Raw genomic sequence first — 241,190 nt, 5'->3', positions numbered from 1 at the left:
TTCTTTTTCACCCCCCAGGAGACCACACGGACACAGCCCCTGCCACCTCAAGTTACACAGTCTGGTCTCTCATGGCCTGGTAAATCAGCAAGGTCAGCATGCCCAAGGTGCAAGAAGTGGATGTGAGAACCCAGCCACCCATTTCCCTTTGCCAGGTGAGTGTTGTTAACCACCTGCTGCAACATAAACCCATCTTGTGTCCACACACAGGCACCACCTTCCTGCTCCCTGTCCAGGGGTGTCTTTAGTGGAGCCCCTAAATGATGTGTGAGGCTGAAACCACTCTGTAATGAGGCAGCAAAATCAAACTTGTTTAATGGTACATCCAGACAGTAAAACTCAGGCCCGTGTGGCTGTGCTGGCAACCCCAGGAAGGACAGCAGGACACGTCCTGGATGGCACTGGCAGCCCCAGGCCTTGTGCCATCACACATTCCTTGCTTCTCTCCATCCATTTCCTTCTCCCCCCAGTGGTCCTGCCCACTCTGTGAGTCCCAGAGCTGGAATTCTGCATGGGGCAGGTGCTGCAGGTGGGATACGTACCTCGGTGTCACAGCCCCTGTGCAGTCACTTCACTGTCCCCAGCGAGCAGCAGGTGCCTTCAGGCGGTGATTTGGTGGCTTTGTGTGGAGCCTGCACACTCAGAGTCCTCAGGGAACGGGCACAAACCATCCTGGGAGCAGAACCAGAGACCACGACACCCGTTTGGGCTCCCACCACAGCTACGGGTATTTATTGTATTTGCTGCTACTTTCTTTTCCTGGTCCAAAGATTCGGGATTTCCTTTGTATAGCATGAAACCACCGCAGCAGCAGGGCTGGCCAGGGACTCCTCTCGTGCTGCCCTGGATCTGTGGGGGAGTGAAACTTTGAGGAAATCAGTGTGTTGGTCACAGATTCCCTGAAAAACCAGCCTGTGGGATAAGGGGTTTGTTAAGGCAGGTGACACCACGGTTACCCTCCCTGTTCCTGACCCACCTGGGGTACCCACACAGCCCCCCCTGTGCCTCTGTTAGAGTAGGGAGGGCTCTTGGTGACCCTCCCAGGCTTTTGTGTCACCTGGGCGTCCGTTGGGAATGTGAGGGCCCTCCACAGCTGGAGGACATGGACAGCGTGGACATAACACAGCAGAGCTTTGGCCCCAGCCAAACCAACCAAATACATCACAAAGTACAAATGATGTGGTTTGGGTCGGATAAGGCAGCAAGGGACAGTTCTTTACAATGGCACTGTCAGTGCAATTTGCCCATTTCATCCTTTGCTGGTCTCGGGCCCGTGAGACGGTAAAAACCACACACTTTCCTGTCCCCCGAGCTTTGGAGGGGGAGCTGTGGCAGTGTGCTGTAAGGCTGCTCTTTTTTGGCACAGGCAAAGCACCGACTTGGCTGCTGAGGAATTAAAATACGGCAAATGGCACTTCTTTGCATTTATCCAGCTTCCAAACAGGACACAAAGAACCAGTGAGATGGCTCAAACAGGTGGAAAGCGATTCCACTTTCAAATGTGCTAACATACCTTTGACTCAAAACTCCCTGTGGTCTGGGCTGCACAGGAGTGACTGATGAGAGAAAAGCCATCAAATGTCCAGGTCAGCAAGAATAAAACTGATATTAAAATGACCTGGGCAATGCAGCTCAACAGAGCTCTGCTCAGACCATTCATCTGGAGAGGGCAGCTCTCGCTGGGATGAAGAAACAGCCACTGACAAAAGACTTTCTGAGATAACAGCAGTGACTTCACTTCTGTAAATGACTTATTTGTTCAGACCTGCTGCTCTCTTCACACCTCTGCAGTGTTCTGAATGTGACAGAGTATCAGCCCAGCCTGTATGAAACCTGCCTTGAAAATCACTGTCTTTAGGAGGAAGAGATGCTTCCTCTTCAGTCTCTGAGCTAAACCATTTCCACCCCCGGCAGACTGTGCTGCGTGCAAGGGGCATCTGCTCGCTGATTTCCTATGAACCTGCAGAGCTTTAATGCACTCAGACACACCCTCCTTCATGAATAAAAGCTTCCCAGCCTTTGGAAAGGTGAGCTAAGAGGAGAAGCAAATTTACCAATAGATTCTCTTATTGCTTCTCCAGATGAAAAAAAGAGTGAAACTTCTGGAAGCCAACTTCACTCGCTCCCAGGGCCAGCCAGGAAGACAGCACCGAGTCTCTTGGAACCTGAATTCTCAGATGTTATTTATAAGCCAATTTAGTGCCATGATTTATTGTGAAAAACCCAGATCCTGGCAAAAATGTGTCTCTGCTCCCCTGCAGCTGTACAAGGGGTGTAAGAGCCAGGCAGGCTCTGGTTGTGTATGGTATGGCTCTCTGCTCTCACAGGCAGTGTGTCTGTCCAGGACCTGTGTGTGCACAGCCCCATCTCCACCCAAAAGGGGATGGCCAGCTCCCCTCCCCAGCTCTGACTGCAGAGGCAGCCAGAGGTAAAACACACTCTATAAGACGCCCCAGACCTGAACACTGCTTTGAGCACTGATGTTTTCTTCATGAGCCAAGTGTTTCTGCAAGGGTTGAACTTTTTAACACACTCTCCTAAATGAAAAATAAGCCCTCACACTGTTCCCATCTTGCAGAGGTTTTGCTGCTGCTGTGACCAAACTGAAAGAAGAGGGAAGTGCTCCATGTCCCCCAGACAATGCACTGGCCACCACTGTCTTTGGCTGGGGAGTGGACAGGGAGGTGCTGGAGGGAGGTTTGGAGATGGGCCCTCCTGGAAGAGGGGAACACTTTGGAGCCATCGCTGCTGCACGGCCCAGCCTGCGGACGAGGCTGAGCACAGAGACCCTGCCTGACCTGACAGAGCTGACAAACTACTGTGGCTCTGACATGACTAAGTGCAAGTCTTCACCAGGAGACAGAGCTGGAAGAAAAAAGGATGTGAACATTAAAAGAATTTCAGAAATACCTTGTATCTCTTTTACCATAGCAAAGGTAAGAGGTGCAGACAAAAAAAGACAGTTTTACAATTTGTCCCTGCAGTTTCGGGGATTACATTTGCAGTTTAACAGCTCCTGTCCTTCCTTAGCTGAGAAACCCTCAGTGGACAGGGCTTACCAACACTCTCAAAGTGCCAGTTATTCCTGCTGCATCCCCAGCAGCATGCAATTCCAGTTGTTCTTTATGAACCGGCCCAGATGGAGCATTACGTGCCTCGGAGGACGCAGACCTGCCACTGGACTTACTGCAGAACCCAGTGCTGCTTCTGAGCTACAGAACAACAAGACAGTGTATTGTTTGGGGTGGACTGGGATCTGCAATCCCTGCACCATCATTCAGGTTGGAAGTCTGATTCCTTACAAAGCAAAAGCTCTTCTGTAATTCCACACACGGATAAACCAGACATGCAAAGTCGTTCATACAACATTCCTGTCATGTCACAAACATATCAGCCTAAGAGCTTTACCCATTCCATTCCATTCCCAAGCAGGGCCCTTGGAGGCTGCCAGCTCTACACAATGTCCCTGTGCCTTCAGCTGGGGCAGCTGAAAGGGGTGTCACAGGAACACGAGGAACACAGGCCCAACACCCCAACCCCCCGCAAAAGAAAGGGCTTTCAAACGGGTTTCTTTGGTTTTTGTTTTTGTTTCATGCAAGCAGAGTTCACAGTAGCTGGCTGGATGCTGGGTGGCTGGAGAAAGCTAAAAACAAACAAATCCCATCATCAAATGAAATTCAGAAGTCGACTACCAGCTACAGGCTGCAGCGGCATTCCCAGCCATGGAGTGCTCTTCCCAGCGCCGGGAAAGCAAGCCGGGGTGGGAGCAGGCTGCAGGGCATGGAGGTTGGTTCTTTAGAGCTCTGAGGAAGCTCTGGTGGTGCCCTTGCTCCCAGTGCACACACTGGGTGACTGGGTTTCCTCCTCACTCCCTTTGTCGGGGTTTTTTGGGTGCATTACAGACCTTGAGCAATGCACGTGGCTCGTGCCCTCCCTGAGCACCCCCCCTTCCCCAAAGCTCCCACCTGCAAACTGGGAGGGCAGCACAAAATCCTGGCAAACAACTCTGCTGGCCGGCAAAGGCAGTGGGGAGGGCGGGAGAGGAGTTCTCCAAGGGCAGGTCTGATGTGTAACTGCACTTTGGGTCTGCTCTCCCCTGCAGAACTCCTGGGAACAGCGCTGTGCCTCTGCTCCCGAGGGGCTCCAGCCACGGGACAAACGGGATCATCTGGAGAGCTGAACCCCAGCATGGCACCAACGGCCTCTCCATTGCAAGCAATAATGGAAGCAAGAGAAAGAAAGCTTGGCTGGGGGTATTGCTGAAGCAGGAGGCAGATGTGAAGCTGTGATGTTTGAGGTCTGGGTGAGTCTGCTCCTGAACCTGCTCAAACGCTGGCCCCACAGCTCTGCCTCCCTTCTCCTCTCAGAGCAGAGCTCCTTGGGGTTTGCATTTTGGGAACCTTGTCTGACTGGTTTCCTCAGCTGTCCGGGCTGAGATGTGGTCAGTCTGTGTGCCAGCACCTTGGCCATCCCTCACCCCGACAGGGCAGAGAGGACAGAGCAGAAAATCAGTGCAAACTGTCTGCAAACGCAGCAACTGGGCTGCAACTCTTTACAGCACCGAGGTCCTTGTGCCTGTTTCTCCACATGACAACAGACACCACTCCCAACCACGGCTGGGCCACGCTGTGATAACCTTGGTTTGCTTGGTTAGAATTGTATTTTTAGGCTATCTAGACATACATGATTCAACTGTCTTACCTGCAAAATGCATTGGGTGTCTGGAGAGAGCCCTTGGCCTTTCAGGGATAAAGTTCCTTCTCCCAGGCAGGAACCTGCTCATTCCCCAAGTCCAGCCCTCTGCAGCAGGGCAGTGCATGGCCAGGCTCCTTCCCCTGCAAAACCCACCCCCTGCTCTACTTCCACACGCTCCAAAATGCTTCTTGGGCCGCTCTCAGCATATTTTGCTGATGTCTGTCCGGAGAGCTCGGCTGTCATCATGTCTGGGCTGGAGCTGAGCAAAGTGCAGGAATAAAAAGCATTTTAAACCCCTGTCTCGATCCCAGCTCCACTCGGAGCAAGCCCTGCCAGCGCTGGCAGGGCGGGATTCTGTCAGTGCTGAACCTCCAGCTACTCGTTAATCACTTGGCTCAGTTCATAGGGAGGACACAGAGCAAGGAGGGGGGATATTTCCCAAACAATCCTACTTTTTGGTGGCACACGACTGTCTCAGTGCCCACCCTGCTGCCAGGCTGGGGCTCCACCCCAGCGACTCGTGCTCAGCCTTGGGGGAAGGTGAGACCGCTCTGAGGAAAATGAGTTAAAATGCCTTCAGATGCCTTTTCACTTCTTTTTATTTAATTCCATAAATATTTTCATAAGGCTCAGTGTCTTTACAACACTTTTTTAAACACTTTTTTTGTTTTATACACACAACTTTGACACTTGTTTGACAGGGTCAAACAGTCCAATATAAACAAAATAATAAAACTGGCAAGTGCGGATCAGCTGGGTTACCAAAATCCTTTTTTTTTCTTTTTTTTTTTTTTTTGCTCTTACTTTTAAAACCCCAAAAGCACTAAAATATCAGTATTTGGCTTCAAACTAGAATTTTAAAAACCTTTTTTTTTTTTTTTTTTTTTTTTAAATTCTCTGCTACAAGTCCCTGTCGTCATCATAGTGCCTTTAAACTCCTACAGACTCTTCTTTTCTTCTTAAGGAAAAATAAGCTTGGTGATGCCATGCAGAACTTACAATAGCTACTAAATATACATGTTCCCTGAAATGTAGCTGCAATGAAAAGATGACAGAGCATAAAGAGAACAAAACCAGAAACCCAAAGCACCACAGTGTACTATCAATAACATTGCAATGGACGGCTGGTGCCCATCCAGAAACTGAAACAAATTTCAAATATATTTCTCTATGTATTATTTTCTATTTACAACTGTTAGATGCACCTAGGTTGGTTCTTGTTTGACTTTTTGGAGAGGGTGGGGAGGCGAAAGTCTTGAATTTAGATCCTCTGTTCTAGTGTCTAGGTCAAGGGGTAATGCATGTCATTTACCTAGGGAAGAGGGTATCTTTATTTTATATATATATATATATATAGATTCAGCCAGAGAAAACCGTAAACATTTAAGTTTGTTACAACTCTCTTGTTTCTGCTCATGGAATGGTAAGTGGGTTCCTCCTGTCTGGCATTGAAATGAAAGTCTGTTACCAGATGCTCAGTCAAATCACCCCCATCTGCATCCGCGCCGCTCCCGCCACGGCAGCCCAGCCCTGCTCCCTACTGGGAAAGCCACAGGAGGTGGGAAAGTGGGACCCAGTGCTGGTTCTTCTTTGTGCCAATGCTCCATCTCCTGCAGCACCTTTGGCAATTTATGGAGGGGAAGAGCTTTCCTGGATGCCATTGCCTGAGAGCCAAGCCCCTCTTCCCTCTGGAACACGCGCCTGCAGCTGCTCTGCTCGGGCAGTGCTGGCTCGGGTGGGCTTCCCACTTAAGAAAGAAGCTGCGAGTCCAACAAGTGGCCTTGTCAGATCAAGCGAGTCTTGACTTATGATGCAAATAATGGTGTGGCGGTGGTGTTTCTTTTTTCCTAGTGCTGAATATTTAGGAAGCATCTTCTCATAAAAATTATGGATGTTTCATTCTCACTCTCTGAGGCACAAAACAGTAAATGAACAGGCTTAACTAATGTGCTTGTTACTTTTTTTTTTTCCCCTAAGTAATTAAAAAGGCAAAGGAATAAGTGAAATTTTCATCATGTTGACAACATTTTGGAATCTCTCTCTCTCTTTCTCTCTCTCTCTCTCTCAGACTGCATCTCTCCAGCCATTCAGGAAGAGTAAAACATTCCAGTTAACTGCCAAGAACCCATCTCATCCACTTCGTTAAATACCCATTCTGGTAAAGAAACAAAATATAATATTTGCTACGTATTCAAATCTGACCATAAAAATGCAAAGATACAAAAGAGCATAAAAATAATTTCTGATATAAAATTGGGTTGCTTCCTATTTGCAATTCCTGGTGTTTGGCTGCTGCCTGTCACAGAGGGGCCACTTTTCCACTCCAGAACACTAATCTGGCTTTGCTGGTTCTTGAGAGTTTCTAGATTAGTCAAAAGTATAAGAGCGATTATTTCTTGACTTAGATAAAAATAATGCCACCCTTGCAATATGCCCTGAAGTAAAACAGGCTCCATGGAAATAATGAAATCACACCCTCTGCTCTTCCCATTGTATTTCTTAGGGGCAAAAAAAAAATAAATGTATGTCCACACTCGCTGGCTCAGGGTGCTTTTGTGGTGTATCAGATTCATAGGAAAATGACAAATACTGTGATCAATCACTTTATCCCACATTTTCAAAGGAGTTTGCAGAATAGCTCTGCAAAGGTTTTAAATTCATCTTCTAAATCTGGTTAAACAGTCTCATTTGCCCTAGGAAAAAAAAAATCATCCTCGTGCACAATGGTTTGTTTTACAAGCTTAAACATAAGCTTTTGCACTTGCAAACAAATGTACTTAAGGCTGAAACTGTAGGAGGTGTCTTTAAAAACAGAGCTGTAAATCTCCAGAGGGAGAAAAAGAGAGAGAAAGAGACCTGGAGTTTGGCTGAGTGACTCCAGAGCCGCTGACACTGATACACCTCTGCCAGCCACTGACGGCCTGGGGGTGACCTGAGCACTACTCTGGTCGGGACACAACCACGCCTACACCTCTCAGGTCACATCTGTATCTCCCCTGAAGGGCAGCTCTCAGCTCCTCTGCAGCTCGGGGGCTTTGCCAGCAGCTGAACCCTTCCCGGGATCCTCCCACTAAGGGGTCACTACCGGCAGCTCAGCCTGCTGGGGGTCTGGGATGCCCGGAGTGGAACAGGCAGTGAGGGAAGTGAGTCCCCGTTTTTGGGACCGCTGCTCCTGCAAATGGCAATTAGTGGTTCATTAACCAGGACTGTGCAGGCTGAGTGTGGCCAAGGATGGGACCTTAGTTCCTGAAGACAGAAAACTGGCCATTTGTCGGAGCCTCGTAGCCAATTTTCCTCCAGCTGCGATGGAGGCATGAAGCCATCATTTTTTAAGCTTTTATCTTTGCATGGAAAACAAAGATAGGAGTGGGCTTTTCAGAGTCATGTCTCGGCTTGAAAAGAAAATAAATCAAAGATAACCCCACAGAAACAAAGCTCAACGCAAAAGAAAGAAAAGCCCCTGATATTCTTTTCTCAGTCTTACTCCGAGTGTGAACAAATCACACTGAATTGAGAAAAAGACAGTGCTTAAAAAAAATGCAAAAAAATTAACTGAGGAAAATCCATCTCTCACTTCCTAAGTAGCTGGTTCCCCTTCTGCTGGGTTTCACCTGCCCACAACAAAACAGTTAAAGCCAGAGAAATACTGCGCAGCGGAGCGGGAGCACAGGGAGCACATCCAGACAGGCACGAGTCAGACCAGGGAATGCAGGACAGGGAAAGGGGCCACGTCTTCACTGGAATGGGGACTCTGGGGACAGCCAAGGGAGGGACGGAGAGGGAGGGAGAGGGAGCAGAGACCTCCCAGCACTCCAAAAAACAAACAACCCCCCCATAAATAAAATCAAAGAAAATATACACCAATGTAGTCCATGAGGAACGTCCATGACGGAGTCACACAAGCGAGAAAGCATTCTGGGATGCCAATGACGACCAGGATGAAAATGAAGAAAAACAGGGAAAAAAAAAAAAAAGACCAACAAATGTCCGACCAATGGAATAAAATAAAACAGGTCACATGGTTAGAAATCATTGGTGCTTCCTAGTATCTAGTAGCAGATCACTTCCCAAAAACAACAAAAAAAGTTTTTGGTCCTTCTATATATATACATATATGTATATATTATTATTTTTTAAATGTGTGTATACATATATATATGTATATATATTTAGTTGCAACAGTGCTTCTCCGAAAAAAGGTCCATCTATAAATATAATTTTATTTATTTTTATTTTTAAATTTTAGTTCTTTTAAGTTAAAATTCTCCATCTCTCTAGGTATTATTTTTTGAATGGTGTTAACCTGCTGAAGTTTTGCCAGAATGGTGCCTGGCTGCGTCTGGGTTCGGTGAACTCGAAGACCTGGGACTGGGATATGCCATCTGTCACCATGTATTGTCCCTGATTTAATGGATCCTGGGGTGGTGGGTAGGCTGGAGGAACCGACTTGGAGTAGCTCACACCTGCATCGATGATTGGGGGGAAAAAGAAACAGATCAGTCAAAGAGCAATTGGGTCAGTAGTCTTTCTTCGTCATGCTATCGCCTCTTATCACTCATAACCGGGGTCCCAAACACCGGGGAGACGTGCGAGAGACGGCAAATCTACGGAGCCACCACACTGCCTGACCTCTCAGCTCTGAGGCTGCCTGTGCTACACCAAGGCCTGAAGATTTGGGAAAGATCCATTACTTTTGTGTGGGCAGAGTTCCACCCGCCCTCATGGAAAAGTCCTGTGTGACCGAAGGAGTGCGGCCGCGGGTGCTGTCCCGCTCAGGCAGAGCCCAGAGACCGCAGCGTTTGACCCACTCCACCTCACCACCTGCTGCTTCCAAGCTCGCTCCTCCCCTCCCTCCCAGCTGGACCTGGAGCACAGCGTGCCCAACACGCCCCGCTGACCAGCCCCGAGAGCGCGACCCCGGGGACCACGCCGGGGCAGAGCGGGACTGCCCTGCAGGGTGGCTGTGCTCATCTACCTGCACAAAGGGAGCTCCTCACCTTCTCTAGGGACGTTTTAGGACTTTTCCATAGGGTTCTTTTTGAATTCACCAGTCTGGTTTCAGCCCAAAACGGCTGCACCCAACACAGAAAAGGCTGACTGCTCAAGCCAAACTGGTAGCAATGGATGGACAAGCAAGACTACGCTCTGGGGTCTGGATGTCTGATTCCCACACGGGTGAGCCACAGCTCCTGTGCAGGAGTGGGGAGAGGGGATGCTGGCCTTACAGCTTTCCCACGGAAAGGGGGGGGGCTTCAGCAAGCCGGGGCCTGTGCAACCTGTTGTAAAGGATGGTGTGGCAAGGGCGGCTCTGGGTGAGTGGAAGTGAAACAGAAGGGATGTGTGTAGCACAGACTACGGGCACAGTGACTCAGTCTGCATGTCCTTCCCCACAACACCGCTGAGGAGGGATAACCTCTCCTTCAGCCTCAGGGCAGCGTGACCGGCTGGAAACCACAACTCCAGAGAAGGGCAGGAAGGAGAGAGGAGCAGGGCTCTGGAGCAGGCTGCTGTAAGCTCTGGCCTTCTCTGGATCCCCTCTGCTGCATGCAGAACTGCTCTTCCTTCTGCGGGGTGCAGGCGTCGCGAGGGCCATCCCGAGGCCGCCGCCTGCCCCGGCTTTAACCGCAGGAGCGAAGGCGACTCTGCCCAAGCAGCTCAGGGTCCTCATCTGGAAAAGCGGGATGGCAGCACCCACCTACCTCACAGGAGGGTTGTGAAGCTAAATTAATTAATGTTTGTAAAACACTTTGAGATCCTCGGCTGGGAAGGTGCTAGAGAAGGCAAAATACGGTGATTAGCACCCAGGTACCACAGCAAGGTGTGCACAAGAAATGAGGTTCGCAGTCCTACCCACACACAGACACACCGGGGCCGGGCTGGCCGGGCACAGGACGGCTGCACACGGATGGCACTTACACACAGGGGAAAAGCCTCACAGAGGGGCACTCACAGAGCTCACCACACAACTTGGACATGGTGCTGCACTGGCCTTTGGGACCTCTTTTGGTACAAGCTAAGGCTTTGGTGTGTCTTTAGGAAAGAGGATCAATTCGCTTCCCCTCGCTGTAGAATTTAGGAATCAAGGGTTAAAATCCTCAAAAGGCTCAGACCAAAGGGAGATATCATCTCGACTATGTTTAACTCATTTCTCCTTCTTTACTACCTCTGTCCACTGCAAGGAGTAACCAAGATCTATCCTTGCAGTGAACAAAAACTGCTCCATGATTCATCCTTATGAACCTTTAACAAATTCATCACAGTTAGTATTTCAAACTTATTTGAAAAGATCAGCCTGGAGATGTTCTGCATTTGTATCTGCATGATGGAATAGTTACTCATCAGGGAGTCTTCCCAAGCTCCTGTCTCCCACAGAAGGCCTGCAGAGCAGAGGGCAGCCCCAGAGCCCTTGCTGTCCTTCTGTACCGTGCTGGTGGGTAGGTCCCAAACAGCAGTGTGAATTTATCACACTGTGTCACTGAAGCAGATGATGCCCCACAGGGGCAGAGCATGAGCCTGAGCTCATCTCTGCCCATCCCTTCTTCTGCCACTGTCCTGCTCCAGGCAGGTAATGTGGGGACAGTGAGACCAACTGCAGAGTCTGGTCTGGAGGACAAACTCTAACCCTGAACCCACACAGGAGTGTTGACATTCTCCTGGAGGCCACCAGCCCTTCGTGCCTTGGCCAATTTTCCCCGCAGAGAATGGTGAGGGATTTTAGGATCTGTGGGAAGGTTAGGATCTGCTACAGGTCCCTTACATGGCTAGAGATCGGAAATAAATCTTTTGGTTTGGTCAACCCAGTGGACTAGGATTTACTTCAAAGGCAAATAGTCCTTGCGCCACCAAAATGAATGTTCTGCAACAGAAAAGAGCTACTAAGGAGGACACAGCAATTGGTTTTAGCTTTGGAAGACCTTAACCCCACATTAAGACGTGCCCAGTGGCTTTGGCATCCTGTGGCTGCAGAGCAGCAGTTGGCCCTGAGCTGCAGTTGAGCTGGGCTGGGCTCTTTACTGTCTCTAAACCAATTTGTGGAGGGTGAACTAATGTATTTTAATGACCATAGAGAAATGCTACAAGATTTCCTGGATCAGCAGAATGTTATGCACTTGGAAGGCTGAAGAAGAAGAGAAAGGACAGTCTGGCTGACGTCCACTGACACTGATGGAGTTCCACTGCAAAGAGTGGCATCCACAGTCCGTCTTCTCGAAGAGGAAAAAAGCAGACTCCCCTGGCCAGATCACTAGCAAACTCCATACAGTTCTTTCCCAAAACAGCCTTTTTGGTCAAAACTCCTGAAAAATGTCTATCCGTGCTTGAAACACACCCATGCACACACTGCCACTTCCCTCAGTAAAGCAGTTCAGACCCCCCTCCTCAGAGTTCCCATGTGTGGCCCTGCGTGAGGATCTGGACTACTGGCATTAACATCTGGGCTACTGGCATTAACATCTGGGCTGGATGAATGCCAAAAGCTCCTGGCTGGTTCTACTTGCATAAGCAGCTGAAGGTTTGCATATTTACCATATTTCTCAAGTGGCCTAAGCGATCAGACCCGTGGATCTCAGTGACATGCATCATCACTCTGTGTGGGGCATGCAGGTAAAACCACTGTGCTCGGGCAAGTCAGGCTGATAATTCCAGAACGCACTTCCTTGTGAAACTGTGAGACAGCACTTTTTGCAATAGCTTGAGGTGCTCCAAGAATGGCTTTTAAATATTTTTTTGAACAAACCCATGTTCTTGACAATGTGGAACACAGAAATTGGGGGCTGGGAGGGGGGAGGATTCACCTAATCTGCACATCTTCATCTCCTGGGAAAGAGCAATTCTAGGAAAAAGGCAGGCAGGTATTTTTCTCTTCTGCTCTGAAGTGGTTTGTTCCCTCATCAGAACTTGGGACCATTGTGCAAAATTGTCTCTTGAGGGATATCTTTTTAATATTCAAAGCTATAACTCCACTGCAATTGAACAGAAAGAAATGAGCAAAGCTGTTTTCCAAGGCAATTTTGGGCTGTGTGGCAGACAGAATTCAAAGCACAAAGGGAAAGAATCGATAGATAAGTAATGATTTCTAGGCACAGCTGTGTCAGAACACAGCTCTACCCCCATGACCAGACCTGGAGCTCCTTCTGCTGGCTCATGCATAATTCTGCACTGTGGCTGCAGCTGCACAGCGGGGTTGTGGGGAGCTGCTCAGAATGAGAAGAAGAAAACTCCCAGATTTATAATTTGGCTAGACAAAACTGGTAAGAGAGATGCTGCTCTGTCAGTTGAAATCATGTCTTTTTTTAGCACTAGGCAGCGTCACTCTGAATCTTTCGGATTTCTCAGCTCAGAAGAAAACAATTAAAAAGACTTAAAACTGTCTCTTTTTTTCCCTTCTAGTTTTTGTGGGGTTTTATTCTTTTTTTTTTTCTTTTTTTTCCCCCAAAATGTCTCTTCTACTTGAGGTTACAACATGATTTCAGTAGCACTTGAAGACTGAGGAGCATGCTGTTAACTCACAGGCAATCCACGGACACGTGCAGACGGATCATACAGCAGGACACAACACTGCACCCTCCCAGAGCTCACACAGCACACAGAGTGCACACAGATCTCCTCCACACAACCATGGATAGCCTTACAAGCTGCTTATTCCATCCTCCTGTAAGATTTTAGCTTACCCTTTGCTAAGGAGCTATTTCACTTTACCCAGCTGTCCAGGTGTCACTCTGTCCCTTGGCCAGAGTGGGGGACAATGCCATTATCCACACTTGGGTTCTGCACTGGCTGAGGGGGGCTGCTGGCAGGAAAGGGAGCAGTGCTGCAATGAGGAACCTTCCAGCTCCCTCTGAGCTCAAGGGCAGCTCAGCCACCTTGCACCTTTCAGAAGCCATGCTCAAAAATCCCATAAATTCTGTTTTCTCCTGAATACTGTAACATGGGGAAGCCAGGGACATGCCTCAAGAGCACTAATTGTTGTGTTAATTACTCCTGCAATAGCGACAAGCTTAAGGTAAAGAAACAAGCAGTACTGGCCGAGTGGGTACAGCCCTTTGCCCTTCTGCAGCACATTTCAACAGAGGATCTCAAAGCACGGTTCACCAGGTCCCTCTTAGGTTTAGGCTGGCAAACTGTGATGTGTCTGGTATTAGTTCTCCCTGACTGCAGCCCTATAGGAGGGGTGGGTGTGAACAGGATCTATCCTGAGCAGCTGTGGACTGGTTTATGCCTCCTGCTGAACCACCCAACTCCCTTTCTGACATATTTGCTCATCTCAAGAGGAATTTGGGTGGTGCCTTAGCCACGGCTCTTCACACAGCTGGGGATTTTACTCAACAGTCTGACCCAGGCAGGTATTAATGAGATGGCACCAGTGAGGAGAATGTGCCTCAGCTCCCTTTTCTAACCACTGACCTCACTTCTCTGTTAGGAGGAAGAGGGAGGGAAAAGGGCTGACTGCAGCTTGAGAAATCCAACAGAGCAAACAGTCATCTCGTGTCCTGGATGTTCCCCAGCCAACCACAGTATCTACCTACACACACACTGAGGTAACTCGACCTTCCTGAGTCTATTTATCCAGTCTGTTACTGCAGCCTGATGTCATTAGAGCAGACAGTAAGATAATGATTCCTCATGTGATAAGAAAAGCTAATCGAGGCAAGACAAGAATGATATGGGGGCTTTATCAATCAAAGCCAGGTGAAAACTAATTTATCCCATCCTGTGTTTATACAGCCTCCCTCTCCTCCAGCACTCTGCAGGCTGACCACAAAGATCCCTCCATGGGTTTCACTGACAGGAGGAAATCAGTTCAGCCATGAAAACCCTGAAAAGCTGCCTCTTCTGGGGAGCAGCACTGCCCCTCCCCTGAAACCCTCATCAAACTGAAGGGCAGGAGTACCTGGGCTGACAAACTTATTTCAGTTGGAACCTCAGCCTGACACTGACGTTGACACCTGGGCTCTCCAAACGAGCACCATTAACACCTCACCAAAAATCTGCCCTGCAGCAGAGTCACTGTACCACCCTCGGAGGTCTCCCAGCCAAGAATTTATTCCTGATTTGCCTTAGCTTGTAGGTCTGAGGTTCTCAGAGGATATTGCTGCCTCCAGCTGGGTTCCTGCTGCCTGGAGCAAGCAGCACACTCTGTACTGCCATGGGATGGTGCTTGTGGACCCACAGCACAAGCAGTGGGCAGGGCCTGGGCTTTACAAGAAATGGGGTAAGCTCTGAGATTTCCCCAAATCTGCGGGGAAATCCCCCTGAGAACATGATCAGCTCCGTTCTTTCACCTACTGTGCTGTAAAAACGGGAAGTGACCCTGATTATCCAAAAATGCAAATGCCCCTCTTTGTTTTCCAGGGTTGGTCCCTGCTTGCTCAGGCTCTTGCAATCCCCCGAGGTTGTGCCTACACGCGTGAACAGGATGGGAAACATGGCAGGGCCACGTCAATCTTGTCAGCAAGAGGCAGTAAGACAGGTTTCAACACTGGCAGGCACCACCAGTCCCTGCTACCTGATCAGCCCTGCCCTTCCAGCTGGCACAGCAGCACTGAGGGACAGTCACCTGCTCTGCTCTGCACACGTGCTGGGAGAGCTTCAGGTGCTGAAGTGGGAGAAGTCAGAGAGAAGCTGTTCCATGTCTGGGTCGGGGGTTTCATGACACAGTTTGCTGTGAGCTCAAGTGATCAGGCAGGAATAAATTAGCAGGAAAATCCAGTGATTCAGAGGGTGTTTTATGACAGGCCAGAGCAGCTCATGCTGGCTGATGATTTAACTCCTGCTGGGTGTGCACAGCTAAGTGTGTGGCACGTTTAGTGACAGCATCCTTCTCAGCTCGGGGACGGGGTGATCCTGACTGAATCTGTGCTTCCCTCCTCCTAAAGGCTTGTCTGGGCTGAAGGCATCTGCTTTGGGGAAGCTGTGCACAGTGCAGAGGGGAATGCATAGGGCAGGGAGAAGGGCATGAAGGAGCTGGCTCACAGTGTGGGGCTGAAGAGCTCTCCTGGGGCGGGAAATCCTCCCAGCTCACACTAAGGTCACTTGTCTAAATCTGAGCAGATATTTCATTTTCTAAAGTGAAAACATTAGTGGGAAATGGTGCTTTAAGAATGGAGTCCCCGTCCTGGGAGAACCTCTAATTCCCTGAACCTCTAATCCCCTGGCTGGCAGCTTCTAGGAGTATAAGCAAATATCCCTGCCCTGCATGGGACCAGACATGGACAGAGCTGGGGATCAGGAAGGTATCAAGAAGGGAACTGAATGTTCCTGCAGGCTGCAAACACCAACCGTTTGGGGGAGATGACAAGTGGCTGAGGAACAGAGGTCACTGATGGAGAGAGGCACTCCAGAAGCCTTCTGCTTCTAGATGCTTAGAAATGGAAAAAGCACCTTGGATTAACCTGTAGGTAAGGATGGACTGGAGATCCACAAGGGATCTGTTTCCAAGGGAACTCTGGACCTGTTTCCACTGCTCCAGTCAATAACAAGCACAGTGCTGGAAGCACAACCCAATGCCATCATCCCTCTGCCATGCCAGCACAGGCAGTGGAAGTTCTCAGTGGGACCTGGACTATCTGCAAAGATCCTGCACACGTGGCTGTCTGTGGCCTGGAAAGGGCTGTGGGGGTTTTTGTTGTTTTTGTTAAGTCAAGACAAATAAAATTTTCTTGTTACTTTACTATTTCTAGGAGACACCACACTGAATTCTATTCCCAGTTCCCACACTGACACTGAAGGAAGCTAAAGGGCAACAACCAAGAGGAAAAATCTTCAACAATCAATGCAAAAGGAAAACAACAGCAACCAGCCCTTTTCTGTCTGTGAGGTGCAGAGCCAATGGTACCCATTTACTGTATATCTAATGGACTTAAAGAAGGCCAAAAATTGGTTTAATGCTGTCTTAAGGCACCTGGTCTAATGCCATTATGTTTTGCCCAATCCAATAAGCAGTGCAAATCCTGGGATGCTGCTGAAATCTGCCCTCGTGCACCATTAGCTGGATCTGGCAGGGAGTCTGGTCCTGCACACATCCTGTGCAGACAGAGTGTCAGGAGGGGGCTGCTTCTAGGGGGCCCCACAGAGGACCCTCAGGTGGGGATTAAAAACTTCTCAAAGAGCTGTGTTCCCACTTAGTCACCTGGATAAAGATTCTGTTAGTTCAAAAAGCAGAGTTTTGAGGCTCCTTCTGCTGCTCTCAGCTGCTCCCAGTGCCTCCCCCTTGCCTGCTGCAGCCAGCAGTGGTTTAAATGCCTCCTCCTCAAACACATGCCAGCCAGCTCGAGAGCAATACTTCTGGGAGGTGTGGTACAACAGTGCATGAAATAAGCAGCAGTTTATACTATTTGAAAAATGTTTTTCTGCTTCACCTCTAACAAAGTTGATTGCATTTTCCATTTCACCTCCTTCACGGCTTTTTTCTCTTCCTTAAGTGTTCTGTGACAGGGGAATTACCATGGTTTCCCATTTAAGAGGTGGAGGGAACAGCTGAGATAATCCAGGAACAAGTCTGTAACAGGCACCACTGACAGGGGAGCAGAGCTCGCGACACGTCGGGCTGGGCTGTGGAGCTGTCAGGCCCTGCTGGAGCCACTGAGCCCATCCTGCAAAGCCTGCATTTAAGTGAATTAACAGTTCCATTGAAGTATTCCCACTCCTGAAGGGCTTCACTGCTTTCCAGGTTTAACTGAGGCTCCAAAACCAACCTAAAGCCCTTTCTGATGCTCCTGTCGTGCTGTGGGAGGGCAGAAGCAGCAACCCCTGGCAGTGTGTCTGCCAAAATCTTGGCAAAAAAAATGTCAATAACTGTAAAATGCATACGGCAAGATTCAAAAACTCAGTCACTAAAAGCCAGCTCTCAGGAGTTTCCTCCTATCTCCCTGTGCTGAGCAGTGCCAGCAGCTCCAGCAGCCTCTAGGCTTGGGCACAAGACAAACCACAGAGTAACAAAACCAAAGAGTCTTCAGCAAAACCTTCAAGTGTCAATACTCAATCAATCTGAGACTCGGCTATGATCACCACAGTGCAGGACAAAGTAAACAGAGCTGCTGTTTTAACGACCCTATTTGTTGTTTTTCAGATTCCGTGTCTTAAAAACAACCAAGCTGTGCTTAACTTGGTGCTGGGACGTGACTGAACTTCTGTCTGACTCGAGGACTTAATCTCATAAAAAGAACTGCCAGTGCTACAGCCTGAGCTCGTTCTTCACTAAAGAAATGCTGACTGCTGTTTTAGGAGCTAATGAGTTTTATAGTCCAAGAAGCCTAAGATAACAACCCCTCTTTTTTCATCTCAGAGAGAAAGAGAGAGAAAGACAAAGAGAGAAGACAGAGAGCAATTGCTGTGTAAGACATAAGTCCTGTCGGGCATATTGTGTTTGTCAGGATGCAAGTCCAGTGATTTACGTGGGAGTACTGGTAGGCATGCTCAGGCACCTCTGAACTGTGTCCCCTAATGGCTGAACAGTACAATTATTAATTAATACCTTCATTAATTAATAATATAATTAACTGAACAGCAAGTAATAATTCAAACTGGCTTTGTCATGGCAATCATGCAAGTCTGACTCTGATTCTCCAGTTGCCGTAGCCCCTGTGATTGGTTCCGTGCTGGGGGACAAACATGCGGGTGGTGAGGGGGAGTCTGAGACCCCGGGCTGTGGGTCTCAGTGGCCACTCCTGCCTGAAGCACAGGTACCCTGTGTGAGGTACCTGGGCCTGGGTTTGGGGTGTGCACACGCTGAGCTCAGAAAATCTGACCAGGAGAGTTTTTAGAGAACATCTTAGAAGACGACATAGGAAGTTAGTAGGGAGGAGAAGACTAATGACAATGGAGAGACACAGCAAACCAAGGAGCTTACAGTTGGCCTGGCAAACCACTACTGGACCAGCAAAGCCAGTAGACAACAACAGGTGAGGCAGAAAGCAAAGAGCTCTTTCAACTTCTGAAAAAAACCCCACTGCCTGCAGAGTGGGGACAAACCTGCCTGGGACTGACCCGAGCCCAAGCAGTGACGATGACGAGTCCTCTCAAAACCCATTTATAGGCCTAGTTGTGCCATGGAACTTTGGTACTGAATCAATATGTCTATGACATAGTGAAGCTTTGGAGAACTTGAAAGATGACCTCTCTGACTTTCCCTCTGTGTTGAGTATTTCCAAACCTGTAGCTGCAAGAGTTATTGCCAGAGATAACAAACGCTGGCCTGTGCCAGTTGAGACTGCCTGATACCTGGCATGGCATTGATTAGTTGGCTGTACCCTGCCTGGGTGGGGAGATGAATCTGACATTCAAGAAATATAATGTCTTTGCTAAAACACTTTATTTCCTAGAGCTGGTGCTACTGTGCTGTCCTTAAAAAGTTACAGGTAACCCCAGGAAACAAGAGTGTCCCCTTTCCAGAAGCAGGAAAGGGGTAGCTCCCTCCCCAATTCCAGCATTTTAGTCATCCTTCTTTTGTTGCTAATGGGAGACTTTGGGAATTAGCAGAACCCCTATGCACCTCCGCACTCACTCCCGTTTCAGCCTGAGATAAACAACTGAGATAGATTTCTGCCCCCAGGGACAGCTTCTGGACATCAGACTGGAGACACGAGATCAAATTCATCTCTGGTGCCATTCCACTGGCTTCAAGCACATTCGACCAGAGATTAATTTGGCCCACAGATACATTAAGAAAGGATACAAAGCACAAACGGTATTTTATAAAAAAGAGCAGGGGAGGGGGAAGTTCAAGGGGACGCTGGATCCTAACCCAGCAGGATTCAGCCCAGCCCGCTCCACCCTCACATCACCAGGCACAGAGCGTGTTGCCGGTTACCTTTTTGCTTACTGACTTTCTTTACTGTCATTGCCGCTTGCCGCTTTTGATTTTCAGAAATTTCAAAGCCTGGAAAAGGGAACACGGCAAACACAATTCAGAAGGTTGCTTACAAAGCCTCAGGGTTGTTTTTTTTTTGGGGTGGGGGGGATGCCCTGCACTGCTGGGCAAGCACAGAAGGCCCCAAGTGGGCAAGGATGGCCCGGTGAGCTGAGCGTACAGATGTGCTCTACTGAAAAGCAGCTCTTCCTTGGAAGGACAGGCCACTTTATAGTCTCACTTGTGCAGGGGCTGTATGAAAAGTCAGATTAGACCCATTATTATTTATACAGTAGCATAAATATGCCCAGTGCTTTATAGCTGAGCGACAAACTGAGCCTGAGCTGACACTGGTTACAGTCAATTTAGGGGCTGATGCGAGGGGAGGGCATGGCTGGGAAGTCGCTGACTTTGCTGCCCTCCCACACTGCATGAGACATAACCAGAGCAGAGTGGTGCAGCCAGGAGACACTGAAGTCAGATGGCCAAAGACTTCCTTCTCCCATATACCCGTGGAGGCTTGAAGCTATGGGCAGAATTTGTTTATTAAGGGCCAAAAATAACAGCAACTAAATTGGAAAGAGACCTGTTTATGACTGTAAGAGCAAACAAGGACATCTCAGTAAGACTGAACTGTAATTCTACTACAAAAAAATGTTGGCTTCTCCACCCATTGGGACTAAATTAAACATTACCAACAATCTCCTTTAAGATTCATTTCCATATTCCTCACCTATCTTTTCATCTTCTTTTACCATCTTCCTTTCTTCTCTGAAAGCTCTAAGCCATCGTAACTTCTCCTCCAGTTTCTTGGCAAAGAATAAGTGCATTTCCTCAGTCTCCTTGTTATGAAGTTTGAAGGCATTCTTCATGCTGACATTGAAGTCATCATCTCTCCCATCGTCTATATCCACCACTTCATACTTATCCATGTCTATGCGCCCTTTGTAATACAGAATATCTCTTCTTATCAGATCCTACAGAGACAAAAGGAGAAAGGGTTGATTGTGGGATGCTTACAGAGCCTGAGCTCAGCGGGAAATTCCTGGGAGAGCTGAAGAAAACAAAGAAATAATGGTGTGACCTGGCCAGGTTCTTCAGGCCTCACCTGTTGTGAACACATTTCCTGCAAACAGGATGGATCTCGGGCAGAGGAGAACAAATACACATCCTCCTGCTGCAAAATTCAGCTTGTGGGCATGAAGAAATGCCTGAGTAGGAAACAGGCTCCCATCGTTTCCCATGATGGGAGTTCTGTTCCATGGGATAAGAACCATAAGCTTCAGGCCACGGGCCTGAGGGGTTCCTGTGGTGCCAGCCAGGTATGCACACACAGTGCAGAAGTGTTTGGCACTGTAGGCTGGGGAGTGCAGATCTGCTTCCCAAACACATTCCCAGAGCCAGGGCAGACAGGTCTCTGCCCCTTCTCCTTGGAACCCATTTCCCATTCACACACAGCTCAGTGCTGAGAAATCCCCCCGATTCTAAGGCCAAAGCACTCCTAACCTTTCTCTGCCTCATTAAACCCTGGATTTAACCTCTTGATCCAGCTCAGTATTTTCTTTTCCCCTCCTTGATGTTTATAACCTTTTCAACCAAACCTGTTCGTGTTCCTCTCCCTCCTCAGCTGGTTACTCCTTGTTGTTGAGCAGCAGCTTATTTCTCTATGTTGGGGAGAGAAAAGTAACTTTTGTACTGCTTTTACTAGAACTACTCTTGAGTTACACTGATTTAAGAGGAGCACTGGCCCCACATCTCCATGTCTTTAGAGGAGCAGATAGCAAAAGATGATCCTCAGAAAAAAGCGTTAATTCTGTAGTCATGACTACACAAAGTGATTCAAGTTTCAAGGCACACATATTTAGAACACCAAACTCAGCAACACACAGTCAAGATTTCCTCCCTCTAACCACTCTCAAAAGCCAATATTTAGGTATATTAAATCAATTTAACCTAAGTACCTTTGGATTTTTGAGATAAAGATAAATCTAAAGATAAATCTATGTCAAAGGATTCATTTAAGAAGAAAAATGAAATCAATGTACAACATTTATTTACTCAAATAATATTTAGCAGTGAAGTTTTTTAAAGATAAGCAGTAGGTATAATTAAAAAAAAATTAATCTTGGAAAATAAACTCTACACCATAATTTATTTAGCAAACTTGCTCATGGATCTGCCAGACAGTATTAATTCTCATGAGACAGGGCACTGGCCAGAAGCTTTAAATCCTGACTCCTTCCCCTGGAATGCTAGGGAGAAATTCCATTAACAAATCTCTGGTACAAACACCTTCCTCTAATGCAGGCTGTGAGCAGTGATGCTGTCCAATACATAAAAAAAGGCTGAATAGGCAACAGAATATCATTTCTGTTTTGTCCTGACTTGGGAAATTGCTTCTTTCCCTCTGTGCCTGGGAGAGGCTGTAAGTGTCACACAGGACCTGGCCAATGCAATCGATACCACACTCCGTGTTTAATGTGAGTCTGGGGCTTGTTTGGACAAATAACATTTATCTCAACCACACTCTCAGAAAAAGCTGATCCCAAATCTCACAGGAACCAAGACGTGCTCCTTAAATTAGCTGGACAACAGCCATTCTCCTTCCCACTGACGCAGAGGACCTGCGGAACACCACGCGAGCAGACCGTGCTCGTGATGACACGGGTGAAGATGAATCCGCAGCACTTTTCCAGGCAACTCTCATGATTGTGTAGATTTGTTCACGAAGGTATTACAGGAATAATCACAACCCTCCTCAGCAGGCTCTGTGTGTTGGCCTTTTCCCTACACACACAATACATTTTTCCCCTCTTATCTCTCTGATTTTGACTCAGAAAACATTATGAGCTGTTTTTAACAGCTAATGCCAAGTGAATGCGTTGGCAGCTTTGTGCAGAGGACAGTCCCTGGGTTTGGAGGTGTCTGCCTGAGCTGCTCCATCCCTGTCCTCTCCCAGGTTGAGGCTCTTGCAGAGCATCTCAGAGGCTCCTGAGCCCCGCAGGTGCTACCAAGCATTGGATGTGAAGATAACGGTGCTGCCTGGGAGTTGCTGGAGGAGAAACGAGGAGAGAGCAGAATCCTGCAGGGATTTCTGGAAAGAAAATGGCCCCACAGAATATTATTGTTGGAGAAATGCAATGGTTCAGCTCCTGAGCCTGCAGAGAACCCGAGGAAGAGATGCTGTGGTTTGTCCTTGAGTGCTGAGCAAGCACAGGGGAAAAGAGGGAATGACAACAGGCACAGAGCTCCTGTCTGCCACTTCACTGTCACGAGGAGGAGAAGGTTCAATAATGACTCGAGGAGAAAGGGATCATCTCTTCTCCCATCACCCTCCCAATACCCCACAGAGCATTTCCTTCCTACTTCCACAAAAGAAGGACATTCCTCACTCACTGACCACGATCCGCAGCAGTGGTACCCCGAATTTATGAGACCCTTTACTTCTCCCAGAGCAATAGAAACTTAAACACCTCAGTGAGTAGCACATGCCTGCCCATTGAAGACACTTTGTACATACCTGGTTCCAGAAAGTTCAGTCTGTAGAGCAGATTAACAACTGTAACTGGATAATGTCATTTTTAATATCTGGGCATTTCCTATTATCACTTCTCCCTTCTTCTTGCCAACACTCAATAAATGGATATTATTTCCTAACTGACTAAATTTTAATACCCATATTATTGGATGCATAATAATTATTTGATCCATGGATACAGCTCTTAAAGAATAACAGATATTATTTAGCTCCTTAGTGAACCATGAGCCTCTTCAAATGGCTTACACTCTAATTGAGTTCAATAAAATTTAGGTATTCTTCTGGGCTACATGAGAGACAGCAAACAAGGCTTGTTTTAAGGAGCTTTTTATGCATGTAGACAAGAGAATAGAAAGTGAGGGAACACACAGGCCATGAAGCGATGCTGCTTGTGTGCTCTCTGCCGTGTGCAGCCAGGAACCTGAGCGGTGCTGATCCTGGTGCTGCCCACACAGCTCTGTGCAGCCCAGGACTGTCCTTTTCCCAGCACATGCATGGAGACAAGCAAGCAAACAGCAGATAAAGGAAAGCACTGTGGGGTTGAGGAGCAGAAAGGACGGTTGAACCAGCCCGGTGCAGGAGGACAGAGCAGACAGTGCACACAAATGGAGACTCATCTGCTAGGGAAGCAGCCACACTGTGGAAAGGAGCTCTGGCTCTGTGGGGCACAGAGATGGCAGCTGGGCAGGCTGCTGCTCCTGCTCCTGATTATGCCAGGGATAACGTAGTGAGAAGAAATGGTGTATAAATAATAATAATGGCCAGTCTTCGCGAGCGAAGATCCGGGGAAGGTCTTTCCACCTTCCAGCCTGCGCATTGGATTTTTTAGGTGAGACACAGTGTGCGCGGAACTGAGCCCACCCTTTAATCCTAAGGTTCATCTGCCGGGGCCAAGCGAGCTTGGACGGTGGCAGTGAGGTCCTTAGGACGTAGGTGGGTTGCCTTTAAGGGCTAACGAGCCCCACCTGCCCGGGAGTGGCCCTGACCGGGAATCAAACCCGGGTCTCCGCGGTGCCAGCGCGGCGCCTTTACCACTGGACCACCAGGGGCTCCAGAGAAGAAATGATTAACATCTAAAATGTACCTTCGTGTCCATGCTGGCTGTATTAGTATGGTATTGCCTGTTATCCTGCCCACAGTTCAGCCAGGGTGATACTGGCTGGTTTACACTGCCCAGTTCTGAATGTCACACAAAATTATTTCTTATAGTTAAATCAGACAAGAGCAAGAAAACATAAAAAGACAAAAAAAGACCAAAAAAAGGACTCTCAAAACCTCATCAGTGGGGAAAGGCCAAAGAAATGGAGTTGTTTAATCTAGAAAGATAATAACTAATAACTAAAAAGGAATGTGCAGCTGGTATTCCAGTAGGTGAAAGCTGCTGCTCTTCTGTGGAGTCTGCTGATCAATTATTCTCCATTTAGATTGTGGTTTGGCTCAATTTACCACCAGAGAGAACAGGATTAGAATCTTGAGAAAAAAAATCTTTCTAGCTATAAGAGTAGTTAAACTCTAGAACACACAAAATAGGGAAGTCTTGGGATGGTATTCCTGGGGGATTTTCAAAAGAAGGTTAGACAAACATCCATCAGAGATGATCTGAGTATACTTAATCCTGCAAAGGGAATAGCTGATCTCCCGGGGTCCTTCCCAGCTCTGCATTTTGATGGTGTCTGAGAGGAAGGTGGCAGATGGAGGAGGGATGGGTGAGAGCAGGTGGGATTAGCACGGACTGGAGGGGCGGTGTGGGAGAGCCCCAAGGCAGCAGGAGCCGCAGCGACACAGACCTGCAGTCTCTGCAGAGCATCCAGATTGCCTTGCCTGGCTCTGAAGGAAATTGATGCATCTGGGTCATTTGCACTTATTTGTCTAAATATGATCTTTTTTTACCCTACAGCTTCTATGATTTCCTTTTCTTTCCCTCGCTGAGGTTAATTAAGCTCTTCTGAATAATGCTCTGCAGTCTGTTCACGTAATCTGTACTAAGGATTCACAAGGAAAAGATGAAGCCAAAAAAAGTGGTGTTTGATGGGAGCACAAAACAAAGTTCTGACACATTATGTAAGCCCCCCCTCCCCAGTTCTGCTCTCTGAGGGCTGTGTCAGTGTTTGCAGCTCGAGCAGCTTGTGCTGAGCTCGGGGCTGGACCTGCCTGTGGGACCTGCCTGGGCCATTCCCTCCTGCTCCCACACCCTGCCCCTCTCTGAAGGGGGGAAGGTCACTTCAGAAGGAAAAAAATCTCCTTTGTGACCATCATAAGGAAACCAAGGCTGAGCTCTACTGGAAAACCTGGAGATCTGAATCTGGGATGCGGCTTCCACAATGAATTACACACCTATTGAAGTGGATATTGATACCTGCAGAAAGGACTGCGCCCGTAAATCAGAGTGTTCAGTAGCTCTTACTATGGCACTGACCTCTACCTGTCTGCAGTACTGCTTCCCCTTGCTCTCTAGCTTTAGTCCATCACTCTTTTGTGCCACAGGTCCCCAGCCCAGAGCTGCCCCTGCCAGGCACTGCCTTTGCACACTGTGGGTGTGCAAGACCCCATACGAGTCAAACCTCTGCAGGAGAAAGAACATCAGTCACAAGGAGAGCAACCTGCAGTCACTGGTGCGATGTGACATCGGAACTGAAAGCTAACCAAGGGCTTAAGCAGCACGGGGCACATAAGGAGGAAATGTCCCCCTGTCAGAGGGCACAGGTGAGGCCCTGACCTGGTCCCAGTCACTCGTTCCCAGGAGCTCTGTGTGCAGCATGTCCAGGCATTTCACAGTCCTCCTATTAACTGCTTGGTGTGTGCCCTGCATGGGTGGATGGGGAGGCCTTAAGCAAGGGCTATGATTTTAGGATGGTGCACTTTTTCAAGGGCTGTGGTTTACTCCGTGCTGGGTCACACTCGACTTCTCTTGCGTAAAACAAATCACCCGTGAAACACAAATGGAGGGAGAGCCATTTCCAGCCATGAGTCATTAGATCCCTCTTATGAGCTGACAGCAGAGGAGATGCCAACTACAGAACATGCCATGACAAGGTTCTCATTGCATATGTAGGTTATTGGTCCTCCTGGTTACCAATACCCTGCATATTCCAATGGAAAGGAGGTTCAAAACGACCAGGGGAGAGGAGATGAGCTGTGAGTGCAGGATCAGCCAGGCTGTGTGAGTGCAGCCCCTGGGGCTGGCAGGGCTGGCTGGGGGCCTCGGGGGAAGCGACATTTCTCCCTCAGCCCTTCCCCAGCTCTACCAGGGGATAATGACATTTGCTTATTGTAAAGAGCAACAGGGAGCTGTAAGTAATTGGTGAGAGACACAGTGGCAGTCTCTGATGGTGGATCTCTTACACAGCTCAGAGCTGTGTAAGAACAGCTCAGCCTTATCCACGCCTCAGGATCAGAGCTGGCAGAGCCCAGCGAGGCAAAGAGGCCACGGGAGAAGGGGCATCCGAGGATGAGGCTGGAGAGACACCCACCTACGGCAAGAGCTACCCCCTGGTGAACAGCTGACACTGAAAGAGCTGATCAACAGTGAATGGCTGATGCTGAAACTGGGCAAAGACTAAGCCAGGGTCCATAATAACCACACCCAAACACGACCCCATGATTTGGGAAAGGCAGAAATTTGGAAAAGGCTGAGTTGCCTTTTGCACTGGGGTGTGGGGCTCAGACCCCTCTCTGATGATTTCTCGCTGGCCTGGGCAGTGCCTGCAGAGCAGAGGGAGTGAGCAGGGTTTTTTCAATGTACTCCTGAAACTTGTCCTGATTTTCCTGCCTGCTTGCTCTCCATCTCCACTCTGCCCAGCCTGCCGTGAGCAATGAGAGCATGGCACGCTGCCACTTTGCCATGTCTTTGGGTATCTTTAGTCATAAGGGCTTTCAACGTCCTTTGGCTTTTTAAAAAAAGATTTGGAGCCTACATTTTTAAAGTCTAATTTACCTTAAAGAGGCCCTTTGACGAAAGCAGCCCAGCCTACTTTTCATGAAGAGCAAGGGGGCAGCTTTCTGTAGCATTTGTTCATGTAACTTAACCCTCCTGTAGGCTGAGACAGGACAGCGACACACGGACCTCATCGACCGGCCCAGAGCTCCGAGTGCATCACCCAACCAGACCCCCTGGGGCCAAATGAGACCCTAAGACTCAATGAATGCTCGTGAATGGTTTTGTCCTAAATATTCTTGACATCAGAAAACAAACCTAAGCCCTACTAAGTGTTTGGAGGCCAGAGACTGTGAGCCCTGGTATCAGCCTGTTGGACACAGCAGCTGGGGCTGAGCCAGCCTTTAGGAGCAGGGAGATGGGGCCTGCACAGCACAGCCTGAAACGTGGGGAGGGATGGACTGCATTAGGAACAGGGGGATGTGACACCATCTCCCCGACACCACCCCCAACAGACCTCCTGGGATGGGCCAAGGAGCCTCCCAGGGGAGTCAAAACCTCTCTCAGTTTACATAACTCCTCCTGCACAAGGACAGCTGTGCTGGGGAGGTCGGCAGATTCCTGCCAAATTATTCAGCACTGTCTGTCTCCTGAGTTTGGGAAGAGACGTTTGATTCATCCTCGCCAGCTCCACAGAGCTGCAGTGTGGGATCCGAGAGGGGGAGGACTGGAGCTGAAAGCATTTATGTGGAAATGCTATTTTGGTTCCATGTATTTAGTGGAACATCAGTGGCATTTTGATGCCTTGTTCCACCCCGAGCCCAATCACTCTGGCTGTGAAGCAGCGAGGCGAGGGCGAGTGCCTTTCCAAAGAACTAATAGCAGGAAGGGATGGGAAACCCTCCTGCACCCACGTCACTCGGCTCTTCTGGTCCTTCCAACTTGCTCCCAGGGGCTCCAAATTGTGCTGATGAAAAGCCACAGTAGGAGGAGGGGTAGATTTTCAGCTCTAGAGATTTTGTCTGTGGACCAAATTTACACCCCCTGCAATTATGGGAGCGATAAATTAGGCACAGAGAATATTGCAGAGCATCCTGCAAATCTGTATGACCACGGGAGGAGGGACACCTGATCCCTGTCCAGCCATCCAACACAGACTGTGGAGGACTCTAAATTCAGCCCTTTTTGGATTTTAACACTGAATTACCAACTAACAACTTAGAGGTTTTCCCTGTGCTCCTCCCTGTGTCCTCTGGGTCCCTCTGGCTCCCACTCCTCCCTCTCTGCTACCTCTGAGCTACTGGAGCACCAGCAGGTGTGGCAGGTGCTGGTTCAGGTCAGTGCAGCCACGAGCCCTGCTGTGAAGCCGTGCTGAGGGCACGTGGCTGGCACCTGCACAGCCCTGCCCAGGGGGCACCGGGCACTCCGGGCTCCTGGGCTGTCACAGCAATGTTTTCTTCCCCTGAGCACTCCTGTCTGAAAGCTGAAGGACTGTCTCATAACTGGTTCTAACCTATATCCCATCAATTGCTGGACTTGCCTTCATGTCCAGCTCTCTGCTGGCCAAGGGACAGGAGGATCCAACTTCCCTGCTGTGCTCTAAGGACCCACAAAAACCTCCTGCCTGCAGACAGCACTGACTGGTCATCTGGGCACGAGCACAGGGGTCTGGCAGTGGGGCTGGGGAAACACTGCTCTCTAAAAACTTCATTTCACACTTTGCTCTGGGGCTGTGACCAAGGCAGTGTGCTCTCTGTGGCCATCTCATAGAGTCATAAAATAGCCTGAGTTGGAAGGGATCCACGGGATCATCAAGGTCCAACTCCTGGCCCTCCCCAGGACAGCTCCAAGAATCACCAGCAATCTCACCAGGTCCAGCAGCAGCAGGCCCTGCCTGCCAGGGTAGCACTGAGTCTCTGCTGAGCTGCAGAAACCAGCAGCTCTCCTGAGTCTGACCCATTTGCTCACCCTGCTGCAAGCTGGGCCCAGGCCTGACCCAAAACACGGCATTTCGTGGAGATCTGTGTTACTGGGAGAAAAAGAGAAGGAGTGGGAGGTGCTGCAGAAGTCAAAGAGTGCTCCTTGTGGGTCAAAAAAACGCTTAAGAGTAAAAAGAATTGTCCCAGGGCTGCTCTGTGTTTGCAAACAAGATTTTGGGCTGGTCCTGTGAGACCTGGTTAGCCTGTAATAAAAGCAGGGCTGTTGTTTTGGTGCAGAGATTATTTCAGTGTTTCCAGCAGAAGTGATATGGGAACTAGACCTTCTTACACTAAAAGGGCTCAGAAATGTCTCTTTTATCTTACCACTTGGAAACCTGAACTGCAATGGAGACTGACAGGATTATTTTATTTACTCCATCTGCTGTAGCACAGCTATTTCTGGGTGGCTGTCTGGCTACTGCCATTAAAACTGGTCTCATTTTGCTTCTCATCCAACCTGCTTTGCTCAGGGAGCTCAAGGGAAGACAGCAATAGCAATAAACCACAAGCTGGAGCCTGCATTGCCTCCTGATTACAAGAGACACATAAAAAGCACAAATGAAAACTAAATGTGTTTCACGCAGTCACTGATCTTTCTGCACTGTCAGAAAACACCAAACATGGAGCTCTATTAAGGACTACTGGGGAAGGAAAAGCAGAATTTGGTGCAGAAACTCTGTTAACCCTTCACACTCCATGCTGTCATTCCCAGCCCGATGCCACAGCGCTCTGGAGCCCGTTGGGAGAATCCAAACTATTATCCAGAACAGAAAAAAGAAGATCCTTCTCTGCTGAGCATCTCGAGCACCCCCAGCACAACAGGCTGTGACCACAATTAATGCTGTGCGTCATAGGCCTGGATGCGAAGTCCCATGATTTGCAAATATAAACCATCTCTGTGTCAAACTCGCTCAACTTCAGGGTGATGAGGAAAGTGGACCCTGTGCCTTTAAGGCAACATCTTTTAATGCTGCCATCATCAAGGATTGCCTTCATTTCTTGGTAATTATGGTCAGCATGCTGGAATATGCATTCCCCTCCTATGATACACATATGGCAAGGCACACTGAGGCCAGGGCTTGCTTCCTGCCCAGCCTATTCCCTTCTGCCTTCCCAAAAGGCAGCTCTGCATTAGAGCATCCAATCAACAGTCTCTCTGGAGAAGCCACTGCTTTGGCCTCGGGCACATGGCAATGTCCCACCCTGTGGCTCAGGACACACAGACAGAAAATTCACTGGGAGATTGACATTAATCCAACAGCTGGGAGTTACCTGGCTCTGCAAAGTAAACCTGAATCCTGAGCTCTCCCAAGGGCTCTGGATCAGCAACTGTGGCATCCAAACTGGTATTTCAGCATTCAGTTTATCGAAGCATGGCCATTTCATCTAATTTAACTCCTCACTTCCTGGCACCAGGAAATAATCCAGTGGTGATGTCAGGAAGTGACCAGTGCTGTGTCTGACGTCCAAATCTAAACCAAAGAGATTTATCTGTAAAGCTCATAAACAGTTTTGTGAAAATCATCCCACACAAGTCTCTTTGCAAGATGTTTGCCAGCAGTGAGAGCTGCCTGCACGGTGCAGGCTGCATGCAGCACTTGGAAATCTTAGTGCAGGTTTCCAGTTTGGAAGAAAGACTTAAAGATACCCCCACTAGTGGAAACAACACCTGCCAAGCACAGTTGAATGCGGCCCTCGGTAATCACACGTCTTCACAACCCAGGTCTCTGAAGACCCAGTGCTCATGGAAATGCATTTGGGAATTCTGCCTGAGGCAGTGGATCTTACACAGGCAGCCAGGGAAGGGCTGAGCTTGGCCACTGGATCCCACCAGTGCCACCACTCCTCTCCTGACAACTGAACCAGTTTCTGACAGTCACACTGACACAGTCAGAGAGTTCAACACGGTCACGTCAATGACCACACTAACACCTGGATCTTCACGTGCAAACAAACCGTCACCAGCTGCTCGGAAAGGACAAACCCTTGGATCAGCTCACACTGCAAAAGCCCTTGGGAAAATCCTGGGACACACAGCCAGCGGGAAGACAACAAGGACGTTCAGGTTCAAGGAGCTGCTCCCGCCGGCAGCTCTCAGCCCAGCCCACCCGCCTGTATGAGAGCACAGAGCAGGGGGATACAAGGGGTGGTCCCAACCTGCAGGGATCTGTGCACACCCATGAGTCCCAAAGGCCAGGCAGGTGCTGAAGCCTTGCTTGAAACATTTGGGAACAACCAATAAACAGAGTGAACGCTGATCAGCGAGCTCCTGGCTGTCAGAGGGCTGAGCTGGCACTGCTGATGGACTTGCAGGTGTATCAGGCAGGGAACAACCAGGTGATAATGTCAGGAGGAATCACATGAGAGTTATCCTCCCTCACAGAAATGTCTTGGCCAGGTGTCCAACAAAAAAAAGGCCCCATAACCTTGAAACATTCTCAGACAACAGCAGAAAGGGATGGCAAAGGCTCTGGAAAGCGGGCCATGAGCAAAGCAGATGGGGTTATTTGGAAATATGTTACCTGCTGAAAGCAGGTATCTGGACGCTAGAAATACCTCCTCAGCCAACAGACCATGTCCCTCAGACACAGGCAACACTGGATGGATCAGTGGGAAAAAGAAACATGGTAAATCCTGGGAGTACACGACAGGAGATGAAACCTTCCCGGGCAAGCTGCTGCTAGAGCTGATGGACCAAACCCGAGGCAGCAGGAGAATAGCAGAAACAAGATGGTTTTTGAGAATGTGTACTGTGCCTTGTCCATGGAGCCACACAGAGGACACCACGAGGTTGAACCAGAGCAATCTTTCACTGACAGCAAAACTGCCGCGAAGAAACCCAAACTTCCGTGGTGGTGGGGACACGTCACTTTGCGAGAGCACCCACCTGAACTAAGGGGGCACAGAAGGAGTTGTTACCTTGGCTGCAGAGAGAATTTTTTATCCCTCTGCCTGGGTGCAGCAGCAATCCAGCAGCACAGCAACACAAAGCCAGGGGACCAGCAGCAGGACAAACACAACGAGGGTCACAGTGGGATCTCCTGGGACTGACAGCCAGCACTCTGGAGGGCTGGGACCAGAATGCTGCTCAAATTTCTGCAGCCAAAGAAAAACTGACTTTCGCTGGCTCTTTTCCAGGTAGTGCAGGAATTCATATTCCATCTTCCCAGACTGCTGGTACATCAGCAAACACCAACATCTCACCCTGGCCTACAGGACGGATGCTGATTCCAGCCAGGTTTGCCACATAAAATTTCCTCATATTCCACTGCACAAACCGTGAGCAGGAACCTGCCAGGCTGGGCACTGTGAGCCCACTGTGGAACAAGGTTTGGAGACAATGGAGTTCAAAGGCAATGACAGAGAATACCAACATCCAAAACTGTCACAGAGCTTAGGATACAGAACTGTGTTCCATCAGGAACTCATGAATCACCCTCTTTGCAACCACAGGATCCACGTGCATTCCCAGGGGATGCAAGAGCACAGAGCTGTTGCAGCTGCAAACGTCTGCCAAGGAGACCACAGGTAATGAAGGTGAGGATGATGTGCAGGTAACTGCAATGAAGATCTGGAGGAGTGGGGGATCTTGTTTGAAATATGTGCTCATCTTCTAGAGCCTCTCAGGATATCTAGCAAGCCCTCATCAAACTGAAGCATCTGTGGCATATTTAAATAAGGAATCAGTTTTAGTTCCTTGTTTCTATTAAAAATCTCTTTTGACTGATAAAGAGATAAAATTCAACCACTATAATTTAAAAAAAAAGTATTCTCATATCGACTGTGTCATGGTGAAGGATGTATCATACCTACTGATTTATTATATCTGAAGAAAACGCACAAATGCAGAAAATCTTCTGAAGAGGAAGATTCACTGAGATGTGCCATCATAAGCGGTACCAAAGCTGCTCTGGGGGATGTGGGTCATATTTCATATCCCTCAGAGGATAATTTCAAATCAGGGGGTTTGAAACAAGCTGGCTCCAACTTCCCACACCATGCCTCACTAAGAAAGCCCCAAGACACGGTGCTCTGGCTCTAAAGCAGAGGTGATCCTGCCTGCTGGGATCTGTGCAGCACAGCCTGACACGAGGGTCAAGGCAGCACAGGCTACAAATCAATCAGATTGATTTTATACAGGATTCATGATCCCAAAATGTGAGCTAATGCTCCTCTGAATTCCATACTGGGACAATCATTCTCAGTAAAGTTAAAGGAAAGCATTATCATGGGAAAGTCCAGCTGTAACCACATCTCCCCTCCTGCCCCAACACTGAAAAGCAACAACTGCAGTTTGATGCTGGATGCAGAAGGACCTACAGCGAGGTCTGAGCCCCATGCCCATGACATCGGGGTCACCACAGGAGTTCCCACCCTCTGCCCTGTCACCCCAAAGCTCAGGGTGCACACACTGTCCCAGAGAGCTCGGCTGGGGCAGCGGGGCTGCCAGATCCTGGCACGGTCTCTCTGCCAGGAAGGCCCAGGCCCCACGTTCCAATCTGCCGGGTGTTTCCCTGTGCAGCACCTCATGCAGCACCACCCCCCCAAAGGGCCTTCTGCATGATGAAAGAGGGAGGGCAGTGTCCCACTAGTGCTGTTTTCATACTGATGGAGCCTGCCAGGCCCCCACAGCCCACTGTGAATTGCTGAACACTCTCCACTCATGCTGATGACCACGGAAATCCCAGCCACGGTTTTCCTAGAGTTCTGGGAGCGCTCCACACCTCTCTGGACCAGACCCAGTGCAAGCCAAGCTGGATGCTGCCTTGTGAATTGGAAATTCAGGTCACAATCAAAGTGTGGGAGGTCAAGATTAAAACTGAAACCAGCTGTGCACCTCCAGACTCACCGTGCCAGCTCTGACCGGCGGACCCGATTACTGCTGCTCTGTGGTTATTTTTGTGCAGAGCCAGGCCAGGAGTAAAAGGCACAGCAACGAGGAGGGGAAAAACAAGCACATGCATTCCAGAAGGCAAAATTTCAGTCAACCATGACTCAGGAGAAGAAAGTGCCACCCACTGCACTGCACAGGCCGCCGAGCGGGCAGTGATGCCGCGGTGAGTCAGGAGCCTCCCACGCCTCCTCCCTCGCCGCTTCCTGCGGTGCCAGGGCCCTCCTTGGAGGGCTGGCACACCGAGTGGGGCTGGCTCAGCCTGTCCTGAGCCCTGAGGCTGTGACAGGAGCACAGCTCCCTGTCTGCACTTCCCACTGAAGCCAGACCTGGGGACAACCCCTGCACAGTTCTCTGTGTGGCTGCACTGAATGTCACTGAATCCCAGGTTGTCACACACAGGACTGATGTGCTCTGTCCCTTCGTGTGGCACAGCTGGGATGGCAATGAGCTGGGATCACCTTAGTGGATACAGCAACACAGCTGTGATGCTGCTGAACAGAGCTGCTCTGAAACACAGTTCACCTGCTGCTATTAACACTGCAGCACATCAGCACCAGCATCCTGCACTGCCTTCCGACCTTCTCGATGGGTTTTGTGGCAGAGGTGCCCTGTAAAACCCAGCACAGCAGAGACACGAGGATGAGGCTTAAAATGCCTCTGCCCAAGTGCCAGCACAGACACCCTACACAGACTGAGCTGCTGATCATCGTCTCAATGCAGCAACTGAGCTGTCGGCCCGAGTGCCAGGCTCTGTAGTTCTGCAGGAATTCCAGGGCTATCTAATCCCAGATCATGTGCTGCAGCCAAAACCTAAAAGGAGAAGTGAGGCAACGAGCCAAACCAGGGGCACATGAGAAAAAGGCATGAAGTGAACAAGTGAAGGCTGAATTTGCTATGAGCATAAAAATCCCTCTATCCCAGTATGCTCACCATCCCATAAATCAGTATTCCAAGCACATGGATTGCCCCTCCTCAGTGCTATCCATATCCTCTTCTGCATGTGCAGCAAAGAGCCACCTTGCCCTAAAAAGCACTTTGGACTGGCAAGCCTGTCTGCAGCATGCCCTTAGCCATGTCCTTACCTTCTTGCAGAGAACCATCTGGTGATCAAAGAGAAAGAAAACTCGCTGCTGGTTCCGTCCATAAGGCTGGTAAATCCAGGACATCTCCCCCGTGTAGATCAGCTCCGAGCTGCGGTCCAAGATATCGTCTCCCTGGAGGGCACAGAGAACGAGGCCGAGTGAGCCACTGCTCCCAGCCAGGGCAGTGGACACGTCTCTCTTGGCAGGATGGGGAGAAGCAATAATTAAGTAAGATTTTGGCCCTCCTGCAGCTCCCAAAGCCACCCCATCTGACTTTGGACCAGAAACGGGGGTTAGGGGATAACTCTGAAGGAAGGAGAATAAATTAAGTAAGTGTGGACACTCAAAGCACAGTCACTGCAGTTCACATTCCAATGGAGAATGAGCTGCTCCAGACACTGCCCCACTGCCCCCTCCAGGTACCCCCAGACCCTGATCTCGCTGCACGTGCTGGTGGCATCTGGCAAGCAAAGCCCCTTCCTGCTGCCCAGCACAGCACTTTGTATTCAGGGTAACCAATCCCCTGCACCTTCTCCCTTTAAAACAAGCATCCCAAAGCCTTTTTTGTCCTGAAATCTCAGGCCAGCCATCTCAAATCTCAAAGCCATCAAACTGGGCTACCAGTTCCCCACCCATGAGGCTGCCAGAACTCACCCCTCTGGAGTGTTGCTTCTCTTCCCACTCATCCAGGCAATGACAGTCCTTTCTCCCATAGCTCATTAGAGCTCCCCATCTCCAAAAACCTGTCAGGACCACCCCAGCTCCTCTGGCAGCCTCGGGCCCTCCCAGCTGGCCAGGCCTCCCTGGCTGGCTGCTGGAGTGCCCTCACCCTTCCCTGCCTCCGGTTAACGCTTGTTTTCCTCTCCGGTTTTTTTTTAAGGATTCATGAGCAGATGGTCTTGAAAACACAGAGCTCTCTCTCCCACTCTCTGAGAGAACAAATGCAGTCACCCTCCACTAATTGGAATGAGCTGGACTTTTTAAAAAGTTAATTAAAATCTATTTATTAAAAATGGGTGAATTCACCACCACCTGCCCTGTGGGCATCTCAGTGGAACACCGCAGAAGGAAGAGGGATGACTCCAGCTGAAAGGTAAGGAGCAGGATTCAGGAGACAGTAAAAGAAGAGCTTTCTTTTACATTTTTTTGGCTCCTAAACTACTGCAGTTCTGGCTTTGACACCAAACTGGAACCAATTTCTGGGACAAGACCACCCCAAAACCTCAGCAAACAGCTTGTAAAGGTTCAGCCAGCTATGGGGGGGATCTAGATAGACACACGCTTCTGGTGCTGCTCACAGCTGCAGGTGCCAAAGCAGCCAGGAGTCACCCCCACTCCTCCTCCTCGGTGAGGATTTCAGACTGCTGTTCAGGTAAATGTGTAATTAACCTCTGAGCATTGATTGGAAGCGACTGCCTGTGTCCCTGGGCCCTGTGACAACAGCAACTCCATTAAGTCACTGCATCACCATCCTGCAGCTCAGACCCAGCCAGGGGTTTATCCTGCTCTCAGCCTCGCTTCTCTGGCTGTGCTATCCCAAGGGCTAATGAGGGGTAACTTCCCAGGGACACAGAGGGTCACTCCCTGAGGGATGGGCCGTGCTGCACACGGTGTCTCAGCAGGGTGGTGACAGGGTCCGGCTGTGGCACCTCCTGCCCACAACCCGGGGACCAGAGTGCTGTTGCCACAGCTCAGGGGGGCACAAGCCCTCAAACAAGAAGCCTCTGAAGAAAACACACTGGCTCCAGAAATTATGGGCTTTCCTGGCTGAACATGAGCTTCTATGAAGAAGATTCCCACAAGCCTAGGAATGGGAGCTTTAGGAGAGGGGGCGAGCTTAGGAGAGGCTGGCCGCTAAAAATAGAAAGCCAGTTTTGTCTTTTACTCCTGTGGTAGCATCTGAAGCCTGAGGACACACAGAGGACTCTGTAAGCACTTCTACTTGATTAGCTGAATCCAAACTGCGTAGTCCCTGCAAGCAACATAACCCAAAAACATTCAGATCCGAAATGATGGGATTTGTATTGCATTTCTTATGTTGGGAAAACAATTTATATATACAGTCTATAGGCTAGAAATAGCTGATTTCCCATGCTGGGTTAGCAAATTGGAAAACACATACTGCAAATATTGTGGGACTAGCACATGGCTGGCCATGAGCAGCATGTCCAGAGCCCTGCCTGCTCCTCCAGCCTTGGCTGCTGTGCCAATTCACCAGCCAGAGCCTCCAGCAGAACCAGTGAACCTTGAAAGGCTGTTCTTTTCCTGACAGTCAAACACCTCTGAACAGCACCAACTGTCTCCTGCAGGTGGGGTGTCCCTTCTGGGGGCTTAGGGGTCAGCTGTAGGATGGCAGCAAGAAGGGGTATGATGGTTTTTCAGCTCCACTGCCACTGTGGCTCCCCCAGCACACGTCGATCCATGGACCTGAATCCAGGCAGGCTTTCCCAAATGCCTCTCCCAGTCACAGGCCTGGATCCCCCCAGTCCTGTACAGAACCAGGAAAAAATTTCCTTTTTCTTTTCAATTTTTTCCCAACTCCTAGAGAGGCTGGACAATCTATATCCTCATGTAAATTAAGAGAAACCCTGCTAAAAAAGGAAGAGGTTGAACTTTTAGTTCCACGGAACAGGCAGATTTCTCTTGACTTCAGCAGAGCACAGCAGCAGAATGGCCAAGAGGAGACTGGCCGACCTCCTGAGGCCTTGTCCAACCTGAGTTATGTCCCATAAGCCTCTAACAAAACCCTCAGCCCTCCCCATCTGCACCAAGGGTTTTCAGTGCACATCCTGACACATCCTCCCTGCACATCCCGCTGCATCCAAAGGGCAGCCGACAGAAAGCTGACTCCTCTCTTCTCCGTACAGTCACAGCAGAGCTCCTTCGTGAGCAGTAATGGGAGCAGAAGGTCACCCAGATCTGGGTTGGATGAGTGTTTCATGCTCCCTCGAGCCTGCAGTGACACACACAGTCCCAGGGCTACTCCTGACTGACAGCACAGGGTCAGCTCTGCTGCTGCTGCCTCAGAGAGACGTGGATCCCCAGCCCCCCAGTTGTGCTGGAGCGACCACCACGCTCTGCAAGGAGCAACCAGCAAGGACCAGAGGGGTTTGAACAGTGTGGTGGAAAAAAGGGTGCTGGGAGCACCCACACATCGAGGAAGGGAGCTGTTCCACGTCTCATGAGCCAGCCCTGAGCAGACACTTCCCTGGGCTTGGGAACACTCAGGAACGCTCATGAGCCCACCAGACCCACCCCTAGCGCCCAAGCCCACCCTGCCACAGCCCCTGTGCTGTCACTGCTGGGCACTGTGAGGAGATTCTGTGCCCTTGCCCAGCTCCCAGTTGATGAGCAGGGCTCTCTCCTGCCTGACACTGCTGTTCTGCAATTAGAGACTGACAGGCTGATTAGCACCCGGGGCTACTCAGAGATCAGAAAAAGGAACATGAGCGAGATGTTGTACTTTTCAACAGGCTCAGTTTTGATACCTTCTGTTGCTGAGGGGGAAAAAAAAAGAAGAATTAAAAAGAAGGCTGTATTTCAGTCCCTGACATGATTTTTCTCCCAGGAGGATTTCTCATCAGGCTGTCCCTGCTTTCCAAGCAGCATGCTGGTTACATGCAGCTTTCTTTCATGTGACTCTTGGATTCACTAACATAATATTAGGCTGAGGCCAACGATTATGGATTACATAATTAAGGGCAGCAATTCTTGATTTAAAGGACCCGTAAATAACAAGAATGGGAAGACATTTAAAAGGACAGCACTCATTACATGTCTCAATTACATATATTTTTCCCTTCATGTAAATTTGATACTCTTGAAGCCTGCCATAGTGGCAACCCATGGGAATCTTTGGTAGAAATATCCAGCTAGCTACATAAAGTAATCTGTTTAAATAGCAAGTTAAAACCAATCCAGGCTGATCAGCAAGGCTCTGTCCTGTGCCAAACATCCTGCCAGTGGCTGAGGGACCTCCACAGATCCCCTCCCAGGGAATGGGAGCCACAACATACCCCTACTCTGAGAAAAATCTGGGCTGAAAGGGAGGAAAGGGTTTCTGGAAGCTGCCATGAGAGCAGGGACTGCTGCAGTATTGCTGCTTCATTTTATTTTGGTGTGGTTGAAGAGCTGTGTGAAAAGGAAGGACATGAGCAGTCCTGAGGTGTGCTGAAACAAAGACCTACTTTCCACCTCCACACCATCCACACAAGGCACTCGGTGAGGGTGCAGCTGCCCCTGAGGCCGTGGTAGGGAGGGGGGTCATGCCAAAGGAAATGGCAAATCCTGCCCGGCAGCAGAGCCAGAGGGAGCTGGGCACGGTGGCACACGGGTCCCCACAGCTCCACAGGCTCCCAGGATCCACAGGGAGGGCAGCAGAGAGGTGAACACGCTCCTGCCACCGCACAGAAGAGAGGAAGCAAGGCAGGGCTGTACCACTGCCTCAGCTGTGTGGTGTAAACACAGCCCTGCCCACACTCGGACTGGCAAGGACTTGGACATGATGCTGGGCTTTGTGGAAGTGTCTTTCTAACACTGCTGTGTGTGCATCTCTCCAGCTACTGCCCACGAACCCTGGAGACGAGCGGCTCTCACAGGGTGGGAGCAGCAGACGGGACCGAGCAGCAAAGGCTGCCCAGGATGGGCCCTGTCTGAAGTCTGCTTTGAACCTGCCCCAGCACCTCTGAGTGCTGGTTTGCCTCACTGCCTTTCAGTGTCCCTCTTTTGATCTGAGGGTGTTTAACCACGAGTGAGGGGATGACGCTGAGCATCAGGAAACACTTCATAACACCGAGAGCTCTCGGGCAGCAAAAGGGCTCGGCAGGAGGTGGTGGAAGCCCCACATTCTGCACCACTAACAGCTCAGAGCACAAAAGGCATGGCAGGGTTGGTGTAGGCAGGGGCAGCACCTCTCTGGGTCTGTTTATATACTGGAAATTCAGGTTACAAAATAAAGAAGTGAGTCATCCATGGCAACAGACCAAGCCGGGCTTTTTGGTCAAGCCCACGTTCCCACAAATTTTACAGGAACACATTTCAAAGTGATTGGGATTATTTCTAATTTGCAGCAGTCAGTGAGATCAGAATCTTCCCTTAAGATTTTGCTCAGTCATTACTTGTCTAAAGCTGCCAAAGCTGCCAATAATTCCTTAAGACTTCAGGCCTTGGCTGCCAAAGCTTATCAGCTGCCCCTCACATCGGGCCACCCTTTCCTGATCCCAATGGCAATTTAAACCATCAGATCCTGCTTGCATGATTTCTTGGGGAAAACCTCTGCCTTTGGTTAACTCAGGGATATCTGCAGTTTCCAAATGCTCATCCTGAAATTCCCTTTCCCAGGAACATGCAAAAAGTCTCAAGGGATAAAAGTGATTCCTGAAACACACAGACACAACTCCATGGCACTCAGTAAAATCCTTCTGCTTAAATCAGCTTGGACATGTCCCTACTCTTCCCATTTGTTTTAGGATTTTTTCTTCTTTAAAAAAAAACAACACAACTTCTTTCCATCTCATCAGAAAACATGGGTAAATTTAGACAAGAAAAAGTGATTTCAAATCAAATAATGAACCTCATAAGTCTCAAGATATTGAGGAAAAACAGATATTTCTCCAAATGAAAGATTTCAATGTGCTGAGATATTTAAACGACTGAAATAAATCACCAAGTGCCACATGCAATGGGAATTTTGGAATAGCTCTGTCTTGTGCCCTGGCTGGATTTTTGGGGAAAAAAAGTCTGAGCTGATAATTTTTTCTCCTGATTGCTTTCTTGTTTTCCTGCTTTTCTTTGAGTGCTGTTTTCAGGAAGGCTGAGCTGTGCACCCCGGGTGATGCTCCACTGCCTGCTCTGTGTGACACCACGAGAGGCAGAAAGAGCACAGGAAGCTTTGGTTTGGGGTGCAGACACTGATCAGAGCAGGAACAGGGCCACAGCAAGCTGGGTATGTTCTGTGGGTTCCCCTCCCTGCTTCAGGGAGCACTTCACACAGGGGGTAAGTGGGCACCCTCGCTCAGGGTCCTCCAGCAAGGACCAACTGGGAGTTGTGTCTCCTCAGGCTGGAGATGCCCATTGCCCACAGCCTGGCAGAGGCTGGGGACACACACCAGGAGGTCCCTGAAGTGGCCAAGCACAGTCCATGAGTGAGCCCTCATGGACTGGGTAGGGAACCAGCCCCAATGTCCTGAGTCCTGGGGGATGTGCCCCACAGCTGAGTGGGGTGTGGGTTTGCAGTGGGGTCTGCAGCACCCAAGGAGAGCATCTGCACAGATCTAGGCTGGATCCAAGCATCTGGTACCACTTCAGATTTCTCCCACACTCTTCCTGCATTGCACAATGGTTCACTCCTGGGTACTTGGGGTTTCTGTGCATCCTCCTGGCCATCCCATGGACAGCTGGGAGTGGGGGCTGCATCCGATGATTCACAATGACTTGAGAGGGAAGAATCAAGCCGTGAAATCCTCTGCTGGGTCCAGCTCTCATCCTCTCGTGTTCTCATCAAAACTCTGGGCCTCCTCTTAATCCGAAAGACAGAATGAAAGAGGCAGGAAGGGTGTTTTCCTCTGACCTGGGGCAGCGCTGTATTCCCACAGGATCTCTCAGCAGTACCAACCACAGGCTTTGCTATATTTTGAGAAGTGGAAGGATGTTGCTGCAATAATGTGCTCAAAATTTGGACTAGTTGAAAAAAGCCTGGAAGAATGAGTTGGCAAGTTCCTGGGGATAGGATGGGGATAAAGAATGGGTACTGCTAAGCAGGAATGAATTATCAAGGATATGGCTGAATAAAAATGAATTATCAACTGAGCTAATGGAAGAGAAAAAGAAACTGCTATTCCATAGATCCTATGTGGGGGTCACCTTGGCTCTCCACTCACACATGAATATTCACTGACTTGGAATTCATCTGCCCTTAATCGAGATTTATTTGCAGTGAGGGGCTACACATTTCTTACAAATGACCCCCATCAGCTCATCCCATGGCACACTCTGAAGGCTGAAGATGGAGCTGATGGTCCTGTGCCTCCTTGAGAGCAGTTTTCCTCATTCTCAAAATGAGCATGTGTGTCAGTGAGAGCTGTGAGAGATGTTCCTCCGCAGCAAACAACAGTAAAACAATCAAACACATCATCTGCACTCTCTGCTCTCCCAGACACTATAATTCCATACCCAGCTCTGACTGCTGCATTTATGTGTTCTATCACGAGATCCAGGGTTGAACCCAACCTTCATTACAGCAATGAAACTAATTCAGTAGGGGAGGACATGCAGTCAGAAGGCAAAGCACTTGCATTTCTCTCCCTCTCTCCCCAGCCTTCAGAGATCTTTTCCAGAAAAAGAAATAAAACTAAAGGATTAATGCCTCTTCCCATACACTGATTTACACAGCACAATCCCAGTGACTGGAGTTATTTCAGATCTTCCAACTGTGAGGAGGAAGAAAGGCTGCTCCATCACTCTGACTATCAGCTCGCTGAACACATGGACCGCTGACAACACCGGGAGGATTTACAGCAACATTTGCCCTCCGTCTGCCTCCAAACCCTATTTACAGATTACTTGCATACAATGACTTAAAAAAAAAAAAACAGGGACAAAAGGAAAAGGAGAACATAATTTCAGTATTTAAAAAAAACAAACAAAACCACATGGCACAAATGTAGAGACTGAAGGCCTGCTGGTGAGGAATCCTTCTGCTGACTCTGCCTTCCCTGTGCCTCTCAGTTCCCCAATTACACCATCACTACACACGGGGCTGCTTCAGAAATATCTTTAAGTGCAAAGTAATTTGTAAAATGCAAATACCATCTCTGACTCCAGCTTAACAGTTTGGCTTCCAATCACAAGGCAATCACCAGAAGGATTTTCTCCATTTTCTTAACCTGTCACAATTTCCAGGGCTCTTTGCCACCTCTTTCCCGACTTCCTCCCCTGTGACACAGCACAGAGCCAGAATGCACACAGAGTTTGATCCAAATTTCACCTGCTACCACCACTGCAATCACAACAGCTACTCCAGGTTTCTACTGATGAAACTGGAACTGGACCCTAGATTTTCTTTAGGGTGTCATTAATGTTTAAGTCCCACTCGGAAGTTTGTGGATGTGTCTTCCCTGTCCCGGGAATCTCAAGACCAGGCTGTGTGATATGAACTACAGGGTGTTAGATAATGCAACAACTGCCTGGAATTGGCTTTTCCCAGGTTCCCAGCACCAGGTCACTGTACCTCCCAGTCCAGGACAGAGGCCTGCCACTGAGCTATCTTGTCGATGTTCTCCAGCCTCCGCTTCCGCTCGTTGATCTGCAGAGTCACGTTCCTCATGACGGCGAGGGCAGCGGCCACGTACCTGTAGTCACTGTGGAGAACACACACCAGAGGCCATGACACGTGCACGGGAGTCCATCAAGCCCAGCAGCAGCCCAATCCCACCATCCCCCACAGGGAAACACGGGAAGGGTTTGCCTCTCAGCACTACGACGCCGGGTTTTCCATTGGCCATGACTGGAGTATCACAAGGGAGCAGCTGAACTGGAACTGGAACTGGACCTGGGAGCCAGCCCAGCTCCTCAGCTGCTTCCATGGGTGCAGTGAGCACAGCCTGACCTCTACCAACCCAACAGCACAGCTAAAGGGCATCCTAAAAGACAGCCTGAACATTTCTACAGCCTGGGCCTTCGGGCCTGGATTTTTCCATTTTTAAAATGAACACCAGAAAACAGTTTTCATTTGGACAATGAATGAAGCACCTCCCAGACCATAAGGTGGCTCCAAGAGTGCCCCAGAGCACTTATCCCATGGAATTCACTCTTACTGCAGATTTCAGGTGAGCAAATCAAGGCAAAATCTTTCTTTCTCCCCAGATGGGCCTGTGAATGCAGCAGCACGGAGTGAGAAAGGCTCCTGCCAGGGCCAGCGAGGACGATGATCAGTCTTCTCAAAAAGTGAGGCTGAAATCAATGCTATTGATTTCTGCCCTGTGCCTCCTTTTCCATTCCAAGGAGCTGTAATGTTCATTTCAATTGGGAAGACAGGCAAGGCCAGCTGCCACAATGCCACCATAATGTATTATTAACTTAAGGGCTGCTATTGATTGCTGACTAATGAGAAAAACTGCCATCTTGGGCAGCTGCAGGGGGAATGGCTTTATTGATTATTGCTAAGGATTGCACTGGTGACAGCTAAAATGGGGGTGAATGCTGGGAATTAGATGCCTTCTCCATGTGATCCCAACAGGATAAATATTAAGAAACAATCTCACTGTGACATACAATAGAAGATTATTTGCTATTTTGCTTGGATGAAAACTTGGAGTGAGTTTTTAATTTTTCTTCAGTTCTTGTGTCAAAATTCTAGCTGAGTTTAAAAAAAAAAATCCCACAAATTCCAGAACAGCAGGACTGGTCCTTCAGCAAAGGAGGACAGAGGATGGGCTGCCTGACATATCCATCACAGAATCCCAGGATGGTTTGGGTTGGAGGGGACCTTAAAGCCCATCCCATTCCACGCCCTGCCCTGGGCAGGGACACTTCCAGTAGACCAGGTTGCTCCAAGCCCTGTCCAACCTGGCCTTGGACAATTCCAGGGCTGGAAGTGGTGATGATACACAATGAACTCCTTGTGTATCCCTCTGTGGGGCCATCTGTGTGCACGGGAGGAACGAAGCTGGGCCAGGGTGATCAGCAGAACATCCACGAGCTCTTGCAGGGAAACAGGGAAGCCACTTTGGCCACAAAGGATGTGCAGAGGCAGGAGAAGTGCAGGATTTACAGACACTCACTCATAATCTCCTAGCAATTATGCCCGTGCAAGGAAGGGAGGGTAATGGCAGTGCACTCCTTAGCAGAGTCTCCTCACAGAACATGTTCCTACACTCTTTAACTCCAGTTCAGTTTTCAGTGGCAATGCTCAGGACACCAGCAAGCTGCACTTAGGACCTTCATATATTTAATTCATATGAAGCTAGAGTAAATCTTTAAGAGGTGAACAGATGGGGCTTTGTGAAAAATTCAAATGAACCAGTCTCAAAACAAGAAGCCATTGAAGGAGCCAGGCTCTGAGCACCCCCGTCCTGCCTCCACAGGGAGTGGGCCGGTGCCAGCCAAGATAGGTTTATCTTGGGAATGCTAATCCCCTAATTCCGATGAGAAAACCCCATGCATGTTTTTCTTTCACGCTGTAATGAAGAAAGAGTCAGCACTGAACTTTTTGGGCTCCCAGCCCATGTTTGTGGTAGAGCTGGCAAAAACTTAAAAGAAAAAATAACAGAAGCAAAGCATTTGGCCAGTGAAGTAATAATAGGATACGGTTAACTATGAAATGAAGGTAAATAAGTGGTTTGTCAATTCTATTGGGGCTGCAGTGACCACTTTCCAGTGCTCAATCTGAATGCAAGTCTAGATTCTTGCCAGACACTATGTGCAAACTCAGGGGAAAGTGGTCAGGTTTAGGTGCTACTGTCCTGAGCTGGTGCAGGGAAGATCCACAGCTCTGCAGGCACAGTGTCAGTGAGAGGGAAGAAAAAAAAGAAAGAGACTTCATGTCCCTCTGTTAGGTGAAGCTCCCTGGGAATCTTGGGCCTCTCTGAGTTTTGCCTTCCTCCAGGGCAGGGATACAGACAGGGCTCTGTGCAGCCTGGGATTCATACCCGTGCTGTGTTACAGCTTTGGGGGGGTTACTCCTTCTAACCAGGGTGAGTGAATATCACCCTGCTTTCCCTTGTCAGAACATGCAGAAACAAGAAATGAAATGTCCATGGCTGTGTCCTGTCATGGACACAATCCAGGGAAACAGAGCTCTCAGTCTGAATCAACTGACTGCTGCTGAACCACGGGGGAGCCTCAAGTCTCCTCAGAATGTGACTGTATGCGATTACTTAACAACATGGTGAATTTAAAACATCCCCAAGGGAACAGGAATGCACTCCCAAAATAATCCAACCCTTGTGTAATCCCACTGTCCACATCCCCTTTGGTATGGGATAACTTAAACACAGAGCTCCCCTCTCTGAGGCTGCTCCTGCCCTCCTGTTGTGAGGCCACTTCTGAGCTCCCACCAGTGCTGTGGGTCATCACATGGCTGCTGAAGAAAAAACCCCAGCCTCTGGGATCCCAGAGCTGCTTCCTGATAACCCTAAGGTTCCCATGACTCCACTCCAAGTTTGTTTTGGTCTTGTTACGGAGGGAAAACCAGGAATTGTATCTGGAGCCAAAGGTGTGACCAAACTGGTGACTTTGGGCATTCAGCGAGCCTGAATCACTCAAACTCACGGGTGCAAATCAATACATCTCTGCTCCTATCACATCTCTGCTCTTCTAGAGATGGGTTTGGGGAAAAGCAAAGAAGTGTTTCTGAAACCCCTATGATCTTTTTTGTTCTCAGAAGCACCTACTGTTAAATGGGTTTTGGAAAAAGAAAGAAAATTGGCAAGGTGGGAGCAAATCTACTCTTAGAGGGCCTGATTCTTCTTTCACCTTATTTTTACAGTAGTAAGTCACAAATGATATCACAGCTCCTATTCCTGACTTAGGCTGTCAGGGAGTCAGGTTGATTGCCCTCAGCAGCAGCAAAAGAGATCCTGGAAATTTTAGGAAGTAATCAAACTGCGGGTGCTCCTCTGAGCCCAAGCCCCAGGACAAAAGGAGATGGGATCAGGCTGAAAAGCAGAGCAAGTTTTGAGTTCTGCCCAAATGGGAGCATGTTCAGGCTGGAGTTGCAGATCCTGGCCCTCCCTTGATGTGTTCCAAGGTCCTCCTCGGGAGAAGGGAATGAGCCTTTCGGACCACTGAATGCTAATTAGGTAATTTTTCTAGTGTAACTGGTAGCATCAGAAAAGTACATCCAAGGGTAATTAGTTCACATGTCTGATTATAACAGCGATGAGTCTCGCTCCATCGAGAATTGGTGCTTTGAGAAGCTTTAACTGTCTGCTGAACCTTTGCCCTGCTTCCATTTATAAAGGATGTCACCCAGAGAGGAGCTGGGCAGCAAACTCCGAACCCTGTGTGTGGAAAGGAGCCCTGGCAGCCCCCCCGTGCCCTGGGCTGGTGTTACCTGTGCTCCTGGGCCGTGTACTTGAGCAGCTCTGCCAGTTGCAGGGGGTACTTGCAGATCTTCTGCACCGGCGTGAGCAGGAAGCCGTCGATGGCGATGTCGATCATCTGCTGCAGCAGGCGGCACGCCTCGAAGAAGTGCTGGTACCTGCTGTCCTTCATCAGCTTGGAGAGCTCCATGCACGCATCCAGGTGGTTGTTACAGTACTCGGAATAGATCCAGAATCCATCTTGCTGTGGAGGAACAGGGACATGTCAGGCAGGTGACCCAGCTGGCCAACAACACATCCCAGCTAGAGAAGGGCAAGGGGAGAGGGAGACTGGGGAGAAATCCTTCCCTGTCAGGGTGGGGAGGCCCTGGCACAGGCTGCCCAGAGAAGCTGTGGCTGCCCCAGCCCTGGAAGTGTCCAAGGCCAGGTTGGAGCAACCTGGGATAGTGGAAGGTGTCCCTGCCCGTGGCAGGGATGGGACTGGATGGGCTTTAAGGTCCCTTCCAACCCAAACCCGTCTGGGGTTCTAAGAAAGCACACCCCACACAGGAGGAAGGACAGATCCCACAGTACTCTTCCTGCTTGGAGGGGGTGCTGATTGCTCTGGGGGAGAAGGGGGCAGAGAGGGCCCTGCACACTGACACATGGCTGAGATCCTGCAGGTGTAGGTGTGTTACTGGGAACCCTGTGGCTGTTCTCAGTTTCAATTTGTGCCATGGCATTTTCACTAGAAAAGGTAAAGATCTCTAGATTTTGCTATGACAAGATGACAACCTTTCTAGAGCTCTTTTCCTGAAAGATCACAAAGCATCTGGCAAGCGTTTAGGAGCTGGGTATGAATGAAATTCTCTTTACCAACAGGGACCCCGAGGCACCAACCACTATGGGGATTTCCCCAGGGCCAGAGAGCCAGAAAGCACCAAAGAACAGAAAAACAAATTAAAACCCCACTCACACGTGCCCCCCTCCACCTTTTGCACTGGTCTAACAAGTCTTTTGGTGCCAATTTTGTTGGAATTTCCTTTTTCTGCCATCACTGACCACAGACCTGCCCTCACCCTTAACTCAGGCTTGATTCATCTGGGCCACACAGACATGGCAATGAAAGTTCACAGAAAGATTTCACTGGAAGAGAGATGGACACAACCTGACTGAATTAAAGTGCAGTTGAGACAGCCCAGCTAAAGCCCAGGTACTGTAGACCAGCCTGAGATGCTCCATTGGGTTGTGGCCAATGCCTTACAAGCTACAGAAGGACAGACTTAATTTTATAAAAACACAGTTGCCCAGCAATTCTTATTTCCCAGTCCCTGAGGGCCCAAATAACTTGCCCTTCTGGGAGCAAGGGAGGCCTGGTGTCCTTCCCAGCCCCACCGACTGAGCCATGCACTGACAGCTCTCCCTTCCTGAAGCAAATGAGGAATAAAATGCTTTGCAGATCCATGGACAGGATCTTACCATCCTCATCCCTCAGTTTCCCCAAATGGCTAAAATAGGAATAATTTATCAGGAGTTTATCAGCCAGCTTTCAGCCCCTGTCTGGTGACAGGCAAGTCTCAGATCTTCCTCCGAATAACAGCAGCAATTCTTACTGTTGTCACTATCAATGACTTGACAGCACAGCCTCAAGTCATGACATTTTAGCTACTGATTCTCACCAAGATTTCGTACATCTTCTGTGGAATGTGATGCTGCTTTGGAAGAAGCAGCAGAGATTGCAGGCTCTGATTAAAGCCTGTTAACACCTCATGCACCTGGCTCAGGAGGAAACCTGCCTTCAAGGAGAGGACCAGTGATGCCTAAGAGACGCTGTGAACCTCTAGGGATGCCCTGCTGAAGTTTCAGGAACGTCCGTCAGGAATTTCTCTAGCAGGAAATGAACTGCTGCCAGCTCAGCCCTGAACTGCTGCAGTACAGGACCTGCAGCCCAGGAGCACCTGTGAGCTCTGATACCACCCTTCATTCTCCCTCAAGGAAAGCCTTCAACTGCAGGGCTGTCATTTTCTTGACATTTCCTGACATGTTCCCAACACTGGCCAATTTATCAGCTTCTGTATTACACGGCTGTGGAACAGGATGATGGGCTGGGCAACTGAAGATGTGTGGGTGTTTCATCGCTTGCAAGTGCATCTCAGGGCCCCAGCAAACAGCCCAGGCATCTGCTCTCCTCTGCTTTTCTTGTGTAATGCACAATTAAGGCCTCTTTTCACCTCTCTGAACCTTCTTACCTCCTCCAACCTTCTGCTCACCCATGACATGACCAGGACACCTGTGAGGGGGTTTGACACATTCTGAAGGTGGGGAGTAGGTGAGACATCACACCTACATAACAGGATTAAGGGTGGATGTGAAAAGGTGCCGGGATTCAGATGCACTGGGGGCTATCCAACTGTATGTTCCAAGTTCTCCCTCCTCTGTATCTCACAAGGCAGATGGAGAACCATGGAGTAGTCCCCGATATGTAACCAGAACACTGTGACAGACAAAAGTTACCCTGAGTGGTTCCTGCCTCCTGACTTTTTCTCCTCCCGCCCCCACCCACAGCCCCCCATTCCCAAACCAACCCCCAAAGTCCCAAACAAGATGCCAGAAGCACTCACGTGCTCCAGGAAACACGGTCCAATCTCACTGAGATGGGGGTCCTCGTTGTTGTACTGCTTCTCCAAGTCCCGCACAAAGCCCATCTGAAATCTGTAGATGTCTTCGATGTTTCCAAAGATGATTTTTAGCTGCTCATCACTGAACATGTCCCTCCTCTTCCGGCACTGCTTTAAGTAACCCTGCAAGGAGCAAGAAAGAGCAATTTGCAGAGAACAGCAAAATCTGGCTGACAGCTCCAGAGAGGTGTGTTCCAGTGTTGTAGACCTGCTCCTTCCAAACCCACTGCCTTCCAACACCTGACATCCAGGGTAGCTCCTACAAACACTGCTGCTTCCATGTCCTCTTCAGTGGCACATGATGTTACAGAGAAAGCTGCAAGGGGCTGTTGGAGCACCTACCCAACTCTGATTTCTCCTTTTAGCCACAGTAATCAGGGCAAGGAAGCTGTTTGATATCTTTATCAAGTTCTGTTTAATATCTTTCCAATGTTCTGGATGAGGGTATTGAATGCACTCTCAGTAAGTCTGCAGGGAACACCAAGTTGGGCAGGAGAACTGATGTGCTGGAGGGTGGGAAGGTTCTACAGACACTGACCAAATCACTTCATCCTCCTGTGCTTCACCTGTGTGGATGACCGACATGGAATCACAGAATTGTTAAGGCTGGAAATGGCTTCTAAGACCACGGAGTCCCACCATAATGATTCGGAGCAGAAACTCTGCAAGGCCAAGCCTCCTGTGCTATAACTGGCCTGGTCTGTTCTGCAGCCTCTTAACTGAAAAGAAGTAACATGGGGAGCATCAGGAGATGACTTTGCTTACTTTGCTTGCCTTTATTATATAGGAAGAGAAAAAAAAAAAGAAGGGAAGAAAATGCCAGCCACTCCAGTGGAATGGCTATATTTGGGAAGTCAGGATGCTTAGTCACACAGCCACACTGCCAGCTGGTGACACGCAGCTGCTGTGCCACAATGAACCATTGGAACACTGTAATAAACCTTCCCTCAGCCTCACCATGTGGTTCCTGGGGGAGAGAACTTCAAACACACAAATAAGAAATGCAACTTTGGCCGACCTGGCCAGGACCCAACCTCTGTGATGTCCAGCTTAGCTCGGAGGATGCCGTTACCCTGAGCTTCCTGGCTTTTCAGCTTGGGTTACAGAATACCTTCTGCCTTTCCTAATCCAGGTCTCTCTTCCTGCAGGAGATCCTTGATGACTCATTTCCCTGGGTTTCCCTCTCTCATTTTTCCAGGCCAGGAGGAACGGGAGCAGGCTGGTTCCCATGCTGCCGGACGGTCATGGGGCAAACCAGAGCTCAAATTCGGGAGAAACGATGCAGAGCATCAATCCGTGCTGCTGCTCATGTTTACCTATCTCAGAAGGGCTTTGCAAACACCCACAGAAAAAGCTCTGCCCTGCCACGAGGCCAGGCTGTCCCTGGCAGGGCTCCGGTGCCGGCGGTGCCGGTGATGCCCACGAGCCGCCTGTGCCGGGACTTGTGCCCGCCCCGGGCTGCCCGCAGGCAGCAGCCTGCCCTCCCCCTCTGCTCGGTGACATCCCTCCCTGCCTGATTCCTGCGAACATCTCTCAGCCCTGGGGTTGCCACTGGCTGTGACTCCCGCCCTGACTGTTCCCATCCTTCCCTGACTGTTCCCATCCTCCCCTATTCCTGTCCTCCCTGTGCTGGTTCATCACTTCGCCACAGTCACGTGTTTGCAGGAGCTGAGGCAGCACATTTCTGCACAGGCATCTGTAAAAGCACAGGGAAAATACAGGAATGTGTGGAGTTCCCGAGCCTTATTCTCTCTATCCAGCCAGTGCCTTTGGATGGGTGGTTTCCAGCACAAGCAGGAAAAGGGAGACTGAAGATTTATATATAACACGCAGCAAGAGGCAGCTAGAAGGCTGCTGCAGAGTTTTTCCACTAAATTTACTTCTGTTACATAAAACAATGTCATCTTCCTTCTGCTCATCCCGTCAGGTTTGCTCAGAGAAGGGATAGCTGACTGATGAGCAGATGTTGGAGAGTGTTTTGCTCAATGAATATCTAAAAATAGCGGCCAAACTGTCTCTCTTTAAAGTACTTTTCCATGTAGTCCCTGAAGTATAGGCCAAAGTTGGAAAGTATTTGCAGGAGGTTAAGTGCTAAGTTTTCTTCACCCCGGAGTGGATTTAGGAGAGCTGGACTGACCATCCATCCATCCATCCATCCATCCATCCTTGATGCCTGTCTGACAGCAGGGTGAAGGAGAGAACGAGGAGGTAACAGCCACTGCAGGCTGTAACTTCAAAGGCAGCTGTGAGGATATTCCAATTTTTTTCCTCTCTGAGCCATTTTGGGGCTGTCTACACTGCCCTGTAACCATCCCTCAGCATTTATAGCACCATTTGGGCTATAAAACACTGTGCAGGGTTCAGAGCATGCAGGTGAGTGTGGTACTGATATGCACGTACCCAGAATAAGCACATGAGCAAAGCTGACACTGTTTGAACTGAAGAGGCAAACCAGAGTCGTGTCTGGTGCCAGGATTCTACAGCACTTACTCAAATACCTGTTACAGCCACCACTGAATGTCAGGCACTGTGACTGCACTAAAATATAGAACAAAGTCCTGGAGGAACACAAGCTTGTTCCTCAACAGGGCAACAATCAGCCAGATCCAAAGCAGAAAAACAAGGTGTGGACAAGCAAGATGTGCAAGACAGATATGCAGCACAGATCCAAAGAGCTCTCTGCAGTCACCCTCCAGTCTGGTATCCACGGAGGACACACTGGGCACACCAAGGAAGCAGCAGCTCCTCAGCCCTGGGCCTCTGAGGGAGGGCACCACTGCTGCCGAGCAGGTTTTATGCTGCTTCGCTCTGAGGCAGCACAAGAAAGTGCTTTTCATCCATCTCTGAGGATGAGTCAGGCTGAAGGATCCAGACCACGTGGGGGCTTGTCTCGTCAGCCCCGCACAGCGGCCCCGGCCTGACACGCTGAGCTGCAACCAGGATGCGTTCCATGCAGCACTCAGAGCTGTCCTGGCACCCAGGCAAGGCTGAGGTGGAATCCAGTCGACATTATTAAAAAATAAATTCAAAGCGAAATTACTTGGAAAAGAGCAGAATGCAGCACTGGAAGTTGGCTGCCCTTTCCCACCTCCCACCTCCCAGTGGCTTGTAACACGGAGGATTCCTTTGATCTCTCCATTGCCTCGCTGTTCCCATCCAAGCCCTGTCACTTCTGCCTCTAACACCTCCTTAAATTGAGCTGTGTCTTCCTAATCCCTCTACTGGTCCAAATCCTGCTCATTTTTCAAAGCCTGGTACCCTCCTCTTCCTTCTGCCTCTGGTTCTTCCACCTGCACTCCCCAAACCAAACCCCCTCCCTGCTCCTCTGCTCTCCCCGAGGCTCCTACCCTGGGCAGACCCTGTGCCCTCCCAGGATCAAACCCCAGGGGCAGTAGGTTTCCTTTCAAGCCCAGAGGTGGCCACACATTCAGGAAATCACGGAATCACAGAATCACTAAGGTTGGAAAAGCCCTCCAGGATCATCAAGTCCAGCACCACCACCTTGCTCACCACTAAAACACGTCCTCAAGTGCCACATCCACACATTTGTTTAACGTTTCCAGGGATGGTGACTCCACCACTGCCCCGGCCAGCCTGTTCCAATGCTTTTTCCTAATATCCAACCTAACCCTCCCCTGGCACAACTTGAGGCCATTTCCTCTTGTCCTGTCCCATTACCTGGGAGCAGGATGTGGTGCTTTACAGTACAGGGCTGAGCAGCACTGCCTGCCAGTAAGGTTGGTTACTGCTACCCCTCCTAAAAAACTCGGTTTTAGTAGTTTATTTCTTTTCTAAGCATTAAGTGCTAAACCTGACATTCCTACTGCTGGGTATTTCCTTAAGGCTCAGTTCTTTATTCTTTCTTTTCATAGAATCATCTTAGAATCACAAAATGGTTTGGGTTGGAAGGGACCTTAAAGATCATCCAGTCCCACCCCCTGCCATGGGCAGGGACACCTTCCACTAGCCCAGGTTGTTCCAACCTGGCCTTGGACACTTCCAGGGCTGGGGCAGCCACAGCTTCTCTGGGTAGCCTGTGCCAGGGCCTGCCCACCCTCACAAGGAAGGATTCCTTCCCAGTATCCCATCTAACCCTGCCTCCTGTCAGTTTGAAGCCATTCCCCCTTGTCCTGTCACTCCAGGCCCTTGTCAATAGTCTCCCTCCATCTTTCTTGCAGGCTCCCTTCAGGTCCTGGAAGGCCCCAGTTAGGTCACCCCAAAGCTTCTCTTCTCCTGAACAATCCCAATTATTCCCTTTGGTGATATTTCAGATGATCCACCCACTCCTGATAATGCAATCCAAGCAAAACTCCACATTTTACCCCCAGCACAAATCTCCACAGAAGTGTTTCACCCAGCAGCAGTTCAGTCCTTCATGCCCTAAGTGAGGGCACAGCACCATCCCTGGGGGCAGTGGGGCAGTGGGATGGGGAACTCCCTCCAAGCAGCTGGTGTTTGCCAGCTCCTGAGCTCCTGGTTTGGCCAGACTCGTGCCAGGGGTGTTATGAGTAATAACATGGTGTATAATAATAGAGTAGCAGATATTGGAAATACGTTCTGAAGTAGAAGAGAGAAATGGGAGGGCTCTTAATCACTGTCCTTGGTAACAACCACATATCCTAAAGTGCCTCTCTGGTATTAGGATTTGTTATTCATTACAGCTCAGCAACAAGAGCATGACCACACACTGCTAAACTCAGCACTAAATCAGGCTCAGGCTTTGCCACCCAGCCAGGGCCCCTCTGCCACCCCCTCCAATGCCTCACATCGCTGCTGTTCCGCCTGACACCCTAAAACAAAGAGCCAAGGGAAGCAGGGAATTTGCCACTGTCAGAGCACTCCTGCAGCTCATCAGGCGTTGTGTGGTGCCTGCTCGTCCTGAGGCACAAATCACACCTCTGTTATCCATCAGAGGCACTGCACTGGGAGCTCCATCCAGCCACTCTCTGCATCTCCAGTCACGCTGTGTCCAAATGCCCGGGATGACAGAGTTGTCTCCGGGCCTTCTCCAGGCAAAGGGATAGCTCTGATTGAACTGAGCACAATGAGGCTCTCTGCAGCAAGGCACAGCCCATCATTTCACAGATGAGAATGCCCATCTCAGTCCTCCTCCTTCCTTAGCAGAGGTAGCTGAATCATTTCCTGGTGCTCTACCTGGAGGTCAGATTTATCCCCTCGATACCGTTTCGTACCACACAGAGCAAAGTAAGAGCTTTCCAGATCTCTCTCCTAACTGGGACACACCATTAGGTGCAGTAAATCAGTGTCACCCCATGGATGTCACTGCAGCCGTACCTGGTTGGAAGCACAGTGACATGGCTGGAGATGTAAGTTAAGGTTTATTTAGTTTTTCGGCAGAAAAGTGCAAATGCAGAAAAAGAAACGGTATGTGGAAAAGTGCCTGCAGTTCTTCCCTTCTCCAATGCAAAGCTCTCTGACTGAAATAGCACAGTGAAATTAAGCTCATTTGTTTCCAAACTGAAATCCCAAGACTCTTCCATATTTGAGAAGAGTCAGAGATGCTTTTTGGATGGCTGCTCTGCCTCGTCAGGAGACAAGTAGCAAGTAGGAAGGGAGGAAGACATTCTTCTAAGCAGAATCCACAAGGGGCTTCACCACATTGACTGGGTACAGGCTCACTAAATCCTAAACATTCCAAGGGATGAGCTGAAAGGCATCCATGGGCTTTGATTTTGGTGCTGGTAAACTTGTGCCTCTCAGAGATAAGTACATGCTCTCCACAGAATGCCCAAGTTGTCCTGCTGCCCTCCCAGGGCAACTGTGCACTCCCCTTCCTACAAACCCAGCACCACACTCTCTGCATGCTGAGCTCAGCTCAGGGCACTAATCCCATGGGTAAGGGGTTGTAGAGGTTAATTGTAACATCATGAAGAAGAATGAAATTGGGGATGAGTGGGGTCAGTCACTAAAGTCCATTTGTTTGCTGGTTCCCTTCCACTGGATAAATCTAATGTACTTCATTTCTCATGGTGCAAGCATTTTTCCATCAGTCTCACCATAAGCAAAGGCAACTGGGGGCCATCCTGAGCCAGGGGAAATTGTGAACCTGATATGAGAGGCACAGATGACATGGGTAACTGATTGGTTTAATTACAACCTCATTTCCTCAATCACAAGTTCAAAAGTAGATGGCATTGGGTTTTAATTAAGAGGACTGCTTGAAGGTTCTCAACCTCATCATGTTTCAGTCAAAGAGGTATGGAATAAAGGGCAGGAAATTGTACCTTTAGTTAATACAAACTGAAGGAATTATAAGATCCAGCAGAAAATTCTCAGAACTATCAATACTTATCGACAGAAGCTGGTCCTCTATAGACACACCACTCAAATACACTGTGGCTTTTTCCCAAATAATCCATGGACAAACCTCTCCTGACAGCCCACTGTGTCCTGCTGAGCCCGGGGTCACAGCCCATGGACAAACCCTCAGCCCAAGGACAAACCCTCACTCTGGACAGCCCCCCTGTGTCCTGCTGAGTTCCCAGGGTCACAGCCCACGGACAAACCCTCAGCCCCCAGACAAAGCCTCACTGTGGGCAGTCCCCCAGGGTCCCGGCCGTACCTCGCAGATGTCCTTGAGGTGTTTGATGTAGTGGCGCTCGGTGCTCATGATCTCGTTGATGACGTTGGCTCTCATCTGGTCGCGGTTCTGCACGGTCCTGCCCAGGCACAGGCAGTCGGCGCTGGGATCCAAGTGGCCGTTCTGCACGTCGCTGGTCCCCTCCTCCACCCCATCTTCCTGGTTTACCCATAGCTGTGAGGAGCAGAGGGGAGAGCAAAAGGCTTATTCACAGCAGCATCAGCAGCCAACAAGTCAGGGTCACCTGGTTTTTGGGAGGCCCACTCCCTCCTCAGCCCCACAGCGGTCAGCGGGGTGACCACACGGCTCACAGCCCACACAGCCCATTTCTGGAGTTCCCCAAAGGCTGCCCACACACTGCCCAGCTCTGCCCATAAGCAAGGGGTTGCAGCTGTTGGCTGTTCTGATCCCAAATACAAAATCATCATGTGAAAGGGTGGTTGAGCCCTGGATGCTGCCAAGTGCTCCAAGGCAAGGCAGGCAAGTGTAAAACAGACCAGTTTAAGGAGAACTGCAGGTACTGGGGTAAAGCACTGCTGTGCCAGTTCCTGCCCACCTCCACCTGGGGTCTGTCTGAACAGGAGGATCCTCTGGAAGGAGGGATAAGCCCTTTCCAGGTGACTGATTCAAGGCCAAGATGTATCGGTTCAGAGATGCGAATGAACGTGCATATCGGCACCAGGCTGTGTTCCTGAGGTTTCTGTAACAGCCCAGGCCAGGGGTTGTGAGTGAGCATTGATTTCATTTCACAGCAGATTTCCTCATCAGTTCACATGAACAGCTTTTCTGACTCAGGCAAATCCCCCCTCTCAGAATCTCGAGATTGGGATTCCCAACCCACAGGAACAGCACTGAGTAAGTCTCCGAAAACCTGGGGGCTGAGGGCAGCTTGGGAAGGGGTGCCAAGCACTGAATACTCTACATTGGAATAATTACAAGAAACAATGAAAAAGTACCACTCTGTTTTCAGCACACTGAAATTTCTTTCCATCATCAAACAAAAAACCTGCACTGAAATTGCAAACTAAAAGTTAACACACTCTCTAGTCTGTGTCTCTGAACAAGCCTGTGCTCTGCACACAACAGACGGAGCAAGGGCCTCCTTCTGTTACCTTTTCCCCCAAATAAAACCTGCCTAAAATAACTCTGATTGACTCAAATTGGGCTCAGGGTAGTTTGTAAACAAATATTAAATAAAGCTTAAAGCTGACAGAAACGTCCCTGTCTTACACAGATCACCTCAGCTATGACAGAAATCAAGCAACTTCTCTCCTCAGCATTTAAAGCCCAATACTGTGGACTTTCAAACATAAAAATTCATGTACCTACGAGCAGTGGAACTGTCCACACACACAGCACATGAGGAACTAACAGCACCATTAACCTGATCTTCAGGCTTCCCTTCAGTGTTAATAGTTTTTCATACATTCCTATTATTCAGCTTATATTAGGCTTTAAACAGATTGTAAAGGGCAGTGTTCCTGCAAATTAGTGAAGTAAAAACCCCAAAAACCTGCTCATGCTCCTTCCCTGCTTTCCCAACCAACATCATGTTCTGCTAAACCACCTCCTGCAGCTCCCACGTTTTGTCATCCTACTGGGAGTTCTAAAGGCCATAAACCCCCAAACCCATCTCTTCTCTAGCAGAATGTTAATGCTGCTGCAAACCTGGGGGATAAAACAACCCCAAAGCAATCAAAAGCCAAACTCTGTGCCCAGAGCTGTCGGGGGCTGGACAGGAGGGTGTAGGGCAGCAGTGCCCATTTAAATACCAAGATGCCTCTTCCCTGGGCCACCAGCCCTGCCTTGAGCTGCTGCCCCTGGGCTGTGCTCAAGCAGTGCCAGGTACATCCCAGGGCAGCCCATGTGCCCAGGTGAGCCAGTGGCAGAGCCAGGATGGATCCAGCACCCAGCCTGCTCTGCCCAGTGTGCCCTGCCTGTCCCCCTGCACTGACACGTGGAACCTCCTGCTGCACATCAGGAGAGCAGAGGGATGTGCCAAAGCCTTCACAGAGGCCAAGCCAGGGCTGGAGCTGAGGGAGAGGGCAGGTCAGTGGCCCCAGCCAGGCCCTGCTATGCCAGTTTGGAGACATGGGAACCCTGGGAGCTGCAGCACCCCTGGGAGCAGCTCTGCAGGCCTTTCCCAAGGTCCTGCCCTCAGGATGGGCTTCTCCATTGTGCCATCTGCTGCAAAGACAGACCAGCTCCTGCTGTCTCCCAGTTATGGGGCTGCACATGGATCTCTGAAGGGGGTTTTGTAGGATGTCCATCAGCACTGGGAGGCCTGGCTGAGCCACTGCAAGGGAAGGCAGGGATCTAATCCCACTCAATATAGGGGGGATCCAACATGGAAAAGCTCTCCTGGTACACTGAAACAAATGTCAGAGGCATGTCTCTTTTCAGAGGAACAACCCAAAAGCTGGTTAGGAAACATGGTTCTTCCCAGCAATCCCTCTCTGCTCTGGAAGAGGTTCTGGGTACACTGCGGCAGAGCAACACTCCATGTGTGGGTTATGCTGAAAAATAAATGCCCAAGTGCTGCTGCTGAGCTCTGGCCATGCTGATGTAAGTGACCTCAGGGGACAATCCCCTGGTATCAGTGACACCCACTGCTCTGCTGGGAAAACCTGGGGGCAGCCTCAGAAGGGAAAATGGGACCTGGGAAGGACAGAAAGCCACAGGATGCCATGAAGGGTATGTCCTCATGGCACTCCACTGGCATTCCAAACCAACGTTGAAAATCAAGCAGGTCTAATGTGGGTATTAATTCCTGTTGGCTGAAGTTTAAAATAATTTCCCACCCTACCCTCCTGCTCCTATGAAAAGAGATTCTTCAGCTTTCCCAAACCCAACTGGAACAGCTTGTTACCAAGTTTTACAACACTCCTGCCAGTCTGGCAACAGAGCACACTTTTAAAGCTCTACCTCCTCGAGTCAGATGATCATGAGGAAAAATTCAATTTTTATTTAAAACATAAAGGAGGAAAGATCTAATCATAGCAACTGTGTGTGTAAGCTTGAATCACGAATCCTAAAGGCTTTGAAACTCCAAGGCAAACAGCAAGCTTGCGAACTTCCATGAGTTCTCAAATTCCATCTGCCTTTTGTGAACGGCAGGAACGCTCCCTCCTTCCTCATCTGGGAATCTCAGGAGTCCGGACTTTTTCCTTAATGAAATTTTTGCTCCTTCCTGCCAGGATTCATGTTCCCAAAAGGACAGAAAACACAGCTCTAGTCTAGATGACTTCTGCCTTAGATTAAAAACAAATGCAACAGTTTTATCGGGCCCAGAGGAAGCTGGAGGTGCCTCCCACCCCACACTCTCCAGCCTCAGCTGCTGGAAGGATAAATCCCACTGTGCTGTTCAAACACTCCTGCTTTCTGTCTTAGCCTCTAAAGCTCTCTGAAATTCCAGCCTGGGTCATTCTTCCAGGGCATCTTTTGAAGTTTGGACAATGACTCACAAAAGCTGAGGCACACTGGCAGCTCTGCCACTGACCTTGGGCCAGTCACTGAAACTGGAGGAGGCTTTCCCCACCTAAACCCAGGGATAATCACAGACAAACTCGGGCAGACGTTGCAATATGGACGTCAGTGCGTCACTGTGGGCTCCCCAAGCTCTTGTACTCATCCAGGAGCAGCAACCTGGAGAGACAGACCTGTGGTCTGACCCTGGTTTCACACCTCCAGCCCTCAAATCCTCTCGTGCCTGTGCTGGGACGTGGGGAGGTGGCACTTAAAGGGTTAGCTGTGTCCAGTGCTACCACCCCAAGCTGGATCCTCTCTGCTTCAGTGACCCACTGGCTCCGACCACAGTGGCGGCACTGCAGGAGACAGCCGGGTGGAACAGCAAAGGGGGTGACACTCCTCCCCATCTTTCCAGTGTGCACTGGACACAAACACACAGGTGTACCCTCTTCCCAGTGCAAATACCTCTATTTTTTATAAAACTCCAGTTTTGTCCCAGTTTCACCCCGTCTCAGCTCAGGATGGGTGGCTGCCACTTGTGGGAAGCTCCTGTGGGGCTCTCCAGGGAGCAGAGATGGGATGTCAGCTCTGCTGCTCACCTGGATTCCAAGTAGCCTCTCGAGGTTCCTGTCCTGTCCTGCTCAGCACTCCAGGGCTGTGGTGGGCACAGGCAGGGGGTTGGGACAGCAGACTAAATTACTGCATCCACTGCCACTGATTTTTTAAGGATAAATAACAACAGCTGTTCACCAACTATCAAAAACCCTACAACAATAAATCAGCCTTCAGTGTCCCTTTAAACACCTCTGCAATGCAAGTGAAATAACTCAGCACTGTGTGGGTTCCCCCATTCCATGAAAAAGGCCCAGCATCAAAACAACCAAGGCTGCCCCCAGAGCCATTTCAAGCCCTTTGTGTCAAGAATTAATTAAAAGAAACCAACAAAAACTACAGAGGGAAAAAACCTCAAGTTGCATAATGCTCATCCTACGTGATGTTTCCCATTGAAAGGCCATGGTACACGTGGAGAGGAACAGGCTTATCGTGAGGCTCCCAGTCCTATTTCAAAATTCAACCCTAATTGGGAAGTCATGACCAGCTCCTGCGTAATGGAATAACTTGCAGAGGCAGATAAAAGGAAAAGAGTCAAAGAAAAAAAGCCCCTTTTCCCTAAGGACCAGTTCTGGGAGCCAGGGAGAGCTGATCATTGCATTGTGCTAGTTTATGCTCTGTGTGATTGATATCCTTCTAAAAAGGGACAAAAGGAAGACCCAGGGAGCTACAGGCCAGTCAGGCTCACCTCAGTGCCCAGCACGATCATGGAGCAGATCCTCCTGGAAAACAAGGTACATGCAAAACAAGAAGGTGACTCATGAGAGTCAGCGTGGCTGCACTGAGGGAAAACTGTGCCTGGCAAATTTAGTGACCTTTGACAGGGTGGTTACAGATCTGAGAGCCCCTTCCACTCTAAAGGGGCTCCAGGAGAGCTGGAGAGGGATTTGGGACAAGGGCCTGGAGGGACAGGACAGGGGGGAATGGCTTCCCACTGCCAGAGGGCAGGGAGAGATGGGATAGTGGGAAGGATTTTTTCCCTGTGAGGGTGGGCAGGCCCTGGCACAGGTTGCCCAGAGAAGCTGTGGCTGCCCCTGGATCCCTGGAAGTGTCCAAGGCCAGGCTGGAGCAACCTGGGATAGTGGGAGTGGGACTGGATGGCCTTTGAGGTCCCTTCCAAGCCAAACCAGGTTGTGAATCTATGATATAAAATTCTATAAATTTGATTCATCAATTTGCAGCTATATCCAAATGGTGCATCAAATCACCCAATGGCACTGGTCCAGCATGAGCTGACCTGCAATTATTGCATATTGACCCTGCTGAGTGCATGCACTGCATGTAGAGGACATTTTACTTGAATAGGCACTGAGGACTGATCATCTCATGCTAATCAGAAACCACGATAAAACAAACATTTTACCAGCCATCTGGATTATTAATCTCCTTCCAGTGGATATTCACAAGGAGAAAACTAGCAGATAAAGTGCCATTCCAGATCCTAGCTCACAATTAAATAATGTGGCAGATTAATGACACGTGGAGAGCTGTCGCCATTCCAGGGAATCTGCTCACCAGTGATTTTGTAACCAGCACCAGTGTGAGCAGCTCAGGCGTCACCAGCACCTGGGAAAGACAGTGGATTCAGTGTCACTGGCCCTACAAATGCTCAGGAGTGCCAGAGGCTCCAACACCCTCCAGAAATCCACTGCACCACAGGACTGTTTCCCACCTGGCCACGCTGCCCTGCTCAGCAGGATTTGCCCCTTTCCCTCCCTCCCTGAGCTGGTTTGCGTTGGTGCTGTGCCCCTGTTTGCAGCCACGTGCCCCGTGTGCCATTCCTGCTCCGTTGAACTGATGCTGGATTAAGGAGATCACTTGCTTATTTGCAATCAAGGAGGGCTCTGGTGCAGAGCTTTGCATAAGTAAAGCATCATCAGTCTCCTGGTGTCACTCCAGCGATCCAGGCACAGCCTCTCCCTGCCCCCAGGAGGGAGCCCAGCCTGGCCTGGGCTCTGTAGAGGTGTTTCCCCTTCCCTGCCCTCAGAGAGGGGGGAGGACCTGCGTGTGCCCCCCGGGGGCCCAGCCCCTGCCCTGCTGCAGGCACAGCCAGCTGTGGGGCTGTGGGTGGGATGCTGGTTGCTGGGAAACCAGCCCACCTCCCTGTATCCTCTTCCAGGACTAGGAACTGGACGCCTGTCAGTAGAAGGAAAAGTAGTTGAAGCAAGTTGCTCTTTTTCCTCCTGTGGTCCCATCACTATTTTCTTCTGCAGCCTGAATTTTTTTCTCTGTAATCTGCCTCCAGCCTCACCATCCTTCACTTTCCTCCAGCTCACAGGCTCCTGCATTCTCTCTCTTTCCCTCCTGCAAACCCACTTCCAGTTCTTGCTCTCCCCTCTAAAACTCTCCATTCTCAGACTCGGAAATTCCCTTTACCTGAGGTGCAAAATACCCTTATTTCTGGAAAAGGAAAGAGCAGGGGATTCTATAGGGCCAGCTTCAGGCTCTGTATCCATGAGAGGTGAACAAAAACAGCTCCAAGGAACTGGCCCTGTGCTTAGTCCCTGTTTCCTGCAGTCCAAATGCACAGATTCCTGGGGGCTGGAGCTCCACCACTCAGCAAAAATGTCTTGGACACTGAAATGAAGTGGAAGTGCTTTGCTTTATCCATCAAAATACTAGGAATTAGGGCTCAGCTCTCCCCATTTTCTAAAAGCCAAAAGCCCCTGCTGTGTGATGGCACGTGGGATGCACAAGGTGGGGGAGTGAAAGCTCAGAGCTCACTGCAGACTCCTGGGGAGGAGAAGGCTCTTCCCTCACGACCCCCTTGGCAGGGGACAGGGGAGGGGCTGTGGAGATTCGTGCCTGGCTTGCCTGACTCAAAGAACGGCCTTAAAATTCTGGTTGTGCACCTGCAAGGCAGCTTGCACAGGGCACAGTGGCAGTGCCTGCCCCGTGGGGACCCGAGCGATGTGGCCTGTCTGGGGGGCACGAGCTGGGGCGGCTGCAGAGCACGGGCAGCACTCGGGGCTCAAATGCTGCCTGACTTTAAAAACCCCAAACTTCTGCAGCCCATCCTGCCTCTGTGCTGCGCCCAGACCTCCACCAGAGCTATTTTTATGCTGGATTTGCCACGGGAGAATAAAATCTCCTTTAGAAGGCAGTGACTGCAGCAGGCACTGCAGCACATCCCGCTCTGCAGGTCCAACAGGTGATGCCACCTCAGTACCACCCTCCTTCCTCTGGAAATCTCACCTTGGTGCCACTGCCACCCCTGCTAAGGGAATGCTAATGCAGGGACTGCAGCAGAGGGAAGAGCAGGTAAGTGATGAGCTGCTGTATCAAGATATAATCAGATTTTAAAGGCAAGAAGTAGTAGATGTGGCTGGCTCTTGGAATTACATCTGCAGTACAGAGCAGTCACAACCCCTACTGTAAAAGCTAAACCCACCTACCCAATAAAGGTACGAGCTGCCAGGCCCTGGGACAAGGCTCTGAGTTTAGAGTCTCCTCCTCCACTGCACCTTAAAAGCTCATTCCAATTTATCCAGCACTTCTCCTTTAGAAGCAGAAAATAAAGTGGGTCAAAGGCAGCTTTTCAGCAGGAAAATCAATCTAAAATTACAACACTTGGGGGAACCAAGGCAATGGTGAGAGAGAACATGCTGCTGCTCTCCTCCACCCCTGCATCTTCTCCTGGAAGAGGTACAGCACACAAAGAATTCAGACATCCTCCTTGCTCGGGCCTTGGGAGGACCTTTCACTTCTGCACAACAACTCAGGCTCTGGAAGCAGCTGCAGTAAAACCTCCTCAGCCCCAGCTTTGCTCTTTACCTTGGCTTTGTAATGTAAGGAAGGAGAGTCACTGCTGATGAGCTGAGAAGAAATACATTCTGGAAACTCAGTCTGCCTCTTGGATCCAAAGAGACTGTGGAGAGCTTCCCCCAGGAATAACTCCCCCCTCTGCCCAGGACAGGGGCACTCTGCCATGGTTCTGTGGGAAGGTTCCACTGCACTAAACAGCCATGAGCTTCACCTTTTTTATTTCTTTTTCAGTGGAAATACAGCAGAGCCCAAACACAAAGCCATTTGACTTCCTGTGGTTGGAGTGTCTCATCTGGGCTGTTTGGGATGATGATGGGGGGCTCTGCAAGCAAAATTTTGGTTTGAGACTTACTTGTTTTCTAAAAGAGACCTCAAGATACAACAGTCGATCCATGTGCAGCACTGACAGTTACTCTGTGCTGGAAATCCCTCCCTACCAACACTCAGCCTCATTTTTTGAGCACATGTTGATGCTGGATGTGCAAAATGGATGGATGCTATGCAAAAACTCACATATAAAATACTTGCACTAACAATTGTAAGAATCCTGTGCTTCCCAGAAAGGGGAGTTTTAGTTGGTGCACTGTATTGTAAATGATATCAACCCAGTTAGTTATCTTAATGAATTAGTGATGAATCAAGTTTAACTTCATTTCTAATCTTTTCAGAGGGTGCAGACCAGTAAATTCAGCTCTAAAACTTAGGATATGGGTTTTTTGTCCACTACAATTTTAAACTCAAAGTTTAAAATTCCTGTTTAAAATTCCTGCTGGCTTTTCCAGTTGCACCTCCCAACCTGCCAGACCACTGGAAGTTCACAGGACGTTCAAAGACACCATGCACTGATCAGGAGGTTGATGGCTGCACCCTGTGGGTGCCCAGGATCACTGGATAACATGCACTAAAATACAACACAGACACCTTCACCTGTCCTAAACTCAGCTCAGTACTGAGCCTTAAATTTGGTTCTTATCCTCCTTTCTGACTCACGGGTTTTCATAACCTCCTCCCTGAGTGCAGCAGCTCCCTGCAGAAACCAATGACCATTCCTTAATAACTCCAAATTTTAGTTCTCCTGTGTTGGGCTTTTTCTCTCCCCCAAAAAGCACTGCTTCACCATCCAGTTTCTCCTTGAGAGTTGTTGTGCTCCCAGAACTCTATGGCTTTCCCTTCTCCCCCTTTCTTCCAGCCAAGTCCCAGGCTACTGAGAGGATTACTGCAGGTGTGAGCATGGAGACAACAACTCCTGCATGCACAGGCAATTTTTGTTTGCCACCCCCTGACTCTGTGTGTAAAGGAGGCCAAGGGAATCAGCAGGTTCCTGTTTTCCTCTCCACTTGCAAATGTGAAGTTTCCTGCTATGAGATTTCGTGAGTGCCAAGTGCTTTGCCAAAGGTTTTCAGATGATCTGGCTGGAGAGCAAGAAGCATCAGACGTGTCATTGCAAACTAGGTTTGCAGCCCAGTTTTGTCCTCAGAAGTGATCCAAAGGACTTTCAGAGGAACCCAGCTGTGCAGTGATCTGCTGCAGCCACTGGTAGTACTTACAAGAGCCCTGAAGTCTAAAATATCCCGAAATTAATCCTATTTGTTTTTATACCTGTCTGGACTGTCTGCCATCCCTCACTTGAGTGCTATTCCTATTCTGCTATTCAACATGCTGTTGTTCTCTTTTCCTCCTGGTACTTGCATAAGAGAAATAAAGAAAGGCAATTATTTTGCAAGTAAAACTAGAACCACCAAGGCTAAATCAGGCAGTTTTCTGGCATCATGGCTCAAAATAAAACAGAGCAAAACCCAGCCTCCCCATGATGAAAGAGCCATCAGCTGCTCTTCTCTCAGTTCTTTTAGTTCTTATTCAGCTGCTTTGGAAACCCAGGGGGCAAATCTTCCCCTCCAGCCTCCCTTGAAGACCTGTGGACAAAATGGGCCAGAGTTCTTATTTTTAAATATTAATTCTCCCTCAGGGCAGCAGAGCCAGGCAGTGCTCCCCTTCAGGAGTGCATCAGTCTGGGCCAGGGCAGGTGCTGGTCCCACACCACCCTCAGCAAGTGTCTCCCAGATGGAACAGCCAAGCCAGCCTCTGGCAGAGCTGATGGAAGGACTGATCTCACTGGAGAAAAGTGAAGCCACAGGGCTGTGACTTTGGGCAGAAGGGGCAGGAAAACTGCCTGGCAAGGCCACCGTGACACTCAGCACCGAGGTTCGTTCCAGGACGTCGATCACACACTCGTAGAGACAAGAGTCGAGAGTCACTCACTCCTCTCCTCTGTTTTTCCCAGTTTCTAAACCCACCCTCCCAGCCTTTGAAAAGTGAAGGGAAGGAGGGAGAGTTCAGCCAAGCTGAATGATCCATGGGTTTGGGACTTGCTCATTCAGCTGCTGGGTGATCCAGAAAACAGGGCAGTGCAAAAGCAGACTGTTCTCAAACCTCCCATGAACAGGATGTTTATGACATCACACAAAAAAGGGGGGGTAAATCTTCTCCCCAGAATCCCAAAGAAAACAGCACTGGTCAATACACTGAGGAGTTAAACTGGCCCAGAATATTTAGTCTCTAAATCAAGCAAAAATACTGAGACAGACTGTTCTTGTTCAGCCCTTCCAGCTGCAGCAGAGGAGATGTGTTAGTGACACAGGTGGGAGTGTTCCTGCAGGAAGGTTTTCACCTCCATCACACCTGATACAAATCCATTTTCCAGACTTGTTGCCTCCACTGGCTGCAGGGTCAGACTCACAAAGGTGTTATTATTCTGGGAAAGAATAACAGCACAATCTTTTTCAGCTGGCCCAGGCTCCAGTTCCAGCCACTGATCTCTTGCTCTTGGCACTGGCCAGTCCTGGGGGACACCCAAGAGCTGCACCCTGAGTATCAGAGGGGACAAAATTGTGTGCTGGGGAGGCAGCACCAAGCAAAGGGTTGAGTTCCTCACTGGTGGTCACTGTAACACCAGAGGAAACACCAGACCATACAATTTTACCCGATTTTCCTAATCCACATGGCTATTTCCCAGGTGAAGGGATCAATCACACAGAGATGCTGATGATTCAGGGATGCCCAGAAGAGGGAGGGTTCGGAGAAGAAGGTGAGACAGAGAGAGAACCAAAGCAAACGTGGGATCTCCTTGGGATGCAGAATGAATTCAGTGCATGTTTCAGGGAGAACAGTCCTCCCCTGGCCACTGCCCAGCTTGTCAGATGGTCTGGAAGGGTGGGGCAAGAGTCAAATCTCACACAATCTTACAAGGCAAAATAAATCTGCGTTTTTTGAACCGTATCTCCTAAGCTTCTAAAGGAATTCAATCTCTGATCCTGCCTCCTGAACCCCAGGCAGGAGAGACAGGACAGGGAAGGGCAGAAGGTCAAAGGTGACATCTTGACTCCCTGAGGAAGGCTCAGGAGCAACCAAAGAATGTGGCAGGAGCTGACTATAGCAGAAAGGGTATCTTCTTATCCCTTTGCACTTTTGTCACATAGTGGTAAAAAAAAACCCATTAAATGCTCAAATCCTCCTTATTTGTAAAAGGCTGGATTGTCACTGGAGATGGCTGGGACAGCAAACCTGCTACAGCAGAAAAACAGAGACAAAATGGTTCTTTGCCTCCTTAAAAAAATAACCAGAGCTGGTCACAGACTAACTGATGAAGTAATTTTACATCCAAAACTGCTGAAGAGTCAAAAGGCAGCAGTGGTTTGGAAAAGGGGAGGGCTGACACCTCCCTGTGCCACACAAAGCTCATCCAGATCCCAGAACCATGGAATGGTTTGGATTTAAAGGGACTTTAAAGCTCACCTTGTTCCACCCCATGGCAGGGACAGCTTCCACTAGCCCAGGTTTCTCCATGTCCCATCCAGCCTGGCCCTGAACATGTCCAAGGGCATCCCCTGTACCTGGTGAACTTCTAAGTCCCACCAAACCATCTACTTGCAGGTCCTACAAAACTGAACTGGTTTTACAAAGAACTGCTTAAGGAGGGAGGACACAACAGACACACAGCAAAGGCCAACTCCACATCCCAAGAGCACATAAAACCAGAGCCTCCCTCTACCCCACTAATTTCTTTTGAAACCCTCCTTGCTCCCCATTTTTTGTCAGAAAAGAGACACAGTGGAATTAAGCAGAACAAACACAGCAACAGCTCAGTTCCTTGATGCTCTGATCAGCAGTGATTCATTACAGCAGGAAAAAGAGGAAAGTCACTCACCCTCACGAAGCTGGCTGGAAACCATCCTTCTTCATCATCGATCTGACCCCACCACCAGTCCTTGTTGGAAGCATCCAGGACCTTGATAACGTCTCCTGCTTTAAACGCCAACTCCCGGTTGGCCATGGTGACGTGATCCCATACTGCCTCAGCACTTACAATGGAACCACCACTGATCAGCTTGGGAGACAGAAAACCACAGTCAATGCGTGTCCTGATCCCCAACACCCCCGCACGTGCACAGCAGCAGACACAGCAAAGCGCTCAGCCAGCGGCCAACAACTGCCCTGCTTCCAGTCCACGGAAACTCCCCCCTCACGGCCCACCATCCTGCTCCCCACCATGCAACGCCCCAGCTCCTGGGACAGCGGCACCACCTCCTTCCCGCCACCACGCTGTGTTAGGAGCATGCACATCTGGCAGGGGCACGGCTCCCGGGGACAATTCCACCAGCAGAATGCACACTTCCCAAAAACGGAACAAAACCAAGCGATGGTGTCCTGCAAAGGAATTCTCACTTCAGAGCAAGTTTGCTCAGTTGGAATGCCAGAGGTTCAGGAGGCTTTCCATGCAAATCCAAGCAAAGGCAGCACATGTAACTAGAAGAACACTTTTTTTTTTTTAAGTGGAAGTTCCCCATTTTAGTGCTGGTGATGCACTGACATCCCTTGCTTTTGACATCCTCCAGCTACCCAGCTCAGAAGGGCATGGTGCCATCCTGGTGACCTACTCCAGACCTGACCTGGGGCACAGCCCAGCTCAGGGAAACCTGCTGGCACTGGCTGTGCTGACAGAGCAGAGCCTGCTGGAAACTGGACTGAGCCCACAGCGGTGTCTGACAGAACCTACAGCACACCACTTGTGTGGAGCCTCAGAGCGGGGCCAGCACCGTGGCACGGACCTGATCTTATCACTGAGAGCCACCGAGCTCCACAGAACCACACACCACCACACAGCGTGCTCAGCTGGAAGGGCCCCACGAGGACCATCCAGTCCAACCCTCAGCCCTGCACAGGCCCAGCCCCAAGAGTCACCCCCTGTGCCCCAGAGGATCATCCAAACCCTCCTGGAGCTCTGGCAGCCTTGGGGCTGAGATAGGTATGAAACTCCTGCTTAATGCTGGCAGGAAGGACTGATCCCAACACTGCTGCTTGTGCTTGCCCAGACAAACCATCCATCCGTCCCCGGGACACCCACTGCTCCTCTGAACGACAGTCGTGTGTTTTTCAACAGAAGAGTAAATTGTGTTTGTGTTTTGCCCACTGCAGGAACTCTGCACTGAGCAGTGAGGCTGCCCCAGCAAACACACCCTTCACCCATATGCTTATTAGCCTGTCAGGGCCATCCTGAACCTTGCTCATTAATTCTGCCCCTGAGACGCCCTGGACATGGAACTTGGGCTCGCCTCCAAGTCACAGTTTCAGCTCACAAGGACAGAGCTCAGCACTGTGACAACTACAGACCCAGACCATTACAGACCTTCCACATGGCAAAGCTCTTCCAGCCACAGTGTCCTCTTGGCTCAGGCAGGGAACACAAAGCACACAGACGCATCACAGTGGTTATCCAAGCAATGGTTACAGAGCTCTTAATGGCTCTTTCCTAAGACTGGCTTTCCAAAACACCTGCTAATCACCAACTGCACACTGAGAACTTGCAGGGAACCTTCTAGCACTGCTTGAGGGTTCTTGGCATAAAAAGAGAAGGACATTCATGTCCTACAGGCAATCCAGTCAACAGATTAAAGGACTTGATCTACCATTTGCCTTGAACTGGCTTTCCTTTAAGAAATCAAGCTCCTTGGGTTTGGGACAATCAGACCTGTAGTTCCAGCTCTTCAGTTATTAGTCAGTTGTACATAAAGCAACGAGATCTACAAGGCTTAACTTTCATCCTCAAAGCCCAGACAGGTCTAGGCAGTGGGCCCCTCTTGTTCCTGCAGCAAAGTAAAACAATATTCCTTCTGCTTCCATTTCAACAAATCATCCTTTCTAATCCAAAATCAGCTGCAAAAGAAACACGGCTGTACCGCACAGGGGACTTGTACACACGAGCCTCACAAGACCCCCTGACATGAGACAGCAAACACACAGCTTAGTGCCAAGCTCTCACTGAAGAGTCAAGCAACAACCTGAACCCATGGCAGAGGCATCTCCTGCTTTAGTGTGGGGTTATCCCGTGCCTGGGCTTTGGATACAGAGCTGGAAGCAGCCGGGCACCAGAGGGTCCCATCCAAATGAGCAGCACTTGAAGTCAGATGGTGATGGACCCCCAGTTCACCCCAACACTCAGCAAAGCAAGGTAACTACATCTGGAGAAATAACAGTTACAGAGACTGATTTCTGATTCCAGGGCAACATCTGGGTTCTCGGCCAAGGTAGTGACATGTTTCAGTGCTTCCTCACCACCCCTTGCTCTGCTCTAAATGGAGGGTCCTGGATCTTTTCAGAAACAGGGACCAGTTTAAATGACAAAGACAGATCTGGAGGGGATGAAACTCCACAGCTGAAGAAATCCCCACTCAAGACCAATTAAGAGCCATCTGCTCTTCTGCTAGGACTGAGCTCTTCTCCTTCACCGCTGCTTCCCCTCTGCAGTATTTATGGCCCCTGTCCAAGTGTGGTTTCCCAATTTAAGCAAGTTCTGCCCTTCCAGCCCTGTCCTGGCCCACGGCTCCTCCTTCCCCCAGGCATTTCGTCAGTCCTCTTAGGCATCCAGGTACTTTCCCTGCATCTTCCCTGAACGCAGATGACCAGATCTGCAAATACTATTCCTAAAGAGACCTTACCAGAGATCTGTGAAACAGCATGAAAAATTTATTCCAGTGTCACAGAAATCTTGCAGTAATACCTCACATGTCCCCCTTTGCCCTCGGCCACCTCCCACCCGTGGCTCACTGGGATCTTGCATTCAGCTTATCTAAGTAAATGCAGTTGGGTACGTTCTCTTTGGCTGGAAAATCGGTTTTCTTGTCAAAAAATGACTCGGGTTGGCCTGACACTTGTTCCTTTTGTTAATGCCATTGGGTATTTTAGTCTGTTTTCCAATGATGAGGAACCAGGAACGGAGCTGTTACGCAGGAGCCCTGTTCCTGCTGCTTCTGCTTCAGCTGACATAGACTTTGCTGTCACTTCACACACAGGCAGTTCTGGGCACAAACTGCCACAGAAACGTCGCTGAAACCAAACTTCAGAGGGACTGTGTTTTAAACAATCCTTGCCTACTTTGCAAAAATGCATTTCCGAGCCGGAGCAACAAAATCCCAGCTCTGAGGGCTGGCAGGGACTGCAGAGGGACAGAGAGGGACAGGGGGTGACACCTCAGCCTTTTTCTGCTGTTAACACAGAGCTCTGGAGGGTGCTTTCAGGGGATGTCAGGAGCCAGGGAGGCTTTGCAAGGTGCTTCTTGATGTCAAGGAGAAAGGCTCCAAGGCCTTGGTTCTCGTGCCAGCTCACAGAAGAAAGGCCCCTCTGGCTGGTCCCTCCCAGCCCCTGGTCCTTATTGCTGGCCCAAGGAAGGCATCCACGTGCCAGGAACCCTGCAAGCAAGCCTTGGCCTTTCAGAATGCAAACACAGCTCAGCCTGATAAAAAAGGATGGCAGTGGGATGGCAGAACTGGAGTTCCAGCCATCACATGCACTGAGTCCATTGAGAGAATGTCAGAGCCTAAAATTAAAAGATCCGGTTTAATTTATCTTGCCAGACATCTTGCTGCATCTGTGGAGCCATCCAGCTCTCTCAGGGCAGGGATATGGAGACAGGACCTGACATCTGCAGCAGCAGGAGATGATGAACTGGAGAAAGGTCAGCATGAAATATTATTTTCTGAGAGAATTCAACACAGGAGCTCTTCACTCCAGAAAGTTCACCTCTCTCGCTTTCAAAGCTGGGTCTTAGTGCTGTGGTCAGAGCCGAAAGACCTTGAAAGGAACTTTTTCTCCCACAGTGTTACCACCCAGTAGCTCAGACACTCATCTGGAGTCCTTTTTAACCAGTGAAGAGACTCATCTGGAGCGGGTGGGATTCACCTGGGCTATTTCAGCCACCCACCTTCCAGGCAGGTGAATCCTGCCCTAGAGATTTTGATTCTCTGGGTTTAACTGGCTGATGCAGAAGTTTGCACTTCCAGCATCTTACATTCCTCCCAGCTACAATTTGGCCATCGCTAAAATGGGGTAACAAAGACCTGCCTTTAACCTTAATAATCACAGTAGGAATAGTCAGATATTAAACAGGACTCCTCTGGACACAGCAGTTTTCTGTGTGGTGAAGGTTGCTGGAAATAGAGTCATGTTCTCCGTGGCCACCAGGAGAATTCACAGAATCTCAGCCTTGTAAATTTACAACAGTGAGGACACAGACACTTGGGCAAAGTGTCCTACCCATGAGAAGAGGCAGGCACCGAGAAGAAATGCAGGAGGTGACAAGTACATTCGTTCTGACATACCCTGAACATGTTTTGTCTTCCAGGTGAAAGTCCTAGTTCCTATTAAAATCAATTATTCTTGTCAGTTGGTTGTTCAAACTAAAGAGCCCAAGGAGAAAATTCCTTGGCACTTTCACCACGAAACATCAGTGCAGAAATGGCCAGGAGCATTTTGGAACAACACACCTGAGAATAATGTTGCCAGTTTTACAGGAGACACCAGAGCACTCTCTGGGGTGGAGAAAAAACTTTCTCAGTGGGCAGAAGACCAGATTAGCTACTGGGAGAGTCACTGCCTACCTTGGGCCCTTCCTCACCTCCCAGCAAACACCTGGGAATGGGCAAAGGTAAATTCCAGGACACACAGGTGAGGGGCCACTTCCATGTCCCAGCACCACAAACGAATTGACTTAAGGAGGAAAAGAAAAAAGGGAAAAGAGACAATGCTCCCTTTAATTATATGCACAGCTGGCCTATTTCTGGAACACACTAAGAACAGGGGGTGTTATCCCTGTATCACCAGGATCACACACACTTCAGCCTTCCCAGGGAATTTCCCCACAGGTTCCCAAAGCCCCCTGCAAACCCCCAACAATTCAGTCACGAACTCTCCCTCTGCAGATGCTCATTTAAGGCACTCCCAACACTCAGCTACCACAGGTGAGTGCTTTACAACAGCGAGCAAACTCAGGGGAAGGAATTAAATCATTCCTATTTAAGGTCCATGAGGAGTTTGCTTTCTCTTCCAGGATGGAACGTGGCCACTGGAAATCCTGAATTACATTAAGAAGTGCTGCCAAAATAAAATGACAATAACAACAAACAGTAAATAAAGGGTCTCAGAGGACTGTGCAAGTCCCAACCAGTGCCAGCCCAGCAGGGCAGGGATGCTGAAGAAGTGTCCCCATCAGCACTGGGAAAGCTCAGAAAGGCCCATCTGGCTGATGATCCCGACTGTTTCCTTCTTCCCTCGTGCTTTCCAAAGCCAAAGGAGAAGGACTGGCATTAATGCCACAGTGGCAGCTTCCAAGGAATACAAGGAAGGAGGTCAAAAGTGGTAGTTTGACTCAGGATTTTGCAATTTTCTCTCTGACCATGTCTTGGTGGAGATAAAATAACTACCAAGATAAATTAACTCTCCCTGTCGAAGTAAGCAGCAAAATAAAAACTGGAAGGAATAACCAGAACAACTCCCTGTTACAGGACCTGGTGGAATCACTCTGCCTAACCCTGTTACTAGAGCAGGTCTGGAGCCAAAGGAGAAGAGGGGAAGGGGGATGCCAGGAAACACCCTCCTGCAGTAGCAGACCCCCCACACCACGTCCCCTCCTACCTGACAGTCCGTATCCATAGCACATCCTGATTAAAAAAGCCCAGGATCCCCACCCAGGATGGTTTCCTAAAGCACACTGACCTCTGCACTAAGGGTTACAACTCCCAGGCAGGGTTTAAATCTGTGAGCCGTGAACCAGCTGCGACCCTGCAAAGGGTCTGCAAGACTATTTTGGGGGGATGGTTGAGCCTCTGCTTCCGATGCTTCTCGTGCATTTTCCCTGGCTTTGCCCACTTCCCAAGCCAGGACACACAGTTGGAGGAGAACATCTGCTCCCCCTCAGCCCCTGCCTGCAGTGAGGCAGCCGAGGATTAAACATGTTTGAGTGAAATCAGCCACTACTGCAACATTTTGCTAAATGTTTTCAACTAATCAGCACTTACTGGCTTCTTATGAGCCAACTTGAAAAAGGAATGGGGGACTGAGTGGTCCCTGGAGACTGAAAGGGGCACAGACTGGCCACTCAAACCACTCTGACCTGTCCACACCTCTTCCAGAGATAAATGATCATCGTTAGCCCACTGAGTTTCCAGCACTGAGTTTCCCACTAGCCCAAATTGCATTTAATGAAGTGCCACTTTCCCAAAAAAAAAACCCCAAAGATACCTACCATTGGTCATCATCTCCTTAGGAAATTTCAGGTACCTCAAAGTTTTCAGGACTATAGCAATATGAATAATCTTAAGGCTGGGAAATATCTCTCTATTACATCATTTATTTCTGCATCAATAGAGTTCTAACAGTAAAAAATAAAAGCTCAGGGTAGTTCCCTTTCAAATCAATGTTATATAAACTGTGTACTCCTCCACAGGAGAGGGATGCAGGAACAGGAGCAGGCTGCGAGGGGAGATGGAGAAACATGGTGAGCCGATGCCATTTGTTCCAACTGTTCTTGTACAGACATGCCCTTTATTCAGCCAACATCAAAGCACCCTCAAATAACAATGGAATTTCCCACTGTATTCACCAGGCCCTTCCAGACCCAAAACATCTTCAAAGGAGGGCATACAGAGAGCTGGTGTGCAAAGAAATCAGAGCTCAGAGGATCCCCCGCAGGACAGGGAGCAGGGAGGGGAGTGGGGTGCTGGGTCCTGCCTCTTGTGCTTCAGTCCAGCCTCTCACTGTGGTTCTCCCCACAGGGTCACCGAGCTGAAGGAGCAGACACAAGGAAGGGTACAAGAAAATTTCACCCCACCCCATCACGCTGTTCTTCACTCTTGCATAATCTCCCAACAGTCCCTCTGATTGTGGATTTATTTTTAAACCTCTCGTCAGAAATTACACAAAGTGAATAATACCAAATCTTAGTGGGTCTCTGCATGGCTCATCCACCAAACAAATGGGAGGGCAGTTCCACTTGATTTGCTTATTCTCTGAAGAGGTGCAATCACCCAAAGGTTAAGCACAAGTCAAAGAATTTCCCTTTCTGCTTTCAAGCCCTTTGATGATTTTAACCATGGCTGGATTTCAGCTGAAAGAGGCTGATTGGAGCAAGAGCCTGTGATAGCCCCATATTCTGGGGAGGTTGTCACACTTGATTGGAAGCTTTATATAGATCTCTAAAGGTGGAGAGTCAGTACAGATGTAAAGGTTCATTAGGACTGGGTTGTTCTGTTTTTCATTGGTTCACATTTTCTTGAAGAGATATCACCTGGCAGGCAGGAGATCACCTAGGCTCAGACAGGGCACAGCAGCACACCCCAGGGGATGGGATTAGTCTGATTTTCCACCTTATTATGGTTATTGCCCATGTCATTCCTATTTATAACAACAGCTGGAATGCAGATCCACTGGAGAGCTGAGAGTGCCTATAAAGCCATGGCAGCACTGAGGAGAAGGCAGAGTCACCGCAGTTAAAGCACTGGCCAGGCAGGTTGAGTTGTCTCTGGAGCACCAGCAAGCCCTGGCTCTGATGGCACATATGTCCCTGGAATTGCTTCCCAATCCCTTCTGTGTGCAGGGCACACGGAGCCTCCTCTTGCCTCATGGCATATCTGTCACATAGAGTAATTACAAATAACCACTGGCCATAATCTTTTAGCTCAGATAAATAATGAGACTGGGTCTGGAACTCTAAGTTTAAACTGCTCAGGGGAAAACAACACCTTTGTCCAGCAGAGCCAGAGCAGCTCCTGGTACCTTGGACTGGGGGCCAAGAGCACAGATCCCTCATCACAGCACAGCACACAAATGCCTGAACATTCCTCAAGATCCAAACCTCAAATGCCCATGCAAATCCCAGTCTCCTGCCCCCAGAAGGGACTCCTCACATTGTGTACCTGCCTCAAAGACCTGGAGCTGTGCTGAAATCCTTCCTGAGCAGAGGCCAGAGCTGGGCTTTGATTTACACCCAGTTCAGTCCTGCTGGCTGAGCCTGCACTGTGCTGTGGGGTGGGGAAGCAGTCAGGCTTCCTCAGCTGTGTTCCCAGGGCCCATAAAGCCCCAGTCCAGTGTGCTGCTCAGCACACACCGGGCCCTGGAACATCGGGGCATCGAGTACAGCCCACGGGGCAGGAGGGACAGCTGTGTCTCAGTTACCCAAGGAGCAGAGAAATGCAGAGAAGCAAACTGGATATTACAAAATGTGTACCAATTAGGCTCTGGGGCCCCCAGTCAGGGGCATGAGGCTGCTGGGGAGCCCTGAGCCCTGGACTAAGGGACCCAGTGCAGAGGCACAGCACAGAGATCATCCAGAGCATCCCCGTGCCTGTGGTGTAGCCAATTCACAACATCACGGATTTTCACCATGGATAAGCAAGACTTGACTGGAAATGTCAGCAATGCCACATCTAGACTCATTTTACCCAAAAAGCCTGTCCTTACTGAAAGTGGAAAGCAAAAGACTTGTCTCTCACAGAGCACACTGAAGGCAAAGTGAGTTCATCTGAGCAACTGAATGGTTTTTGCAGGGAGAGGAGACAAAATTGTCCTTGCTCTGAGGAAGGCAAGAGTGCTCGATGCTTTAGAGGGTATTTATTTTAAAATGTACATCACCTGTTACTCTGGGGCATGGGAGTTTCCAAAGCAAAAAGGAATTAAGGAGAAAATCACACAAATGACTCCCAGTGGATTGCGTTATTTAACACAACACAGATCCTCACGAAGGGAACAGCACATGGATCTGCTCATCCCAGACGTGGGGTGTGCATCCCTGAAGCTGCAGAACTGCACCAGCCACCCCAAAGCTGGTGACACACAGATGAAGGGACATGGACATACTGCTGCACCCAGGCACACCCACCACGACCAGCCAGTGCAGCGACTTCCCTCACCCAAAGCCAGGAATTCACAGGGAAATTAATAAATTGGCAGGCCCAGAACCCATGATAGGCTGTGTAGATACTCTGTCCTACAAAGGCTGACACAGTTAGCCAAGGTCTAAAAACTATGAAAAGAAATTAGGCTTTTAATACAAACCAGAAACATGGTTGGCCAAATACAAGGAACCCTTTGTGACTGAGACACTGCAATGTGTTCTGAAACACCTTCTAAATGTGAGGCAGAACCCTGAGCTGTGTAACAGACCACAACCTGTTAAACACATCTTCAGGAACAGACTCAATAATGCATACCTCCCATTTATTGGTATTGTAGTAAGAGGCCAAAATTGTATTTAAAAAGAAGATATTTTCAGCGCTGAGAACTTGGAACTTCAAAACTGGTGGCTGTTATTATTGCAAATCAATGCCCAGGCCGGATTAATGTCCAGATTAATGTATTACACTGATAAATTCACCACTCAGGCTCCTTATTTGCTGTTCTGATCTCCTGATTTCTCAAGGTAAGCCAGCAACCACGTCTCACACTCACATCTCACCCTCCATCCACGTCAACTCCTGACAGGACAAACAGGCAGCACTTAGAGGAGATAAAACCAAGAGTAAGAGTAAAGCAGCTTCTCCCCTTGAGATGCTCGTTGAGCCAAAGCCTGTGCTGTCCCCTGGCTCTCTGAGCTCGCTGTCCATGGTGCTCAGAGCCCTGGCTTGGCCCAGGATCACCCTGCCTTCTGCACTGCATCACTCACAGACGTGGCAGGCACTGCCCGCTGCCGGGGGAGCAGGGCACGGGGCAGGGGAGGGCACAGAGGGGACTGCACCACAGCACCCACCTCTGCCCCCTGGGTTCCACCACTGAACCAGGTGGTATCTGCATTGCTGCTCTTATTGCCACCCAATCGATTGGTGTTGCCATGGCTCTTCCCTGCTGAAGCCCAGCGGACAGGCGGGATGTACAGGCTGCCTCGTCGGGATGGTAATGAATGGGTGCTCGTTAAAGGCACGGAACTCTCCCCAGATTGCCATCAGACCCTGTAAGCCTATTACAGGGATTGGCCAGATCAGGAAGGGGATATGCAGCCTTCCACCCCTAAGCTGCTTTTCTCAATTCAGGCCAGGAATGACTGAGAGTCACTGTCTGATGGCTTCTCAGATTCCATGGAAAATTGCCACAGCTGAAATGTCTCCTTTAACAGCAGTAATTCAAGGCAGACACTTGCTAAGCCTTCTCCCTCAGATGGACCTCAGCTTGGACCAATACCCCTCAGCTCCAGTTAAACAGGGTGGAAAGGCTGCAATATCAGGTCTTTTTTCAAGCCATCACCAGCAGCTGTGAACCAGTTCTCCCAGCAGCACAGGGAGAGACCCATGAGCATCCACGTGGTCCTGCTCCCACCTCCATCCCCTCAGCTGCTGCACTGCCCCCACACCCTGAGAGCTCAGAGGCCTGGCAGGAGTCCCAAAAGCCCAGAGCAGGTACACTAGCTTCACCCAAGCACCTGCTAAGAGCGAGCCAAGCCATGCTGTGTTGTTTCTCACCTCAGCTTGAGCAAACTGCTGCTGCCCGAGGGCAGGGGAGGGCACAGTGGGATGAGCAGGGGCTCCACCACGGTCACCTCATCCACTGTGTAACTGTCCCCTTCCCCTCTCTCCAGGTCAAGCTGCACAGGACACATGCAAGCACCGTCCCTCTGTCCCACTTCACCTGCTCATGGGGCCACACTGTCTGTCTGGTGTAAGGACACTGTCACCTGGGCAGTGCTGGAGAAAACAGTTACATACCAAGATAATTCTGTGCGAAGTCCAGAGGGCAAAGCTGCCACAGTTGAAGTATCTTTGTCTATTATCTGTTGGCAAACACGGGACATAATGGCAGCCAACCAACTTAATGCCTGGCATTGCAGCTCCTTCAAATGAGCCCATGCCGCTGTATGTCATCACAGGATATATTTAAAAGCATAATTTCCATCCAAAAAGACCAGAGCTGGGGCAATGTGACTCATACAGCTCCCTGTGCATCAGAAAACATGTCAGGAAGACTGGGAATTTGTGAGCCCGCTGCCATCTGGGTACAAGTCTGGCCATGGACACGATTCCTCGGGCTGGTCCATGGCAAGTTCCTCTCACACCAGTGGCACTTTGGAGGCTGTTGAGTCCCAAAAGTCAGGCCCTTTGCCTCTGCACCCAAGGGATCAAGAACACTTCCTGAAGCTGCACAGGAAGGAAAGGGATACAAATATTACAGAGAAAGGCAACGGAATTAAAAGGCATCTCTCCCCATACACCTATTCCAGCACTCCAGAGCTCAACAGTTAGAGCTGCAAACTCAGCTCCATTCCTGACATAACCAAATCATCTCCACAGCATAATTAGTGTGCTCGGCTAAAATGGGTCCAAATGCATGGAAAGAGGCATCCAAATATGAATTGTTTTTCAAGACAACATGATGTTTTCCCTGGCTAATAGATTCGATTCATTAAGGAACACCAAGAGCCAAGTAAACCACTTGCAGCAATCCTTGCTGATTTTAGCAGCCTTTCCTCCTCGGTGAATTCTCCATCAGCAGACTGGTTATTATTTTTTACCTGCTGTGAACTTCACAAGCTTTTTTAGTCTGACTTGCCTACACATGGCTCACAAACTATCTGCTCTGTAACTACTGCTCAAAATAGTGCTTATTCCTAATTTCCCTAATGGGTCGATTAAGTCCCCTGGCACTGTTCTGCTCCAGGACTGGGTGACTGTCACATCCACAGACAATTCTCAAGATAGCTGGGTTGAACGTTTGTGTGAGCAGATATTTGCACGAGGATTTGCAACACTATCTCAGGGCAAACATCTGAGTTGTCTGAAGGGGTTTTGAATGAATAATTTTCTGCGCTGTTCACCTACCTCTAGAAATAACGCTCCATCTGTTCATGGAACACTTCCCTTCTCTTCCTTAGGTGGAGTGAAGGTCACGCAAGGGAAAGAGGAATTTGCACACCCCCAACGTCCTACAACAACACAGAGCTCCACCACGCACGTACCTGGCCAAGGTCATCAGCCAGTCAAGGGAAGAAATACAGCTGTCAGGTTAAGGGTGGTGAGTAATCACCCAGTGCATCATTGCTGCGACAAGCACCCCAGGACACAGGCTGGAGTCACAACATGTCCTTTGCAATTAATCACTAATCAGGACGTGCTACGACAAGGAAGTCAAACGGCAACTCTAAAGGTGAACCAAAATGTTACTTTCAAAACACCTTCGCTTAAAAAAACCAAACTAAACCAACCAGGAAAAACTCAGCTCTCCAATCTGAGGGGAAAGGCAAGTGGAGTGTGCAACCAGCCTCTGGGTGAAGAACAGCCAGCTCCTACTGGGACTGATTCACCCCAGGAGAACTGGCAGCAGCAGAGCTCACTGGTTTGGGAAACTTTTCCTTTCCCTGGACTGTCCCATGTCCCTGGAGGGACCACTACCTGATTTCCATGAAAATAACAGCACTTGTCCTGCCTGGCTCCCCACACTGAGCTCCTGGGCTCTCTCTTCCCTGTGTGTTTGGGACAAGCATTGGTAACCCAGTCCTCAATAGCAGTGGGATAACCCTCAACCCTTGTGCTGAGCAGATCATGAAGGCTGGCAGAGACCTCCAAGATCATCAAGTCCAACCTTTGAACACCACCATTCCCAGTAACCCTTATCACAAAGTGCCAGGAAGGAGCAGGTTTCAGTTCAGAAATGATCCTCCAGAGGCTCATGGACAACCAGGCTCGTACTCTGAAAAACAGCAAACAACTCCCCTCCCAGTCAGATCTCCAAAGCATCTGAACTCTTCCTTTAGTGGGAAGATGCCCCCAGGAACAGTGCTGATGGGCAGCTGTAGCTCTTGGATGGAGATGACGCATTTTAGAGCGGGAGCAGCGTGGATCTGATCCATTCCCAGGACTGCCAGAACTGCAAGAGGTTCTTGCTGCTCCCTGTCTGGCCGGGACTGGGAGGGGTTGGGATTTCCCTGCAATCCTCTTCCCCTGTGTGGGGTCCTGTCCTTAGTGAGCAGTGACACCAAAGTCCATGGGAACACCTGCAGGACTTTGTTCACCACGTACCTTGGGTTCTTCCTTCAAGGAATACAGAACCCTAGTGGCTGATGTCTCACCAGATTTCAGTGCTGCTTTCCATCTGTAGAGCAAAAGCAGTGTAAGATCTTCATGGCAGTCTGGGGAGGTTGGCACATCCAGACTGAGAGCCCACAGTGGGAGCCCACCTTGGGTCTGGACTGAATCTTGCCCAGATAGAGCTGTCGTGGCCGAGCCCATCAGCCCAGAGGAATTCTCATCCAAGGACCCACCCGGGCTCAGCTTCAGCCATACCATATATTGTTTGCCTGGCAGGCAGTTCACACTCAGCTATACCCAGTAAATAATTATTGCTCATTTTGGAAATAAGGTTTCCCTACTCAGAAAATTTAAAGGATGCCTTAAAGGACTGGTACTTCAAGAATAGGAATTTTCAGAAAGAGACCATGTAATGAAGGTGGAAGATTCTGACCTAAAGGGAAATCTCCAGCTCTTCTCAGAGTGGTTTGTTTTCGGCTGAAAGGCAGAAGTTGAGTGTGTGGCCTTCCCTCGGATGTACCACATGTCCAAGCCATTGTGGATTAGACAAGCACGGCAAGATCCACCCAGGGAATTCACAGGGATTTTGCAATGAATGGTGCCACAAGAGATTAACTGATAGTGAAATATGCCCAAATCTCTGAAATGAAACTTCAGCTAGAGCTGTTTTGACTAATTCCTGAAAACCAGAGCACATACCCTAGCTGCTCTGCACCTCTTCCATTTCTCTTTCCATCACAGGAGCAACTTCCAAATATTCCCAAGGCTTTACGAATGCTGTGCCAAGCCCTGCTCCACTATCTAATCTACCATCATTTAGAACTGATAGTGTTTTTTTGAAAGCATCCAGGATGTTCTCTTCAGGAAGGTATTTGGTAAGTACCCTCCTGAAGACATCTGTAAGGAATTTTTACTACTGGCCTAGATATTTACTCCACCTGGAAGAATTAAGTGGCTCTAAGGAGCTTTTAGTTGAAGTAAATCCTCATTTAAACAAGCCCTAAGAAAATGGATAGGAGCTCCAATTGTCTCATTCACTTTTGGTTTATGACCCACTCAGAAGAAAAAGAACCAGGAAGGATGTAACTTGATCTGTCTCTCCCAGGTTTCCCTTGTTACTCCAAACCTCACTCCTCAGTGCTTTTCCCTCCTACAGCACTGCCATGGAAACAATAAATTATCCTCCTCTCACAAATTTTCACAATAATTGTTATAGCCAGAGTTGCTCAAGGAGGAGTTGCCTTCCTTCAAAACTGCCCAGCTGGAGCAGCCAGGAAGCGTATCCAAAGGGAAGGAGCATGGAAAAGAGCTGGCACAGTGGAGAAATCGGATCACAGTGGCAGAAGACATGGCCAAGGGGTGAGATGAGCAGCACTGCAAGTGGCACCGTGGTCAGGCACAATGGGAAAACAACCCTTCTCCTTGTTACTTCATCTGTGATAGGAATCAGGGAGAACCTGGACATCTCAACACCATGGAGAGATTTTTCCCTGGGTTTATGTTTGGACAAAGTGTGCTGGGATGGTTTCACAGCTCAAGTCCTGTTTTTTCCAGAGCAAACATTGATAGAAGAGGCTGTCCCGAGTCTGCTCTGCCTCACAGGAGATGGTGTCATTTCCACACTAACATGAAGGAAAAACAATCATTTCCCCTCCAGTTCAGCTGCAGTCTTTGATCAGTTATCACCTGGATCACAGGCTGAGTCTGCTTCACACAGCTTTTGGGATTCCACAAAGCAAGAAAAAACAAGGGCAGCAAACCAGCCCTGGCGTTTCTTGTGCTCTTGGACACTTTGCATCTCCCCGGCAATGTGGAAGGGGTGATGTCATTCACTAACACTCTCTGATGATATCAAACAGGAAAACCTTGGGAATATATCAGGGAACTGAGAAACAGAGCTGATGAACTGGAAGGAAACTCATTCCAAACCCATGTTCAACGGGAGAGGTGTCACAGGGCAAGGAATGGCAGGAGCGGCAGTGGCAGGGAATCAGAAATGCACTGAAACGACAGCAAGATCCAGCAGAGGCTGTAACAGTCCCTCCTCCATGGCTTGTTCTGCACCAAGCAACTCATTCCAGACAGATATCGACAGCGTGGGAGGGATTCAGAGAAAAGCAACAAATTTTATCAGAGGTTCTGGAAGGATTAATGCCCAGAAAGAGATTAAACCTGTTAAAAGCTCAGCTAAACTACCATTTCAGAGCCTGCTAACACAGTTTAAAGAGTTCCAGAGAGGTATTAGTTATGTATAATGGGGAGAGCTGGGAGTCTGAAATGGAGAAAGGCTCCATTTTACCTATCTAAAAGGAAAACACTGTCAAAGGATTTAAAACAGAGGATCTACAAGGTGAGGAACAAAAAGCAAACTGAGCAATTTTCCCAAGGCAGCCCAGGAAGGCAGCAGGGAGCAGACACCAGGCACCAGCACAGCCCTCACACATGAAGCTGTGGCCAAGAGCCTGGTGGGAGGGCACAGAGCCTCCCCCTGCAGCAGGAACCAGCCCTGAACATCTCAAACCATGACCAGCTTGGGGTGGATGTCTAACATCTGGAAAACGTTTCTCCACGGCCAGATGGGCAGGAGCAGACTGTGGATGGAGCCTGATGCAGCTACACCCAGGTGAGATGGGCTGAGCACAGTAACAGGCTCTTTGATGGCTCTGCAGTCCAAGGACACACCAGTGAAAGTCTCCTGGGTGATGCAAGGCAAGGACCAACCCACCCGTGGTGTTTACAGTGGGTGCCCCCATGGTCTAAAGAACATCCTGACACCAAAGAACACTTGGGATTGTGTCCATTGCACAGGCACTGCCACGAGCTGGGCTGGGGCTCTGAGAGCACCATGGCACTGCAGCACAACAGCAGTGCTGCCAGCACTGAGTCTGCTCACACATTTCAAACAAGAAAACACCCTCACAGTGCCTCCTTCTCCAGACCTGCTCTTAAACTCATCTCTTTTTGGAGAACTCAAATATTCCTCCCTTCCAAACTGCAGCACAGGGAGTGGGGCAGGGGGGTCTCTGTTCCCAGGGCAAGGTGGCAGAGGAGATGGCACGGTCCTGGAGCCCCACACCTGCCCCCAGCAGCCCCAGCCTCCTTGCTGCAACTAACACAGGCCTGCCAAAATCTCCAGGTAATGTGCCACAAGAATTCCCTTCAATTCTTCCACCTGGCTGTGCCACAGGGCCTGTGGCTGTTTGGGTGTGCAGCCTCACCTCTTCCACCATTCTGAGGACTTACTTGTCCCAGAAGGTCAGTAAATACTTGGACACATCCTCTTTCTCTCCTTAAAAAGGCAAAAATAATAATGCCATCTCTGTTATTATTTACACTCCTTGGAAATGCAGCTCCTCAAACAACTTTTAATAACTCGGGTCAGCAGCCAGCGAAGTCGAGAGGAGATCTGTGGGTATTCCAAAACAGGTAATTTCAGTGCCCCAAACAGCCTTAATTAAGTAAGAATATATACAAATACTACACAACATCTCCATAAAGGTGTCTCAACTATCACTAGCAGCAACTTACAGCGTTGTTTGCACTGTACAAAGCCCCCCAGGCCCTTCCTCTGGGGTCACTCAGTGCTAGAGGGGAAACTGGGGATATTTTTTCTGCACTTCAATTGAGCTGGGGGAATTACACTGGGTTTCATTTTCTGCACTTCAATTGTGCTGTAACCGGGTTTTGCACAGGTGTTTTCAGGTAGCAGCAGCTATCCAGGGGAAGGGCAGGTGTTCCTGGATGCAGCATGCCTGCTTCACAGGGCAGTGATGGAAAGGGAAAACAAACAGTAACTATTCTGCGAGCTCTGGACACTGGAGACATATTTTGGAGGCGTTCACGTGTCCATCCAAAGCTGCTGTCTCAGCACGGGACCAAAGGCAGACCTGTGCTGTCACCTGGCCAAGGTACCTAAGGACAGTCTTCCCAGGGGAGCACAGATTTGTCACAAGGAAAGGCACAACCTTGTAGTGCCCAGGTGCTGCCAGAGACCAGGAGAAGCTGAAATCTCACAGGACAATCTCCTCCAGTCTCTCACCCCATCTGCCCTATCGCAAGCGAGGGGAAAGGTGGATGCCTTGGGATGGCAGAATCCCAGCGCTCCCCAGCCACTATTCCCACTCAGTCCCTGCTCTCCAGCCAGGGGCAGGCACCACAGCAGCCAAAACCACAAACACTCCAAAAAACCTGATCCTTCTGATGGCACCCCAAGTGCTCCTGTGACATCACCAGTTCCAGGGCCACAACCACTTCGTCCTGGAGCCACGTGCTCTGCACAGTCCTGGGGGAGACCTCTCCTTCCCCACTATAAGTGGTTAGGACCCCCAAGTGGCAGCAGACTGAGACCCCCAGGACCTCCTGGTGCTGAAGGCAGAAGGAAGTTTGGGTGTGGCTGGGCAGCCCAGCCCAGCAGTGCCCCAGAGCAGCCAAACCCTGTGGACCCCACAGCCCTCCCTCCACGGCTGCTCCCAAGAGGGCAGAGGGACCAAGAGCAGCAGACTGTGCAACCTCCCACCTCTCTACTCCCTTCTGCACCAGCACAGCCATGACAGCAGCGTTCCAGTGCTCCTCCAGCCCTGCAGGACCCTGGGAGGGGGGAATCCAGACTCTGCCAGTTGGCAGGCTCTGTCTGGCTACAGCAGGTTCACAGATGCTCCCTGGCAGTTCTGCAGCCCCAGCTCCCAGCATGGCACCCTCACTTCCCAAGGGAAATCACAGAATCAACCAGGCTGCAAAAGACCTCTGAGATCACTCGAGTCCAGCCTCTGACCCAACCCCACCCTGTCACCCGGCCCATGGCACTGATGTCACATCCAGTCACACCTTCAACACCTCCAGGGATGGAGAATCCACCCCCTCCCTGGGCAGCCCATTCCAACGGCTGAGCACTCTCCATGGAAATAATTTCTTCCCAATATCCAACCTAAACCTCCCCTGGCACAGCTGAACACCGAGACCTCTTGTCCTACTGCTGGTTCCTGGGAGAAGAAACCAACCCCCACCTGGCTCCCCCCTCCTGCCAGGGAGTTGCAGAGAGTGCTGAGGTCTCCTCTGAGCCTCCTTTTCTCCAGGCTGAGCCCCCCAGCTCCCTCAGCCTCTCCTCACAGCACTTGTGCTCCAGTCCCTTCCCCAGCCTCCCTGCTCTTCTCTGCCCCTGCTCCAGCCCCTCCATGTCCTTCCTGAGCTGAGGGGCCCAGAGCTGGACACAGCACTCCAGGGGTGGCCTCCCCAGCACTGATACAGGGGCAGAGTCACTTCCCTGGTCCTACTGGCCCCACTATTCCTGATTCAGAAATAAACAGCCCTAAACTATGGTCCTTATGTCCCTAACATTCCTCTCCGTGTAGGTATTTGCTGCAGTCCCAACGGGACGGGGGCAGTCCCAGCATCACTCCCAGGATGACCAGTCCCTCCCAAACTCCCTGGTAGGTTGTGGTCATCCCCATGCAGAAGCTGGTGAGCCACAGCTCCAGCTCATTAAAACTGCAGGGGTGGAGGACTCAGGAAGGCTGAGGACAATTATCCAAGGAAGAATTCAGCCAGGACACTGTGACCTGACCCTCTGCCTCGTGTACAAAGTGCTGAAGGAGTTTAATTGATGGCAATCCACAGTCTGAGTCACGCCCAGCACAGAGGGGCTGCTTTTCCCACTCCTGATTTGCTCTGGGATAATGCCACTGCTCAGCATCAGAACCACGCTGGGAAGGGGCAGTTGGTTCTCTTCTGAATTTCAAAACACCAATCTGGATCCATGGTTTCCATTTGGGCCCATCTCTAACAGCTTCTGCTGGTTCCCAAGGTGAAGTGCCAGGGGAACTGGAGCAAGAGGCTGGAATGTGGGAGGAATCATCAGGAATTGTTTTGTTTCTGACATAAAACAGTGCAGTTTTTAAATGTGAATTTTCTCTTTCATACATTTAACTTCTCAAATTGACCTGGGTTTTATTCAATCTTTTAAACACCAAAAGAAGTGAATTAAAATGTTGTACAAGGAAAAAAAAAAAAAAAAGAACAAAAGAGCATAACCATTTGAGTTATGCTCTTAGACATTTGTCAGGATAATTTTCTTCCTTCTGAAACACAACCCCTTTCCAAATTGTGAGCAAGGTTTCAGTTTGAATGCTGCAAGGTCAGAACAACACAGCTCTTCCCTTTCTGGAGCACCATGTGCTCCCATCCCCACGTCCAACCTTGGGAGTGGCTATTCAGGACTCTTCTTCCTGTAACAATCTTGTCAAATTAATTCATCATTAAGGACAGATTTTTTGCCGTGCTTCTGTGCGTTAATTAGTGAGAGGGTTGCCATGGAAACCCAGCAACACTCGTTAACACCACAGAATTCACCATGTTGGCAAAAACGTGGGCTCAGAGCCCTGCAACAGCCACCAGTGCTGGGGACGTGTTGGGGCCAGACTGGCTCCCTTCATGGAGGCTTTGACATCTCTCTACTCAATAAAAGTTGGAAAAACTTCTAAAAACCTGGATATTGCAAGGATCTGTAGGGATAGAACAAGGGGGAATAGCATTAAGATAAGAAGGGTCGAGTCAGGTTGGATATTGGGAAGAAATTCCTCCCTGTGAGGGTGGGCAGGCCCTGGCACAGCTGCCCAGAGAAGCTGTGGTTGCCCCTGAATCCCTGGAAGTGTCCAAGGCCAGGTTGGACAGGGCTTGGAGCAACCTGGGATAGTGGAAGGTGTCCCTGCCTATGGTAGGGGTGGCACTGGACAGGCTTTAAGGTCCCTGCCAACCCAACCCAGTCTGGGATTCGATGACATCAGGACTAGTTGTTCTGTGGATCAGTCTGAGGGCAGGCTCCCATTTTCCTGATGTTTTAGCAAATACAATTGAGAACACTGAGAGGAACCAAAGTGAAGCAAAAGAGGCTGAGCTGAGTGTGTATGAACAAAGCTCAGGCATGTGCTCAGCCCCAGGCATCACTGCCAGTAATTATCAATAACCCATGGCCAGCTTAGAGCCCGTGGCCACCAACTGCTGACACCACAGTGGTGGTGGAGGTGCACCAGAGGGGTCCCCAGCACCCCCTCCAGCTGCCATGACTCTGCCTGGAGGGATCTCTGCTCTCAAGCCTCCAGGCTTTGCAGCCCTGTAACACCCTAAGGGAGGTTTCCCCACCACCACACTCCTGCCTGATGATCAGAAACTGCCTCCTGAGAGCCTGTACTTGCTGTGATCATCCAATAGTTATCCTTCTATCACCTGAGGCAGTTCTGCTCAGCAGCTCTTCGTCCTCAGAGCATTTGGAGAGCAGCTCCTCCTCTGCCAGGCCAGCCAAGGCACTCTGCAGCTCACCTTCATGGACAGATCCTCCATCCCTCAAGCCCTTGTCCCTGTTCCAGCTCAAATACATTCCTGTTGAGTACTGGCAATCCAACAGTCTGCTCTAGTCCAAGTGAGCTCCACTGTCTGGTACAGCAGCATTAATCTCTACTGGAAATTCATCTCCTAATCTATCCTTGGATCATACCTTGCTTTTTTATGGCCATGTCACACTGTGAGCTCCCCATCAGCCTCTGATCACCCTGATGGAGCCCAGCTTCTGTCCTGCATGCACAGTGGAAGCTGCAGCAGGCACTGCTCTCCCAGGGAGCCACACGCTGTTCTCTGCTGGTTGTGCTGCCAGTGACCTCAGCCCTGCTGGCTGGTTATCTGGTTACCCTGGTAACATCCCATCTCCTCCTTTGCAGAAGTCAAGGCTTGAACCACCTCTTTAAACAGTCAGTTCTCACTGTCTGGGTAAACTGAGACTCAAGTCTCAGCACCAGGCTAATTGCAGGTATTTCAGAAGCAGAACAAAATCCCAGGCTCCCCCAGCAAACAAAACCTGAGATAGGCAGGGGTTTGTCCATACCTTGCTGAGCCAGCTGCAGAGGAACGTGTTCACAGGGCCCAGTGCTCACCAGCAGTCACCTCAGTGTCTCAGGGCAAGGCAAGCCCCCCTCTACCACACTTACTGCAAGAGAAATCATTCTGGCTCTGCCATCCTGTGAAACCCCAGCCAGCCCAGGCAGAGCCCACCCACCCTGAGCACCCTGCTGGGGACACCCACCTGCCCCCTGCACCTGCAAATGCCTCACTAAGCAGGAGGAGCCAGACAGAGCTTCTTTAACCCTTTCCCCCTTCCTTCTCTTCGGAGGGATGCACATGGCTCATGTGAAAAGCCTACCCAGGGAGCAGGGAGCCAGCCCTGACCCTGCCTGTCACAACAATCCCTCTTCCAAACACCTCCTCCTGCTTCCCTCCCCCTCCAGCAGATCCTCCTCTACTCACACCACAGCTCAGCACAGCTGTGCAACGAGAACCAACCTACACACCTCTTGGATTTTAAGGAAAAGACAGTCAGGTTCACAAGACCAGGATATATGGGGAAGTTCAGCTTCTCCACAAGTATTCACATTAAGACAATTTAATTTGACAAAACCATTTAAGAAATCAAGCTAAAAAAGATCCCTGCTGCCAAGTCTTTCCAGCCCTTCACATCATTCCAGCAATCCACCCGCAGGAATTTTTTCTCATCTCAAATAAATAGTTATTTTTGCACTTAAGGAAAGATGAAAACATTTTCTGTACTTTCAAACTTTCTCTGGCATCCCCATCAAGCTCAAATCCCTCCTCAAAATACCCTGCAAACTCTGGGGAAAAACATTTGTGGCTTGTGCTAAAAGCTCCAGAAAGTTTCTTTCACAGGCTGATGTTTCTGCAGTGACTCGCTTCCCTGTTACATAATTCAAGGACCCAAAAAAGACATAAAGGAACTAAACCAAGGCTGGTCTCCAAATGGGAAATCTGAAACAAGAGAGACTCAGCTTCTGGGAAAACAACCTTTTGACAGTCCAGAGCATCTCCCACGCCCCAGTTGCTCTACCTCAGGTCAGAGGAACACGAGGCTTTGGTGCCGTGCAGTTCAAGGGGAGAGAGCCTTCCTCAAACCAGGGGCACTGATTATATTAATCAAGGCTTTAGGTCAGTACATCCCATCGAGCCCAAATTGCTGTTTCCTGAATTAATAGTTCTCAGTCCAGTTTCAAGCAGACAGGAATCCAGCAGAGTTGGGAAATCAATGTCAATACCCTGAATCCAATAGATTTTATTTTTAGTTTCTGTGAGTGTGAATGAGATCAGGGTCTTCTTGTCCCAGAGTAGGATTAGGTTACCTACTCCTGCAACATTTCTGGTAAAGGGAAGAATATTAGGGCAGATCAAGAATTAAGGGAAATGAAGGCAGTAGACAGGTCATCCAAAACTGAGGAAAGGTACGATCATACTTGGATAATTCCCAGGCATTTCTGTGAGTATCCAAGTCAAATTTGATAATAAAAGAAGAAAAGCCATGTGCAGTATTCCACACTGAGAAAACCCCAGCAATAAATAACAATCATGCACACACAGCCCAAGGGCCACAGACATGCACTGCCAACCATGTAGAGCCCCATGCAGAGGTACAGGAACAGTCCCCACAGACACCCAAACCCTGCCCGTGTCCAGGGGCTTCAGACCGTGCCACTCCTCACACAAAGCAGGGCTTATGGACTTTCTAGGGTGACTTCTACACTGAGAGTACCCACAAACTTTTACAGAACTGCTCAGGGGCCCCTGGGGGTGTGTGGTTGAGCCAACCCTGGCTTAACCCAGGGGCCAATAAACTCTGCTCTGGACACACTGCGCTGCCATCCTTGGAGCCAGTCCTTTGTCTCATCCACAGAGCGGTTACCCCAGATGGAACTGCTGTGATTGAGGGCAGGACCTGGCCCTAAGGAAGGGACAGGGAAAGGCAGGCAAAGGTTAAAGCAGAGAAACAGCATGTGAGGAGGATGGCAGGAGCTAGAGGGGCCTTCAGTTGTGATTCACCAGCCGCTCGGATCAAGTGACCTGACACTGCACAGCTGCTCTGGGTCCTCAGCAGAGATCTGAGGAGCTGCATCCAAACACAAACCCTCCTCCCTTCTGCAACCCACTGAATAGCTGGTGAGTGCCCCTGTTTCCAGGCCAGCTTGGGCTCCTGCAGCTCTGGAACACACGGGAATGGGGAGAAGCCCTACGACCTGCATTCACTTCCACGGGAATGATTTTTGCTCCTGTGTCTAACCTGAAAACACGAAATTATCACCAAAACTAAGCAGCCCTAGGAGAGACAAGGCACATGCTTGGGGACACCAAAAAGCAGCACAGCAAACACAGCCACATGTCCTGAATCCCTTCCCTGCAGCCCTCCCCAGCACTGCCTCCACCATTACTGCTGCTCCAGTGTCTCTGGAGTTACTGAGTGTGTCTATCAACTTCCAAGTGCCTCCACTGCAAACCTCCTGGATAAGAGAAGAAAAACCTTTCTGATCCTTCCCTCCAGGATTTAACCTCCTTTATTGGGCCAGATTAGATTCTCTGCCAGTTATTCCCCCCCACCCCCAAGCCCCTCATCTCGGGCAGGCACAGCCATGAGACCCCCGAGCTGGGACCGCAGTTCAGCCACTCTCCTTATCTCCCCTCTCTGCTCACTGCTCCTCCTACGTTTTTTCTCCAGCAGCTTTAATTCCAGCACTGCCTCGCACTAGGAGCTGCAGTGCTCCTGTTGTCAGAGCTTTACAGGGAACCGCAGATTTATCCTGATGCATGTAAATGACCCAGGCAGGCAGGAACTCGCTTCGGACAGAGCCGGGAGTGTGCTGTGGGAGGCTGCTCTGGAAATGTCACTGTGCACGATCTAAACTGGCTGGAATACTATTTAACAGAAATTAAACACAATATAACCCCTCTAAACTTGCCTTTTTCACACTACAAACCTGGTGCAAGAAGGGCTTATGAGCACAAGACAAGCCTAAGAATGCTAATGAAAAACCCAGAAACTGAATTCAAACTAAAGCAAAATGAAACTGAAAACTGGGTTCCCCCAGCTGGACACCAAGGAAAGCACCTGCTGTCCACGGGGAAAGCTGCCATGCCCATGAAATTCCCTCCCCACAGCGCCCGAGGCAGGACCAGGAGTTTTTAAATCACTGTTATCTCAACCATCCTCTTTTTATTTGTGCCTTGTAGAAGGGAGGTTTCTTCCTGTCCTTTTTAAACTCTGCTGCCCGTCACCTCACAGATGACAACCTTGGCAGAGCAGTTGGCAGCCCCTCAGCTCCCCACCCAGGGGGTGGTGCCCGTGGGAGGGCGCCGGAGCCGTGCCCGGAGCCGTGGGGATGCTGGGCCTCCTGCGGCAGAGCTCGGCAGCTCCAGAGCAAAAGGTGCTTTCTTTGCTGCGGCTCTGCTTCCCATCCTCAGTGCTGGAAATAATTCCAGACTGAGAGGGACCCAAGGGATATTTTGCAGAGAAAACCGTGGGCAGCTGAGACATTGGGGTAATTCTGGAACTGAAACCTGAAGGGACTTCCCTTCATTTTTGCTTTTTTGAGTGGTTTTTTTAGTGTCCTGCATGAAATTCTCTCTCTTTCAGTGGTGATTCTGGACAATTAGCAACAGAGCTTTGCTCTGAGCTTTTAAGCTTCTGTCTGCATTAATTTGCAAACACTGATATAAGATGGTTTTTTGCCTGTGTGTGTGTGCCTTGGTTCTGAACGACCGCGAGCGGGATGAAGGTACCGTGACAGTGATTCCTCAGCCCTCATCCATCCACTGTTTAGGAGTTTTACACAAAAGGGCCCAAAGAAACGGTGCACACACCTCCAAAATCTCTCTCCCACCCAGATCTACCACCTCAGAGCTTTCTTGCGCTGCACTGACGACACAGAAAGGAATCACCTTCTTTCTGCAGCAGCCCCAGACAACAGCCATGAGCCTGCTGAGGGGACTGGAGCAGCCTCACTCATCTGCCACGAGCCTGCTGAGGGGACTGGAGCAGCCTCCCCGAGGACTAACCTATTAATGAACTCAGAGCACACCAAGCTCAAACCTGGGAGGAGGAAGGACAAGCAGTCAGGGTGGATGGTTGGTCTCCTTGCCTGTCAGAACTGTTGATGTTGTGGTGGTTGTGGTGAGGGCCAGGCCAGCCTGAGAGACACACCCTCCATCAGAGGAACAGCACAGGGCCTGGTCAGGGCTCACTGCACTCTCACATTGATCCTTCCCAGCCTCCATCATCCAGCGTTGTGGTTACAACACTGATGAGAAGAGCAACTCACCTCAGTCGGTCCCCTCTGCCCCCAAACCTGGCCAGTAGGTTTTGCTTGGTTGGTTGGGTTTATAAAAAATGTCATTCAATCCCTGTTTCCAAATGAAAGCACAGCTCCCTGGGATTGTGCTGCTGACTCTGGAGCACGTGGATAAATCCCATGGCCTGCACAGATGAGTCCAAGGAAGACACTGGGGTTAGCAAGAGCACCAGCATCCACCCCCTCCAAGCCTGGCAGATCCCTTCCTCTCAGGAAAGCATTCCTGCCCTAAGAAGCTTCAAATCAAGCCACTTCCTTTGCCACTCCCTGCCAAACCCTGACACCCAGGATCACGGATGTCAGCACCATCTTTGATGGGTAAGGTGAGCAGTGCCACTGCATCTCCTACCCTGTCCTCCTGTGGGCAGCCCCACAGCATTCCTGGGAATACCAATACCTGGCCAAGCAGCTTTCAGATAATCACACACCTGACCTGAAGTGGAAATCACTCTCTCTTCTTACATGTATCAAGACACCTCTTGAATTCCTTTGGTTTAAATGCTCACCAGTCCTGAGCAGTCACTATTAGAGGCTGAAGCCACTCTGTGGCTTTCCAAGGGACCAGCCTCAGGGGCAGAGAGTTTGGAGGAGGAAGGTATTATAGTGATGAATTCTCAGCTCAGACTCTGCTCATCAGTCAGGAAACACTGAAAAGAGGGAGGTGCCATGGGATCCTGAAAGGAACTCACTGTCTGCATCAAACAGCAAAGAATTATTCATCAATTAGAGAAAGGTTAAAGACCAAAAGCCCCCATGGCATGAGGAAAGCTCCTGTGGCACATTGTCCTCCAGCCTCTGAGAGCTCACTTGAGCCTCCTGCAGAAGGGCAGCCACATCCTATTCTACCTAGGGAACACTATGTATCAAGGAAATACAGCAGTATTTATTCTGCCTGCTGGTCCAAAGTGCCACTGCCAGGTACGAACAAGGGCTGGTGCTCACCCTGCAAACACACAGAGTTTTGCCACCAAAACTCAGAGGAAAGAGTGCAGGGAATGGAGCCACAGTACCTGAATCCTCTGCCTGGTGCAGCAACCTGGGCAAAGTTAATTTAGACATAAAGAGAAAACAAGATAAAAGACAGACCTGGCATCCCAGAGGAGGAAAAATCACAGTGCCACAGAATTCTGATGTGCACCATCTCTTAGCTTAAACAGGTGCTTTGGATTATCAGGCATATAGGATTCAAAACTCCAGCTACAGAAGAACATCTGTGCTGCTGGGTTTCAGGCCTGGAGCTGGCATGGGCTTGGCTCTTCACTTTGGGCCTGGTGCAAACACACTGCCACCCCTGAGACGTCAGGGAACATCAGCTGCCAACAACTGATACGTCTCCTCTTTATCCACTGGGGTTTGTACTCCCTGAAACTCCCAAATAACAGTATATCTTGCTATAATGGCCAAAAATAACCTTGAAAATATGCAAAGACGGACAATTTCTGACCTTCAAAATAATGTAGTTATGACATTTCACTTTGTTATTCCAGCCACGGACAAATGGTTCTGCTAAAATATCTGTCACAAACTAGTCCCTTATGCCCAGACTACAACAATCCTTTTTAGCAACTAAAAGGTTCTGCTAAACCATTATGAACTTAACTCCAGCCAGGAAAGAAATGGAAGAGCTGGAGCACCAAGGCAGCAGCTATTCTTGTTAAATTGGTCTCAATTTTTCAAGGATCCTGTTGAACATTATAGAGGTCATACCCTGCGCCGCTGTGGAAACCTAAGAAGTCTCTCAAACCCATGGAGTTTAATAAGGAATGCTCTATTCCCAAATTGCCTCAAATGTTTTACAGGGTATTATGCCTTTCAGCTTTATAGGTCCAAACCACTAACCAAATAAAAAGTCTATTTCTTCCAGATTTTCAAGGTTCAATTTTTAAAAGGCCAGAGGCACAGACTGTTCCTGTGAGCCAGGGAAGCCTCAGCCATCAGCTCCTATCAGAGATCCAGCCATCCTTCCCAGCTCCCAGGGTTTGTGCTCCCTGTGCACAGGGTTCATCTCTTCCCATATTAACCTGGTGCCATCTACTTTTTTCAGCTTTCCTAATCACAGAATCCCAGAATGGTTTGGGATGGGAGCGACCTCAGAGCCCATCCAGTGCCACCCCTGCCATGGGCAGGGACACCTTCCACTGGCCCAGGTTGCTCCAAGCCTTGAACACTTCCAGGGCTGGGGCAGCCACAGCTCCTCAGGGTAACACTGTTCCAAGCTCCACTGTTCTAAACTCTTTTTTGTATTCTTGAGATAAAACTTCTCCTGAAAAGCTGAAATAACCTGTCATGGGACACTTCACGCTGAGCAGCATCAGAGGATAAACCTCAGCATCCTGTGGGATCACGCTGCGAACTTCCCTGGCTGTACATTTTTCATAAATGTCCCACATGTAGGTCCCTATTTCCCATGAACCGTGGTCTGAATGGGCCAAAGTTGTTTATCTTGCCTTTTTCTCCCTCCTCCTGCCCTCACAGACACACTGTTGTTCTGCTGACAGGACTGAAGCCCTGCCCAAGGCTGTGCCACTCCAGTTTACTGATGGATACCACAGCATTCCCAGGGCTCAAGGCAGCTCAGTCTGTGGCCTTGGCAACTGTGTCTTCAAGCAGGGACATGAATTATGGCAGTGGTGGTGCTGGTGGGGTCTGTCCAGCTGCACTGAAGCTGCCACTTTCCTTGGGGTCACAGTGGCTTTCCAGGCACTGCCAGCTGGGGCTGGATTTACACTTTTCATTTACTGTATGTTGGGGTTGTAAAATTTCATCTTTCTTTCCGTGCTGCCCTTCCCTTCCAGATTAATTTTACTAACAGCTCTTTTTACAGGCACTATAAACCACCATTCCACATTTGGGCCCCGTTTAAGAAGACAGATTTCTACACAGACCATCTGCTATCTGAGGGCAACTCTTGAAGTATGCTCCTTGTTTTTCTCACTGGACTCACATCCTCTTTATCCCCTTCAGAGGAGGTCAAACCAATAACACAACTAGTCAAGTACTGAAATATGGCAGCTGGTTTCTCTGGGGGGCAGATATCGCACGTTATCCCTCCTGAAACACAAACGAGGATGCTGAGGACTCTTCAGGTCCCTGGGGCCAGCTCAAATCAGCTGCTGGGAAACATAAGCAAATGCTGCTTTTTCGGGATTTATCCTTTACTTTCCCCACTCATGTTTCACAAATAAAAACCAACATCTTATTTCCCACTGAATGACAGCACTGCAGTTCAGCAAATTAATAAACCCATTCACGGCTCTGTGCGTTGATTACTCCCTCTCTTTTATTATGAAGTAAAATGTCAAATCCTTTAATTTGAGTCTTTCAGGAGCATTTGAGCAGCTGATCAGCAGTTCCTCACCTCTGAAAGAACTGGCTCACAGGGGCTGCTCCACACACAGCTCCAGATCTGATTTCTGATCTATCCCTGCAATCCAAATCCTGCCAGGCTGACTCCCGGTTTCCAGCAGCGAGGCCGAATCTCCACTGCCCGGGACTGAAATTGCTATCAGATACGGAGACTTTAGGCTGGATTTTCATCTTGATGCTGAGCTGCCACCACCATCCTGGCTAAGCTGAGCATGGGGCCGTTATCCAGAGCCATCCATCCAGCTCAGGCGGTCAGGGGGTATCAGTCACTGCCGGCCCTGCTGCCACATCCTGCAGCTCAGATTACCAGGGCAGCCCTAAGCACCTGCCTCTCCACTGATATTACAGTCTCCCTACATGTTTTGCTGTCTCTGATCCAGCCTGGCCCACCCTGCTCCTCTCCCCAGTGCTCCCAGAAGGCTGCACGTTGCCCTGTGTCTCCAGCTGAGCATATTTATGAACTTTTGATGGAGTGCTCCACTCCTGCCAAGCCCCAGAGGATGTTTCACAGTGAGCAAGTGAGCCCATGCTGGGGGCTGGGGGCTGCAGCCCAGCCCTGGTGCCTGGCCCTGCACTCACAGCCATGCCAAGAGCCCAGAGCCAGCAGCACTGTCCTGGCAGCGCCGCTGCCTCTGTGCAGTGATCTCAGATCCTCCAGAGATCATTTCACGTGGATCCTGGATCCTCTCCGTGCTCCCCAAGCACTGTTTCGCTGGGGCACAGCGTGTGTGCTCCCCAGCACATCCATGCACGCCGCTAAACGCTGAGCGTCTCGCTCCCTCCTCCTCCTCTCCCTCGGAATTCTTCATCCCTTGTTTCAGCCAAACATGCAGGGGAATATTCTAGCCTGAGCTTCATTAGTATAGGATGCAAAAATAGAAATACATTATCTTTTGTAGTTCCCTCAGTTGATTCAACAGCGGCACGAAGGTAAAATAATTAAATGTTTGTCTAGTGAAAAAACAAGCCCACAAGAGAGACTGGGCTGGGCTTTCCTGGAACCTGAGCGTGGAGATTTGGGGGTTCTTGTGCTGCATAGACTTCGCCCTTCCCACCCTCCACAGCTACCAAAATGATGACGATTCCTCCCTCCCTCCTTCCCTCCTCCTCAGCTCAAAAATAAACCCACGATGGAGACTTTGGGAGAAGCTGGCAAACATCTCTGCTGCAAAGCACAGACCTCCCGCAAGAACCTGCACTGCCAATTCCCCGGCCCTCCCTGGCAATCCCCTCGGCACCTCCAGGAGCTCTCCCTGAGACAAGGGAGCTGGAGGAGCGGACGGGTGTCTGTGTGGACCAAGGTCAACACAGGAGATGTTCAAAAAACATTAGTGAGTTGACTTGATCCTTCATCAAAATACTTTTTGCTTTTCCTTCCTAACACTTCACTGCCCACGACGTGCCAGGCTGAGCCGATGTGACAAACTGTCGAAACACATTTTTTTTAACAGAAAAAAAATTAAACCTAGACTTTAAAGGTAAAACTGGCCCCTCTGAGTCCCTCTATCGTATGTGACATTCCTGCTGGAAAAAAAAACCACAAGGGCTCTGAGAGCAACTTGCTGGGAAAAGGCTCCAACGAGTGGTTAGAGCTCCAGTCTGCAGCGATCTCCTGGGCTTCACCTTGTCTTTTAAGCTCACCTTAGTTAATAAACACAACCACAGAGGTGCAAAAGCACCTGAGCATTTATCAATCCCCAGACAGAAAACCTATAAGAAGATGCTGTTCATTGATTCCATAAAGTAACCAGCAAACATCGCCTAAATAATTCTGCTGGCTAATAATATCAGCTACCAAAGGGAAAGGAGCACAAACAGCACTGTTTCTCACTCCCTGAACTGCCATTTCGTGGTTTGTGTTACGGCTCTTGCATTGGTAATGACCTATTTACCACAAGGCTGTGGAGGGTGTCAAATCCCAACCGCCTCCGTGTTCCCTGCTGGAGCCTGAGATTGCTATTGATGAGCTCCGTGGCTTGATGTAAAGGAAATGAGTTGAGTTTAAGGGCTGCTGGCACTCTCTCTGGAGAAATGCCAGGGAATTTTTAGACAGTCTTCAGCACAACAATAAAATGCCACAGCTGTGAGTCACAGTGGGCAGCACCTCCGTGTGAGTCCGGGAGCAGCAGAGCTCTCTCTGCACATGCAAAAAAAAGAGATAAATAAAAAAAAATAACCCAGAAAAGCCCCACATGTCCAAATTCACATGCAGGAATGGGCACTTATTTGGGTCTCTGAAACTCCACACAACTCAACATTCCTTGCAAGCACAGAGGGTCACCTTTCCACTGCTCTGGGATTCCACAGGGTCACACCACCTCTGCAGGTAATTCCTGACATGAGCTGCAAATCAATGTCTTGCTGCACACTGGGTGTGTTTGAGGGTGCAACAGCCTATAGACTTCTTATATTCTCTGCTTATAAATACAACAGGTATTAAAAAACAGTCTTTCCTTGGGGTTGGATGGGCAGTGAGTTTGTAGAAAGCACCATACAAATGCCTGGCCATATTAATTAATACAGACTCCAAAGAGACTTTATGCTTCTCTCAAGAAAACGGTTGCATATTTACTATTATTTCAAAATTATTCTCCTAGAAGTAGAGTGGAAAGGTTTGAATTAATTTACATATTATGTCAACGCATGACAGTCTAGGACAAAAAAATATTAAAGCCTGATAGCTACAAAAATCTTGTGACTTCCTATCAAATTGGAAAGTCCGAAGCCTTAGCTGACCAGGAATGTGGTTCATGTTCTGGAGTGCATGCCCAAACTCTCAGAATCCCACCCCAGTGTTCTCCCCATTAGGTCCAACAGGATGAGCAAGATTCCTGGAGTTCCAGCCCACAGTTTTAAAATGGCTGGAGCTACTGCAGGAAAAGAAAATGGGGTAAATGTCTGTCCTATATTTATGCATCAACGTAAAGTGGGGAGAGTTTCTGAGTAAGTAGAACAGAATGGAACAGAATTATTTAAGAATTAAGGCTTTTTTGTGTGTTAGAAGAACCCAATGCTCTTGGTAATGAATACAGGAGCCTTTTTAAAAATAAGACATCGAAGCTGCTGGACACAGATAAGACTCCACGTCTTTGTCTCTGCAGCACCCCAGCTCACCAAACACTGCCTGTGCTTTCTAAGGTCATCCATAAATCCAGAGGACTTCTGGCTACAGAGATCAGGGAGGTTTGGAATAGGCTATTGAACTGCCAAGATAAATCCTGTTCTTGCAGCCAACTCCACCTCTATCAATCTTCCAAAAGCAGTAATCAAAACACTGATTCCAGTATTTGCAATATCTCACTTATTGCTGCTGCTGCTGCTTCTTCTTTAGGACCAGTGCCAAAACCAAGACTTCTTGCAGCTCCTGGCACCTGTAAGCACAGTCTACACCAAATCACTAGCTAATCAAACCTGGACCTTTCCATCCACCAGTCCTTACAGGTTCCCAAAGCACTGGTGAACGGGCTCACACATCTCCACCTCCCAGCTTTCCAGCACAGGCAAACTGGCAAATCCTCCCCCCTGTTAAAGGCTTGAATTCACTCCAGGTAATAACAGTAAAACACTCCCTTCCTCTGCTCCAGCTTTACCAACTGCCCATTTCCAGAGCCCTCCTGAGTCCATCTGTCCTGGGGAGCTCTGCTGCTCCTCTCTGCACTTACCATCACAATAAACTCTATTTTTGACACATCCTGCTGGTGCTGTCCCTCCATTTAGCTGTGCCCAGCGGTGCCTGCATGTGAGGAAACACCATGCTCCTTGTAATTTGGGGGACTCAGGGTTGCAAAACCCAGATTTTATTCACCTGTTCTGCCCAAAGCCAAAGAAAGACTGTTCCCCTGAGAACCCATTCTGGTATTTTCTCTAATCCCAGGAGAACTGCCCCACGTGAAGGTACATCAGCTGTTTTCCAGAAATACAAATCCATGGCCTAGTGGAACACATTTTCTGCATGTTCTACTTTGTCCTGATCTCCAGTCCCAGATTTCCCTTTATAACACACTCCTCTATTCTTAGTTTTACCTCCTGCATCGTATCCTTCTCCCTCTTTCACCTGCACTCTCCGGATTTGGAAAAGCCTGCATCCCCCTTTCCTTGCAGACCACCATCGATTCCTCTGCGATGCCACCTCTCCAGATTCATCCCAACTCCAAGGATGAATCTCATCCTAACCTACTGTAATCTCTCTTCCCATTTCTCTCTGTTGCTTTAAGCCAATTATCTAAATGTGAATGCATTTAACACCCTGCAGTGACAGTCTGAGACATGGGGAGGGGACAGGCTTGGAAGAGAGGAGGGAGGTCAGAGGAGATACTGCAAACTTGGAGCTGACTGCTCATGTTCTGGGCCATTCTGCTGGGAATCTCAGTGTCTGGCTGTCAGCAAAGGCAGCCATTTCCTTGGCTTCCTGCCTCAAACCCTCACCTGCCTGCAAATGTGATGTCTGATCTTTGAGGATCCTGCCTGGCCTCCTGGGTTACCTCCTTCTTGCCTCACTGCTTCAGTCCAGCTCCCAGGACTGCAACCAGGCAGGACAAGGGGCAGGAGGAGATGGAGGGACACTCTGGAAGCAGTGAGGGGGCAGCTCCTCGAGCCCCTGTGCCCACAGCAGAGACACTCAGTCAGCAGCCACACAACCCAGAGCCAAACTGTGTGCTGGGAAAGCAACAGCTCCTGCAAGGCTCTCAGCTCTGCCCATGCCCATCCTCTGCCCGGCACTTGCCAAGAACTGGATTCAACACAAGGCACCCTCAGCAGCCCCTGAGCATGAGGATGGACAAGGAACAGGAAACCTCCTTCACAAATGCCATCAGATACAAGAGAAATGTCATGCTGGCCTTTCGGGAGACTGCTGGGAATGACACCTGATGACATCTGTTAGACTCAGGACTTAATTGTGCCAAGTCAAAATACCAGAAGCCTTGAACGCTGATGGACTTCTCCCAGTCTCTTAAGCAGGCTGAGAACCTGGATGGGGAGAGGGAACTTCCAGGTGATCAGGCAGCTCTAACGCCTGTGCTGCACGACCTGATCCCCCGGATTAAAAAGATCAGAGTAAATAACACAGTGTGGTCCCAGCTCTGCCACTCACACGGGATTAAGGCCGAAGGAAAGTTCCCTGTGTGGGGACAAGAGCTCACCCCAACCACCTCAGCCCAGCCTGGGAGATGGAGCGTGTCCTCTCCGAAGAGGGGTGATCCTACAGAAACACTTCCAGTGTCCTGTGCTCACCACCACAGACACCTCGTGCTGTTCCTCCAGACACAACAGGAGGGAAATCCAGAGCAGAATACCCCAGGACACTCCACTTACTGCCCACCTGCCTCACATCCAGGGGGGAACCTTTCCATGGCCACTGCAAGGAAGGAGGGATTCAAACGAACTGTGGGAGGAAGCTCAAAATAACAATCCAGAAAGCTCAAACATCTGCAAGACCAGTGCTTTGCTCTACAATTCTGCATTGATTTCTTGCCTCAAATAGATTTCTAGATGGATTGCAATTAAAGTGAGTTACACAATGCTGTAAAAATGTTACTCATTTCCGTTTCAGATTTTATTTTTGCATCTTTGGCTTTCTAGATCCTTTTGCATTTCAACAGCCACCCCTTGGATCTTAACTATCTTTTTCTTTCCTCTCTTCTTCTGGCTGAACTGCTCTGCCTCCATTTTTACCTTTCCTTACTCCAAGGATGATGCTGGTGGTGGCTGACACAGCCTTGTAACAGTGTCCTGGGAAGGGCTGGTCAGTGGTGAAAATCCCCACTGTGAGCTCTGACTGCAGCTGCTGAGAGCGCCTCGGAAACCTCTGAGCATTTATCAGAGCTAATTCTTTTGTGAGTCGCCCTGAATCCCCAGGGTACCCTTGTCACATGCCTGCAGGACATCCATTTCCAGCTATTGTCCTGATTCTTCCTCAGAAGCTACAGGGAGGGAGGAAAACAGTGAGGAAGGCTGGACTATAGGAAAAGAGATTTACTTTTCTGAAAACCTTGTTTATAAAGCAGGTCCAGCTACCACTGAAAAGGGCACTGCTGCCATTAGTCCTGTTCCAGCCCTTTGCTGCACCAGGATGGACATGAAAACAGGATAAAACATGGAATTTCCAGCAGTAGGAATGTCAGATACCAAGCCCAGCCCTCAGAGCATCAGGATTGAGTTTTACAGATGAACCGGGCTCTTACAAGAGCCGAATGAGAGACAGGAGGTTTGGATGGGGTATTGGGCAGAAATTCTTCCCTGTCAGGGTGGGCAGGCCCTGGCACAGGTTGGCCAGAGAAGCTGTGGCTGCCCAAGCCCTGGAAGTGTCCAAGGCCAGGTTGGAGCAAGCTGGGAGAGTGGAAGGTGTCCCTACCCATGGCAGGAGTGGGACTGGATGGGCTTTAAGGTCCCTTCCAACCCAAACCATTCCATGATTCTAGGATTCCATGATTATGAGCACAGCAGTCCCTCTGCACTCACCCAATACAACCTCAGTCTTGAGCTGCTGTGGATAATACAGAAAACTGCTGGTATTCCCAAGCCTTTGATCTTCATTTGACTTTTGAGGATTTTCAGGCACCGCTTTCATTTTAAAATAGAAAAAGTACTCAAGTATTTATATAGCACAAAGGCTTTAAAGGCTTTCAAACTTCAGAAAAGATTTTTAAGATGCCAGAATGAAAAATGTCAAGCATTATTGTTGCTTGAATTTCAACCTGAGTTGGAAAAACCCTGAAAAGTTAAAACTGTAGAAACAGAAAGGCAGAAAGGGCAGTAAAACCTAAACCCACTGGAGTGATGGAGAGATGTTTTCAGCTGTGGGAGACCTGTTCAAAGAAAAGAGGGAAGTCTTCCGTGGCCAGCTGAGAATAACCACTACAGACACCTCCCACCAGGTTTGACAAAACAGGAGGGAACATGCCCCAGGCAACAACACCCCGTTCTGGGAGAGGATGGAGGAACACAGGAGTTCTGAAAGGAACGGACTGGGAAGTAAGATGTGAGCTGGTGTCACTCAGCCAGAGACAGCACGTCTCTAGGAGACAGCACTTCCAGGCAATCCCAGCATCCAGAGCAGGGCTGGGTTGCCTTGTATGGCTTTTGTGCCCTTCCTTCGTGCACCCTGAGCCTCTCCTGGCTCAGAGACCAGGATAATGGTTACCTGGAATGGTTCTGCCCTGCAGTCTGTGCTGTGAAAGGCTGAACAGCTACTACTCCAAAGCTACTATTTTTACTTAGGTATTTCTACTTAATGCAGATTAATTTCTTAACAGCACAGAAATACCACAAAAGACTTAGAGAAACAAAAAAGTCTCATTTGGATCAATTAATAACGCAGAGCAAGCGCATTATTAATGAGTAACAATTGAAGGCTCTAAGGAGGTGCAGAGCCCTTCTCTAGCTGAGTGCTGGAAAAACAGGGGCAAAAATAAGGCTGTGATCTGGTGCTGCACATGCAAAATATTTGAGGCCAAATTAATCTTTGGTGGAGCCCTGCTGACATCACTGTTGGGATCTCGGGTGGAATTCATGTTGCTTTATACTGAAGGACGGAGCAGCCTGGGTGAGAGCTCAGCTCTGCCAGGGACCCCTGCAGAGCCCCTGTCCCCCCTCCCCTTTGCCACAGAGAGGGAAAGGCATTTTCTAGCAATCCAGAGTCTGTTACAATCCCACCTGCCTTCAGTACAGCTCTTTCCATCCTCACCCATCAAATCCTTGAATACAAAAGGGCAATTTCCTTCCACGTGTTTTACAGAAAGAGAAACAAAGGTGCAGGAAGATGAAACAGCCTCTGCAGCATCACCCATGGGGCTCTTGAGAGGTGGGAATGGGGGGCAGTTCCCCCAAATCCCAGCCCTGGGAGCATCCCATCATTCCCCAACTGCTCCAAACTCTGGGCAGATGCACAGCTCAGACCAGGCTTTTGAATAAAACATGGAGAGCCCTGACGGACGGTGGATGGAAGAGTACACCCCCTGTGCTGAGCTCATGACAATTTCTGGTTACAACAGAGATTTCTGTGGTTTTAAAAATATAGAGGATTTAAATTCTCTTGTCTCCAAACATCAGAAACTGGAGAGCTAATGGGGGTGAAGACAGAGTGCTCTGGATAAACAGGTTATTCCGTCACCATCAATTACTGCGTCTCTCTCCATTTGCTCTCCAGCGTGTGCCTCAGACACCGTCCCAGACAGGGCACGGAGCTGCCTGCACTCCTGCTTTCAGCCAGCCTGGCAATTTACTGCCTCCTTGGGAAGGCTTTGATACTGGAAAACCACAACAGAGCTTTCTCTTTGCTTGAAAGGCACCCACGGGCTCAGGCACAGTGGAAGTGTTTGCAGTGCCCTGGGAGACGAAAGTGGTTCAGAACCTTTGGCTTTCATTGGGCAAATTAAAAACAAGCAAGTCCTTTCCTTCCTTTCCTTTCACTCTGCTAATGCTCATTCCTCTCCTAGGCTTTAGAGGCATCCTGCTGAAATACAGGGATTCAGAGCAGCCTGGAATTCAGCCTGGCATTGGAGATGGAGACAGAGAGCACTGTGCTGAGGATGGGAACACCCAGCACTGCACAGTGCTCCGTGCCCACTGCTCCCTGGCCCCACATGGATGTGGGATGCAGCCCAGGGGAGAGGATTCAACCCCCTGATGTTACTGCTGTCTGACTTCCAGATCCATCTTCCTTGGCTTCTTGTTTGTGCTCCTCTGTGTCTCCACAATTCGTGCTGCTCCCCCCTCCCTGCTCCGTGCACACAGAGCGTGTCCACCCTCACTCCTGCTGTGAAGGCACAGGATACCCCGGGTACCCATGGGACCAGGCAAGGGCTCATCCAGCTGCAGGAGCCTTAAAACGGTGTTGAACCCCCTCCAAATGTCCCCCTGCGTGGGTACAGCTGGCACAGCGAGGGAGGGGGCGAGCAGAGGAGCAGGAGCCCAGGGCTAAAAGTGGCTGTTGACTTCACTCTCCCAGTTGGGTGTAGGTGGGGGAGGTGGGTGGCCGTGAGCAGCGGGGAGGCGGAGGGGGCAGCAGCTATTTCCAGCTGCACTCATGTGCCATTTCTCTCCGTGCTGAGATTTTATAGAAAACAGCAGGAGGTGGGGAGTGGGGGGAACCAAAAAGGAAAATCACAGAGTCTTTGCAGGAAAAACATGTTAAGGAACAGGAGAAAAGTCATTACCATCATCACAGCCCTGAGATTCCGCTACAGAAACAGAAGGGTTTAAAAATATAACAGAACCCAAGGCTACTGGGACTACTTTCCTGCACTGGACACAACAGTGTAGGATGGGAAATGAGGCCACTCGACCAAGGGGCACCAAAATGATGGTAAAAGCTGCTGCTAGCAGATTTCCTCCTTCCTAATAAACTGCAAGGTTTTCTTCGCTCCCAGAGATTATGTAATATGTTCTTGCCTGCTGCTGACTCATATTTTCCAAAATGTATCTGGGAAGGAAAACATATGTGTTCTAATGCCTAGGTTTCCCTGCCATGTAAAAAGCAGCAGAGAGGCAGGTGCAGCCCTGCACACGCATGTGCACGTTGCAGTGTGCGGGGAAGAGAGAGGGACAGCCGGGAATCTGCTCGAGAAACACCGAGATTAAACCAGCACCGTTTTCTGGGGCGAAACACAGCAACTCTGTAACACAGTGTAGGAGGGGAACAAGGAACTGGGAAGCTACGGGGGAGATGGCAAAGTAAGAAGCACCAGGAACGCGCTGCCGACAACCTCCAGCCAAACCTGGGCTCTGGGGATGAAACACAAGCTCGGCCTAAACTTCAAATCCAGCTGGGAAAATGGGGATTGTGGCACTTGGGGCCACTGTGACAATCTGCAAATGGCAGTGGGCTGAGAGTGCCACGGGCGCTGACCCAGCACCCGGCTCAGCAGCACCCACCCTGCAGAGGGGTGCTGGGGCAGCACGGCCAGCGCTTCCCGAACTCCATCAATCCACAGTCTCGCTCCTGTGAATGCCTGTGAACACACTCCGGGCATGCACTGAAGAAGCCAGGCTTCTCCAGATTGAAGATTCATAATTCTAAAGCAGCCAGTAAGTCTTAAGCATATTTGTTCCCAGCCTGCAGGTTTGGGAGGTTTAGTTTCTTTGCTCTGTGTGTGTGTGCACTTTTAATTCTTTAGGAAAGACTTTTTGACACTTCTGCAAAACCCTCAGTACCCAGGAGATGGGATCGATCTGCTGCTGGGCATCAGATGAGAGATCCATCTCCCCTGGACCAGAGGAGACTGAAAATCTATCCAGATGTCAACTCCTGATCATGAAATCAAGGCAGAAGCTCTCCACCGATGACAGCTGAGTTTCCCTGCACTGTCTCCTCCTTGTGCCTGTGTGTTTGGGCAGAAAGCAGGACACGATTCCCCGGTGCATCTCCGTGTGCCCCACAGCAGGGACAGCCCCTTACACATACCTATGGAGAGGGACAGGCCTCTCCTTCAGCCCTGCATCAGTACACACATATACACATCCCAAGACATGGGTACTATTAGCATTCCTTGGTTTATTCATCCGGCTTTCCATATGTACAGTACCAGCGTAAGACAATTCAATTTTAACACCTAAAACCTCATCCGAGCCAACTGCCAGTTAAAGGATGCTCTTTCTTGTTTTACAACAACTTTAAAATGTTTCATCTGGATTCAAAACCTGTCCTCTGTAATTGCTACTTTTTAACTAAATTCTCCTAACTTCACAAAATACCAAAGAACATCCAGGCTGCCTAAAATGCTTCGGAATAAACCTTAAAAACAAACATTAAAGATCAATCGCGCTTTTCCAAGATTGTACTAAAACTGACTGAAGCTCAACTAGATAAGGAAAGGAGAGTTGCATTAAATTAATCAGCACCTTATCAAGCCAGGAAGAAAGAACTGCAGATAACAAGCCTTCCCTAAATTTGGTATCAGAACAGAAACTTCAGCGCACAACGTACTGAGCAAACCTTGTCAGATATGCTGAATACAATGCAGGGGAGTGGAGCAGTAGAAATAGCAGGGGAATAGAAACGGTCCATAGAAATCCTTTGAAAAAACCTGTTTTCTGATAATGTCAGCAAGAGCCTGATGCTTTTGTCAAACAGAACAATTTTACTTGACTAACTCTTCTACAGATATGCCCAGCAAATTAACCCACCGCTTATGGGGGTAAAAGACTGATCCTTAGGGGTTTGCTCTCAATTTCTACTTGTATAGGTGAGGCCATATTGCATTTTGTCGGTAACAAGAAAACAATTGTGAATGCAGTTCGGATCTTTGCTGCTTTGAAAGCCCCCAGAGTTTGGCCAGTTCCTCTCCTGGAATCCTTCAGGGTGAGCTGCAGCCGCTCTCACCGCTCTGAGCTCCCTTGCAGGGCCTTAAAAATCTGAAAACTGGCACCAAGAGCAGCTCCGCCCTTGGAAAGCAGACACTTTGGAGACTGTGGAGAGGGAACTGATGTGAACAAACCCAGCCGGCAACATGTAGGGATTTTCAGGGGCTGCCCGTGAGCTGTGGGTTCTGCGGCACAGGGCACGGCCCGCACGCTCACCTACAAACAGGTGACAGCTCCAGCACTACAGGCGGGTCACCAGGGGAGGCAGGTGGGGGAGCAGGGATGGGGACAGGCACCATGGCCTTGGGAGGCAGTGGGACAGCCAGGCACGCTGCCTTCCCACCAGGAGCAGCGGGAAGGACACTCCAGCTTCAGTTCCCCCCCGGCAAAAAGCAGAGAGCCCCGGGCACGCTGGGGCAGGGTGGTGACAGCACAGCAGCTTTGCTGGAGGACAGGACGCCAGAGCACTGGGCTGTGCTGGGGCAGGGAAGTAATCTAACAACAATGAGCAGTCCAGAAATCAACTCTGGGCTTTAGCCAAAAAAAAATACAAGGGAAAACAAAGGGCCAGGCTGCCTCAGCCCGTGCCGCGGCCATGGGGTGATGCTGCCTACTGAGACTGCTCTGCCTCCTTGCCGCGGCAGCCACGCGGGGCTGTCCCCTGTCCCGAGCACCGGCAGGGTCCAGCTGTGTGTCCTGCCGGCCCTGGGCGGTGCTGGAGGGGGACAGCCCCTCCTGGATTCGGACCCGGCTGGCCGAGCAGAGCGCTCTGCAGGCGGCCCCAGCCCCGCTCAGCCGCGGCTGCTGCCGAAAATAGCCGCACGCTCCGTGCCAGCAGCCCATCCGTTTGTTATATATGTCTCAGCTGATGCAAAGGAAGGGGCAGGCGCTGAACCACATGGGCCCTTCACACAGGCACGGGCGCGCTGTGCTGCTCCCGGTGCCGGCTATGCCGAGGGCTCCCAAATCCTCCAGGGGAGATGCCCCACAGCGCTGGAGCAGCTCACCCCACGGCCGCCAGCCCCAGCCTGTCCCTCCGACACTGCCACACGGCAAGGTTTGGGTAAAACTCTGCAAGCCAGAATGCAGACACCATGGCTGCCTCACCCACAGCCCCGTGCCCTGCTCCTGCTCCCAGCCCCACAACCCCATCCCACACACACCACCCTCCAACCCCCACCTGCCTCAGCTTGTGCCCCACATCACAGGCACTGTGATGGCAGCAGGGGTAGCTCCCAAAGTAGCACATTCCTATGAAATTTTCTGTAAGGATAAACCAGACTCGGGTGAAACGCAGACCTATTTCTTTAAATACCTTCCTGCATATGCTCCTTTCACCCCCTAAAATTCTTTAGTGCGGGCTGATGAAGCTTTTAGGCCTGCCCAATGTGTTCACCAACAGCAGAGCTCTGGGGGCTTCCTGCCCTGAGCTCAGATGCCCTTGTGAACACACCATCTGAAAATAAGGGAGTAATACTCTACAAAAGCTGGGAATAAGGAGTGAAGGCTGCATGGCCCTTTGATGGTAAGGAGGCCAGGAAGGTTAGAGCCAACCTGGCCCTCTGTGGGTACTTGCACATTAAGACTCATTTCCACTCAGGAAAGAAATCCAACCACAACTAATAAAACAAAGAAAATAAATCACAGTTCCTCCAGCAGCTCTTCCTCCAGGAGCATCTATTTTTAGTGAGAACCATCAATCACTACAGTTTGCTGTCTACAACAGCCCCAACAGGCAAAATCCAGCTACGCTGGGCCAGTGTGGGCACACACACATTGCCCACCTGTGCTGCCATTCCCCCACCAACCAGCCAGAACACCACCAAAGAAAGGGGAGAAACAGGAGTCCATCGGGCTTGGCTGCTCCACGGTACTGGATGATGTTCCTCCTCCCCAGCCAGGAAAGAGGAGGCAACACAGCAACGTGCCCAGGGCCACACAGTAAGTCAGTGGCAAAGCCAGGATCAGGCAGAATTATCCTCTATAACCCCTGAACAAGCACCCTCTTCAAACAGGCCAGTTCTTACACAACTATTAACATGTGGGAGTTTTCCTCAAGCTTCCCAACTTCTGGTCGTTGGAGACTCCGCAGCTAGGAGACAAATCGCTGCGTTCTACCGAAATAGCTCTCCCAGCATTTCACTGGGAGATACGGATTGAACAGGATTATCACACCCAGCTGAGAAAACACACACTGCAAATGCAAAACCCAGGAATCCAGGACCCCCCTCCCCGACAGACAGAAATGCATCATCACAGCACAGAGCACACGGACACAACACGGCAGCGCACACACACACATGCACCAGGCACAATGGAGCATTCCCTGAGCACACAAACCAAGGACCACAGTAAAATGAAATGACAATACAGAGAGGGGTTCTAGTCACAAATTAAAACAAAACCAAAACAAAACAAAAAAACACAAACAAAAACCCAAACAGACCAACAAACTTACATGGATTTTTGGCAATTTTCCTTCAGACATTATACACAGCAGCTGGGCTGTGTACTGAATACCTGATCCGAAAAGAAATATAACCACATTATGCAAACAGATGGGGGCAGGAATCAGGTGAACATGCAGCTCTTAACAACACTCATCTACGGGCTGAGAAAGCACCTCTGCATTCCCACAGAAGGGCTCGGATCGGGGCAGATCTTCATTCACTACAAAGCAAAAGCAAGCGCTGTGCTGCTGCCATCCCGGGGGAAGATCCAAATGGCAGGACAGCACAAAGCCATCGCGTCAGAGACCTCTGAGCGGTCCCATCCCCTTTAACTTGTCATGTGAGCTTTTAAACAGAGGTGGGAAATATCCAGGGTGGGGGAGGAAGCCTTTAGAAACAGGAAAGGAAGCCCTTTATCGGCCTTAAAGAAAGAGCATTAAAATCACTGTGCAGGCAGGACGAGCCGAGATCATCTCAACACCTCAGCTCTCTGGGAAGCACCCAGAGAGGGGGACATCACCCCCATCACCCTTTCCCCATGGTGAGGGGGGTGCCTGAACCTTTAAGACGGTGGATGCTATTCAGGAGGAATGGACTTTTTATGGACTGTGGGAAACAGGGTTGCTATGATACAGGCAGAGGCATTTTCATGAATCCTGTGGCAAATAACATTGAATCCTGCTTAAGCAGACAAACAGCAAGGCAGGTCTCCCCTCACCCAGCCTCAGCAAACACACAGCAGCAAGCACTGAAAGAGATTTTATGCATTATAAATATGCTATTTGCAGACGAATGATTATTTTTTTCTTTGGGGTCTCATTTTCCAGAGGGTCAGCGCTTTGGTTCCTTAAAAGGAAATGATCCCTCTTCCTCATCCCAGGGCTTGAGCATCCTCACAAATGTGAAGAACTCAAGTGTTCACAAACCCAGGGGGAGTCACGGGGGTAAACTATCCCCAGGAACCCGACTGTGACCAGCCCCAGACGTGACCCGGATCATCCCACAGAGCTCAGGGAGAAGGGAAGCTCCACCACACGTAGATGTTTCACAGCGTGCAAATGACACCCCGAATTTTGCAAGCACAGTCACTTACGAGCACGGGGGATCTACCACAAGCCACTGGGACCGCTGTCACCCCAAAAAGCTCCTAATGCGGGATGTCAGGGACGGAGCCGCTCCTGAAAAGCACGGCAAGACGGAGTTGTTTCAGTGGCTCCTCTCCCACAAAGCCGGCGCTCCCAGGCCCCGCTGCAGCCCCAGGGAACGCCAGGCTGCAGGGGCAACACCACACACTGGGGTTGGGGCACGTGGCTCAGGGCCCACTTGAGGAGGTGGTCACTGAGGCCTGGGGTGGGAAACGGAGATCAAACCAAACAAGCAGCCCTTGCTCACTCTTTAATTTCCTCTCTTTGCCCCATGATTCCAACAGGAAGCCTGAAATGACAGGAACGGTGCTGCTACAACAGCAAAGTTTTGCTGCGCCCAACTTTGACATTGCTCTGCATTAACTTTCCTCCTTTAACTCCACCAGCCTTTGGGAGAATAAAAGGCAAAAACTGTAATAAAAGTAATAAGTTGTAGTAAATTAATTCTCTCAAGCACATTCCATGACGGGTAGAACTCGGCTCGCAGCGATCCTTCCCCAGCAGCTGAGCGTGCACGGCCCCTCGTCCTCCCCATGCACCCCACGGGCCCGGACCCACACAACTCCACGGAGGAACCAGAGGGTCTGGCAGCCACTGGACAGGGCAGCCCCAGCACGCTCCCCAAAGATCTCCCCACAAGTGCAAGCTCTGGATCAAGGAATGCACTGTGCACCAGGAAACCCTGCCAGGTACCGAGCATTCCTTGTAGAAATCGTATTGAAAGGTAAACCTTCGTGCCAGAGAGATGGTCCTGAGCAAATAAACATTCAGGCACAGCCACAGCCCATTGGAACTCGCTGGTTAGTTTTGGGGTTGGTTTGCTTCTCGCATTTTTCCAAACTTACTCCTCCAAATCCCTATGTCACCCGAAGCTGTTCCCCTGAAAGGATGTTTTTGGCTGCTGTTCAATCGATCCCCTCTCCATGGTGATCTCAGCTCATTTATTACATTTCTAGGAGATTCTGCAACCTGTAAAACTAAAGACAGAGGATGGCTAACAGGCAAATAAAGCAAATTTGAGCTGTTTAATGACCCAAACCATTCTCAGCATCAATTTTATGTGTTTGGGTTTTTTTTAAAGAAGATTGGCTCAGTCTCCTATGAAGTGCTTGAAGCCAGTACCTCTTGCAGACAACTACAAGTGAAGAGGGGGAAACAGAGCCAGCAGGCACCAGAGCATCTTCCTGGGCTTGTATCCATGGATCCTGGCTTTTCTCCCCATTAAAACAGGCTAATGCCCCTGACACTTCTGGTCAGTTTTGTGGGCTGACTGTTACCACCCCAGGACTCAGGGGAAGGTTTTTTTCTCTTTTATTTACAACTAAAACCACTTTGAAATTGCCAATTTTGGAGGATTTAACTCAATTTTCCAGCCAGCCAAAAAGCGATCGGCTCCCGAGCCCAGCTCGGCATTTAACTCACAGCAGACAGACCCTCTCAGGGAAATAACTCCACATCTCCATCTACAAGCTCCAGCTTTGTCTTTATGGATCAGCAACATGACTTATTTTTTCCTCCCAATTAGAAGAGGACATCAGATAAATAACAGAGAGCTAGAATTAGCACAAACTAGTTAAATTATCAAGGCAGAAAAATTTCAGTGATCATCAGCAAGAAATTTTCATTTTCAAACTGATTTTGTTTGTTTGTTTTGAGAAATTATGATTTTTCTGGAGGGGAAAATAATATATAGAAAAAAATCCTTAACACTTCTAACAGAAGCACAGTACAGAGACATATTTTCAAGAGGAAAAGACAAATGAATTGCTCTTTTCAGACGTTCCTTTCATATTCTCTCCAAACTTCACATGCTGACACTGGAGCCCCCAGCCAGCCCTGCTTCCAAGCTGTAAACATTGCAATTTTGGTCTGGAAGTACCTCTAACTAGTGGACACCTTTCCAGCAAGCCTATAATATACAACTTCACACTTCATTTTCAACAAAAATCAATGTAAATAAAGTCACGCACAACAACCCATCTCAAAGGCTCGTTATCCTGGAGGTGGCTGAAGATTTTTCTTACATACAATCCCAAAAATTATATATATATATATGTATATATATATATACACAGACACACATGAAAGAAAAGAAAGCCAAAATCAGATTTACAGAAAATCAAAGCAAAACCCAACCCCTCCGTATCTGTTGCTTTAGCAAAGAATAACACAGCTTGCATTCCCCTTTTTCCCTTTGATCCCTCCTTCCCAATTCGCAGAGACAGAAACCACATACAACCAGAATAAAACCCCAGCAGGTTATGTTTTGGTCCCTCTCACATCTTTAAAGAAAGGAGCTGTGTTACATCAGTGTGGACGTAGAATTTGGAGGTTTTGGGGCTGAATACTGAGAAATCGAGTCAGATCATCAAGGCAACACAGATAAATACAGTAAGTGGAATTTCTCTATTTTTTCTCTCTCTCTTTTTTTTTTTCCTGTGGCTGAATGTTATTTTAGCAAAGATTTAATCCTTTAATAGGATTTCTCATCCCCCCCCCCCTTAAAAATGTCCAGAGCTCGATTCCATTGCACGCACCACCATCTCTCACCTGGCACCTACATGGTTACTCTCACAGACATTGCACATTAACTGCTTGCTAGAAATCGCACACAAAATGATTTATCATTAACTTCAGCCTCTATTTCAAAGGAAGCAAAACAACACAGCCAGTGCTCACCACACACAGATATTTCCACTCTGCTTCTACCTAAATAAGTAGAGCTCTATCTCGCCAGCACAGCACCAGAGCGGAATGGATCACTGTTATTATTTATCACATTTAAAACCCAGGCAAAAGCAGCTACACTTACAGGCATACTTAAAAGACAAGACATGACAAAAGATTTAGGGAGAGATAATATACCAACGTCATACATATCACAGCGAGGCCATGTTGAAGCTCAACGCGTTTCCCCCCTCAGTAAGAAATCTCTCTCTCTCTTTCTCTCTCTCTCGCCTTTCTCTCTCTCTCTCTCCCGCTCGTGCTCTCTTGTTGAATTGCTAGTGGTAGTAGTAGCCCCCAACAGCTCAGAAGAAAAAATCCATTTAACGAGTGCCCAGGAAGAACATGAGTATGACATTCACAAGCAATAGCACCACAATCACTGCAAAAACGACCACCGTTTGAACATCCAAGGTCATGGTGCAATGCAGAACACTGTAGTGTTCGAGGTGTGGGGCTGGCAGATTTGGAGAAGTCAACCTCTGCTCTGTAAGACTGTCCATACATCCACCATGCTAGAATAGAGGAGAAAACTGTTCCTGGTTTTGGGTTGGCTCGTAATGCTTTGTGCTCTGCCTTTAGTTTCTCCCCTATCTGCTGTCTCTAGCTCATTCTGAGCCCGCTAAGTGAAGCATCATCACAATCAGTGAGCACTTGGGATGCAAAAATCCTTCCTTTAGGAAAAGAGCGAGCGCTGTCTGCAAGCTTCTCTGTCTGTCTCGTCCCCCCTGTCTCTCCCGGTCTCTCTCTCGCTGGCTGGCTCGCTTTTTAATTCAAGCCAGTGCAGGTACGGCGCCCGTGTGAGTGTGACAGCTCTGCGAGCGGCTGCGGCTGCATCCCTCGGAGCGAGGCGGACCCTGGCGCATACTAATCAGCTCCAGTGACCAGGCAGCGAAGGGATCCTGGCTGTCACTCAAACGCAGAAGGAAGCGCTGGCTCCATAAATACGCGAGGCTTCCGCCCGCCGTGCCAGCGAGTGCCACGCAGACATGTCTCTGCCCTCCGCTGCGGGCGGGGAGCGCCGAGCGGGGCCGATGCGGAGCTCCGGGAAGGCGTCTCCCAGCTCTCCGTGCCGCTCCTCGCCGCCCCTGCACCTTCCGATGGGAACGCTGACCACCCGGGCTGCGGGGAGCCTGCTCAGGGCGGGGAGGGCAGCGGGGAGACGAGCAGCCCGTGCAACGAAAAGGCAACCCTTGGTAACCTGGAAATTCACTGTCAGCCCAAAATGTGGGGATTTGGTAGGGGGAATCACTTTTTAGCTCTGTACAGAATCACAGAATCTCAGAATCAACCAGGCTGCAAAAGACCTCTGAGATCATCGAGTCCAGCCTCTGACTCAACCCCACCCTGTCACCCAGCCCATGGCACTGATGCCACATCCAGTCTCTGCTTAAACACCTCCAGGGATGGTGCCTCCACCCCCTCCCTGGGCAGCCCATTCCAACGGCTGAGCACTCTCTCTGGAAAGGATTTCTTCCCAATGTCCAACCCAAACTTCCCCTGGCATAGCTCGAGACCGAGCCCTCTTGTCCTACTCCTGGTTCCTGGGAGAAGAGACCAACACCCCCCCCCCGGCTCCCTGCTCCTGTCAGGGAGTTGCAGAGAGTGCTGAGGTCTCCCCCGAGCCTCCTCCTCTCCAGGCTGAGCCCCCCCAGCTCCCTCAGCCTCTCCTCACAGGGCTTGTGCTCCAGGATGGTACTGTGCACATCACCCCATCACAAATCCATACAGTCTCTCCCCTCAGCACTGCACTGGGTGTCTCCATGCTAAGAGTTAAACTGAATTCTGAGTCCACAGACAGAGATCTATAAAAGAGGAGGAGGACAGATGGAGGATCTTTATTCCTTCTGCAGCAGCCAGAAAAGCTCATTCCTACATTAAAATCACATACACACTCAGGGTTTATGGTCCAGGTGCCAGTTGCTATCCCAAACCTCAATCTTAGATCCCAGCACCAGCAGTTACCTTGGAGAGGCATCACAATACACACAAAACAGATACACTCAGCTGGAAAAAGCAAATGATTTCCCAGACAAAGACAAATATAGAAATGCTGCCAATGCATATGCATAAGGCACTAAAATGCGCAGCCGGGGGCTGAGCACAGCACCTTCCAGGAAACCTGCGCCTCCCAACTCCCCGGCACGTCACACACACACACGGGGCCAATGCGCACAGACAGCCTCTGAACTGGTTCTCCAGCAGCTGCCTGAAGTCTGGCAGGACTTCAGTGTTTAAACGTGGACAGGGAATGGGGTGGGCTCCAATGAGAGGCAGCCTGTCCTTCCAGGGCACCAGCATTTGGGGAAGGAACAGGGGGGTTATGCTCCTACCCCACCTCACCCCTCAAACCAACACTAAACCCACTAAAACCTTGCAGCTAGTCGCTGCAAGGCTTCCTTTTATTTTATTTCCTTTGCTAGCTGGGTTGCCAAAGGGCTCGCTCCAAAGGAGGAGGCTCCTCTATCCACCCCAAACACCATCATGTCAGGTGGGCAAGGACTGGGCCTCCATGGAGCCTCCCTCCTCGGCCTCCACTCAGACCCACTGCTCTGTACAACACCTACACTCCTCAGCACCATCCTCCTCTTGTCTGACCAGCTCTGCAGCACATGTGGGCCGTGGTGTGTTCACAGACGCTGAAGGTGGGTTGTGTTGAGCAGCACTGGAAATAAGAACGCTTTGGGTCCATCAGATGGTTTCTTCTCCTCTCTTTTTTTATTTTGTGAGAGAAGTACCAGTCAGAGGTTGTCTCGAGCACCTGAGCCCCCTGCTCTGTTTAAGCAAGGAGTTTCTTATTCAGGAGGACAGCGAAAGGTCATTTTTCACCTGCATATTTACAAAGAAGCTTCTTTAAAGTTGCCCCCTTAGCACATGTGCCAGGCTGTATCCAGGTCACCAGCTCCCAGACCTGCATTCCCTATCAAGTATCCAGTTTTAGGACAGTCACTCTGTCTGATGCAATTTTAGACTGATCAGAATAGCAAACAGAGAACCATAGAATGGGTTGGGATGGAAGGGACTCTGGAGATCATTTACTTACAACATGTAATAGATGTGGAATATTTACTATTGCTACCATCCTTTTCCAAAACAATACATGCAATTTTCCGAAACCCAAACCTGAACTCACCCCAAAATCCAGAAAATTCCAGTTTCAGTCTCAGAAATAACAGTGACCTCTCCAAAACACACAACCAGCCCAAATTTAGAGGCATCTTTATGGCCAGTTAATGTTTTCCTCTAAACTGCGATGAGAGCAGAGGGAGCCTGGGTCTGGAACCCAGCTCAGGCTCAGCCTTACTGTTAGAGGAAGCCCAGAGGAGATGTTCTACTGATCCACACAGCCCTGAGGGCTTGCAGACCCTCTGCAGACACAGCCCATCCTTTGCTCTGTGTGTCCTCTCATTGCCCGGCACGGGAAGCGATGGGTGAGGTTCCGAGGCAGACTCCTCTGAGCCTCTGCACACAGCCAGGGGAGCAGAATCGGGGCAGGGACGAGCAGGGAGGCCTAAGAAATATCCAGAACAAAGGTGCGGTGATCACACATGCTCACAAGCTACTTCCGTAGCTGAAAGGGAGGGTTTCATTGCGAACACTGCCGGGCAGGGCTGGGCAGTCCCTCCGCACGAGCTGAGCCATTCACAGCGCAGGGGAGGGCAGAGATGCTCCAGACAGGCTCTACAAAGCCAGCCCCTCCTGGGGCCGTCTGCCAGCTGCGGGCAGGGGGTCCCCAAAACCCCCTCCCCGGTACAGCCTGAGCATCGCGAGCAGCTGCAGGCGAGGGGCGAGGCTGTGGGGACCGCAGTGCTCCTGCCTGGAGGGGCTGGGGGGCTGCTCCGACCACAGCATCCCTGCTCCCCAGCTCACACTCCACAGCATCCCTGCTCCCCAGCTAACATTCCACAGCAAACGCCCCCGCAGACCAGGCGGGAAAGCACCAGGTGCCTCACCTCGCACAGGTACAGATACTGGGCTCCAGTGGAAGCTGCGTGTGTTACAACCACTGCGAGTGAGCAGCACAAATAGATTTACTGCGGAGAAGCTTCTATTTAAATGATATTCACAATATTCCCAGTAGTACTTGCTGCTTTATATAATTTCCCATGCCTCCTGCGTGCACTAAATGTTAATTTTACTACAAAAATGGATGATACCTTCTCTTAGAAGCCTCTCTGAAAAGAGAACACCTACACAGCAGGGGTTTATATAAAACCACCGCAGAGTTTAACTTCATGTAATGCTTTTTGGGAAGTTTAGTCTAACCTCCCGCACAGAGCAAAACCGAGGAACAAGATAAGATTTGTACTAGTTATATAAAACACCACGTCCCTCACAGTACAGCACACACTCTGACATTACAGGAGGGTTGGGGAGTAAAATTCGTAATGCAAGATGAGCGAGGGTTCTGCTGTGGGAGAAAGGAGATTGGAACTTCAGCACCTCTCCGGAGGGATAGCGATCGGGGAGGAGGCACGGCTCCCACTCACACATTGCACCCGCACACCTCTACGCAAGCATAAATCATAAATCCGACAGGGATAGCGCATTCTGGACACCCAAATAACAGACAGATCAGAGGGGCCCTCCACTAACGTTAATTACAATACGGTAATTTTGGGGCAAGCCTCTGAAGCAGACGATGCGAAATCCTTCCGTGCGTAACACACCGGGCTCAGCCTTGTGACCACGTCTCCCTCCAATGGATGTCTCCGGCAATTAGCACATCCCACTCCTTCCAGCTCAACACATACAGCTCTAACTCAGCAGCCAGGATTTGCAACTGGAATGCTCACAGGTCCTGTATCCCACTCCCAGTGACAGCTACACGATCCCCACACGATCTGGCAGGGCAGTTCGGGGGCGTGTGGCAGTACCGGGCTTCAGCTCCCTGTGCTGCCCTAGACCCCTGGGCAGATTAACAACCTCCAGTTTTGGACATGCAGAAGTATCTATGTTTTCCCAATACATCAGCTTCACCTTCCATTAACTGCAAAAATGAGCCACTCAATGCAGATCCAGAGTATTTCAGGAGTGCCACTGTAGGAAAAGGTGTGGCCGAGCTCTGGGATTCGCCATGAGGACCCCAGCTCTACCCATCGCTTGGCCACGTCTCTTGGTGAATTTGGGAGAATTTCAAACAAATCACAGGGTGGCTCATGATTCTAAATGGGAATGAAATTGATCTGGATGGATGAAACCCATGGCCATGGGGAAAACAGCTGCCAGCGACCATCAGTCCAGAACTGGATTGGCTTGTTTGTATTCTCTCTTGGAGCAAAAGCCCCATCACAGACCTATATAGTATCATGAGGGAAGTTCAAACTTTTAATTTGAATTAATAATGCCTCCAGAAAGGAACAGACAGCAACAGTCCCAGGGATGTGTGGGCAGGAGACAGGCTCCTCCATTCCCAGTCTCCTGTGCTGGGCGCTCATGGACCGCGGCCGTGACACTGATGGGGGGGTGAGTGCTGGGCTCCATTAGAGATTATGAGAAGACCATTAAATTAAGTTGTTTTTTTCTAAATCTAGACAGGAATTAAGCTGGGGGGGTTCAGAGATTAAAGGTCAGTGAGATTATGATTTGCTGCTTCCAAAAAGGAGGATTTTCTTAAGCTGGGAGTTGCCTCTTTTTCCATTCTCTTCACAGTGAGTCTGACAGAGCCCCCCTTCTCCATCCTTTGCCAGAATCTCCATAATCTTGTACGTTTATGGAATGGCTTCTTGGGAAGCTTTAAAAATTTCCAAATGCCTAAAATTCCTTACCCAAACTGCAAAATGGGAGGAATATCTGTACAGACTTGGACTCAGGGGCTGACTTTGGTGGTTAAAAATTACCTTTCCAGTCACCCACAGTTCTTTGCCTGTCCACTCCATCCCTCAAATGGAAAGCTTCCTCATGTCCATGAACTTGGAACTTTTTCCAATAACTTCCTCCTTCTAAACTGCCTAAGAAAAGGCTGAGTTGAGAGCCAGCAAAGCAGTGAAATAAGTGGGAGAGAAGGTGGATGGTGGAGAGAGCAGAGCAAGATCCCTTAAGCAAGTTGGGAGAGGCAAGACTGGGAGTGCTGGCAAAGAGAATAAGTTAATTTTTCAAGCCCACTTCTGTTTGGGGAACACAGGACACTGCCAGAGGTTGAGTTTGCCATGTGGCTCAACCTGCACAACCCCCTGGCCAAGAGCTCAGAGGCCACGGGGACAGACCTGAGGACAGACCAGGTCACTGCTCTGAGTATTCCATGAAAAACAAGGATTTCACCAAAAGATGGGAAGCATCACACTGGCCTCCACAGCTTGACCCTTGGCAGACACACCATTTAGAGACACACAGAGCTCAGGCAAGGTGTCATAGGTGAACCCTTTCCCATTCTTCACCAGTTCTAATTTTATCTCTGAAAACAAGCAGTGGTACACAATAGAATTATGTCCCAAGTGTGGAGACTGATTTATTTATAACAGTTTCATTTCACGTAACAGCCAGACACCAACCAAGCCAGGGGGGTTGTGCTGTACTGGTGCACCAGCCCTGGTTAACAACCCTCTTGAGAAGTAACCATGTGCCAGATGAACAGGTCTTAACCCTTTGAGTGTAGGGCAGTAGTGACACAGAATCATCACAGAATCCCAGAATGGTTTGAGTTAGAAAGAACCTTAAAGCTCATCTTGGTCCATAGGCAAGGACACCTTCCACTAGATCAGGTTCCTCCAAGGCCATCCAAGCTGGCCTTGGACACTTCCAGGGATGGGGCAATGTCAGATACTAACCAAGGCTGGTTACAGCCACATCTGAAGATCTCAATTCATCCTGGTTCCTCCTCCAAACAGAGCCAGCACCTGAGCAGATGCTGCTTTTCCTTCCAGTGAAGAACTAAAGCTCTTGTGTGCTGCAGGGAGGGGGGAGATACAACCAAAGCCTTGTCACTGTTGTCACTGAGATACCCAGATGCTTCTTCCAGAGCACCCTGGCCAGTTGTCCCCTGCATCCTAGGACAGCCCACTGTGTCCCTGCCAACGTCCTGCCCTCACCTGCAGGGCTGCAGCAGCCTGGGCTGTGCCACAGGGAGTGATGTCCCGATGGAATCAGTGCTCAGAGCCCTTGCAACACTATTTAAACCTTGCTGAAACAGCACTGAGAGCCTCTCAGGGCTGGGGAGGGAGGGGGAGGAGTCCATTGTGCTTCTCTGGATTGCAGTGAGAACACCACATCTCCTATTTTTAAGTTTATTTGAACTTAAAGCATTAAGACAGACTAAAATCTCCTGCCCCTGGCAATCCTGTTGCAAGTGCTTTCTCTCCTCCTTGCATCTGCTCCACACCCCAGCCTGTACTCTAGAAGCATCCTCAGATTCCTAATGTTGAAAAAGGAAAGAAAAACTCCTCAAATCCAGCAGAAATCTGATGTGGTAACACCAATTACCCTGGTCACAGAGAAAGACTTGAGGGGCTGAGAAAGTTCAGTTTAAAAAGGCCCACGCAATTCAGATGCTCATTTCAGCCTTACGTAAGATCTTGTCTGGAAAAAAAAAATCCCACTGGCATAAAAGAACACACAGAACTTTACTCCTTAATTTTACTTCTCAGGTTTCTGGGCTCGCAGCTGAGCCTGGAAACAAGGCAAAGAAGGCAAAGGCCAAACTGCAATAAAATCCAAGTCAAATCCCTTCCTTGGGGGAATGTAAGTGCTCCCTCCAGGCACTGACAGGAGCTCCAGTGCTCCTGCGCTCACTTCTGACATTAAATAGCAGAATCTTCACATCAACACATGTCTGGACAAAGTGGTAAATGGGAAAAAAAAATTGTCACCCTCTAGAAACTACAACAAAACCCTACTAAATCCAGGGTCAGTGTTCCCAGCGGAGTCCCTGCAAAATTCAGCTGCACAGGCACAGAGAAACTCTTTGGCATGAAAATCAAAGGGTGCATTTCAGCTTTGCCACAACACAGGAAGGTCCTTTGAAATCTGAAGCATCACAATTCCTATGCAGCAAAAAAGCCAATCTAACAGAGTATTTCCCTCTGCCCCAGCTGGTGGAGGTCTGGCAATAGCAGGGCGAGGTGCTGGGCAGAACGGGAACAGTGTGATCCACGATGTACACACCAAACAGCAACGTCAGGAACCACAGGGAAACCAGAGGAGAAGGAGAAGTTTTGGTTCTGCTTTGGGCCTTTACTGCCTGCCCTGCAGAAGGTGTAGGTCAAGGAGCAGCTCTCCTGCAACAGGATGGTCCCCCTGAATAGGCCCCCATCACCTCTGCTTGTGGGCAAGGCTGAGTCAGGCCCTGCCCCAGGGCAAGACAAAGGCTCTTGGATTTCAGAGTCCCGATGCTGTGCACTTGTGCACTCCTTGGGACTCCTATTCAACTGTTCAGTGCTGCCCCGAGCTCACTCAGGGGGAAGCTGGAATGCCCCACTATGTACATACCAGGCAGCTGAGCCAGGCACAGCCCCTGACTCGGTGAGCCATGGCACAGGAGCCACAGCCCTGCCTGGAATATGGGAATGAGGATGAAAAGAGCCTTCCCCACACCCCTCCTGTGACACTTGGCTCCAGTTTCCCTGGGTTTCTCCTTGTCAAGACACTGAGTAAAGAAAAAAACCATCTCATTAAGAAGCTGACCCAGGGGTCTCATGTTCTTCACACAAATTAACCCAGAGAATTAAATCTGCTTCATATAAATCATTTTCTCCCCCTCTCTCTGCCTCCTAAAAAAAGAAGAGGGAAGAGCCTATTGAATCTGGCACTCTTTTAATGAAGGAAATGATGCAAGCCAAGCTAATGAAGTAGGAATTCCAGATGGATAGTAGTAGGTGTATGAATAGAACATAGAACACTCGTTTTTATCAGCAATATCAGCATTAAAAAGGAAAAAGAATTTTTTAGGTTTTTTTCTTTCTTTTTTTTTTCCTTTCTCCAAATGAGGCAAGCAGGGTTTCATTCCCTGGCCCACCCTGGCCCAGTAGGATTGCTCACAGTGAGAGGGAGCAGAGGCTGCTGCCTTCCAGGAACAGGCAGCTGTGCCCTCCCCACTGCTCCTGACAATGTGTGAGTGCAGAGAGCCAAGGGGACCCTGGCTGTGTGGGATCACACAGATAAAACCCCCTGCTGCGGGACACAGCCACACAGAGCTCCACAGGAGGGAGCCTGGGGTGGAACTGGCTTCTCCCAGAAGCACAAGCTGCACCTGTGCATCCTTCATCAGCAAGGCCAACGTATAAATCCGGGGGGATAGAGCTGAGGTTTGCTCTGTGCCCCAAACACGGCACTGCAGGCGTTCCGAGGGCTTCGGCTGCTGCCTGGAAACAACTGCGGCTCAGAAGGTGTGGTGAGACTCACTGCAAGCCCAGCCTTACCCTGGGTTACCTCCAGGGGATTCTGCAGCACGGGACACAGGCTGGATCCCCACAGAACAGGCACTTCTGTACAATGACACAACTCCCTGCGCTCAGCGGGAGTCACCACAACTCTGGACAAGGACAACTTCTCACCCATCCCCTCCTACCAGACTAAGTTGGAGACTTCATAGCCTGAAACTGGCTCCCAGATACGGCACTCTGAGATACGACACTCCAGCCATTCCCTAATAGTCCTCGTCTCTCCCCTCCCTGCCCACATTACATAATAAGCATCTTTATTTATTCTTTTTTTCCTAAGTCGTCTTTTCATAACAATAGAAACTATCGGAGGCCGAGATAACTTGATGAATTTTTCCTATTATCTAAGAGCTTAGTCACTCAGGGAATTAGTCATGTTCAAAATAACAGCCAGGCTCAAAGAGATTCAGAGCAACCATTCTGGAGCAGAAGCAGCTAATGTCATAAATACATTAAGATGTCAGCTTGAAGCATTTCAGAGATTTTTCAAGAAGTGTTTAAAAAAAGAAAAACCCTTTGACTAGATACAAGGAAATCAGGTTCTCAACAGTTAGAACTGTGGTTTACAAAGCCTGTGGTGCTCAGACGCTGACAGCCCGAGCAGGAGGGACAGATGGACGTGGTGGCCACGTGGCGTGTGTGGTTTCCCAGCGAGCACAGCTTGCTCGATGCTGCACATGGCACCCTCCCAGCACTGCTCTCGCAGGGTTTTCCAGACACCCCTGATGCATCACCAAGACATGTGTCAGGAGACAGGGAAGTTCTTGGCATGTCCAATATCCAGCAGGTAGGAACAGGAGCACATAGCTATGGGACTAGAGCCAGGCCTGCCCCTAGCTACACGTGGGACTCACACCAGGGCAATCCTCAGCATATTTCAGGGGTTTATCCAAGTATTTTTATTTACCACAACATCAACTCTTTCCTAACCAGGACATTTCTCATATACTCCCATAGTAGCACAAGTCAGAGGCTGTAAATGAAAGATTAAAGGAGCCCCAAACTGGGAGTGAAACAAAAAACAAACAGGTGCTTTGTGAGTAAGAAAAATCCCACAAAGACATGCATTTGGTAGGATGGGCTTCAGGCCTGGGGAGCTCCGTGGCACTGCAGCACACATGGAATTCTCCAGCACCTGCAGAGCTCCGTCAACCCCAGTATCGACCTCCAGTGACAGCAGATTCCAGGGTGAACGGGAACAAACTTCCAATAGGCTACCGCTACCCTCCTGTGGAAAAAGCCCTCCGTGCTGAGGTCCCAGGGTGTGGAGCTGATGGACCTGACAGCATCCTCTGCTGGACACCCAAACTGCTCAGCACGTCACTGGGCTTCCCAGGAGCTTCCCTGGAGCAGAGTTCTCCCTGTTCCCTTTGATCTCTGCAGGACTCAGAGAGCTCTGGGCCTCTTCAGTCCCATCTTCCCTAATGCCTGGATACTGCAAGATCCTTTTTCCATCCCATCCCGGCCTGGCTTCCCTCCACCAACTGCATTTGCTTATCCAAACTTTCAAAAGTGAAAGTCAATCCAAAACTGCTTTTTTCCTCTTTTCCTGACTTGACATTGAGCTTTTCAGGATTACAGAGCGCAGAGAGCCTTTGTACTTCCAATATCCTGTGATCTGCAGACTGACAAGTGGAGAAGCATCAGTAAGGAAAAATGTAAGCAAGTTCCTGGTTGCTGACCTGCCCTGTTCATGGACATCTCCACCACTTGCAGTGTTTGGCCCTTTGATTCACTGAATTCCTTATCACCACACTTCTAAACTGTAATGATTTACAAGAGCCTACTTTTTGTTTAGGAGAGAAATGGAAAATATCAACCGCAGCTTGATTTTAAGTATTTGAACAAGAGGCACAGCAGCCTAGGGAAAAACATGACTGTACATGCCTGAAAAAGAGAAAACACTGGGACTGTACCTACTGAAGGTAATGGCTGCACTCACTTGGGCTGTCACAGGCACAACATTAAGCCCAAGAAGGAGACTCCATGTGAGGAAATGCCAAAGAAGATTCACACTTGTAATACAGTGAAAGGCCTGGGAAAAAACTGTGCCCTTGGCAGACAGAAAAAAAGATCCCACAAAATCCCAGAAAAGGCCTGATTTAATCCAACATTTGATTACCACGCTGGATCAATACTCTCTGAAGAATCCCAAACCAAATAATCATCATCCTCACATGCCAGTCAGAGGAGCAGATTGATCCTCATCACTACCAATGACAATTAGTTTCATCTTTCTGGGTTAGAAACAGATACCAGAGAGTTTAGCAACTCGGTACCAATGAAGCATGTAAAGCATCCCCGTGGGATGCCAGCATAATTGGCAAAAGATTAATTGTTTAAAAAATGGGAAGCAGCACACGCAAAGGTAGAAAAAAACAAGCCCCGACAGCTCAATATTATGGAATAATAGCAAGGTTTAAGGGGCTGATTTAGAAATAAAGAGCCACCTGCCAGGAGAACAAAAGGTACTATCACTTGGAAAGCATTAGTGACAGGCTTCCTAAAGATGAGTAACTCTGAAGGGGAGTGGGTCTGAGTCCTTAACCCAAGCTGAGAACAGAAAACAGCGCTTTGAATAAAGCTGTGCAGAACTTGGGAGAAATCACTCTAAAATCCAGGTTTTGACCAACGTGCCTGAGCAGAACCAAGTCCAGAGATGACAGTCAAAATAAATGTATATTGCTGTTCTTTAGAAGGTGCACAGAAAAAAAGAGAGCTGAGAAACCATATCAGGGGCTCCATGTTCATGAAAAGTGGTCAAGTGATACTCTGGGTGAAAGGCTGAGGTTCTCCACGGCATGGAAGGCAGTGTGAACAGGGCAGCCAGCCTTCACTCAGGAGTCAGCACAGCCATTTGATAGTTCTGTGGCACAGTTTAATCAGCAGATTGAGATAATATTCCCACTGACTTGCTGAAACGCAGCTACTTGTGGTGTGGAACACCTCATTTGTTTAGCAGTGCACACCAATATGATCCACAGCTGAAGTGCTAAAAATTAAAGTAACTTGCCAATGGGGCAGCAGGGAAAATGTGCATTACAGGGAATATCGCTATCTGCACTGGCACTTGGCCAGGACATCTGGACTAACATGCCTTGTCTTGCCAGAAGAGCAGAATTTGTAGGGCCCAAGCGTCGGCAGGACCCTGGCTCCGCAGCACAGCCAAGAGAGCACTCCCAGCATCCCTGGGGTTCCAAGGGCAGGAGCCCACTGAACCCTTGGACCACAGCCACCCATCCCCAGGGAAACAGGCTCCTCACTCACAGGGGAATGTAAAGATTCCTGCTGGATTTATCCTATTTGGTTCAGTTCTACTTTGTTGGTTTGTAATAATTCTTTATTTCTAGATACCCGGAGATACGTGGAATATCTCCAAATACTGCTGAGCCTGTTGAACTGCTGTATAAAATAAAGCAACCACAGCTATCTCTTTCATTTTTTCTTCTGAGACAGAGCAATATTGGGAAATTCCTGGGTAGAACGCGCTTCAAAATCAATCACTGGAGTTTTACTTTCCCCCAAAAAATATCATATGTTACAGGCTATCCAGCAACCCCTACAATTCCTCTCGAAGAGAAGGAAAAGATTAGACTAATGAGAACAAAATAACAAAGTCTCCCTGACTGCCAGCAGCAAGGAAGGAAGCTGGGAAGGTGAGAGGGTGAGAAAAGTGTCAAGTCTTGCGCTGTGTCAATTAGAAAAGCAGTCTGTCCTGCACCACATCCAACCCCTCCCCACCCGAGCTCAGCAGCCACCTGGGAGGAGAGGAAAAAGGATGCAAGAGCCACATCCAGCTTCCCAGCACCACTTTTCTGCACCGTAGTTATCTCTGACGATGCAAACCGGCAAAGGGCGATCTGTGTTGCCTGGACACCGGCGGAGCGGCAGAGCGCTCCTGGAGCTGCGAGCGAGTCCGGGGGGCACAGGGAAGGAATCCCAGCCCCTCCCGATGCTCAGAGGGCGGGAAGTGGTAGCAAATGCCCCGAACCGCTGCGGAGATGGTAGACAGGACCTAAACAAACGTGGTACCTAATGCAGGCTGCTGCCTACACCCCGCATCCCACCGAGCCTCGCAGGAGCACAAACCACTCAGCCCCGATTTGTGCGAGTATCCGAGAGGGGCTGGAGAGCAGGAGGAGCCGCACAGGGCGGCACAGAGCTGGTGGCTGGGCACCAGGAGAGAGCGGGCAGTGATCCCTGCGCTGGCTCCAAAGCCTCCCCGCTGCCAGCGGCATCTGCCGGTGCCCCCACGGAGCCGGAACGCGGGGGCTGAGCCAGGTGACGCCAGAGCCCGCTCGGCCTGAGCCTGCCAGACACCGGGAGCGGCCCGCAGGGATGCCCCGAGGCTCCCCGCGGGAGGGAGAACGCCCAGGGAAGGGCAAAACCCAAAAACACCTGCAAAGCCAAGCCCAGCCCAGCACAGAGGGAACTGCCGTTGCACAGCCAAGCTGTGCGAGGAGGAGGATCTCAATAACAACCGCATCGCTTCACGGGGAAGTTTCTGAACGAGGCGGAGGACCCTGCTGAGCTGGGGGGACTTCTCCGCTTTCCTCCCCCCGCACACACAGCCCCTCCGAGCCGCACTCCGGGCTCAGCGAGGGTATCTGCAAATCGGCAGCATTTGGTCTCATTAAGCAGAGCTGTCAGTGTTTAACCGGCTTTCCTGAAGCCTCTCCGCTCCCGAGGAGTGCCTGACAGCCCGGTGCAAGCGCAGGCAGGGACTCTCCAGCTCAGCAGCGCATTCGGCTCCCCCCGCACCGCAACTCATCATCCAGCGGAGGGGCAGATCTGACAGGTCCCGGCGGCTGCCGCCAGCCAGCATCCCTGTGCCGGCACTGCTCTCCTCCCAGTCCTCTCCCCCGGCTCGCACACCGCACACCCCACATTCGGGAACCGGGAAACCCCTCTGCTTCCCCCCACAAAGCCCCCGGTTCACCATACCGAAACCCCCTCCCCAGCCCCGCCGAGCGCCGCTCCCCCTCCCACGCCCCAACGCGTGCCCACCCTCCTTCCTCTCTTTTTAATTTCTTCTTCTGCTCAGCAGTTTGGGAATGCCGAGTCCATAAAATGGCTACGGAGTGATCAATGGTTTCAAGGACAGCGAGTAAAGGAGGAGTCAGGAGATAGGACGGAGGTTCATTTCCCTGTCAAAGTACTGCAATAAGAGGAAAAGAGAAAGACATAGCTACCTGAACTCACCATTCCTGTTCCATCCCTTAGCCACTGCATCTTGCTTCTGATGATGTCCTTATTATCAGGGAGGGGAAGGAAAAAAAGTCCCTACTGCCTGGCGAGAGCTGGCAGGAAAAAAAAGAAGCCCCCCACCCCCACCCTAGCCCGGAGCTTTCAGTCAGCCATCCCTCAGCCCGGCAATCCCGTGCCTGTCAGGAGCACGTTATTAGCAGCCTCCTCACTACCTGGGATTGTGTTTATTTATTTCAGTCACGGACCGAGGGATTTGAGGGGAGGGGGATGTCCTTTTTTTTCCCTTGCCGTGCTTTGAAACTCTGCAGGAGAGGAGGGGAGGAGAGCAGAGGGGAGGGAGGGGGGACGTATGCAAACTTGGGGAGGGTCCCCGCAGGCGCCCGGCACCCCTGGCACCCCCTGCCCTCTGCCCTGGCTGGTCACCCTCGCCCCCAGCGCTGCAGGACTCCGGATCTGCAGAGCCAGCACATGGCTCCACGCTCACCGAGGGGCTGGGGATTTTGCTGACGTTCAAAGGGCAGTAGTTTCTCACTCTGCTCTCCACATGCAGGATGAGTCCCCTTCCCACTGCAAACAAACCTTCCAGCCCAGCCAAGCGCTGCCCCCGCTGCCCGGGGTTATCCTCCCCCCAGCGCCCCTGCCCCGCTCCCCACTGAGGGGTTTAATCCCCTGCTCACTCCCCTCGTGAGGGAGCTTTATCCCGACTTTCTGGTCACGGCAAGGAAAGTACAGCCCGCTGCAGAGATGCGAAAAAAATCCACTCGTTAAGCGTTCCCCATCGCCACGGCCACCCACCACACCGAGGGAGAGGAGCTCGCTCTGTCTGGCGCTGGAGAGGAGAGGCGGCGGCAGCATATGGGATGTGTAGAGCCAACTGGAGACAGGGCTGAATCCTCCCGAGTCCTCCAGCTGGGACACGCATGTTGACATGGTTCTCCCCATTTTTCGGAGACATGGAGATGGCAGCAGTTGGCCAAGGCCATTCACGGAGGCGGCTGCGCCATCCCAGGGCTCGCTGCCCACAGGAAGGGGCAGCCCGGAGCAGGGACTGACACACCCCTGAGTACAGGCAAAGTGCCCCCCCAGCGCTCCCCAAATCTCCTCTCCGGCAGCTGAAGTCTGCAGCTGGTTTCAGAGCCAGGAGGGCGGGAAGGAATTGTGGAGACAAGGTGGGAAGTGGCTGACGTCCTGCTCAGAGGGGCACAGACACCACAGCCAGGACATACATGCACAGGGTACACGGGACACGCTGGATCCTCACACAGGATATACTGCAAAACCTCTGGAGAAGCTGCAATCTCCTCGGTTCCACTTGCAGATGATTTAGGGTTGTGCTGGAGTGGGGTTTTAGCCATGCACTCAAGGGCAGGAGAGCACTTGGATCTTCTGCTCCCGGCCTCCAGAGGAGTCAACCTTTTTCCTGCAGCTGGAGATTTTGAGTCAGGAAACAATATGCAGCTCCTCGTGACTGCCACTTTGTGCTGGTCCTGTGCCACTCAGCAGGATCAGAGCCTAGGTGTCTTCACTTATTTATTGAACTGGGACAGACCAGGAGTGCAGGCAGGAGTGAAGGGATGCTGCCCAGCATCTCTGCACTGTTGGGGCCCCATGTTAACCTGCTCCAGTTACATCAAGCCATATTCCATCACTTTCTCTACAGGCACTGACAGCCATCATTATTGCCAGAGATGGCTGACAAAAGAGTGAGTCAGGAGACAAATGCTTATAGCTGTCCAAACTCTGGAATTCTACTCAATTTTCCTAAGTTAAGTGACAGAAACTCCAGGTAAGTTATTTACATCCACAGGAGGACTCTGGTTGGAAAATCCCACCTCTGGCAACCATTCTGGTGTTGTCAATCAGGGTCAGCCCCTCACCAGGTACAAAACCTCCTTGGGATGTCAGACAGCACAACCACCAAGTGATTTAAAAGCTGCAGGGGCTGGGGAGAGCCAGGACAGCAGAACTGACAGACAGATGGACATCCTGAATGCATGGGCACTGCTCCTTCAGAAACCTGGACTACAAAGAGAGCAATGATCAGGGTATCTGTGATGGAAGGTAAATGTTTTTCTACCAGGAAATATTGAATGAGATCTGCATCGTTGTCAGCACACACACAGATAATACAAGAATGGCCCTCTTAAGCACGAGATCATCTTTAAGCCACACACTGCATCATCCCAGTAACTCCACTCACTCCAGTCCAAGTTACACCTGTCCTAACCTGACAGTGCAAATGGAGGGGGTATTTGTCTGGCACATCCCACCCCGTTGTTCTAATGGGTAACGTGGATCTGGAGAAGGAGGAGGACAATTGCTGTGGAAGGCTGTTACACACTTGCAGAAATTATCCCTGTTTTGCTCCTCCTGTCAGTTGCTGAGCAGGCCTGTCAATAAGGCTCATATTCCACTCTTTCACATTTCTAGCCCTTGTTTACACTAAGCTGATCTGAGAAGCAAAGCAAGAGTTGCCAGGTTAATTCTTGCTCCCTGTGAAGGTGAGGAAAGGCAGGAAAGCCCAGAGATCAGCCAAACCCCTGAATGGGCATCAGGCTGCACACAAATCCCAAACTGCCCAGAGCAGTGGGGCAGCCATTCTCTCTGGCACATGCAAACACAGAGAGAACCCAGCTGCCTTTTCCCTGCCAAGAAAATGCACCTCTGCTGCCTCATTGTCTATGCAAAGCATTCTGCAGGCAGCCAGCGGGCAGGGGACCAAACCCAGCATCCTGCCAGAGCAGGGGGAGCAGGGAAGAGCCACCTGTGAGCTTCTGCTTGGTCCTGTGCAGGGCCAGGAGCTGGACTAGGACGATCCTTGTGGGTCCCTTGCAGCTCTATGACCCTCCACTTCCCCACACTGGAGCAAAGCACCTGCCTGCAGGAAAGAGCACCTCGTCTGGGCCCCTCTGCCAGGCATTCCGAGGGAATGTTACAGCCCACACATCTGAAGGCACGGAGGGTTGCCCAGCCTGCACACCCCAGACATGCAGCATTTCAAACCACACAGCTGAGCTGTGAGTCACAGAGCACTGTGGAGCAGTGCCAGGGCACCGCACTGCTAGGAAAACCCACAGTGCCCACAGGGAAACAGCCAACTTTCAGTGTGGGGTGTTTGGGCACAGAGTTTGCACTGCAGGCTCCTGCCCTGGGGCTCAGCGTGCAAAAAATGGCATTTCTGCTACCTGAGCACATCCCACTGGGGAGGCAGGGACGAGGTTTTGCTCAGGTGAACAGAGAGAGTCCCTGGTTTGCCTGGGGGATTGCTCCAGAGAAAGCCCCCTGGAAGAACTTGTGTATTGTTCATCCATAACACAACATCCCAGTAATTCTCAACAGAGCTGTGCTCTGGTCACATTTTACCAGAAGTCTCCTTCCCTCCAGAACAGGGACCAAAATGAGCTGATGTGTTTCACCCTCAGATGGCTGCTTCCCTTCAAAGTCCAGTCCAGTTTGGGGTCTACCTCTGACTGCCAAGTGATATTTCTAATGGGCAATAACCTCACTGGTGAGCAGAGATGTGAAGGAAGGGAAGGAAGGGGCAGGGTTTACCTGGACACTGCTCTGTAGTAGCAGCTGTGACTAATAAAGGGACTATAATGATTAGATTTATGCCACTTTTCCACATGTAATTTATTTCCTCCTAATTCCTTGTACCTGGAGAGTGACTCAGAAGCCAAGCAATTTGGTACCAGCAGGACAGTCACTACCACATCACACTCTGGAACAGCAATAAGTAACCTCTATCCTTGTACCTCATCCAATACACCTGGAGCCGTGGAAGTGACACACACAAGACTTTAACAATATCCCCACTGCAATCTGCTGTCCAATCCAATACACACAGACACCCACCCTGCTCTCCCAGCCACTATTCGTGGCAATGCAGGGCAGCTTTTGGGTGCAGATCCCTCGTTTCAGACCTCCAAAACACAGCAGTGGGATCCCAAACATGCTGGTTCATTTTCCTGCAGCCTGTGAGAGCAGCAGAGAAGCACAGCAGCACTGCAGGACTTCACCTGCCCCTCATCTCTTTTCACATCACCACAGAAATCTCCTTTAGATCTCCAAGGCCTCCTTTCTTTAATCCCACAGTAAGAACACTGCTCTAAACCTCTCTCTGGATGTGGGAACTTTTTCCAAAGGGCTCCTCTCCCTGCCCTGCTGCTGCTGCCTTCACACAGGGATTTCCCTTCCCCTGCTTTTCCCCCACTCTCTTCCCTCCCCTACGATGCAGCGTTGGAGAACATCCCCCAGCCAACAGCTCCCTGTTGAAATTCCAGCCTGGAATTGCCTCATCCAGGCAGGAGCTCCACGGTGCCCTTTGGAGAGCCCTGGCACATGACAGTATTTCACTGCTGCAGAAGGCAGATGTTCTCCATTCCATATCAGAGAGCACAAATGTGTTCCTGCAGTCATCGTCTCTACTGAACTGCAAAGAACAGGCACCAAATCCTACAGGTTAATTAATGAGAAAGGAGGGGAATTTGTCTAACCTCTACTAGGAATTATGCAGCCTGGCTTTATAAACCAATCAGCCACGCTACACAGCTAGGAAACACGTACCTTCCTGCAGGAAAAAACCCCAAACCCCATGGAATACTTTCATAATGGCCCAGTGCCTCTCTGATTAGCACAGCAATAACACAGCGCTCCGGGCTCTTGCAAAGTATTATTATTATTTATGGTACATTACAAGAGTTTGTTTGTTCTTTAATAGGAGATGACATATTCAGAAGCCCCAGATACAAATGTCCTCCTGAACTAACTCTGACACAAAGATAGTTTCAGTCATAAATTATAGAATCACGGAATCACAGGACTGGAACAAGCGCATAAAAATCGCTTGCTCTGATGGATGTCGTTGGGATCTGGCTGTTTACCACAGGAAGGGAGAAAAATCATTACCTGGAAACAGGGCATGGGTGCTTCCCCTGACTTCCCAAGGTTACACATCCAACACTGGCAGGGACAGGCAGGGGAGCCCTCTGCTCCAAACCCCTTCTCCAATCCTCATCAGCTGCTTGTACATACACTCTGCATGCTGGTACAAACCAGAGTAACTCAACTCTAATTCAATTACCGACATGGGGCATTGTTAATTATTTGGTATATTTATACTGAGCAGTCACAGTGCAAACAGAGGTGTCACACACAGCCTGCTGAAGGAGGGAAGGGATGGAAAGGGCCACGGCCACATTCTCACAGACTCTCCCCAAAGGGCTTTTTGGGTTTTACTAACAAAATTACGGCTTCAGATTTTGAGAGGACCAAAACAAACTGCAACTTTTACACAGCCCAAGTGGGAAATCACAGTTAGGAAACCCGTTTTAAAAAGTGAGGTTTTTTATTAAGTAAAAACTATTTTGTTCCCAGCACACGATCCCCCAGACACAGAGGTTGCTGCTGCTCCTCTCCAGGCCATCCTGTGGGATAACTGGGGCCTTGGGAAGGCAGGAAAACAGGCAAATCCCAGACCTGCCTCCTTCCAGAACTGCTCCTTCAAGTTCCCTCCATGTTTTGCACCTTGTTTACTATTCCTTCTCCTTGCCACCCCCACCTGACTGACAAGACTCCTCATGCCTCAGCCCATTTGATTTGCTAATATCTTTCAACTTTTTCCAACAGTGGCATTTTGAAGCCTCCCACCTCTGCTTTAATGAACCCAAGGAGTCTGTTGCCAAGGAACGCTCTCTGTTGCCAAGACCTCTGCTTTAGAGGTGAAAATTAAAAACCTGCAGGCAAATTAAACTCTCAGGGTGATGAGGAAAGCACCCCAGTTCAGATCCCCAAGCCCAGTAAAGGTTCTCCAGCATCCAAGTCTTCTTTGTGTCCATCTGTCACTAGCACTGCCCTAGTTCTGCTTATTTAGGGAAAATCCTATGGAGATTAAAAAGAGGAATAAAACTAAATTTGAAACTGAAAAGGCTTTACAAGTAGCACAATGCTCATATATAAATTCATTTCATTTGTGTACTAAGAGATCTGCAGCCAAAAAAGAGTTTTGTTTTTTTTTTTTTGAAAGAAAACTAGAGCTTAGTATTGCTATTCATGAGAAGATCTGCAGGGAAACAATAAATGCTGCCCCAGGCCGTGTGTTTTGAGGTCAGAAGGGACTGACAAAGCCGTACATCCTGCAGGCATGATACTCCCTCGTGCCTGGAGGGATGTTCCCATGCCAGAGCTGGGGAAGGAGCCTCCAGGGCCCACAGCACGGCCTGTCTCATGGCCTGGGGGCTCTTGCAGCCCCTCTGTGTCACATCAACAGCCACACTCACACCCAGGCTCCTGCCTGGCCCCTCTCCACACCCAAACCCAGCGGGGATCCCATCAGAGCTGGGTGCCTTTGGAGGAGGCATCCCAACCTGGTCCTACACCCACAAATACACACAAAACCCTGGGACACAAGTGCTTTCCCTGCCGTGGGAATCCCTGCACCTGCAGGGAGCACAGCCCTGCGATGGCACAGTGGGATCCACCCGTGGCACACAAATCCCACCAAATCCCGGGGATTCCTGCCTGAGTAACAATGTCACGGCTTGGCTCTCCTAAGCAGAGCAGAAGGCAAGGGGGTTGGTCTCCCAAGACCTCACATCTCCATCAGGAGCTGACGGCTTAACGAGCAGGGTATGTTTATGAGGTGATGGCCACAGTTCATCAGGATGCATAGAGCGGTGTGGAGGAGCCTTTGAAAGTCGCTCCTCACTCTCCTCACTCTATTATTCAATTCAAGCTGTGACCTGTGGCCCTGGAAGCTGAGCTGAAGCAGCTGAGCTCACAGCCCTGTTCTCATGGCCCCAGTTAGTCTGAGTTAACCAGGACAGCCGTGGCCAAACCAGGGGTGCAGGAGGAGCAACACACCGGAGCAGGGAGGGCTCCCAGAGCAGCCCAGCCTCAGCCCTACAGTCATGGGGTGTCCAGTGATGGACACCCAGGACAACAAAGGATGTTGTGACCACCTTCCCCAGGATGATGTATGGTTAGTCCTTACAAGCATATTTTCCCAGTGTGCCTGGTTGAGGTTTATCCCAAGGTTTCCAGTGCCTTCCTACACATTTCCCTCCCTGCTCATCTCGTGCCTGTCCTCAGCTGTGCCAGCCAGGGCACATCTGGGAAAGAGAAACAGTCAGGGAAAGGAACAGCTGGGACCAGCCCCAGCCTCACCAGGAGAACTTACCAAGCTGGAGCATCATCTGCAGCTCCCATCAGCCTAAGGAAACCTCTTTGCTGAGTCTCCCTATTAAGTGGGACTACTGATTCTCAGAGTCAGGAACATTTCCCAGAGAGATGCTCTCCTTCAATACTTTGTGAGGTTTCCCTTCTGAGAGCCCTGCCTTGAGTCACACTCTGGAGCCCAAAGAAAGGCAAAAAGACTCTCTTCCCCACCCACCAGCTGCAGAGGGATGTAAATTCTCCTGATCAACAGCAGTGCAGACTGAAGGCTGAAGCTCTCCAAACCCACTGAACATGTCCCACAGTCCCCTCATCAGGTTTCCACGGGTCTTCCCCACCGAGCTCAATCTGCAAAGGCAAGTTTCAATCTTGTTTCACTTTCAAAAGTCTATCAAATTCCCTTTCTCACATTGTCTTCTCAAAGCTCCCACCCCAGTTCCCTGCCTTGAACCCATAACTCCTTGCTGGTGTTCCCTGAAATCGTTAAAACTCATCTGCCCACAATAATTACTAACTCAATGGCTTAATTCCAAATGAAAGGAGATCCCTCTTGGGCTTGTTTTGTTACTGCAAACAGGCCACGGGCTGCAGGAGTCCCTGGCTGGCCAGGGAGGAGGTGTTGGGCAGGGGGTCGCTGCAGCCGTGCGCTGGGTGTGCAGGAACACGAGCAGACAGGCACACCAGCAGTTCACAAGGGCTTCCCATGGAAGCCATTTCACAGCAGGGATGCTCGACAGCAAATACAGGGTGTAAAACACGGGCAAGGATCACCTAACGTGCTCCAGAGCTGTTAGAATTTGAGGTCGTAAACCAACTGAGGTCTACGGGGGTCAGATCTCAGGAGCAGTTATGAAACTGTGGCCAGATAAATAAACCCAGCTATCGGAGTGCCTGGCAAGCCTTGCTGCAGCAAGGCAATTCCTTTATTGAACACATCCCCACGCACAAACGGAGCCATAAATATGTGGCGTTCTCTCCCTCTAGTGGCTGTAGGCTTGGAAATGGAGAGGATGGAACATGACCCTGCAGTTTCTGGAAACAAATGGAGCTGTCCCAGCGTGCCTGTCCCCCAGAGCCCCAGGGAGACAGTGAGGACCCAGCAGGTCCTGAGCCCAGAGAAGGGATCACACCCATCACTCCTCATCTAGAGGTGTAGAACAGGACACCACGAGCGGGTCTGCTCACACCTTACAACGTGAGTGTGCTTGTAGTAAAGCACAAGACATAAAAAAATCACCCTGAGGTGCTCTGACCTCACCAAGAGAGCACTAGTGAGAGAAACCAAGTGTGTAACTTGAGATGACCCAATAGGAAAAGCTCCTCAATAAACTGTTTCTGAATAAACTGATCTTAGTAGGTATTGCTCAAGGATTTTAAAGATCATAAGACACTGAGCTCTGCATGCCACACTTCAGGTTCCCAGATTTGGTGACTTGGTCTCTCCAGTTACAGGAGTCCCGGGCTTGTTTCCACATGAGCCTCACTCATCCTCTAAGGACAACCAGCAGGGTCTGTGATGTTCCTTTTAAATGATGAGCACTGTTCAGAAGGGCAGCATTCTTGGAAGAAGACAACACGGTAAAACCAGTTCAGTACAGCTCCCTTCCACTAACAGCAATACAGCTCTACCACTGCATTTATTTTAGCTAAAAACCCCAAGACTCACTGTCAATAACAGACACCATTACATCACCACAAAACCTGTGTGTGGGTGTGAATGCTGGATAAGCATCCTCAACAACAGCAGAAATATCCTTACAAAAGGCTAAGAAAAGGGGAACAAAGAGGTGAGGGGTGCTATCCAAGGTGGGTTGGTGGGTTTGTTTCAAAGACCACACCTGCAAATGTTCTTTGCAGTTTTTCCAGGCTTGCATGGCACACCTGAGTCTTTTCCATAGCCTTGGGGAAAACAGGTGAGTTTGAAGTGGGAAGGTCTCAAGCTTGACCCAACCAGGAAACCAAAATCCATAAGGAAAAAAAACATCCAGAAGGAAAACCTCGTTTGAACTCACTTGGGAAAGGTTAAAAGAGCTTCCCACAACCCCTCTGGCTCTCTGGCCCTGGTGTCAGGCACTTCTCTCCCACTGCCCCACAGGGCTGAGCTGTGACAAGCCTGCAGGGGCTTCTGAACATCAACCTGCTCGTGTGACCCCAACCAGTCAAGTGGGATCTGTGAAGAAGTGGCTGCAAACCACAATCCATCCACACGAGCAGCGCCTGCACGAACCAGTGAGGCAGGCAGGCATTAAACCCACAATTATGCCCAAATCCCATTAAACCATTTTTAATCCAAATCCCATTAAACTGCGTCGGCCTTTTCCTGCACCTCCTTCCCTGCCACTCGTGATTCATTAGTCAGGTCCGTCCTCTGCCTTCCCAAACCGTCCTTCTCCATTTGGTACTTGGATTGGCAGTGGAGCTTGTAATTAGGTCCCAGATGTGCCACCACATCACTGCTGAGTACAAGGGATTATACAGAGGTAAAGACTTTAAGAGCCCGTGTGATGTGAAGTCTGAACACCATCCATCGCCTTCTGGAGTGCTAAATATACCCATATTTTACTATTTACTTGTCTGCTAAGCTATCTCAGGAGCAGTCTCTATCAGTCCCTAAAGAAGGCAGTTTGCTATTTATATGTAATGTGCTTAGCAATTTTTGTCACTGAAGTTGCACAGTTATATCCCACACAGAGCTTTTCATCCTTCTGAACTTCAGCATGGGAAAAATCTACGCTCTGAACTAATCTTCCCAAGTTCTTAGAAAGGGATGCTGGCAGGCAGGATGAGTGTCCTAACACCTCCAAGACTGTAATGCCTGTAAACTGCCAATTTTAGCAATGTTAAGAATATGGCATGAGAAGTAAGGCAGCCATTGAAAAATCTTTCTGTATTCCATCTACAAGAATAGAAGGTTTTGCGCTTTACCCCAGATTTTCACTAAATCCAGGTGGACATCCTTCCTCGAGGAAGGAATCACCACGATTACTTGCGTAAGCCAGGTGAGGCTGCAAGGTCACGTTTTCAAAGTCTGCCCCAAATCTAAAGCTTTTGGAAACACAACAAGCTCGTCTGGCTGATGACAATCCCTGAGACTCCTTAAAACCTCAGCTGTGAAAAAAACCAAGACAGAACAAAGACAGGGGGGCTTAGATAAAAGCTGGGGGTGCAGCCCTTGCCTGCTCAGCTTTGCCAGATGGGCCCTAAAATGGCATTTGAAATACATGAAATGCACAACAAGGTTCAGCCAAGCTGCACCCGAGGCTGTAAATGCGGCCAGAAAATTCCTCTGGTGGGTGCTATCCAAGCACTCTGCTGCCATTTACCACCTGGATCTTGCTGGGGTGGGTTTATTTTGGAAGGGAGTGGGTTTGAAATGCACAGGGTTGTTTATAAAACATAACTTTTCTTAATTAAGCCACGTTGTGAGGTATAAAAATAGCCTGTTGGGGATAGCAGACTAACTGTAGAAGCCTCACAGAAATATCCTGTGGGAAGTGAAAGGTGTGAATACATGTTCTTAAAAAGGAGCGCGTGGCTTATGCTTTACTCTGCTTCCACTACGCAGCCATATGTTGCTGCTGGGTTCTATTAATAAACCCCTGCTCTGTGCTATCCCACATGTGTCTGGATAAGCACAATTCTGGGCACACAAATCCTGAATGCCAGAACTTCCAGTGGGCAGGAATGCTTGGGTGTCAGCTCTGCCAGAAAGGGAATTTGATAAAGCCTCCTGCAAACCGCTCTAAGAACACGATTATCCCACTCAATTCACGGATAGGAAGGAGGGATGGGCTTCCTCCCTGCCTCTAAATGACTCTCATCCCTCACTGATATAGGACCTTTTTGTCATAAACACACATCAAGCCCATACAGAATTTCCTCCAGCTCTGAACTGCAGCCTGGGCAGAACGTCCCAGCTCCCAGCTGGCACAAAGCAAAGGAACACGGGAATTACCAGGATACCTGAGGGATGCATCCATGGGCAAAACAGCAGCTGGCTCCCATGCCAGGCACTGCATAATTACTCCAGCAAGCTCTTCTTCCAAAGGCAAACATCCCTGTTAGATGGCAGCTCACTGCTCTCATCTCCAGCTGCCCCAAAACCACCAGCCAAGGGATCAACATCACACACGAACCCAGGAGACAAACAGGGTTGGCAAGATCTTCCTGTCTTCTTTGGGACTAACAGGATCTAGAGATGCCTTCACAGCACTCGGTGGCACACCCAGGCCAGTCATAAACCCTCCACAGGGGACAGGGAGATGGATCAGCGGGTCCCTCGCTGCCTGTCCACGGATGCCAAGTGGATTTTCATGTGGGAACTGCTCAACAACACCAACCACAGGAGTTTCAGGTCTGAGCACACGCTGCAGTCCAGGGAATGTGTTCTCCCAGGATGGAAACGTGTGTCTCTTTGGGTGTTTTCTCTTCACCCAAAGGCTGGGGATGGTTTTACCTAAATTTATATATACTCTTTCCATGGAGATAAAATGCATGTGGGCTTGAAGGCATTACAGGGTGATATAAATTACTAGTTATTGGTTGATGATTTTTCCTTGGTGGTAAAACAACCCTCTCTCATGTTGGAGAGAACATTGCAAAAGGTGGGGGATTTAAGAGAGATATTGATAAGCCACAAGAGCCCAGTGTGCACACTTAGTGTCAGAGAGGCAAAGAGATGTTGGATCCTGTCTTGGATGAAATATACTGAATAACTTTGATTTTCCTCCTGGAAATGACACACATTTGTCCCAAGCAGGACCAGTAAGGGACCCAGTGCTGAAGGACTATTTATTAGGAATCTCATCTTTTCTCCAAAGCACCCAACAGTGATCCAAACTTACCCCCCTGACTTTGAGGTTTGAAAAGAAAAACGGTGGGAAACCTCTTTCAAAAATCAATTAACCTCAAAAAAACTCAACCAACCAACCAATCAAAAACCAAAAAATGGCCAACAAAAATAAGGAATAGGCACTTCCTGCCCTGTATGCCTCACAGAACAGCAAGCCTGGATCTGACATATCAAAGCACCAAAGTCTATCTGCCCAACCCTCCTGCTCTGCCAGTTGTTCATTCACAGCCCACACTCCTTCATTGCTTACTTGATGCTCAGGCTTTATTTTCTGGTCATACATAACCCTCCCAGAATATTCTGGACTTGGTGGCTGCAGTAACTGCATGCAGAGAGAAAATGGCTTGTTAGGATCTTTGCCCCCACCTGAATTTTTTCTTCTTTTATTTTTTATTTCTTTTTCTTCGCTCCTTCATTTTTCTCATATTTCAGTGTTATTTTTACCATCGTGAACAGCTCTGGTCCCCCTCCCTGATGGGGCCACCCCCTGTGATGCCCCAGGAGTTCTCTGCTCCCACTGACTTCACACCCACACAAACCAGCCCAAGCAATGGGGCTGAGCTTCGAGCTCTTGAGCATTCACTGCTTTGTAGTATTCTTAATGCTCAGTCCTGTAAGACCTCAGATCATTCCACACTCATTTACAGGAATTACAGACAATATTCCCTTTCTCTTTCACTGAAACAGAGATGGTTGTTGGGCTGCCATTCTCTGGCAGCCCACAGGAACCTCTCCAATAGATGAAGCCCCCAAGTAAAGAACACTCAAACACACATTGCAGCCCAGCCAGCACAGAGCTGAGCACAAAACTGTGGCTTCTGCACAAAAACCCACAGATTTTAAAGCTGGCTTTGGCTGTGGAGGGTTTATTTTGTTTTGTTTTTTAATGAGCTTTCTGAAGAAAGTTTTCAGTTTAAGCTAAAACCTGAAAGTGAAGTTGATTTGATTACAGTTCGGAGCCATAAAACGTCCTGATCTTTCTGTTTGAGTCTTTGCCCTCAAAAAGAAGGTAAAAAAACTTTCAGGCAGCAGAATGAACACAAAAAATGATTGCAAATCTAGACTCTTTTTTTACCAAAACCCACAGTCTCAATGGAAATTATTCAAGCAGCCCTTCATGAAACCATTCAGCACAAGCCTGGGTGCCCACTGGTCTGTCACTGCTGTGTTAGTATTGATGAATAAAGAGGAGAAAATGGGGAGACGTTTTCCCTGGAGACCACAGGAGGATGGTCGGTCTGACCTGCCTGGGTACCTGCAGAAGCTCCCTCAGACCCAGCTGGTGCTCTGTGACTGGAGCTCCTGTGAGCACATTGCCAGGAACAACAGGGCAATTTATCCCTGATGAAATCACTGATTTCTTTTTGTCCACTTGCTTTATTTGTTCCCTCAAGGAGATTAGTGCTTTCTTGAGTTTAGGAAGACTATTAAACCCTGAAAACTCAGAGTACGTGAAGCCTGCTGGAAAAGTACCTCTAGTATGTCCATATAGTGCACTACATTGATGCACAGGCTGGCAGCACATTAAATTGCTTCTCCCTGAAAGCTCTTCTCCCACTGAGTCTGCTAATTGTCTCTGCTTTTAAAAGTTATTAGTGAATTGAGAGTTGTCCATAGATGCTGATTTAATAATCCCAAGACTCCAAAACAGGTATTGGATAAGCACCAGCAACACAAGCCTTGCTGCACTGTTCACTGAACGTGACTTTGAGAGACCACCCTGCAAAAGAGAAAAGCCCTGCCCTGTCCATCCCTCCCCGCTGAGACACTGCCATAACAAGATCAACCTCTGCCCCAAGGCAGGACCCCATGCAGCTCCTCCTGAGAGCAAACCACCTCCTTACTGAGGACACCATGCACAGAGTCCCTGGATGTGCAGATGGCCAAGGCTGTGCCCTCAAAGCACTCCCAGTCCCCATCTGTGTGCAGACACTGGTACTGGGGCACCTGGACAGGAGGCACCACCACCCTCCACCCCAGAGGAGCTGCCAGAAGGGCACAGCCCCCCATGGCCACGAGCCCCCCAAGCCATCTGTCCCACCTGTGCCACCCCACTTACGTTTCCAGGAATAAATCACCGTTTCTTTACCCTTTCACACACTTTGCTGTGTGACCAACACTCCCCACTCCCACCTGCCCAGTGCTGTGACACCAGCCTGGGAGCTGCTGCTTCCACTGTACAGTGGGAAAACCTGGCTGGGATTCCTTGACTAGACCCCCTGCTCTCTCTCTCTCTCCAAAGCCATCCACCAAAATATCAACATTTAACATCAACTTTCAAGCTGGAAATACGTCCCACAGTGTCCCAGATCACCCCTAGGCTCTCACTGCTTCTCCCACTCTAGTGTGTCTTGCTGAGCTGCTCTCTCAGAGACAGGAGATGCTGTTCCCTTTAACAGGGCACATTCTAACAAACCAACCAATACTTTTCCTTCCACAAGGCTCCTGCTTTTACTCCCAGAGGTGCATTCACGTACATCTCCCGCCTTGCTTTGGAAATCCCACTTGAACTGCACCCCAGAACATTTTTTAAGAGTCCTGAACTGATAAGGAGGGAGGGGAAAAAAGCTTTTTTTTTTCAAAAAAGAACATCTTTGAGACAATGAAACAGCAGGACAAATACCCCCAAATGCAAAAATGTCTCCAGTTTTGAGAAGTTTGAGTGTTAAAGAAATGTGTGGATTTGGCACTTTGGTGAACATGGTGGTGCTTCTGGGTTGATGGTTTCCAACCTTAATGATTCTGTGAGTCTACGATTCCATCCACACACTGTGCCCTCTCCACGTAGCACCCCATGAAGTGCTGAGCACCCAAACCAGGCACGTGCCAGAGAAAGGAGCTCCAACTGGCAAACACGAGCCAATCTCCCAGTATTTGCAGTGAGGTGAAAAACAATTCTCAGATGTTTGCAGCCTGTCCCCTCCCACCCCAAGAGGATTGCAAACATGTAAAATACCTCATTATTCGAGGGAAAACGCAAGAGAAGAAGGGTTTACATCCCTGGGAGTGTTCAGGGCCAGGCTGGATAGGGCTCTGAGCAATCTGGGATAGTGGCAGGGGAGTTGGACTAATTGATTATTTTTAGGTCTCTTCCAGCCCAAATCACTCTGAGATTCCATGAATCAGTCTCATGGAGGGGAAGCATACTGACACTTCCTTCATGCATAATACCAGCAGCCACCTCCCAAATAAATGAGGCACTGGTGCATCCTTACACAGAGAGGAAAGCAGGTAAACAAAGGAATGTGCAGCATCTTCCTCTGCCAGTCTTGTCTTTCATCTGCCCACCCTGAGCTAAGTTCAACTCCTGCTTTTAAAGATCAAATAATTAATTCAACGGCACTGACTAGAAGTTTAAAACGACACACAAAACATGAAAGCCATAAAATGCTCTCCCAATATCCTTCTGCCCTCTCATTTTGCATTTCATTCAGCCTCTGGTGTGTTGACTGAACCCACCTCACCGAGTTCACTGCTGAAATTAGACTGGTAGCTCCTCAGAGCAAGAGCAGGGGCTGTTTTTAACCAGCCAAGATGTTGTGGCATTCAGGTGGATGCTTTTGGTGTTCACAGCAGTGTGACCAGTGCAGTAAAGCAGACTTCAAAGTGCTCCCCACCACAAATCAAATACAGCCCTTAGAGCTGCTGGGTTTGGGGCTGGGGTGGGAGATGTAACACAAATGCTGACAGTACACTTCAGTTACTGCTACGTGATGGTAAATTGCCAACATCAAGAGGGCCGATGCCAGCACAAGTGCAAGGAAATAATTAGCATTTAATATTTCATCAAAACGTTTAATTTTTAAACACTGAGGTTGTCAGGGTTTTTTTTTCATTATTATTATTATTATTAGTTTAAATTATTTAGCTGGTTTTGCAGCATCCTTGAGAGTGTCTCCCAGTGCCTCAGGTGGCTCCAACTGCTCACCAAGGGATGCCACACGTGTTGTTTTTCAAGATGGCAGCTATTGATGAGCATTTTAATTAAAACCCGGTCCTGACTGCCACTCATGGTTTATTCACGAGGAGAAGCATCTTCCCCTCAGCTCACACACTCCTGGGAGAAACCAAGCCCTTCTTCAGGTTTCTCTTCCAAGCCTGGCTTGGGTCTGACGCTCTCTGCCAACAGGTGGGGGTAACCTGGGCATTCCAGCACTGCTGCCAGCACAGAAGGATCCTCATGGATCCCACACCAGCCCAGAGGTGAGACACACCCAGCCTGTCTTCCTCCCAGTGCTGGTGCTCCCGTCCCACCAGTCCCTCTGCAGCCAAGGGCAGCCCCAGGGCTCTGGGGAAGTCTGACATTGTGACAGAACCCCAGGGAATGGCTGGAGCTGTGTCAGGGCAGGCTCAGGGTGGATCTCAGCAAAAGGTTCTTCACCCAGAGGGTGGTTGGCACTGAACAGGCTCCCCAGGGCAGTGGGCACAGCCCCAAGGCTGCCAGAGCTCCAGGAGGGTTTGGATGATCCTCTGGAGCACAGGGGATGACTCTTGGAGCTGGGCCTGTGCAGGGCTGAGGGTTGGACTGGATGATCCCTGTGGGTCCCTTCCAGCTCAGCATATCCTGGGATTCTGTGTCTATGATCATGCCTCACTCTCCTTCCCTTAACCCAAAGACAACCTGTCTCCCCCACACTGAGTCTGACGTGTCTGTCCCCCCTCAGCACGGCCAGAGCAAGGCAGAGGCAGAGCACTGCTGGCTCCTCTCTGTCCCCAGTGACATCACAGCTCTGGGAGAACACAGCAAAGGTCACTCTGCCCCGTGTCTCGCTGACAAAAGCACCAGCTGGAGCTGTTCTTACCTGGTGACGTTAATGTGCAGAAGGAGCACTGTGTGCCAGGTCCCGCATGGAGCTCAGAGTGGCACTGAGAAGGATCATCCCTCCCCTGTAATCTGAGCAGCTCTGCCGTGGGTGTCGCTCAGGGAACAAACACCAACCTCTCCAATCCCTCTCTACGTTCGCTTCCTCGCCTCTAATCTGGCCTTTACCATCCGCAACACAATGGGATGGCAGCGTCAGGACAAGACACACTGTCAAATCCTGGGCAAATATCCTGCCAAAATTCTGACTTTGAGCATCAACCCTCTACTTTAACATCTTGGGACTTGCTTTCTTTTCAGCAGAACGAAGCAAACACGTTCCATGACTATCTGTATCCTGACCGGGATGGCACTGGAAGTGCCTCCCAAACACGATTAAATACACTGTTCAATACTTTTAATCCCTCTCATGCTGCCACTTCCACAACCACGGATTTCAGTGCCTCCCCACCCTGAGGGCTGGTGATGCAAGAGTTTATCAGACTTTTCAGAGCCAACTGTACCGACCAGTCATCAGTGCACCTGGAAACCAGGACATTCAATCAGATCCTTGTTTTCCCAGCTTCTAAGAAATAGATGGGCGAGCTAATATTAGCTCTTCCAGGAATAGTCAGGTGGCTAAAAAGAGAACAAAGGTGATAAAACAGACTGTCTGCAGCAGCTGCAGGTTTTATTCCTCCAGTCTGTCTGTCGTTACCCCCGACAGCCTCTGCCTTCTGCTGTCACTTGATGGAAGACCTGGATAAAGCCCTTGGGTCAGCTGCAACAGCCAGTGCCAGAGGGGCACAGGATTAATGCACATCAGCCAAAACCCATCACACTGGTGGGTTTGGGCCTCCTGCAGATATCTGTTGTTGATAAGGAAGGAAGAACCTCTGGCCAGCTCAAGTGGCTCTTCCTGATGTCCTCCATTACAGAGCAGCTGTCACTGCAGGCCTGGGGGGGAGCAGCAGGGTGAAATACTCTGCATTCCCCTGGAGGCCCTCGCTGCAAAATCCCAAGGCCCTTCAGGGAACTGAATGTGGATTTGCAGCTTGTCTGCTGGGGAGCTGCTCCCCAGGGACAGAGGTGGGTTTGGCTCAAATCCCAGCAGCCCACACTCAGCTGCAGTGGGACCCTGAGCTCCTGTGCCACCTCTGTGCAACCAGGGTGTGCCTGTCCCACAGCCAGGCTCCTGCCGTCCCCTCCTCCTCATTTCTGATCCCAACACACGGTACTGAACACAGGATACCTGGGAGCAGATCGCTGCTGCCCGTCCTGTGCATCAATATTCCCCACCTCTTGAGTTTTTAAATGATAAATCACCCAATGGCTCAGTGTTCACTCTTTGTCCAGCCTGACCCAACTCCAGAGAAATACCCAACTCCACAACAAATGGAAATGAAGTGGGTTAACTCCTGCCTTGCAAAACCCCTGTTACAACTAGGTTAGAGCATCAAAAGCCACGAGCTAAAATTCCTCCTGGATATTTCACTTTCAAGGAGCTGGGGAACAGTGGGGAACTGCATAATTTGTTTCCATTTTTGTGACTGCATTCTGCCTTTTTGGGCCACCAGCAGGCCTGGCTTTAATGGTTTGCAAATTACACACAGAAACAGTCATAAACTGTATGCTGAAGTATTGCAGGACTTTTTTTCCTCCTTCTCAGAAACAAGGGTTGGACTCGATGACCTTGGACGACTTTTTCAACCTTAATGATTCTATGAAAGGCTTGACACACTGGGGCTTTATTAAGCCAGTCATGGGTGTACCTGCTTGGATGACTATAATTACTGGAATTGGGTAGAGTCTTTTGTTCTATTTTATAAGCTAAAGAAACAGGGAGCCAGAGGAAACAGAAAATAAAAGAGCACTGGACACTAAAAGTTTTCCAGGAACCACATGAGAGTATGAGGAATCGATATTTGTGGAAAGGCATGTTCTGGGTGACGTTAACAGTCATTAACCGACAAACAACGGGGCCACGAGAAAGATTCATGTGAATCACGTTATATCCTGTGGCCTCTCCAATGGTGTCACTTGCTCTCAGCTCAAGGGAAGGTACCAACACTTCCCAGAAAAAGCTCTGGACCACTCAGGGCTCCATCACTCCTACAGCGTGACCTTCAACACCCCTCAGAGTCATCTTCGATTCCCACCAAGGAACGCCCTCCCAGTGCTCTGGGAGCCAAATCCATGCTGGGTACAGGCAGAGGCTGGATGGAATTTAGCCTTTGGAAGCATTCCATAGACTGCTGTGCAAAGCCCAGCTTGGAGGTGTGCTCCTGGCTGTGCACCTGGATCCCTGGGCAGGATCCATCCTTGTGTGCAGAGCCCAGCCATGGCCGTCTCCCACATATCTGTGCTCCCACGGGAGAGGAAGGTCTACAGCACTGCAGCAAGGTGCACTCACTCCACAGCACACACTGAATTTCAGTGTTGTGTCCCTCGTTCTCTCAGGCAACACCCCAGAGCAGAACGTGGATACCACCTTCCAAAAAACCCCAACAACCACAGCAGCAGCTTCCAGGGCTTCACTGTGGATTTACTGAGCTCAAGCAGCACCCCAGCTGTGTGATGCTGCCCTGACCTCCGCCACAGGAACAGCAGAGGCTGTGGCAGACAGTGCTGGCACCTGGGGAAAGGCAGGTTTGTGCCAGGAACACAAGCTTGGTTTCACTCATTTTTTTATTCCTCCAAACTGCACAGTTCTGCAGTGGAAAGACACAGATTTTCCCAGACAAGCCCCAAAAATTCAAAAACCAGCCCCTGCCCCGATTCCTGCACAACCTTCCCATGCAGACAGGGAACATCTCCCTGCACAGGTATAAATGCCAGTGGCTATTACACCACAGAACAGCTTCCTTGGTTGGATTCTTTCCTTGTCATTTTGGACAGTTGAGAGCCAATAAAGGCTTGTCACTGCTGCCTTTTCCCTGCAATGGGAGCATGCCTGGGAATCCCCCAAGGAACATGTGGATCTGATCCTGTGATGAGTGCCTGTTTTGGATCAGCAATCAGCCAGGCACCTCGGAGCCCTGGTGCACACTGCTCCTCCTGACAACCCTGTGCATCTATTAGCAGCATCTGCTGCTAATAAACAGGGAGAAGCCAAGCTACCAGCCCACTGCTATTTTTGGATAAGAAGCTTGTTTTGAAAGCAAAGGAAATTTCCAGCTTTCACAAAGGCCTTTAAACTTTTTTATGTGGGAAACTACCTGCTGCATATTCCCACCAGGCATATACTCACATACAGAGTCTTTAAATTACCTGAAATGCTATTAGCTTAAATTTCCAAATCAGAAGCTGAAGCATGCTGCCAGAGAGAGAAAGGAGGTTAGAAATGAACATTAGCCACAAGTGGAACATAAACCCAACTCAGTACTGCCAAGCCTGTGAGAAACAGATGAGCTGTTCACGCAGAAGGGCACTGAGCAGGGAAGGAAGATCCCTTTTCCCGTGCCACTGGAGGCTCTCGGAGCTAAGCCAGCATGCTCTGGGATGTGGGCAAGAAGCATTTGCACAGTCCCTGCCGTGACAGCCCTGTGGAAGCAGTAAGCTCAGAAAAAAACAGTGCTAAGGGTCAAAAAAATCTGACAACTTCTGCCTTTCCAGACAGTTTTGCAAGAAAACAACGAGCTCTCCTTCCCCTGCAAGATATCCCTCAGCCTAACACCCAAACAAGCACTTGTGCCCTGCTCCTCGGGGTCAGAGAAGGAGTCAGTGCAGATTCCAGCTGAAGGCAGGCAGTGGGATCACTCCTGGGATGAATGCAGCACCCTGCCGTGTACTGCATCGAGCTCTGATACTTTTCTCTGACTAATCCATATAAAAGACATGAAGGGGCCTCAAGCAAACCCCCAGATCCTTAATAATTCTTTGCTTCACAATCGAGATCTCAGCCTGGTTCCTCGAGCCTTTTACCAGCACCAGGTGTTCCCAGCAGAATCCTGCCTGGGGGGCTCGAGGTGGGATGGGTTTTGAAGGCTGGCTCAGGTCACAGATCCCAAACCTCATATATCCATCAGATGTTCATTTTTAATTTCTTTCTCTGCAGTGTCAGCAGTCTGCATGTCCCAGTGAGAGTGAGACCAGAGGCAGAGGAGCACGGGACGGAGGCACATGAGTCAAACTAGCACAACAGCTCCAGCCCAAAGGCCAGTTTGGATAAAGAACCCCAAACTAACATTTTCCCTTTATTTCTACCCAAAACAAAGATGCAGTTTTCCCCCCTCAGTCTTATAATTTGGGGGTAGGTGGTGAGGACTGACTCAGGACTCATGAATGCTTTGGGCTGGCAGTGCTGCAAGGATGGGGAAACCACCATCAAATGTCCTTTTTCTCAACCCTGGAGAAAATTCCTGCACCCAGAGAACTGCAGGGCAGCAAGAGCAGCAAGGGACCATCCCAGAGGGGTCTGCAGGGACGTTCTGCTGCTCCCCACAGCACACACAGGTCCCAACTCCCCTGCGCACTCCAGTGCCCCCCTTGCCCTCCCTGCTGCTGGTGTCTTTGCTGCAGTGTGTACAACGTGGAGCCCTGAATCTTCACCCTTTTCCAAAACTATCCGGGCTGTGATTAGGGAAGGAAATGTGCGTCACTGGATCTGCACATCAAAGCCCTGGCAGCCACAGCATCCACAGGGGTGGAGAGGGAAGGAGCACAGCAGAGGTGACACAGGGACTGCTTTGGCGTAGGGGGAGCTCCCCATTGAGAATTTTGTCAGTGTATGCAAGGATCTGGGATGCTGCAGTTCCTCTGAGCTTCCAGAATTCCTGCTCAGCAAAACCCAGTTTCACCAACTCTCCTCCTGCCTGTGCAACCCTGTTCAGTATCCAAAGTGTCAGCCTGAGACTGATGTCAGGCTGAAATCTGCTGGCAAAAGTGGTTGGTTTTGCAGTTTTGTTTTTCCACTCAAGTCTGCATTATCCACAGCGACTGGAACATTGTGATGGCTCAGAGAAAGGAACTGATGCCTCCCGTTTGTGCTGGAAGGGGACTGTCAGAAAAGAGCAGCTCTTTCAAATGCCCTGAGATGCTCAGACCTTTTTTACTCTTCTTGGACAGCCAAGTCCCTTCTCTCCCCACACCTTTGATAAAATTACAAAAAAGAAAAAATGAATTGGTCTTTGGATACTCATTTCACCACAGACACGCTCAGTCTGAATAACCCTTGCAGTCACTGAAGGATTTTATGCAGCACTCCCTGAAATGGTGCTGGAGTTGTCTCTTCCCTGATCCCTGTGAAAATCTCTCCCAAGCTCCACATTGCCAGAGGAGTGCAGCTGTTAGTTTAATTTTATCCAGATCTTTCCAGCTGACAGACTGCTCCACAATGGCCATGCCTGAGCAGGCAGCTCAATTCCAGGTGCCTAACCTCGTGCTATCCAGCCAAATTGGCTTGTAGAGCACTAACAGATTTCCACGGAGAGAAGCACAGGGCAAAAGATCACTCAGAGATGAATTTAAGCTGTCTGTTACGTAGACTCCCTTCTCTTGGTTATTGTTCAGAGATCCCTCCAAGGCAGCACACAGGGCACAGCTCACGAACCACAGCTTTAACTGAGACATCTCAGGCACCACGTCTTAGAGCTCCACAAGTTTCCATGGCTTGAGGGCTGCCCAGCAATCCTCAAATTCAGGAGAGAGGGATGAAGTTTTAGGCTCTGACCTCCCTTGCAGGTGCCACCCTAACTCTCGGGTCAGTTATGCTCCGAACTGCTCCCTCCAGGTGTTTGTGAAAAAACTCCTTCCTTCTGTGCAAACCAGCACAGAACATGCAAATTCTGAGGTGCTGCAACTCCACGGTGAAAAAACAGTCCCCCCTTCTTCAGACTTGTGCAGGACACTTTCAGCCACTCATCCCAGTGGATTTGATGGATGTCTGGCAGCAGCAGTGCCCACGCAGCACATCTCCAGCCCCCCAAATTCCTGTCAAAGCCTTCACACGTGCCACAGGAGTGTGCTCTGTAACTGGACAATTTATAAGACTAACCAACACAGTGTGAGCTGTACCTGGCAGGTACTGCCATTTAAAACATCTCCCTTTGGGAGAATCCTCCCGCTTTAGAGGCTGATATTGATTCTTTAATGAACACATGACTACAGGTATTCATGTGGATACAGGAACAGATGAGAGCAGGAGTGTGAACATATTAACCATCACTTCAATCTGGTTTCTAATATTTGACAGATTTTCCCTATCTTTTTCACAGCTCTGATAAAGAATAACCCATTAGCTGAACTCAAAAATAAACCCCAACAGCTTCAAGCTATAAATAACCAAGTCAGATACACAGGATTCTGTAAACTCCTATTTTCATTCCGCAAGAAAACAGGAAAGACAAGAAGAATGGGTGGAGTTAGATCCTTTTTGGTTTTTTTTAACAGCATACTGCTGTAACAATAGACAGCACTTAGGTACAAATGCCGTGCAGGCTGTCAGAGCCCAAGTGACACACGCAGGAGCTGCAGGATCACAAACCACCACTCTGGCTGAGCCTGGAAAGATGTCTCTGCCAGCCCCCAGCCATGGACAGAGCAAGTAGGAACTCCAGGCTTGCAGCAGGAAAGCCTCAACACACCTGGAGCTGTGTGACAGGAAACATGACCCTGCCAGCTTCTCTCTTGCTTCAGGAAGGCCTCATTTCCCCCACCCATCTTTTCCGGGACTTGCAGAGGGTTGTGAAAGTGCAAAGGGCTGTGACTGGAGCATTGGCAGAGAGGGGAGCAAAGAGGGGAAATTTAAAAAGAAATTTCAGCACTGCAACACTGATGTGATCCCCTGTCTCCAAAAATCCCAGAATTAAGCACTCCACTATGTTTGCCACGTCAGCACAAGTAGAGGATTTACTCCCCTACCTGAATTCTCCCCATCATTCCAACAGGCTGGCAAACCCCATGGGCCAGTGACTGCAGCCACTGCACAGTCCGCTGGAAAGAGGACACAGAAGTCAGTCCCTCGAGGATGTTTAGGTGTCCTCCTCACAGGAAAACCTCTCCATGACCAACGTGGGTGCAGCCACGTGGATGGGTGCAACGTGGTCAGCCCCAGCACCATGAGGCACCACGAGCTGGCAGATGTTGAGAGTGCCCCACAGTCAGGAATGCTCAGCTTCCTGGCCTGGCCTGCCAGCAGCAGTTCTCCAAGCTCAAATATCCCATAGGACACCTTAAACTCAGTACCTTCCTCCCAATTCACCCCTACCTCTGTTTCTTAATAAGAGCTCACAAACCTCATTTTAAAAATTATGGCTCTCATCATATTCAGGCATAAGTATTTTTGTTTACGAATGGAGCAAAGAAATGGTATAAATTATGCTCAAGAAAACCCTTTGGCATTTTAACAGGAATTGGAAAGAACCAATTTCAGAAGAGTGTCTTATAATGGGTGTCTCCATGGATACCTCTTTGTCAGCACCTCATTAGATAAGAGCTGAGACATGTAAGAGTTCTTCTGCATTTCAGAAGGTACCTCGAAAACACTAATTATGCAAATCTCCATCCTCTAACTGATGGATACTTGTAAGTTCAGGTGACAAAGTGGATAAGCTGAGCCCTGTTAGGAAAGGAAGGAAAGATATTTCATTTAGTCTCTCTTCTTTATGATTGCTGATGCTTCAACAATTACCAGAGACTGGGGCCACAAAAGTGCTCCCCCCACACCTCCCTTTTTGCTTTTAACAGCAAGAAAATAGAAAGGAAGAGACAAATGGAGATTCCAGAGCAGCATCTGGCCCACCTGTGGTGTTTGAAAGCAGGAGAATCTGTGTGGCAGAACACCATCAGGACTATCCAGGACCTGGTGGCTGGGGGGACACACCAGAGGAGTGAAGATGAGCTCTCTTTTTAGACACTTCACAGATTAGTGACTAATTCGTCTCCATAAGGACAAATACTTTAATTAAAACAAAAATCCAGCTCTGGTAGGAACACAGGAACCCCAAAGCTGGGGTTCATAAGCTTGTCTTTCAGGACAGGATCAATGGCAGGAGAACAACAGGGCCAACATCAGAGGCCCACGTGAGCTGTATACATGACACAGCCAACAAAAACCTTGAAAAGATGGTGAACTGTGAGACACGGGTTCCCTTGGAACCTCCAATTTGTTATTCCATTGCTGAGCACAGCAGGTTACAAATGCTGCAATCTCCTGCTCCTGGAGCAGCCCTGAGCCCACTCAGATCCTGGGAGGGCCTGAAGGGGAGGGAAGGGGTTTCTCTCTCCCTGAACAGTCACTGTAAGTCAGCCTAATTCCCAGGAGAGATCCCTTGGACTGCTCTCAATTATGCTGATGTGCAGCAGCCCCGGGGACTGTGTGCCCGCCGGGATTGCTGGCACGCTGCTCCCTGGCTGCACTCCCTCCCTGCTTCCCAGGTGGGAGAAGAGAAACAGGGAGCTCCCTACCAGGGGAAAACCTCCCCCATCAGCCAGCTGGGTGTTTGAGCCCCTTCTCACAGCACCATGACAAGGCTCAGGACTGAACCTGCAGGGATAACCTCCAAGGAGAACAACACCATCTTACCAAAGCCTTAGGGGGATAATACCACTTGAGAGTTGCCTATTGGAAGTATTTTCACTGGAGACCTTCCTGAGAGGTGTTTCTATTTTAGGCAAGCTACTTTGAAAGCTCAGGAATGAAGCGGAGCCCTGCCAGTTTCTCACATCCAGAGCAAGGATAACTCACCTGAGAAGCTGCCACTGCAGGGAGTTTAACAGAAATCAGGGTCCAGTTGTGGGACTGGGAAGTTCAGATTAAGCAGAAAGTTGGATCTGTACAGGTCAAAGTCAGAGCCTGGCAGTGCTGCTGTGTCCCCAGTGCACTTCTGACTGGGACCAGCTCAGATCCAGCACAAAACTGGGTTCAGACCAAGAGTGGCAGATAGGAACACCGAGAACTGCCTAGAAAGGGTGCTGAGTTGGAAATAGGTACTCCCCAAACATCATCCTGCTGGCAACTCCCACAGATGACTGGCTCACACCCTTCTCCAAAGTTCACACAAAGTCCAGCTTAAAACTTCAAGGTCAGTCCTGAGTGTCCCCAGTACCCATGTCTACGATGAGGACACCAGCACTTCCCCACTCCCACAGGAAGACACCAGGAGACATCACACACTGCTACATCATCAGCTCGTTATGCTTTACTTCTTGATGGCCATGCCATGAAACTCCTCTGCTGCTCACCTGCAAAAACCTTCTTCAATCCTTGGGAAGTTCAGAGTGTAGATGGGAGACCAATCTCCCTGTTTTCTCTAAGCCAACACTCTCCATCACCGCGATCGCTGCAGCCTCTGGCATGGCATGACATCACCCTCTGTCATGCCAGCACTGGGCACAAGAATTGCAAACTGGTTTTTCTCTTCTTGCCACATGATTTTGGGGGAATGGCTTTAAACTGAAGGAGGGCAGGTTTAGATTAGATATTGGGAAGGAATTCTGGGCTGTGAGGGTGGGTAGGCCCTGGCACAGGGTGCCCAGAGAAGCTGTGGCTGCCCCAGACCTGGAAGTGTCCAAGGCCAGGTTGGACGGACTTGGAGCAACCTGGGGTAGTGGAAGGTGTCCCTGCCCACGGCAGGGGTGGGACTGGATGGGCTTTAAGGTCCCTTCCAACCCAAATCGCTCTATGATTCCATGATTTTTGACTAAGCAGTGACTATACCCCACTGACCAGATCAAACAGTTCTATTTTATGTCTCACACAAACACCAGTGGGTTTAATTATTCCAGAACTGGCTCCCTTGTGGCCCATCTTCATTATCAGTCCTTTACCTGGGGCTGCATGAGCCAAAACATATTTTGAGTTTTTCTAATGACAATTACATGTATCCATTTACTGCCTGTCATGCCAAGGAATTTCCCTGCACTGTGAAAGGGAGAAAACCACTTTACTTATCCCTGAACTGTAACTACCTCAACCATGCAAAGTGGCAGCTCTTTAACACACACACTGATCCGGGCATGACAGGAGGAAAGCTTCCCCAACCTGGGACAAGAAGGCAAAAGAAAACAACTTTACACAGCGAGTTTCTCAGCACTGAGACCTTTAGCACAGTCCTCCCCCATCAGGCAGTGCCTTTGGGACACTGCCAGGCAGACACAGGGGCGACTCTTCCGAGGCACACAGAGCACAGAAGCTCTGAGTGTGCTGAGAACAGATTTGTTTGGTCAGACCTTCAGTCTGGAGACAGTGCTGAGAGACACATAGATAATGCCACTGAGTCAGGGACCCTAAAGTAAACACTGATGTGTTTATTCCTGCAGCTTGAGGAGAGATCAGAGGAGGTGCAGGCTCTGCTCAAACCTGGGAAGGAAACACTGTGATTTACAGAGAGCACTTCGGGGTCTCACATTTTTTGAAGGACAAACTTCAGCAAACATGAAGTTTGAGCATTTACTCTCCCAGCTGTTTTCTCTAGAAATCCTTCTCCTAGAACAAAGCCTTGTTGTTCATGACAAAGAAGATAAATCCATTCCTGACAAAACCTTCTTTATGAAAGGAAAAGTCGCTAAGAGGTTCTTGGCCCCCACCTCTGCTCCACTCTCCCACCAGGGGCGAGTCAGGGCTCCCAGTTAGCAACCAAGCACCATGAAACTGTGACCCCCTGAAGGTTTGATTGGAACAATGAGAGGTGTGGGAGCAATTTCCAACTGAACATCTCCTTTACAGTAGGTGTGAAGAAGGTGAATGGCTGAGGTCAACCAAAGCCAGGTTCTCGATATTGAACGTGACCTCAGAAACTTCAGCAGATGAACAAAAAAGCTCGGAACCTACACAGAGGGCAGGGAGGTGAGAGGTGATTCATTTCTCCACAGCCACCCTCCATGACCTGGAGAAAATCATCAGGCTTTTCTGAGTTCCCTTTGCCTCATCAGCCTCCCAGGAGCGATGGCTCAGAGCCGCTGGGGTGATGGGAGGAAAGCTCTCTGACGGCAGACATGCCACATTCCCTCCTTCTGTGATGTGACATCCCTTCTGTCAGAGGACTTCTCAGTCTCCATGAATTTCCTCAATAACCACAGCTTTCAGAATACATTTTAAGACAAAGACATGCTTGAATATTAATGCCATCAAAAAATAATGGGAGTTGAAAGTGTGTCCTTGATCATGTCTAGACAGGGTGAGATATAATGGATTTCTAGTATTTAGGTAGTAGATATAAATAGATTAATATTACTCAAAGACCTGGAACATCTCTGCATTATCCAGAGAGGTGTGGCCCTATGGCACAAGCCTTTACCAAATATCTGCTAACAGAGAGACCAGGCTGGATGGAGCCCCGAGCAACCTGGTCTAGTGGAAGGTGTCTTTGCCCATGGCAGGGGGCTGGAACTGGAGGATCTTTAAGGTTTCTCCCAACTCAAACCATTCTGTGATTCTATGATTCTATAAAAGTGGAAGAAAAGGGTCAAAGGGTGCTGGGTAGTTGCTCAGAGCCCACTTGCCAATCTCTTCTGCTCTGGTAAAGGCAGTAAAAACTGAAACTCAGTAAACTTTAAAGATCAGGAAACTGCATCCAAAGACTGCAGACAAAGTGCCCTGCCAACCTCTGAGCTGAGAGGAACATCAGTGCTCAAGTAAAATCACTGGCCAAAAAAACAGGGAAAGCAGATGTGAGGTCAGACCTGGGTCTGATCTCTGTGGCTGTGCTTCAGAACCCTCAAAGACAGCAGGTGAATTCCCAGCTCTGAGCTCCCAAGGAATTCACACTCCCATCCTGCTGCAGCCAGCAGCCCAGCAAAGGCATGAACTGAGCTCCTCCAGCATCTTCCACAGAGGCTGCTGAGGTCAGAGCCAGGCCCCTCGGAATGCTGGGCAGGTCCATGGACAGCACAGGCCAAAGGGTGCATCAAAACTAGGAAGGGCACAAACAGCATCAAAGTTTTGTGTGATTGCGGTACCTCATGCTCCTTCACAGATAGCTTTGACTGTGGGACTCACACACACAGTGTGACTGTAATGCTATCCTGAAGACTATTCCTGCTTCTTCCCTTGGGAAGGGACAACCTCACTCCCCTGAATGCACCCCAAATTCCTCCTGCATCCACTTCTCACAGCAGTTAGTGTGATCTCTGGCAGCTCAGCATCAAGTTCACCCTGCTAAGCTCCCAGTTACCTCCTTCTCTGAGAAAAAGCCTCCATCAGGAATCAGCAGATGTTTTTGGGAAGGCTCAGCACCTGCTCCCCACCAAGGCTTGAGTTGGGGCACTGCTGAGAACCCAAATGTTAACAGTGCAGTAGCAAACAGGGCATCTCACCCAGACCTGGCTGCTGAGGAGCAAAAGCACCCCGAGCCCGGGGTCCCTGCTGCGCTTCGGACGAGCCCCGTTCCCCCCGCTTACGGTCACAAGTCTTGCCCCAGGAGCAGCACAGGGATGTGCATCTGCACCCTGAGCTGGCTGGGTGAAAACAGCACTGTTGGCTTAAGAAGCATTCACACAACCAGGGTTCAGGAACATGAAGACCTTTGTCAAGAAAGGGGAAAAAATGAGAAAGGAAAAAGAAAAAGAGCGAGCGCAGGAGCGGGTTCATCGATGAGTTAAGGTTGTTTTAGGTGTAGGCCTGGGGGAATTAGTTTAACACTCCATTTCAGCTTCTTTTTCCCATTTTCTTTTGCACAAACTTGCATCTTTCTCCTGTCAGACTTTGATGGCTTTATGTAACTGTTTAAAAATTGAACAAGCTTCTTAACTTAGGTTTAGCAGAACACACTTTTTTGCTTCTCTGTCTCGAATGCACATTAAGAATAAAGATTTCCGGAGAAAACAAGACCTTTTCCATCCTCTGACATCAGCCACTGGAGTACACAAAGCCAAGTCCTTGAGGACTCTACATTTTGTACATTCTGTTCCAGCACAAGCCGACGCATCTGCAGCCCCAGTGGGCTTTACAATTGGTAGCTGGAGAGAAAGACTCATCCCAGAGAAAATACACAGGTTCCCCATCACAGCACCCTCAGAGCAACGCTGCAATGGGGGGAGAATCCTAGAAAGCAGGAGTGAGGAAAGAAACCCAAAACCTTGCCAGGAAGGTGGGGCAGCCACAGCCCCGAGTGGCAGGAGGGGTTTGCCTGAGAAACAGCCTTGGACCCGCTGCTGTTGGGAGAATAAGTCTTCTTTTTTTCTTTTTCTTAATACAAGCTGGAAAAATCTTTGTTCTGTTTGACTAGATGTAAAAGCCTGAGAAGAGCCTCCCTCAAGGCTCAAAAAACAGAGGCAAATAAGCCCCACCCTTTTCTGTGTGTTTGCATTTCTTGATCACACCAGTTTCCAAGCCAGAGCTGTGTTTGTTGATGCTTCAGGTTGGCAATGCTGATGGAACAGGTTTTCAGGAAACCCAGTAAAAACAATCAACAATAAGATTTGTAATTCAAGCCTTTCTCCTCTTGTGCTCTGCCTGTTAGCAGGTGTCTCTGTGTTTGCAGTGTGGGCTCTTCAGGGCAAATGCTGCTCTTCGCTGCTTGCAAGGAGCAAGAGACCGGATCCCATCGAGGGCCATGAGCCACAATCAACCACAACACAGCACAGCCACCTCTCCCAGGAACTGCTTTGCTTCCAGCTTGGAGCAGAACCACAGGGCTCACAGCGGCAGGCCAGGCCTGCAGCAGGCACCAGCCACAGACTTGACCCAGCTCCAGTTATGAGGACAAAGAGCAAAGTGCCCCCAGTTCACAGAATCACAGACTGGGCCAGGCTGGAAGGGCCCACAGTGGCTCCTCTAGTGCCACCTCCCTGCTCCAGCGGGGCCAACCCAGAGCACATGGCACAGAATTGTGTCCAGATGGTTCTGGAACATCCTCAGTGAGGGAGACTCCACACCCTCTCTGGTCTCTGTTTAGTGCTGGGTCACTGCCCAGCAAAGAAGTTCAAGTGGAACTTGCTGGGCATCAGTTCCTGCGCGTTCCTCTCGTGCCATTGCTGGGCCCCCCAGAGCAGAGCCTGGTCCATCCTCTGCCCCCTCCCTGCAGACACTGCTAAGATCCCCTCTCTTCTCAAGGCCAGTTCTGCTCTGGTTGTGGCTGCACCAGCCCAGCTGCCATGGCAAGGTGTTCATCCTCTCCTCCTGCACCATCCTGCAGCAGCTTCTTCCTGCTCCTTAACCCTGAGCATCCCTGGCACGATCCCAGCCAGCAAGCCCAGAGTTTGTGCTGCACAGATACCACCGGCCTTCCCAGGAGTGCTGTGCTTCCCTCAAGTCCCAGAAGAATCCCAAAGGACACAACTTGAGCACTGCAATCCCAGCAGCATAAACCAAATGAAACCTCTCGTACTCAACATCTGAAAAACTGGGATGCATGGGGGCCACGCTGTGCTGCCCCTGCCAGGCATGGCAGTGCCGAAGCATGGCAGAAGCTGAGAATTTTCCTGCATCCCACAGTGAGTCCGTAAGATGGTATTAAAAAACAGCATAATTTAGGGTGATTATCTGCTGTAATCTTGTGGCTGTGTGGAAGTTCTAACCCACTCCTGCCCACACTCTGGCACCATGTGAGGTGGGCTGGTAAAGCCAAAAATGAGCTGCTTAAAGCACTGTGGGGCTTCCCTCTCTGCTGCTTTTACCTGCCACCTTCCCACGCCAAGTTTCCCAAATCCTCCCAAGGATGGCCAACCCTGCAAGGACCCTGCTCCCCAGGGCTCATCCCTGCACGGACCCTGCTCCCAGGGCCAAGGGATGAGCACCATCCCGCTGGTTGGCAGAGGTGGATACACCATGCTCTGTGCCCTGCAGATGCCCAGGCCTGGGCTGCCCTATATCCAGCACACTATCTAATCCGCAGGGGAGGCAGCTCCTTTGGCACCCCCAGCAGTTACCTGGTCAGCCCCAAAATCTCAGCAGCCCCTACACCAGCCCTGCTCAGCTTGGCTGCTCCGTGTCAGGCAAGAGTTATCCAACTTCTGACCTACTTCTGGGTTGTGTTTCCCCCCTCCCTGCTCCTGCCCTCAGTCCCCAATTAAATCTGTGTGAGATTTCCTCAATTATCCCCTTCCTGCTAATAGATGTGGAAAGAGGATGCCATAACAATGTATTCCCCTGGCAATGGTTCAGAATACAGCTCAGAATTACCGTTGAGGAGTGCAGGATGTAGGAATATTTTAATTAAACATAAATGTATAGAAACGAGCAGTTACATTTAAGAAAGCTGATCTTGTGCTGCCACCACAATACTTAATCTCTCAGCCACGCAGTGAGAATCCTCGTGCTCCTCTTTAATTGACAGGCCAATAAATCAGCACTAATCTCCCCCTTCTGTGTAGCTGTGTGTGCTGATGTTCAGCTGAAGTTCAGCTGCTCTGCAGTACAGCAACACTCAACCAGCACAACCTAAGCAGCAACATGCACGGGAATCCTGCCTGGAAAACACTCCAGGCAAAGCATCCCGATGCTTGAGACAGACACAGACCTGGAACAGAACTCGGAAGTGGGAGCTGAGCTGAGCTCCCCTTCTCTGTGTCTGGGAATTTTTGCAGGAGAAGTTTATATGTATTCTTGGAAAAAGGAGGAGCAGAAACAGAGAACTCCCCTTTGAAGGCATGAAGATATTCTGGTAGGCACCTGCAACTCTGGATGAATACAGAGGTAATCTGAGCACGATTTCTAAATGAGACAAGAACAGTCTGTGAGGAACAGGGAATGAGCAGTGCCTGGGAATTGCTCTGCCCATTACAGAAGGCATCAAGTTTTTATTCAACTCTATAGGCCCCTTTCGACTCATCCCAGGAACATATTGGGAGAAAAGAAATTGCAAATCTTCATAAAAAGGAGGCTTTAATCCAAGGGAAACTACATCTGCACACCTACAACTGCATTTCCCAGACCTGAGTTCCTACTTTATCTCCTCTTTTTACCTAAAACTGTATCTGGGGCCAGAAATGCTACATAATCTGGCAATTAATCACATCACTGCAAAGGGAGCTCAGGGTAGTGATATCACAGAAGAAAGAAACAAGTTTATTTTAAGCCTGGTGCAGAGTAACTTGTAGCACATTCAAGGAAGCCAGATCACATCCCTGCTGCCAACACCCAGTAAATTCACAGGCAGAGAGTCCCTAAATACACAGCAAATAACTAGTGGGAGATCTCCAAATTATTTAGGGCACTGCAGTGCTGGATGAGGCTGAAATGAAAACAGATGGAGACTTAAGCCAAGATAGCATCTCTGTGTGAGATGTGAACCCATCTCTCGCAGCAAGGAACAGACAGGCTACCTCAGAATCCCAGGAGACCACAGTACCAAGCAGGCTTCCTCCGTGCTGGAGATGGACCGAGCAGGGGAAGGAAGGAGAACATTTGTTAACTGTTCTCCAGTACTTCTTCATGCTCTGTGTGGCACCTGCATGTTAAAAATTATTAACACCCCTGGGAACGCAGTACCCTCTCTCAAAACCACTGCCCCCTTTATCCACAAGGAAGGAAGGAACCCCTGTCCCACTGAGATGACAAGCAGCACCACCCTGCTTGTCTCTGCAAAACACACTTCTGAATTTCTCTTGAGAGGCTCTAAATAAAAAGCTGCAGCTTCCCCTCTCGCTGCTGTTTGCTGTATTTACACCAAAGGCCTTCGTTTCCACCTTACTGCACATGTACTGAAGCTATTTTTGGCCATGAGTGACGTGGCTTTGTTTGCATAACTGGGTTCCCACCTCATGATCTGCCGCTCTAATAGTCTGCAAAATAATAGCTGGAAAATGTCTAATTCCCAAAGAAGTGCCTGTAAAGTTCAGTTTGCCTTCATCTTAAGTCTGAAGGAAAGTGGGGAAAAAAGGGAAGAAAAAAGCCTTTCTGCAGCATCACTTATTAAATGCTTCAGCAAGATGTAAAGCAAATTATTTAGTGCTGACCAGCTGGAATGAGGGGATTTAATGCTGCCCTGGTTTGGGTGCAAGGGTATCAAACCAGCAATGACAACCCCACACTCACACAGTGGAGCTTTAAACACTCCAGCCAGACCCATTGCAGCCCTGATTTGTAACAACTCACGTCAACCCAAAATATCATCTGCAGGAAATGCAAACTTATCACTGATGGTTAAAAACAAAAGCAGAGCTCAAAATAGCAGCGTTTCAGATGAGGCAAATACGCCGGTTGGACTATTCTCAACTGTCAGAGCTGAGCTGCAATCACAGATCTCTCTTGAGGAATATTTGGTGTTTGTCCAGGGTTAAAAATAAAAGTGAGATATCTCAGAAGAGAAAGAGATGGCCCTAATAAAGAATGTATGGAAATGAATTGTGTGTACAGAAGGATCCAACTGCTGGTTCCTCTTGTCCAGTCCCCAGCTACTGGCAAAAGATGGAGAAAATCCCTTTCTACAAGAACTGTCACTGCAAAACGCTGTGGTGGTTTGGACCCTGTCCTAATCAGCACAGCTGACTGAGCCAGGAGAATTGGCCATTTCTGCTTCAGCACATCTTCTTTTGAAAATACCGGTGCTTCAGGTTCTCACTTCCCTCCCAGGATGGTGGTGCCTAAGCCAGAACTTCCCATTTGGGCAGCATTATTGCTCTGTTTTACTGGGGACATCTCCCGTCACATCTTCCTCCCTCATCCATCACCCTCACCCACCCCTGCACACAACCTTAGAAGGGCTGGAGGCATTTAACTTTTCACCTCACATCCTCACTGGCTGCAGGGAAGTCACAGATTAATGAACACGTGGACTCACATGCTCATGATTAATGTGAAGCCACACAAGACCATGAGCAGCTCAATCCCCCACAAACCCAGCTGCAGCAAAGAGCAGGGATAGAGGCTATGGTGGGGAACAGCTCTCCCTCCACATCTCTACAAGTAATTTCTCACCTGCAGGAATCACAGAGCTGCCAGAGAGGGGAGGAGAGTCCAGAAACTCCTTTCTGACCCTGCACTGGCAGAACACATCGTGGCAGCTCCGCTCACAGCCGGCTGTGCTGGATTTCAGCAGGGAATCCCAGAGCAAGCACCAAGCTCTGCAGTCACAGGGCACACACCTGCCAGCACACTGTGCAGCAGGGCTGATGGAAACAAAGCAACATACCTGTTCACTAAACACTGCATTAGTGTCTGAACCATCCCATGGAGCTGCTGTGGGGACAGGACCCTCCCAGTGGCGAGCCCAGGCCTGTCGTACTCGGACAGTGGGAATCTCCAGAGGTGCTGGAGCCAGCAGTGGCACACACAGATGAACAGCTGGGAATTACCACTCCAAAGACAAAGGCAATCCTACCAGACAGCTTCTGTCAGCATCACCCTGTGCTGCTCCAGGAACACACAGCATTGCCAAGGTACCTCGGTGCATCACTGCCACAGTGAAGGCTCAAAACACTTTAATTCACCTGTGCTTCTTTGTTTCACTGCTTCCTCGAGGATGACACCTGACTGCAGCCTGTTTAGGAGCGTGAAAGACAACTGCAACAAGACAGCCCTGTCCCTGCTTGGCAGTGAGCTGCTCATTATTCAGCTCAGCCCCCTCCTCAGCACTGCCCTGACGCTGATCTGACACATCCACATCTGAACATCTCAGAGACACCAAGTACCCCCCCCGCACACAAGTCCCCTTCAGAAGACAGACAAATCACCGCCTGGCTGCCATGGGGCTTGTTTGTTTCTCCAGGCAAGGCTAAACTCACCTAGAAATTTGGAAATGTGTCAAGAGGCAGGGCTGAGGAGCGCCTGTCACACAAAGGGCAGCAGTGGAGTTATTTCTGCTTTTAGATGTAAGTCCTTGTATGAGGAGCGGTGTAAAAGGAAATCATTCCACAGTGACTCATCTCTCTTGGAGGAACCTGCTTCCTGGGCATCCACTCCAGCTGCAGTTTACAGCAGCCCTTTGCTGGCTTGCAGCAACTGCTTTGCTTTCCTTTCTCTCACCAAATCCTACACAGCATCCCTAGGGAGAAACCCTGCATGGGACACCAGCACAAGGAGCAACAGCAGCCAAGGAGAATTGCAAAGACAACTCTTTCTCAGATTGCAGACCGACAGGAAAACACAGCTTGACCTGGGAAGTGACTGGTGCCCAAGCAGCTCTCCACATTCAGCATAAGTTTAAACATCTGCTGAGGGCAAGGGTGGTTCAGGGCCAAAGACCCTTCCAAAGGTGGTCCCCAATGGCCCCACATCCCCATCAGGGGGTGATGTCCCTGCTGCTGGCTCACAGCAGTTCAGTCCCTGCAGCCTTCCCACATCCTGCTGATGGCACAGGGTGGCAAATGGGATTTCATACTGGTAACAGCAGCACCAGCTGTTATTCCATCTCTCTCCCAATTGCACGGGAGTGCCACCGCTGACCCCATCACAGCAGAGCTCCCATGAAATGTCTATTCGGGCTCAGATAAGACTGATCTCTCAAGGATTTTGGACAACAGGATAATGCATTTCCCTAGATATTAGAGACTGAGATTTATTAGGGGAATGTTTCTCTATATTCTGTGCAGTCCATTAAGAGATGAAGTTTTTCCTGACTCACGAGGAGCTCACTGCAGGCCATGTGACTGCACTAATATAATACCCAAGTTGCCTTTGTAGCCTCTTATCCTCTTAATTTTATACTCCTCATTGTCCAAGTACAAGCACAGTGTTGGGTCAACATCCCAAGCTTAATACAGGTATGAAAACCTCTGTAATTCTGCAGGACAAACATAGGGACAAAGTTAGACCCTTTATTCCTCCCTGTGGTAAAAGAGGCAGCTTGTTACCAAATCCTACTTCAACTTCTTCATTTCAAAGCACAGAGCAAAACCCAGCCAAAGCACAGAGCAAAACCCAGCCAAAGCACAGAGCAAAACCCAGTCAAAGCAGCTGCACCTTCCCTGCAAGCCCCAAATTTTCACATGGTACATCACAGCAGCGGGGCCAGGTTTTTATGAACCTGTGTTTGGGTTTTATGAACTTATCCCATCTCCACATTGCACCAGGTTCAGCAGATTAGACCAGGCTGGGGAGAGCAGCACAGGGGATGGTCCTGGATGTTCCCTGCAGGTTGTCAATGGAAACAAACCAAGTGCTCTGGACACGTGGGATCACACACAGCTCCAACACCACAGGAGCAGGCAAGTCCTGCCACCTCTCCCCCCCAGGATGCCCAGGGGAATTGCCCTTGGCCATGTCAGGCTGACAGTGCAGTGCAGCACTCTGAGCACAGGGAGCCCCACACAGGCCAGCACTTCCCCTTTGTCCCTTGATGCATTTCTGGATACATCACCCGTGGCTTCAGCAACACTTCTGTGATGGATTTCAAACCTGATGCATCTCAGAACCACATCTCAGCAGCTACAGAAGAGACTCTGAAGCTATGACCTGTGCTTTTGCCTTTCCCTCCCAAATTTAGCTCCTTTCCAGCTAAATACTGGTGACACTGCAGTGGCCTTGAATCACAGACGCAGCCAGAGCTTAGGAAGCACCACAAAAGCATTTGTTCCAATATTTACTCAGAGATTTTTCATGCTACACCTACCACGAACTTTAGTTTATTGAGAACATAGTGCACTGGGGAAGGGCAAACCACAGAGTATATACTGCTGCCAAGCAAAATGTCATTAAGGTTTTAGCAATGCAACACAAATTGAGTTTACATTAAAGCTTCTTTTGTATAAACCATATCCCAGAGTGAAGCACAGTGACAGAGCTGAGTAATGAGTTGAAGCAGAGCAATCAAGGTGGAACTACTGAGCAATAGGAAAAAGGAGCCATTCCAAACTCCTATTTAAAGTTAGGTTGAGAGCTTCATTTGAACTACAGAAGAGGTGATTATGTACAGTCACCATCACACACATTTAATACCACATAGGATGCAGTACCTACCACCTGCAGTTGCACAGAAGACACCCCAAGGTTCAACTGCACTATAAAAACCAGCATGATCTGGAAGCTGAAATTCTTCTTAATACAGAATTAGACATAACTGCTGAAGAGCTGAAAACCTCTTCTAAGTCTGTAACTCCAAATCTCTCTCTTGTGCTACCCAGCACATAAACCCACAAGTAAAGTTCACCATTTTGTCATTTCCAATCCCTCTTTCCTGTCAGGATCCACACTGCCTGTCTGGCCCCAGGAGAGCTGGAAAACACCTGTGTTATGGCACTGCTGGTGCAACTCTGAAGTCATCAAGGCTTCTGTGCCCCCAGCCCTGCTCTGTACAAAACCACAGCACCTTCAAATGCTGCTTATAAACAAGCAGAGCCTGGTAAGTTTGGGAGCACCACTCAGCTCTGGTTCCAGGCATCCTTGCTTGCCATTAACAGTCATCCCAGTCCCCGGGGAGCAGGTTCAGAGCACGGCCCGTTCATGCGAAATGGATGCAAATGGGCTGAGGGCTGACCTGGAGTTCACACACTCATTCACGGTGCTCTTCGTGCTCTGACCAGCTCATAAATCAAATCACATCACACACAGCAGAGCTCAGGTGCTTGAAAGGCTGCAGTGCTGCAAACCCCCCCGGCTGGGGGACCCTTGCTGGGCTCTCCCCACACAGACAGATGGGGCTGGATCACTGCACTGAGAGCTCTGAGGCTTCCAGACGGGGCCACCAGGACCTGTCAGCCTGCACTGAGCCCCTGCCTCCTCCTCCAGTGACCAAGCCCATTTTTATTTATTTTAACAACTGTGCACAGAAGACAGTTCTTCAGAACTTAAAAAAAAAAAAACATTTATAAATGTCTAAGAGTGGCTTCATGAGGGGAAAAAAACTACACAAAGATTTCAGAGCACTGCTAAGTGGAGTAACATAATAAGTTTATCAAAATATAAAACAATCCTCCCCAAAATACACAGCTCAGACATACCCTGCCAGCAGAAGTACTCAATGTTTAAGATGAGGAAAGAGAGATTCAAAGAGGATGTGTTTTCCTGGCAGCCCTCCATACGTGCATATAAACCTCTTGTAGCAGCACACTGATATTTAAACTAATTAGCACCAGGAAAGCCACGGGACTGTGCTTTTCTCTCAGCCTATTCACAGGGACAGGAGGACTCCAAAATGCCTGTGATTACATCCCACTCACGTAGCAGGATGCTGCAGTCCACGAGCCCCAGCACACCCCCTTCCTCCCCAAGTACAAGGCAAGAGGAACACGGTGCAGGACACATTGCAAGGAGGAAAAAAAATCACCCCACTACCCAAAATGCCCACTCAGCATTATGTGAGAGGATAAAAATAGCAAGCAGCAGAGCTGGCCCTGAATATCAAGCAGCATTCCCTGTTCATTGCAGCACAATGTGAGCAAGAGAGAACCCAAATCAACTTCCCCTTCGCTCTGTTCTCCTGCAGGCTGCACGTTGTCTGAATTTCCTATTCCTCATAAACACGCCGGTGGGGAATTAGCTCAGGGGAGCTGCAGACTCACATATCCACCATCATCGCAATGGCAACCCCCCACCAGCCTCTGGAAACAGCTCCTGACTTCCAGAGGAGAAAGGACAGGCTGGGGGGGTGGGTTTTGTGAATATTCAACACCTCTGCACAGCAGGCCTGCCTATTATTAGTATAGGGGATGTCAAAGAAGCTGGCTCTCATGCAAAGTTTCCATTCCAGCTAATTAACAGTGGCTCCCTCCAGCATATAAATTTGGGCTTTAGTCCCTTGTACAAGAGCATGCAGGGCAGGAAGGGAGGAAAGGAGTAGAGAACAGGAATGGCTACAGTCATCTTTGGGAACTTAGAGGCTGAAAATCAAATCTCTCTTCACGGAGGGAGAACCAACACACACCTCCACACGCTGAGAGGATGGTTCCCATTTTAGGAAGGGCTGAGTCTCCTGGAGTACCATCTCCACCTGGAGCAGTATCTGCTTATGGAGAGAGCTGACACCTTCACCTGGGAGCAACAAGTCCCTTCTTGATAGGAAGCAGCAGAGGCCATGGGTCAGTATGAAGCCAGTCCAGGACAGGACTGTCATCCTCTGCTTCTGTCACCCAGACCATAAAACATCTCCCAGCACTGCCCGGGGGCTGGAGAAGGTAACTCATTGCTGCCCTGCTCCCCAGGGATCAGCCACGTCCCAGCTGGCAGGACCTGCCTGAGGGTAAATCAGATGCTGAGGGCCCTGCCAGAGCCAGGGCAGCCTTCCAGGTTCCTCTGGGATCTCAGCAAAGCCTGCACTTTGGGGTACCTTGAGGTTTTGACTGTGCCAAACTGCTCCCATAAAAGCAAAGGCTCTGAGTGAACTAAGTGCTAAACCAAAGTGCTTTATACATAAACCTTTCAACGCAGAGTTTTCTCCAGGCTGAAAAGTGTACTCTGGAAGGAAAATAAAATACTGAAAGCTTTCAAAAGTCAACTCAGTCTGACCCTCTTTAGTTTTTACCTGCTTCTTTAAATTAGGAGAAAAATAAAAAATAATTGTATGGTTTTACACGTACCAATCTCTAGTGCTTCAGTTTTCTTACTCCTCCTACGAAGTGGGAACAATAAACCACACGTACTCCACAGAAAACTTCTAAAGCTTGTGCCCAGACTTGCAGACTCTTTGGTTAAGAGAAGAGAGCCACAAGCAGCATGAAAAAGCACAGGTCTGTGCATGCACACATGCACTCCCAGGACGAAAATCAGATGGAGACACTTGCCCTTCTCTCCTCTCCTTGCAACTGCATTTTGCCATCCCTGCTCTTTTGAGGTGCAGTCGGCTGTAAAATGAGGGACACTGATAACAGATGTGACAAGCCATAAAGGATGGTCTGACAAGGGGATTCCTCCTTGGGCTTAGGATCAGCTCCTCAGCCCAGACTTCTAGGTTAGCAGGCAGTTAAGAGATGCCATTTCTAACTCACACAAACAACTCTACAATTAAAAAAAAAATAAAAAAGAAAGAAGAGGGGAATGTTCTTGCCAAAATCTGTACATTGTGCAGAGTAAAGGACAAGCAGCCTCCGAGGGTTCACAAAGCAGCAGCTCATCAACAGGTTTGGAGTTCTGAAGGCCATGCAGTGATACCAATGCACCAGTGCTCTTCTGGCACAACCACCCTCCGAGGGCCAGGATGGCCCTGGTGCCCCTAAGACAAGTCTGATGTTTTGCCAGTCTCCTCTTGCTCTCTCCCCATCTCCCACACCCATCCAAGAAGGGAATAAGGCACAGTTTCTGCAGAAGCCTGGCCTCTGCTTTGCAAGTATAAATCACCCCTTTCTGCACTAGCTCTGCCACCTGGCTGGTGTCAGCTGTCAATGAAGGCACCTGACAAGAGACACAGCCAAGCCCACAAGTCTTACCTCCAATTTATAAATCTTGCCAGAGTACAAATTTCTTTCTGGCAAAGAGATGATTTACAGACCTGCAGATCTTCCCTGAGCTTGGGGCAGAGGCGACAGATGAGTTTTCCAGCACTGCTGCTGTGAGGCACTTTTAGAGATTCTGCTCTTGCAGCACTTGCACAGTACCCCTGATTTATAAACCCCAGCACAGGTTTCACACCTGCCTGTTTGCCATAATTCAGGCTGAGGAACAAGCTGGGTACTGGTGGCTCTGAACAAGCCTCCCTGAGCCCAGTCCTCTGTCCCAGTGGTGCACAGACCTTTGGTGTGGCCGTGTCTGAGCCAAACACCACCCTCAGATTCCTATGTTCGTGAGAAGCTCATTTCCCCTTCCAGCTCTACATCTTTCCTAGACACCACCACTGGAGAGGCAGAGTTTCTTAGCTAACCCTTCCCAAACTTCAGCAGGGCTTTTGGTTTGCCAAGGTCTCAGTTTTCCACTGGCTCTCTGAGGGTCTCTGATATCAGGCTCTGCATGCAACCAGAAACAGTTCAGGACATGGACCATTCAGGAGCAATTTGTGTCAAAACAGAACAGCACCTTGGCTTCCAGAAGGGTCTCAAGGACAGCTGTGAGAGCTGCAAAGGCTCCTCTTCAGAGATTAATAAAGTGCTTAAAGTAGACCAAATCTATCCATGCACTGGTCAGTCCCAGATTCTGAACATGGAAACAGTTAATAAATAGCAGACCTGATGACATTCCAAGGTAAGACCTGCACACTGTACAGCAGGATACTTCACTGCTGTACTGCTCTGCAGTCACCTGCCTCTGTCATGGCCCCAAGGACAAACAGCTTTATTGGATTTGAATCTGTCTTCCAGGACCTTAGGTGATCCAAGCTTTGGATGCTCAGCTTGTCTAAAACCAAGACAGCCTTCTTGAGCTGAAAGAAGCAGTTCATATCTGGGAAGCAAGGTAAGACCCAAAGGGAAGGGAGAGAAAAGGAAGGGCTGAACTCCTTGTCTATCTGTCCCTCTGGCTTTTATCTCAGCCCACAAAAAAATCAGGAAAGAAAACAGCAGTGATGCAAGATGGCATCCCAGAAAGGCACAAGTGACTGAAAAGTGGTCCATCCCTGCACGTGTTCCCTGGAAGACAACACCCAACCCAAGGATGGAGAAGTCAGTCTCATTTATTGCCAACTTACTGCTGGTGTGACGGAAAAATAGGCACAGAGGCCAGGTCCTCCCTGGAAATCCCATTTCAGGAAGGCAGTTCATCAGATATCCAAGGGAAAACAAATACAATAAAGGTCTGGTAAGGAAGGACAGTAGTGGGGTGGGAAAGAGCCACAGACACAACCACAGGTCAGTCCCCCCTCTTGATTCCAGCAGGGAAATTCCTGGCTCCCAGACCATCCTGTGTTTGTCTGTCCTAGCGGAACAAAAAGGGTTAAAATTCTTCTGCCATACTCACTAGAAAACTCTCCTTACACTACATTGTAAGCTAGAAAATCTACTGGGTTTGGGATATGTTGGGTACCAGTGGAACCAGACTCACAAACTACACATCCAAACCAGGACCATGGAATAGCCAAGGTCTCCAGACCTCAAACTCATGGCACAGCAAAAAAAACAAGCCCCACCCAAGGAAGGAAACATATCAGACAAATTATACAATTTTTGCCATATTTTCTGAATTTTTCCCAGGGAAAGATGTGAACTTCCCCAGGCCCACTACAGCTTTTACTCCCCCTGCTAGAAGCATCATTCACAGAAAAAGAACAAAGTGGATTGTGGCTCTATTTGCAAAACACTTTGGGAAAGAATCAGTAATATAATTTGTCACTGAGATGGTGCTGGGGGTAGTACCAAACTCAAAGGACACACAACTAAAAAGAGAAGGGAAAAAATAAATCCAGCAAAACCACAGAGCAGATCTAAAGGTGATGTGAAACATCACCTGCAAGGGACATTCAGCCACAGGGAATGGAGGCTCAGTGCCTCCATCAGACCAGAAAGCTTCCAACACACAGTGAAGGGAAGCTGATTCAGGGGAAAGCGTGATACACCTGTTCTTTTACTGCCACCAAATAACTCTAATAATAAAAAAATCCCCGCATGTGGCCGGAGGAACCCCGGCCTGAGGGAGCTGTTAGCAAAGCAGATTGTTAGTGTGCCAGGCTGGACACACAGCAGGTAAATCCCACCCCGGAGGCAGGCAGAGACACATCCCACCCTTCACCTTACCCTACTGATCTGCAGCTTCTCAGCTCCAGGCTTGAAGAGGTTCCACCGACGGCCACCGTTCCTGCAGTTCCCGCGCACCTTCAGGGTCTTTGAAGCCTGTTCGTTCTCAGCTGCCAGGAGAAAATCCACAAGAAGGGGGGGAAAAAAAAGGAATGACAAAAGATAAATGCTGTGCTTTAGCTCAGGCTGGGGGCGGAGGCTGTTCTTTTAAATGAAAGAAACAAAATTGTTTGCAAGAGACTCATTCAACCTCTCCTTTAGAAAAAGAGAGCAGAGGGTATATTTAGGTGCTTTATTCAGTGCTCTGGGGATACAAGAGAAATAGTGCAGCTTGGATACTACAAAAACACAGGCATGAGAGAGCAGAGCCTGGAGCCACATCCCGAGCTGGGGTCAGACAGCCTGGGTGTGGAGCCAGGATGCTCCCCCAGCAGCTCCAGGAAGCAGGGACCCCCATCTGCACACACAAGGTGACAGCTCCCTGGCCACCACTGACACCAGCACCTCTGCAGCAGGACCTGCAGAATTTCCAGCTGGACAGTCACTGAGGCCTGTACGATGCCAGGCCTTGGAGAAGAAACAGCTCCTCGAATTTACAGAAAACAAAAATGGAAAAGGCCAAAAATGCTCGTTTTTTTAAGGAAACTGGGCTAGTTCTCACCCCAAGCGTTTCAGGCCAGCCCCTCACAGATGCAGTGATGCAGTTCTGCTCTAGCTTTAAGCAAGCAATACCACACACACCAAACCTCAGCCTGGCCCTGCAGATGGCACGTACCCAGGCACAAAGCAGCTTGCAGAGGAGAGGCAAATGAGCTCTACTTTTTCAATCAACCCAAATTTTTGTCTCCCCATCCTATCCCTCTCTCTTTTTGAGGTGAGGTTGTGTGAGACCAGAGTCTTTCCCTCCCACTATCAGCAAGTGATTTTAATCCCTTCTTCCATCAGGCTTCCATCTGGTCTGGAGGCACAGGCAGTGGAAGGAAGGACACAGAGCTGGGCACAGCACCTGCCCCCCAGCAGCTGCCAGCACAGGTAGGTGTGGGCCAGGCAGGGCACATGTGTGTGTGCACACACATCCCCACAGGTGTTCCCAACCCTGGAGCCTGGTCATCCCTCTCATGGAGAAAGGCATCTGCAGAGAACAGCCACATTCTGGAATTCTTCCCTAAAAGATGCACAGTGCTGAATTTCTATTTCTTCGTGTACTTCTAACCCAGGCAGAACTTTCAGACCAGGACAAATGGTCCCAGGCTTTGGGAGAGTGGAGACCCCCAAACCAAAGAGGTTGGGGCTCTGCTTTGCCCAGGACGGGGGGCAGCAGAGCAGGGGCCCTGCTGCAGGCTGGGTGAGCAGCAATCCTGATTTCCTTCCAGCGTTGCTGGGAGAGAGATTGCACTGAGACCTACTTCCTGAACGCTGATGCTGATGCAGGCAGCCTGCTGCTATTTTTAGCAATGCACACTTCACTTTGGAGGCTCAGGGAGAGCCAGGCTGCAGCAGGATGCCGATTATAGCAGGAGGCTGCTCCGGCTGCAGCGCTCACAGGCCGGGGAGCGGCACCCGGGAGCAGCGGCAAGCATGGAATGCTCCCGCGGAGACGTGTGGGCTCCCCCACAGCACAGCCAGCAATTCACACAAGAGGCAGCCAGTTTGCCTTGTCCTTCCTAGTTGTTCTCAGCCCTGATGTGCTGCCACCATCCATCAGTGGCTCGGATCCCCGGCGTGCTCCCGAGCGATGCCAGCACGGTCTGGCAGCACTCCCGTGCTTGCCCATTGCTAAATCACAGTATTCTTCATGCCAGCAGTATCCCTTCAGGAAATCATCTCCTTACTCTAATTATCAATCTTTTTAATTAGGAGGTTCAAAAATGATGTCATCTATTCAACCATCAGCCGATTTACCTGCCAACACAAGACCCTGCCAGCAAACACATTCCGTGGTGCTCTCTCTAGCTCGTGAGCAGGACAAATGCAGAGGACAGCTCATCACAGTCTTTGGCTCATGAGAGTCCCTTCTTGATGAAGAAAAATACCCAAGCACAAGAGGAGAAAGAAGTCCTCCCTTCTTGTTGTGTTTCCAAACAAACATGAGACTTGAGCTGTGATCTCAGTACCCATCACCACTCACCACCTCCAAACGACGAGGACTCACGACAGAGGATTCCAAGAGGACAGAGAAAACTACCAAACATAAACTCACACAGAAGTTACTGAACAGCTCTTAGACCTTACGTGCCTACCTGTTCATCTTACAACCAAATTACAGTGACTGTGGTCAGACACATTAAAGAGAGAAAGCAGCCTTATTTCCTAAACACACTGTACAAAGAGACCTTATTAGTCAGCAAGGAACTCCTCAGCAAGGGGCTATGGGAGCTCCCTCGCCCGGTGCCAGGGGTGTAAGGAGCCACAGCCCTGGCTCCTGCAGCCCTCCCGGCCTCGGCTGGCTCTGCAGGAGGGGAGGCCACGCAGTACTCACCGCGCCTCCGCAGCAGGTGCTGCATGCGCCCGCCCAGCTGGTCCAGCCCCATCGGCGTGCTCTGCGACAGCGGCTCCGAGCGGCACCTCTCCACCAGCACCTTGAACGGGGGCGCCTGCGGGGACGGCTGAGCAGGATGGGACACTGGCTGCCAAGAGAAGGGGCACAGAAGAGTTTTACCCGTGAGTCAAACTTCGGGCAAAGCCATCCCAGAACACAGGACAATACATAGAATTGACAGGACAGAGCACACCCTGCCCTGTCTGCTGCAATGTGCCCCCACTGCACGTCTGACTGTGAGATGGAGACCTGCTGGCTCGGCCGCTGCCGCCCCCAATGCCCCCACTCATGGGGCTCATCCCTGGGACACAGCAGTGTTTGAGTCCAACAACTCCCAGTGGCACTGAGCGACCAAGGCACTTCTGGGAGTAACCCTGATGGAGATGTCAGCTTCCTGCACAGCGTTTGGGCTACTCTCACATTCCCAGTAGGAGCACACACAGGAGGGAATTAGCTGGTGCTGAGGATCCAGGACTAGCTAAAACATCTGTGGTTTGCTTCAAAACGTGCAACAAGGGCTGGCTGCTTGCTAAGGGACAGCAAACAGCAGCCAAGGACATACACTGGTTGACAGAATGGGGCCTCACCCGCCAGCCCCACCAGAGCAAACCAGGCCAGGTCTGGAGATGGTGGTCAGGGTCAGCCAGACTTCAGATCATCAGGCAGGTCCCAGGTAAAGCTGGTGAGTCACGTACAGGTCAGGGGCAGGTCCATGAGGGGAATCTCTGCAGTTTGCTCTGACCATCCGTTACAGGGGCCACCAACCACACACCCCTCGAACACCATGTTCTGTCTAATGTCTGTAGCACCCACCACAGCAACTGGTTTTGTCCTTTTTTCAGTTATTACAGTGTGCCTCATCTCCTGGGAGAACACACCTTACAGCCCTCGCCACGCTGCAGGTGGTCCAAAAGCGAGGACGGGGCAAACCACAGCACTTCAAAGAAAACTGGGACCTCCTTCTCTGAAAACACCCAGGTACGCTTGTAGCAAAACTGGACCAACTATTGTTCCTCAGAGATTCACAGAGGAAAGCAGAAGTTATCACAGCAGTTTCTCTGGAGCTGACTGATGACATCAGCTAACGAGACACATTACTGGTCTATCAAATATTACTTGCACGAGTAAAATAGTTCCAGTTGATGGAAGCACCCATAAAGTGGTCAAATACCCAAGTTATGCCTTAACAGTTGGTAACATTAACCCAAAGAATTAGCATACAGAGCTAAATGGAGAAAAATGTTGAAGGTTTCCTCACTCTAACTTTTATTATTCTGTTCCAGGAGGAAAAGTTCCTGAAAAAGACAACTGTACTGTGACATTTTGCAGAATGGAATGTCCTTTTTAAAAACATCACAATTCCAACTCCTACTTTTCATTTCATTCCCTGTGACATGTAACACCATGGAAGTCTTGTGTATAATCTCAGAGTCAAGAAATCAGAAGAAAACTCATTTGACAAAGGTCAGGAGAAGCAGACAGGAGGTGTTTCCTTCTGGGAGGCTTCTGCCCTCAATCAGGGACACATCTGTCACACTTCCAGGGCCCTGCTAGTAACGGGGTGCCTGGGAGGGTTTGGTGATCTGTCCCAGGGCTCCAGCAGCCCGTTTGTTTGCACTGATGGGCTGTTATTTTCATTTAAAGCAGACAGGCTGTAATTACCCCAAAGGCATAGTGGGAAACTGTGGAGGAATTAAGGCTCCATCTCCCGTTGCCTGCTCCCAGCACTGTATCCAATCACCCAGGGCACTCCTCTGGGCTGGGTAACAGCTGGCAGGCGGGAAAAGCCAAAGAAAACCTTCCATCCAGGGAAGTTTTGCACACAGAGTCCCTTTGGCACACAGACCCAGAGGTCCCCATTCCCATCACTACTCTGATGGCACCACAGAGGTGGCCTGTTGTAACTTTTGGGCCTGGGAATGAGACACAACAAGTAAAACATGTGGAAATCTCAATTATCGATGTGTTCCGTGGCTGGTTATATATACATGCAAAGCCTATTAGCTTTGCAAACTCAACCTGCCTTTCCCTGACAATGCTAAAAATGTGTTTCCCAAAAAAACACAACCCTACCCCACTATAGATAGCACTAAATATAGGCTTTAATTCAAGGTTTTCCTAGCAGCCCATGGTTATTACAAATACAAAAATCTGAACAGCTTGGAGATAGGCTTTAGAGGTTTTGTCTTCTCTAAAAATAAGATGATTGTCAGACATAACCATATTAAAAGCCATAAATACCCCAAATCTTCATTCTGCAAGTAAATTGCACCTCGCTGCAGACAGGAATACAGTGCTCTTTTGGCAACAGCAGGATTTGGAAAGTAAAGTGCTGATTCTTAATTTGGAAGGACTATAAAGTCTTTTTGTAAGCAGCAGACTGAGGAACTGAATAACCAGGAGATGAAGAGAGTTCTGATGATCAACTGTTCGAGACACCATTTCCTGGTCAGTGCCATTCAGGAGTGGGAGGGAAGGGATAAATCAACTCAGCAATCCCATCTCTGCAGTTGCTCCCAAAACGTTCTGCAGCAGAGAGACAAGAAAACAATCTCAAGCTAAAGGTCACTGTGAACTTGCTGGGCATCTCCTACAATTTCTCATCAAACACAGAAAAAGGAAAGTTGCTCTGTCTCCCTCTCATGAAAAGGCATTTGCAACTGCACTAAAGCAAAACCCCAAACCTGTGGGAGGATCTGAGATATGCCCCAGCTATCAGGCAGTAGATCTGCAAACCCATCCTCTGGCATGTGCACACTCAGGCAAATCAGTAATCCTGTGCTTCCAGTCAGACCCACCACGCAGGGAGGGGCTCCCACTTTCCCACACAGAGCACACAGGGCAGGAACCACAAAACCTATTAATGCCCTGAAAGCACCGACCCTGCCCCGGCCTCTGGGCCACTCAGAGCAGCATCACACTCCTCAGCAGGCAGCACAGGGACAGGTTGGCTCCTAAGAGGGAAAAACTCAACAGCTGCTCAAGAGAAGCATCTGCTGTGACGCTGAGGAGTGAGTTTGATCACACAGAGCCCTGAAACCAAACTGTCTGGGAAACCTGAGCATCCCACTGGCCTGGCACCTCATCCTATGCTTCACACACGGCTTGCACAGGATGGTAAGCCTGCAGAAACCCCATTGTCACACTTCTGGCAATCCTAATTCCCCCAGAGAACAGCCCCACAAACACAACTGGTGTCTGTGCACAGCCACAACAGCCAAAAGCAAGCGGCAGCCTGTAGACCTTCTGGAGATAAACCCCAAAATCCTAAGGAAAAAGGGAAGGTTTGCTGTTCCATAAAAATCTCCTCTTATTTCACGGATAAGCCAGCAGAGGGCACAGACAGACTGCGGTGAAACCCCTCTGCTCTGTCACTGCCAGGGTGACACGAGCACGGAGGATCCACGGGGCTCAGTCCCGGTGGGTGGCCCTGGGGTGAGCAGGGACGATCTCTCTGCCAGCAATAAATCTGACACTTGTTTCTGGGCCCTAAAAACTCTCAACTGAGACCTGAAATACGAATTCAGACACATATTCTTGCAACCTTTCCTCTTGTCACTCCAAGGAGGTATCAAATCCCCCCCAGACCTTGTCCACAGACACAGTGTGTAGTTTGAAACCCTGATGTGGAGCTGGAACTGCAAACTCATCTACGTGGTACCCAAGCTTCCTTACATCTCAAGCTACTGGAAGTGGCCCAAGACAATTCCTGGGGCTGTGCCTGACTCCCTGCAGCAGTCTCCCTGTTGGGATACTTTAGGGGCGAGATGAGAATACTTCCCTTCAGTGGAGATGAGGAAAATGGAGATTTTTCAGAGTTTGCAACTGTCCAAAACTTAATAAAGCCTCCATCTCATCTTTTACTCCATTTCTGCTCTCTCTCAAAACAAGGAAGGCACTTTCATTCCAGAGATGCAGCAGTGTGAATGGAGTAATTAATTTCCCATTAACAATCTCTTTGACCTTTCTTGTTCTTCTGAGTTCTTCAAAACATTTTATCATCACTGTTTCACAAGTTCCTGGAGTACAGGAGAATTTGGGATGGGGTCTGAAAGCAACTGTCAGGGGGACAGTTTGAGAAATAAGCAGGTTCTACCTTTCTACAGTTGCTCTTATTAAATGTTGTTGCAACGCTATTTCCTTTACAGCACTAAGATCAAATCCTGCTCAGCTGTTACTTGCCTATAAAATCGGTCAGCTCCTGCCCAACAACATTACAATTTTAAAAGTCAAGGCCAGGAAAGCAAGAAACAGGGGCATTAACTGCAGGAGAGTACAACTAAGCAGATTTACTTACTGCCAGAACCAGCATGCAGGTCCCCCACACGCCACTCCAGTACCCCTGGTGCTACACCAGCCTCAGCTTCTCACAGCAGCTCCTCACAGATCTGGGCAGGAGCCTTAGTGGGAAACCAGTGCTTTTGTGCTTCTTGTGGGACAATGTGGAAGTTGTTTGGGAAATACTTTCTTCCCTACACTGCTGGCACCCTGTTAAACTGCTGGGGAACTACAGCAGCTGGCCAGGCCAAGCCAAGCCACCCTGGCCTGGCAACACCTTCTCCCTGCCTGAGGTTGAGCATTTCCCTTGAAACACAAACCCTTCAGTTAATCAGAGCAGCCTGGAGGCAGCAGGGCCAACAACTGTCCTGGGGAACAGGTGCCAGCAAAGAGCTGGATTTAGCCCTAAAACAATAAGAGGCTGGAGTTTGCTGCCACTGTCACGCTTGGGCTGAAGTTCCTCATCTTCCATGTTTATTTTTGGTCAAACAGTTCCGAGTGCCACTCCCTGATGAGAGATAGGCGAGCAAATCCCCGGGGGATCTCAGGTCAGTTGTTACTGGAGCTGCTGGAAGACTCTCCAGGTCTGTTCCTGTCCCGGAGCATCCTTCCTTTAGTCTTACTTTGACTGCTCTGGGTTTGCTGCAGCTGACAATGCATTTCCAAATCTGCAGGGTGAATTTCTGGGATGCAGAAGGTGTTTACAACCCAGGAGGGGGGCTCTCTGCTGTCCCTCCCACCCTCCTGCCCAGGGAGGAAGTGGTGGCAGCCCGGAGGTCACGCTGCTATCGCCACGCTCGACGGGAACACGGGGGAGGTTTCCTGCCCAGTTATCTCAAGCTCCACATTTAAGCTTCTTGGTAGTGTTTGTAACCTGCAACAGCTGAGCTGGGACTTACAGCATCTCCTGTTCACACAGCTGAGCTGGGATTCTGCCCTGGGATCACACGTGCAGCCACTGCCCTCAGCCAGTGGAGATGTGGCTGCCCTGGGAAAAGGGGACACTGCTCTCCTCTGCTCCACTCAATCCTTCCGTGCTTCTCTTTTCTTGCTTAGTCCCTGTGAAGGGACGTCAAACCACAGCCCTCTCAAGCTCCTCCTAAAAACATTTCTTCCAGAGAGCACAAGAAGTGAGCAACCACTACTCACCCCACCTCTGGAGTGCCTGGAATTACAGTGAGCTGTCCATAATCTGTTGTATTACAGAAAACAGAGCAGAAAAACAAATCCAGGAATAACTAACAATGCCCATGCCTGTTTTAGCTGGGAGTCAGAAGTTCAGATTTTTTTCTCCCCGTCATCTGCTGCCAATTTTCAAACACTTCCCCTCTTGGCTCAGAAGCTACACTGACCCCTTTTCCAACAGGGAACAGTGTCATCACCTCTGGAATATCTCTGGTCTCTCCAAGCCCAAGAAGAAAGGAAGAAGTTTCTTCACAAATTGACCCAATTTCCCTACCTGGCACCTTAAAAAAAAAAAAAAAAGTTATCATTTCAGCCTCAGCTCATCAGAAGGGAACCAGCTGAGCTGATCACACTGGGTGATGCCATGGTTCTTCCTCAGTTCCACAACTGGCACAGAGTGACAGAGACTGGCACAGCCAATAGGACTGTTAGTGCTCACAGTTTCTGCTCCACAGATACACTTGTGCAGATGCTCAAGCGATGGGATCAGAGTTACAGGACAGTCTGTCAGCTTCAGGAGGCCTTTTCTCATGCCATGCATCTCTCCTCTATCCACAGGACTTCTGAGGTTTCCCAGCATTAAGCTGGGAATACCCAGAACCTATTGCAAAATACAGTGTCCACTTAAATGTTTTGACAATTTTAAGGGCTTTGAAAGACTTGCTTGTACCAAACAGGAATGTCCTGCCCTGATCAGAGCCACCACCATTGCCCACCTCTCGTTCAGGGCTGGGTATTTACCATCCCAAAAGGAAACGTCACTTTGTGTACAGACAGGGCAGCCCTGACCAGACCCCTCTTGGCATAGAGGCACATTCAGAAGGTATTTTGATCATACTATGCACCCAGATCCTCAGCAAGGCATTCCACTACAGGCTCAGCACAAACTATTGATGCCACACAACTTCTGACAGGTTTGGAGCAGGGACAAAGCTCAGTAGATCTGCCAGAGCAATGATCCAGTGAGCTCTTCAAGACGAGTTTTTATTTTTCTGTTCTTGCACTCCATTGCAGGACTCTGACAGCCATTCTGGATGCTATGTTGTAACCAGCATCATCCAGTAAAAACCAAAACCTACCACCTCTACTATCACTTTAGGTAAGAAAACACAGGGGCCACGGTGCAATTGCTGAATGCTGTTTGTCCACAGCACACTTCAAAACTCTCCAATTGCCAAAACCCCTCTTCTCAGGAGCTTCTACTTCAAATAGACTAAATGCAAAGAGGAAAAAAAATTAAAGGTAGTGCCTACCAATATAACTTCTGCTCCACCTTCTTCTAGAGGCACTGACACACGCCAATGGCCAAAGGGCTGCAGGAGAAGCAGCTCGGGAGGTTTAACCAAGGGCTTAGGGATATGCCAGGTAACTCAGACTGATGTAAAGCTGTGTCTACTACCACCACCCACAGAACGATCTGCTGACCTGAAAAGCCCAACAAGGATGTACAAAAATGCTTTCCCGTACAAATCAGCTTCCTAAGATGTACAACAGTGTGGTCTCATTGCAGATATTACAGTAAAAGTTACTCATATTACCCGAAGTTACTCCTACCTTTCCGTTTTTGAGCCGCCCGGAGGAGACAATCCTGGAGACGTGCACTTGGAAGGGCCGGCACTCGGAGCTGCAGTTAAACCCTTCCACTCCTTCTGTGAGCTCCACTGAGTTCTGCTCTACAAATGAAGTGGTTCCCCGCTTCCTAAAGCGGCCATCAGTCTGCTCCAAAACCTGCCTTTTCACTGTGGAACACTTCAAGAAAGTCACTACAGAGAAGTCAACATCAGCAACTGCAGAACAGCCCAGGTCTGCAGTGTCCAGGACATTCACAGCAAGATCTTGAGAAGGCGGCAGGTCCCTGCCCATGACCTGACTCTTCTCCAGGGTACTCACAGTTGGACTTGTCTCTGGAAGGTGGATCAGAGTCTCAGTCACTGCAGAAAAGTCACAATTGGCAGCTGGAGAATGGCCCAAGTCCACAGTATCCAGCTTATTCACAGGAAGATCTTGAGAAGGTGGCACATCCCTGCCCACAACCTGTGTCCTCTCTGGAGTACTGCCCGAGTCCTGAACCCCCAGCTCACCCCCAGACAAGTATTGAAAAGGCAGCTCAGGATTTCTCAAGTCCTGATTATGCAGCACTGCCTTTGAAGGCTCCTGAGCCACTGCTGGAGATGGATCCATGTCTTTAGCAATCACTGGGGCACAGGCCACGTCCTCAGTATCAGGTTTAGTCAGCGATGTCTGTGGAAGGTGGATCTGAGCCTCAGTCACTGCAGAGGAGTCACCATCAGCAGCTGGAGAACAGCCCAGGTCTGCAGCGTCCAGACTACTGACAGCAAGATCCCGAGACGGTGGTAGGTCCCTGCCCACAGCTCTCTCCAGGGTACTGCCAGTGTCTTGAGTCCCCAGCTCAGCTCCAGACAAGTCTTGCAAAGGTAGCTCAGGATTTCTTAACTCCTGAATATCCAGTTCTGCCTTTGAAAGCTCCTGAGCCACTGTTGGAGATGGATCCATGTCTTTAGCAACCACTGGAGCACAAGCCAGGGCCTCAGTATCAAGTTTAGTCGGCAATGCCAGTGGAGGGTGGATCTGAGCCTCAGTTTCTGCAAGAAAGTCACCACTGGCAGCTGGAGAATGGCCCAGGTCCACAGAATCCAGACTAGTCCTAGGAAGATCCTGAGAAGGTGGCAGGTCCCTGCCCATGACCTGTGTCCTTCCTGAAGTACTGCCCAAGTCCTGAATTGTGTCAGTCAGAGTCGTCTGGGGAAGCTCAATCAGATCCTCAGAGGGGTCTTTGCTGTTTAGCTCAGTGAAAGAGCCATCTGCAAGCTCCGGTAGGTGGGAGAGGGATGGTTCTGGCACGAAGGGAGAAGGTGATGTTCCATTAACCCTGTCATTCCCGCTGCCCAGGGCAGAGGAACCAATGTCTTTGGACCCTTCCATGGTTCTGCAGTGCTGCACGGGCTCCTTCCCCACCAAACTCTCAAAGCTCAGGTTCTCCCAGGTGCCCGAATCCGGGGACTGCAGACACGCCCCCACCGTGCAGAAGGCCTTGGCGCTCTCGTTCTCGATAACTAAGCCCTCCCTGTGGGAGGCAACATCCGGCCTCCAGCCTCGGAAACTCCGCTGGGGCCTCTTCTCATCGGGGGAAAACGCCCTGGAGGAGCCTCGCAGCCTCCGAGCTGCCTCGGCCACGCTGGTCAGGAACCTCACAACCCCCCCAAAGTGAGTGGCCTTGCTGGCACCGTTGGTTTTTTTCCGCTGGCTGGGATTCTCCTCACATCTCGTATCAAAGTCAAAATAAGAAGCGGAATGATCAGTTGTATTTTCGAAGTTCTGGAAATTGGTTTCAGGCCTTTGATCTAGAAGCTTTGAATTATCTTTGTTAGTTAATGAAATTCCTTTCAGGTAGCTCCAGACATCAGAACTCCTTCCTCTCCTGCTCTCCTGTGGGAGCACAGCACACCTTTTTTGACTGTCCCCTTCTGCAACTGCAGGACTCTTAAGGTTTTCAAAATTCAAAGACTCGCTCTTTCTGGCTGCTGTTCTGTGGCAGTTACCATCATTATCCTCACTGTGTAATCTGACACTAATATCCCTGAGACATTTGCTTTCAGTGGTATCAAGTTCAGGAATACTGATGTTCAGCTCTATGTCTTCAAAAGAGGAATCCAAATCCTCGATGTACCCCGCGTACGAGTGGCGGGAGGGCCTCCGACCGTCCCCCAGCTTCTTCACCCTGTACACAGCTCTCTGCCCGCTGGCAGGGGGCTCCTCCTCGGGGTCACACGCCACCTGCACTCTGGATGCTCTCAAATCCACGTTCTTGGGCGTCCTGGAGGATCTTCCCTTTTTCGACGACCGTACCCTCTCCATGAAGGATGGTTTTTTCAATTCCGGCACCTCAGAGGTCACTCCCAGCAGGATCATGGACTGAGGTCTGTCTTTACTCATGGAGAGTCCTTTCCTTCGTCTGACGAAATTCCAGATCCGGTTGCCCTTGGTTGTCTTCTTATACCTGGGTGGCTCCTCCCGCTCGCTGGGGATGGCGTCGCTGGGGGTGCAGCGCTCGGCACTGCAGGCCTCCAGCACATCAGTGCTCCCTTCCTCCATGTTTCCTTGGAAAACCCTGTTGGCATATCCATTGGGAACTGTCACGGGAGCAGTATGCTCTACAACTTCCATTGCCCTGGTTCGCAAACTGGGATCAGGGGTCACGGATGCATTGTCTTCAGATTGTTTTCTTCACAAGACTGAGGGGAAAAAAGAACAAAGGAATGCAATTAGGAACAGAAAGCTTTTTTAGGAGGCACATTTGTTAAAGCACCACAAGTCAAATCTCATCCCAGTGGCCATGGTGGTTTTACCATTGATTCCAGGAAGGCTGAAATTTTGCTCCCAAACCATGATTAAATCTGACTTAAATCTGACTGAAGGTTTAGTGACCACAAATAAACTTCCTGCATTAATAAAGTTACCACAAAGTATATGCAGAATACCATGAATCACGTCTTCATTTTCCAAGTCCTGGGACTCCAAATACATCAGAGCACATGGCAGAGAGGGAAAGAGGAAATTCCAGTGAAGTGTCCCTGCACATGTCACTGTCATCTTCACCAGCCCCATCTGCCAGGAATTGGCAATGCACTCCCAGTGAGTTCAGTCTCTTCAGGGAGGCATTCAAAGAAAAGTCAGGATGAGCCTTTTCCTGGAAGCAATGCAATTCTGAAATACTACAACATCAGAAACCTCATGGAATATCCAAGCCAGGTTTTTCCTACTTTAGTGATGGCACCAGCACAGGAATCCCTTGCTGGAACTGGACCACTGAATGAAAGCTGCTTGGCCACCGCTCAACGCTGCACAGAACACGTGAACCCCTCCAGTGAGCTCCAGTGAACAGGATTAAAAATACAGATATCCCACATGGAACAGCAATGGAAACCACTCCAAACCCTCTGTGGGAAAACATCTGAACTCCCACTCATACAGATCCTAAAGCTTCCCTTCCCCTGAAATACCTCTGCCCTGTCTTACTGCTACAACTTCCCAGGTCCTGAGTCTGGTCCTGGATTTGCTGTCTACCTTTGCAACATGCCAGGCACTAATGGGGGTTAAATCCCCTCAATTCCCAACCCTTCCCTCAGGAGGAAGAAGGAAGTAAAAGCAAAAACAAGAAGGGGTACAGCCCCAGAGACACAGGTTTGACCATGGAAAAACCTCTTTTCCAGTGAGCAGAGGGAGAGCACATAGCCACACCAGCACTGTGAACAATTCCCATATCTATAAAAAAATTTAAAGTTACTATTCCTGTTAAAACAAAGGTTTGTTGCCCTGGGTACCTCTTGGCCAGGGAAAGGCTCACCCTTGCATTCACTCAAATGTGGCTGTTTCTACCTTGCCACCACATGTCTTACACCCACGGATGGCACAGACACCACAGAACCAGAGCACAGCCAAGGGAGGTCAGAAACCTTAAGAGAAACAACTTCTATCCCAGTTTTTTATGAACAACAGTCATCTGGCTTTCCACGAGCCACGCCACAGGGGTTGTGCCAAGCATTTCTGGCACCAAGAGTACTTAGAGTAGCAGAAATGGATGTTTGCTGCTGTGGTGGGCTGACCACAGCCAGCTGCCAGATGTACACTCACTGTGCTGTCTCTCCCCCTCCCCACACAGGACAGGGGGGAAATGAGATGAAAAAGCTGATGGGTTGATATAAAAATACAGTGTTCCCTTACCAATCACTGTCACAGGCAAGCAGACTGTGACTTGGGGAAAACTGGTTTGATTTATTGCCAATTAAAATTGATTTGGATAATGAGAAACAAAGACAAAACTAACACAATCCCTTACCCTCACCCACCCCCTTTTTCCCAGGGCTCAACTTCCCACCTTCACTCCTGATGGATCCACCTTCCCTCCAGGGGTGCAGGGGGATCAGAAATTTGAAGACAGTCAGGGTATAACAGGTGTTCTCCCTCCTCCTCCTGTGGAGCCTCCACAGGCCACAGTTCCCGTCAGAAGAACCTCCTTCTGTGGGACCTCCACAGGGCACAATTTCTGTCAGGAGAACCTCCTTCTCTGGGATCTCCACAGGCCCCATTCCTGTCAGGAGAACCTCGTTCTGTGGGACCTCCACAGGGCACAATTTCTGTCAGGAGAACCTCCTTCTCTGGGATCTCCACAGGCCCCATTCCTGTCAGGAGAACCTCGTTCTGTGGGACCTCCACAGGCTGCGATTCCTGCCAGGAATCACCTCCACAGGCCACAATTCCCATCGGGAGAATCTGCTCCTGTGTGGGGCCTCTACAGGCTGTGATTCCTGTCAAGAATATGTCCCTGTTCCTTCATGGGGTCTCTACAAGCCACAATTCCCGTCAGGAGAATGTGCTTCAGTGTGGAGACTCCACAGGCCCCGCTCCCTTCAGAACCTGCTCCTGCGGGGCCTCCACAGGCCCCGTTCCCAGTAGGGATCATCCCCACCTCCAGCACCTCCCCCTGCCATCTTCACCGACCCAGGCACTCACAGTGCTGTTCCTCACCTTTTATTATCCCCCCCTCACTCCTTTCGGCCATTTGTGCCCTTTATTAAGCATGTTTCAGACAGGCCCTGCCAGCGCTGCTGCCGGCTCTGCCACAGCATGTGGGGGGGCCGCTGTGGGAACGGCTGGGCCAAACACACCCCACAGTTACATATCCTAAATGTACACTGCCAAACACACCCCACAGTTACATATCCTAAATGTACACCGCCAAACACACCCCACAGTTACATACCCTAAATGTACACTGCCAAACACACCCCACAGTTACATATCCTAAATGTACACCGCCAAACACACCCCACAGTTACATATCCTAAATGTACACTGCCAAACACACCCCACAGTTACATACCCTAAATGTACACCATCAAATACACCCCACAGTTACATATCCTGGCAGCAAAAGACAGAAATCACAAAAGGTCCCTTTTGTTTGTTTGTTTGTTTTTTTCTTTTCAGTTTTATGTTTTATTGTTTTTGGCTGGGTGGATCCTGCATGAGGAAAGATTCAAAGAGAAGAGGCTTGCCTGTGAAGTCTTTGGAGTGATGTTAGCATGGAGGAGACAGGCTATTCCTCATGTGTCAAGTAAAGAGATTCCATAACAAGGGACAGATCCTGCACAGCCCTCCCCAGAGAAGCAACAGAACTCAGAACAACAGGGAGCAAGGGTAGCTTTAAATTTTTATTTTTTTTTAAACAGCTTTAAGCCAGATGTAAATTAGAGCCACCACCATGAGGCCAGACCTGAGTGCCCTCAGCAGAAAGGGGACCCATTCTGTGACCAGTGCTCAGTGGCTCCTCTCCACCTTCCCCTGCACTGCAGCCTCCCCTGAACCTTTCCTCATCTTTGAAACCACCACCAAGACTTTGACAGAGATCTCCCTGAGGGATGAGTGGGATAGGAGGACACTAAATGGTGCTCAAAAGCCCTTTTGTCCAGCTGATAGCAAGTTCTGAGCATGAGGGAAGCACCCTGTGGGTGTGTAATTCCCAGCAATCGCTGGACTGCACACACTGAAATCATAGGCTAACCTTGGTAAGAGCCAAAGCTTCGTTAGCACCCACAGTTCCTGCACTGTCCCTGAACCAGTTCCAGCCCAAGGACTGGCACTGCCTCACCCAGAGCAAAGCCTCCCACCAGTGAGGCAAATTCTCTGCACGTGAGCAAATTCCAGCCAGCTTCACTCAGTCCTCCCTGAGCAGGGGTCAAAATCTGCCACGCTCTTCTGACTGACACAGCCTCCCCCAGCAGCACTCTGGGGAAACCTGTGCTTCAGATAAGCCAAACAGGGCACAGGTGGCCTTACCAACCAAACCACGTGGGCTCAGGGTTAAGGTCCACAGTGACAAAACTTGACTGTGGAGGAGAAAGGCCGTGAGAGTATCTGATGAACCATTACTCACCTTTCTGGGGCGCGGGGGAAAGAGGTTTGGAAGAATCCCTTTGAGAACACCTATTACCCAGAAAACTACACCACACAGTCAACCATATGTTTATTTTCCCCCTCCTCGAGCTGGAGCTGCAGATGTCAAGTCACAGCGAGTTACCATCCAGCAGCTGAGCTGGGACAACCATCACTGTATGAGGGGCTTCAACCACAGAAAACATGAGGTCAAACAATTAGGTTACACTTTTTCTTAGTGGAATTCCTCAGAATTACCTGGAGCCCAAGGAGGAGCATGGCTCGGTCAGGCTTGGAGGCACCAAAACACTCAGCACCTCATCTGGAGAGGAAGATGGTTTTATAAAACCCCAGCTACCAACCAAACACCACAAACAGCTCCAGTATACAGGGGCCACCTTGCCCTCTGCATGAGACCCTGTTCTCACCACACAAGTAGCAATCCTTTGTTCTGAAAATTCACTTTCCCTTTCCAGGTAACCGAGGTGGACAAACAAGCTGGAATTGAGGAAACCCTCAGCCAGTGGCACCAGGTGTGTTACACAAACATCTGTATCCACGGCCATGATTCCCCCTCCAAATTCTTTCCATATTTTTTGCATTATCCAGATCTTTAAGAAAGTACTACATACGCTGTATCTCACCCATGATTGCACAACATTTCCTTGGCAACAGGCTCTTCCTGCATGATACAGGTGGGAGTAATAGCAATTTTGCTCCTTTTCAGTGTGATTTAGCAGACAGAGAAGCAGAAACATCACCATGGGCCCAGGGAACACCCACTGAAGTTAACAGCTCTCATAGATTTTAAAGACACCAAATCAGGCCCAGGCAATCAGGATTGTCACAAACCATCACCCAGGGAGGGATGCTTTCCTTGGGCAATCTCCTTCTGCTGAGCTGGCCCTTAGTAACCTACAGGAGTTATTCACAACCAGAGCAAAAACAGGGTCCAAAGGTAGCGGGGTAAAGAGAGCAGGCAGAAAGGAAGCATCAATTAGGAAAGGTCTGATCCAGGATGAGTTTTCTCAAGAGATCCTGATGATGCAAAGAAACTGCTCATTTAACAATGTACAGTTCAGGCTGAATGTCAAGCACACACCACACAACCCCAGAGATCTACTTCAGACCAGGCAGTTTTGGGGTAACTAGCAGAAGCATCTTTTTTCAAAAAAATATTTAGTGCTGAGAAGCACTGTGAAGCTGGGGAGGCCCTGGCACAGATTGCCCAGAGAAGCTGTGGCTGTCCCTGGATCCCTGGAAGTGTCCCAGGTCAGGTTGAACGGGGCTTGAAGCAATCTGGGCTAGTGGAAAATGTCCCTACCCATGGCAGGGGGTGGCACTGGACGGCCTTTAAGGTCCCTCCCAACCCAAACCATTCTGTGATTCCATGATCCCTAGGCATTGTGGGATTCTGGAGAATGCATATTCCAGTTACAGTCAAATTGTAAATCCCCTCTATCAAGTGACCTCAAAGAAGAACTATTTTGACTGGGGCCCTGAGAAATAACAAGCCTTTGAAGGGAGCAAAAAGGAAATTGGTGGTGAGGTTGCCCTTGGGGCAGCCCAGATGGGATCACGTGCCAGAAACGTGCTCTCCACCCCAAAGCTGCTGGCTGGAAGCACCTGGAGAGACCTGAGGTCATACAGGGTTTTGGAGCCAGAGGTACAGAGGGGCTGAGGCTCCAACCACACCCTGACTGCAAAGGAGATATGGGGTGTCCAAGCCACGTCACAAACAGTCGGTACCAAAGCCCAGCTGCTCTTGGCACCACAACCACCTGTGCTGTGCTGGGTGTTCACGGACAGGATGTGCGCTTGCTGCGGAGCAGCGACTCCAGATGCCCCTCCAAGGCTTCCATCCCCCTTCTCTCAGTTTTCTGCAGTGCCAGCTTTGCTCCAAACCCCCCCGTCCCCCCCAGCGCTGCCGATGCGAGCAGCGGGCCCGGGGATGGCGCAGCCTGGCGAGGGGCTGCCAGAGCGGGAATGTGCCGAGGGCCCCCGGGGACACGGTCCTGCACTCGGCTCTTCCTCTGTAGGATCCAAAATAACAAACAAGAAGGAGCCCTTGGCCATTGTTTCTCGGGGAAGGGGGGTGACAGGGGAGAGGGCACGCGGCGCAGCCTGCCAGAGGCACGGCTGAGCTAAGGAAGTCCTGCCTGGGCTTTGGCGTATCCGCTCCTCTCCAGGAGGGGCGGGGGGAGGCAGGAAGGAGAGAAAATAGAGAACAAATGATCATGTAGCCCTTGAGAGAAACCTGTCTGCTCTCGGAGAGCTTATTTAGCCCAAGCATGCAGTGCCTCTTGCTATACAAAAGAAAAAGAGGAAAGAAAACCCCGCCAGTTCTTCCGTTACCATGTTCTACCCCCGAAAAAAAATGGGAGGAAACAGATGTTAAGCTCTCCAGCGTCAGGAAATTATCTCTTTCACGAGGGTACACTTACTTCAGTGTATTTAGGTCAAACAAATAGGGGGAGAATCATGACTTCTCCCCCTTTCAGTTTATGTCTCCGCAGACGTTTCAGGCTCTCTGGGTTTTTGTTTTGTTTTTGAAGGACATCGAAGGACCAAGCACAGAGCTGTCTTTGCTCACAGGGCACGACCAGAGGATGCAGCCTGATGAACAATCCCCTGCTCACCTGTCAGACCCCCAGCTCTCAGCCACCAACCCCACAAACCGCTGCAGCCCCTACAAAAATTCGGCACCTTCTGTTTACGGGTCCGGGAGGACGATTTGCTGCTGGGCTTTGGCCAGACATGGCAGCACTGCAGCCTGCTGAATGATTTTTTTTTTTAAGAAGAAAGGAAGGTGGCAGGAGCACGGAGGAGAGACCTGGGTGAAACATCTGCAAAAGGGATCTCCAGGCCATCAGCAGGCGCAGTTACGACTTTCCGGTGCCGGCTCCCCAAGGAGCGCTGAGCCCGTGCCCATAGGAAGTGATCACAGGACCAAACCAGCATTTTACATGCTCTGCAAAATACGTTACACAGGAAGTTAAACCCCCTCATTAGGAGCAGGAGAGCAGTTTGAATCCCTTTCCAGTCAGGAGTGGACAGACCTTACCAAAACAATGACTTTAGGAATCACAGAATTGTGATTGGAAAAGGTTGGAAAAGATCTCCGAGATCTTCGAACCCAACCATCAACCCAGCACCACCACATTCACCACTAAACCACATCCTCAAGTGCCACATCCACACATTTTTTGAACCCTTCCAGGGATAGTGATGACACCACTGCCCAGTGGCAGGAGTGACCCTGCAGCAGTGGCCTCCTCGATCACTGAGGGCAGACTACCAGACAAATTAACAGCAGGCAAACATGCTGCATTCCCTGTGGTAGCAGGCATCTGCCCCATACAGTTTACACTGGTTTAAGCCAAAGCTTTTACTGTCCTGGATCGGCATTTGTGCTCCTGTTAGTTCAGTCTCCAGCGGGCAGACGGATGGATGCACAGACAGACAGTTCCAGCCCTGTATTCACAAGGACGGAACTCAAAACTCCAGGCTGAGTAAATCAGTTCACTCATGTATAATTTGAACATTACTTCCTTCCCATTTCAGGGAGCTTTAGAGTTTGTGTGGTGGCTAAACACAATGAAATTAGAGCAGGAGACTCATCCTGCCTGAGGCCAAGGGGGAGAGAGAGAGAGAGAGTTGTTCAACTGCATCTGTCAGACAACCTGGGCTTGTGCTGGTGCTGCCAGGGGAGGGACCAGCTCACAGCAAACACCAGCAGCCCCACGCTGGGGGCTGGGTGGGCCTGCTGAGGTGGGGGGCCATGCAGAGGCACCTCCAGGGTACCAGCACTGGGCTCTGCAGCACCCTGAGCTCTTCCACCAAGCCAGGAACAGCTTTATACACACAGTGCCTGCACAGGAGAGGGGAGAGAGCTCCGTGTGCCAAGTTGAACAGGAGAAACTCAAGGAAAAAAACACAGAGGTATAATAGCCTGTGTTAACTGCAATCAAACGATGAACATACAGCAGATGAGTTCCTGCTGATGGTGAATTTTAGAACAAGCTCTTGGCACTGTGCCTATGCTAAATGTTCCTCCAGCCTTGCAGAGCTGACCCAGGAACTGCAGATACACCCTCTGCCCACTGAACTGTGGCAGCATCACCCCTTGCACACTCCCATTCCCCCTGCTTTGCAATTCTAAATTCTTCTGCTCTACAAAAAATAAAACTGAGGTATCAAAGAAGCCCAAAAGGATCTGTTCAGTACTGACACCCAGGGATCCCCAACAAAATAAAGGAGCCTGAAAAAGTATCCTCTGCCAGAACATGGTGATGTTTTGATGCACAATAGCTGTTTCCCCAACCTCCTTAGCTATTCGGCACCAACTGTCATCACTGTAATACAGAAATATCTGCCATTACATGTAGATTATTTAAGCTGCTCAGGAATCAGTTGAAAGTAGTTAATTATATGTAAGAACACTTAATTACTATCCAGTAGCATATGTAGGTACTCGAATAGCACAATGATGAGCTAAAACACAAGAGAACAGGCAGATTCAGGGGTCTACACCCATACACACCCCACTAATGCCAGCTCAACACCAAGCCATCCTTCAGGAAGATGCTGGGAGGCAACAGCCTCACGATGCTTGTGACATTACTCTGCATTCCCAGTTAGTCAGTGCAGTGGAGATGCCTCAGGAACATTACAGATGTGGCATGTCTTAAAAACCCTTTCCTCCTCCATAAATCCTTAAGCAAGAAAGCATGGCTGCCCGTGGGCTGAACATCAGGGCAGAAATCAGTAGCCAGCGTTTAATTGTTTATATCTCGAGACAAAGATAGTGTCTAAATAATTGTCTATTGTATCCCAGAGACAGTACAGGAAAGCTCTTCCCCTCGCCGGGAGCCTGCAGGTCACACATGCTTCTGCCATAACATCTGCTATAAATAATCCTCAGTTGAGCAAAGGTCTGTGCTAGTTCCAGAGTAAGGCACCACTGTGCTCCTATCGGTTTCAGCCATTGCCCCTCCCCAGAGAGTGCATATCCTACCCTATTGTTCCTGCTCAAATGTTTGAAAGAATTATTTTTTTCCTTGCTTCTTTTGTTTGGGGAGTTTATTTATATTTCCTCTTTGACATGGAATTACTACTAGAAAAAAAAGCAAGTGCCATCTTGACAAGGCGGCTCACCCTTTCCAACACTGGAACGAGGTGCAGAAAGTCACGTTTGTGGGATATTGCCATAGTTACAGACCTCCCAATCTGTGATTCTGTGTTAATGTGTGTTCAGCACATTCAGATCAGGATTAGAAACAAAGAGCTGGGTGCCAATGCCGGCCCCAAATTCACAAGCAAAGACTGGGAGCGCATGCAGCAACCCGTTCTGCTCAAGCACTTCCAAGAGTTATTCCAGCACGCTACTCAGCCACCCCCTTACATGGCCCTGGTGATGTCAAAGAGCATCTCACATGTACTTAACTGCCTCCCTCCAGGCCAAGTAACCCATTCCTTTTAGGCAGATACACAGGTGGGATTTCCCCACACTCATTTCCCCCAGGCCCTTTCTCCTCGGAGCAGTTTGACACAACCACACGAGCACAGGATGGGACAGTTGGCTCTCACCTCCCTGAGCACCACATTATGGAAAATCCAACTCATCAAGCAAAGCCCTTTGAATACAAGGTGAGGTGTCTCCTTGCCATGCTCTGAAATTGCTGTCAAGTCTCACTTTAGAGCCCAAGGTGAAAGGTGTACAAGTGTCTACACCTTTAAAAGCAAACAATTCCCTTAGGAGTCTTCTGCACTGCTTTTGAGTAAAATCACCCCAGTTTGTGAGTGTCTGGAGGTTGGATGTTCCACACTGGCCCAAGATGTGCCTTCAGCCATTGCTACATCCCAGGATATCCAGCTCAGGAAGACAAGTGGTCTTGAACAAAATTGCCTTTAGACACATAAAAAGCCTAACCTGGTGTCTCCAGAAAAGTCCGGTGACACTTTGTGCCTGGTAACTCTTGGGCTGGGGCTTTTCACCCCAGAGAGGCACAGAGCTTTCAGGGATCTGACACCTTACTTCTCCCTCACAGTGGGGGCATAGCAGCCTCAAAAGTCACACAGTGCCTCCCAGACATGTAGACACCTTTCTCCTGCCTTCCTCCTCTGCAGCAACAACCAAACCCATCCTTATCCGCACCCAGAGCAGTGATGCCCCACCCAGGAATGCCCAGTCAGCCCAGGGTGACACACGTGATGCTCTGCAGGAACGACAGGCAGGTGGGTGATGTTTGGAGCCCAGACTTGGTGGCTGTTGTAGGTGTTACCCTGGATTTGTGCAGCCCAGCTTGAGCAGAGCTGCTCACATGCACAGCTCGTAACCAAAGGCTTCACACCCACAGTGTGCCAGGGCCTGCCTGCCGTGAGGATCCAACAGGGACACTAAACCAAACAAGGTGGGTTTGGGCGGGCACTGGGAGCACATCCCTGTCTGGATGGCTGCACGGTCTCACCAGCGGGGCTTTGCCGTGCAAAAGGGGTTGTCAGCTCACATTGCTCACGCTCCAGGGCCCCACTCCAGCCAGCCACACTCCGCGGGGCGAGGCAGCTCCGAGCACCGGGAAGCGGCATCGGGCTCAATCACCATCACTGCTGACGAGCTTTTCATCTCCTGGCTGTGCCCCCACCTTGCACCCTGACCCCCAGGATGAGGCTGTGCACACACAGTGTCTGCTCTGCCTTCCCACCCTGCCCTCCTCAAGGACCTACCCACCCCTTTTTTTAGCATTACAAAACTCGACGGAGCAGGAGCAGCTAAAGGTTCCCTTCATCCAGGCATCTTTCTATTTCACACTCTTCTATATTCTGTATATTCTATAGTCTCTCCAACGAATTCTTTTCAACAGCAAGTGAATTTATTGCTGTGGGTGGCAAAGGACTAAACAAAAGCCATGAGCAGGACAGGAGAGGACCAGGCACCCTGAAAGTGCCCACTGGAACTCCAAGGATGAGCCCAGCACACACCTGCAGCTTCACCCAGGCTTTAAAAGCACAAACAGTCCGGGAACACGTGCAGGCAACATCTAGTTTTCACAGGAAATTGCACTGCATGGATATCCAAACACTGCTATCATGCCAAAAAAACAACATGCTGGGTTGCCAGCTCATGTCTCGCAGACCTGAATTCTTTCTAGGTTACAGTGTTCAGTGAATGCTGGGCAGCAGTGATACCTGTCCACAGCTCTGGAGAGCCGTGGAGCCGGGCACCGGGCTGCAAATCCAGCAGCACACCCTGGAAAAGATAAATATGTATGTTCTGCAAGGACATGCATCCTGGGGAGGCACAGGACCAGCCCACGATGAGCCATGGCACAGTGGCTTGTGTTTGCTCAGGGACTGGGCTCAAACCCTGCTCAGCTGGTGCAGGAGCTGCAGGAACTCCCACACAGCTCGACCTGCCTGCACAGGCAGGGCAGGACCAGCCCCGGCTCCCAGGGAGCTCCCAACACTGCCAGCCTTCACAAAAGCTCCCTGGATGCTATTCCAGCCTGCTGGTGTCCTCTGCTCGGCCGGAGCCAGCGCTCAGCACCGAGGTTTACAGGCCATGTGCTGTGTCTGTGCTTCGTGCTGACACCTTTCCTTCTCGGGGGAAAATGAATGGGGTTCTCCCCTGCACAGGCTGTATGGGAAAAAAAATCTTTAAGGAGTCAAGCCAACCATTTGGCACAAGGGCTGAGCACATCAGGGTGAAGGCAGCAAATACTTTGACAGGTTACTGGTCGCAGTGACAGCACCTTCCCACAACCACTGTGATTCACCATTCACGTCAGCAGTGGAAAAAGTGACCCCTTCTTCCTTCAGAGGAAACAACAGACGTGCTTAAAAAAAGGTTTTTTAAGAAAACCTCAATTCCCACAGAACCAGAGAGATCTTCCATCGACTTTAATCGCTCCTTTTCTTGTGTGTCTTTAAATACTCTCCCTCCTCCAGCGGGCAAACGAGAGCCAATCCCAGAAACAGCACTTGCAGAACAGCCACTGCTTCACAACTACCTGCAGCAAGAAAATCAAGAAACCTGGCACAGTGTGTCAGAAATAATCTCCCTCAAAGACGTGGCAATTGGGAAGGGTTGGAAAGAGCTACCCCTGCACAGGGGCTTCAATCCCACCTGTGGATACAGAAACACATCAGGCAGTGACTGCTCGGCCCATGGCTCTCAGTGGGTGACAAAACAGGCCCAGGGAAGGCAGGAATGAGGCAGCAAGATAAGCACCCAAAGAAAATCAATCTTTGTGATCCTCACACCAAAGGCATTCACCCACGTTTGGTTTGTTTCCAATCCTGAAAGAAGCCTGTGCTGAACTTCCCTCCCAAGCTGCACCTCCCCTGGCTCCCTCAAAAAGGGATGGATGCAAGAGAAGGAGCAAAGGAAGAGATAAAATAATTAAGCACCTCATCTGTGAGCTGGGTTATATGCTCATTTTTGGGGTTGTCCTGCGCTGGGCCAGGAGCAGGATTTCAATGATCCTTGTGGGTCCCTTCTAAGTTAGGATATTCTGATTCCATGAACAGAAGTTCTCCCCCAACTCCACAGCCTCCAGTTCAAATCCAGCTGTTACTGAACCAGCTCAGAACACGATCTCCCCATACCCCAATAGCTAGAAATCACAACTGAAGCTGCACGAGGCTGAACCCCAGCCTGCCTCCACCAGTAGAAGAGCAGATTAGCACAGGGCTCCAAAGGGTACTTCGCTGGACTCTTTGCAGGAGATCTTGTCCCAGACTGCACCTTCTCTAGAAACCCTCCTGCACACTCGGGAAATGCTCACAGTCCATCCATCCTGCAGACACCCCTAACCCAGCTCCCTCCAACCCCTCTCCCACTGCCAGGGAGGAGAGCTGTGCCTTTAGCATCAAAATCAGACTTCCCACTGACCTGCTCAAACACTATTTAGGTGCCTAACCTAACCTGGGATTAGGGATCTCAATATTCATTCTTGCAGCAGTGGGGATATAAAGAACCAGGGAGTGCAGCACAGAGGGCTTCCTCCAACGCCACCTAAATTCACAGCTCCTTCCTGCTTCCAGCAGAAGTTGCACCTCCTTTTGTGTATTTGAGGGAAGACAGGCAGTGCTTTTGATCTTCTGAACAGTGCCCCAAGGAGCATCCAGCAGTCAGCCCCTGTCCCCTGGCCACAGCACTGCACAGATCCATGGAGTTGTCCTGCAGCATCCCACAGTAAAGCTCTGCCCAAAACCCCTTCTTTTTCCTGTTTTCATCTCTATCTTGTTAAAAACATTTATGCTGCAGCTGTAAATAAACGTTACATTTTCCAGGAATCAAAGAAAGGTGTCTGGAAAGACTATAGAGAAATTATTACTCGGAATGTTCAAGTCTGAAATCATAGGGATAGACTTCCTGCATTTCCTATAGACCATTTTTGTGGCATTGCCCTCATCCTTTATGAGTACAAAACCCACTGATCACAGAGGAGCATTAAGGAGCCTGGATCACCCATGGCTTCACACAACCCCCTGCTTCCTCCTGGGCTCTGGGCAAGGGCAAACACTTCAGAGGAAGGAGGCAAGAACTTCATTAACGAGCAAGTATAGGATAATCTGCATCCTGGAGAGAACTGCTTCTAGCTCTGTCAAACATAGCGTGGCTTTTGCCCTAAAATGCATTTATTTACTTCCCTTTTATACAAATATCTCTACCTAATGCAACTCATTATCTTCTTAGACGTTTATTTAACTTATTATGTCAAGAAGTCACAGGGACCAATTACAGACCAGAGAAAGGCCACAGAGGCAGTGCCTGCCCTCAGAGTATTTACAGAGTGAGAAAATATTGACCACTGAAGGGTGAGAAGCAAAGCCTTGGCTCTTCCTGCAGCAGATCCCTCCTGCAGGATCCCTGTTTGCAAGTACCAACTTCTTTATGCAGTTCCCATCATCAGACCTGGCAGCAGGTCCCCTGGGCAGCCCAGGTGAGGAACTCAGCTCCACAGGTGAGGCGATGCCCTGCCCTGCCCTGGCCTTGGCTCAGGGTTGGAACAAGATGTTCCTTGAGGTCCCTTCCAACCCAAACCATTCCTTGGTTTCTGTGTTTCTGGTGGCTCTGCTTTAGATTCAGTTCGTTCACTCAAAAGGAATCAAAAATCAAGCAGAAGGGGGTTTAAAATCCACCCTCACTCCCATTAGAATATTTTAGGTCTGGCCCTTGCAGGAGTAGAAACAAAATGGTGTGACAACATGAACCACCAGCTGAACCCACCAGAGCTGAGACTTGGGATGTTCTCCCAACTCCAGCCCAGGTCCAGCAAAGCCCCAGGTTGTCTCATCTTTCATTCCATGATTTTAACACAAGCCTTGTCTGCAAGACCAAGGTCTTTGCCATCCATAATTACCTTCCTGGGCAAATGAAGAGATAATTCATGGGAAACAACACTCAAAATTAACCAGATCCATTTGGCTGTGGAGAGACCCTACACACATTATACTCAGGCATTCCTTATACCATTTACCTAAATCTAACTTTGAAATTTAGCTGAAGGACTGAAGTAAAGCCACTCTGGGAACTCCTGCCCAGAGCTCCCAAATGGGAGCAGGAGGAGCCCCTGGGAGAAACCAGCTCCCTACAGAAGGTTCTTATCACTTTGCTAAAACTGCAGGAGCAATAACAGGAAGGAATTGTTTTGGTAGCACTTACACTACATAGAGTAAACTCACCAGCCCCTGGGGTGTGAGACCTCACTGGAAAGCACAGGGAGACATCACCCCCCGTGGGTGTGCAGGGCATTCCCCGGCTCAGATGGGCTCCCATGCACCCACCCCGGCCATGCCCAGCCTGCCAGCATCACCCACACCATGGGACCACGTTCAGCCACGTCCACAGCACGTGGAAATGCTGACACCCCACCCTGAGCCCTGCTGCTTCTCCCAGCATTCCCCATTATCCATAAGGGGGTGATCCAAGAGTGAGCTTGGGGCACCAAGGGACACAGGGCGTGCTCCTCGCCTGCTCTCACTGCTGTCAGAGGCTTTTCCAAGCTTCAGTGTACAGGGTGGAAACCAAGTTCAGGATGTGTTCTGCACCCAGGAATGTTGTCCAGCTCCCTGTGGCTCCAGGGAGTGATGGGAAGATGGTAATGGGCTCTGAGGCTGATGGAAAGTGCCCTTTCAGTGCAAACCCAACTCCTTGAGCTGCTCAAAAACCTGAGGATGGTCTCCTCCTCCTCCTCCTTGCTCTCTGCTGAGCTGCCCAAGCTCAGGTAGGACCCTGGTGCCAGCACCCATCCAAGAGCTTCCTGTGCTCCAGCATGGTGAAGGGGGCCAGGTGCTGCTGTGGTGCAGCCCAAGTGCCCTGCTGGAGCTTCAGCCTGGGGCTCCAGAGCCGTGTGAGCTCTCAGCACTGCAGCCACAGCCCGAGCCCGGGGCAGACACTGCCATTGTTGGACACACAATAGTCTTTAGTACCCGGGAGCGAAACAGGGCAGTTTTAAACTGATTAGTGGCTGTCTCACACAAGCTCTGAGTGTGCGGGAGGCCCCGGCAGACAATGCCAGCCCAGTTCAGCCGCTGCCCGGAGCCAGCACGGCGTGAGGGGCACAGCGAGAGCAGATGAGCTGTGCCTGCTGCCAGGGCGGCTCGCTCAGCTGAGGGACACGGGCAGCTGCTGCCAGGCTCCCCGTCCCCTGCCAGGCTCCCCGTCCCCCTGCCAGGCTCCCCGTCCCCCTGCCAGGCTCCCCGTCCCCTGCCAGGCTCCCCGTCCCCTGCCAGGCACGTGGCGGCACGGGTGCCTCAGACAGGCTGCCTGGTGCCCGTTCAGTGAGGATCCCACAGGCTGCTGCAGCAGCGCAGGAGCTGCCAGGCAGCTGCCGCTGACACCCTCACCAGCCAGTGCTGGCTCCGAGGGGCTCACACCTCCTCACTCGGATCGGGACAAGCCTCCAGCATCGAATTCCCTCCCAGTGCAGAAGGGGCTGCTGGCAGCATCGTGTGTGGGGGACTGGCTGCCTGTGCAGCCTCCCCAGGGCAGCGAAAGCTCAAGAAAAAGCCATGGGAAATTCAAAGCTTAATTCCGCCCCAGCGTGCAGAGGTGGAGGAATGTCACACGTGTGGCTTTGATCTTTACACCTGCCCCAGTTTGGTGCTTCCCCTCTTTTGGGATGGCAGCCAAAGGTGAACGAAAAACCCAGTGAGAGCCTGGGCAACTCAAGGGGTGAGCAGCCAGAGGGGGGGACACAATTTGGAGAGCAAAGCTTTCAGATCCTCCTGCTGGTTGCCAAGCTGTAGCCAAACATCACACACTGCCCCGTGTGAGAGGAGCTGCAGCTTCACACGGGTGAGGATCAGCTTTGGCAACCCAGAGAGCACAGCCTGGGAAATGTGGCTATCACTGCCAACCATCTAAGCCACAAAGATTACTTAAGGGAAAAAAACAAGGTGGAAGCAAACACAGGTCGAGCAGCTCTCTCAGATAAGACACTGAGGCACAGACAGGTTAACAGCTGGCCTTGGTCACGCCACGAGGCTGCGGCGGGTGAGAACAGAGCCTGCCACGTGCTGTGCCTGCCCACCCACACCTGTGCCATCCACGCCACGTGCTCTGGCATCCCAAAGGTAGGGTTCGGTGGGTTCTGCATCCCCCACACACCCTGACTTTGCATCACTCAATGTGTCTGCAACACACCACCCACCAACCGCAGCAGGCTGAGCAGCAAGAAGCTGCAAACAGCCACGAGGGGCCGTGCCCTGACTCCAGCGTCACTCCAGGTTGTCCTTTACCCTGAGGTTCCCCGTGAAAAACCCGAGCGGTGAGTTTGAGCAGAAACACAGGGATCTGGGCTAAGCGTGAGCTGTGCACAAAGCCAGCCCTGAGCTTCGCCCTGGATACTCCACAACATCCTTTTAACACAGCAAGACATTTTAGGATGTGAGCAAGAGCGAGTCCTGCCCTTGCCCCAAACAATAGGTTCCGCAATAATGGTGCAACCAGAGCTTCCTGAGTGGGCCAGCTCTCGGGAAAAACACCCCGGGAAAGCACTGCCATGGAACACAGCACCAGCACAGCTCCTCCAGCATCATGGGGACCCTGCCTGGGCAGCAAGCACAGCACCACAACCCAGCCCAGATGGGAAGCAGGGAAAAGCACACCAGCAGCTTGGAACAGCCCGGGAACGGCTGTGGGTAATTCATCATCACACCGGCCTTTTGCAACAGCTGGATGTGGCTTTCTCCCACAGACGTTTCCAGTCCTGCAGGGCTTGTGAAAGTGGCTGTGATCTGGGAGGTTCTGATCTCAGCCCAGCTGGGGTGAACCTGATTATCCTGGTCTCTCCTGGTGCAGGAGTTGGGACAGGTCCAGCAAGGACAGATTAACCCACGGCATCAGACACCAGAGGTACCAACTGAATCCAAAGTGCTCCAGTGTTGACCTGTTGGAGCTTCTACCAAGAATGAGGGATCAACACAGCCTGCTACCCTAAACACGGAGAAAAGCCAATGGCAAACTCCTACAGCAAAACAGGAACTGGCCATTCCACAGCTCTGCTGGACTGGAGGATTTGGGGATAGATGGGGAGAATTATTAGTGAAATGGGAAAGAACTGAACCAGCACTTGACACAGACACAAGCTCAGGAGTGTTTTGTCTTGCCAGCCAACAGCAGGGCACAAGAGCTCCAGGCTGGAAGCTGCCAACATCACACACCTGGGCTCTGTGCCACCCCTCCCTGGGCCAGGGATCCCTGAACCCTTGGAGCTGCAGAGGCTGCAATGCTCAGTGCACTCAGGGCCACCCTCCCACACTCAGCATCTTGCTAACATCACATCATTTCCAGCTCTGCTCAGGACACTTGTCAAATGCTGGAGTATTCATTTACCTGTAATCTTTTTCAAACAGGGACAGAAAGTGTTTCTGTGAGTTTTTCTGCTCCTAAAGTGGAGCAGATATCCACCTGCATGGCTGCAGATATCCCACTCCTCACACTCCTCCCCTTGCTCCATGCTGGAGTAAGGGGAGGAGTGTGAGGGGTTCTCCCACTGAGGAGAGAGGAGAGGCAAAGTGTGATGAGCTGACCATAGCCACTCTTCTCCATCACCCTGAGCCACTGAGGGGGAGAATGTGGAGAAAACTGGGAGTGAAGTTGAGCCCAGGAAGAAGGGAAGGGTGGGGGGGAAGGTATTTCTTTCATTTCTGCACACCTTCCCCATTGGCCCAGGTAGACTATTGCCACAGATGTGCACAAAGCTCAGCATTTATTTCAAAAGGAGAAAGCTCACAGAACAGGTGACTGCACTGGAGCCTGGCTTAGCAGCAATCATGAAAGGTTGGGGATGCTCCAGGACCTCAGTGAGACCTCCTGGAACAAACACCACTGGCCAAATTAAGTCCCCTACTGCTGGATTTCGCACATATAAAGCACAAACTGCTGTGCAGCACATCAGTGCAGGCTGTGCAGAGACACAGTGCTCCAGAGATGCCCCAATGCATGACAAAAAGGCCAATTTCCCAGGGAAAACTGTAAGCCAGCAGCTGGCATGTCAAGGAGGAAACAGTAAAGCAGGAACGAGGTTTTCACACCATTCCTGCCTTGCTCTCCCCACGACGAAGAGGGGATGAGGTGTCCCACCCACACAGCAGCTCCCACGGCCGAAGCTGTGCCGAGCACCCCAACGTGCAGCACTGTCCCCACCAGCCTCTTCAAACAGTCACCTGCAGCAGGTCCAGGGACAAAGAAAGCAAAGCCTCATTCTCAGGATTAAGGAAGGCCTCCTGAGGATGGGGTAGGAGAGCTGAGGACAGATATGGCAAGGCTGGAAAGGGTGCACTGACTGGGACACCAAGTCCAAACACACACCCCACATGAGAAAAGCAATCCCCAGAGCCCCAGCACAGCTCCCTGGTGTTGCACAGTGGAGGACTGGGCTTTACTGGCCACGTCAGCCAGGTTGGGGTCAGGACAAGCAACAGGCAGTCTGGCAACACGTTCCAACAGAGGGAGACGCAGGCCTGTGGGCTCCAGACCCTCTTTCCAGAGAAGAAGAGTGGAGAAACCATGTGCAAGAACACCAGAACTCTCAGAGCTCAACCAACAGCAAGAAACATTCACTGGGAGATAGCAGGAAAATGCATTTTTCAGTGGCTTCCTTGAGGGGGGAAAAAAAAAAAACCTCCAAGGCTACTCCACAGTTTCTTATTTTAACAACTTATATTAACTGCTTGGTGCCCAGCAGGCTGCAGGGACAGGGAACTGGGCTCCCTTTATTCAGCCCTCCACACACAACATCCCAAAATTCATTTGTTAGTGTGCAGATGCACAATAATTTGGTTATATGAGGGAACTCTTCCCCACAAGTCCGTGGTTCCCAGATGTGCATCACTGCCTAATTATCCAGCAGAGCTCTCCCTGCCCAACCCCCCGCTACAAAATCCTTTATGATGTTTCCAAAATGCCCCCTTCTGGCAAATTCTAACGCAGGTTTTCAGGTCATACTGTGCAGATGAAGAAAAGTCCAATAAATCTGTCATTTAACGGAAAATTAATACCGTGTCCTAATGTCAGCACCGACACAGAAACAACCTCCTTTCCACAGCTATTGCGTGCTGGGTGCAAGAAAGCCAAATACAACAAACCTACAATAAAAAACACCCCACAAAAATCAAAGTTGGTGATGCTCATGCCCCGCAACACAACTGGAAGGAGAGGCCACTCGTGGTCACATTCCTGGCTCGTGGTGCCAGCAGGAACCCGGCCCATTGGAGGAGCCCAGGGTGGGAGCAGCCCCTGCCCATCTCGAGGCAGAGTAACTTTATTAAATCAGCTAATATCAGTGCAAAAATTGGGGAAGTGCCTGGGATCATGTGACACAAAGCTGGGTGAACACCGACAGAAATAACTGCTGCAGGTGTTGCTGGGTTGCAGGTATTGGCTGGGGGGGTTTCAGATCCTGACTTCACACCCTTGGGATTCCCAATACTATTTCTGAGAGGTCTTAACAAGGTAAGTTGAAAAGGAAACCCATTCTCATGCTTCACCTGGAAGTTTCACAGGAGCCTGCAGGCTAGAAATGGCTGCAGGGAATCAGTGCTCAGGAAAATGTGCAGTAACAGCAGGCAGGAGACGCCGGTGCTCGGGAAGCCAGGGTGGAAAGAAATAATGTTTGCAACAAGTATGGCATGAACCAAAAGCAGACAAAAAAATGAACCTGTTGCACCAGGGACTTGTAGTACAGAGGATCAGGAACTGTAGTTTCCAGACTCATCTTCCCAAAGCAGAGCTTTGTGCAGTACTTCCAGCTTCACTCATCAGGAGGCCACCCCAAGGAGATGGATGCACTTTCCCTCTCCTTGCTTGCACACAAGTGTGAGGCACCTGCCTGTTCCTCCTCCCATGAGCAGCCTGGACCACCAGGCTCATGTCCCGCCTGGCCTGATGGCCACCACCCAGGAGCCCACCAGTAGCCAGCCGAGCTCTGGTACACGTCCCTTGGGGCAGGAGAACAGCAGCGAGTCCCTGTCAACCTCTCTGACGACAGAGCCCACCCCGAGGCCACGCAGCGTCCCATCCCTACCGCAGTGGGGACACATCAGCCACTGGTGACACCGGGGACAGAGGCTTTGCTCTGAGTGGCTCTCAGTCCATCCCCCCCAGGTACCACGGATGCCGAGCAGCCAACATGCCCCTCTGCTGACACGACCACCCCTCAGCTCTCCTTACAGCAACACACAGAAACCGTACTCATTAATTCCGGGGAAACAGCTGGTACAGCAGAAACGCGGCACTCCCAGTGCCTGTCTGGTCACTTGCTCAATCAGGAACTGAACGCCACCGGCATGAGCCATCCTACCAGCGCCAGGCACCCTCGGCACGCCAGCAGGACCCCCAAACCCTCTGCACAGGGCTCCAGCAAAGCATCCACCTGCCCCGGGACTGTCAACTGACTGTAACACACCGAAATTGGGCACTTGCACTTTTCCCAAGCCAATGAGTGACGATGCCGTGGAGGGAGTGAGCAGCATTCCATAAATGTTTGATTCAAGCGGTTACAGCACAGTTTGGATGCACCGATGGTTTAATAACCCGCTCCCACGCGGCCCCGGTGAGGTGTGATCCACGCCTGCCACCGCAGCCCGGTGCCACCGGACACGGAGCTGGTGCCAGCTCTGCCGCGATCCCCCCTCACCTGGGGGAAGGAGCCGTGCCTTGTTTTATAACAGAACTCGAGGGAGGAGCAGGGAGGTGATATCGGCCATTAATCCCTGTATTTTGAAACATCTCATCTCATAAATGTTGAGGTGTAAGACAAAACCACAGAGGTGGAACGGGAAGCCTCCAGCGAGGCTCTGTAAACACCTGAGTAAGGCTTTCTCACCGAGCTTGCCCCGTCGATTCCCCGAGACCACTAAAACCAGCAAGGAGCGAACCCTCCCAACCAGAAAAACTCCCACCACAGCCCACAGAAATGTTCTCCTGCACTCCAGCACGCCTCCAATCAGCCCGGGCGAGCAGTGACCCAGTTCTCCAGGAGTTCACACGGGGGTAAACCGGGCTCAAACCGCTGGATTCTCACACACACGGGGGAAAATAAACCCGGACCGGGCCCGCCGCAGGCACTGCCCGGCTCAGCTCCGCGCTGCTGCTTCCTCAGCAGCTCAAACGGAGCCAAAAAACCCCAACAAAGAAAAAAGATTCCCACGTGATGTTATATAAAAAGGGGTTTGCGAAACTAATCTGAACTCCGCGGCTTTGCGATCCTTGAGGGACGCAGGAGGGTCTGTCCCGCAGGTACCTGCGAGGCGGCGACGAGTCTTTCATGGGATCAGAACACAACGAGAAGTGATGCGACCCTTCACCCTGCGGGTCCCGGGGCGGGGGTCGGGGATCCCCATCCCAGTCCCAATCCTAGTCTCGCTCTTACCTCACTGCCTGGCCTCGGCGCCGCTCGCTCACGCCGTCCCGGCAAATCAAGGCAACTCTTGCGCTGGCGTCGGGAAGTTGAAATGTTTTTAAAAAAAAAAAAAAAAAAAAATTAAAAATACGGAAAAAATGGAAATGCAAAAAAATTTAAAAATACAAAGAAAAATTAAAAATACCACAAAAAATTAAAAATACAAAAAATTAAAAATACCAAGAAAATTAAACCCCCCCAAAAATAATAACACAAAAACAATAACAACAAAATAAAAAAAGTTTTTCAACGAGCGGCTGAAGGTGCGAGATCCTCCGAGAGACAGCGAAGTCAGCCGGCGGAGGGGGTGCCCGGCCGCCCCGGGACCCGCTCCCGCCGCCCTCCCCGCCGGCCCCGGGCCCGGCCCGGGCCCCCCGGCGCTCAGGGGGCCCCCCCTGCTCGGGCTCGGGCCGTCCCCGGGGCCGGCGGCCGCCCGCGGGCAGCGGGGCGCGGGGGGTGCCCGCGGGGGCCCGGCAAGGGCCGCGCTGCTCCAACGCCGCCGCTCCGCATCCCCCGCAGCCCCGGCCCGCCGAGGCCCGCCCGGCGCCGGCCGCCCCTGCCGGCACACGCAGCCCCGACGGCCCGGACGGAGCTCGGCAGCGCTGCTCCTGTCCCGCAGCGCCCGCAGCCCGCGGAGCCGCCCGGCCCGGCCCCCCCGCCCGCCGCCTGCGCGGCACCGCCCGCCCGACCGCGGAGCGACACGGGGGCGATGCCCCGAGCGGGGCTTTGGGAGGGAAGGGGCTTTTTGGGGGGCGATGAGGCCCCCGCGCACCGCAGCCCACGGGGGTCGGTGTCCCCGCTGTCCCGCTCTCCGCCCGCCCCGCTGCCGGCGATAAGAACAATCGGAGGAAGCGCGGCCACAGCCCCGTCCCGTCCCACGCACCCCCCGGCCCTAGGGCAGGAGGAGACTGAGGCGCAGGGCTGTGGCACTGAGGGCTCTGCCCCCGAAAAGGCGGCCGGCCCCTTCCACGGGGGCTCACGACCCCCAGCCCTACGTCATCACTAAGGTGCCTTTCAACACAACCGTTCCACGGTGGCAGAAAGACGCTCTGCCTCAGGCACACCTAGACCAGCTCCTCCATCACTACTGAACAGCCCAAATGGGCAGGAATTAAAACTTACCTCAATTTTACCCAGGCTTCTTATTCCCAAATTGCCATCACAGATTGGGCTCACTGTTTTCTTCTTTCCAGCTTCTTTTGGTCCCTCTCTCTGGAAAGAAGATCCCCCTTCTTTTTCCCGCACGGAGAGGAAACCTTCTACACAGCCACAAACTCACCTGGGCAAAACCAGATTGTTTGGGTTTGACCAGGTGCTTCAAATTACTCCTTTGCCAACCACAAAACCTGGTGAAACAGGCATTGAGCTTTACCAGCCCATTACCCACAGAATCATGGAATCATTAGGGTTGGAAAAGCCCTCTAAGACCACCGAGTCCAACTGTTCCCCCATCATTGCCAAGCTCACCATTAAACCATGTCCCCAAGTGCCCCATCCACAAGTCTTTGGAAAAAGCTTATCATGACCAGGCAGAGCTCTCCTGCCCCAACCACACATCCCTCTCTCCAGAGATCCCTGCAAACTCAGCAGTGCTTCCCACTAGTGCCCAAACTGAAGGTGTTCCCTCACATGAAATAAGAGATCACAGGAATGGCTTTTGTTTTAAGAAATAGCCTTTATAACATTAAAAACATTAGAAAGAAATGAAATAATTACTCAGGCAAGACTTAGTGGATTTAATTGCTGCTTTTCCATCATGTGTAATTGGTGTTTTAAGTTATATTAGCAAAGTTTCCCATGAAGAGGCAGGTGTGTGCCACAGAACGAGGCTGTTATTAATAGGATAACCACAATTAAGTGTAATTGGGATCATCATATCAATCACTCCATGGAGCAGCACCAGCACAGAGTTTTCCACCTGCTTTTCTGATCGCTTCAGTGATGCATCAAAGCCAAAGAAAACGCCTTTGGGCACAAGTAGCAAGAAGTTCCTTAACCTTCTATGCCATTGACCCAATCATGGGCAGATAATCTGAGGGCCAAAATTTCACCCCACTTCTCCCAAGCAGGAGATGGGTCACCCCCAATGTCTGATGGAGGGGACAGAAAGGCGGCACGGTGGCACTGGAGGTTGTTTGCATCCTCCTGGTGGCTGGTGCCACATCCAGCCCTCTCCCCATCCCATAAACACCTTGCAGGAAGGAAAACATGCCCAGGCAGCCTCCACACAGGCTGTGCTGCCTGTCCTGGGGGGTCAGACACTTGGGCCTGGGCTGTGAAGATGGGGGGGTCTTCCCTGGATTCTGTTTTCTAGTCCTGCTTGGAACACTAAACTGTGACATCTCCTGTTTTCCTCCTTGTGGGAAGCAGCTAAAAGCTCACTTTTCCAGAAGAGGGGAAAGCCTGAGGAGATCACACAGCTTCAGAAGCTTGGCTTGAAGAGAACCTTCAGATGCATTAAAAAAAAGAAGAAAAATCACAAGCACAAAATCCAAGGGCAGCAATGCTGACATGCCTGTGTGTGCATCTCCCAGGAACAAGGGTAACACCTCACACCCTCCAGCCCTTTTACCCCCCAAGCCCCAGCTCTGATGATGTATCAGCCCATAAAGTTTAACAAACAACCCTCCAGACAGGGCTTTTCTTCCCTCTCCTACATCAGCACCTGCCAACAGCCACCTTAACAAGCCAAAGGTGTGCTGCATGAGGTAATTCCTTTCCCCTCTTTCATCTTCCTCCCAACAGTACTACTTCAATTATCTGCAGCTAAAATCAATTGTAGGTCAAAAACCTCTGATATTTGGAGCAGGCCCTGAACTTGTGTCTGATCACAAACACGCCCTGCACTTCCCTGCTGTGCAGGAGGTGCTCCAAACCTCCTTGGCTGCTCCTGTAGTGGCTGCAGGAAGGCTCCAGGGAGACCTGAGAGCCCTTTCCAGTGCCTAAAGGGGCTTCAGGAGAGTTGGAGAGGGGCTTTGGACAAGGGATGGAGGGACGGGACAAGGGGGAATGGCTTCCCACTGCCAGAGGGTTAGGTGGGATATTGGGAAGGGATTCTCCCCTGTGAGGGTGGGCAGGCCCTGGCACAGGTTGGGCAGATCAGCTGTGGCTGCCCCTGGATCCCTGGAATTGTCCAAGGCCAGGCTGGAGCAACCTGGGCTAGTGGGAGGTGTCCCTGCCTGTGGCAGGGGTGGGACTGGGTGGGCTTTAAGGTCCCTTCCACCCCAAACCATTCTGTGATTCCATGGTTCTACCTGAGCCCCATCAGCAGATTACCACCCCTAAGGGGCCACCAGGACTAATGAAGGTGAAGGAAAGCCCAGAAGATGCTGAACTGGCTTATTGAATTATTTTTCCTGGTCTAGCAAAAGTTGGCTGCTTAAGGCAGCTCGGCTGGGGCCACAGGCGATGTGGTGCCCTCCCCAGTCGATGCCATCCAAGGACACAACTCCCCCAGGGCACCTAAACAGGACTCCTTAGATATCTCTGAAGTGAGAAGAACACTAAACAAAAGTGATAAGGAATGAGCAGCTTCTTGGAAACCCAAACAAAGTTTCTGCAGCCATGGAGGAGTCAGCAAATGTGCTTCTCTAACCAAGACATCCCAAGTGCTTCCTGCTGGGATGCCCTGGGGAGCTCTGCCCCACGGGACTGCAGCTGCCTTGTCAGGGAGACCTCAGGCTTCTGTAGGGGTTCAGATTTACAGCTGGGTCGGGTCAGGAGTGGGTTGCAAAACCCCCTGTTTGAGAAGAAATAGGTCATATCAGCAGCCTCTTCTAGCAGGTGCCCAGTGGAGGGATGGCCAGTTGCCCCATCCCATAACCTGAAGTCCTTTCCACTCTCTGTAGCCAACCCACTGTCAGTCTCACAGCTCTTCAGACGTGGTGTGTGCACCGAAATCAATGAAAACACAACATCACAGACCCTCATTTTTAATTCAGCCCCCGTGACCAGGTGTTAAAGGCTCTTTCCTTCCTCCCAGAAGGGTTAAGTGACTCCATACTCCTAATTTATTCCTTATCTTTTAGCTTTGTTAGGTTCCAGCAGCACCTGGTTTGTTGTCTACTTTCATTTTCTATTGCATTCAGCTCAAATAGTTTCAGATGAGATAGGACACCTGCTCCCAGCACCCTCCCACCACAGCTGGAAAGCTGAAGTGAGACACTTCCCAGGCAGGTTTAGCCTGGTTAGCACCTCACCCCTTGCCCTGATCCGGGACAGGGAATCCCAGGCACGTCCCAACTACTCAACCCCCTCCAGGTACCCCGACACAGCACACGGGGCTGCTCAGCTCCCTCTGCTCTCTTTCCCCTAATCCCTTGAGCAGCAGCTGGATATTCCCGCCTGTGTCCTTGGGGGGAGAAACACCCAACACCCCCTTCCCCCCGACCTGGGAGCCACATCCGAGCACAGACTCTCCCAAATGCGGGCAATTTCCCCCTCTGGGTGCTCTCCTGATGTTCCCTCGTGCTCCCGGCTTGGACAAACTCCCGTAACAAGGCGAGGGGAGGGGAACGCTCAGTGATCTTGGAGTGTGGACTCAAAGGAGGCAGGCACGGGCTGGCTCAGCCCAACACGCCCCTCTGGAGCCTACGATGAGTTCGTGAAGTGACCCTTAGGCCAGGTGAGGTGGCCCCGGTGAGCTCGGGGCCGTGGATGGGCACAGTTTCCCCTGAGCCCCCGCGGGTGTGGTGCCAAGTGAGGGACAGCGGGCTGGGAGACACACCCCGTGTTCCCAGCAGCGGCATTGATTCCTCATCTTACACACAGCTCAGCCCTTCGGCTTCCCTGCCCCCAGAGTGGGTGCAGAGGGAGGTGGCTGGGCAGGGATGGGTGCCCTTTCCCTGGCATTGGCACCCCATCACCCCAGGGCTTGGTTTCCTTTCAGGTTCCAGCTGCACATCCAAGATAAGGCAGGTCCACCCACAGCAGGAGAGCAGAGACTGGTTTTTCTCCCATTTACAAATTTAATGGCTGGAGGATGTAGGAGAGAAACATTCTGCTCTGGAGCACCAAACCACACTCATTAACTCCCGGTGAGGGCTGTAATGAGGGTTCATTGTCTCCTTGTCCCCTCACACCAACCCACTCTTTATTCAGGGGTGACTCCTAGTCTTGCCCTGGGCCTTGCTTATTCCTCTCCTCTGCAAGTGTAATTTTTTAGGGAGGGGACAGAGCCTGGGAGTGAGTTCCTGGACCAGCTCAGGAGCCCTCACAGCATCATCCACACCCCCACAGCCCAGGGGTGGCAAACCACAGCGTAGCAAATTAAGGATGGGACACTTGGAGGGAAGGATGAATTCTTATAGCATCAAAGTTGTTCTGCAAGAGCTTCAGTGTCTAATGCTGTCTAAAGAAAATATGAAACTTCCTCAGCCACCTGAAGGACAATGTTGCAGTAATTAATTAGAAAAAAAAAACAAGCCCACATGCCCCCCTTCTCCAATTTAGGGTGTCTTAGTGTTCCACAGTAGTAAATTTTTTAGATGCGTCTCATAGACCTCAAAATACTGGAAAGGAAGTTCCCATTCAAAGGAGGTTTTTCTTGAAGCACTGTAAACGATACTAATTTCTTTTTATTTGAAATACAAGTTGTGCTATAACAAATAATCCTGTCGTGTAACCAATGCCCACACAGCTGAACTTCTGGTATCAGGAAAAGCCTATTTAAACTTAATACTATCAAGACCAGCGTGGCACATCCAACTTGACTGCGAAAGGATCCATCCCTCAGTCACCTTGCTGTGTGTCTGGCCTGGGTTGTTTTTTTCTTCCTCTGTCTTTTGCAGTAAAGCCAAACCACTGCCCCAAGCCCCTGGGGCAGCATCTCCAGTTGGAAGGAGGGCCATGGGGCCACCTGGAGAAGGGCAGGATAGCTCAGGAATGACACAGAGAGGTGGGAGAGGGCAGGGCAGGGCAGAGCCTGCCCTTGGTGGCTGCAGGAGGGGACTTGCCAGCAGAGCCTCTGCACGGGAAGCGTGGCCAGGCTGAGCCCCAGAGCATCACCCCGGCCCTGCAGAGCCATCCCCTGAGCACAGGCTGCTGTCCCAGCTCCTGCCAGCAGCTGGCAAAAATCCCCCAAATCCACGGGGAAAGGTGGCCTTCCCACCCCAAGGAACAGCTCCCTAAACCCCTCTCCCTCTTTCTAAGCAGCTCCAACGTGCCTTAACAGTCCTTTTTCCTCTGGTGCCCCCAGAATCCCCATTCTTCAATACTTTCTCCCAAACTCCCAGAACTCCCATCCAGCCCCTGACCTCAGCCACAGTCACAGCCTCCCATCCTCCCTGGGCTGGGCAAGAAGGACAGGGAGCAACAGGCCAGCCCCGAGCAGCAAGTGGGAAAACAAGGAAACATTTCCATGTATTAACTTCATTTCCTTCATTTCCTCCGGCCCAGCAGCCTCGCTGGGGGGGTTATTAATAGCACAGTGTGGATGAGAGCCAGGGCTGGGGCTCCAGCCTCCCAGCACCCGCCCCAACAGCCACCAGGAGGGGATGGGCCCGGGGGGATCCACTCCCTAAACACACAGAGAATCCCTGCCCCTTGCCCCTGGCACTGCAAATGCTCCTCAGGAAACAGCGTTGAAGGAAGATCTCAGAAACACCCAAATTTCCCAAAGTTGGGATTCTGGAAACTGCATTTCCAGAAACTGGGAGGCAGCCAAAGTCACCCCTCATTGAGCGGCACCAAAAGCCCCATTTCCCAGCAGCTCCCAGATGAACCACCTTGCCCATCCTTGGCTGTCCCTCCCCTCAAGACATTTCCTCGGTGACACTCTCCTCCCACTGCTGTCACTCAGCCCAAAGCCACACACCCCCAGGAATGGGGCTGGCGTTTGGGACACCACCAGCCCCAGCCAGGCTGGGATCAGAGCTGGAGCTGTGCCCGAGCAGGCAGGGGAGGTGCAGGAGCCCCCAGGAGAGGAGCAAAGCTCCCAGCCCAGCCCAGCCCAGCCCAGCCCAGCCCAGCTCCCCAGCACTGGGGTGCCAAACCATTAACCCAGTTAAGCAGCTCTGCTCGAACCAGTCCCAACGTGCACCTTGGAGATGGGCACGATCTCCAAAGGCAGGAGCAGCCCTGGGGAGATTTCTGCAGCCTGACTCACCCTCTCCCACTCTGGAGCAGCTCAGGGATCCAGGCAGAGCCTCCTACAGCCACCAGGCTGAGCGTGGCAGAGCTGCCAGCCCACCCTCCCTGCTGGGATGGCTCCTGCTCTGCCATGGCCATGCTGGTGGGCTCAGCACAAGGCACGGCGAAGGTTTCCTGATGCTGCAGAGAGGTGGAAAACAGAGGAGTGCTGCCAGAGAGCCCTTTCATCTGCAGATCCTCCAGGAATATCCCCCACGGATCCGGCTCCTTGGTGGGATCTCCTTGGTGGTGCTGCTTCAGCAGGAAAAGTGGGGGAGAGTGGAGGGTCCCAGCACCCAGGAAAAGTACTGCAGTGGGGTTTAAGCCTGAAAGAAATCATTTTATTTATTTATCCAGCCTGCTCCGAGTCCCCTGGGCCGTGGAGTTTCACCTACTGCTGCCAGAGGGAAAAGCCTCCCCGAAGAAAACACCTGATTCCAAATAAAAGCCTTCAGAGCAATGGAGAGTCTCCCACCTCCTTGGAAATTTCCATTGGATGCTAAATGCCCTCTGAAAATCCTGGACCACCTGTTTTGCAGGAGATTACTGACCCGCAGCTTCCAGCCCTGGCTCTCTCCAGAGCAGGCTTTTAAACATCACAGCAGCAGCACAACCATGCCAAACTGACTTTGGAAGGGTTTTGTGGAGTCCTGCCAGCTCCTCCTGGAGTGGGAAGTGGAGCCACAATCCCCAGGAAAGTCTTGTTGGGGAAGTGAATTGCTGAGCTGCTCCAGGACCATCCGGGGGGGCTGGAGGGGATGGATGGCAGTTCCTTCATCCAGCACCACAGTGGGATGGTTCCTGCTGTGCCATCCCTCCAGCTGCTCCCAAAGCCCAGCCAGGGGGGATCGCCAGTACGGAGAGTCAGTGATTAACACACTCCAGCCCCTGGGGAACAAGTGACACCCTCAGCAACGTTGGCCTTGTGATTCACTGTTGTGGTGTAATATTTTGTAGTAAACAGGGAGGAGGAACATGCAGGATGATCAATACAGGATTAAAATAATAGGCAGAGTAGCAGTATGGGTGAAAAAACCATAAATATATGTATTTTTTGGCTTATGTTTCACTATTCACAGGTATCGGTGCAGTTACTTCTGTAAATAACCCCCAGTGTGTTGCCCCCCACCCACATACTCTGGGGTGTGTTTTGACCCCTAATTCCTGACTGAGCTTTCAGTACTGAGGATAATCAGCCTCTCAAAGCCCTCACTCTGGTGCTTATCCCAGCTGTCCCTTATCCCACACCCTTCCCAACCCCTGCTGCCATCCCTGGCTGCTCAGCTTGGTTCACCCTGGCTCTGGGACCTGAGCAAACCCACCACCAAGAGTGCCAAAGCACACATGTCTGAGGGCATTTTGCACAGTAAAAGGAACCAAAAAGGGTTGTGTTTTTTCTCCTTGGCACAGGAGGGTCAGGCAGGGCTGATCTGAGAGCTGTGCTCCTGGGGGGGGGTGGCAGAGGCTGGGAGGTGACTCCACACAGTATTAGTGGCACCATCCCCATCCTGGTCACCCCTCAGGAAAGGATGTCAGCAGAGAGGGGCTGGAGAAAGCTACAGTGAGGAGAGCCAGCCCTGCAACGGGGGAAAAGGGGTTGGGATGAGATGATTTTTAAGGTCACTCCCAACCCAAACCATTCCATTGTTCCATCAAAGGCATGTGGAGCCATCCTGGCAAAGGCTCAGATGTACCTGGGCTGCAGGTGAGCAATTCCCAGGGAGAGCAGCCAGGGAAAGATCCTGCAGGGAGAGTGCTCCAGGGCTGTTGATCCTTGTCCTGGAAAACCAGGATTTGAATTCAGAGTTGCAGGAGGGTCAATCAAACAGTGTCACAGGTCCTGGGGCTGGACTGGGGTGGGATCGCTGCCTCCCTCCCCTCTCAGCCGGGACACTCGTGTCCCACAATGGCTCTGGAAAGTGCACATGTGACCAGGCAAGTGGTATGGAATTATATCAGCCTCACCTCAATCAAGCATCAATTCTGGGCCCAAGAGCTGGTGATTTTTCAGTCAGGCTGTTCTCATTCACCCATCTCACCGTGGCAGCACTGAGCCGGCTCTGCTCCCTGCACCTCCTGCTGTCAAACCATTGCCTCGCCTAAAATCCCTATTATTTGCTTTTCAAAACGACTGAAACAATCCCTCCACGCTCCTGCCAGCGGGTGGTGCTCCTGCCTGGGGCAGGTCAGGGGATGCCCAGATCCCTGTGGATCCGGGTGGCGCTGGCAGGGAACAGCCCTGCCCAAGGAACAGCTCCGGCAGCACCTGCGGCAAAACCAGACCCTGCTTTCAACTGGAGAAAACTCCCTGCCAGTTCCTCCTGGGAAAGAGCAGCAGCTTCACACCAGCCCCTCTGGGGCTTTGCTAAGGGGTGACCCTGAGGCCACGGCACAGATGCTGAGGTCACTCGATCCCAGATTTACAGTCAGTCCCCGAAAATTCCTGGTCAAAAATTCCACTGCAGCTCTCCTGCTCCAAGGAGCTGTGTCCCACCCAGATCCAGATCCCAGCCCCTCTCCCAGATGCTAGAAAATTGTAGGACTAGTTTAATGGAAAAGCAGAGGTGAACCTGTCCCTGGACGAGCCCAGGCTAAACAGATCCACCCAATCCTCTCACTCCGGGGTCTCATCATGTCCCCTTTCCCCTTGGCACAGGTCTTGGGAACCTCAAAACTCCCAAACCAAGGAGTTGACGATGCTGTGTGACAACCAGGAATACTCCCAGGCAAGTCAGTGGTATCAGAGGATTCAAGAAGAGGGAGATGGGCCCTAAATAAAGGCTGACAGGTGCCGTGTCCCAGTGAAACACTGAGTGCACAGTGCCCGAGCCCGCCCTGCTCACCCACCAGCAAAGGGAGGTCACTGTAGACCAGCAGCTTCCTCCAGCCTGCAGAAGCACCTGAGCTGAAGCTGCTTTGGCTCAAAATTGGGGAATGTTGTAAACAGAGCACAGCAGAACGCAACAGCCACGTCCCCAAAGGGACACGGAGCCACAGCAGGTGGGAGCCCTGAGGAGCTGTGCCTGTGCCATCCTGCCCTGAGGAGCCCAAGCAAGCAGCCACCCAGCAAAGACGACACATGGTGAGGTCAGGAGAGACATTTTGGGTGTAGATCAGGAGCAGCAAGACCCAACTTTGCTCCAGGCACTCGAACCTCAGCACTTCCTCGCACCGAGTGGCACATTAACAAAAATCCATAGGCACACGCCAGGGAGTTTTCTGGTTTAAGCTGGTTCTTGGGGTTTTTTGGGGAAGAAACAATAGCAGAAAGCAGCACTCGTCCCTCCCTGGGTCTGGCTCACTTCCAGATTTCACTTTTCTTCCTTTAGTTTCACACCAAGAGGTACCTTATTACCATAACTAATTTAGCCAAAAAGGAGCAGGAGTCGGTAGACGGTGACACCACATCCTTGGCATGTCGTTAATGTGCACATGGAATTAACTTCCCTGCGTTGCAAAAAAAGCACAGGGAAAGCTGCAGCAGTGTGTGGTGGGGAGGAGAGAGATCAGATCAAACAGCTCAGATCAAACGGAGCAAAGCTCCCCATCAAAGCCAGCACGGCTCCTGCGTCACCGCTCCGTGGCAGGGAGCCGGCAGCGGGAGGAAGGTCCTCAGACGTGCTGGAAACACGTGTGGGCACCAGCACAGGAGTTCCTGCCCTCCCTCACAGGCCTCATGTGAGCAAACACCAGTTCTTCCCATGGCTGAGCCCTGTCCAGGCACAGGAGGGCGGGATTTGCCGTGGTGGGATGTGCCCCAACAGGATTCACCACCGTGGGATGTGCCCCGGCAGGGAGGCAGGAGCAGCACCCGGAGGGGCTGGGGAGGCTCCCACCATGGAGGAGGGGGGGCTTCCAAAGCCTGGGTGTGCTGGGTGGGGTATTCCCGAGGAAGAAACAAAATCAGAGCGGAGCCAAGTGCATGAAAATCGACTGAAGGAGAACTCCCCCAGGGAGCAGAGGGAGGGGGAGCAGCACATCCCACCTCTTGCATGGCTGGAAGGGGATTCCAGCCCAGACGGCAGCACCAGAGCCAAAATGTGCCCAGGGACAGCCTGGATGGTCAAGGTGGAGCCAAGAAACCTCCTCAGCAGGTCTGGCTGAAGCAGCACAGCCTCGCTGCCCCCTCTGCACCCACCCCTTGGAGAGGCCAAGTAACACCCTGGAAACATTCCCATGTGTTTCCGAAGCATGGGGAAGAGCAGAGAGCCTTCCTCGGCTCTTGGCACGAGAACAGACAGGGCCAGGCTCGTGTGCCTTTAGAGAGGGTTGGTTTATTCACATGCTGGTGGCTCTCTGGCATCCTGCCCTTGTGACGTCCCTTCTCCAGCCGTGGCAGCCCTTGCCAGCCCCCAGAGCAACCCTACGGGACCTTTGGGGACATTTGAGGTCGGCAGGGATGACACCAACAGCACTGGCCCTGTGGTACCTGGGCAAGGGGAGCAGGACAAGGGTGGTGGCCCAGTCCAACCGGGGCACATCGATAGGAATGAGGGAATTTCACAACAGGCTGGGAAGCAAACTCATCCCTCATGGTCTGGAGCCCAGGGAGGGCTGGGGAGACAGGACTGGGCTAAAACGGGCTCCTGGGTCTGTGGGTAGGGGTGAGGGTCCCAGCTGAGGCTGCTCAGGGATATTGAGGGCTGTTAATGCCCTCAGGGCTCCGAAGCTGTCCTGGGGGAAAGCAGGAAAGGAGAGATTGCAAGGCCAGAAAGGACAAGTTGATGCAGTGGAAGTTGGGGCTCAGGGACATCATTTGGTCCCTTGTGGCTCCCAGCAGCCCCTGTGGGGGCTCCAGCCATTTCCCTACACAGTGTGCAGGGAAATCCCATAGGATTTCCTGATTATCCCATAGGATTTCTTGCCTCCAGTCCTGGTTTTTTTTTACATCTCAGCCTTAATCACTTTTTAATCAGATTTGAGTCTCCTTTGCCTTCAGCATTCCTTAATCTTGGAGATGCTCCCTTTAAAAACTGCCTGTCATTGCTCCCAGGGCTCCATGTGGAGGCTCCAGGTCTCATCCAAGCCAATGTGTCCTTTGTGTCAGCGACTTCTCCAGCCCCAGAGAGCCCAGGGACATGTCCATCACTTCCTCCACCCAAGGTCCCTCTCCAGCTCTCCTGGAGCCCCTTTAGGCCCTGCAAGGGGCTCTCAGGTCTCCCTGGATCCTTCTCTTCTCCAGGTGAGCCCCCCCAGTTCTCCCAGCCTGGCTCCAGAGCAGAGGGATCCAGCCCTGGCAGCATCTCCGTGGCCTCTTCTGGACTTCCTCCAGCAGTTCCCTGAGTCAAGGCAGTTTCTTGAGGAACTCAGACCCCATTTATTGGGATGGGTTTTTCTTAAAAATGCTGGGGCACCTACTCATTGCTGTGATTTCACAGCCCCCCCGTGCTCCCCCCACGCCCCACATCCATGCTGGGCCTGCCCTGCCACAGCCCCTCTGCGTCCCAGCCCACCCTGCTTCCAAAAATAGGCTTTTTTTTTCCTTTTTGGCAACACAGAAACAGAAGGAAATCCCTGAAAAGCTGCTGTCTGGGACACAGCAATGTCCCTCCTCCCCCCACACTGCTCTAGTGGCACCTCCCGCTCCCTGGGCTGCCCAGGCCCAGCCAGGGAAACCAAACCCTCCTGGGTGGAAGTTGGTTCATTGCCACACACTCCCAAACCGGTGGGGCTGGAAGGAGAGAAGGGGGGTTCAGAGAGAAGGGGGGCTCCCTGTCTGGAGGGTCGGAGCTGGGGGGGACTCCCCTTGTCCTCAGCCCCCGCTCACGGTGCCACCAGGAGTGCCCAGCCTTCACCAGGCTCAGAAGAGGAAAAAACCATCATAAACCGATGTCAGCTGGGGCAGGGAGCTGCAAAAACAACAGCGTGGATGCCTCGAGGATGTGAGGCTGGGTTTTAAAAACAGGACACGCTTTCAGGCTTTCCCGCCACGGGGAGTGACCCAGAGCCACCCCCTGCCCGGCCCCCCTGGCACAGGCCCTGCTCTGGGTGGCACTGCTCGCACTGGTCTCACTGGTGGCACTGGTCTCTGATGCCCTCTGGTGCCCGAGCTCGCTGCAGCGGTGGCTTTGCCCCCCTCTGGAGCCACCAAGAGGTGGCACCGCGGGCCCCCTCACGATGTGTGGGAGCAGCGGGACCTGCAAAGCCCCTGCTGCTCCCAGCACCTGCAGCCACCTCACACAGGGGTCCTGCGAATTCGGGGACACCAAAGCCACCAAACCCCTCCAGAGTCATGGAATCACAGGCTGGTTTGGGATGGAAGGGACCTTAAAGCCCCTCCAGTCCCACTCCCTGCCACGGGCAGGGACACCTCCCACCGGCCCAGGTTGCTCCAGCCTGGCCTTGGACACTTCCAGGGCTGGGGCAGCCACAGCTGCTCTGGGCAGCCTGTGCCAGGGCCTGCCCACCCTCCCAGCCAAATATTCCTTCCCAGTATCCCACCTATCCCTGCCCTCTGGCAGCTCCTGTCCTTCCAGCCTGGCTCCAGTGTGTCATGGGGTGCCCCACAGCTCCCCACTTGGACCTGATGATGCTGAAGGCTCAGAGCACTGAGGGAGCCTGAAGCTCCAGTTTGTCTCCATGTTTCCCCCTGTCATGTCCCCAAAAAGTGCTCCAGGCCCCCAGGCGGCCTCCTTGGGAAGATTTTGGGGAGCTCAACATCACTGCAGCCCAATAACTGTCTGTAATAATAGAACAAGGGGGACAGTTTTTAACTAAGAGAGATTTAGATGCAATATTGGGAAGAAATTCTTCCCTGTGAGGGTGGGGAGGGACTAGGATGGAATTTCCAGAGCAGCTGTGGCTGCTCCATCCCTGGAAGTGTCCAAGGCCAGGTTGGAGCACCCTGGGCCGGTGGAAGGTGTCCCTGCCCGTGGCAGGGGTTGGAATGAAACGAGCTTTAAGGTCCTTTCCAGTTCAAACCACCCCGCGGTTCTGACTCCATGAGCTGCAGTGACTGAGCTCTCCCTTAGAGGTCAGCCCAGCACCAGAACTGGCCCAAAATTCCCCGCAGCCCGACGCGATTCCTGCAAAGAGCTGGGATTTGGTTACAAAGGCCCGTCGGTGCAGGCAGGGGATGGTCCCCAGCGCTCACAGCCCCTCACCCTGCCGGTGCCCAACAGTATTCCCAGGAAAGGAGCTCTCCCAGCCACTCCCCGGCTCCTTCCCATGCGCTCACTGCTCCCAGATCCGTGTCTGCCTCTGCTCACGGGACACACTCGCTGTCCCCCTGCCTGGGGAGAGCCTGGCTGGCTCCAGATTTCGGGGAGCAGGATGACCCGTTCTTGCTGCTGCTGTGAAATTCTCCATGCCCAGAACACCCTCTCAGAGCCTTTCCTCTTGGCCTAATTCCCCCTCCCCTTTTCCTTTTTAACAAACACGACTCAACACAAAGACCCCCCAAACCCCCCTCCAGCAGCAGCTCCTGCGTCAGAAAGAAAATTGCTCTTTTTTCTTTGGGTTCCCCCCTCCCCCCAAATCTCTGCAGCATTAAACAGATTTCAGCATTGTTCTAAAAATAGAGGGATTATAAATAATCCTCTAGCATGGAGCGACCACGAGCAAGTGGCAGCCAGGGCTGGTGGCCTCCCTGGGGTGTTGGGTCTTGGGGCTGAGCTCTGGGGGACACAGAAACCCCCAAACCCACTGGCTGGGGTGGTGAGAGGGAATTGCTCTGTTCCCAGGAGGGGGATCCAGGATGGTCCCCAGGACAGGTATTTGGGACTGTTCCCAGGACAGGTATCCCAGACAGGGACCCTTGGACTGTCCCTGGCTGTGCTGACTCAGCAGGAACCACTAGTCAGGAACGGCAGCCTCATGGCCCCATAACATCAGGTGGGATGGGATGGGATGGGATGGGATGGGATGGGATGGGATGGGATGGGATGGGACAAGCTCCTCTTAAGCCAGGCGAGTGAAGAGGCCATGGAAATAGGGGAGAAACTAAGCCAGTTGTCCCAGGGGTGACAGCAAACCTCTGGAAGGGCTTCAGGTGAGCAGCAGATGGAGTTGGGTGCTGCCACTGAGCTGCAGGTGACACAAAGGCCACCCCACCCTTCAGAACAGAGGGATGCAGAGCATCTCTGCTGGGCTGCTGCAAGGAACTGCTCTGGGATCTCAGGGAGCATCCCCAGCCCTGCGCCAGGGAAGGAGGTGGCAGCCAGTGCTGTGTCCCTTCAGCTCCCCACAGCCCATCCCCCCATTTCATCCTTACAGGAGCTCAGGGAGGAAAGTCAAACCAGTGTGGACAGGGCTTGGAGCAACCTGGGATAGCAGGAGGTGTCCCTGCCCATGGCAGGGGGTGGAACGGGATCAGCTTTAAGGTCCCTTGCAACCCAAACCACTCCATGGCTCTATAATTCTATGAGATAAAGCCTGAAAATGCAAACTGAGGGGAATCCAAACCCAAGAGATCTCCAGTTCCTCTGCTGGTGCAACAGGGAAGGGGATTTAAAAAGAAGGCAAATGTGTTGTGCTGCTGCTGAGCCTGGGTGGGAGTTCAGGCCCAGGATTATCCCAGCGGGATGCCAGGGGAACAGATGCTCATCCCGTCTGGCAGAGCCATGTGCAGGAGAGGGACCATGGAAGTTGTTAAAGCTCAGCCCTCGGATCTCTGGAGGGAGGCAGGAGGTGGTCAGAGACTCAGGAGCTTTCCCAGCCCTCAGATCCAGGCTGGGATCCTCAGATCAAGGGTGGGATCCTCAGCTCTCACACCCTTCCACACCAGGACAGTTCCAGGAGGGAAAGGGAGTGATGGGCAAAGCAGCTCTGCCCCACACAAGGGTGCTCAGGGTGCATCCAGCCCTCTTGTGATGAGACAGGAACTGGTCCCTCCCTCTGTGATAAACCAGGAATTAAACACCAACTGCTTGTTCCCTGCAACAAGCCGGGAACATCCCAGAACTCCCAGCCCCGGTTCTCTCTGGCTCTGCCTGTTTCCAAGGCAAAATGGTATTTTCCCTTTTTTTTCCATCTCTGAAGACTTCAGCAGGGCACAAAGGGCCTTTCCTGCCTGAAATATTTTCCCCCATGGCTCTGATCACCTTCAACAGGTCCTGCCTGAGCTGTGGATCCCTCCTCTGCCTGACCCCATAGGATTTGTTTGGCTTTGGACTGGGATTTATGTCGGCTCGTGCCCGTCTGTGCCTTCACACCCCCCAGAGTAGAGAGTTCTGCTTTAAAGCCAGGATTTGGAGAGCTGAAGGTGAAATTAAATACCCAGCAGAGCTTTCCAGGCCAGGTCCTGCAGCAGAAGTGGAGTCAGCAGAGCCTCATGGCCACAAACCCCTGGACAACTGGCTTGATTAACGGGCTGGCTGTTAATTATCACACGGGCACAGCAAACAGGCCAGGCTGGGCTTGGCACGGCAGGATGGTCCTAGTTGGGATCTCAGCGGAATCCAGGGATGCCAGACCCTAGGAAGCTTTTTGGTTGGAAAACCCCTCTAAGACCATCAAGTCCAACCCTTCCCCAGCACTGCCAAGGGCACCACTGCCCCGTGTCCCCAAGTGCCACATGCAGAGGGCTTTTAAATCACCCCAGGGATGGGGAATCCGCCCCTACCCTGGGCAGCTGTGCCAGGGCTGGTCAGCCCTTTTCCCCAATATCCCACCTGCCCCTCCCCTGGCACAGCTGAGGCCGTTCCCTCTCCTCCTGTCCCTGTTCCCTGGGAGCAGAGCCCGACCCCCCCGGCTCCCCCCTCCTGTCAGGGAGTTGCAGAGCCAGAAGGTCCCCCCTGAGCCTCCTTTTCTCCAGGCTGAGCCCCCCCAGCTCCCTCAGCCCTTCCTGCTGCTCCAGCCCCTTCCCAGCTCCCTTCCCTTGCCTGGACTCGATCCAGCCCCTCAAAGCCTGTTTTATAGGTGACACCAGAGCCACGTTCAGCTCCACCCAGAGCCGTTTCTCCCCAGGCTCTGGGAAACAGGAGTCGTGAGGAACCTGCCAGTCACACACTCCATGTTCCTTCATGGAGTGAAGTTGTTGTGTCAGTGCTTCTCAAATTACTTTGGAGAAAAAGGAGGGGGAAAAAAGCAACACTTCAAAGTGTGAAATACATTTCCATGCTGACAACCGACTTCCAGCGTGTTTTTTTCAGTGGGAACTTGTTCGCAGCAAATGAGTCGATTTGTGTTTACTAAGAGGCAATTAAAGCTGAAGGTTTGAAGCGTTCCCAGTGGGATGAGCCATCCCAGGCCCTCAGCCCGTTGTCACCATCATCAACGCTCCCCTGCCACGGCCCAACACTTGTCCTGCCAGGGGTGCAGGGAGAAGGAGAAAACAACACAGGGACAAGAGGAAATCCATCTCCTATAGCATCTCTTGGCCAATCTCCTGCTTCCAGCATCCCCTCTGGAACGTTGTCACCTGTATCCATCAGAAGCTGCCACTTTGGGGGTGAAGCCAAGGGGAATATGCTTCAGGCACCACTGACAACGAGGCATTGAACACCCACAGTCATGAGTGTTGCAAACATCCCCTGGATAACTCCCAGTGCCTGCCAGGGACACCCAGCTTTGCCATTGCCCCGGAGAGAAAATGCCATGGCAGCTTCCTCAGCCTCAGATCCCAAAACTGGGATGTGGAAGGCAATCCCAGTGCTTTGAGGAATGTGCTTCAATCCCAGAAGCTGCAGGATGCAGGAGGGATGTTTGGAATAACAGCCCGAGGGGTTGGACAGGATCATCACTCCAGAGGGAGAGTTTGAAGACTGAATGTTGAGCTCAGGACCCAGGAACCAGCAGGCACCACCAGGCACAACCCTCCCCCGTGCCCAGCCCTTCCACAGCCCTCTTTGTCCTGTCTGGCTGAGGTTCCACCCTTGGCAGTGCTGACCCGGCCCCGCAGCCCGTTCTTCCCAGCTGATTGCCCTGCAGCGTTTGGAATGAAGGAAAACCCCGGGAGCTCATCCATCAGTGCCTGCCCTCCGCCCCTGCCCTGCCTGGGGGATTGTTTTCCTCCCTAAATTCAATCAGGGATGATCAGGAGCTTCTCCCCCAGGGGAGCACCAGGCTGGTGGCCTCTCCCCCGGGCTGGTCCCTCTCTGCTCTTCGCCAGAGGTGGCCTCAGCTCTGCCTTTGTCCCTTGGTGTCACCACAGCGGGGAGGTCACAGGAGTGAGTCCCATGGGATGGCTGTTCGGGACAGGGCAGGGATGGAGCTGCCCAAACCTTTGGCTCCACCTCCCTTCACCTCCTCCCCCAGCCCCTCTTTTGGGCAACCCCCCCCAAAGCTGTGACCAGCACCCTCCTCTGGGGTGACAGTCAAACCTCCCGGGGTGAAACAGCCAAAAGGCCCCTGTTTAACCCCAGAGGGGCACCCACAGCCTCAGCCCAACACCCCAGAGTTTCCTGTGTTGCTGGAGGCTGCACCCCCAACTCCCTCCAACCTGGGGAGAGCCTTTCCAGAGGGATTTCCCTCTTCCAGTGGGATAAGAGGGGGAATTCCCTGCTGAAATGCCCAGGGAAACAATAGAAAGAAATAAATATTGGCAAATATTTTAAAAGCAGCCCATGCACAAGGGGAGACCTCGGTGTGGGGCAGCCCTGAGCCCTCCTGGCAGGGCCGCAGTGGGAGGGTATTTGCACTAGGCTGTTGGCAAAGCTCTTTAGGTCCCTAAAGAGCACCTAAAGGCTCCAACAGCCACATCTGGTGCTCCAGGAGCGAAATCGGTGGCTGTGATGGAGCCTGTTTGACTCTAAGAATGAAATCCTGATGGATTCAGGCTTGGAATGGGCAAGTTCTCCAGGATGCAACACTGGGGAGGGCAGGGGCAGCTCTGAGCAGAGTGTTAAAGGAAAACTCCCCGTTTTCAGAGAGGATGCTCCTGCCTGAGGAGGTTCGGGACAGTGAAAGAACCGCACGAGGAGCACGAGAGGCAACACGCACCCCTGGTTGCTCATAAGCACCGAGTCAGAGGTTTACCCTTCCCTCCAGCATGATGGATGGCCGGGAATCTCCAATGGATGGAGCTGGAAAGGACAAATCCTCCCCAGGGCACCCCCGGCTCACTCCAGCCTCATTAAGGGAGCGGCTCATCAGGCTCCACACATAATTACAGTGTTACAAATTCAATTGCTGCCGAGAAGGGCAGGGGGAAGCAGGACTCTCCCGGGATTTTGAAACTCTGGGAGGTACCCGAGGAACACACGGGGCAGGATCCAAGTCCGTGCCTGGCTCACAGGAGGTGCTCGGAGTGGGAAGGGCGGGAAGGATGATCCCAGTGCCTGCCTCAGCCTTACACAATACCCACCACTGCCAGCGCAGCTTTCCTCCCAAAATCCTGGATCCCCCTGGGCTGGGCGTGGAAGAGGAGGGTGGATCGGGAGTAGTGCAGGAAGAGGGATTTCCAGGGAGCAGTGCAGAGCAGAGGGAAGAGCAGATGCCTCATCCCTGCCCCATCCCTCCCTCCCCACGTGCTTCCCGACCCCACCACACCTGGCAGCACTCCCAGGGATGCTGAGGGGCCGTTCCTTAAAGCCCACGGGAGGGAGGAGCTGTTTGGCAGGGAAGTGGCAGTTCTCAGCAGTGCCTTTGCCCCAGGGAGAGCAGGAGCCAGCAGAGACAGCCTGGAGGCACTCCCAGAGCAACAGAAATTAATGCTGCTAAATAATAATGCTGATAAATTCCCTTAGAAATGGTCATTGCACAATAAAAACCCATTAAAACCAGCCCTCCTTTGCTGTACCAGGAAGGATGGAGGGGGGGTTACCTCAGAGTCAGGGAATGGGAGCCTTAAATGATGGATATTTCCCATTATTTCCATCATCTAATGGCACAAGGTCTCAGGACTGTGTGTTACAGACTAGCCATGCCCTGCTCCAAAGCATCTCTGCTGCCTTCTCCCATGGAAAAATCCACCTCACTGGCAAATAATCAACACACAGGAGAGGAGAGGGAAAGAAAAAGATTAAATCAAGCATAAAATAAGCAGAAAAAAAAAGCAAACCACAAGAGAAATCCAACGTTCTCTAAAAATCTGAAGTTTATTCATTAGAATTCAGTGAAAGGAACATTCATTTTAAAACACAATCAATACATTAAAAACTCGAAAGGACTAGTAGCAATGAGACTAGAAAGAAAACAAAAACCACCCCAAAATTCAGCCAGGTTGGTGGCCTGGGAGGAGCCCCCAGCCCAGCAGTGGGATGGGGCAGCCAAGGACAAGGGTTAATTCCTTTTTTTCCTTTAGAGCAGAGAGACTTTTCTAAGATTTGAATTTTTCACTTCACCCAAGGGGAGCTTTAGTGTGACTCAACAGGGGTGAGAAGAGCAGGAGGCCCCAGCTGGAGAGGAGGGAGACCAAAATTCCAGGGCAGAGGGAATGTGGGAGGCAAGGTGGGTCCGAGCCCCGGGAATGTTTGCTGAGCAACCTCCCCATCATCCCCGTGCTGGGAACGGGGCAAACCCAGTGAACAAAAACTTGGAAAGAGCCAAATCAGCAGCGTTTGCCATCTCTGCTGGGGGAAAAAAATCTGGTTTTGGCTGGGTTTTAGCTTTCCAAAAGCTCTCCTCTCTTCTGATCCCAAAAGCCAAGGCAGTATCACTGCAGGAAGGTGCTGCAGTGACGCTGGCAATGCAGGTGGCACTGGGCTGGAGATCCCAGCCAGGGGAAAGGAGGAGAAGGTGGCAAGCCCTGCTAATCCAGGATTATTTAAGGAGCAATCCACAGGCCTGGAGCAGGTGTTCCTGCCTGCATCAGAGTGAAATTGCAGCTCCCAGCCCAGCCAGGGAGCACCAAGGGGAGAGGGAATCTGTTCAAGAGCACTGCCAAGCACCAACCAACAGCATCTCCTGCCAGGGCATTTAAGAAAAGCCCCGAATTTGGATAAAATAATGGAAGGAGACAGCAGGGAAAGCCCCAACTGACACCTGTGGGCTTCTAGTTTAGAGATGGTCAACAGCACCTGGAGGGAGAAATCACCAAAATCCACAAATTCGGGTTAAAAACAACACTTAGAAGAAACGAAACAACACTTGGACGAGTGTGACAGAGCAGGGTTAGAGACGTCTCAGAGAGGTGTGCAAAGTGTGTGAGTGCTGTGAGGGCCGGAATTATTCCAGCTGGGAAGTGGCCCAGCACATTCCTGGAGGAGCACAGGAAGGGTTCCTGGCATGGCACAGGCATGGCTGCAGCAGGAATTGCCTTTTCTCCACGGGAAGGGCAAACCACACCACTGGGAGCGACAACACACACGAGTAAAAGAACAGTCCGTAAAATCTTCCCCATGATTATAAAATGCGAAACTATACAAAAATAGAGAAAAATCGACCTTTTTTCTTAGGTGTATAAAAACAAACAAACAAAGCAAATAAAACCCCAAAGTCCCCAAAATGCAATACAGAATCACTTGGTAGGCTGACCCCAATGGCAGAGGTTTCATCATGAGTTCACAGCCCCAATTCATCACTTTAGGCAAGACCTTCCCTGGAAGGGACAAATTCCTTGAGTTTTTCCTTAGTATCTTGGCAAGACAATCTGCTATTCCTGACTTTTAAGACTGCTTTCTGGTTAGGAAGCCCTTTTGCATGAAAAGCCTCAATAAGCACTCCCAAATTTGAGCTCCTCAGGTAAGGCAGTGTTGGACTGATCCAGATCCAGCCCAGATTTGTTCCTATGGATCCCAGCGTGTTTTGGGAAGAGGCAGTGAAATCCAATCCCTACTGCAGTGATCATTTACAGACTGAGTTACTGCACTGAAAATCCTTATTTCATTGGGTTAACGGGGCAGAATCCACCACTAATCCAGCAAATTAACATTTAGAAAACTTATTTTGAATCAACAGATATTTTCTTCATGTAATTCCCATTGAATTAAGAGGAGAAACCTTTGGTATAAAGTCAGATTATCAAGCCTTGGCCGAATTGCTCCCCCTAAACCTCCCCAGCACGTACCTACAGCCGAAAACATTATTCCAAAACATCGGCGACGGAACATTCATTGTAGCACCAAGACACTTCCACCCCCCAGCAGGACTTTGGCAAAGGCTGCACCACGGCTAAACAAAAGCTACGAGCCCCAGAACCCACGAGATGCCTTTGGTGAGACGCTAAAACAAAGGAAAACAGGAGTTAAACCCAGCAAAGGGCCGTGAGGGTGTGTGGCAATGTCCCCCGTGTCCCCGTGGTTTGTGGTCTGTGGGTGGTGAGATGGGCAGGGCTGAGATCTGGCCCTGACCTGGCTCCCAGCAAGGGGAGCCTGCTCCAGTGAGGAATATTCCAATATTCCAACATTCCAATATTCATTAGCAGCTCTTCACATGCAGCACTAACGAGGGGAGACACAACCTTGGAGCGAAGGGACTTTCCACTGGCTGACCACGTTCTCCTCTTCAGGAGCGGCACCAAGAGCCAGGTTTGTCCCAGGAAATCCTCTCCGGTGCCACAGAGCGATGGGATAAAAGACCCGTGGCATGGTGGGTTCCTGCAGGAACTCCCTGCAGCAGGAAAAATCAAGGTTTAACCCATGGATGCACAGACAGGACTGTGCTGCCTCAGCGGTCTGGGCAGGGAAATAAAATCACACCGAGCCTGGCTCTGCTTTTCCCTGCTCCCTCCCAGATATTCAAGGACAAGGCAGAAGGAATCTCTTCTCAAAAAGAAATAACATTTTGCTCGGGGCGGGGGGAAAATACCAAACCCAAAGCAGCTCCTGGTGCTGGAAAACACAGCGATGCCGAAGAGCTGCTGCTGGAGCCCCTGGAGCCACATCCATGTGGAGATGAGAGCAGCAGGAGGGGGACCCAGCAAAGCAGCAAAAGTGAATCAGAGCTGGGCAGAGCCATCCCTCACTCCACAAACGGGGCAAAACTCTGGTATTTCCAGTTTGGGATTATTTTTTTTTAATGCTACAAATTCTGCTGGAAAGAAAAGCAGAAAAGGGGCAACAAAGGGGTGAGGGAACAAAAATCATCAGTGGAAAGAGAACTAAAATCAGAACACAGAGCTTGGGAAGGATGAGGAGGAGGCAGCTTTGTGTCATGGACAGGGAGCTCTGGATCAGAGCCAACGCTGTTTGGGATCATGAGGACAAGGGAGAAGCCCCAAGGACCAATGGTCTGAAACAGATGTCACAGGAGCTCATTATGACCCCCCAGACAAAGTCTGACCCCTCAGCTCGTGCCCCTTCTCCATGTTACTTCAAAGAGGAGAAAAATCCCAAACCTGCAGCAACCTCCAGCTTTTCTGTTCCCTCCAGCCAGGAGGAAGAGGCCACGAAGCCCAGTTTAGGCTGCGGTACATCCCGTATGCCAACGAACACGGAACTTCCCTCCTTTGAGTTTATGCAAAGAAAGCAACCCTAAAAAAATAAAACCAAATTCAAAAGCCACAAAACTTCCTTTTGAGAAAGTAACAGCATCTGCCACTTCACAGCTACAGGCACGATGCAAATTTAGCTTATTTCAAAGACCTCATCCGTGTGCCCATGGTCCTGGAGAGATGAGGAGCTGGGACAAAGCACGGGAAAGGTTTCCACCAGGAATTACACACCAGGAAGACAGACCACAACAAAGAAGGGACTGACACTTTGTTCTTGAAAGGGACACCATGGACAGCACATCTCTCCAGGCACACTGAAACTGGACCTGGAGAGCATTATCACCACACACACAAAGGCTCCTGCTTTCCTTTGGGGCAAGGATAAAAAATAATAAATAAAAATGTTGCTGCAAAGTTCCCCTTCCAGCTGACTCGCCCCCTGGGAACAATCAGCATCCTTCCCCCCAGCTCCACAACCAAGACCAAGATGGAAGACATTCAAAGTGAGTCTGAACCAAAACATTTCACCGAGAAGGGCAAAAGAAACCCCATTTCTCTCAGAAGTGTCCCCAAGGCTTGTTCCCCCAGCTCCAATCCCACCCAGACCCCAAACCTGCCACTCTGACAACAGGTCCATTCCCAGCTTCTGTTCTGGCAGCAGTGCCAGGGGCTGCTGCTGCACTTGGCATCGGAGAGGGCTGGAAAACCAGGAAGGGTCTCAGTGTTGAGACAGGAACCCCGGGGGCAGCTCCGATTCCCCAGAGCAGCCGCAGGGCGAGGCCCAGCTCCCATTAGTCACCCCCAGCCCGCCCGCTCACGGCCTCCCCCTCCCTGCCCGGCACAACTTCCACCCTGCCTGGAGCAGCCCCTCGGTGAGGGTGACATTCCTGCAGCTACTCTGCGTCAGTGACACTGAGGGCGGTGCCGCGGCAGTGCCCGGGGGTGCCCCTGCCCTTCAGGGGCTCAGCACAGCGCTCCGGGCTCTCTGCAGGGCCGCTGCTCCCGCCGGGATGCTGCGGCACGCCCTGGGCGATGCCCACGGGCTTGCCCCTGGAGCGCTTCTCCGGGGAGCAGGCAAAGCCAAAGCTCAGGGGCAGCTCCGTGTCTCCCAGGGGTACCAGGCGGGACAGCTTGGGGACCTCTCCGTGGTACCTGCAGGGCCCGGCCGCCTCCCGTGCCCGCCGCACCTCGGGCTGCAGGGGCAGGTTGGAGGGGCGGAGCGGGTGCCGGGGCAGCTCCGGCTCTTGGGGCCGCCTGTCCGGAGCCTCCCCGGAGAGAGCCGGGAAAGAGGACAGGGTGCCCGGCTCCTCGGACGGCTCCCACACGCTCTCCATGGCGCTGGCCGGAGCAAAGCCCCAGAGCTCCATCCCGCCGCCGTCGCTGCCACGCTGCAGGTGCTGCAGGCCCGGCCAGCTCAGCCCACCCTCCAGGGCCGCCGACTCGCCCTCCTCCCTGCTCCTGCTCCTCCGCGCTCCGCCCGAGTCCTTCCTGCCGCCCTCCCGCCGGGCCCAGAGCCGGCAGGGCTGGGGGCCGCTCCGGGCAGCCTGCGGCTCGGCCAGCTCGAACTCCAGGCTCTCCGTGTCCAGGGAGCGGCTCCGCCGGTCCACGGAGAGCGGGGCCGGCATGGAGGGGCTGAGCCCGTGGAGGCGCAGGTGGCGCGGCAGGCTGGCCACCCCCCAGTTGCAGCTCTGGAAGGAGCCCGGGGAGAACCCCGGGGACATTCTCTCGTCACATTCAGCCAGCGACTCCTTCTGTCCGTAGCCATCGTCGAAGGCCTCGGCGATGTCCTCGCTCAGCTCCGGGTGCTGCTCACACTCCCCTTCCCCCTCCTGCTCCACGTCCACCACGTCGAAGGTAACCATGGTGGGGAGGGCGGGGAGGTTCTGGGTGAAGGACGAGCTGGAGGCCGAGCTCCCCAGGCTTTCGGAGAGGCTGGAGAAGAGGGTCCCGCTGCTGGCAAACTCCACCAGCGCCTGGGAGAAGTTCACGGCGTGCTCGGGCTCGCTGCCCACCTGGGGCTCGCCGGGAGCGGGCTCTGCTCCATAGCCAGGGAACATCCCTGCCTTGGCTGGGATGGAGTCCCCAAACAATCCACAATCTGGGTCCGAACCGAACCCCGGGGTGTTCTTCGTGAGCTGAATAAGGCAACTTCCTGGGGCTTTTTGGCTGTTGTAACAGTTTTCTGGGCACAGAGTCCCTGGAAAATCCCTCCACTCGGGATTTTCAGCTCTAGCCACCGGAATCCCACCATTCACAGCCCGGTTCGGGGCGTGCGAGGCCACCTGCTCACCGCCAAGGCCACTCTGACTCTTGCCACTCGAGCTGGCTGCTCTAGTTTTACATTCAATGCACTGCTTTTCCCGGGGACACTTCTCCTTGCTGGAAACATCCAGGCGTTTCAGGACCGGTTCCCTCTGCAGCTCCCAGTAGAGCAGCTCCTTCTGAATGGCCGCAAGACCTTCCTCTTCTGTTTCCATCACCCCCCTTTTCTGATCCATCATCTGCTGGATCAGGCTCTTCTCTGCAGGCAGGCAGAAGTCCATGAAGTAGCTGAAGATGGCTGGGCGGGGACCCTTGCCCTCGAACAGCGATTCCTCCCCATGAGAGGGGCTCATCAGAGCGTCAAACTCATAAAGTGCATCACCGCTGTAGCTGTCCCGGGGCAGACGGTCCTTCTTGAGCTCCTCTCCAGCCTCATCCTCCGGCCCTGGCGTGGTGGAGTCGTAATAACCCTCGTCGCTGTTCGGGGCAGACTCCTGTTGGTCGCTCTGGGGCGTCAGGAGGTCGACGCCGTCCATGGGGTCCCCCATGTAGGGGTGGGCGTCCCCCTCGTGCGAGGCGTGTGTCTCCAGGCTGCTGCGGGACACCTGGGCCCCGTAGCTCCTGTCCCCTGGCACGCTGCCGTCCCACGCCTGCTGCAGGTACTCCTCGGCCTCCTCTGGGATGGCCATCTCCTCCCCGCCGCCCTGGTAGGTGACCAGGCAGGAGCTGCGCTTGGCGGCCTCCCTGCTGCGCTCCACCGAGATGCTGCTCTCGGCGATGTCGGGCTCGGCGATGTCGTCCCCGCAGCCCGTCAGGGAGTCGAAGCTCTTCAGGGAGGTGACGTCTCCCAGGATGAGGCTCAGCAGGTCCCCGGAGTGCAGGCAGGGAGGCTCGCTGTCCACGAGGTCTGGGTGGAAGGCCAGCAGCAGACTGTCACGGTCAAACTCGGCGCAGGCGGCGGTGTCAGCCTCCGATTTCGTATCTGGAGCATCCCCATCTCCTGGCACCGCCACCACTGCATCGCCCTCGGAGCTGCCCCCTTCGGCCACGGGACAGGAGGGCTCAGGGGCCTCCCCACAGCTGGGCTCAGCCCCCGGGCAGGCCGTGGGCACAGGGACCGGCCCTGCCCCCCTGCACTCCCCTGCCACCCCCAGGGCACTGCTGGGCTCCTCGGGGTCCCCGTTCCACTCGGGGAGCTCTGCCCTCTCTCCCTCCACAGCCTTGCTCTTCCTGTGCCGCCGGATGCTGTTAAAAAAACCCTTCAGGCCTTTTTTGGGCCTGGGAAAGGAGGACTTGTCCCCACTGGGCTTCTTGTCACAGCCCTCGATGCTCCCAGGGGGAGAGTTGTCCTGCTGGCCCAGGTCCCCCCTGGTTCCGGTGTCCCCGGGCAGCTGAGCGCTGCGGGAGCAGGGCAAGGGGCCAGGATGCACATCCAAGGGGCTGTCGGGCTGGGCCCTGTCGGACGTGGCACTGCTCAGCCCGTCGTGGGTCTTGCACTTGCTGAGCCCCTTCTTGCCTTGGCCCTTGCCCCGGCCCCCGAAGAAGCTGGGCAGGGTGCAGATGCTCCTCTTGCCCCCGAACAGTTTGAAGGCCGTTTTCCGCAGCTTCCCAGGCGGCGGCGGCTGCGGCTCCGCGGAGTTATTGGCCCCCTCGGGAGGCGCGTCCCCGCCCTCCTCCCGCCGCTGGTCACCGCCGGCCCGCTCCTCCGGGCTGCCCGTCTCCATGGCAGCAGGGCTGGGATCTAGCTGGGAAGGGCGGCTTCGGGAGCACAGCCCTCCTGCAGCGGGGATGGGCTCATCACAGCCGACCTAGGACAGAGGGAAAGGCGACAGAGGTGAGAGGAAGGTGCAGAGCCAGGGGTGTCACAGGGAGAAGGACTCCATCACCAGCTGGAACTGGATCTGCAGGGGCCTCTGAGCTCCCTCCACTCCCAAAACCCAGCCACCAAAACGTTACGATGCTTAAATTTACAGTTCACCAGAGCAGGCAAATCACACGTCTCCACCGGGCAACGTCCCTGGGGACAGGCAAGTTCGACCCCCAAGCCAGCTCGCTCCAACCCCTTCAGCTTCCCAGATTGTTTTGCCTCCAGGGAGATGAGGTTCGGCCACCAGCCGCCTCTGAGTGAGGAAACAGAGGCTGCTCCAGCGGGGAGAAGGGCTGGCACCTGCCAAACCCCACTTCCCACCCTCCCACACCCTATGCCAAGCTCCAGGGAGCATCCTGAGGGAGGCCAAACCAGGACACAGCCCTCACACTACACACGTGTCCAGAAAAAAAAACACTTGGGTTACTATGCTGGCTTTTTTTTAATAGAAGATTTCAGTTGTTTTTAAAATAATCTGTCCAGCGAGGGAGAATCGCATTAAAAACACCCACTGTGAACCCCCTGATCAGATTATCCTGGAAGGAGAGAGGCAGGTTGGAAATCTGACCCTGGATCGCTGTCAGGAACGGGAGAAACAAAACAATTACAATCATGTTTCTTCTGCAGAGACGAGGGTGGAGAAATTAAATGCAATAAAACCCTCATGCACTGCCAAGCTGTAATGCCTGAGGCTGAGCTCTGACCAGCGTGAGGCCAGGGAAGCTCCCCGTGGTGTTGAGCCAGAGATCCCAAATTAAAAATACATCCAAAAGGCTTCTGCTCCTGCAACCCCACAGGAAACCCTCCATCTCAGGGTTGGTTCTTTCCCCTCAGGTCTGGGTTGCTTTGCCTCTACGATCTGGCGTCACTGACCACAGCAGGGCTTGGAACTGGATGGGCTTTAAGGTGCCTCCCAACCCAAACCATTCCATGACTCTGGAATTCTGGGATTGGTGGTAACCCCTTATATTCACCTGTCCCTCCGGAACCAGCAGCTAGGGTGTAGCCGGGGTCGCCTTCCCACTGGCAAAATGGGCTTTTCCAGCTCTGCCAGAGCCTTCCCAGAGTCCCAGATGCCTCCAAAGCCTCTGGAGCATCACTGGGCCTGGAAGGGACCCCCACTCCTGGTACCTGTGCAGGGCTGCTGGAAATCTGGGCGCTGGAATGACCCCACACCTGTACCTGGACAGCGGCTCCTCGAAAAAATAGCAATGGGGGGGATGAAACAGAGCCAGCATTTCAAAAATTCCATTTGGGAATCATTTCTCCCCGGCTCCACGTCAGCACAGGCTGTGGGCACCGTGGGGGAAGGGGGTGTTGGAGAAGAATAAAAAAAGGAAACAAATAAAAATGGAAATAAAGACAAATGAAAGGCACCGAGGGCAAAGAGCCCCGACTAATAAACCACGAAAATTAGGGCTTAAAACCACCAACAAAAACCAGCACCGCAACAATGAAGCGCAGCGGCGGGGACCCCGCAGGACCCCAGCCCGCCCAGCCCAGCCCTCCCCGCTCCCCCCGCTCCCAAACTTTCGGCCGGTCCCCGGAGATCGCGAGGGCGGGCGGGCCGGGCCGCGAGGGAGCGGCTCGGCGGGAGCGGGCGGGCACGGGCGGCGCCGGGCCCGCGGCGGACCCTCCCGTGCCGTGCAGCACTTACCGGCAGGGTGCCGGAGCCCCAGGCCCCGGAGCCGCCCGGGAGCCGCTCGGGCCCCGCCGGACCCCGGCCCAGCCCTCAGGCCGCTCAGGGGCCGCGGGTCCGCCCGGCGCGGCCGGCAGGGGCGGTGCCGCGTGACGGCGGGGGCGGTGCCAGGGACAGGGCGGGGCCTCCGCACGGGGCGGGGCCTCTGCCGGCGGCTCGCATTGGTGAGGGGCGTGGTCTGAGGCAGGAGGCGTGGCCACAACAGTGAGATCACCATGTCAATGGGCGTGGTTTTATGTAGGGGGCGTGGCCTCAGAAGTGGACTCGCAGTTAGGAGGGCGTGGCCTGTGGGGGCGTGGCCTGCACAGTGGGCGTCAATGACGGAGGGGGCGTGGCCTTGGTGGTGAAAGTGACGTCACTCACCGGGTGGGTCTGGGTTGTGGCGGGGGCGTGGTCTCAGTGATGAAATGGGGCGTGGCCTCTATGGGCGGAGCTCGATGGCGGTGGGCGTGGTCTCTGTGCCGAGGGGCGTGGTCTCCCTGCGGGGGCGTGGCCGCGGCACGGTGGGTGACAGAGGGACGAGGGGGTCCCGGACACACGGACAGGGGGGAGGTGGCACTGCCGGGTGTGCCGGGTGTGACTCTGGGCGGGCAGTGGCGTGTGCGTGTGGCGCGGGGACACCGCCCTGCCTGTGCTGCTGCCACCACGTGGGTGTCACCCCCGGGCCACCGCTGCACCCCCAGCTCACACCCACACACCCCTCGTACCCCTGGTCACACGCCGCCCGCACCCACCACTGCATCCCCCTCTCACACCGCCCATCACCCCCCAGCTCACACCGCCCATCACCCCCCAGCTCACACTGCCCATCACCCCCCAGCTCACACCGCCCATCACCCCCCCAGCACCCACCCATTGCACAACTGCCTCCCGTGCACCCCTTGCACCCCCAGCTCCCCCCCGGCTCACCCCCACCCCTCACATTCCTGACTCCTCCCATCCCACCCTCCACTGGGCAGCCTGACACTGAAGATCCCCCTTTTGGGGTCCCCCCAAATCCCAAAAGACCCCTCAGATCCCTGTGTGGGAGTGACACGTGGCTCTCTTGCATGGAAGAGACACCCTCACCCCTCCCACGGGTGGAAATCCCCCCTGGAGCGTGGCAGTGTCCCCTCTCCCACCCCCCATCTCCCGCTGGATCACCATCACTATGTCCTGGTGGTGTCTGTATGGGGAGGGAAAGGCCATCATCACCCCCCATGGAGCAATTCCCAGTGCTTTGTCCAGCTACATCCAAGCCCTGATTCTCCCCTTGGGAGAGGCCCCACAGCCTAATTAACAGATGCTGATTAATAGATCCCAGGACCCTTGAAACAAGCCCATAAATCCTGCAGGAATCTTGTGTTTGGCCAAGAGTGATCCTTGGAACTCCTGACATGGAGCTCCCACCCCCTACCTCTGCCTGGCACTGCTTCCCTTTGGGATGCCATTAGGGCAGGATAAAACACATTCTGCTGCATCCCAAAGTGCTGCAGAGCGTCACCAGCACTGGGGTTTATCCTCAGCTCTGGGCTGTGGGAGGAGCCAGGGAGGCACCTCCACCAGGGAGGGGGATCCCAGTGCCTAAGGCTGGTGAGATGGAGTCACAGAGGTGGTGCTGGGACACCCCACTCCAGGCTCATCCTGAAACTCCCCAGGCACAGCAATTCCCTGCATCCCTTCAGCGGTGCCAGCTGGGCTACCAGGCTCTTCCAAACATGGGATATGTCCCCAAACAGGTCACAAGAGTTTAACAGCAACAGTGGCAACATTTTTAATTAAAACCCCAACCCTGCCCAGTCACAGAAGACCTTCAGCTACAACACGAACCACTTTTGGGGTGAGGAAGATGATGTTGGGGTCAGAGATGAGGTGGGGTTTTGGGACTCTGGATACCCCTCCCAGCCAGGGTGGGCACACTTGGCTGGGTCCAGCCCCACTTCTGCCCCTGCTGAACAGAGGGTACTCTTGGAAAGCTCTCTGGGAATCATAGAACCAGGGAATGGGTTGGAAGGGACCTTGAAGCTCATCTCATTCCACCCCCTGCCATGGGCAGGGACATCTTCCACTATCCCAGGTTGCTCCAAGCCCCATCCAACCTGGCCTTGGACACTTCCAGGGCTGGGGCAGCCACAGCTTCTCTGGGCAGCCTGTGCCAGGGCCTGCCCACCCTGGGAAAGGGGGTTCAGGGGCAGCAGATGCCACACTGGGGGGGAACCTGCAGGCACAGACCTGGTTGTCCCCCAGGAGGGGATGAGGGAAAAGCAGCCTTTGCTCCTCTCCCTCTGCCTTCCACACCTTTTCCCAACCCCTTCTCCAACCAACACCAACTAAAGGTGAAAAAATCCCTCGGTAAAGAGGCTTAGAGGCAGACCCAGGGAAATCAGATCCTGCCCCACCGTCACTCTGATGCAGACCAGGAGCTGAGGTGTCCTGTTTCCTCTGCCCCTTCCCTCCCCAGCCTTTCACACAGGCACCGATTTTGGAGACAGGAATGACTTTGCGACACAAACTCCTGTTGGTTCCGTGGATTTCAGAGCTTCGCTCCCAGCTGTCAGAGTGGCTGTCCCTGGAGGTGGGCCCTGTGTCACGGCTGGTGCTGCAGGTAGTTGGCCAGGACTGTGGGGATCTCCAGCTGTCTGAGGGTGGGCAGGTGGCCAGGCTCCTTCAGGATTCGCCTCATGGCCAGGCGGGACTGGGACAGCAGGGACTTGGGATGAGCTGTGTGAGGAGACAGAAATAATGAGACCGTCACCCCCAAGGCCCTGCTCCCCTCCAACCCAGCAGATCAAAAATAGACAGGGTTGGACTAGATGATCTTGAAGGTCCCTTCCAACCCAAGGCTTTCCATGATTCTAGGAAAACCAAATGTCTCTTGTGCTGGGGACACAGACCCAGACACAGCTTTGCAGCACGAGTTCCACGGGAGCTGGGCAAGGAGAGGAAACCTTCCATCCTCATATGGAAAGAAGTGCATTTTTCCTTGACACAGACAGTACAGGAGAGCCCAAATTGAGCAGCAGAGAGGAGAGGAATGGTGAAAAGCAGCCTTTAACCCAACAATGGAGTGGAAATACCAGGCTATGGGAGTCATAGAATCATGGAATGGTTTGGGCTGGAAGAGACCTTAAAGCCCATCTTGCGCACCTTCCACCAGACCAGGTTGCTCCAAGCCCTGTCCAACTTGGCCTTGAACACTTCCAGGGATGGGGCAGCAGCCAAGTGATGCTGCAAGGGGAGCTGAGGCTTAAGGAAAGCCTGGGTAAAGCACAAGATAAAGGGAAGGGGAACCAGCAGCAGCCTAAACAAGCAAACCTAGTGCCTGTTTCCAAGCTTGGGCCCACCCCCAAGTTACCTCTGGCCTGCAGCAGCAGCTCCAGCCCCTCACTGCGCGGCGCTCGCCCGTCCACGGGCACGTTGGGCAGGTACACGTTGGCTCCAAAGTCAATGAGCAGCCTGATGAACTGGCTGTGGCAGCCGTGCCTCAGGCACGTCTCCAGCAGGGTCTTGGGCTCCTTGATCTGGGCGATGACCGCCTGGTCCATGCAGTTGTAGTCGGGGTCGGCGCCGTGCAGGAGCAGCAGCCTGAAGCACTCCAGGTGGCCGTAGGCGGCCGCCAGGTACAGGGGGCCAGAGCAGGACACCGAGTTGGCCGCCCAGGAGGGCAGCCTGGCCTGCACGTTGGGCTCGGCTCCGCGCTGCAGCAGCTGCCGCAGGATGTCCACGCGCCCGTCCCTGGCCGCGAGGAGCAGCGGGGAGCAGTTGTTGTAGATGCTGCCCGCGGGACTGGCCCCGGCCTCCAGCAGGGCCTCCACGCACTCGCCATGGCCGTTGCTGACGGCCACAAACAGCGGGGTCTGGGCCTTCACGTCCAGCCCGTCCACCTCGGCGCCGTGGGCCAGCAGCAGCCGCAGGCTCCGCGCGCAGCCCCGCGCGGCCGCCACGCGCAGGGGGGTGCTGGGGACCCCCCAGCCGCTCCGGCGGTTGATGAGCCGCCTGTACCTGTCCTGGGACAGCAGCCAGCCCAGCGTCTCACAGTCGTCCTCAGACACCGCCCGGATCAGCTCCTCGCTCTCCCCGCCGTCCTCCTGCTCGTCCTCCCGGGGCTGCAGCATGGAGAACATCTTGTTGATGTCCATCAGGCTCATTTTCGGGGGGGTGTCGCCCACGTGCTGCTCTCATGGTAAAGGGTAAAGGCAAAGATCTACAGGATGACAAAAGTAGGAGAGAACCAGCCCCTGACACCAACACCAGCTTTTTAGCCTTATTTTTAACGTACAGTATGGGGAAGATTTAAAAAAACATGGACAAAGAGCATTGGGTTCTGGTGCTGCTGATGGGCAGCACTGCCCTGCCACCATGTGAGGAACCCTGAGGGCGAAGGGCTGAGGCAAACACAGAGGGCAAAGGTGCAGCAGGTACATGGGTCCCGTTCCCTTAAAATCATGGAATGGTCTGGCTTGGAAGGGACCTCAAAGCCCATCCAGTTCCACGGGCAGGGACACCTTCCACTATCCTGGGTTGTTCCAACCTGGCCTTGAACACTTCCAGGGCTGGGGCAGCCACAGCTTCTCTGGGCAAGCTGTGCCAGGGCCTCCCCACCCTCACAGCCAGCAATTCCTTCCCAATATCCCATCTAACCTTGCCCTCTGGCAGTTTGAAGCCATTCCCTGTGTCCTGTCCCTCCATGCCTTGTCCCCAGTCCCTCTCCAGCTCTCCTGGAGCCCCTTTAGGCCCTGCAAGGGGCTCTCAGGTCTCCCTGGATCCTTCTCTTCTCCAGGGGAACCCCCCCAGCCTGGCTCCATCAGCCCTGAGGGTGTAAAGCGTAAGAGATTCCTCAGGGGATACTCAGGAAGGCTCTGGATGCCACAGGGTCTTGCAAGGCCCCTGCACCCACTGCTGGGCAAAGCCTCCCATTTCCCAAACCCTCAGCAATCCCCATCCAGTTTTCCCTGGGAGAAGAGAGCATGTTGGAAAAGAGCAGGAACCAACTCTGCTTCGTTACTGGAATCTCTCACCAGCACCTGCAATTCCAAGTGTTTCAGGAAACCCCGATGAAAAGCTGGCAGTGTTGGAAGGTTTTTACCCCCTGCCGGTTTTTACAGGACTTGCGTTTCAAAACAGGGGATGAGGTGAATGTGAAGGGGGTCAGTTTGATTAGGGATCAAAGACCTCTCAGCTTCTTGCTTCCCAAAACTATGCCAACATTAGAATTCCACAATTTTCCTCTCTCCTCCTGCTCAAGCCCAAGGAACACGGTTGGGTCTGGGATGTTCATAGTGAGGGGTTTGGGGTGGTGGGAGGAAGGGGGGATGCTGAGCTGATCATATTGAGCAGAGACTGAACCCCCCACGACTGCGAGCTCAGGGCAGCAGGGGACAGGAATGTGATGTCCCAGCTGGAAATGGGAAGGGCAGAGGAATTTCTCGGCAGCCCTGTGGCATCTCGGGTTTCCCCTGGGAGAGGCAGAGCTCGGTCTCTGCTCCCCCCTCGGAGGAGCCAGAGAGCTGCACCGAGCAATTAACCTCGAGCAATTAACCTCGATCTGCAAACGAGCTCGTCGTTAACGGGGCAGCCACGGGGGGCCCGTCCCAAATCCGCCCCCGAGCCCCCAGTGGCCCTCTGCCAGGCCACGGCACAGCTGGGGACAGTGGCACAAATCCGATGGCTCTGAGTGACAACAAAGCTCTGCTGGGCTTCCCGTTGCCCCAATTTATATAGAGATATCTGCAATTGTAGCATTGCTCTTATTCATTAGGCACGCTGATAATGAGCTCTG

At 50.9% G+C, this 241,190-nt stretch overlaps 3 protein-coding genes and 1 non-coding gene across 17 annotated transcripts; all 4 read right to left on the bottom strand.

The window, feature by feature from the left end:
• Window positions 1-337: 337 nt before the first annotated feature.
• Window positions 338-130,088, bottom strand: ARHGEF9 (Cdc42 guanine nucleotide exchange factor 9). 14 transcript variants are annotated; one of them, XM_050310619.1, is made up of 12 exons: window positions 114,693-115,461; window positions 111,765-111,849; window positions 110,680-110,741; window positions 68,256-68,435; window positions 56,189-56,380; window positions 49,549-49,728; window positions 46,960-47,192; window positions 43,135-43,264; window positions 34,908-35,039; window positions 20,274-20,517; window positions 19,502-19,570; window positions 5,277-9,158 (listed from the first exon to the last, which is right to left on the bottom strand). In XM_050310619.1, exons 3-12 carry the CDS (start codon window positions 110,707-110,709, stop codon window positions 8,977-8,979), a joined length of 1,572 nt encoding a protein of 523 aa, XP_050166576.1. In that variant the 5' UTR covers window positions 110,710-110,741; window positions 111,765-111,849; window positions 114,693-115,461; the 3' UTR covers window positions 5,277-8,976. The 14 variants fall into 14 exon arrangements, with proteins under 14 accessions (XP_050166572.1, XP_050166576.1, XP_050166582.1 ...); XM_050310625.1 differs by lacking the exon at window positions 110,680-110,741; XM_050310618.1 differs by lacking the exons at window positions 110,680-110,741; window positions 111,765-111,849; window positions 114,693-115,461 and adding an exon at window positions 129,918-130,088.
• TRNAA-GGC (transfer RNA alanine (anticodon GGC)) lies at window positions 24,056-24,128 on the bottom strand. Its single transcript has one exon. It is a non-coding gene; the product is annotated as a tRNA-Ala (tRNA).
• Window positions 130,089-226,310: 96,222 nt separating the features above from the next.
• Window positions 226,311-233,669, bottom strand: AMER1 (APC membrane recruitment protein 1). Its single transcript, XM_050310632.1, has one exon. The coding sequence runs from the start codon at window positions 233,588-233,590 to the stop codon at window positions 230,498-230,500; it is 3,093 nt and encodes a 1,030-aa protein (XP_050166589.1). The 5' UTR covers window positions 233,591-233,669; the 3' UTR covers window positions 226,311-230,497.
• Window positions 233,670-237,998: 4,329 nt separating this feature from the next.
• Window positions 237,999-239,574, bottom strand: ASB12 (ankyrin repeat and SOCS box containing 12). The gene is made up of 2 exons (XM_050310659.1): window positions 238,767-239,574; window positions 237,999-238,132 (listed from the first exon to the last, which is right to left on the bottom strand). The coding sequence occupies exons 1-2, from the start codon at window positions 239,557-239,559 to the stop codon at window positions 237,999-238,001; spliced, it is 927 nt and encodes a 308-aa protein (XP_050166616.1). The 5' UTR covers window positions 239,560-239,574.
• Between the last annotated feature and the right edge of the window lie 1,616 nt (window positions 239,575-241,190).

The sequence above is a fragment of the Myiozetetes cayanensis genome, unplaced genomic scaffold, assembly GCF_022539395.1.
Source record: "Myiozetetes cayanensis isolate MyiCay16 unplaced genomic scaffold, myiCay2020 scf15, whole genome shotgun sequence".
Classification (NCBI taxonomy): domain Eukaryota; kingdom Metazoa; phylum Chordata; class Aves; order Passeriformes; family Tyrannidae; genus Myiozetetes; species Myiozetetes cayanensis.
The sequence above is the reverse complement of the archived record's forward strand: the minus strand, read 5'-3'. Positions and strand labels throughout refer to the sequence as shown.

Coding starts and splice junctions, on each gene's coding strand:
- ASB12 (XM_050310659.1), bottom strand. CDS start 239,559: ATGAGCCTGATGGACATCAACAAGATGTTCTCCATGCTGCAGCCCCGG. Junction 238,133..238,766: donor GCTGCTGCTGCAGGCCAGAG/GTAACTTGGGGG, acceptor CTCCTCACACAG/CTCATCCCAAGTCCCTGCTG.
- AMER1 (XM_050310632.1), bottom strand. CDS start 233,590: ATGGAGACGGGCAGCCCGGAGGAGCGGGCCGGCGGTGACCAGCGGCGG.
- ARHGEF9 (XM_050310618.1), bottom strand. CDS start 130,064: ATGGGGAGAACCATGTCAACATGCGTGTCCCAGCTGGAGGACTCGGGA. Junction 56,381..68,255: donor TTCCAGCCAGCTTCGTGAGG/GTGAGTGACTTT, acceptor TGCTCCTCACAG/CTATGGGTAAACCAGGAAGA. Junction 49,729..56,188: donor ACCTCAAGGACATCTGCGAG/GTACGGCCGGGA, acceptor TGCTCCTTGCAG/GGTTACTTAAAGCAGTGCCG.